At 38.7% G+C, this 253,167-nt stretch overlaps 14 protein-coding genes across 20 annotated transcripts; 7 read left to right on the top strand and 7 right to left on the bottom strand.

Moving 5' to 3' along the window:
* The first annotated feature begins 5,108 nt into the window (after nt 1–5,108).
* Nucleotides 5,109–19,459, top strand: TOPP7 (Calcineurin-like metallo-phosphoesterase superfamily protein). 3 transcript variants are annotated; one of them, XR_016171202.1, is made up of 6 exons: nt 5,109–5,801; nt 11,495–12,054; nt 15,946–16,155; nt 19,095–19,181; nt 19,278–19,308; nt 19,389–19,459. XR_016171202.1 is itself a non-coding variant. In XM_089142188.1 (5 exons), the coding sequence occupies exons 1-4, from the start codon at nt 5,618–5,620 to the stop codon at nt 19,290–19,292; spliced, it is 969 nt and encodes a 322-aa protein (XP_088998314.1). In that variant the 5' UTR covers nt 5,110–5,617; the 3' UTR covers nt 19,293–19,308; nt 19,389–19,459. The 3 variants fall into 3 exon arrangements, 2 of the variants coding, with proteins under 2 accessions (XP_088998315.1, XP_088998314.1); XM_089142188.1 differs by lacking the exon at nt 19,095–19,181 and having other exon boundaries at nt 5,110–5,801; XM_089142189.1 differs by lacking the exons at nt 19,095–19,181; nt 19,278–19,308; nt 19,389–19,459 and having other exon boundaries at nt 15,946–16,018; nt 16,081–16,159.
* Nucleotides 19,460–21,765: 2,306 nt separating this feature from the next.
* Nucleotides 21,766–22,456, bottom strand: LOC149029849 (desiccation protectant protein Lea14 homolog). The gene is made up of 2 exons (XM_089142190.1): nt 22,182–22,456; nt 21,766–22,080 (listed from the first exon to the last, which is right to left on the bottom strand). The coding sequence occupies exons 1-2, from the start codon at nt 22,385–22,387 to the stop codon at nt 21,831–21,833; spliced, it is 456 nt and encodes a 151-aa protein (XP_088998316.1). The 5' UTR covers nt 22,388–22,456; the 3' UTR covers nt 21,766–21,830.
* Nucleotides 22,457–23,808: 1,352 nt separating this feature from the next.
* Nucleotides 23,809–34,370, bottom strand: LOC149029850 (4-hydroxy-tetrahydrodipicolinate synthase, chloroplastic-like). Of its 2 annotated transcripts, XM_089142191.1 has the most exons (4): nt 34,095–34,370; nt 32,618–32,751; nt 32,328–32,411; nt 23,810–25,270 (listed from the first exon to the last, which is right to left on the bottom strand). In XM_089142191.1, exons 2-4 carry the CDS (start codon nt 32,701–32,703, stop codon nt 24,343–24,345), a joined length of 1,098 nt encoding a protein of 365 aa, XP_088998317.1. In that variant the 5' UTR covers nt 32,704–32,751; nt 34,095–34,370; the 3' UTR covers nt 23,810–24,342. The 2 variants fall into 2 exon arrangements, with proteins under 2 accessions (XP_088998318.1, XP_088998317.1); XM_089142192.1 differs by lacking the exon at nt 34,095–34,370 and having other exon boundaries at nt 23,809–25,270; nt 32,618–32,747.
* Nucleotides 34,371–41,073: 6,703 nt separating this feature from the next.
* Nucleotides 41,074–117,824, top strand: LOC149029851 (uncharacterized). Its single transcript, XM_089142193.1, has 16 exons — nt 41,074–41,392; nt 48,011–48,083; nt 62,901–62,966; nt 90,095–90,160; nt 90,264–90,352; nt 100,200–100,251; nt 100,353–100,430; nt 103,440–103,507; nt 103,589–103,637; nt 107,701–107,785; nt 107,878–107,976; nt 113,826–113,877; nt 114,857–114,908; nt 115,408–115,524; nt 115,600–116,511; nt 116,918–117,824. Exons 1-16 carry the CDS (start codon nt 41,190–41,192, stop codon nt 117,599–117,601), a joined length of 2,745 nt encoding a protein of 914 aa, XP_088998319.1. The 5' UTR covers nt 41,074–41,189; the 3' UTR covers nt 117,602–117,824.
* A 4,984-nt stretch (nt 117,825–122,808) lies between these two features.
* Nucleotides 122,809–125,486, top strand: LOC149029852 (heat shock protein 83-like). Its single transcript, XM_089142194.1, has 4 exons — nt 122,809–123,026; nt 123,147–123,288; nt 123,389–123,666; nt 123,761–125,486. Exons 1-4 carry the CDS (start codon nt 122,904–122,906, stop codon nt 125,306–125,308), a joined length of 2,091 nt encoding a protein of 696 aa, XP_088998320.1. The 5' UTR covers nt 122,809–122,903; the 3' UTR covers nt 125,309–125,486.
* A 4,437-nt stretch (nt 125,487–129,923) lies between these two features.
* Nucleotides 129,924–139,482, bottom strand: LOC149029853 (protein SGT1 homolog B-like). Its single transcript, XM_089142195.1, has 10 exons — nt 139,105–139,482; nt 138,169–138,238; nt 135,269–135,393; nt 132,482–132,566; nt 131,966–132,062; nt 131,774–131,839; nt 131,381–131,519; nt 130,974–131,065; nt 130,730–130,834; nt 129,924–130,444 (listed from the first exon to the last, which is right to left on the bottom strand). The coding sequence occupies exons 1-10, from the start codon at nt 139,262–139,264 to the stop codon at nt 130,337–130,339; spliced, it is 1,047 nt and encodes a 348-aa protein (XP_088998321.1). The 5' UTR covers nt 139,265–139,482; the 3' UTR covers nt 129,924–130,336.
* Nucleotides 139,483–142,335: 2,853 nt separating this feature from the next.
* Nucleotides 142,336–144,656, bottom strand: LOC149029854 (Pentatricopeptide repeat (PPR) superfamily protein). Its single transcript, XM_089151678.1, has one exon. The coding sequence runs from the start codon at nt 144,450–144,452 to the stop codon at nt 142,899–142,901; it is 1,554 nt and encodes a 517-aa protein (XP_089007804.1). The 5' UTR covers nt 144,453–144,656; the 3' UTR covers nt 142,336–142,898.
* Nucleotides 144,657–146,747: 2,091 nt separating this feature from the next.
* Nucleotides 146,748–150,088, top strand: LOC149029855 (cation/H(+) antiporter 15-like). The gene is made up of 3 exons (XM_089151689.1): nt 146,748–147,118; nt 147,664–148,629; nt 148,749–150,088. The coding sequence occupies exons 1-3, from the start codon at nt 146,873–146,875 to the stop codon at nt 149,901–149,903; spliced, it is 2,367 nt and encodes a 788-aa protein (XP_089007815.1). The 5' UTR covers nt 146,748–146,872; the 3' UTR covers nt 149,904–150,088.
* A 3,139-nt stretch (nt 150,089–153,227) lies between these two features.
* Nucleotides 153,228–190,622, top strand: LOC149029856 (Transducin/WD40 repeat-like superfamily protein). 3 transcript variants are annotated; one of them, XM_089142197.1, is made up of 9 exons: nt 153,228–153,550; nt 153,742–156,489; nt 156,573–156,676; nt 176,515–176,584; nt 177,154–177,963; nt 185,047–185,249; nt 187,684–187,807; nt 188,049–188,255; nt 189,786–190,622. In XM_089142197.1, exons 1-9 carry the CDS (start codon nt 153,395–153,397, stop codon nt 189,927–189,929), a joined length of 4,566 nt encoding a protein of 1,521 aa, XP_088998323.1. In that variant the 5' UTR covers nt 153,228–153,394; the 3' UTR covers nt 189,930–190,622. The 3 variants fall into 3 exon arrangements, with proteins under 3 accessions (XP_088998323.1, XP_088998325.1, XP_088998324.1); XM_089142198.1 differs by lacking the exon at nt 153,228–153,550 and having other exon boundaries at nt 153,752–153,840; nt 153,939–156,489; XM_089142199.1 differs by lacking the exons at nt 187,684–187,807; nt 188,049–188,255; nt 189,786–190,622 and having other exon boundaries at nt 185,039–185,120.
* Nucleotides 190,623–193,921: 3,299 nt separating this feature from the next.
* LOC149029857 (putative WRKY transcription factor 43) lies at nt 193,922–197,353 on the bottom strand. Its single transcript, XM_089151702.1, has 2 exons — nt 196,819–197,353; nt 193,922–194,283 (listed from the first exon to the last, which is right to left on the bottom strand). Exons 1-2 carry the CDS (start codon nt 197,217–197,219, stop codon nt 194,106–194,108), a joined length of 579 nt encoding a protein of 192 aa, XP_089007828.1. The 5' UTR covers nt 197,220–197,353; the 3' UTR covers nt 193,922–194,105.
* A 1,062-nt stretch (nt 197,354–198,415) lies between these two features.
* Nucleotides 198,416–201,782, bottom strand: LOC149029858 (pentatricopeptide repeat-containing protein At2g27610-like). Its single transcript, XM_089151713.1, has 2 exons — nt 201,638–201,782; nt 198,416–201,418 (listed from the first exon to the last, which is right to left on the bottom strand). The coding sequence occupies exons 1-2, from the start codon at nt 201,719–201,721 to the stop codon at nt 199,190–199,192; spliced, it is 2,313 nt and encodes a 770-aa protein (XP_089007839.1). The 5' UTR covers nt 201,722–201,782; the 3' UTR covers nt 198,416–199,189.
* A 1,144-nt stretch (nt 201,783–202,926) lies between these two features.
* On the bottom strand, nt 202,927–210,665 carry LOC149029859 (alpha/beta-Hydrolases superfamily protein). Of its 2 annotated transcripts, none has more exons than XM_089142200.1 (10): nt 210,161–210,665; nt 208,769–208,905; nt 208,496–208,669; nt 208,087–208,323; nt 207,304–207,404; nt 207,150–207,222; nt 204,755–204,823; nt 204,507–204,614; nt 203,495–203,620; nt 202,927–203,352 (listed from the first exon to the last, which is right to left on the bottom strand). In XM_089142200.1, the coding sequence occupies exons 1-10, from the start codon at nt 210,603–210,605 to the stop codon at nt 203,158–203,160; spliced, it is 1,665 nt and encodes a 554-aa protein (XP_088998326.1). In that variant the 5' UTR covers nt 210,606–210,665; the 3' UTR covers nt 202,927–203,157. The 2 variants fall into 2 exon arrangements, with proteins under 2 accessions (XP_088998326.1, XP_088998327.1); XM_089142201.1 differs by having other exon boundaries at nt 208,186–208,323; nt 210,161–210,664.
* A 2,619-nt stretch (nt 210,666–213,284) lies between these two features.
* On the top strand, nt 213,285–218,101 carry LOC149029860 (Pentatricopeptide repeat (PPR) superfamily protein). Its single transcript, XM_089142202.1, has one exon. It carries the CDS (start codon nt 213,739–213,741, stop codon nt 216,085–216,087), a length of 2,349 nt encoding a protein of 782 aa, XP_088998328.1. The 5' UTR covers nt 213,285–213,738; the 3' UTR covers nt 216,088–218,101.
* Nucleotides 218,102–221,761: 3,660 nt separating this feature from the next.
* On the top strand, nt 221,762–225,929 carry LOC149029861 (flowering locus K homology domain-like). The gene is made up of 2 exons (XM_089151725.1): nt 221,762–222,039; nt 225,310–225,929. Exons 1-2 carry the CDS (start codon nt 221,797–221,799, stop codon nt 225,607–225,609), a joined length of 543 nt encoding a protein of 180 aa, XP_089007851.1. The 5' UTR covers nt 221,762–221,796; the 3' UTR covers nt 225,610–225,929.
* Nucleotides 225,930–253,167: the final 27,238 nt, after the last annotated feature.

The raw sequence follows: 253,167 nt of genomic DNA on the forward strand, positions 1-253,167 counted from the left end.
TCACTACTTTGGGTCCATTATGAGCAGAATTACCCACCAAATTAAAAACAAAAATAATAATAACAAATAAATAAAAAGAGACCAATGGAAAAAGTTTAACCGATGACCACATGACACATTATCCTTTATCTGTCAAAGTGAATTGTTCGAGGGCTTTTCACCGGTTGCTTGCTGAGTAGATGCTTCAAAAGAGTGGAAAACAATGAATCTTGATCACCTATCCATTAACAAGAACACATGCTCTCATAATGCTTTTTCACTATAAATGGAAGAGTCCGAATCTGCACCCCGTCAGGAGAGCGCACAAGTTTTTTCACCACAAAAACATGTGGGGCCCACATGGTAAAAATCATAAGACATAAAAATAAAAATAAAAAACATCACCAATCCTTATGGGTCCCACATGTTTTTGTAGTGGAAAATCCGTCGGGGAGCATAGAGTGCTTCCCTCACAAGGTGCAAATATATGGAATTCTAGTGATAAGGATAAAATAATAGCAAATTGAGTTCAACCACGGTCCAATTAAGGATCCCAGTAAGGATTGATCCAGTGGTTGAATTATTAAGCAGCATAAGTATGAAGGGACCCGACAGTTATGGAAAAGACGTGCTTCTGTGAAATATTTGGAATACACAATCGTGTCATATATGAAAACAACAATTGTCTCCAAAAGAAGGGGGAAAACCCTACGATCGGACAACTACTAAAGAATATATCATGAATGAATATGACAATCAAGAATATAAGGTGAATCATATATATACTAAAGTATTACATGAATCCAATGTATCTGAATCATTTTCCTCGATTATCGTTATTCAATTGAGCTCTACATCTAACTAGGAGCTCTACGGTAATCCATTATTAACTTAACCTTCAAAGGTGGCTTCCCGACCGGGGAGTTAGCCCACTCCTAATCTTGTTTTGCAGGCACGCGTTAAGGACTGATCAATTTTTGGATACATCACCTAATGAGTCTTATATGAATCTCATTACTATTATGCAATAAAAAAAATGTCAGAAAAGCATATTATTATCTCCTGAAGATGATTTGGACTCGAAAAATAATAGAATTTTTATGTCAAATTACATATATACCCCTTGAGTTTTCGAAATAAAAAAAAAAAAAAAAAAAAAAAAAAGAAAAGACGTATTCACCCTTATCAAACCTTCTTATTATAAGTTGAAGGACAAAATGGTTTTGAAAGTAAAAGAGGATAGTATGAGAATTTTGAAATAAAGTAAATCTTGAGTCATCACTTAATTTTATTATTATAGTAATATGTGTGTAATTAATATATAATTTAAAACATAGAGAATTTAAAATTAATAATTCACAAATGTAGGGAGTGTGTATGTAATTTGCTCGTGCAAGTTTGATATCATGACTTCCTCAAAATAGAATTGCAACATTTTGGGCTTGAAATTCTTATCCAAACAACTCAACAAGGTATTTAGATCCACACTATGCGATTTCAAGTTGTTTTATCTTTTTGTTGTTAGAGTTAATAATAAAACCAAGGTTGAATGTTTAATTCGTCCCATCACCCAAACCCTATCTTGTTCAAAGTTCAGGTACAGTATTTAAGATCAGAGTTAAGTTAATAAAAGAATGACCTAACCCTATCTTGTTGTAGCTATAAAGGGAATAACAAACGCTAATCTCCCCTCTCATTCTTTCTCCTCTTCATCTACGGCCCAAAAAAGATTTGAGACTGGATTCTCTATTCACATAATGACTAATTTTTCAACCCACAAAGTTGGATTAATGACATGCCTTCAATCTATAAATAAAATTTTGCTTTGAGTGAGGGAGAGAGAATATTTGCATTATTACATTTTTCAAAATTTTCATAGAAACTATGATTTTGTTTTTAAATTTTATAGGTGTCGTGAATCTAACTATATGGATGAAAAATTTCCTCTCCAGATGAATAAAAAATCCAAACTCCAAAAATTAAAGATTTTCAAATGTTTGGCGACGAAAATGAATTTACCCCATACTATGACCCATTTTCAGATCAATATTTGAAATCCCTTTTTTATTGATTTCAAAGAGCCTTGCATAGATTGGTTTTTATAAATCTCCGTTTTTTTGTTTTTCGATATACTAGACGGGTTAGACTTACTAAGTTTAGAATCAAATTGACTAAGACTAGTTTATAATGTATTTAATTTGTTGACATAAGGAAACAGGGGGTTAGGTGTGGATCAATCATTGTGGATCGGAAAACCGCCTCCAACACCCAAATCAATAGTAGACAATGAAAATATTCAGTTGTAGGGTTTAAGCTTAAAACGATGATGGAAAATAGCTAGAGCTTGAAGAAAATGACACCCGAGTCACACATAAGTTGTTTAATTATATATCCATATGGCTTTTTGAGAAACAGTTACTGGCGGTTTTTTGCATCTGTCATAGTTAGCATCGGATGTTTCTAGAAGTCAAGTTATCGTTGGCTGGGATCTGATGATGGGTAAATGCACGATGTAATGGTTACTCTTGGGTGTGACTGGCAAATGTTCTTGTTTCTTTTGACATAAACGGCTAGGCACTTTTACACGTGTTCGTCCAGGATTAAGACATGTGAATCCATTTGATGCTGCATAGGTGAATGACTAGGAAATGTTGGGGCTGATCCATGGATTGGCCAGGGAAGGTGCCCCATTGATTAAGCCAGTCGACCTAGTTTGGGGTCTCCAGCTTGGACCAGACCAGAGATGGACCAAGTCGAACACATGTTGATTTTTGTTTTTGGTAACCCACACTTTATTCAACTGAAGAGTAGGTACACAAGCCCAGCTCCTGGGACAACAAATCGAGAAGCTAGGGAGAGCTCACAGGCCAGACACACCTAGAACCAGATGACAGACCACCATGGACCAACACAGGTTGACTTAACAATACTCTTTATCCCAGTCCTACCCGATATATCATTTTCTTTCTTTTTTTTAATAGGCCCGAATGTATCATTTTCAGTTCTTTCTGTGTGTGGTTTGGTTATGGGTCATGTTTAGGGTATCATCATTTTATGAGAATGTATTAAGGTCGTCCACTTTTTATCACTTTTTAATTATTGATTGATTGATTGATAATCTGTTTTGATATTGTCTAAGATTGATTCCATGTTTTAAATATGCAAAATAATCTTCAAAATAATGGTTGAGTGAAGATCTTAAAATAATCATTAACATCATTCTCTATATCATCTTCTTTATTTATGAATAAGTCAAGACATCTAAAATAGTCGTTTTGTGAAATATCATTCTTATCAAATCGTTATCTCATTATCCATTCAATCACAGCCAAAGGTATTCTATTTTTGTTTTACTTGGTTTAAAACATTTATAGATATGCTTTCGATGTAACTTCAACAAAAAAAAAAATCTATAGTGATACAGTGAAGATTAGTTGTTAGAGTAGCAACGAGGGGTGCATATAAAAAAAAGTGAGGAATAAATGCCAACAAAAAAGGAATACAACGAGGGGTGCATATAAAAATCTAGGAATTAATGCCAAGACAGAAGAGTGAGTTTGTTTGAATAACTTATGAAGTTATCTTGGAATACCCTCAATGACCTCATTATACTCTTCTTCACCACACAATTAGGAGAAGGCCCACTTTTAAAAATTGGCAGGGTAGAGTTCCCATGAATGTATATTAGTTAGGAGGATTGTGCTTCCTTACACTTTTCCACCACATATTTAGAAGGAAAGCTTACATCTAATTTATCTTGTTAATGTTCATAAGTAAAACTCCCTCGAAAATGTATGGTGAAGGAATACGTGGAGAATTGAATCATCTATCCTTAGAAGATTCAAACTCAATTAAAGTACAATTATAGGGTAGAGAAACCGAAATCATTTTTACGTTGATCATTTTCAACAATGAGTCTAGATCTTCAACTTGTAAGGATAGAGGTCCGTGCTCCCTTCACATCTCTTCACTACACAAAAAAGGTAGGCTTATGTGGGATCCACTAGGGTTTATCATTTTGTTAACACTAAGAGATAGAACTCTACTCATAGAACTTAATTTCGCCGAAATTCGGTGATCTCGCCCCCTGGCAAACCGAAACAGGGGCGAAACAAGATGTTTAAAATGTCACCAGAAAATCGAAAATGTCGCCGGAAAATCGTGAAAATTGTCGGAAAATCATCGGTTTTTGGCAAATCAAACGAAATTTGCCGCTGCTATTCCGTTTGTTGAAGGAGAAGAAGAAGAAAGAGAGAAAGAGAGAAAGAGAAAGAAACAGAAGTAGCAGAGGCGGTGCTACCCTGACGATCTTGGCATGGTTGGTGAAAGAAGCCTCATGATCACGAGTCCTCTCATTCGGCTTTAAAGTATGATTTGTGTATATCTTCGTCTTCGCCACCCCTTCAACGCATTGAAATGCGAGCTCCACTCCCCAGAAGCACCCGGCGCCGAACTGCGAGAACTCGAGACCTGGCGGCTCCGGTTGATCTGTATCGAGATCAAGCTGAAGTTGAAGGAGAAGAAGAAGAAGAAAGAAAGAGAGAAAGAGAAAGAAATTGAGGACAAGTATTACCTCTTACCTACAAGGCTGCAATTGGCTTGCTGCTATGGCGTCGGCGAAATCTCGCCGACATTTCGCTGGTTCGCCTGGCTTTCTCTTACGGCGTCGGCGAGATCTCGCCGAGATTTTACCGGATGGCGAACCAGGCGAACCCAGTGAGATTTGGTTCATTGACTATACTCTTATTGTACATTAGAGAAATGTAATAAAAGCACGTGCGTTTGCCCTGACTGATAGAGGATCTAGACTTCTCGACAAAAGCCGTTCATTTTGTCAAAGGAATCAAAGATTCCACTTGTCACCGAAGTAGATAACCCATAGATAAGCCCAGCTGGATTGAGGCCCAGGAGTCCTGTTGGGTCCATTTAAAACTGCTTTGGAGATCTGAGTGGACTCAGCAAGCCATGAATGCGACCCAAAAAAAAAAAAAAAAAAAAAAAACGCAGCAAGCCATAGCCCATATTTCGGTCTGTGATTTGGCCGGTTTGATATTTGGAGTACACGTCAGCCACGCTTGTGAACTCAAGTTGACTTCAAACAAGACACGTGTGGCGAGAAGACTTTCGAAAGATAGGGTTCACAAAAACTCCCGAATGCGCTTTCACCCTCGTTATCAAATTCGATTCATATCTTTTCTTTTCGGTTCAGAACAAGAGACAGCGAGGGCGGGAAGGCACTGTTCTTGATTTTTTTCATCATTATTATCGACAACGAAGAGTTACAGAGAGCCATTACCGAAACTCATTGCCGGAATCTCGTGAACAACACACGTATCCAGTCGTTAAATTCGACAAGATCCGTTACTTTTGGCCGGAGGAATAGGTGGAGATGAGAGAAACTTTTCATCAATCTACTTTAATGCCGTTGTTAATAGTCTCTCTGGATTTTCTCGCTTTTGTAAAACCTGTCTTCTTAGCATCGATTCCTGAGATATTGTAAACGTATTTTCCCCTTCTGGGAAACTTGTTTGATTTGAGATAAAGGAAGAGTAGAAGAGAAAGAAGCAGCAGAAGCTGCGGCTAGGGTTTTATCATCACTCACTTCTTGGATTATTTTTTGTCCGATATATTTATAAAGATGCCTATGGATGAGAGCTTGTTGGACGATATCATACGGAGGCTCCTTGATGCTAAGAACGGTCGGACGCCAAAGCAGGCTCAACTCACGGAGGCCGAAATCCGTCAGCTCTGCGTCACTTCGAAGGAAATCTTCATCAGTCAGCCTAATCTCCTTGAGCTTGAGGCTCCAATTAAGATATGCGGTAAAAACAAACGAAACTGAAACCATCGTTTTTGTCTAGTTGCTTAAGCTTTACCCTACGTTCCTCCAATTCATTTCATATTTCAAATGTCCAAGCATTCTCTCGAGCTTCGTTGTTCTTGTTGTCAGTATTTTTTTATTGTTATTGGTTATGATCTTGTGTTCTGAATTCTACCAGTCTTTCCTGCTTATGAGGCTGCATGTAGTACAGAATTTTAGTTTGTGAACTTTGGTCAAGTTAGAGGTGTTGGTTGTATAAAAGAGCACAACCTTGCGCACACTGCGTTACTTTGTGTTAATTTAAGTATTTAGTGCGATTGTCTCAGGGCTTTGCATCACTTACTCATAATTTGATGGTTTCCAAGCTCAAGTCATCTGAATCAGTGAATGGAAGTGGAAAGGAAATAAGGTTAAAACAAGTAATTGAGAGGGAGGGGGGGGGGTTGGGAAAGGAACTCAGTCTCATCTAAGAACGATCTTTTAGCAATATTTTTGGGTTCTTAAGCAGTATGACGTTCTATGGACTGCATTGTTTGTAGCTACAAAAGAAATTGGTGTATATGAATGTAAACTAGTTATCTTTGCTACCTCACAAGAATTAATGTCAAAAGGACAAATTTCTCTCTATGTGAAAGAAAAAGGACAAAACAAAATGGTGAAAGGCAGAAACGTTTTTGGATCCTATGCTGTGTCAGGATATAGTATGCACACAAATGCAAATCCAGTTAATTAGTCCATGCAACAATAATGAGCAACTGTCATTATATGTGGTCATGGGTGTGCCTAAATGCAATCCGGTCTCTGGATTCTTAGAACTTGGAAGTGGAACTATTTGAATTCATCATTGGTGGAGGATATGGATTTTTTAATGTGGAATATCTACTAACAGGTATGCTTTGGTCAGGAGGCAGTTTCTATTGTCAAACATTTATCGAACAGTATGCTTTCTGTCAGTCATTAAGGTGTAGTGTGTCAGCTAAATTGAATGCATAAAGATTGCCATTTTGGTTAGATCTCTAAACCTCTCCCTGTGCGTTTATTTTCCCTCTTGCATTGATGCTGATGTTTTCGTCCCGTCACTTAGTTTGTCGACTGTTTGTCCTCTTACCGATCCTTGGCTTTTGCCTTATCTATAAACTAGATGTCATTGTTTGTACCAGCTCTTCCTATTGATGAATTTGGCTTTCCCCAAAGAAATAAATAAATTAAAAGATGCAGATGTTTTGTTGGTTGAACTTTCAAATGAGTATTTGGAAATTTGTAAATACTAGATAACAATTGATGAAGAACATGACATGCATCAACATGATTTCTATCACACCAACTGGACCAAGCCAAACAGGTGTACCAAGTATTTGAGAAGGGCTAAAAAGAGGCCAAAACACTGTTCACATGAACAATATCATAGTCATTTCTTTGGATCTTATTAAGAATATCATTAGGAGATTTGATGAGTCTCACTTGCATCTGCCGCTTTGGAAGACTGAAGACCTTAGTGCATTTTATTTAGATTCTATTTTAGTTGTTTCCTAAATTTCTATTTTTGGTAAAGCTTAGATTCTAAACTTTTGGTATTCTATGTAACTTGAAGAGCAAGTATTAGCACTCTATAAATATGAATTAGGCTGTTCTCAGTCCATAATTTATGAAATTGAATAATGAAGCTTTGCTTTGCATTATTTTTTTGTCTCTTCCTTGAGTGATAAGAAGGGCAAGGACTTTGCTGTTGAGAGCTAAATACCTAGGGTTGAGGAACCTAGCTGAGAGAGCTGAACTACCTTTATTCTTTACTTTTCTATTTTCCTTTTTCTTCTATTCTTTTGTGTGAACTCTACCTGTTCTCAAGACCAGCATCTGCTGCTGTGAAGAAACTTGGAAGGCTGTTGTGAATCTTCCACCACTCAACTGCTGAGTGTATGCTGTTGGTGACCCAATTGATCAGATCTTGCTGCTAATTTGAGAGTTGATTGAATCCTACAATTTGAACCATTCCACTTTCGTAATTGTGAAAGGTCTTGAGTTAATAATTTTTGTCCTTAATTCTATTTTTCTCTTTGTGGGTTATTTGTTCCTAAGTCATCCTTGTCTTGGTTTTGTGTTAACAAAAATCCATGTTGTGCTTCCAGTATGGGAAAATGGTAGTCTATCTGATGTAGCGTCGGCCAGATCGAAGGTCAAGTCAGGATCTTTGTTAATACACCTGCACAAGAAAAGGGGTTTGGCAATAGGGGGTGGGGGGTGGGGGTGGGGAACTGGTTTATTTTTTTATTTTATTTTTTTTGGTTGTTGTTGTGGGGGTGGGGTGGGGTGGAAGATGTTCAATCCCTTTGGTACATGTTCTGATGTTTAGTTAGGAATCCCTAGATTTTAGGATTATTGAGAAAATTTAGAGATTAAAGTCGAAATGGCTTGGAGGGGGTTGGTTTTGGATTGGAAAGGAGGGCTGTTGCAGAAATGATTTCCTTATAGTTTGATTAAATCCTGGACTGAATGGTAGGAGTTTTTGTTGCAGGTTTTGGGTAGGTAGGGTGGTTGATGGGAAAACTGGGCTGTGATGGTGAAGAGTTCCTTCTTGTTGGGCTGTGGGATGGTTTTAATAATTAATTAAATGGTAGATGGATGGACATTAGACAAGGGTTCCAATCATGTGTAGGTAGCAGCCAACCTGAAAAGAAACAAAAAGATGGATACGAAGAAAATAAAAGAATGAATGCTGGCATCAAATCCAGCAGCAATGAGGCCTTTTTTTGTTAGGAAACAATCAGGGTTGATATGTGTATAGGTTGAGCCTTCATCGTATGGGCAACCTAATGTAACCTAAGGTGCCATTGCATATATGGAGTATGGGCATAAATTTATTTCAGCCATTTTCTGTATTTAACTGAACCATGATTCAATTGTTTTAATATATGGTCCAATTTGAGGTTTGATAGGTCTTTTTCATATTTTTAATTAACTATTAGGAATTATTTCCTATTTAAGTTTGGGTGTTTAACTTCTATTTCAGTTAGAATTCCTACTTCTGTCCCAAAATTTTGGTCGTAGTTGTAGTCAGTTTTCTAGTCCTAATTCTAGTAGGGCTTCATATGTAAAGCTATATATAAACAGAGTCATCAACTAGGAAGAATACAGGTTGAATATTGAGATTTGCTTCAGCTATGCTTTGTTTTCTCTTCAACAGTTGTCTGATCTGAATAGGTTGGACTGATTCTTTGGTGACTAGCATCTAAGGGGCTAGGGTTCTTGGTGGGTGACATCCAAGGTGGTTCCTGTTAGGGTTTTTGGTGAGTAATACTCAAGTTCCTGCTGTGTCTGAGGATTTAGCCTTCAAATCTCCCCTCCAGCTACTCCACAATCAACTAAAAGTCCCTCTGTCAAGGTAAGCTTGAGGCCTACATGCCATCACCGTTCTTCTCACCTTTTTCCCCCCTTGGATTGTTGCCATAGTTGTCAAGGTGACAAGGTGAGGCTAGGTGATAGAGCGCAATGAAAACCTAAGTGACCAAGCAAGGTCACAAGGCGATACCAGGACACCTTAACTCAAAGAAGGGTCAGGACACCTAGACAACGCCTTGAAAACTTGGATTTTCGCTCTCTCTAAATTCTAAAAACCTCCCCAAAACAGGACACTCCATATCTTCCAATTAACCATCCAAGTCCAATCAAACTTGGAGGATCATACCTCTATATCGTTACTTACATACCTTCTAATTTTCATGCCATTGGGCAACCCTAACCTTCCTAATTCTTGATTTGAAAATTAGGAATTCTCATAAGTTCATAAACAACCGTCCAAAAACTTTATTTTGGCAAACCTAGCTTCTTGTATAAACCATATAGACATCAGTGTTTTTCAGAACCCTGCTCTACAATTATGGTTCACTTCCTTAGCATATAGATCCTTAATAGCTCTTAAGAATGCTTGGAATATAGTAGACCTAACTAAACTATATAATTGTCCTTCCCAATAATATAGTTTTTATTCTCTCAAAAAAAAAAAACGTCCAAAAACTCTCAAACTGAAATAGCATCTTCTCCACCATGCAACCTTATTTAATTCAATTTCCACCCTGTTCTGAGTCTTCTGACCCTCTATATCAACCAAGACATCACTTAAAGTTATTCCTATTTCTCTTGATTCACTTAAACTTGGGGTCTGTCGATGCACACTTTCTTTCATTTGCCAGTGTGAGAGCTGATAAATGCACTTCAAAAGAGAGAAGTGGGTGGGGGGGGGGGAAGCAATCTCATACTAAACTTTGAGTGGGATGAAGTGGGCCCTGGAACAGCCTAATTGACATCCCCAAATGGTATGATGGGTATTGTCTTTCCTCTTTTGATCGAGGTATTTATAGGATATAGAGGTCTAGGTAGAAATCTCTTACCCTGAAGCCTAATAATTGATAATACTAGTGAAATATATATTATAGTGTATTAGTATTTTAGTATTAATACACTAGTAATCTGTTAACAATATATTGGTATCCTCTCTCTCTTTGTTTCTCTGTCTCTCTCTTTCTTTTTCTTTTTCTTTTTGTTTTTAAGTTTTGCTCATTTGTCAGTTGCCCTTGGCGTTGATTTAAATCATTTCCCCTAACACTATCAATTGTTCAAATTGTCTTGGGTTTCTGTGCAAAGAAGGGGAGGTCACGCCGGTGCTTGCGTTGTGCAATGTTAGGAGAGGTAGTGCCAATGCTTTCATCGTGCAAATGGCTGGGAGAGTGTCATGCCTAGGAATGTCATCACTATTTTTCTTCGAGAGATAGAGCATCCATCAAACTGATGCTTCCTTATTCTTTTGGTCTTATAAGAGCTCTTGCATCAAAATTCCATGTGTGCTGCTGTCTTGGTGATGGATAAATGGATAGAATAGGAACATTATTAAATAGAAATTAATGGATGGGAAATAGGGAAAGCAGATCTGGATTACAGACTGGGATCGGTTTCAGTCAAATTGGCTGTCATTGTTGGTGCTTCCCTAAAATTTTGGAAGGTACAATAATGGCAACAGAGTCCATTTTTCTTAATTTCTTCTTCCCCTTCACCCTTCTCCTTTTGCCGCCTTCTAATGATTAGTAATCTTTTTACATCTGCTCCTTCCCTTAGTCTTTTGCAACAAGTAATGGTTGTTGTCGTGTTGTTAGTTTTTAGAAACCATCAAGGGCATGTTTGGATCCAGCGTTAGGTATAATCCACTTTGATATCAACTGCTCTGATTGGTTTTCTGTGATTCAAAGGCTATTCTTCTTGTTTTTGTGCAGAGTTGAAAATTGTCGAGTCTTTTGTGTTGTGGTAGTGTCAAATACTTACTAGACTGGGGTGACTTCCACTTGACTCAGTAAAGCACCAAGTTGGTCACAACTTGGATATTACCCAGACTCAGGCTGGTGTTTTTTATACCTGGCGAGTCTACGAGACTTGACCAGGTGTTGCCCTTTTTTGGCTCAACTCGGATGACTTGCCTAAGTCAACACCTGGTTTTCCAATCTATGACATACACCCCTAAAAAAATTCTGTCAATAAATATAAAGAATTAGAAAATATACTGTCGTTGTGACTTGTGAATCATGTGGAACTGCTCTTCTTTTTACTGTAAAAGAATTCAATTGGGAAATCAAATTTCTTACAGGTGTACGGTTTCTTTCATTTTGGCCATTCCATCTAAACCTTTATTGCTTATGTCTATCGTCTTAGGAGATATTCATGGACAATATTCTGATCTCCTACGGCTTTTTGAGTATGGTGGGTTCCCACCTGAGGCAAACTATTTGTTCTTGGGTGACTATGTTGACCGTGGTAGGCAGAGCATTGAGACCATTTGTCTCCTCCTTGCTTTCAAGATCAAATACCCAGAGAACTTTTTTCTTCTTAGAGGCAACCATGAATGTGCTTCCATCAACCGTATATATGGCTTCTATGATGAGTGCAAAAGGAGGTTTAATGTCCGTCTCTGGAAAACATTTACAGACTGCTTTAATTGCTTGCCAGTGGCTGCTCTTATTGATGAGAAGATCCTATGCATGCATGGTGGTTTGTCTCCTGACTTGAAAAATTTAGATCAAATTCGTAATATTGCTCGACCAGTTGATGTTCCAGATCAGGGCCTTCTCTGTGATCTCCTCTGGGCTGATCCAGATAAAGATCTTCAAGGCTGGGGTGAGAATGACAGAGGTGTTTCTTATACATTTGGGCCTGACAAGGTTGCTGAGTTCCTTGATAAGCATGACCTTGATCTGATCTGCCGAGCTCACCAGGCAAGTTATTTGGAATCAGTCTCTAATACTGTAGAGCATTTTGGAGCTCCAATTCAACTATGTTTAGCTGCTTTGAAAAATTGGATTCACTTGTTTGATAAATGCAAGCTGACGTGCATTTCCTTATTTTAAAGCACATTATAGTTAGTTATTGAATTTTGAATTAATTCATCCTTCCAAGTGATCTTTTAGTATTTTTTTTTTTATCTTGTGAGTCGCTGCACATGAGGATCATTTTATCTTATGCTTTTATTGACTTCAGATATGTTTGATTACTTCGTAGAATCGTATCACTCAGTGTTTTGTAGTTCTTTTAACTTAGTAGACATTGCATCATTGTAGATAAATTTCCGGATTTATGCTATGCATCTCAGGTAATAAATTTACTAGAAACAAGGTTGTGCATGTTATGTCTCTATTCTGGTTTTGGTGGCCTTTGAGTCTGCATATTAAGGTCGTGCAAGTTCCAGCATTTTGAACCCCAAAATATGCCTAGATCTCCAATGGCTTGGATCACCTAGTTATCTTTACAAGTAAGGCGTCCTCCCACATTTTTATCATTGTTCTGTGCAGCATATGAGGCTTATATGGCTAATATGCTCACCTAAGGCCACACTTAAAGGGGACACTCATGGTTTGAGATCCAGTCCCTCAAAAAACTAAAATCTCATGAGATCTTGGCGGAGGTTTGGTTAAAATCCCTGGTCAGTTTGACCCAACTCTAATACCCATCTTGGTGGCTATTAGGGTTCAATTTGGTATTTAGCGTATTGTAGGCCTTCTAAACACAGTGGTGGTCTTAGATTTGTGAGAAAACTAATTTGTATGAGTTCCAACTCAACCCTAACTTTGAAACCAATAAGCTGAAGTAGTGAACATGCAAACTATAGAACGTAAAATGCACAACCGTTAAATGATATAAATGAAAAATAAAGGTTTAAAGTCAAATAATATATTAAATGTGTTCAAATGTTTACAAAATTTCACATTATAACATTGGTGTATTTATAAATTACTCCATGAGAGTATATGAGTAAAATCAATGGGAGGGCCATGGCGGATTAGAGTGTTCTTTCTTCAAAGTTCAGCCATTCTTGTTCAATTTAAGCAATCAATCTTTAAAATTCCAGCAGCCTTCAAGTGTTCTTCGTCTTTGTCAAGTAAGTACAACCCCAGCCCCTTCCCTACCCTTAGCAACCCTCCCAAACGCTAAACCATAACCCTCATGCCTTCATCACCCCTTTCCTATTTTTCGTGAATGTTTCTGCAATATTTTGAGTTTTTTCCTAGACCTTAAAATTCAGTTCTACAAAAATCTAACTGTTAGATCTGTTCCAAACTTTAAAAACATCATCCCCATAACCCCAGTGAGCTTCCGTCCCAGTTTCAGCCCTATTAGGCTGACCCAAACCCTAGTCTAACCCTAACCCTAGATCCACGGAAACTCTCATAACTCCAAAACCTCTCAACCAAACCCTAAACCGTCTCAGGATTAGTAGCCTTCCCATCCTTTACTAACACTTGATCCAAACCCTAGCCCTGTCCAAGAATCCCAAACCCATTAGGACTCTTCAAACCAATCCTAAATCAACTAGAACTAACCTGAATTTATAAGTCTGCATCAACAGCTCTCTCCCAACCCCATTCGAACCCTAGAACTTTAGTTTTGAACCCAAAACTTCACTTCCCATTCTGGAATTCCAATATAACCCCTGCTGAGCCTTAGTTACTTTCATCCCAAGCCCTGAAGCCCTTGAATCTTAAACCTAAGCTTACTGCCAGACCTGAAACCCAAGTTACAGCAAGGTTACTAGCCTCAAAAAGCCAATTTCCTTTGGTTCTAAGCCTAGTCAAACCCTTCTAGGGTACTGTTAGTTAATTTCTCGAAGAAATCTCCTATAAGACTGCTGGTTCATAGAGATTCTGGACTGAACCCAATTCGAGGGCAATAATCCTATTACTCAAACCCGAGAATTTGGTTTACATCACTTCGTCCCCCATTTTCTGTTTAGACTGCTGGTTTTCCTTCCTTGTTTTGTTTGGAATCATGTAGCCGACCCCATGAAGTTGGTATGAGGTTGACTTTTGCTGTTGTAGTGACTAGTGAGCATGGAAGAAAATTTGGTCAAAACTGAGCGGAATTCTGCCAACATCTCAGCCTGTGTGAAAAATGAGATGAAACATGCCGGCCAAAAAATTAATACCATGTCTTGATCCATATCGGTCAAAATTTTGACTAAGATGCACCATATCGATCTGAGTTCGTTGAAACAGCATCCTTTTTAAATGTTTATTCCATTATTTTGACAATATTTGCCGAAGTCTCAATGGTTTCGACAATGGTTCTTGGACATGGCTTGAGCATAGAGCTGTCGGCATGGATATCTACCGAAGGATCTTTCCCTACTTCAACCCCAAGGTTCGATGGCTTCGATGCTGGTTGTCAAGTCTTACTTATTCTCGACCTACTTCAGCCATCAACCTCCATCTGCCACCCTGAAAATTCGGTGGTTCTTATATTCTTGAATGACAGAGATTGTCATGGGGGACTCGAAAGGGGAGTGAGAGAGTGTGTGTTCTTTACACGGTGATGGGAGGCCTGTAGTCTTTTACAAGGAAGTATCACTCTCGAAAAGCAGAAGCAATCCAAAACAGGTTTAAGTAGATTGACCAGACCACTCAGATTTTAGGCTAATGATGTCAAAAGCTGTCAAAATTTACTGCAGAAAATACTTTGTTTCCGCCAGATGGCTGAAGTTTTGCCATCATCTCGGTTTCGAGGCCAGCCTAAACCGGCCTTGAATCCAATACTTCAAATCTTGCTAGTGAGTCACATGGCTGAGCTTGGCATCAAAATTTACACCAACCTTGTATGTATCCAGATCACTGGAATAGTCACTATCACTTCATTGGTTCCAAAGAAATTCATCAGATGGTTACAGTGAAGATGAACTACGAACTGTGATGCCAAAGCAACGCATGAGGTTTATCTGTTACCGTCATGTCTGCCAAAAATACGCTCTGCAATGGTGAAGATTATTTTCCATAGGCTTCCAACCTAGAGGTTCTCTCAGGGCGAGTTTTAAGTATCGGGATCAAGTAATGTATCAAAGTGGTGGTTTAGAGACATCATTATAACATGGTGATATGAGATGCAATTGGAAATGGTTGAGAAATGTACAGAAATGCTTAAGATACATATAATATTCAGTTCGAAGCATAAAGCTCTTTATTTATGATATATAAAAAAGGAACGGTTGGTGGACCACAGTTGTAGCCCCGAGGTAAGGCATCGAAACAGCCTTCGAACAAAAATTGTTGGGGCAAGACTGCGTAGGAAAATTGTAACAACCCCCAGCCTGCCAGGGGCCGTGGGGCTCTGCTTGTGCAGAACCCTTTAGCACTAGGTTTGCCCTTTTTCAAAAGGAACAGTTTCTTTTTGGAAGACAGATGGAATCATTCAGGTTGTTTTTTCACTAACCGGGTAGTTCATTACAAAAAGGGAACACTTTCAATATTTGAGATGAATTCAAACTTTTGATAAATAGTTATTCTTGAGAAAGTTTGATATCCTTAACTGTAGGCCACCTGATCCTTAAATGATAATGAAATTAACACTATCAGAGTCATGTTTGCCAGTGGAAGCAAGTTAATCAAGTTGATTTTGCCCTTTATTATTATTATTTGTAGTAGTAGTAGAATGCCTTATAGGTGTTTTCAGCAAGTATTTATAGTCATGGATTGTGTTGTATGGTTAATAAAAGACGTGTCAACTATATCAGTATGAATGAAGTACATTGGTCATATATTGCACACCGCTGTTTATTCTTGTGCTTATATTTTCAGTGTGAGAGAGATTATTTTCATCTGAGCAGCATTATTTTCCCTCAGGTTGTGGAAGATGGTTACGAGTTCTTTGCAAAACGACAACTGGTGACCATTTTCTCAGCTCCAAACTATTGTGGTGAGTTTGACAATGCTGGTGCAATGATGAGTGTGGATGATTCACTAACATGCTCCTTTCAGATCCTTAAGCCTTCTGATAAGAAAGGGAAAGGAGGATTTGGCAACATGTTGAGGCCTGGAACACCACCACATAAGGTACAGAAGCATTATTTCCACCTCGGTGTCTGTCTTCTTATATAGGCTTTAGTTGTAATGCCCCGCATCTTTTTCTATTATTATTTTATTATTGTGGTGAATGTGCCATTGTGGTCGAGGTCAAACATCGCTTGTGGGTCCCACAACAGTGGGATTAGACTGAACTGAAAATGAGGAAATGATCAGCATAAATTTTTGAACTCGGAGGTATGAATATTCACACCCCAAAGTGGGCCCTATGTAATTAGTAGAGCGGGCCCACAAGCCCATAAAGAAGCCCATTAGGTAAGTAGATATAGATAGATCATATATGTAATATATTATTAGATATATTATATATATATATATATATATAGATATATATTATTTTGTAAAATGTGAGAAATGAGTGGTGAGGTGTACCCGTATGAAAAAGGCAATGGAGGTGAGTGGAGGAGGGAAAGAGGGAGGAGGTGACACCTCCCACTTTCCCACCGACCTTGTGATTTTAATAAGGGAGTTAAGAGAGAAAGTGACAGGGAAGGAGTAAAGGAGAAGAGGAAAGTGGAGTGAAGAAAATGTTGCAGAAGAGTTAAGAGGTGAGGAGAGAGACAGAGAAGGTGGATGGATGCAGGAGTAAGTGGAGAAAGACAAGAGATAGAGAGGGAGTGGAAGCCATTAGAGGAGCAGAGGAGAAGTGGAAAGGGAGAAGTGAGAAAAAAAAATAATAATACAGAGAGAGAGAAGAAAGGAGAGGAGAAGAGAACAGTGTAGAGGAAAGAGAAGAGAGAGAAGAAGTAAGGAGGAGAAAGAGGAAAGAGGAGGACGAAGAGTAAAAGGAGTAGAAAGGAGAGGTGAGAGACGAAATAGAGGTGAAATACAGAAGTTGCAAAGGAATTAAGGAGGAGAGAGAAGAGGAATAGAAGAGAGGAGAAGAGAGAGAAGGGGAAGAACGTAGAAAAGAAAGAGAAAGAGGAGTTGTAGAATATGAAAGAAAGAGATAGAAGAAGAATAGGAGAAAAGAGAGAGGAGTGGAGAGGAGAGGAGAGAGGAGTGGAGAAAAAGTAGAAAGAGAGAAGAAAAGACAAGAGAGGAGAGAAAGGAATACCGTGGGGAGGAGAGAGGAAAGAAAGAGGAGAGAGAAATGTGAGGAAAAAGACAAGAGCGGAGAGAGAAAAGAAAGACAAAGAAAGGAGGAGAGAGAAAATAATATAAAAAGGGAAATTTTTCTGTTGGCTCCTGCGTATTTGAAATAGCCGTTAATTGTTCGGGATGCAGGGAGAGCTGATTTTAACGGAACTTGGGCCAAGACCCACACGCATGGAACATAATCAAGTAAGTGATATTGACCACCCATGTATGTTATAACTTATAAGTAGGTGATTCCATTTAAGAGGCAGGTAGCGTTCACATGCTAATAAAGAATTGATGTTATTGATTCACTTGTGCAATTTATGAAAATGCATGATGTATTGTTTTGTAAACGGAATGGAATGCATGGGATTGGATGACAGCTTAATGATTTGACTGAACTGCTTGACTTGGAATGCTAATAGTATTCTTGAACTGTTAATTATGAATTCGAAACGATGAATATGCTTATCAGATATGGAATTGTCATGCTCTCATATTTAAATGATTAAATTGCATGAATTGTGTTCAGATGAGACTGAATGATGATTGAAATGAAAAATGTATATTGAAATGGGCAAAGCATGGTAATGCAATACTGGAATTGAATATAAGAAAGAGTAAAAGAATAAAATGTTAAAGGCTTCTGTAAGTCGTGGTACTTATGTACCCAAATGGAAGGGCATGAAGCAAGACTGAAAAGTGAAAAGAAAAGAAAGGAAATAAAAGAAATAAAGAAAGGAATAAAATGTAATGGCTTCTGTAAGTCCTGGTACTTATGTACCCGAATGGGAGGGCATGAAGCGAGACTAAAAAGTGGAAAGATATACTAGACCGATGATGGCCTCCTGTAGAGAACACTTGGCCTTGAGCCAAGAGACTGATGCCACTTGTGTGGTTGAGACTGATGCCACTTGTGTGGTTTAGACTGATGCCACTTTTGTGGTTGAGATTGATGCCACTTGTGTGGTTTAGACTGATGGTGCTCTCTCTACAGGTAGCGCTTAGGTCTAGTTTAATGAAAAAGGAAAAAAGAACAGGAAAATGATAAAGAAAGGAAAGTTTGGAATGTATGATGTTATATGATTTTGATGTGAAAATTGATGCATAATGAACTGCCTGACTTATTTACATGGTTGTCCTTTATTGCTTACTGGGCCGCAAAGCTCATTATTGTAAGTGTTAATAGGTACTCAAATTCATGATAAAGGCAAGGTGTTGCCACCTGTCAATGCCTTTAAAGTTGAAGATGTAATCTCATATTCCTTTCGTTACGTTTGATGTTTGTATAACTGGACTGTGCAGATATATATTCTTTTGCCGGGAAAAATATGTTTTTTCTAGCATTTTTTTTTTATTGATTATAAAGAGGTGTTAATGAAGAGGAGCTGTCACGTGCCCTAGTGGAATGTACATGATGTGGGCCCCACTAAGCCTGTGAAAACTGGGGTCGTGACATTAGTAGGGATAAACAACCAACTAAATGGGATCGGCTACATGGGCTTTTGTAGGGATGCAGGCAATAATTTTGGTGGTCAATTTGGATGGTTGCACTATACTCAGCTTTTTGTGGTTCTGATGATGTTTTTCTCCTAGGCAGTATTTCATATACTATGGGGTAGGGCATATTTCTCAGTAGGCCTTGGTGTTCAAAATCAGTGGGCATGTAACCTATAAAGTAGAGGCTCTTGACCAACTTATGTTTTAACTGCCCGGTCAAAATTATTTTGGTCGCTTATTGTTGACTAGAAACAGTCATAATGCTTATTTTCTTGGCCATGGCTAACAAAGAGATCAACCTGGATACTTAGTAATCTCCAATTTTGCAGCGCAAGAAAGGGGATTGTGAGGAAGCATGATTGCTTGAATGACTTGAAATTGTGCTTTATTATTCTATATGTCTGCATTCGAGAGAGGTGGGGTTTTGAGGGAACAAGTTGACAGCAAAAAAGTTGCTTTTGATTGAGGCCCTTTTTTTGAAGCTTATGCGTTTTTGTTCTATTTCTTTTCAGGGTGGCAAGATTTAACCAGGATAACCCACAGGTACCAATCAGAAGATCACAAAACGTCTGTAGCCTTTTCTTTTATGCCACTTACCCTTCAAGGCTTCTGTTGTTTTGCAGGGCCTATGGTGTTGGTGACGAAGTGTCAGATGGGCCCGTTAAGGCCCTTCAATGCTAAAGGCCAATCAAAATATGCAAACCTAAAGTCACAGTGATGTGCGAGGAGAAAGAAACAGAATGACCGTTGCTCTTTCAGTTCATTTTTGTTCCTGAACATGTAAATTAGATCTAGAAATCATATTCAGTAACTTCTTATTGTTATCGTTAAAGTGCAGCAACCTTTCCTTGCAGCAGTGACTTCTGTAGCTATGGATGGTTCTGGATGGCCGTTCGCGTCAGGTCATGGGAGAATGCTGCTGGCTTACGGTAAAACTTTTTATGCATTTTGATGATAATGTCTTTGATTTTGGTAAAACGTACACAATTAAAAAATTGCCCTTGTCATCTAGCCAACGAACCCCCCACCTTGGCTACCCGGATCTCTGTAGTAGAGCGTCTAATTTGTAGTGCTCCTTGTATTCATCGATTACCTCATGTCCATATCATCCTATGGAACCGTGGCCCAGATTTACTTGAACGAAGGTGTATTGAAAGCAATGGTGTGGATGAATTCTGGTTGTCGAGCCAAAAAAAATAAAAAATGGAATGGGTGATTCTCGACCACCAATTTAGATCTGGACCATTCACAGCACATTGGTCCACAGCACATTAATTGTGCAGCACTAAAAACAGCCTGCTTGGACACAAGAGAAAGCGATTCTGCCAAACGATGGTAAATGCTCTAATAATCTGTGGGGGGTTAGAGCTGTTGATTGGTATAAAAAATCGATCCAGAAAATGGTAGTTGACCATTGAAAATTCCCCCACCTGTGGCCCTATATCTTCCCCGGTTCTATCCGACTCCAGGTCAAGCACGCTGCTGGATGCTTGACAAGTATTTCATTTTAATCCAAAGCTCAGTATCTTTTTTATTCTTTAACCTATTCTCTCTCCTGACTTGTTCACCTCTCCTTCACCTTCTCTATCTTCGGTTCTGGCAGTGCTGGCCTCACCCCAGCTCTTTCTCTCTCTCTCTCTCCTCATTCCCTTTCGAAAATCAAATTTTGTTCGAGGCTTCCATGGTTATCGGATTTTGTTTGAGGCTGGCATGGTAATTGGAGTTTAGGGATTAGGGTTTGAGAGTTCATGGAGAAATGGAACATTATGGAAGTAGGCAGGCGGAAAAAATAAGGAAATTAAATGAGAGAAGAATTTCGATCTGTCTGAATGGTGTAATCGGGGTTTAAAGATTGATTAATGCAGAATTTCGCCATTTCCTCTTTCAATGGTACACCGATCCATGGGAATCTGAAAGGTTGCTCATAAAATTTCCAAGAGAAGCAAAGAGATTTAGAGGAAAGGATAGATTCGTAGAGATGGCGGTGCTTGATGGCCTGATGGGTGCTTCATCATTGAACTTCTCTGACGATAACTGTTAATAACGTTGCAACGCGGGAAAGCTGCCATCGACTGATTCAAGTGTTCTACCATAAAAAAAAGACTGATTCAAGTGTGTTAAAATGATTTTTATTTGCGGCACAGCTGCCTGCTGCTACCAATGATTCCGATAATGCCACTTCATCAATATTGGATTGAACGGTCAAGATTCAAGTAATGAAAGTTTTAAGTGTAAAATTTGATTTTTGTTTTTTTATTTTAAAGGTTTAAATTTTGTTAATTTACAAAGAAACCCCTCATTTATCGGCAGCCACGGAGAGTTGTCAAGAGGAGACGCCGGCATCGGCAGTGTTCTCGTCGTCGTCGACGGAGTGATTTGGTCTAAATTTTATCAATCCACCACCATGGCGGCGATTTGAGTACTCCAAATTTGTTATCGTAGTTTTTCCAACCAAATCGATTTTAAGTTTCTCCAATTTGGAGTTTATTGGGCACAAAAAACTTGTGGCAAACACTTAGGTTTAGTACACTTTTGTTGATCTAATACACATTTTTTAGACTTATCTATCAAATAAGATTTCGACCACTTCTGTGTCGAAATTGTGTCAAAATGGGCAAATGGCACAAAATAAGTATGTCAAACTCATTACCATACAACCCATAAGTCACCAACTCCCTGGAAAGTCTATCATATACTCAATGACATTAACCGGCTGACCGCATATGCTATTTCGGTTCATTTCGAACCTGTACTTAGGGCCTGTATGTTTACATGCATCCAGAAATATAATTTTCGATTTCAAATCTACGAATTTATGGTTTAAAAAATTAACTGTTTGGTTAACCTCATGTCTATCGAAGTTGCGTATTCTATCTAAATCCGCAAATTTCAGATTTCACCCAATACTCCAAATGACTCGATTCACGACACAAAAAAAAAAAAATGTGATTCATGAATCAGAGGATTTGAAATATCTAAATTGAGATAACGAAACAGAACTTTAGGGAATTAAACTTTGTAGAGAATACCATTATCAGACAGAAAGAGAAGAGAAACAAGACAAGTTAGAAGAGGTCAGAGAAGGTAGGCAGCTTGACCTCTCCCTTGCTGGTAAGAGGAATGGTAAAATTACCAAAGACCGGCAAATCGATGGTGAGACCCAACACCAATTCGTAATCAATGTCCCAATCTCTTCCCAAATCTTTCGCCAAGCTAAACAGAATCGAGTAGGGCACCTTCACCGGCACCTCCAGAACCGTCGTATCGTCCCCCTTCAGCGATCCCGGATCTGGCATAGTTCCCGATGCGATCTCTCTATTCTTGCAAGAAAAACAGAAAATTAGAGTCGAAGTTATTAACGCAAAAAAAAAAAAAAAAGAACAAAGGAATCATCTGAAGCAGTAGATCGAACTAACTTGTTAGCACTCTTGAGAGAGTAAGAAATCTCGCAAATAGGTATGGAAGTGCTGTAGGGATTGGTTACAGAGACTTTCGAATTGAAAGTAGCGGAATCACGTGTAACGCCCGTGAAACCAACGTCGTCCACTTTTGCTTCTGGTTTCTCTACATGAGCGATCTTCTCTGCTACGAAATTCTTCGCCTTGTCCAAGAACTGAGCCATTTTTCGCAAGATTTTCGTCTTCGATTAGAGATTAACTTCCAACTTCTGAGATTTGAAACACTACAAAAATTCCATATATAGAGAAGTGGAAAGCTGGAAAGTAAAGATGCGATGAGGTGCTCTCGTAATTCCAACGCGGTGAACGACGCGTGGCATTGGTATCTTACGTGATAACTTTCTATGGTGACACGTGTCATAGAAGGTCGAATCTTGTTGCCGACCTCCCCTCTCTCAGGGTCTGTTTGGTTCTTCAAATACAACAAGTGGATCGTTTCTCAGTAGACCGTCAAAAATATTTTGAACTGTCGATTAGTCCAGCTAGGATTTACGTTATGTCGGTGTGCCGTTGTGCCCTCAACTCCTCACACCTTTGGACCACTACAACTCTCACTGGCCTGAATGGATAAGTAAACCTCACTCGTTTAGATTTTAGACTGCTGGTCGGCAATTGGGACTTGATCTATTACATTTTCCCTTACTATTGTTATCTGTTTCATCAGACGTTTGATTAGCATCTTTTCTTTTTCGGTTCAGACGTCCGATTAGCATCAATCTTTGACAACTAAAATACGTCCACCTTTGGAGATCTTTTCCGCCCTCGGCCCAACCTGCCCTTCCACCCATCCATTCACTTGTAGAATCTGTTCATGTCAGGTAAGCCAGTGTAAGTCTCACACTCTTGTGTATGCAAATGAGTGGAGAAGTAGGCTGATTGGTGAGGATCTAGACTCCATTTTCTGGGAGGAAGACGAAGCAAATTCCCCAAACTATAGAAGAAAATTTTCTACCTTGAACAAGTTTTTTTTCTCTAATCAGTAGATCCATCATTTTTTATGAGAGGATGATGAAGCATATTTGCAGAACTATCTATTTCATATCGGAAGAAAATTTTCTGCCTCTCACAGGTTTTCTTTCTCTAATTGGTAGATCCATAACTTTTATGGGAAAAAGATGAAGCAGAGTCAAAACATTATATATATCACATGAGAAGAAAATTTCTTATCAGTGCAGAGTTGCTGTAAGTAGCAAGACCAACACCTTTTAGGGAAGAAATTATGGCTAATATTATGTAATACATCATCCCCAATATATATAAAATCACCTGTTTAAAAAAAAAATTCTCTCCTTTTTTTCTAATGTGTAAAGAAATGTCTCACGTAGAATAACACACAGACAGGGCAATAGGGCAATTTCAGTTCAAATTTCAACAATGATTTCACTAGTTTCCATTTCCATTTACCAGCATGTATATGTATATATACTTCTTTTCTTTATTAGAAAGAAGAAACACAAATCAGCTGCAGGCATGTAGATGAATTGGACATTACAGTTAATTTGGTGAATTGGAATTTCTTTAAAAGCACTCTAGAGATCAGACCGGCATTTCCACCCAAAAAACCAAAAAACCAAAAAAAAAAGATCAAACCGGCAGTTAATCATTTAACTACCACACAAAAAATTAGTTGGCTGGCAGTATAAGCAACCAAGATAAGAACAATGACAACCATAGAAGTCCTAAATCTAATATGTAATGTGATATGCCCGGTATAATACACAACTCACACAAGACTTTGGAGTCAAATTGAAAATCGGTGATAGGATCCAGCACCATTGGTTGAATCCACAACATAATCTAATAAAACAAGCAACATAAATTGAAATAACCAAAACCAAACAGTATGAGCATAACTCTAATTTGAAATCCCCATAGTTCTAAGAGTGACCAATGTACAAGAACATCATGAGGCAAGAGTAGCAGAAATAGTCTAATGAACCAGCACAAGTTCCTTCCAAAACTGAAATCTACATTTCTGATCACAAAATTAGTTCCCATGCTACAAAAGGAGAACGATAGTGCAATATGTCGCTGTTGGAACTCACAAAAGGACATTCCAGGATTTAACATAGCCATGTAAACACCGGAAAGGTTATCTGACCAAGATTAACAGGACTACCTAATACCGATGGACCAGGACAAAATCATCATCTTCGAGAACTTGTACGTCTCTGTCTCCAACAAAATTTTCACGACCAAGCTCCTTCACTATATTCACAAATTCTACCCTCTTTACTCTAGGAAGAGGTAAATAAGGCAGACGAAACACAGGCCTGGCCACACCAAGCTGGGCTAGAGCTGTGTTCAGGCCAATGGGGTTAGGCTCACAAAACAACCACTCAATCAAAGGCATCAGCTTTGAATTAAGCAAAGCGTTATTGCCCTCAAACATTAGCTCCCACATCAATTTTGGAACCAAGTTGCTGACAACAGATATCACTCCAGTGGCCCCATTACCCCACCTTGCATCATGACACTCATCGTCATTGCCACTCCATGCCACAATTCCCTCATCAGTGTAATCTTTGATTCTACCATTTCCCATACACTCCTTGACACCAGCCATGTTAGCATTCTGTGCAATGGCACGGATAACAGGAGGAGGAATATCTTGGCCAGTCCTAGATGGAACATTATAGATGATGGTAGGTCCCATGGGAAGAACCGACTCAAAATGAGCAACCATACCTTCCATAGATGTCTTGCCATAATAAGGATTGATGTGAAGAGCAGCATGCATCCCAACTGCAAAACCTTGTTCAGTGGCATGGATTGCTTCTCTTGTTGAGTTGCTTCCGGTGTTTCCAATCACCTTGATCAATCCACCAAAACAATTAACAGTGTGACCAATGAGCATGATGTGTTCATCCCAGCTCATGAGTTGCCCTTCACCTGTTGTGCCCCCCACTATCACACCATCAGCACCACCTAAAATCTGCATATGCATCAAGGTATCATAAGCTTCAAGATCAAATCTGCCATCAGGAAGATATGGAGTCTTAATGGCAGTGATTAATCTAAGTGACTTTGTCTCCTCTGCTGAGGTCCTGCAATTAAAATAAACAATATAAGCACGAGTTAAGCAGGCATTAATAACTCATGCAAGAATATAAAAAGTAGTGGGTTGCAGGACTCATAAGAGCTCCAATTTTTAATGAATTTTTACCCCGTTCAATTATTTATACTTTTCTCCATTATAAATTCATCATACCTCACACATTCATTTTGTTGTTCATTTTAAATGGATTTGGTTCTTTTATTTGTAATCATCTCGTACGCAAAAGTCAAAACTAATAATATTTCTCATCTTCTTTTATATAGAATATTCATGTACAATATGCTTTTGAGACGCCAACAAACTGGACAACCAACTACTCTACCCTTCACATTGTTGAGCACACTAGGATCGTTATTCTACTTTCAGGAGGAAATTCAAATCTGTGTATGTACCATCTAAATAAATACATCAGACCAATTATTTCAAATAAATTGAACCAGCATCAAGCAATATGACTTGGCAGACTCAACAAGAGCAGAACAAATTGATGGCATTAACATCAAGAAACTTTAATACATTTAAAAATGTGTATATATATATACACACACGAAGAATAAGGTGCAAACATCAGAACATGTTATGGTCCAGCTGTTATAGGGCTTAGAAAATATAGGCAAGTCTCTTCAGTATGCAACTCCTGCTTCATTTTACAATGTATATCCAGCTGAAGCGACTTTTGGAATCACAGGCTGAAGTTAAAGGAAGACATGATGTTAATTGAGGGAGTTTCGAGCACACCAGATCAGGCCCAAATCATAGTCTAACGGGTTAATAAGGAGCGGAAGGACGTGTGTTCATAACATTTGTATGTTTTCTATTGAAAGGGGCATATTTGAAAACCCATGTATGAGGGATAAATGACCAGTTAATTGTGTGCTGTCTGTCCTCTGAGAAGACAGGGATGCCAGTAGGTTGTTTTCATTGTTTGCCATGCAAGACCTTGAAAATGTAACGTTTCTTGAAGTCAGACCCTGGAAATGTACATGCCATTAATTATAGGAGGAAATTGCAAATCCTCACCTAGAACCCTTCAACCCTCCCTATAAAAGGAGCAACCTGTAAGCACTACCATTCTTCTGTGGGAGAAGTAATTGTAGTGAGATATGTTCTTGGCGAGATGCCAAGGTGATTCGTGAGATACTCCTAGGCTTGCAGTAAGATTCTTCAAGTAATATTCTTTTCTTCTATCATATTTCCTCTACTTTTCATATGTGGGTTTGAGTGTATTCAATTTGTTTCAATTTAATTACTGATGTTCCTATGGATTCTCTGGGGAAACCAATTGCTAATAATCTTACCATAACAGAGCCTGAATACTGATCCACTGCAGTCAAAGCAGACCTGCGATACCCCTACCATAACCATAACTTCATCCCAACTCAAGAGGGTTGACTACATGGATCCTCAAGAGTTAAGCAGAAGAGACAAGAGAAGCAACAACAATAAATTTATGCATGTATGAATGTACTTAGGAGACCCAGTCATGGTAGCATTCCAGGAACATCTCTTTATATGGGATCATCTGCACAGGTCCTACCCTTCCAGACAGCTCTATCAGCACAAATATTGGTGTGTAGCAAGGTTTAAAGTATCGTGTATCGGTAGTGTATCGGTCGAGTGATTTTAAGAGATGTTTCGGTTTGTATCGTATCGTATCGTAGATACGTATCGATGGATGTGGAATTAAATAGAAATGATCAAAGTGCATATATATAAAAATAGTCTAATATATATATACATATATAGACATAGCTAGTAAATAATTATTTTATCATGCATCTACTTAATCATGTGTACTTCATAACCACTAAGCATGACATCTCTTAAGATCAGACTTTATTCATGATGAAAATTTCTTATTGTGAATTAACTCTGTAATTGTTAAAATATACTTATACATACAAGGTGGGAATGTGGGAAGTGGGATGGAGGCCAATGAACTTTTGGTTTTGGGCATCAGGGAAATTGATTCAGACTTCAGAGGTTATCTTTTACATTTGTTTAAAAATTTACCGGTACTAACATCAATGAAACCACTCCATCATAATGGAAAATAAATAAATAAAAAATCAAACGAACATCAATGAAACCCTGTCTTCTTTTGTTTTAGGTTTAAAAAGCGCTTTGGCAAAACTAATTTAGTTTAGTCTTTAGACAACTGAAGTGGAGATCGGTCGAAGTGGTGGATAGAGCTGTCAAGGCTAGTAGTGAATTCCTGGAGGCAAGGCCAAAGGTGTTAGTTACTTCAACTCTGGTACGTCCTCCGGAGGGTAACAGTACAGGAAGGCGGCTATGGAAACCACCGGCAGCAGGCCACACCCAAGTCTGTACTCTGTAGGTGACGCTGCCTACCTGAGTGAAAAGAAGAGAAGTTGAATTGGCTTGTGTTCGACGCCCAAACCCCATCTGGGCCGCTGGAGTTATGACGCTGATCAGAACCTGTACTATGTAGCAACGATTCTAAGTTGGTACTGAAAATCTGAAATCATTCACATCCAAAACAAAGCGATATCCCCCAAGTTTGAAGCAACTTCTGGAATCAATCACCGATAAAAGTTGATGTCAACACCCACCAGGTTTAGCCGGAGTTTTCCACTCATGGCCTTCAATCTCATGGTCTCAAATTCTTCCCTTCCATCAACTCCTCCCTCTCTTTCTGAAATTCACTTGCTCTGTGAAGAAAAGGCCAATGGATCAAGACTGAACCCATCTCCCCCGCAACTGTACCAGACATCAAAAGGCAACCGAGTAGTTTGATCGACTGATCGGTTAGTATGAGCATTTGATCGCACGACGCATACATAACGATACATGGGAACAACAAGGAAAATAACTTTTAGAGACGACGGCATGATCGACGAGGATCGGCGATACAAACGATACGGACCGATACTTTAAACCTTGGTGTGTAGTCCTAGCACATGCATATCCTTTCTTACCACTTCTTCCACAGTCAATTAGGTCTACAACTACCTCTTTTAGCTCCATCTAATTGGATCTGATCACTCTTCCTTACAGGTGCCTCTAACGGCCTCCTTTCAACATGCCCAGACCTGCTATACCCTTATCTAAAATAAATTTATTTGTTTTCGACTTCTTTAATCAGCAGAATCTAGCCTCTTTTGAGTTCTGAATTTACTTTTAGGTGTGATCCTGCTGTCTTGGACTGTATATGAACTTATTAGAAGCTTAAACCACACTCCCTCAGATGATCAACTAGGAAATGCAAAAGAGCGATCTGTCCTTTCAAATTACCCCACATCCAATACAATGTTTCATTCAAGTGTGAAAACACTCAAAACATATGCCAATGTTATTGCACAAGGGTAATCCATCCTTTCAAACTTGGCCACATTCAAGACCATGTCTCATTCTAGTGTAAAACACTCAAACATATGCAGATGTTATCATGTCTAACAATTAGAACAAGTAAATAGTTCAAAGACGTCTCAGTAATCGAAGTTTGTTCAGTTTAATGTCCAATAACCACTACCAATGTATAATATGAATATATGATGGCCCTGTCCATATATGTGCAGTGAGTACAATAGAGAGACAAATATGAAGAGAGAGACATTGATTGGTTTCTTTTTAGCCATGGCTAGCAGGAAGACCTACCTGAGAGCAATTTCCTTCTTCAAAGCTTTAAACTTAGATGGGACATGAAATCTCCATATAGATTTACAAGGGTACAGTCCAAAGCATGATAGGAATCCTTAAGATTAAAAAGGTTTGATGTTCTACACGGCTTTCGAGAAAGAGAAAAATCATCTAAATTGATGTGAAGCAACCCCCAAAAGAAAGAATCCAAATCCTCAAAACCCTGCTCCTTCTCAATACTGGAAACATCTTCAAGGCACTCAACAAGGGACTGAACAGTGTCAACTCACTATCCCTAAAGCAATCTCTCCAAGTTCAAGCTTATTTGAGTATCTGATAAATAATAACACACCTCAATAAGCTTGTTATTGGAGAATAAAATTTAAGAAACCTATCATAAGGGTGGTCTCACAACCCTCACCCATCAAATCTCCTCCCAAAACCAGGTCCTATAACGCTTTCCTAAATCATACCCGGTACAATGAAGAAGGGAAGAACGAAGCAACTAAAAAATATTCTTTGAAGGAGCCTTAGAGGTCATCCTAGAGGGGGGGGCTCGAATCCACCAGCCAAAGTCATGCCAATTTTATCAGAATAAACCAAAGGTCCTGTTTCTCCCAAAGAAATCAACAAAAAGCCACTCCCAAACAATGAGAAATTTATTAATCTTTTGAAAGCAAATATGATATTTTAGTTTCTTAGACTACATGCCCTGCATAGCAATCAGAATGAAATGATCTCTAACTTATCACTTTAACTGTTCCCACTTTGCCAAACTGTAATAACATGCAATATCCATGGTTTCAAGGATCTCGAATAATTGGCCAGATCGAAAGGAGTTCGGTGGTCACCAATTGATGCAGGTGAGTAGGAGATGAAGACTTATTCCCGCCAAAAGAAAAGAAGCATTAGTTCCCCATTGAAGGCCTAGCTCTTGGCTAGGAGTCTAGCCCAATCCGTAGGCTTATTAGTTTAATTACTTGAGTTTTTAAATTGACTTTCTAAAGTTCCCTAGTTGAACTATTAGAAAAATAATTAGAGGTTTGTCTATACAGAATAGGAGTAGATTATCTTCTTTTCTATGTCGACCTTGTAAGAGCCAAGATGCTAGCGAGTTATTGCATTGAAAACTGAAGTTTTGCTCGGGAACTCTTGAGAGAATCAGCAAGGCATGAAGCTACTCAGACAAAAGCAAATCTCATCTGGTTCAGGGAGAGACCAGAGACCTCTATATTTTTTCTCATACTCTGTTTTCTTTACTCCAGGTACTGATTTCTTCTTCCTATCAATTAGCACATCTGATCTTGGTTATAATACCTGGGTTGTATATCAGTTTATATTGTAAGATGTGTAATTAAATTGGTTTTGACATGTATAAAACCAACCCACCATCAGATGACCACTAAATGACATCAGCAAATGACCAACCCATCGCAGGGGACTAAACCAAAACAAGATTCAATCATAACTGCCACATGTTCACGAAAGTAATCTTTTGATGAGGGCAGGGATGGTCTTCATGAAAGTACTCTTCTGATGAGGGAAAAGATGGTCTTAATGAAAGTACTCTTCCAATGAAGGCAGATATGGTCTTTCATCGCAACTGGGGTTACATAAATCATTCCTCACCCTATAAATAGGAAAGATGTGGCATAAAGTACAAAAATTTAATTCCATGAGACTTTCTCCAGCTTATTACTCCTATGTTCCCGACATAAATCACTGTTGTGGCAAGAAATCTTGAGTTAAGCATCAGAGAGTCCCCACTGGAGTCGATTCTGATTTTCTCTTTTGTCCTATCAGCATCCTCTTGCTTTTAGTTGAACCCTCTCTCATGGCATGACAACTGGTTTTCCTCTGAATGGCAATCTTATCCTGTTATTTTAAAGCCCCTTAACCTCTCCCTTGTTAACTGGTGGGACCACTGTTTTTGGTTGATATTTCAGTCTAAACTCTTTGCAACTGCAGGCTGTCCTGGAAATCAAAATAAGACCAACTTTCGGGGTTTTCAAGGGCTTCCTAGGATTTGAACTCAATCCAAGTTTTGACTTAATTCTTAGGCATTCTTCTGCTAGATTAAAATCATATATTTCTGCAACTTCTTAATCTCAGATTGGAAAATTTTTAATTATTCTGTATCCAGACATTTGATTGAATCCAGCCATTTGATTGGTCTCCATATTTTGGGGGGAACAATTTAAGCTGCTGAACTGAGATTCAATCCAAATTTCAATTTGTTCTATTGGTTTTATCAGCTTTATTCGAGGTCCATTGAGTTCTGTTTTCTACAATCTTCTAATTATGTTAGATATACAATCCCAGCTTTTGACAGACCCCTGTAAACTATATCTATGATTGACTCACAGAATTTGAGCCTCATATAACAGGGTTGAATTTCTGTTGACTATTGGGTGGATTTAGTTGAGTTAGCTTGGGTGCTAGCTGATTGGTTATCTCATCACCAGTCTAGCAGAAAGTAGCCAATACTAATTGACATCAGTAAGATATCAGGATGATTGTCCAAATGATATCAGGATTTGCAGTCATAAACCCACCCTTCAATAGAAAAGGATGTACCTAATGCACAAGGCTCCTGCCATTGCAGGTCTTAGGACAAGTCATTACGCATTACACAAGCAGCCTTACCCTTGCTTTCACAAGGAGGCCCTGATCACTGTCACAATGGAGCAACCTTTACAATTGCAACAAGACCCAGCCTCCAATACCGGCTGTTAAATAGTCGGATACTCCTCAAGACCTCAAACAGTCCACTAGACCAAATGTTGTTTAATGAATTAAAGTCCAAGAGAAGAAAAAAAATAACAGCAAAATAATGAAGTAGATTAAAAAAGGCGGCATATCTCGGTAAGCACCATGCAAAAGTTATTATCAACTCATATATATACAATTGTCCTGCTCACGAATATACCATACTCCCAACTACAAAACCAAAGATTGGATGCGTAAGCTGATTTAATTCACGCAATCAAATCAAAGAAGAAGCCATCAACAAGAACTTGTTGAGAACATGATAATTAGCTTTTATCCAATTAATTGATATGAATAATGGGCAAGCCTTTGTGATTAATGGTTAAGTTGTGCCATTGCAATGTTGGTTGCGCTTTCAAAATCTGGGAACAGCCTCCCATACGAAGAATGGAGTAGAGCAAACCCCACAGTAGCAGGAGTCTCATGCACCAGAACGTTCCTGTAATGAACTGAGATATAAAACGTACTGTATAATATTGGTTAACTGAAGGCTCAAAGCAGCCCAATTTATAGGAGCAGATATGGGCTGAGAAGAGTTAAACAGTAGAAAAAGGAAATAAACTCAAGAAACATAAAAATTAATGAGATAAAAGCCCGATAAAAAGTGAGTGGTGAGACTCGGTGACCAAGCATAAGACAAGCTAGGAGATGTTTCTGCTAAATTCAAAATAAATTACCTGTTTTTGACCTCAAGACTGCGCATTGGGAGGTGGAAATCTTGGAGCATGGCTGCTTCTGGAGAACGCCATCTTACATTCCTCCTGTTTGTTGAATACATCAAGAAATTAGCACAGTAAATGCCCCCCCCCCCCCCAAAAAAAAAATATTTGAAACACCTTTGTATCTTTTTCATTGGACTAACCCGACTATAATCTTAAAACTGCCAAGAGAGAAATTAGTAACTACATTCTTTAAGTTCTAAACATAAATAAAAGAAATAGATCTTCAAGAAATGAGAGAGAAAGACCTCATACGGTTATTGGTGCCCGGAAAATGTGGAAGCTGTAAGGTTGCATCCCTTAAGCAAGCACTATAGCTCTTCAAAGAACACATCTCTGAGACTGATTGGAGCAGTGTTAGATGAGATCCAACCACAATATTCTGCGAAAACCAAACATAACTATAAGATAGTATTATAATAGGTATTGCAATACATTCTAGATATGTAGAAAGAATAATAATAAGGCACTCAGTTGCTATAAATCCAAAGGCTTTAAGGATCTACATGTGCTTCCCAAAATTGAATTTTCTGACAAAATTCTCCTGTTAAGTGAGTTGCAAGAACTGAGAACCAAAAGAACCATGACTGATCAAATAGATAATGGAATCTCCATTAAAGTGAGAAAAATGAAACAGGTGGTGGTTCTAGAGTTCTAACAAGTGCATGCATCATTGAGGTGGTGTGCCGTAAAACATAGAAGGCAGCCATGTCGGTGCCAAAGAGCATTACAGTTTCCATGAGGACATCCGATTTGAGAAGGTTAAACCACGGAAGGACAACTAAACTACAGAGCTATCATTTTACGAAAATACAACACAGAAGATGAAGCCAGAGCATTTTCAGGATATTCATTTTATAGGTACAACATATATAAGCAGAGAAACTACACCGCATAATGAATTGGAAAGAGCCTCAGTACCTCCAAAAACAACAAAAGAGAAGCATTTGTAAAGCCATTTTCCTTAACGAAAGGTGCCACCTTCACATACTCAATAGCAGGGTGAGAAAATCTTATCATAAAACTTTAAATTCTTGCAGCATTGCAAGAGCAAGTAACAGGTATGGAAAGACATTTCTGAATGCCTTGCCGCTAGAGGCAAGAGAAAAGTTCTCTGCAATCTGTTCCATTTTGAGATCTCATTTACCATCTCATCGCATTTGAATGGTTCCATCTAACTTCCTCAGATAAAACGAACGAGAAAATGACAGATTGTAACTAATATCCTTATATAAACTTGAGAAGTAGAAGAAATTCCAGGTGGACATCAGAAGCAGAATGATTTAATGGAAACCGCCAAAAAACAATCAGACTGATTTCTTTCTAGCTGCTCAAAATTAAAACGAATGACAATGTTGTTGCAGAATCCCATTCAACCTGATCGAACGTACGAACCTGCAAAAAACGCACTCTTGGGTTACTCTCTCTGAGAGCTCTACAAGTCGAGCACGTTTTTTGCAGGTTCGTACGTTCGATCAGATTGAACGGGGATTCTGCAACAACTAACAACAACATTATCCAACGTCAATATGTACTAAGATATTGGAATTTCCGGTAAAAACTGAATTCAAACTCAAACCGATTACGGTAAGAAGAGGATCAGAGATATTATATAAATTTAAGATTGATTCAAGTGATTTTTTTTACGAGATACGATCTGAGAAATGTGAATAACAACCACCCGCCTTTAAGGTTTCGATAGAAGAGTTGGAAGTTGGAACTTACCTTCAGGACTTCAACACTCAAGCCTCCTCGGCATCAAAAACCCTAAAATATTTGTGCTGTATTCGATTCTTTGACTGTTGAGTGTCACACTCAAAAGACTTACAATGACGAAAGTGTTTCCATTGGACAACTAAACAACACTCTTCTTACCAAAAATAAAAATAAACACTCTTACCAAAAAAAAACTAAACAACACATCATCCTTGTGAATTTGGGTTTGTTAAGAAGGTCACACAGTTTCCATGTGGCGGATTTGGATTATCCACTGCAAATTTTTAACTTGATTCAAATGTCCGATTGTGTCCAAGTTGTCGGTGTAAGGTATGCTTGCAACAAATAATTTAAACCAAAATTTAGGGGAAAAAATTGTCAATTCTGCACATCTCTCTATTTTGCACAGTAGCGTAGCACCACATAATGACGCATGTGGAAAATACCAAACCAGTGGCTAAGATTAAAATAATAAATTTTAAAGGGATAAAAAAAAAATTAAAAAAAAAAAAACTTTTAAGTGAAACCTGTTTAATTTGTTCTGATCCATTTCATCAAACCCGATTTGAAAAACTCTAAAGTTTTTAATGTTTCAGCATGAGTGTCCCTGAGTTTCTACCCTGACACTCCCGAGTGTTCCTCTTCTTATCAGACACCCTCCCCTAGACTCTCCCTCCGGATTTTCTACCTGTCACTAATTTTCGCTTAGTCATTTTAGTTCTGGTCCTTGCCTTAAAACTTTTCTAATGGACTCATATGAGGATTTTAATTAAACATCTAGTGTTTCGTCAATCTTCCTGAAACGACGGCTCACAACCAACATCGGCCTTACAACTTTATCAACAACTATGTCAACAAAACCAATGTGTTCTCCTAGAATCCAATCATAGCCAAGTTTGCCCGGATAAGGATTCCAACGAAGCTCTTCAAGCCTTCTCATCCATGCAAAAGTTCTACCTAAAGCCAGACCGTTCGACTTTTCGTTGGACCATTAAAACTTGATACGTCATTGTCCATCTAACTTAAAGTAAGCAGACCCATCAACAAGAATGCCCACAAAGCACTTTGTCGTTAATTAAGTTCTAAAATGGAAAGAGTGATGGTGGGAGAGAAAGTGCAGTTTTTATAAGATCCAATTGACATGGTTTTGGTTTTGTCAGCTTGTTCTCATATTTCAGAGAATATAACCACCAAAGCATTTATTGGATTCTTTGGATTCTTGTGAAGAATCGTTCCTAAAAATCAACTCACAAATGCAAAAATGGTGGAAGATGAACCTAGCTCGCCTTAATACATGGAAAAACCTCTTATTTCCTACCGAGAATAAGAATCCTATCTGGATAGTTGCACTTAAACTTTTTGAGCTTTCTATCAAAAAAAATTTATGGTCAAATGTATTTTTTATTAACCGGCTTTTGATAAATGGGTGGGCATGAGATGAACGGGTTTCACTTAAAGATATTTATACTTCAAATTTATTATTCCAATCACAACCATTGATTTGGCATTTTTAGGTGTCATTATGTGGTGCTGCAGTGCGGTGCCCAACACAGAGATGCGCACAACAAATGATTTTTTTCCGAAAATTTCTTTCACTGCCCGTCCTCCCCAATATTCACTCGAGTATCCCTATTCAAATTTTGATATTTAGTTCCCAAGGTGAAATATTCTCTCTTTCTCCCACTATACTTTTAAATACCTAAATTACCCTTTATCATATTTATTTAATGTTTTAATTATTGTCCATCATTTGTTACATTATATTAATAGAAGTCAGAGTATCACCTATTCTTCCTTTATTTTTTCGCCGCTCTTCTCTAACTTGCAGTCATAGCTAGACCTGTAAATGGATTACCAAAATCCGCCTCCAAATTCGCATTCATATTAGTAATAAGAGCGTCCGAACTCAATTTTTTCTTACCATCAAATATCTGAATCCATCCGATAACCAAACGGATTCAGATTTGGATCTTTACTATATGGATCGGATAATATCCGAATAATTTTTATTCGATTATAATTAAATATAATTTCTAAAAACTAAAAAGTTAAACTCGTTTTAATTTTAAATTTATATTTTTTTTTTATTTTTTGTTTGTAATTGATCCTCAACGGATTGTTTACAAAAAACAACACTCAAACACTCCATCAATATTTCCTCTCAACCTGAATGAAGAAAAAAAAAAACAAAAAGTATTTCCTCTCAACCTGCATCTTCTTCAAGCTTGGAAAAGAAAAAAAAAAAAAAAAAAAAAAAAACCTAAGGTCCCTAACTATTATAATATTTCCTCTCGATAAACGGCAAAAAGGCAAGTAACGATGATTCTTTTATTTTCTATTCGCCTATCTATTGGTTTATGGATGCAACAGTTATAGTCACGGCCAAAGCTCTTGAGTATTTTTTTTCTAGGTTATTATTGCAAAATATTATTATTGAAGAACTTTAAATCAAATATTCAAAAGGTTCGTGTGGTACTATGGTGTGCTTGAATCTTCAACTCCATTTCAAAAGATGCGGTACATTTGTCTTTTGTTTAAAAGTTAAAAACTCATTTCTACACTTCAAGATTTTCTTTGAGTTCCCACCAAATAGGGGTGGATTTCCTAAAAACCTATTTGTTTAAGACTGATATGGAGAGTTTATGATCAGACCGGGTTCATACCTGGTCCGACAGTAGAAATAGAAGAAGGTGGGCCCCCTTCTTCATCGAAAGCAATGAGATTGTCGCGGATACAGCACATTAAAAAAAATGAATTAACTAAATTTGCCTGCTGAAAAATGCTATAAGAAATGAAATGTCACATCAATAGAAAAAGAAAGAATCGGAATTGATCGATATCTTTCTCGAAACAAACGAAAAGGATAAATTTGACCCCTTCCCCTATTTCCACCTACGTATATGGGATATTTTAAGAAGATTTTGCTCAGCATGTTCTATTCGATACGGATAGGAGCTATGGGTCCTCAACATCCATCAATGCATGGTGTTCTTTGCCCCCCCGACCCCCCCGATGCGAACCGCTCCCACGGTCCTGCTGAAGAATAAATGTTTTGCTTTGGAGTAACCAAATCATCATCAAAGGGATAACCATCGCATAACCTAACGGTCGAGTCCTCTACCGCCCAAACTAGTAGAAGTCTATCGCTCAACGGGTCTTATTGATAAGATCCAACGACTACCCGAAGAAGGCTCGAGTGCACCACGAAGGAGATTGAATGTCACTCTATATAAACCTCACTACTATACAAGGTGAGGGACGGATCAATTGATCAAAGAGAATCCATCTCGAGACCAGGTTTCACATACTATAGACCTCACGACGACGTCCCCATCTAGTCACCTTTCCCTCTTCATTCATTGCCTCGCAGGCCGTTTGTGATTAAGTTCTCAACCGACTTAGCCTTCGGAGGTGGACTCCCCCCAGCGGTCGGCCCATTATTTCTGGGTCCAATATTTTTTCCCCCTTATAGAGAGCATCATTTGTTTTTTTTATTTGTTTTTTGGCCTTCAAAGCATACTTTTTTAATGTTTTTTTTTTCTTCTTGTTTTCTAAGGCAATGCTTTTGAACATAATAGTAAAATATGTTTCACTTTAGGAGAAAATTACCATAACAATAAATGGGGTTAGGTGTGAATGCTTCTCTATTTTTTATTTATTAATATGTGCCCAATTCTCTTATGATTCAACAATGAATAAAGTTTATAGGGGAAAAATTAAGTATATATAAGAGAAATAACACATACATGGGTCCAACCAATGTGGAAGAGGGAGTGCTCATTTTTTGCTACATAAATGTCATCATTTAGTGCCTCATATTGGTTGATTAGCATAAACCATGATAGCTTTAGAATGAATAATCAAATAATATTTTTCCCTTAGGAATATGTTATGATCAAATAATTGAAAACAACAAATATGAGATATATTAACAGTGTAATCCTACTAATTAAACAATAGGGAATATGGTGCATCGTCTACTCAATAATTGGCAGCTCCATCAAAAGAATAAAAAAGCAAAATGGACGTTGCACTATTAACTTTAACTGCATTTTTTTGGCAAAACTTAATTGGGTAATTTACCACAAAAAATCACTAGACAACCATGGTTTGGCTCTGACAATAACATTATTCATCCATACAACCCTCATTGGTTCCATTCAATTGTATAGATGAAATTAAATTGTTGCAAAACTAGATTGTGCACCATTTTGTTTAGTTAATCAACATTAAAAGTAATTCAAATGGGTTTTAGGAAAACATATTTTTATATCTTTTGATATGTTTTCATTCTCATCTCAAAACATAATTTCAAAAGTTTACCAATTAAGGAAGATTGAGATAAATGTTAAAGAATTGAGGCATGCCTAAAAGTCTTTTGTGATGCAACTATGCATATGTCAGAGTGCAAATATTCAACCACAAATTTTTATTTTAAAGATGTATGTAATGTTCTTTCAACAATATTTGCATGCGAACAAAATGAAAATGGTTGTATCAGGTTGATGGCAATTGCTATGAAAATCAAGTTTAGAAAATAATTAAAAAAATATTACATTATTTATGGTACTTGGGGGGCTATTCTTTTTTTTGGGGGGCTATTATTGATCCTTGTTACAAGATAAAATTAATTAGGTTTTGTATCCATAAAGTTTTTTGAAATGTTGATGTTAAAAATTATGTCTCACAGCTTAGATTTGATGTGGGTGATCTTTATGCTGAGTATGTAAGCAATTATGACAGTTCAGATGAACATAATATTTAAGATGTCTCTAAAATAATTTATTATAAAATAATCTAATGGAAGTTATAGGATTAAAAATAAGAATTACAATGATGATTTCAATTATTTTATAGTACAAGAGGAAGATGATTTCATGTAGCCCCTGAAGTCTGATTTAAAGTAATATTTCAATGATGGCTTATTATCTATTGTAGAAGATGATTATCGTTTTGACACTTTGCATTGGTGAAAAGTCAATGGCCCCAATTTTCAATTTTTTATAGAATGACTCAGTGATATCTTAACAGTTATAGCTTCAACAATTGCTTTTGTATTGAAGGTAGATACATCACTGAATCTCGTTTATCCATACTCCCTAATGTTTGTTAAAGCTTTGATATGCTTGAGAGATTGGTTGCATGAAGTTAACTTTAATAAGTAATTACAAATATGTAATTTTACATAATATCTTTTTTATTATGTACATGGTGTAACTTGTAGATATTATTATTTATTACTAATTTGGGTATTTCTATTATGTTGTATATATTATATTCAATTGTGGATGAATGAATATAATTATCAAATGCTAATGACATAGGTAACTGAATATTTATCAGGTAGACATTTTCTATGCTGATTTTATTGATTGCAATTCCATTATATTGTTGCTATGGTTTATTATTAATTTTCATTATAGTTATTATAATTATGATTAAAAATAAAATAAAATTCCTTACATGATTTTCTCAATCTTCAAATGGTTATGGATAGTTGTGATATATTATGGTTTGCGGGACTAGAGTATGTGTACCAAATTATTGGTATAGAATCGTCGGATCTTACTCGTGGGGTTTTCCCTCTTATTATTGACTTCCATTCATTTTCCCTTATTTTCCCCCTTCTTTGTAGGATCTTATTCTTATATATTCTACCCTGTAATGCTTTTCCTTTTTTTTTCTTTCTTCCTACTTAACAATGAACATTGATGAAAATTCTTAAGCATTTTGCATTCTTCAAAATCGGGTTGATGTTTACTTATTCCTATGTTTATCATTTAGTTTTCCTTTCACCTATTGTTTGTTGTAGCTTTTTTAGTTGGATGTGACTGATCAACATGAATATTAGCTACTTATATTACTGTTGCTTAATTTTTTGCAATCTAAGGTTCTTGATACTTTTTACACGACATTTTCAAAAGTGTCTCATTCAGATTTTTACAATACTTAATTGGTTATATATAAAGATGTGTAACATGAATCTATGCTATTCGTTGTCTTTAGAAGACTTGTTTTATCATGTATTTTTGTTATAGATTTGTGGATTTGATTATACCATTGACAACAATGCTTAAAATTGCTAGTTGTGTTAAGCTAATCCAACAATATAATTTTGGTAATTATAGTCAAAATTCTTATTTGTATAACTAAGGAACCTAGACATACTAAGATTAAATGGACTTTTATTTGCAGCAGCAGGCAACAACTATTGCCAATGATTAGGATTGGGTCACGTAGTAAAAAATAAATCAGACAATTGTAAAAGAAAGTTTAGGGGTATACATGTAAATACAAAAAATTATTTTTACATATAAAAGTTAAAAGTTTTAGAATTTACAAAACAAGTCCTTGACTTTAACCCGACCCAATCCTCAAATTTCCAAACCCTTGGTGCTCCTCCACCTTCTCGTCGTTGTCGCTAACCAATCAAAAACAAAATCATATATTAATATAGGAAACAGAAAGTACGGGGTCGAATGATGAGAAACTAAAATGCTAAGTCACTAAGATTGAATTCAACAAAACTAAATTTATTAATTAATGCAAAAACGTTAACTATAAATATGTGAAGATCTTTGGGATTTCGAATCCCCAATGCTTTTTCCTAACCGATATAACTCTACATTTCAAAGCAAATTAGGGATGGTCTTCTTAGATATGCTCTATATTCTTCCTTCGCGAAAGCTTGGCACGTTTAGTTTGCTGAGCTATAGAACATATTTGGTTAAACTCAAACACAATCAACTAAATAAGCATGGTTCATTCACATCCCAAAGAGAATGAACTAGCTATTCATTATCACAACATTCTAATTAAAGATCTTTACCAAAAAAGTTTAATATTTGCGTTTAATCCCAAGAGAGAGAGAGAGAAAAAAAAAGAAAAAAAAAAGAAAGAAATTACCCACGAAGGCGGTACAGTTAAATTGCCAGATTTGACGTTACTCGTTCCTATTGAATGATTTATTTACTTATTTTTACAGCGTTCATTTCGAGGGATCACCTGCAAAACCTGCAAATTTCGAGGAATCGAAGAAGAGCGCGAAGGCGAAGGCTACTAGGCACTGGTCACTCATCTCGAGTGAGGCAGAGAGGTTCGTGAATGGCCGGAGCTATTACTCAGCGGCAGCCGGAGTCAGTCCCCGGCGGAGGTGTTGCTGGTGCAGGTCAAGTTCAACAAACATCGCAAATGTCTATGGCGAACTCGTTTCGCGTCGCGGCCGTAGCTACGCGGTTAACCTCGCACATGGCTGGGCATCGGACAGATCCCAAAGAGTTCGTCAATCTTTGCCTCGCATTAGCCAGGTTTTCTATCATCATAAACCCTCTCCGTGCTGCAAATTTCATTTATTCTTCCAATTCTGTTACTTAAACGGAGGTTGGGATCTGGGACTGCGGCTATTTCAATAAACTATAAAACCTTAGGACATCGATTACTTGCATTTTGAATTTGTATTGGACTTGAGTTTTTTTCCTTCTTTTTTTCCCGTTAATTCTGCGCGTGTGAAGGATTTTTGTATAAGAAGTTCTATCTTAGCTTTGTCGCTTGATGGAAGGTTGGTAGCTTGCAGAGATTGATTTTCATTTTGTTGGTTTCTAACAAGAGCAGAAATGGCAGCAAAAGATAGAATAGAAGAGATGTAGAACATCAAGAACTTGATCACAGACCAACGTCTCCGAAGCTCGGTAATCTTTACACCAAAACGTTCAAAAACCTATGAATATCATAGAACTCATACAAGAGAACTCAAGACCCTAACCACATAATCAAGATTACAGCCATTAACCCCTGTAATACATCACAGAGAAGAAGAGAGGAGAAAAACCTTAAAACCAGCGAAGGAGGAACCAAAATTCATTGCGTTTCATCGGCTCTAAAATGAGTATTCATACTCAGGTTCAGCATAAATTAAGTAGTGCTGGTTCAATATGATGCACAAACCAGAGACACCAAATAAACCAATCCGGCCAATTAAACAAACCAAATGAAAAGGGAAATTACAGATCAACCCTTTAACAAATCTACCCTTAAATATGTAATGTCAAAAACCTGCTCCGGTAGTGCATCATTGCTCAAATTACCTGCAAAACAAAAGCAAAACAAAGACAGCAACAACAAGAACAAGGAACAAACAAATATTTACTAGAAAATATATACCAAACAAAAATACACCTGAACACGAAGAATTAAATGAACCATTCATTCAAGTCTGAAATGATTCAAATAGTGTTCAGATTTAGCAAATGGCAACACTTTAGCACCACAATTAGCAGGGTAATGTTTAGTAGGAACTTTCTCAATCAACAAAAACACCTTCAACCACTTTGACCCTTATAAAGAAATATTTAACATCAACATGCTTAAACCTATCATGGCATACAGAATTTTTACACAAGAAGATTGCACTTTGATTATCAATGTAAACAACAGGTTTGTTTTTAAGAATATGCAACTCACTAAGTAAACCCTTCAACCAAATAGCTTCGTTAACATACTCAGTGGCAGCAATGTATTAAGCCTCTGTAGTTGAGAAAGCAACAACAGATTGTTGTTGGACTTTCCAACTAATACAATTACCAAACAACAGGAAATAACAAGCAGAGAATGATTTCCATTGTACTTATTATTAGTAAAATGTGAAACAGAATGTCCCTCTAAACACAAACTCCCTTGTTTTTTGAATATCACGTTTATTAACAATTACTTTTGAATATCTTAACATTCATTTCAAGCCCAACGAATGTTCTTTACCAGGATTAGCCGTGAACCTACCATGTATACTCACAACATGTGCAATATTAGGCCTAATACATATCATCAAATACATAATAGAGCCAATCATATTAGAGTAAGGAACCTTAGACATTTTAGCCATTTCAATGTCATTCTTTGGACTTATGGTCTCTTGAAAAGTTAAATGCGCAGCTAATGGGACTTTAACTGACTTATAATCAAGCATCTTAAAGTTTATGAATGGTTCCCTCTCCCTTATTTTCTATGGATATCAATATGCAAAATCTTCTTAGCAGGTCCTACATATTTCATTTCAAGTTCAATTATGAGCTTATCCTGAATTTTAGCAATTACACAAGAATTAGAAGATGCAATCAATATATCATCTACATATAGCAGCAAATACAAATGAGCAGAACTGGTATTAAGAAAATACAAGCAGCTATCATAATCACTTCTTTGAAATCCTATACTATTTATAATAGAATTAGACTTCTTGTTCCACTACCTAGGGGCCTGTTTTAGTCCATATAAAGATTTCTTTAACAAACAAACTTTATTCTCGTCACCAGTAGCTATGAAACCAACAGGTTTTTGTTTATAAATTTTTTTCTTCCAAGTCACCATGAAGAAATGGAGTTTTAATATCATTGTTCCAAAAACATATCAAACTGAACAACTAAGGACAACAACAATCTTATTGTCTCATACTTAATTACGGGTGAAAAAATTTCATTAAGATCCACTCCTTCTCTTTGTACAACCCCTTTAGCTGCTAACCTAGCCGTATACCTCTTGCTAGATCCATCATCTTTAATTTTATAAATCCACTTACAAGGTAACAATTTCTGATTTTTAGGTTTATCTACAATTACCCAAGTCTTTATTTATTGACTACATTTCCTCATTTGTTGCTTTCAACCATGGTTTTTTATCTTTAGAATTCATGGCCTCGTCATAGGTTCTTTGTTCAAAAAACCCAAATTCCAAGCTGTTTCTTCTCCTGCAGCAGCAAGGTTAGCCATATAGCTTCTAGGTGGCTCAATCTTTCTTGTAACGCTATCCGTAGCTAATTGATAATTTTGCAAGGTCTGAATTTTAGTTTCAGCACCTATGGACTCACTGCCACTCCTTTGACCTACCAAATCATTACTAACATAATTTACTAGAGTATGAACAGGGGGTGTAGATGTAATTTTAGGTTCTAAAACATCCTCATTTTGAACAATGACATCCCAGTAGGCGCAGCTTCTTGACCTAATTCAAACTGAGGAAAATAAGTCATCCGTTGTTCTGCTAATGGCAAATTGGTATTATTAGTGCTTAAACAAGCAAAGGCATTCTCTCTTAATACCACATCACTGCTCACTAAGGTCTTAGCACCTGGAATAGACCTGTCCCATAATTTATAACCTTTTACTCCATCAGGATAGACTATAAAAATACATTTTCTGCTTCTAGGGTCTAATTTGCCTATGTTTTGATGTATGTAGGCCTCACACTCAGATATCCTAAGATTCATAAGATTAGGGGTCTCCCTTACCAAACTTCTTCAAGTAATTTGAGGTTAAGTGTGATTGCAGGGTATCTATTAATTAGATAAATGGCAATAGTGACTGCATCACTTCAAAAATGTTTTGGAACCCTTGAACTTATAAGCATACACCTAGTCTTGTTTAGATTGGTCCTATTCATTTTCTCAGCTATCCCATTTTGTTGTATGTGGCCTTTATAGTCCCATGTCTCTCTATTCCCTTGAGCTTACAATAATTAGTAAAGAGTTCATTAACAAACTCCAACCCATTATCAGTCCTAAAACCTTAACAGATTGTTCACTCTTATTTTCGACCAAAGTAATCTACTCAAATGTCTCATCTTTTTTTTTGGATGAATAAAAAATGATATTAAAGAACAGAAACCAAAGTGAAATACAAAGAGGGAATAAAAAAGGGGGGGGGGGCTAGCAAGCAGTCAAGAGGGCAACTAGAGAGAGGATCTAAGACTCTAGGAACTAACAATTCCTTGGAGAGTCAGAAGTAGGGGGTGGGGGATAGTAGAGAGGCTAGAAAAAACATTAAAATAGATGGCATTTCAAATCAAGTTCAGGATTGAGATTTGGAAGTCCATCTTCTCATGTTGCGCTCCCACCACAAGTGATGAACAATAGTAGCAAAGATGAGCTTACCCACTTGGTCGCAAATCGAGGAGCCAAAGAAAGTTCTTAGGATCCAGTTCCAATTTTAAGCAAAACCATAAGAATGTCTCAATCTAGGCCAAATAGAAACAAGGGCTAAACTCCATATATCTGGAGAAGGGGTAGGAGAAGAAGAGGTGGTCAAGGTCCTCAACACTGTTCCAACAGAGGATATGACTTGGATTGGCAAGGATGTGGTGATTGATGTGGAAAGATTGTGTAGGGAGGGCTAGGTTGAGGGATCTTCAAAGGGTGAGGGAGTGTCGGGGGATGTGGCTTTTGAACCAAACTAGAGGTGCCCAAGGGACAGGGGGGAGGTGGATCTAAGGAGGTTCCAAGCAGAGGTGGTGGTGAAGGTATTAGTTGGGGATGGGGACCATATAGTGGTGTCTGAAGTAGCGAATGAAAGGGGGGGAAGGGAGTTCCAAACTTGTGTGAGACTAGGATGGGAGGAGGGGACCAAGAACCATTAGAGATGAAAGAGGAGAGAGGGATAGCTTTTGGAATGCGGGAGTCATAAACAGCTCGGGGACCAACAAAAGAGAACAAAATACCCATCGGATGCCAGGGATCAAGCCAGAAGGAAGTTGAGGATCCAAAGGAGATTTGGAGAGAGATTGTAGAAAGGGCGTGAGGCTACAGAGTTAAGAGCTTTTTCTAGATCCAGGATGAGGTGGGAAGGACTGGGACAATCAAGATGGAGTCTTCTTTGAGGAGATATGAGTAGACCTGGGAGATCTGAATGGAGTCATGCTTAGAGGCAATTTTCCTGATGAGTTTGAGGAGACATGCCAAATTCACATCATAAATCCTACGGATACTAAGACCTCCTTCAGTTTTACGCCGACAGGTGGCAGCCCAACTGATAGGGGTGGAGAAAACGAGAGGTTTCTTGGCCCTTCCAGAGAAAAGCAGAGAAGAGGGATTCAATGGTATGGTTGGTAGATTTAGGGAGAGGGAAGATACCACACCAATAGAGATAGGAAGATTGGAGGATGGAGCGAATGAGAACCACATGACCAACAAAGGAGAGGAGCTTACCTTTCCAAAGTTGGAGTTTTTTCCGAATGTGGTCAAGCATAGAGGAGCAATGGTGATGAGTGAGCCTACCAGGGATAAGGGGGAGTCCAAGGTAGGTCATGGGGAAGGAGCCAAGATTGAAACCAGAAAGCTGTAAAAGGGAGGAACGGGTAGAGTCGGAGATGCCCGAGAGAAAGATAGTGGATTTCTCAAGGTTGACTTTCAGGTCAGATAGGAATTCAAAGAAGGAGAGGGTGGAGAGAATAGTGGAGATAGAGGTGTGGTCAACTTTAGAGAAGATCATGAGATCATTAGCGAAAGCAAGGTGGGTGAGCTTGAGGGCTTTACACTTGGGGATGGGAGAAATGAAAAGTTGATCAGTTTTGGTTTGGAGGAGACGAGATAGGACTTCTAGAGCCAGGGTGAAGAGATAGGGAGAGAGTGAGCATCCTTGACGGATTCTTACTCGGGAAGGGAAATAGCTAGTAGGGTAGCCATTCGTGATAATGGAATAATGGGGAGAAGAGATGCAAATTTCAATCCAGTAGACAAAAGACGGCGGGAATCCCATGGTGGAGAGAACCTCGTTGATAAAATCCCAGTGGATGGAGTCGAAAGCTTTATAAAGGTCAACCTTTAGGAGGGCGGCCGGGGAATGGGAAGAACCATCGAAATCTCTTACAATTTCTGCACAGAGGAGAATATTGTCAAAGATACTACGGCCGGAAATAAAGGTTGAGTGATTGGGGCTCACAAGGGAAGGCAAGACAAGCTTGATTTGATTGCAAGGATTTTGGAGATGAATTTATTGAGAAGATTATAGAGGGAGATGGGGCGAAAATTTGAGAGAGAGGAGGGCTCCAGGCTTTTTGGGGATGAGGCAAATGAAAGTTTGGTTAATGGAGACAAGTTGGGACGGATTAAGAAAGAAGCTTCGAATAGCATGAACAAGGTCATTCTCAATGAAATCCCAATCAGCAAGGAAGAAACCCATACTAAATCCATCACGGTCAGGGGCTCACATAGATTTATGGGAGCGGATGACAAAGATGATTTCCTCCGAGGAAGGAATGGAGTGAAGAGAATCGAGGAAGGAGGGATCAACGAATAAATAGATCCTTGTTTTCCTAGAAATATCATCTACTAAAGAAAAGAAATAAGAATTTTCCGCCACCTAACTTCTGCAGGTCCTGATGAATCAGCATGGACGTAATCAAGTGGTGCAAGTGAGGTGTTAACACCTTGCCAACACTACGCCTATGTTGTTTTCCCATAGCACATCACTCACAAAACCCTAGGTTACCTACTTTACCATTACCAAAGTGACCTTGTTTTCTCAAAGCTTGCAGGCCCTGGTTTGTAATTTGCCTAACCTAGCATGCCACACAGTTGTACATCACAATTATTGGGAGCATAAGAAACATAAAAAGTATTTGGCACACATATTCTACCATCTAATACATACAAACCAGATTTATTATTGCCCTTAAGATGAGCATGAGAACCCTTACAAACGGTAAGTATAACCCTAGCAACCCTAACATTAACATTCACCCAAACAACTAATAGATATCAAATTCCTCTTCAAACTAGGACCTATATAACATTATGCAAATTAAAAAACAGAATTATTATGAGTAAATAATTTAATAATGTCCATACCAATGACATCACAAGTGTTATTGTTAATTAAACTAAGCTAATAGACATAATCCTGTGACACACTGCTCCATGGAGGACTATGGAGCTTCACCGCCCAACACACACTCTAACAAGTAAATTGACTTTGCTCCTGGTTTATTATCAGGCATAATTTTTTAGGTAATCATGAATCCATTTGAGTTGTTATGTAGCCACTAATTATATATACCACTGCTCAAAGTAGTCTTGTCTAAACTGATCTTGATGTGTTAGTGAGTTTTAGATGTTGCTTTGTTTTCTTTGCTGTTAACAGAATCTCTTTTGATGAATACAGAGGTATTGATTATGCAGTTGCAAACAATGAGGTCCCAGCTAGAGCTCAAGAATTACCTACTGTGGTAAAACAGGTAACTTTGGTTGCACAATAGGAGGCTTTCTGGGTTTTCCGCCTGTTTCTGATTTTGAACTGCTGGTGTACTACTATGAGTTAGAATCAGTCTAGGTAAGGGGTTACTGAGGCTCATGGTCTTTTCGCTAATATTTTCCACATTGGTTGAAGTCCTCACTATAAACTGCTAGTATGTTGTGTAAAAAGGTGAGTTTGATGAGCTTCTAGTGCTATGAGTCTATGCTTGTGGGAGGCCTGCTGGGTGGTTAAGCCAGCAACTGAATAAGTGCAATAACACAGCAGAATAATGGAAATAAAAAACAGGCGGAGGGCTACTGCAGGGGCAGTTATGCAATTCGGTTTTGGTAGATTGGGGACGCTGATTTGGGGTTGGGGCTGAGGGGGTACCAGGATCAAGGAAGAACATTGAGGTTTAGGTATGATACTGCTGGGTGTCCCTGGACTCTAGGTAATACAGACTTTTCTTTTGCTGCATTTATTTTAATTTCAATTCTCTACTGCCGAGTGTGAAAGGGAGTTTATCAAATTGGTGTTAGAGCATGTTTGATCCTAGGGGTATGATGAGTACGAGGATGGATGAGAGAATGGAAGAATTAGAGGAGGGTGGCTAATACTGTTATCAGTGAATCGAAAGGGAAACACCAATCCTATAGAGACATTTACTGGTGGATGGTGAAGTTGAAGCAGCCATTAAGAATAATAAAATTAGTTTTAAGACATGGCAAAGGACTAAGAATGTAGAGGAGCTAAAGAATTATAGGTTGGCTAGAAATGAAGCAAGAGAGTTGTGAGAAAAGCAAGGGAGAAGAAATATGAAAATCTATATAATAAGCTAGGTATAGAGGAAGGGAATAAAACTATTTTTAAGATTGCTAAAGTAAGGGAGAGAAAGGGTAGGGATCTCGACCATGTAAGATGTAATAAAAGTGAAGATGATAAAGTACTAGTATGTGATGAGGACGTCAAGAAGAGATGGGAAGTTTATTTCTCTAGCCTACTAGATGAAAATGCTTCAGGTATCTGTGACTTGGAAGATTACACTATTTACCATGGCACCAATTTCAGAATATATATACGAAGAATTATGATGTCCAAAGTAAAAGAAGCTCCTCAGAGGATGAAAGTAGGCTAGACACAAGGTCCTAATGAAATCCCTAAAGTCACACCTCAAATAGATCCTCCCTAACCTTCCCCGAACCTTCCCACATAAGCTTTACGCCTTGGCTGTAAATAACCATCATTGGTTTTTTTTAGAGGATCCTGGTGTATTGCTGCCTTGCTTGGACTGCCAATATGAAAGCTGCAGTATTGTGTTGATAAGAAAAATTGGGTTTGTGTAAGGGTGAGGGTTTTTGATCCAATGAAGCTGAAATGATCAACCCTAGAATCCTCAATCTGGGTCAATGTTGTGACTGCAACATGATTTATGTCTCATTCAGATCTAGGTTGGGCAATAGTCTTATCCAATGAAGCTGAAATGATCAAGCCTAGAATCCTCAATCTGGGTCAATGTTGTGACTGCAAAATGATTTATGTCTCATTCAGATCTAGGTTGGTAAAGAGTCTTGGATAATATTACTGCAATTGCACTTATATTGTCGACTTCCTTTCTTCACCCATAAATTAGGAAGCATCTTCCTATGGTACTAATTTGAAATTTGGAAAATTCGTTGCATTTTGGAGATAATACCATCCTGTTATGCATGTAGCAAATATGGTTAATTGGTAATTTTCATTTGCTAGATGAAAGTTAACCATGGGAACTAATATTGTAAAATATTTCCTTTTATTCATTGGTTCCATATGCTATGATATACAAATTTGGAATGGAGTATCTTCTGTAAGATAAATAAGTTAGTTGGTATGCAGTATAGCATGTTCATATGCTGAAAATTAACTTACTACTAGTTGTTGTCTCATGATTTTTATTTTCCTCATTTCTGTTGCACATTGCCTTACCTTTCAATTGTTTAGTGTTGCACTTTTTTTTTTTTGGGGGAAGCAAATTTAAAATTTTGTGAAATAGTGAATTGCCTAGTGTGGCATTCAAATGGGCATTCAAATGGTACTATCTTGAATGAATCGATTAGTAAAATAACTCGAAAGGCACATCAAATATATTGTTGTATCCCCCCCTTCTTTTGGAAAAGGGAAAAAAAAATAAAAATTCAACTCAATGGGTCAGCCTCATGGATCCATTCAAAACCTAAGAAAATAACAATATAGGTACAACAGAAGGAGCACAGAAAAAATTTCAACTCAATAAGTCAGCCTCGTGCCCCTACCTCTTTTAGTCCTTTCAATCTGAATTATCTCATTCTTCCATACTGAGGCATTCCAAGGCCTCTTTTGAACATGACAATTCTTTCTCAAACAACTTTTCTTAAGCTTATCATTGACTTTAATGAAATTCTGTACTCATCTCTGATATGGTCATTTTTTACTTTATATTTCGTAGGTTTACCTGCACATCCATCTTTATGTCCTCATCTCCACTGCAATTAGTTTCTCTATACCGCATTTTCTAAGTGCCCAACATTCTGTCCTGTACATCATAGCAGGTTGCACAATTGTCTGATATAATTTTCCTTTTAAGTTCTTAAGAGATCTGACGATCATGAAGCACTCAGGATGCACCTGTCTATTTCATCCCCTAGTTTAATTCTTGTGAAACATCATACTCTGTACCACCTTCTCTACCTGTGGTTGACCCTAAATATCTAACACTTTGCAGTGTCTCTCTCTTGTCTTCTTTTCCCTCATTTTAGCTATATTACAGGTAATATTTTCACCTTCCTTTGTATTTAGGTGGCAATAGAAATTTATACTTCTTTGCCTTTGGTTTTCCACAATCTTCTTAGCTTCATTTCTTTATGCCTCATTAAATCCTCTACATCCTTGAACCTTTTCCAAGTCTTGAGCTATCTATTTGAGTCTTTGTGGCTGCTTGAACCATTGTTACCTTTTCTCCCTAGTGGGATGGTGTCTTCCCTTTGTTTCTTTTAGGACACCTTTGGCAACCTTCTTAATAGATGCTGATGTCTTGTTCCTAATTCTGTTAGTGTGTATCCCCTTCATTGTGCCATTTTCACTGTAGATGAATTTCAGGCAACCCTATTTAAGCTCCACTGTCTCATCCTGGGGAAAATAGGGTTTGCTCCCCTTCCTTGTGGTCCTCTAGAGAGAAGCCTTTATCATTGATCACTAATCTATGTTGGATGGATAGATAGATTTCCCTGGGTATTGCGCCTTACAGTCCTCGCTTAATTGATGCCGTATCACTTGACTGATTGACCGCATGATAGACTTTGCAGATCCATATTCAGAAGGAACTTGTCTATCCTGGGGTTCTGTCCAACAAGGGTTGGAAGTATCTTAATTATATATTTGTGTCTTTCATTTGTTTTAGGTTGAATATGTGGGAGTTAGATAGAGATTGAGTTGCAAGTTGCTATTTCAGTTTTATAGTTGGAATAGAAGTGCTTGTTATTTTTCCATAAAAGACTTGCATTGCAACTGTAATTGAGAGCACTATTGTGAAACCAGAACCAGAGAAGAGAGGAGATGAAGAAGAAGAAGAGAAGAGGAGGGAGAGTTGTGCAAGATGCAGCAACTCTCTCCCATGCACTTTATAAATAGAGTGGGTTAGAATCATAGAATATTACAAAATATGGAAAGCTATCAACTGAGATTATTGAACCTAGCCTGCAAAGGTTAAAGTAAGAAAAGGGACACTTAGAGAAAGCATACATGACCCAGTTTACCCCCATGGTACACAGGGCCATGTACCTTGATGCAACAATAACCACCATTATAACATAGACTGAACATGTTGAGAAAGTCGATTGTGGTAGAATGACTTGAATAAATGAGTGTGATCCCGTTGAGAAAGTCGATTGTGGTAGAATGACTTAAATAAATGAGTGTGATCCCAAACCCTTTATTTATGATGAAGTGAAAAGAACACTATTACATAAAATATTCTTCCTTGGGCAACAAGAAATAACAAACTAGTAAATAAATAAACCAAACTCCTAATAGCATTGAACCAACCAGCACTCCCCCTCAAGTTGAGGCATAGATGTTAGTCATGCCCAACTTGCCTATAATAGGAATGAAATCTCCTTCCTTCAAACCCTTAGTTAAAATATCAGCCACTTAGTCTCCAGACCTCACAAAAAACATACAAATCAACCCTTGTTCGAGCTTTCCTTGGCAAAAAAATCTATCAATTTCAATGTGCTTAGTTCTATCATATTGCATAGGATTATTGGCAATACTAATGGTAGCCTTGTTGTCACAATACATCATCATAGGGCTTGGAACTTGAACTCCAATATCTTCTAGTATACCTTTCAGCCACATTAGCTCACAGACTAGATAAGCCATAGCTTTATATTTAGCTTATGTATTGGATAAAGCTACTACATTCTGTTTCTTACTCCTCCAAGTATCTAGATTGCCTCCAACAAAGGTACAATAACCTGAAATTGACTTTTGATCAGAAGACCCAGCCCAATTTGCATCAATATATGCTTCTACCTTGAGATTTTTAGTAGTTGACAAATATATTTGTTTTTCAGGAGTTCCCTTCAAAAATCGCAATATTCTGGTAATAGCTTTCATATGAGCTGAATATTGATCATGCATGAATTGGCTCACCAGCCCCACAACATAAGCAATGTTAGGCCTGGTGTAAGGCAACTAGATAAGCTTCCCTACCAGCCTTTAATATCTTCTTTTGTCCATTGGTTCTCTTGCTTTCTCTTTGAATTTAGCTCCAGCCTCAGTAGGGTTATCAACTGCTTTACACCCCAACATTCCCATTTCAGATAATAAATCTAGAACATAATTCCTCTGGCATAGGTATATACCCTTCTTTGATCTAGCCACCTCAATTCCTAGGAAGTGCTGTAGCTTCCATAGATCTTTAATCTAAAACTCTTTGCCAAAAAGTCCTTCAGCCTTTGTATTCCTCACCGTCATTCATTGTCCACGTAAACAATGAAAAGAGTAATCTTGGTACTTGACTTCTTGATAAACAGTGTATGAGCAACATTGCTTTGCTTGTACCCAATAGAGGTCCCTGCCTTCTGGAGCCATCCATACCAACATCTAGGAGACTATTTCAACCCATAAATTGACCTTTTTATAGACAAACTTTTCCTGCAGTATTGTTATCAGAGAAACTATGTGTGATCTCCATGTAGACTTCTTCCTCTAGCTCCCCATGTAAGAAGTCATTTTTTACATCTAGTTGGTGCAAGTTCCAGTCCTTGTTCACAACGATAGACAACAGAACTTTGATAGTGTTCAATTTTGCAACAAAGACAAAAGTTTCTTGATAATCAATCCCATTGGTCTTGGTAAACCCTTTTGCAATAAGTCTAGCCTTCAACCTATTGCCCGATTTATATAGCCCGATTTATCCATATTCTGTTTAACCACAAATACTCACTGCCCACGGTTTTTTCCCTGGAGGAAGTGCAACCAGCTCCCAAATGTCATTTTTCTTTATTGCTGCATTTCCTCTGCCATAGCTACCTTCCATCTTTTATTAGCATAGGCTTTTTGCAAACTCTTAGGAATAGAAACAGATGATAAATAAGATATAAAAGCACGGTAGGAGTTAAACAAAGGGTCATAAGAAACATAATTAGCCATGAGATGCTAAGTACAAGATCTAACTCCTTTTCTAATAGCAATAGGAAGATCGGAAGAAGATACTTTAGGGGGAACCAAGGTAAAAAATTCGATCGAAATGAACATTTCGACCTTGGAAAAGGTCGAAATTTCGAAATTTCGAGGTTTCGGTTGAAATTTCGACCGAACTAGATACTTTTTTCCTGATTTTTGAAAACTCAATTTCGAGCCTCAAATGCACTCAAATTGATTTGGATTTTTGCATACTAGCTATTTCAAGCATAATAAACACTATAATAACTACTAGTTTACTAAAAAACTACTGAAAATGTAACATCCATTCATCCAACATTCCTAGTATATAGTACATGAATCAGAGAAGAAGCTGTATTGTTATTACTTACAAGTTACAAGTTACAACTTACAAGCCTATTCTATTCAAGCCTCAAGGTCTCCCTCTTCCGTCTGCACCCCATACAAATGACAATATAACTCCCATGATGTTTGCCCCCGCCCCATATAGTTTTGGACATAGTCAAAAACTGCACCTCTGTATGTGGCCTCATCCACATGCATAAGATTCCCTAACGGTGGGAAGTTGTGAATCTCCAAAGGAACTGGTGGTGGTGGGCCTTGTGGCTGTGGAATAGTGTGGAAGATCTGCTCAACAAATGAAAGACCACCCTGCCCCTGGCTCTCAGGACTAGGAGAAGGATAAGGATACTGATAAGGTCGCAGTGGCTGACTCCGATAATCGACAGTGGGAGGGACACCATAAGCTCCATAGGCCGCTCCATAACCATAAGGCTCCAGTCGTGGCTGACTGGCCTGACCCTGAATCGGATAGCCAGGAGGGACACCATATGGTCCATAACCATAAGGACCATAACCATAAGTCGACTTGGTAGAACCAATACTCTCCACAACAGTATCATATGAGGACTCTGCAGGCCTATGCCATCCGGATCCTCTGGAGGTGGAGGAGTCTCTACCATCATCAATGCTCATCGATCTCATAGATCCCACATTCCCACCAAGCTCTCGGCATCGGATGGACGGTAGGACCCATATGATGGCGTGTCCTCTGTGCTCCAGCCATGCTGTCTCCCCTTCCCCTTCCTCGAATATGTAGAGGAAACATTTTTGCCTCGAGATGCAGCTCCAGTATGGTCTGAATCCTGTGTCGCGTGGGTGAACTGACTCTCTCCTGTGAATCTCGGTGGTTGTCCTCCCCCCCTTGACTCTCAGGTCCAGCAGGTGGTGGTGGTGGTGGTCTCTCCCTAGGATCAACTGAATCCTGATCACGAGGTCCCACACCCTCCTCATCCCCTCCATCATCATCATCACCACCATCGTCGTCATCGCCGGAGGCCTGAGTCACCTCATCCTCAGTGTCGGACCAGAAAATCAAATCCTCACTCTGGGTGGATGCACTAGGGTGTGGCACGAAGGGACGGGCGGGCTCTGCATGTGGCCTTCCCTCCTGGGTCATGAAGTCCCCCACATCAGCCCCCATCTCCTCTGCAATCTGACTATTGGGAAGACCTCCATCCTCATCCAGCAATCCGTCTCCACTATCCCTGATCCAGTCAACTACTGGGTTATCATCATCATCCATCTCAAATATGTCGGCCAACTCGATATTGGTGCTCTCTCTGTCCATCCCCTGTCTAATATGATCCTCTCTCAGTCTCATATTATAGTGTAGGTAGACAAGGTCCTCTAGACGCTTCACACCCAATCGGTTGCGCCTCTTCGAGTGAATGAGGCTGAAGGTGCTCCAATTTCGCTCACAACCAGTGGCAGAACATGTTTGGGAGAGTACTTTGCTTGCAATCCTACTCAAGTTGTGTGAATCACGTCCAAATTGCAACCACCACTCAGCTGCAACAAACATAGACTCCAAGTCATTTTAATACTTAAATAACTAAATTAAAGATAGAATATAATAATTAAATGTATAATAAAATAAATGAATGAACTTACTCGCAGGGGCGGTTTCCCGTCCCGATACGGCCACAACACGACCGAAGCTCCCAGTGGCATCCCTAAAAGCCTTTATCTAATATATAAAGAGAAAAAACAATAACTAGTTAGTAGTTACTAGGTTAATGACTTAGTATAAAACTACGAATGTTGAATATCAAATGATTTTAATCACTATCTCACCTCCATAAGGATGACTGCTTGTTTAGCTGTATCCGGTTCGAACTTCTCCACTACAGTTTGGACAGCATCCATCAAATCTTGCCTCATCCCAAGATTGTCCTTGTAATGGTACTTGGGATTTAAATAGTATGCTGTGTAAGAAAAAGTATGTCATAACTCATAAAAGGGAATAATTAATGCTTAAGCCTTAATAGTGTGATAACATAATGAAAATTAAATTAAATTCTTAAGTCACTTAAGTACTTAACAACTTAACAACTCACCAGCCTTATGCAGTGGATGCTGCAACATAGACTCCCATTTACTGTTGATGATTTGAAGGACTTTCTTGTTGCCGCGTGGGTGGACCTGAGCAACTTGCTGCTTCATCCTATCTACTGCAGCAAATATGTGTGCTAGAGTATGTTTTCTTTGCTGATCTACCATCCTCAACACATTCACCACAGGCTCAAGCATCTTCACTATTATCCTCACATTGTGCCAGAAACTCTCATCAAGGATAGTCAACTGAGCTCTCCTTCCTCCCACCGATGAAGAACCCTCCCGGTTAAACCACTCCTCCGATGCAAACATACTCCTAAGGCCGGTCTTCCTACTCTCAAAGCTCTGCAGTGCTATCCAATTAGTAGCAAATCTGGTTATGCTTGGCCTCACTAACTCACCTTGACACTTGTCCCTCATCATCCTTAATGCATAGGTGTGGTTATATATGAAGGTGCTAACATGTCGAGCTTGGTCCACCGTATTCTTCACAAGCTTGACCTTTCCAATCTCCTTCAACATTAAGTCAATGCAGTGAGCAGCACAAGGAGTCCAAAAGAGCCTATATCTGTCCATCCATCAAGGCATCAAGCCATCAATACAAAGTTATAAAGTGTACATGTATATGTGTAATGTAAATATATGTATTTACAAATGAAAATTAATACTATATGTTTAGACTTTAGATACCTGGAGTTCTCTTGCATCTTCAACCCATCTTTCTTGTAGTTGGAGCCATTATCAGTCACAATTTGAACTACATTTTCCACTCCAACCTCCTTCACCACTTGCTTCAGTAATTTGTAAATGTATTTTGCATCCTTCTTCTCACCGGATGCTTCTACTGACTTGAGGAACACTGTCCTCCCATCACAATTCAACATGAAATTGATGATGGACTGTCTAGTGGGACCAGTCCAACCATCAGCCATCAGAGTCACTCCATAATGATTCTACATGGGCTTTAATCCCTTATTGTATTCATTTATGTCCTCTTTATGCTTAGGCAAATACACATTATATATCTCATATGGAGTGGGGCCCGTACACCACTCCCAGTACCGCCTATCTGCTCAATCATATCTCTGTAGTAGGGCCCCTGAGCTGTATGTGCTGGAACACTATGGTAATGCGCCCATTTGGAGAAAGCCATCCCCACTTTCTCCTTCACACTCCCCCATAAGTGCTTCAACTTTCTCTATTTATGCTCAGGCCTCGCAAATAGGGCCGGATCATTGCGAAGAATCTCAAGATCCGGATCTGTAGGATGTGCTGAGGAAGCTCGACCCCTTGTAGGGGCCCGTGGGATAGGAGCCTCCTGCTTGACACTCTGAGACCTCCTCATAGGGACTTGGGAGCCACCTATGCCTCCCATACCTACTGGCTCTCTAGAGGACCCACAACCCAGACCCCTCTGTTGCCTCCTGATGTCATCAATCCTCTGTTGCTCCCTACTCATCATCATCGCCCTCCTTAGCTGATCGGCCTCTGGATCAGGGTCACTGTCTCCTGGCTCATCCCTACCATAACCCTCAGGATCTGGAAGGTCATCTAAGCAGGCATCCTCGAACTCATCCCTCTGTGTTCTCTTCTCTTTCCTCTTTTGCTTTCCACCACTAATATATGAGGCCATTGCCTTCTTGACCTCTACAGGCACCTTTGGGCACCCTGTTACATCCCTGTTGCCACCAGCTAGATGCACCTTCAATCTAGTGGCCCCACCTCCTCCTATTTGTTTATTGCAGTAATTACACTCACTTTTCCTCTTATCAGCTGTCAGTGGCCTCCTATGATCCCAAGCTATGTCTGACATCTTTAAAATAGAGTGCCTGATACAAGAAACACACACTAAGTATCTTGAAAAGCTCCACAATATGCTCCAAAAATGACATACATGCTTCTAATAATAACCTCCTATTTTTAAATAAAAAAAAATGTATAACTATATAAGTATTTTTTAATATATAAATAATTTTAAAATATAGAACTAACTATCTTAAAAATATCCACAACATGCTCAAAAAAATTGCATACATGCTTCCACTAATACTCTCGTATTTTTAAATTTAAAACAGAAATTAATTATTTTTTTAATATTTAAATATTTTTTAATTATTTAAATATATATTAAATACAGTAAAATTACATAATTAACAGAAAAAAAATTAATTCAACACCATCACAGCAATATGGTGTCTCAACTCTCACAAAAATCCATTTGAAGCTTATACATGTACTATACATAAACATTTTTAACAATATACATAATTTAGTAAATAATTTTTAATAACAGAAAAATAAAAAAATAGTAGGAAGAATCAAAAAATAATTTTGACACTACAAATTCATAGATCATCACTCTAAAGTAAACATATATAAATTTGGAAGCAATTTAACATGATTTAAGGCACAAATGAAACAAAAATCAAAAAATGAGGAAGTTGGTTACTCACCTTGCAAGATTTGAGAAAATGCACAAATGGAGGAGCAAATCAAGTGTTTGAAGGAAATGGAATACTAGAAATTAGGTGTAGAATGGGATGAAAGCAAGAGAAATGAGCAAAAAATGCAAAATCAGGTCGAAATCTCCTGGGCGATATCGCTCGAAACAGTCGAAACTGACGGTAGGTCGAAAATGAGCTCGATTTTGGGTATTTTATAGCCTACGCAAGTGTCGTTTTGGCTTGATATGGTATCGGGCCGAAATTTCGACTCGTATCGACCGAAATTTCGGTCGATACGAAATGAAATGGAGGTCGATACGAAACGAAATGGATACTTTTCGTGCCTACTACTGAATTTCGTTTCGAGTTGGATTTTTGCAAGCATTTCGATCGAAATTTCGACCATTTTGGTCGAATTTTCTTCCATGGGGGGAACCGTAGAATCTGATTCTGAAGCAAGAGATTGAAGTGATAACATGTCAACTTTCTCCACCTACTTTGGTCGATTGTAATTCTTCCCCTAATAAGTCTGCACCTCCTAATTCAGGTCAATCTTGTTTTGAAAGACCTCAATAATGTACCGCTTGTTGTCTCCCCCTGACCAGGTTCCTCACAAGGTTAAGAAATAGAAGGGGAGAATTAGAGTCCTCAGGTACTGGCCGAAGTCTCCCCCTGGTTAGGAATATCTTCTTTAACTCTTAAGTTGTGGTGTGGTGGTGTGTGGGAGTCTATGTGTGTGGTAGGAAAGTCTAAAGTTGAAAAGAATACCTTTGCTTTAGGATTGTCCCCTTGGAGAGGTGTATAGTAGGGGGCAAAACGTATTAAAAATTACATCCATGGACACTATGGCTTTTGTGGAAGGAGGATTATGACATTTGTACCCCTTCTGAGTAGTAGAATACCCTATAAATATGCAGTTAGGCTGCAGGGAGCCAACTTACTCTGGTGGGTTGTGATTCTGGCATAACACACACATACAAAAACCTTTGGGAGAATAACAAATGAAGAGTCTCCCTGAAGAATCTCATTAGGCACTTAAAACTAAGTATCCTACTGGACATCCTATTCATGACATAAGAGGCAATGAGTATAGCATCACTCTAGTATTGGTTAGGAACATTCATAGCAATCATAATAGAACAAGCTATCTCTAATAGATGTTGGTTCTTCCTTTCGGCAACCCTCTTTGGGCAGCCGTATCACACAACTGGTTTGGTGTATTATACTAAAGTTAGAGAGATATCTTTAAAATTCACCATCAATATACTCTGTGCCATTATCATTGTGAAGAATCTACACAATTGTATTGAACTGAGTTTTAATCATATCATGAAAGTCGCAAAAACATCAAAAAATAAAAGATAAATCCAAGTAAAACGAGAGTGACAAAATATCTATAGTTAGTAATCGACATACGTCAGCAAGGACCCCATATTAGTATGAATCAACACAAAAAGAATATATTTTCTATTATTAAGAGAAGGTAAGTAAGTAAAACGAGTATGTTCCACAAGAATGCAAGCTTTACAAAAAAAAATCTTCTTTGTTACAAGAGGAAACTAAACTAGGAAATACTTCATTCGGAGTTTCTAGAGGGGGGATGATCTAGCCTACGATGGCATGGATAAAGGTTTGAAAAATTGAATGGACCTGATGAAGAGATGTAGTCATAGCTGAAGGAGATCCTCCAATCAGTTCCAGTAGGTATAGTCCATTATCTAGCTTATCACGTCCAATCTCCATCCCCGTGACCAGATCCTAAAAGACACTGTAGGAAGGAAAAAAATCATTTTAAAATTCATGTCATGTGTACTGATATTGTTAGGGAAGGAAGGAACATGCAATACTTTAGACAAAGAAAGTTAGGGAGAATGCTGAATGGTTCCTTTTCCACCAAGAACCATCAGCAATGCGAACTTTGTCTTTCCTTGAGGTAGGAGAATAATATAAGAAAGAGGATGCATAACTTGTAATAAAATTTGTAGCTCCTGTGTGAATAATTCAAGGAGTAGAAATAGAAGAAACATGGAAGCCTGTAAAAGTGTTACCAGGTGTAGCAAGATAAGAATTGATTTGGGAAGTGGAAGGAGCACTAGTAGAGGCAGCACCAATAGTAGAAGATTGCAAAATAGCTAACTTGTCCTCGAAAAAACCAATATCTCTAGTAGATGCTGTGAGAACAGTGTCAAAAAGATTGGCCTTCTGTTTGCCCCTCGTTTGTGCCCTCTTTTGCTCAAAATCAACATGCTTTCTATGCAGATTCAATAGTTGGCCTTGGTGATATGATTTGTGACAATGCTTACACTTGACAATCTCCTTGATTAAATAGATTTGGTGCTGATAGAGTGTAGGGCTGATTTCTCCACAATGGGAGCATGAAACATGACTAATCGACGGCTTTCCTCACACTGAACAAGGGCATAGGACTGTTCTAGCGTAGGAAAGGGAGAACGACTCAATACTTGAACCTTCATCTGACCATACTCCACATTCAAACCAGCCAAGAAGTCATATACCTGAATCTTATCAACATGCTTTGTATAAGTAGCCACATCATCTGGATTAGTGGGGGTGATAATCCCCATAATGATTGAATTGTTGGCAAAGAGATTGTAACTCAGCATAATACTGGGCCACAGTTAGTTCCTTTTGGGTATTCTCATGAAGCTTCTTCTGCGGCTTATGAACTTGTGCATCATTCCCCAACTAGCCATATGTCTCAGTTGTTGCCTTCCAGATTTCGGCTGCTATATCAAGCAAAAAAATACATTGGCAATATTTGGATTCATGGAATTTAGAAGAAACTACATGATGAGAAAGTCATTCGAAATCCACTTATCCTGAGAAGTGCCGGCAGCTGTAGGCTTGACTGTAATGCCTATAAGGCCAATAAGTCCTCTTCTAACAATAGTCAAGTATGAAGATCGAGGCCAAATCAAATAATTTGTCCCATCAAATCTTACCAAAAGAGTATGAAGAGTGGGACAATGTTTGGAGCCAATGGGAGGAGTAGTACCATCATTGGTTGCCATGTTTTCAAAAAACTTTCTGTTGTTCTTCAATCTTCACCCTTTCGAAACAATTGAAACGTCGTAAAATTCAATAACTTGACCACCCTAATAAATCTGGGATTCATAGGATAAGGAACATCATCATTATTTTTATTTGGGTGGTCGCTGATTCAAAAGGACATCAGTATCTCTGAGTCAAAGGAAAAACTAGAGATCAATTGGGTTAATGGGTTCATTGGTCTTTTTTTTTTTTTTGGGGGGGGGGGGTTTGGTTCGGGTTCAATGGGTCGATGGCCTTCCGAAAAGAACTAGAAGAAGGTGGATGACAGGGAAAGCGATGGTTTCTGTTCCTTCTTTTCCTCTTTTTTTCTTCTTCCAGTTCTTTTCCTTCTTTTTTTTTTATTTTTTTTTATTTTTTATTTTTATTTTTAAATTTTTTTCTTTTCTTGTGATGGGTTCTGGTTGAGGCGAAAGAAGAGAGGGGTGCGATCACAGTTACAGATGGGTGATGGGTTTCGAAGAAGTTGCAGGTCAGTGTTGCCGAAGTCAGCAATGGTTCTGGTTGAGGTTTGAGGTTTGGGTTGATGGACGATGGGTTCTGTGGTTGCAGAAGTCAGCGATGGTGATGGGATGGTGATGGGATGGTGCAGAACTAAGTCGATTGTGGTAGAATGACTTCAATAGATCAATGTGATTGCAAGCCCTTTATTTATAATGAAGTGAAAAGAACACTATTACATAAATACCTTTCCTTCGGCAACAATAAATAACAAACTAAGCAAATAAATAAACCAAACTCCTAATAGAACTGATCCAACCAACAGAACAGTGAACATTGTAGTTGTTGGCGTTCAGTTATGTGCAAGCTTAAAGAAGAATTTACAATGGCTTTGTGGTCTACCGCAAAATACAAAACTGAGATCCCCTGTTTATTTTCTCTTCAAAGCCATAACATTAGTGACCTCTTGATAGCCTCTCTGGTCTCTCCTTGCCCAGTACCTTGCACAAAATTTCCATGATTTCCCATTAATATGACTTCTTCACATGGGGGTGCATAAGTTCTGATTATATTAGAACCTCTTCATGTGTTATAAGTTGATCTGCATATGCTGTTTCTATAGAAGGATGTATTCGTAATTAGCCAGTATTTCAAATGTTTAAAATAGCCAAAAAGAATTGTTTCGTTGAAAGAACTGACTCCAGAATTGCATTATATGCTCGTTATCTGGCTTTATATATTTTTACACTGGTATCAAGCTTATTTTCACCTTAACACATGCTATGTAGGTATGTCATCGTAAAGGCAACATCATCTTCCAAGCTGTTATCATGGTGCTAATGGTTTCTGTGAAGGTACTGCTTCTAAGCATTCTTAGGCCATTGAAGTATTAGCAAGTGGCTGATTTTTCACTCAATATGAATACTAATACTTTTTTGAATTGGTATATTATATTATTATGTATTTTGATATTGATTTACGTGATTAGGGAGCATACCACTGGGAATGTAAAATAGAATACATTTTCTCTCCTGCTTATTTGTGTGTGTAATTTATTGTAGAAAGTCGTCCCACAGTTTCTCTCTTTAAAGTCATATTGTCATTAATTGTCTGGTATTGTTTTGATTCCTAACCTGAACATCTTGGTAAAAACTTTGAACTTTTATCTTTTTTGGTTATCTCAAATTTATATATCACACCAATTGATGCTCTTCTTTAAATTTAAACATTAATTCTCCAATCATGAATTATGACTTAAGGTTTATTAGATGGGACCAGGTTTAGAATGAACTACTATGGAACCATGGATGTTCAGATAGGTTTCAGATCCAAGCCTGACAACTCAGGATAGTAGCTACAAAGCTTACTAACATAGAAACTGGATCTGAAATTCCCGATATCAGAATATTGGTGCTGATCTGTGACAAGAGTGGAGAAGTTTGTGTGATCCTTGATTCCTTGCTGCTAATACCTATAACAATAGCAAAGTAGGGTGTTGGTTAGGAGGAGTTTGTGGTAATGATAGTATGTAATAAAAAGAGAAGTAGAGATATGGGAGTTGGAGGAGCGGAAGAGATATCACGAACTTACTTTTCAAACAACAGCTCTCTCCCTTCAATTTGTAACGCAACCAGTTGTGGACTGCCTATAAGACTAAAAGACTCAAGATTGTTAAAGCGACTCCAGGCGTGGGAGAGGTGCACTGGCAACAAAGTAATGTAAGACATGCAGTTGAAAGATCAATACAAGTTGCACGAAATCAGATAGATGGATTGAACTAAAGCCTATTGAGATCGGTTTTTAGGAGAGAATTCCATTCAAGAAATATGCATACATTAAGGATTCTACATGTCTCCAGATCCGCAGGTCAGATCTGATAGAGATTCTGATACAGGTCTGAAGACCCACTTCTACAGTAGGAAGCCCAAAAAGAGTCCATGAAGCTGCACCCCAGCAGCTTGAACCTAGTAATCATAGTTCAAAAAACTCAATCATGGCCCGCGGTAATGCCCTCTTGCCCGACCTTCCTTCACTCCCCAGGTGAGATAGCTAAGGAAAGCAAACAGCCGGGGTCCAGGAGGATCACAGGCACTCAAATAGCAACCAAACAAGATGGTTGGCTTCCCAAGACGTTATTGCTTCGGATAGAGAAGGAAATCAAGTGACAATTTTTTAATATTTCAAGTATCTTGGTGTAGTCGAAACTAAATGCCACTTTGAAAGGGAAAATGAAAATACCATATTTTGGTATTCTGTTTTGAAATCTCAGTAATTTCAAAAATGTTGGTTAAAGTCTTGGAAAATTTGGTAATTCAGTGACTCCCGCTCAAAGGGATGTATTGAATCATCTCCTATAGACGAGTTCTTCTCTTACCCAGCCCACCAGCCGCACATGCTACTAGCAGAATCATGGTGTTTCTTCATTGTTTGACGGTCCATACCCTTGGATAGGTACCCAGAGAACGTTGTATTTAGGTTTATTGGACTTCGAGTGGGATTGATCCGAGATGGCATTGTAACTATTATTGTTAGAGTTATTTACATTTGAGTCACTTATTATGGGTGGAAACTTGTGTTGCATCACTTAAGTTTTGAATTCAACAGGACAAAATTACCCTTGAACCATGTGATGACCAAAATAACCCCTAGGACTTTTGTACCCCCAAAGTACTTAGTAAATGCAATTTGCCTAAAATACTCTTAACTTATCCCAACCCTTCATGTAAGTGGCTGAAGGGATTCTTTCTTCCTCCTTCCGGAAATCACCCATGACTGCCCCATTGCCAGAAATCACCCACCACCCTCAGTGGGGGGGGAGGAAAAAAAAACCCACTGCCCCCACCTTCCCCCCTATAAACCCTGAGAAGGGAATAATATAACCAGAAAACTGAACTTCACTGGGTAGACAACCTGTTTTAGATATGTTTGTTTGTTTCAAGCTTTTGTAGATCTGTTCTGGGTACTGAAAACGAACATTAGAGGTTAGAATCTTCACAATCCTCTTGAATATTTAGAAATAAAATTACAGCAATTACTTTAAAGCTTACTGGCAATAACCAACACCCCACTGCCGGAGGCTCCAAAATCTCCTTGACTGGAATTCTGCAAATTCCGTTTCATTCTTCTTCACCTGATTGGAATTTGCAGAATTTGGTCCCCAGCTCCTGTCGTTTTAACTTGTGCCTATCCCTTTATGCATGTGAACTCAGAAGTCATAAGTTCCTTCTTTCCATCTTTTATTTTTTTTCACATCAAACAAAATGAAGCGATTGTTGAGCCAAGTTTTCAAACCTTTAAAATTGATCATCATTCTCTTCGAAGGGGAGAGATTGACCTTTTGTGTAGCATACTTAGAGTCCCCCTAGACAAACCTAGAGAAAACTCAATTTCTGGTTGACATTGTCTTGAGAGCCCAAACATAAACCATTGGACAGCACAACTTTCTCCTTACCAGTTTTATTTGGAGAGAATTAAGTTAAAACATACTACACAAACTCTATCATAACATGATGATGCTACACCCTTGAAATCCCCCAACATGAAGTGACTGTTGGAAATCCAGAAACGGAATCACCGTCGAGAAACTTCCAACTGGTAACAACCGTCTTTGATCAAACCCAGAATTGCTTCAGTAGAAGGGATATCTTGAAACTGAGGTTTCTGGACTGTGATTGCACTCCGTGGAAGATTACGATTCGAATCGCCTTTTTGGAGTTGATAGCTGCACTATCCTTAGCCATTGCTGCTTAATTTTCAATTTTGAATGTGCTCAGCCAGGTCCTTTGGTGATTGGCATTTTGGTGATTGGCATAACCTTGCGCGATGACCATTCTGCGCTTCACTACTCCTTTGAATCTTGGGTATGTCGACGGATTTTCAGTTCTTTGATCCTTTGTTCTTGTTGGCTGGTGTTAATTCGTTTTACGATTTAGGGTTTAAAGGGGGAAGGTGCACTGGTGGGTGGTTTGCAGCTGTCTCTTGGGGTTTATGATGATTCAGGATTCTCTGGTGGTGGGTGTTTCCAGCATTAGTGGATGCCGGTGATAGATGTGGAAGGGGTTTGCTGAAAAATTTGGGGGGGGGGGGGGGTTATTGTGTGTTTTCTTTAATTGGTGTTTGGTGGTTTCCGCCGGGGGCCAGAGGGGTGGTGGGTGATTTGCGGCATCCCCCTTCACCCACCTAAGGGTTGGTTATGGTATGAGAAATGTTATTAAATAAATATAAATATAGCAAGCAGATGGATCATGCAACAAACAGGTCGATCACAGGGAGGAAGTTTACAATCTTATTCCTTCATTTGATGCAAGATGTGATATGCTCTTGGAGTAACTTGAAGACCATTTGCTATGCTTAGTCTGACCTAACTACTCCAACCTTTTTCATTAGGATTGGAATATTTAGAGAGGGAAATTTCTTAAGAGAGAGGAGGGAATGGCAATAATTAAAAAAAAAAAAAAAATAACAAATTTATTTTATTCAGCAGTTAGAAAAATTATAATGCATAAAAGAAGATTTCTATCTACTTGAAAAGAAAGAAAGAAAAAAAGAAGAAGAAAGAAAGACTGAACTAAAGCATTAAATTGAAAGGAAAAGAAAGAGTCTTACTTGAATAAAACTATGTTAAAAGTAGTAGGCTCCCTTAAAGAGCCAATTGAGCAGATTCTACTACAGAAGAGAGCTTGAGTAATTTTCAGTGTGTCTAGAGAGGGAGTGGGGCTAGGCTTTTTATAGGGTGAAGATCGATGGAAATGCTTCACATTTTCAATGTGGGACTAAACAATAAAGGAGAATAATACTAAGCAAAAATGGGATATACATGAGGAAGGGGGAAAAATTGCAATAAACTAAAAACAAAAACCCCATTTTGTCCTTTTGAAAATAGCTTCACATCTTCTAGTCCAGGCTCCCGCATGGTTTGACCCACAAGAAGAGATTGATCTTGGTGTTTAGATATCCTCCAACATGTTCCTTCTCGTGCCTTTTAGCTCCACATTCACCCTTTTGTTAGATTTTCCTTGCAGATACAAAAACAAGAAATACTTCAGGGTAGTTTGTCTACCATGTGTAAAAATGTATGCTTTATGCGCAAGATTTCGCACATAAATGCTCTCATCAAGAAACAAGGGTATCTTAGTACATTTGTCTCCTTTAATTTCATAGGAGTGTATTTTGGTCATTTAACAATGGAAGTTAACTAGGCTTAATGGTTTTTGTTGCACTTGTGATCCAAATGTAATTTTGGGCACTTAAGTGACGCAACATGAGTTTCAACCCATAATAAGTGACTCAAAAGTAAATAACTATTATTTTATTGGTTATTATTATTTTTGGTGAAAATTGTTAGTATTGACCAAGTACTGAACAATTGTATTAGGACTTTAGGAGTGTATTGATGTGATGATGTCCTTGAAAATTATGTACTTAATTATTATGAACCTTTGATATGTTTGAATGATTTTCTTGGTTACTTCAAACTTTAAATTGTTTTTTTTTGGGGTGTGTGTGTGTGTCCTATATACTTAAACATGTTTAGATGTGTAACTATACATGAGTATTTGAACATGTACTTCCAATCTAGGTAATATTTTTTGCTATATAATCATTTGAATGTGTTAATATTAGTGTAAATTAGGGTTTCCATGATGATTGTGGCCTAAATCCACTGAACTGTCACACTGTAATTTGGCAGAAAGATACCACATCTCTTGCAAAATCCCAATGTACTTCGGATACTTCAGTTTGACTTAGGCACTGAAAGGAAATGAGATTTTAAACCTTGCTGGCAGTAGTAGTATAAGTGCGCTATACCTAGTTCAGTTATTATATGTTATTTTGATTGGGGAAGACTGACCAAAAAAAGTTCAACTGCATTTTAATTTTGGTCCAATTTAAGTTAAGGTCTGAAGAGTCTTTTGACTCTTTTGAGTTAGCTTGTAAGTCCGGAATTTAACAAGTTAGTCGTAGAGTTGGTGCGAGTAGTTAACTGAGTTTTAGGTTCTGTTTTAGAGCATTATTCTGTCTTCATTTCCCATGCATGGAGTTGTTCCCTATTTTGATTTCTCAAGACCTCATCCTTACAGGACTTTGTTTTGTAAGGCTAATACAGCCCGTACTTAAGTACCTGTTGTAGATGAATAAAGGATGTCCAGCTTGGTGAATCTGGATTTGTTTCTATGAGCAGTGGAAGCTGTTTATTTATTTCCTCTATTGGAGATATCAATTACCTACTTTACCTTGGAGTTGGATTCCATTATCACTAGGTCTGGGACCTTCTCCATCAACGGAGACTGCTGGGCAGTGTTCTTGAAGCTTACTAAGCAGTTGGACCCTGGAGATTCAGCCTTGGCAGGAAGTTTTCTCAAGGTCAGGGACCTTTCTTCTTCCATGATCTCTATTAATTTCCAGTTTCAGTTTTAAGGCAAGCCTTCATTAAAGGATTGCACTTCATCTTCTCCAAGTTGCTGTACAGTAGAATCCCAAACCTGAATACATCCTTGTTAAAGTTACCTATGGCCCACCATTGTTAGCATCCTAACCCTAGCCTTTGATCCAAGTGACATCTCCCAATGTCCCCTAGCAGAAATACATTGCAAAACATGCTTAAGAATTAAGGCAGCAAATAGAAGACATCCCATACGGAGAGAAGACTAAAATAGTGCTACTTAACAACTCATTATAAACCAGATAGATTCAAGTTTCGATTCAATACAGCCCTTGATCAAATGCCCTTTGGATTTGTAGTCCTAGATTGTCTCAACTGACCCTAAAATTTAGAGACCTCAGAATTGGCTGAACTTCACATCAGTACTTCGAATTGGACTAGACATAATTACCATATTACCCCATCCTCATTTGAGCATTGAAATCCTATAACAGAAGCTTTTACCTAACAGCCAAATCCTCCATTTGTGGTTCTGGTTTTACTAATTTCCTGGCAGCATTGGCCCGTGGTTGAACCCTCAATCCTAGGCTAACATCAGATCCTAATTGAATCTCTCTGAAACGATGTAGAACATATGCCCATCTTCTAATTTTTTTTCTGACTGGCTTAGTTCTCCTGGAACAACTTCATGCAAAAAGACTAGCACAGTAGGAAGCGCAGTGCAATTCAGAAACAATAATTGTTAACAATTCAAAAACACCGATCGATCAACCTTGCTCAAACACAAGGCAGTTTAGGCATCTGCTGGATTAAGGACTACAAAACTGTGGGTTCCTCAAACTCATTTGGAAGATCTCTTCCTAGCAGAAGTCCATTTGGGTTGATTGGGTTTATTCTTACCTCCTTAAATTGGATTAATTCTGAACCACTTCTCTCCAGTCCAACCCCTCCTAGTTTTGGCGAAAGCTCATCAAGCTCCGCCTCTAGCCCTTGGACCGTCTCCACTAGCATCTGGCCGGTCTCTGCTATCTCCTTTTGGTTGGATCCCTGGCATCTCATGGCATCGTCTACTGCTTCGTTGGTGTGAGAGCTGTCTATTCTTTGGGTATCGCCGAGAACAACAGTGTCCAATTTATTGAGGCAGTTAGCCAGTACCTGTTCTTCTCCTGCCCCTCCCCAAACCTATCTGGTCCCTGGCCCTTGCCTCCATTTGGCTCCCTCTTCGAGCCCCCTCTCTCTGTTGATGGCTTCTGAATATCTTTGGGAGCTCCACCATCTTTGACACTATTGCTCCCTTGGTATTTGCTGCTGCCTTTTCCCGTATCTGGTTTGACCGCAACTTCTGCGGATGGTCATCCAAATTCTGTCACTAATCAGATGGTTGTCCAAATTCTGCAAAGCTTTCCCCCAATACAGTAGATTTTTATTGGAATTTCTTGAAAAGCTCATCACGGAAGATGTGTTCAATTTGAGACATTTTCGTCTTTCACTTCCTTACCGTACTGAAAACGTAAAGGTACATGCAATTTTCTTTATTAGCAATGCATGATGAGGAGATATCTGGAAGTACCTATCCATCTGCAATTGCAGAAACAAAAATCTAGTATTACCCAAACTATACATCATCCTCAGATTCACAACATACAATTATCACAGCCATCCTCTTAATTAATTAGATATCTGTCTACTTTTTGTAGTTATTGAAGGTATGTTAAACTGTTTTCAAATGTAATAACCTTGCTTATTGTTAGATAAACCTGTCGGGTGCCCAAGCTGGAGTCCAACACATTGCAGTCAGTCATACAATGCACCAAATCATGTTGTTTCTGTTTGTTACACATTTCAAGAAGTGATTGGACAAACAACCATGCGACCCTAACCAGGACTGATATCTCAAGTAAAGGAAATGCCAACTGATGTTTATGCATTATAGATGTATGAATAAATTCCTTGTTAGAATTGCAGTAAGTGTAATCAACCTAGGGATTGTAAGGGAATTTAGAGAGAAGAAGAAGAATAGAAGAAGACTGAAGAAGAAGAAGAGAAGAAGGGAGAGAGCTTGCATGTGTATTTTGGCTCTCCCCTGGTACTTTATTTATGATGTAAAATCAGGTCTTAGTTTAGAAAAACTTTCCTAAATTAAGTTACAATAGAAAAGGAAAAAAATTACATATTGTATAGGATCTCCCAAATCTACTAAAAAGGAAACTACCCTAGGGAGATTACTTGTCAGCCAAGTGGCAGGAAAATTAGAAGTAACTAAATAGGAAGTACCAAAAATAGAAAGCAACTAAAATAGAAACCTAAGCTAAAATAGAAAATGATGTTCTAACACTCCCTCACAAGCTGGAGTATCTACAAAGAAAGCTCCAGCTTGGACAAATAAGAATAAACTTGAAGGTTAGCACCAACTTTAAACTGTATGGCAATAGCAGACGCTGATAAACACTAAGAGAACTTCACCCAAAGGCAATCAACATCAACTTAACCCCTCAAAAAAAAAAAAAAAACTTCAATTCTTCATGTTGAATAAACCATCTAATAATGAAAGCCATCGTCAATATTAAAGACGAACAAAATCCATTAGTAACATCAAAGGTACTATCCGAATAATGCCAGTAGTATGGAGGAATCTCCACACTAACAGATACAAAATTGTAGTTGCAATGTCCACACATGACCTCTTGCAAGAAGCAAAGTAGTAGGCAAAGGTATGGGTAAGTAAAAGACAATATTGGTCAATGCGGTTCAATAGGTAGGTAAAAGGCAATATAGGTTACTGCGGACCAAGTAGGTAAAGTTGTAGTAGTTACTACGGACCAAATAGGTAAATGTTGGGAGACTACAATCTTAGGAGGATAAGAATCTTCACAAAATAATATTCTTCAACAAATCTTGAGTAGATATAAAATAATTTTCCAATCTCCCCCTCACATGTAGCATTACACATGGATGAATAATGACAACCAATATCTAGTATGGGGCGATCCAAGTGAAACAAACCTGAATCTCCTTCTGAGGTGTAGTTGTAGGTGAGAAAGTGATACCAGAAAATTACAGAAGAAGAAAAGAGGAGATAATGAGGAGAAAAGAAGAGAAGACGCAAGGGGTAGAGAGTCTAAAGACAGCTTCAATAGTCTGCGTCTCTACCCCAAGAGCTTTATTTATAAATGAGAATTATATCTCTAATCAGTTACTAATTTGAGTGCATTCCAAAAATAAAACACTGCCTCGCTAAGTTTCTAGAAACAACTCTCAAAAAGGAAAGAAAATATAAACTAAAGCTAGTAAAGAATTAATAACTTTCTAATCCAATAAAGTACACAATACTTTCTAAATTTGTGACTACTTTTCTTCCAAAACAGAACTTTCTATTTCTGAGATAACTTGTGCACCGAGAAACCACAACTTGCTCTCTAAGTCACCAACAAACCACCGTAACACCCCCCTCAAGCTGGAGAGTTTTGATCACCAACTCCTAGCTTGCATCATCCTTCTACAAAGGCTGACCAGATAAAGACTTAGTGAAGATGTCTCCAACTTGTTCAGCTGAAGCAACATGTGGTGTAGCTATAACTCCTCTCATCACTCCTGCACAAAATGCAAATATGCTTCCACGTGTTTGGTCCTCTCATGAAACACTGAATTACTAGCAATATGGATGGTTGCTTGATTTTCACAAAACATCTCAACTGGTTTCTTCGACTTCAATCCCTATTTCTTTCATGAAAGACCTGACCCAAAAAATTTCAGATACCATGTGACCCATAGCACAATACTCAGCCTCAACACTATAGCAATCCACTGTAATTTGCTTCTTACTCTTCCAAGTAATCAAATTCCCTTCAAGGAAGTACAATAACCAGAAGTTGACCTCCGATCATCTTGCGATCCTACCCAATTAGCATTTGAATAGGCACACAACTTTAAATGAACATTTTTTTTTTGGGGTACACAAGCCCTTTTTTTGAGCCTTTTTCAAATACAATAAGATTTGCATTACAACATCCTAGTGAGGCTTCTTAGGTGAATGCATGAATTGGCTACAACATATGACAAATCTGGACGAGTCATAGTAAGATATATAAGTTTCCCTACCAATCGTCTTATACGTCTGAGGATTCGTCTATCCTCTTGTCCATCCTTAGTGAGCTTGAGATGAGGGTCCATGGGGGTATCAACAAGTTTACACCCAAGCATACCAATTTCAATCAGCAAGTCTAGCACATACTTCTGCTGGGAAAGACTGATCCCATTATTGCTTCGAAGATTTTCAACTCCAAGAAAATATTACAAATGCCCCAAATCCTTTATCTGGAACTGTGCACTAAAAAGCTTCTCTTCTTAACCTCATCAATGCCTGCACTATCACTTCCAGAAAAAAATTATGTTATCCACATAAACAATTAGTACCACAATTCTTGACTTTGTCTATCTTACAATGATAGAATGATTTGAATAACATTGGGAAAATCCTACTTCAAATAGTAAGGAACTAAGTTTTTCAAACCATGCGCTTGGCCACTGTTTCAACCCATAGATGGACTAATGACGTCGACACACTTTGGTAGAATTCCCCTTGAGCAACAAACCCAAGAGGTTGCTCCATACACACTTCTTCAGCCATATCTCAAGTTAAAAATAATTTTTTAAATCTAACTGATAAAGAGGCCATTCTAAATTAGCTGCCAAAGACAACAAAATACGCATAGAATTTAAATGATCTACAGGAGAGAGTCTCAAAGAAATCCACACTATAAGTTTGCGTATACCCCTTTGCAACCAGCTGCGCTTGAGGGCGCTTTATAGAACCATCAGACTTATACTTAACCACAAATACCTAATGACATTTCACAAGATCCTTACCTAGAGGCAAATCCACAAGAGTTCAAGTATCCCTAAATTGTAGGGCCTCAATTTTAGATTCCAAGCAGCTTTCTAACTTGGATCAGAGAGAGCCTTGAAGTATGTAGATGGAATAAGAATAAAAAACAGAGATGTGGTAAGGGTACGATATTGATCCGACAATTGAAGAGTATTAAGATGATGAGAAATAGGATATGCCACATTAGAACATTGGGAACAAGAATATGTAAGTTTCCTCAAAGTAATAGGAAGATCTTGAGGATTTTCAAACAGTGAAGGAGGATCTATAGAAGTGATATTGACGACTGTACCATCTAACTGTTTTTGTTTCTTCTGCCGATGATAGACTTGCACTGGTGGAAATTGAACCAATACTTCATCTTGGCCACGAAGTTCAATGGGTTCTTCAGGGGTTTCATAGTTTGTTCTTCCTCAAGCATCTCAAAAGGAAACGATACTACCATAGGTAGGGGGGGGTCAAACCTATCATCTTCAGACAATTGATTAGGGTCATAATACGATGTATCTTCAAAAAAGGTAACATCTGCTGTGATGAATTAACATTTGGTGGAGGGATAAAAAACTTTATTCCTTTTTGGTACCAAGAACAACCTAAAAAATGCACTTATGAGCTTTGGTTGAAAACTTATCCTTTGGTTGGGGTAGAACATGAGCATAACATACATAGTCAAAAACTTTAGGTGAGACAAAGTAGAGGTAAACCGAGATACACAATTTGAAACAATATTTGATCTTGCAACATTGAAGATGACATTCTATTTATTAAAGTACAAGATGTAGGGATAAAATCACACAAATATTGCGCTTAGGTATACTCATATGGAACATAAGGGACCTTGCTACTTCTAACATGTGCTTATGTTTCTGGTCGGCTACACCATTTTGTTGGGCTGTGTATGAACAACTAGATTGATGAAGAATACCTTTAGAAGAACATAGATTAGGAATCACATTTAGCACATACTCCAAAGCATTATCAGTACAAAAAATCATGACAGATGTATTAAATTGAGTAGAAACTAAAGCAAAAAAAAATCTGTTATAATTTTTAGAGCTTCACTTCAATCCTTCATTAAAAATAACCAGATAAATCTGGAGAAGTCGTCTACAAAAATGATAAAATACTGCGAACCAAAACGATTAGGGATACAACAGGGTACCCAAACTTCTGAATGTATTAAAGAAAATAAACTTGTACTCCTAGGTTCAGTTCTAGTGGTAAACTTGTCCTATGATGGTTACCTAACTCACTTGCCTCACACTTTATTGACATGATATCCTTACAATTAGGAACAACCAACCTAAGCCTACTAGGAGAAAGATGTCCTAAACGATAGTGCCAGTCCAACGAGGACACAATGTATGTTTTCGCAGCAGAGGTGTCAAAATCAGTGAGATAGTACAATCCATTTGTCTCAATTCCTCCACCAATCCTCCTTTTGGTCCGAAGATCCTTAAATTAAAAAAAAGACGAGAAAAACAACCCAAGACAATGTATGGCTCTAGCAATATGATTGATAGAAATAAGATTTTACTAGAAAGTGTGGAACATACAAAACAGATAAAAGGTTCAAATTTAGTAAGGGGGATACACTCCCATTGCTGAAAGCGGAAGACTTTTCACCAATAGCCATAACATTAGGAGTAGGTTTAAAAAACTTAAAAAAATTGAAAACATGGATGAAATACCTGTCATATGTTTTGATGCCCTAGAGTCCAATCCAGGAATCCAAAGCATAAGACTTGGTAGATATACTTGTTTATGCGAGATTGGTGGTGAATGTGTTTTGACTCTGCTCTGACTGTTGTAGGCACTTTAGGATTTAAGACGAGGAGCTTGTAGACGCCAATAGAGAGGATATAGATGAGTTGTTTTTAGTATTCTCTTCAGTAGATGTTGTCATATTAACATAGGTTTTTACCCACTCTGGCTGGCCATGTTTGTCCTAACAATTTTCTTCTGTATGATGCTTGCCACAGTAAGAGCACACTCGATTTCCCTTGGATAAATTTGGGGGGGGGGGGCGTTCAACCTCCTCCCCTTACTTTACCTCGACCAATGCTTCTTCCCCATGAGGGAATAGAGCCACAGCTATGGCTTGCAACCATTGCTGAATTATCCTTGCTTCCTTGTGTACTCTTTTGTCTACTAATACGTAACAACTTGTAGAAAGCATCACTTAAGGTAGGTACAATTTCAAATGTTAAAATTTGACTTTTTCCTGCAAAAATTCTGGATCCAAACCTGCCAAGAATTTTTGCACATTAGTAGTAAGAGGCTGACGTTGTTGCAGTTCTTTAACTAATTCTTTAAATCCACTATAATATTCCATCATGAACAACCATTTTGAGAGTAATTGAACATCCAATCATCAAGATTGACAAAGCGACCAAGGCGGTGGAGAGCTTCTAAGGTGGCAAGGCAACAAAGCGTCAACGCGATGACTAAGTGATCAAAGCGTTCTACTGTTATTTTTTAGGCAGTCAAGCCATTCTAGTGTTAATTTTTTGATATTTGATCCAAATATCAATAGTTACATAAAATTCCTAGCGTTTTAAGCAGTGTTGTCAAAGCATCCAACTAGGTGCGCCTAGGCATCAAAGAGGTTTTTCAGCCGCTTTTTCGCCTAAACACTACCACTTTGTCGCTTTGTGCGCTTTATTGCCGGTTAGACACTGAAGCAGCCACTTTTTTGACATTTTGTACATAAATTTTTTTTTTAAAATCAAAATTTATTCTACAAAACCATATAAAGAAACTTCGAGGCCCAAAGTGACTTAGGACCTCTACAAGCTCTGAGGGTGTTGCACCCAGACCCCTACCGGGGCAGCTTGCCCGGACCCCATGCCCGTCGGCAACAGATTGTGTAGCATGAGCTATACTCAACATCGGGAATCATGAATCATTTGATGGACAATGACTAGAAAATGGGAAAAATAAATTTTTTAAATTTTTTTTCCCTTTTTTTTTTTTTTTTTTTTTTAAAAAGTAAAAAATTCGATCGAAATGAACATTTCGACCTTGGAAAAGGTCGAAATTTCGACCGAAACTGGATACTTTTTTCCTGATTCTTGAAAACTCAATTTCGAGCCTCAAATGCACTCAAATTGATTTGGATTTTTGCATACTAGCTATTTCAAACATAATAAACACTATAATAACTACTAGTTTACTAAAAAACTACTGAAAATGTAACATCCAACATTCCAAGTATATAGTACATGAATCAGAGAAGAAGTTGTATTGTTATTACTTACAAGTTACAACTTACAACTTACAACTTGCTTACAAGTCTATTCTATTCAAGCCTCAAGGTCTCCCTCTTCCGTCTGCACCCCATACAAATGACAATATAACTCCCATGATGTTTGCCCCCGCCCCATATAGTTTTGGACATAGTCAAAAACTGCACCTCTGTATGTGGCCTCATCCACATGCATAAGATTCCCTAACGGTGGGAAGTTGTGAATCTCCAAAGGAACTGGTGGTGGTGGGCCTTGTGGCTGTGGAATAGTGTGGAAGATCTGCTCAACAAATGAAAGACCACCCTGCCCCTGGCTCTCAGGACTAGGAGAAGGATAAGGATACTGATAAGGTCGCAGTGGCTGACTCCGATAATCGATAGTGGGAGGGACACCATAAGCTCCATAGGCCGCTCCATAACCATAAGGCTCCAGTCGTGGGGCCGGCGGCCCGACCACCTGAATCGGATAGCCAGGAGGGACACCATATGGTCCATAACCATAAGGACCATAACCATAAGTCGACTCGGTAGAACCAATACTCTCCCACGACGGTATCATATGAGGACTCTGCAGGCCTATGCCATCCGGATCCTCTAGAGGTGGAGGAGTCTCTAGTATCATCAATGCTCATCGATCTCATAGATCCCACCAAGCTCTCGGCATCGGATGGACGGTAGGACCCATATGATGGCGTGTCCTCTGTGCTCCAGCCATGCTGTTTCCCCTTCCCCTTCCTCGAATATGTAGAGGAAACATTTTTGCCTCGAGATGCAGCTCCAGTATGGTCTGAATCCTGTGTCGTGTGGGTGAACTGACTCTCTCCTGTGAATCTCGGTGGTCGTCCCTCCCCCCCTTGACTCTCACGTCCAGCAGGTGGTGGTGGTGGTGGTCTCTCCCTAGGATCAGCTGAATCCTGATCACGAGGTCCCACACCCTCCTCATCCCCTCCATCATCACCATCACCGTCATCATCATCACCATCATCGTCATCGCCGGAGGCCTGAGTCACCTCATTCTCAGTGTCGGACCAGAAAATCAAATCCTCACTCTGGGTGGATGCACTAGGGTGTGGCACGAAGGGACGGGCGGGCTCTGCATGTGGCCTCCCCTCCTGGGCCATGAAGTCCCCCACATCAGCCCCCATCTCCTCTGCAATCTGACTATTGGGAAGACCTCCATCCTCATCCAGCAATCCGTCTCCACTATCCCTGATCCAGTCAACTACTGGGTTATCATCATCATCCATCTCAAATATGTCGGCCAACTCGATATTGGTGCTCTCTCTGTCCATCCTCGTCTAATATGATCCTCTCTCAGTCTCATATTATAGTGTAGGTAGACAAGGTCCTCTAGACGCTTCACACCCAATCGGTTGCGCCTCTTTGAGTGAATGAGGCTGAAAGTGCTCCAATTTCGCTCACAACCAGTGGCAGAACATGTTTGGGAGAGCACTTTGCTTGCAATCCTACTCAAGTTGTGTGAATCACGTCCAAATTGCAACCACCACTCAGCTGCAACAAACATAGACTCCAAGTCATTTTAATACTTAAATAACTAAATTAAAGATAGAATCATAGAATATAATAATTAAATGTATAATGTATAATGAAATAAATGAATGAACTTGCACTGCGAGGGCGGTTTCCCGTCCCGATACAGCCACAGCACGACCAAAGCTCCCAGTGGCATCCCTAAAAGCCTTTATCTAATATATAAAGAGAAAAAACAATAACTAGTTAGTACTTAGTAGTTACTAGTTACTACTTACTAGGTTAATGACTTAGTATAAAACTACGAATTGTGAATATCAAATGATTCTAATCACTATCTCACCTCCATAAGGATGATCGCTTGTTTAGTCGTATCCGGTTCGAACTTCTCCACTACGGTTTGGACAGCATCCATCAAATCTTGCCTCATCCCAATATTGTCCTTGTAATGGTACTTGGGATTTAAATAGTATCTTTGTGTAAGAAAAAGTATGTCATAAAAGGGAATAGTTAATGCTTAAGCCTTAATAGTGTGATAACATAATGAAAATTAAATTAAATACTAGACTTAAGTACTTAACAACTTAACAACTCACCAGCCTTATGCGGTGGATCTGCTGCAACATAGACTCCCATCTCTTGTTGATGATTTGAAGGACTTTCTTGTTGCCGCGTGGGTAGACTCGAGCAACTTGCTGCTTCATCCTATCTACTGCAGCAAATATGTGTGCTAGAGTAGGTTTTCTTTGCTGATCTACCATCCTCAACACATTCACCACAAAGCTCAAGCATCTTCACTACTATCCTCACATTGTGCCGGAAACTCTCATCAAGGATAGTCAACCGAGCTCTCCTTCCTCCCACCGATGAAGAACCCTCCCGGTTAAACCACTCCTCGATGCAAACATACTCCTAAGGCCGGTCTTCCTACTCTCAAAGCTCTGCAGGTGCTATCCAATTAGTAGCAAATCTGGTTATGCCCGGCCTCACTAACTCACCCCGACACTTGTCCCTCATCATCCTTAATGCATAGGTGTGGTTATATATGAAGGTGCTAACATGTCGAGCTTGGTCCACCGTATTCTTCACAAGCTTGACCTTTCCAATCTCCTTCAACATTAAGTCAATGCGATGAGCAGCACAAGGAGTCCAAAAGAGCCTATATCTGTCCATCCATCAAGGCATCAAGCCATCAATACAAAGTTATAAAGTGTACATGTATATGTGTAATGTAAATATATGTATTTACAAATGAAAATTAATACTATATGTTTAGACTTTAGATACGGAGTTCTCTTGCATCTTCAACCCGACTTTCTTGTAGTTGGAGCCATTATCGATCACAATTTGAACTACATTTTCCACTCCAACCTCCTTCACCACTTGCTTGAGTAATTTGTAAATGTATTTTGCATCCTTCTTCTCACCGGATGCATCTCCCGACTTGAGGAACACCTTGTCCTCCCATCACAATTCAACATGAAATTGATGATGGACTGTCTAGTGGGACCGGTCCAACCATCGACCATCGAGTCACTCCATAATGATTCCACATGGGCTTTAATCCCTTAATGTATTCATTTATGTCCTCTTTATGCTTAGGCAAATACACATTGTATATCTCATATGGAGTGGGGCCCCGTACACCACTCCCACCCTCGCCTATTTGCTCAATCATATCTCTGTAGTAGGGCCCCTGAGCTGTATGTGCTGGAACACTATGGTAATGCGCCCATTTGGAGAAAGCCATCCCCACTTTCTCCTTCACACTCCCCCATAAGTGCTTCAACTTTCTCTGTTTATGCTCAGGCCTCGCAAATAGGGCCGGATCATTGCGAAGAATCTCAAGATCCGGATCTGTAGGATGTGCTGAGGAAGCTCGACCCCTTGTAGGGGCCCGTGGGATAGGAGCCTCCTGCCTGACACTCTGAGACCTCCTCATAGGGACTTGGGAGCCACCTACACCTCCCATACCTACTGGCTCTCTAGAGGACCCACAACCCAGACCCCTCTGTTGCCTCCCCGATGTCATCAATCCTCCGTTGCTCCCTACTCATCATCATCGCCCTCCTCGACTGATCGGCCTGCGGATCGGGGTCACTGTCTCCTGGCTCATCCCTACCATAACCCTCAGGATCTGGAAGGTCATCTAAACAGGCATCCTCGAACTCATCCCTCTGTGTTCTCTTCTCTTTCCTCTTTTGCTTTCCACCACTAATATATGAGGCCATTGCATTCTTGACCTCTACAGGCACCTTTGGGCACCCTGTTACATCCCTGTTGCCACCAGCTAGATGCACCTTCAATCTAGTGGCCCCACCTCCTCCTATTTGTTTCTTGCAGTAATTACACTCACTCTTCCTCTTATCAGCTGTCAGTGGCCTTCCATGATCCCAAGCTATGTCTGACATCTTTAAAATAGAGTGCCTGATACAAGAAACACATACTAAGTATCTTGAAAAGCTCCACAATATGCTCCAAAAATGACATACATGCTTCTAATAATAACTTCCTATTTTTAAATATTAAAAAAAAATATGTATAACTATATAAGTATTTTTTTAATATATAAATAATTTTAAAATATATAAAATACACACTAACTATCTTAAAAATATCCACAACATGCTCAAAAAATTGCATACATGCTTCCACTAATACTCTCCTATTTTTAAATTTAAAACAGAAATTAATTATTTTTTTAATATTTAAATATATTTTTTTAATTATTTAAATATATATTAAATACAGTAAAATTACATAATTAACAGAAAAAAAAATTAATTCAACACCATCACAGCAATATGGTGTCTCAACTCTCACATACATCCATTTGAAGCTTATACATGTACTATACATAAACATTTTTAACAATATACATAATTTAGTAAATAATTTTTAATAACAGAAAAATAAAAAAATAGTAGGAAGAATCAAAAAATAATTTTGACACTAGAAATTCATAGATTATCACTCTAAAGTAAACATATATAAATTTGGAAGCAATCTAACATGATTTAAGGCACAAATGAAACAAAAATCAAAAAATGAGGAAGTTGGTTACTCACCTTGCAAGATTTGAGAAAATGCACAAATGGAGGAGCAAATCAAGTGTTTGAAGGAAATGGAATACTAGAAATTAGGTGTAGAATGGGATGAAAGCAAGTGAAATGAGCAAAAAATGCAAAATCAGGTCGAAATCACCCTGGCGATATCGCTCGAAACTGTCGAAACTCACGGTAGGTCGAAAATGAGCTCGATATTGGGTATTTTATAGCCTACGCATGTGTCGTTTCGGCCCGATATGGTATCGGGCCGAAATTTCGACTCGTATCGACCGAAATTTCGGTCGATACGAAACGAAATGGATACTTTTTGTGCCTACTACTCAATTTCGTTTCGAGTTGGATTTTTGCAGGCATTTCGATCGAAATTTCGACCATTTCGATCGAATTTTCTTCCATGGGTCATTGTTATGATGCTTGATGAGATGAACTTTTGTTTGTGTTATTTCTTTTTGGATAATTTTTCGTAATTATGATTTTTGAATGCTTTCTTTTTTGATGAATGTGACTATTGAATGTTTTTTTTTTACACTTATTATAAAAAGTAGTTGTATTGAAAATTTTTGACCCCAACCGCTTTGGTCGCCTTATTGCCCCCTAGGTGCTGCTTTGTGGCCTAATCGCCTAGGCGGAGCCCCAATCGCTTTGGTCACCTTGCTACCTTGACAACCTTGGTTTTTAGTATGAAACATCAACGAACTTAATGAAAATTTTATTCATATAATCAGTGTATAACATTAAAAAATGAACGTAGTCATTAACTTCAAACATAACATCAAAGTCAGAAATCAAACTTCAAAGTTTAACAACCAAAGGAGTTCTGTGAGGAAGAAGACTTTTGCAAGAGAGCGATAGTGATTTAGGTTAGGGTTCAGTTTTGTGAATTCATAAGGAAGAGTATAAGTTTCTTTGTCTTCTTTCTTCTTTCTTCTTCTTCTTCTTTTTTTTTCTTTCTTTCTTCTTCTTCTCTTCTCTTCTCTTCTCTCTCTCTCTCTCTCTCTCTCTCTCTCTCTCTCTCTCTCTCTCTCTTTCTCTTCTCCTTTTTCCCCACCCTATTTTACTTTGATTTGATTTATGTGTCATAGTCCTATAATAAATGGGTAAAACTAACAAATAAAAATCTTTAGAAGGTCCCACCATAGTTATAAATGAGGGCATGCCCACATGTGGAAAGTAAATGCTTGAGCTTGAGAAGCTTCTGGCCCGGTGGGCCCGTAAAACTCACTAGGATAAGCGGTATTATTAAACCAGACAAAGCAACAAGCAATGAAACCAAAGATTATATTCAAATGCAATTATATTCCATACCATTGACTTGGTATTTTTTTTTTACAAAATTAGTTTAAAAAATAGAAACCAATAAAATAGTCGCCTTGACGGCCAAGGTGCCTGCGGCTTGGACACATTGGACGACAAAGCGATTGCTTTATTGGTTTCATAAAAAGTGACGGTCGCTTTGCGATGGCTGAGACCGTTTGGACGCTTAGCTTAAGCGATGCCTTGACAACTATGCCAATCATATAGATCATAAACTCAAAATATTTTTTTCTTCACCAAAGGTTTTGTGCAAGTCCTCTCGTATTTGCTTAGATGTGTCATAAAACATAATGTTATTTGCAATAGGAGAATCAATGCTAATCCAAATCCATTCCTTGACTATAGTATCTTCACGAGCCCGCATTTCATGTGCAGAAACAATGGTTGTATCCTTTGAATCAACTTCGCAACAATCTTCTTTTAAGTACATTGATTTTCTTTGGGCATGAATAAATGCATATGTCATCTTCGTCCAAAGAAAATGATTTTCGGTTGTCATCTTAGTCCAAAGAAAATAATTTTCGGCTCCTTTCAACTTGATACTTGCAATTTGGAAAGGCATGCCTTCCTTGGTCAAAATCTTTTAAGGATCAGCCATAAAGAAAGTTTATATTTTAACTATTGACACTATGACAACTACAAGCATAGAAGATGTAATTATCTTCTTAGATTTTCATTCTTGTAACATCACAACTACAGTTGCAGTGTAAGGCTGCTGCTGCCACACACGAACCACAAAAGCAACACCAAGAGATGGAATGTGAATTAACCACGACCTCACTAGGAAGGCTTTAATGCCATGAAACAAACCAGAAATCTTCTACTGAGGTGTAGTTGTAGGCATAGAAAAAAATTCGAGGGAAACTCAAGTTTCGACTAGGTGAAAATGGGAAACTTAGGTGGGAAGGTAAGAAATTTCGAGGAAACTTAGGACTTTTTTTGTGCGAGTTTCGACAGGTTTTAGGGAGTATTTTAGGGTGAGACTCTGCATTTAAGCTAATTAGAGTATAAAAAACACATTGGCTATATTTTGCTAAAAAAGTCAATGTAGATATGTCATTTAATGTACATACAATCAATGTAGAATTGTTCGAGAAGTACACTATAAACTTAACTACTTAAGTACATAACATTCAATACATAATTTCTAACTTTAAAACATCAAATACAAAGTAACTGACAATATAAGGAAAGTACGACTCAGTGTCAAGAGGAGTGCCTCGGTGGATCATCCTATAAGTCGAGTAGTACTATGCCTATAACATCCCCTCTAAGCAACAAACATAGACATCCCATGACATATTATGCCTATGATTGTCAAGGTAATCGGCAACTGTAACTTTATACGTCTAGTCATCAACATGCCTAAGATAACCAGTCTGAGGGAATACACAATTTGGATAGGGAAATCCTGATGGAAGGGGTATTTGGGGAAACATGAAAGAAACAGAAAAATTGAAAATATGGAAAAGCTACAAACATGCAGGAAAAGTCACAGGTTTCCACGAAAGTTCCCATGTTTCCACGAAATTTTCCAAGTTTTCACGAAAATTTTCAAGTTTCCATGAAATTTCCCATGTTTCCCATGAAATTTGGGAATATTTTTTTCTCATGAACTAGCTGGTCTAGCAGGGTTGAATCAAGTTTCGACAGATTTCGAGGTTTCGATAAGTTTCGACAAAATTTCAATAGTTTCGATCGAAGCTTGGGATTTTTTTCGGTCCCCTAGTTTTTCGTTTCGAGGTTCCTAAAATGGGAAATTTCGGTGGAAATTTCGCAAGTTTCGATGGAATTTTTTTCTATGGTTGTAGGTGAGAAAGTGAAACTAGAAAATTAGAGAAGAAGAAAAGAAGAGAGAATAAGGAGAAAAGAAGAGAAGACGCAAGGGGTGGAGACTGCTTCAATAGTTTGTGTCTTTAGCCCAAGCGCTTTATTTATAGATGATAATTACATCTCTAATCAGTTACTAATTTGAGTACATTTCACAAATAAAACACTTCCTCTCTAAGTTTCTAGAAACAAGTCTCAAAAAGGAAAGAAAATATATACTAAAGCTAGTAGAGAATTAGTAACTTTCTAATCTTATAAAGTACACAGTACTTTCTAAATCTGTGACTACTTTTCTTCCAAAACAGAACTTTCTATTTCAAAGATAACTTGTGCACCGAGAAACCATGGCTTGCTCTCCAAGTAACAAGCAAGCCGTCGTAACACCAGGCAAGAATCTCCAATTTACCCTTTTATGACAGATACAATCTTCATTCTTCTAGCAATTCTAAGATCAAGAAATAATTCCCGAACTCTCCTCATGGTAGATTATAAGATGCATGCACTGATTCACAAGCTGATGTAATAGGAGTGCATCTAATAAAATGGTTAACATATATGTCCAATGGCAATTCGGTAAATTCTTTTTATTTGGCCAAATAAAGAATAGCATAAAAAAGAAGCTAAATAAAGAGAGGCAAGTAGCATGACCTAAGCAATGACCAAGTCATGAGAAATATACTAAATAAGGAAAGAACTTATGCTTTAAACAAAAGTAATAGGTGGAGCACTAATAATGGAAAGAGGGGCTGTATGGAGGAGTAATAATGGGAAAACAAATTTGGAAGTAATTATGAATAAGGAAACCCAAAAAGATGAAAGAATATCATGGGATAAGAAGGATATGGAATAAAGGAAGAGAATTTATGGTATTTATTGACCTAGAAAAAGCTTATGATAGAGTTCTTAGAGAGTTAATTTGGGAAGTACTAGAGAAAAAAAGTGTTGCAAGTAAGTTTGTGGATATAGTTAAGGATGTGTATGATGGTTTAGTGACAAGTGTAAGAACAATGGGGGACAAAGTAATGAATTCCCAATCATGGTGGGAGATCTCGCGAGATCTCGCGAGATATCTCGGTTTTTTCATAAACCGAGACGAGATCAAGGGCGAGATCTGCGAGATGGGATATCTCGCTCGAGATCTCGCCATATCTCGCTATATCTCGCCATATCTCGCCCCAAATCTCGCCATATCTCGCTGGAACTCTCAATTTTTACCAAATTTTTTGTAGATTTCAGCCAAAGTTTCACTTGCAACTACTCTTAGCACATCTACAACATCAAAGAAAGCTCAATCATCCTCTACTTGTCTTATGAACTTATGCGTTAATGACTTATATAAAACTTCTAACGGTTGTATACTTTTATCATTCTATTCTCGAAAGTTAAGATTGTAATACTCATATGAATGTTATCTTGATGACATCTAAGTTATTTGATGTATTTGATACACATGATTTTCATTTATATGCCTTAAGGTTTTATATTACATGTTATATAACCTTGCATTCTCTAATCCTACAGTATTAATGGTTTTGTATTATATGTTGTATAACCTTGCATTCTCTAATCCTACAGCATTTCGGTTTCACAATATGGGTAGACTTAGAAATCATACTTAGGGCTGTTTTCTCACAAATCCAAGGCCACTAGTGTGTTCAAAAGGCATCAAATAGGCTAAATACCAAGTTTTAGCCTAACTGGGACCCTAAAACCCACCGATATGGGCGACCGAGTTGACGCCCAAAAAATGGCATATCTCGACCGAGATCTCGCCGAGATGGTCGAGATCTCGGTTTTTCATGGTAGCGAGATCTCGCTCGAGAGCGAGATCTCCCACCATGTTCCCAATTACAGTTGGGCTACATCAAGGATCATCTTTAAGCTCATATTTATTTGCACTTGTAATGGATGAATTAACCAAAGACATTCAAGACGAGGGCCCCTAGTGTATGCTTATTGCTGATGATATTTGTGTTGATAGATGAGACTCAAGTGGGGATTAATACCAAGTTAGAATTATGGAGAGCATTTTTGGAATCAAGAGGTTTTAAACTAAGCAGAACGAAGACAAAATATAGTTTCTAACTTTAGTCATGATTGGGCAGACGATGCGGTGGTGAAACTTGATGATAAGGAGATTCCTCAGAGTGATTGTTTTAGGTACCTAGGCTTAATCATAAATATACGAGGTGATATAGAGGATGATGTTTCCCAAAGAATTAAAATAGGGTGGATGAAGTGGAGAGGTGCTTCTGGGGTTTTGTGTGATTGACGTATTCCATTAAATCTTAAAGGAAAATTCTATAGGACTGTTGTTCAACCAGCTATGATGTATGGTGCATAGTGTTGGGTTGTTAAAAATAATCATATGAATAAACTCAGGGTAGTAGAGATGAGGATGCTAAGATGGATGAGTGGCAAAACTAGGAAGGATTAGATAAAGAATAATCATATTAGAGTTGGTTTGGGAGTTGCTCCCATAAGTGATGAGCTTCAAGAAAGTTGTTTAAGGTGGCACAACAATGTTCAACGGAGACCTATAAATGCCCCTGTACGGAGAAGTGATATAATCCAGATTGAAGGAACTATAAGAGCTAGGGGCAGACCTGAGATAACCTTAAGAGAAGTGGTGATAAATGATATGCATAGCTTAGGCCTTGTATCTAACATGGCCCCAAACATAACTGATTGGAAGGCAAGAATCCATGTAGTCAACCCCATTTAGTTGAGATAAGGCTTATAGTTATTGTTGTTGTTGAAGAGAATTTATGCTAATTGAGTAAAGAAAAGTTGAAATCAGATAAAGCTGGTTAGTAGTGTGATAATTTTCGAGGAAAGCAAACAAACTGTCGAAGGGAGGGGGGAAAAAAAGAAGAAAAAAAATAGAGAAAAAGGAAGAAGAAGGAAAAACAAAGTAGAGGGTTTTGAAGGAAAACAGAAAAATAGATGGTGACATTCAACCTTAGTTACCAAAAACCAGGGAAGGAGGCAACTATACTTTGGTCTTGCAATAACCAACAATGTGTTCTCAATAGAAAACAAAGTAGAGGGTTTTGAAGGAAAACAGAAAAATAGATGGTGACATTCAACCTTAGTTACCAAAAACCAGGGAAGGAGGCAACAATACTTTGGTCTTGCAATAACCAACAATGTGTTCTCAATATTTTGAGAAACAAGAAAATAATTTGATTCAACAAGTCATGAACCAAAAGTTGAACTAGAAAATCCTAGCAAAACAGTCTCCACAAGAAAAAAAAAGAGGGAATAGGATGTGGTAACCAAACCACCAGAAACTTCCCAGATTGTGATTGAGTTTCCTTCAAGGCAGATACGATAATCCCTTAAAGTTTCAGCAGCAAAAGCATCGATTGCAAAATGAGGAGGCAATATATTCTTCATAACCTAGATTGGGAATAAAAGGGCAGATTGATCCAAAATATCAGAGGCTATTTCATGTGTCGTTGGAGAAGTTACTACCACATGATTATAGCAGCTATAAGTGGCTATGCGCTAGGTAGGTAAAAAATAAAACTCAGAAATTGATCAATGGCGAGAGAGGAGGCAATCCTTAGGCTGATTAAACCTACTCTGATACCATGTTAGAATTTCGGTACCTGTAATCAACTTAGGGACTGAAAGGAAATTTAGAGGGAAGAAGAGTAGAAGAAGACTGAAGAAGAAGAGAAGAGGAAGGGAGAGAGCTTGCATTTGTATTTTGGCTCTCCCCTTATTTTTTATTTATAATGTAAAATCAAGTCTTAGTATAGAAAAACTTTTCTAAACTGAGTTACAGCAAAAAAAAAAAAAAAATAGATATTGCATAGGATCTCCCAAATCTACTAAAAGGGAAACTAACTTACGGAATAGGAATTTTAGAAGTAACCAAAATAAAAAGTACCTAAAATAGAAAGCAACTAAGATAGAAAGTGAAATTCTAACATTTCTCAATGAGCACTTGATTTTAGTCAAAAAGATACAATTGGACACAGAAATGACGGGTCCTAGTTCTCTTAGTATCCTGAAATCAATTCAAATGTTTAAATTACCATCACATTATGACATTGATACGACCCTACTATCCTAGGAGGTGTACACTCCAGCATATAGGAGGCACACAGGTGATCATTTCCATCTAACCATGCGAAGGACAAAATTGAAGAACAAGGGCACATGGAAGGGACTCACTGGGGAGCTGCTACTTGTTGGGAATATTCAGAGGGTATGCTGAGGTGGAAAGGGGTTGGTTACGATTTGTTTGGGGTTGTGGTTTTTGGGTATATAAGGGTATACTAGCATATAAAGGGGGGAATGAACATTGTTTTAGGGTAAGTTTAGTTGCGGGTGAGAGGAAGACTCAGGTTAGGGGTAATTGGAGTGGTATTCAGGTGAGGGGAGGTCTTGTATTGCAATCAGTGTTTCCTAATCTTGTATTGCAGTCTTTGATATTGGATTAATTGAGGGAACCCATTTGCAGCTCTCTTCTAGCTCTGTTTGCCTTCAGTTGCAGCGTGTGTTTGTGGTGTGTGAGACCTTGTGCTGCATGTTGATTAGGCTTTGGGGGTTCTTTTTAGACACTCTCACCTGAAAACCTTTACATTGCAACCTTAGGGAGGCAAAGGATGAATCACACGAAGAAGATTAATTTAGATCTCGGCAGCCAAAGGCAAAATGCCATGAACCCAAAAAAGAAAAATAATTTTAGAACCCAGAGGAACTAAGTATTGGTGTAAATGAAGATGAGATGTGATAAATTTTGTATGGGAAATAAGTTCTGAATGATCAAATTTACCTAAGAAGAAGAGATGCTCAACCGGTGCAATCTTCTGCTCCTTTCCTCTCTAGGAGCCTGTTTGAGATGCTACGCTGATCTCATACAGAATGTATGGATGAGTTAAGGTATGCAAACAAAGTCAATATCTTCATATTTTAAACCAGCGGAATTGACAATAGAGTCTCGTCCTTAGGGATGGATAAACAAAGAAGAGAAATGGAATCAAGTCTGTCCTGTCCATATGCCTGAAATGGAGATCCCCTGTGAACTAGTTTGCGGACGACAGGGAAGAGAGGAGCAAGATAGGAGGATCAGGAAGAATGCAAACCCTCTCAAAGGGTTTTGTGGAAAATAAATAATGAAGATAATGAGCGTTTAAAGAGAAAATTGTAGAAGATTGCGCATTTACCATTTTAACCTGACTTACACATGTTTGAAGCACATGGGTTTTAAAACCATCGCAAATACGGCTGAAATTGATTTTCATAGAAAAATTTAAAACAGGTTTTGACCTGTTTTTGGTTTTTGTATTTTTTCAACCTTTTGTAGAGGCTGTACAAATTGTACCCTAAACTACCAAAAATATCTATATCGGTAAACATAAAAATGAAAACTATACAAACGGCTGCCTAAATAAAAATGGAAACTATACAACTGACTGCCTAAGTAACTGAGTTTTTGTTTCGCCTTGGATGGTAAGTTACGATTGGGTATTTAGCTTTGCTGCCTGGTCAGAACCAGAGAATCCTCTCTGTCTTTGCTTTGGGGTGTTCAATTGTCAATTAAAAAGAAAAATTAACACAAGTCAGAAACTTTCTTTTGAATATTATTTTCCTTTAGCTATCAGATCTTTTTGTTGAGATCTTTAGTGTTATTTGCAAATTTGTTAGTCCACTGCTTTTATTTGTTAAAGTATCTTCAAAATTGCTCAGTTCATGACTTTTTTTGGATAGTATTCTTGAGCTGATAGCCTTATATATTATTTGCTTGGTAGAATGCTTGTAGGAATGGATGGTTTCAGGGTAATGATGATGAGGAGCTTCTTACTCTGGCAAATGAGGTTTCAAGCATTTCTTAACTTTGGGCTCTTTTTGTATTTGATTAATTGTTCTGCATCTTTTAACGTGCATATGTGCCTAAATCTAGTATCTTTATGTGTTTAGATAGTGAGAGACTTCTGTAGTGCAGGAGAGATAAACATTGATCCAAGCCCTGGCACTGCCTTGTACGTTATTCCAGAAATTATGTCCAGGTATGAATTTTCTCTTCCTTTTCCCCCTTTTCAGTAAAAAAAAGAAGGATTTATCAAGTGTAAAGCTAGAGAAGTAGCAAAAGAAACCCTAGCAGTCAGTAAACCATATACAGCAATGCAATGGGGGTATTGGTTCTGATTTGAGAACCGATCTAATTTATGACTAATGGATGCCCAAAAATGATAAATTATCTTGCTTTCACTGCTATGCTGCTTTGTGAAAGGTTATTGTTCTGGAAAGCTCACCCATTCAGGCTCAAAGGAACAGCGGCCAGAATAATAAACTGTATCTTCTTCCTTGTCTTAGTGATGCGTCTAAATGCCAGCCTTTAAGAATTCCTGCAGCCTAGAAGGAGCCCACCACTTCAATGGTTCCTAGATATATCCACAGGCTCCCATTGCAGAGGGATAATGCAGCATTAACTGGTAATATGCATGCGACAAGACATTGAGATTTATATCTAAACCCTAGATGATTTTTCATCGTACTGTTGTGTTGAGATATGAGGAAGTCGTTTGAGGTGGGACGGCCATGTTCAGTGGAGGCCTTTAAATGAAATTGTATGGAGGAGTGATTAATCTTTATTAAAGTAACTAAAAGAGCCAAGGGCAGGCCTAAGATAATCTTTGGAGAAGTGAGAAAACATTTGCATGGCTTAGGCCTTGTGTCCAGTATGGCCTCAAATTGTTCTGATTGGAAGGCAATGATCCATGTAGCCGACTCCATTAAGTTGGAATGAGGCTTGTGTTGCCATCGTTGTTGTATTATCGCATTGAGCTACTTGAACTGAATAGTTTGACCTTAGAAGGGTCTACTGCGAGTCTACGACTGAGATAGCATAGACTAGGGCCAAGAAGTAGGGATTGTTTCTGAATCAGGGTTCGAGTCAGGCATGATTGAGCCAGTCCACAAACATTCTTATCAATACTTTTTTTTTTTTAATCTTTTAATCTTGTAGCCAGAGATTATATTCAGAATATGATCCAGCAGTCTGGTTACAGTTATTGAGTAGGACTGAAGCCTGGATGATGCTCCCATTTTGCTTCTTTGCATGAAATGAACTTCGGCTGCACTCTTGTCTGCTGGTGTTTTACACAAATCGGGGAGTATAGAGGCTGAGATGCAGTCAAGATTCCAGCTTCTGAACCCTTGCAAAGGAAACTTAGGTTTTGTTTTCCATGAAATGGCTTTTTACACAAATGGTTTTCCTCATTATTATATTTGATGAATTAGTTATAGAAAAAAACAGAACCACTGTATAGTCGACTTGGGTTTGAACCAAGTTTGGTAATGTACGCTGAATGCTACTGTCCAAACTTTATTATAAACATTAACTACATTTTTTTAAGCTACTAAAAAAATGTAAATGTGATTCTAAAACAATCGAAAATACCTTAGGTTAGTGAAATAAAAGGATACATTACTCACTACTCAATGTATAGAGTTTCTTGGTGGTCTGTGCACACCACAAGGATGTCAATGCACCTCCAAATGCAGCACATGTCCCAAGACATTTTCTTATGCCAAATTGTCCTGGTCATCCATGATAACCTCTTACAGTACACATTAAGGTATTGGTCCATTGAGACAGGAAGGGGTAGGATTGGTGATATTGATCCTAGGATCTGCGAGACACTTGGCCCTCCATAGGGCTCAAGATTAAAGTTCACTCTTTATTTTGTTATTTCAGTCTCTGATATGTAGGGGACAGTAGGGCCATTTATTAATAGTAATTTCATGTAACTAAGCTGGCCCACGATTTAAAGGTCCTGTTTTGGTAGGACATCGTTTAGTTTTGTTATTCGAGAGATTCCTCTATGGAGACTCTATTTCATATTTGTTTGGAAGGTTGTTGGAGAAGTCTTTTCACAAATAGGAACTCTATTTAGTTTCCTAATCTGAATTGAGTGCTACTGCCTTGGAGTTCTCTCTTGTTTCAAGCCTTCCAAACCCCTTCCCCTAGCTGATCCTTATGTACACCACTAATCCTGCAACTCCATTATCTTTAACCTTCATTGGACCTCCATTAGATCTCCCTTAAATCTGGAACTTGTATCTATTCTTAACTTCATATGTAACCATAAAATCAGATCCCCATCCATCAAACACAGCCCAATGTCATCCTTTCCGTTCCTTTCAAGTTTCAGCTCCCAACTCTACTCCTAACCCCATTGACCTCCTCCCCCTAGACATCCTCAACCACACCTATTTTGTAGGACTGCTTTGTTTCAACTTTCAACCCGAAGTTGCTGCAGATCTAGTATTCTCTTATCTCAGCCTTAAAGTCCTGCGTTTATTGAACTACCACAGCCTCCAGAAAGTCCATAAGCCCACCTTTGCTGATTATGTTTTAGTTCAAATATTGGTCATTTTTGGATTCCTAATTTCAAGGCTACATTAAGAAGTAGCTGGATGAACTGGATACGAGGAGATGCTGTTGATGAAGGAAGATCAGTACATGACACACCCCTCTCATTGTTGGGGAATAAAGTAGAAGAATGCAACAAGATGGGTGGAAATCAAGTGATTTGGCAAAAACAAGTTTTTGGCTGAATCACCCTTTGCTGTGTCCAGACTTGCAAAATAGAAATTCTTGATTTAAACTTGTCAAAATATGGCAGGTTTTGACTGGAACATGTGATTTGTATTGAATGGTTCAACCAGTTGCACTCAAAACCTGTTGAAACAGGGTCTTGACAGCAAATTTTAACTGAAACTTAATCTAATCAGCTCCATCAGACACCTGTCTCCATGGTGAAGCTTTTGGCCACAGTTTCTACAGCAAGACAAGACTAAAAGCAAGGTGCGAAATTTTGCCGAAACTAGGGGTTTCGCTACCCAGCGAAACTACCACAACCTTGAAATTTCACCAAAGGTTCGAAATTTTTATTCAGATTTTGACCTTTTTTGTAGCAAGGGTAAATATTGCCGTGAAATTACGCTGAGACTTCGGAAGATTTGCTGAAATTTCTGAAAACTTGTGATTTTTTGATTTCGCCATATGACGAAACACTGAAATTTTGGCAAGTTTTCTGCGAAATTTCTTACCATGACTGAAAGTAGGTACTTAAGGTGAGCTGCTGCAACATTCTCAACCTTTGTTTGGATTACCTGACTATGGCCCATTGTATCTTTCTGCGTTTTATTCTCCCTTCTTTCATCAGGTGTGGTTCTGTCCACTTCTTCTTGGAGAGAAATATGGGTACCTTGGCATGGCATGGTTTTACACACAAGACAGCCCCCAAGCTTGACCCAGTCTTCTATTTCTTCTTTCACTAATTATTTACAAGATCAGGCATGATGTGGTACTACAAGCAAATCAACCTTCTAGGTTAAGCTTTTATTCCTTTGCTTACTAACTACTAACAGTATGGGCACAATATGGTTTTACAAGCAAGTAAGCCCCCTAGCATGGCCCATCCTTCTATTGATGCAGATCCAGAAACCAAGTGCCCATCTGTTGTTAAAAAACATTCTTGGGTTTACCCAACTTAATATATATAGGTTGGACGAGTTTCTATTGTAATCAACCAACTTAATGGACCTAAAATATGGGTATGGAAGTAACTTACTTATTTACTTATATTATTTTAATGTGTTTTGGTTTAGATAAGTCGAACTGGTTCTATGCAGTTCAGTTTAAGATTGCATGTGATTATGACTTTATTTTGAATCTATTTTTGGTTTTCCAGTTAGTTTGAGTTACCTAATTGTTTTAGGATTGATTTGTGCCTTTCATTTTAGGTTAGAACCCTACTTTTGAATCTTTCAGCTGACGATGTAATAGGGCCTATTGTTGAACACGACTTTGATTCTTGAAATTGCTAACTGCAAGCTTAACTTCTGCCTTTCATCTCTGTGAGAGTTATCTAGTGTTTAAAGTCCAGACAACTGAGCTGCTGGTTTTCAAAGTCCATATTGCTGATTGTGGTGGTGCTTATGTCCAAGTACTGGTCTCCCAACATCTCCTGCTTACTTTGAAAACAGTCTTCGCAGATCTGCCATTACAAGCTGCTGCCTTGGTAAGGAGTTTGAACACCCCCATCCCTTCCTTTTCAACTTTAATTTTATTTTCGTTTTCGGAGACCCCATTCAAAGGTCCCAACTACAGTTTATATGCACCATTGGGGTTCTCCCAAATTGCCGATAGCATCCCTACATTGTAACTACCTTCAATCCGCATTGCTGCCCCATATTACCACCTTAAACCCTTAGTTTCAGGTTTGAACAGGTTGAAAAGCTGCAAATACCTTTCTAAAAGAGCATACACTAGGTGTTTTTTTGCAGAAAACCTGCCCAGCTGAATCCAGCCATCAGACTTCATCCCCTTTGGACCATATCATCCCCATACACAACTAACAAAACCATCTGAATCTGGTTGCAATCTGACCAGCTGATTTTTTGAAATCACCGTTCCACCCTTCAGTCCTATTCTACTAGATCTTCTGATTCCAAATTGGTTCTGATTGAGTTCGTGGAATAACTGGCCCCTAGTTGATCCTGTTCAATCAAATCAGTTTAGGGGTACCTTGATGTTGCCTCTTCACCACGTCATCACCTGGGCGCTGCTCGCCCTCGTTTGAATTGAATTCTTTCTGGTTAAATGATCTCTTTCTACTTGCTCTGGAACAATTAGGAGATTATCTGGGAGAAAAATGGAGTTCTGGCAACCACATGCTATTGGGTGGTGGCAATGAACAAATGCTGCAACTGTAGCAGTGTTTAATGTACAACAGGGTCTCATTTCCGGACCTGGTTAGTTTAGACTTGCACTTGCTCCTGATGTGGTGTTTCTCTTCATTTGAGCGAATGATTCTATTTGTGAACCATTTAAATTAAGCTGGTAACATTTGACTTCCTCTAGCTAGGATAGGATAGATCAATGCATAATGATGCAGGTCCAGCACTAAGTTACCAAATTAGGGCTCTCAGGCTTGCCACCGAGTGCCTAGAGGCTTCTGCCCAGCAGCTAGGTTCTAATCAGGGTTGGCCCCCCTATATTTAGGCCCAAAAACCTGACCCAAAAGGACCCATTCAAAGCTGGCTGAATACCTAAGGGTATTTTAGTAATTTTCCCAGTTCTGTTTAGGGCTCAAGAGGGGTCTAGTTGGAATCTGCGTGATCCAAGGATCATGAATCTATCTTTATTTTTCTGTTTGGGTTTGCTTTCTTCAAGTTTTTGAAGAGTCTTATGTTTGAGTAGGAATCCTAGTTAGAGTTCAATTTTCAAGTAGGACTCGTACTGGTAATTCAGTATCATATTTCTGAATTTTTTTTTTTTTTTGGGGGGGGGGGGGGGGGGGGGCTCTTATTTAAGGAGTTCTTTTCTAGTTTTTGTTTAGAGATTGAGTTCTAAAGGGTTTCCTGAAATAGGATCCCCTAGTTGAGTCTTCTTAGGAACTAGTGCGTCCAAATAGGTTTTATTTCAAGTTGTAAGGCTACTAGTAGTCCCTCTTATTGTGAATGAAATCAGTTCAGAGTTAGAAAATCAGAGGCTTGGGTCGTGTGGAAGAAACCCTGTGGCCTGGGCTGAAGAGTGTTTAAGTTCTGGAATTTTAGCTCCATCATCATCTTCTTCATCTTCATCCCTGTGGAAGCCATAGTTCCTCCACAAGTGCAGCTCCAACTTCAGCCACATTTTCAACCGACCTTCTTCATTGAATAAGTACCATCCCCAACCCTAACTCTTACACAAGCCCTTCTTGCCCTCTGTAGCCCTAATACTGAAATTACAGCACCCTACCGCTCCTCTATCCCTGCGACAGCAAGCCCACTACACCACCCCTCTCTTTTCCCCTTGCGGCAGCAGCAAGCCCCCCTTTCTTTTCCTTTCTTGGCCTGCGACAGCATAGGAGCTCAAGAAACCCATCACAGCCCCTTTTCTTGGATTGTATAATTTTTTTCAATTCAATTTCTTTTGAATCTGCGCAGAATTCCAAGAAAGAAAGAAAAGAAACGAAAGGAAAGAAAGAAAGAGAGAAGAAAGATCAAGGAGCATCCCCAACCCCTTCCCATCCCAAGCATAAGACTCAACCTGTCCCTCCCTTTACCGTAGACTCCTTATCCCTCCCTCCCTTACCTAAGATACTACCCATTCACTACTCTTGCTAGTTGCTACTACCAAAGATCCTATTCATTCCCATCCCATCCCATCCTAGGGTACTTGCAAAATAAAAGTATCCGCAAGCGCATTGTATTGTGTAGCTAATGGGTTGATCTCAAGGAAATATACCACTTAAACTTAACCCTTTTCATGGTAATGCGAGAGTGAGAAGATTCAAACTTTTAATTAATTACTTAAACTAAATTGACGGTCCTTACACATGCATCTAAAATGATCGAATTGGAAGTAAAAATAAAAATAGACATAACCTAACCTAACCACTCATCATGTAATAAAAGAAAAGGCATAAATAAACAAAGACGAGAATAAAAATTGATCACAATAGAAAAATAAATAAAGAAAGGGAAGGTGATCCGAATGTCAACTCTGGATCGAGAGAAGGGGAGTGCAACTAAGATGACTTTGATTGTGGACCCTTTGCCTTAGCTTACAGTCCACTGATCGGGGGAAGTAGAAAGTAAATAACAAAACAAATAAAATAGCAATAAATAAAAAGAGAGCCCTAACCAAAAAGAGGCATGACTGTAGGCATCTTTGATCAAGGCCCCAAGAGGAAAAGGAAATAGTAAATAAGTGCTGAAAATAAATTCCCAGTTGAGAATAGAGGGGGGTAGACGAAAAGGGGAACGGAGGGGGGGCAAGAAGATTATTGACTAAAGCTAGGTACTTACATCTCTTGAATCTTGAATAACAAAAGAAAACCTTGAACGATTCGAAATCTAACTGACCCTAACAACCAAATCTGGAATGATCCAAATCTACAGTTGCTAGACCCAGGGAAAAACGAATCCTCTTAAAGCTTGAAACTTGAACTTGAACTTGAAATCATAATCGAAATTACATTGATTGAAATAAAGAAAATACACTTGCATAAAGGAAACTAAACAACTTGAATAACTATTGCATTATATAAAAAAAATATTTATATATATATATATATATATATATATATATATATATATATATATATATATATATATATATATATATATTGAACCTAAACATTGAATGCTACAACCCACCAAGCAATCAAAGAACTAGAGAAGGCCTAAAAAGCTAAAGAAAAAAAAAAATGAAAGTGTGACCTAAGTCTAAGAGGAGAGGGGTATTTATAGAGAATAGTGAAAGGGGTTACAAATAAAGAAAGAGAAAATAGTAATAATTATAAAGAAAAATAAAGAAATGATAAAATTCGTTTGACAATGGGATATATATAGAGAGAGAATGAGTGAAAAAAAAATAAAAATGGTATTGTAGAAATGTGGAGAAGAAAGAGGGAGGAAAGAGTGGGAAACAAATATTGTTAAGAAAAGAAATGGGGTCAATTAAAGAAAAAAATAAAATAGTGAAGTAAAAGAAATGGAAAGTGGGGGGGGGGGAGAAAAATAATTAAGAAAATAAATAAAATCTCATAAAATAAAATATTCTAGTCCATGGAAGAATTTGAAGATCCTAATCTTTGGCTACTTGTTGGGTCCATACATACACCAGTATTTTTCTTTTTCAACAAAAATAAAATAAAAATAAAATTCTAACTAATCTCAACCATCGATCAAAATTGACTTCTTTTATTTCTAAGATATTCTTGGAGTTGACCGGGACTTGACCGATAGTTGCATCTCCATCTACTCGCGGTCCATCATGCTCCAAATTGGGCGCTTTTCGCACTTGAGAAATTGAATTGGACCTCTTTATGTGTAAAATTGCATGTTTCATACCCCAAAACTCCAAATATTTGCTTAGCTCCTAAAACATCCTAAGATCTGAAAAAACAACAAAAAACCAAAGTAGCTTTGTTCTAAGTGTGTAAAGTGCATGCTTTATGCCCTAAGATTTCACCCATAAATGTGCTCATCAGGTACCTTTGGGTGTCCCAAAACCCTTCCTGGTTCAAAACCCATTCCCAACTATATTTGTTAAAATCTGAACCTTCCCCTAGCCCTTATGGAGCCCCAAATCTTTAATCCCACTCCACCTTGGGTATCTTTCGTGTAGTGAAATCCTTAATTTTTAAATCCTATTTGTTTTGTTCAGATCCTGAACTTCTCCATCCCTCACATAACCTATTTTTCTCAGTTTGATTTTCCCCATGGGATACAAGAATTGAGATAAAGGATCCCAAGGACTCTTTCTTTGTTAACTGGTTCACTTTGAGAGAGTTCTGGAGGTTGACCCAGACCCTGGTTTCATCATCCGTAGTATTAGTAACAGTAACTTTTTTCACTAAGTTTATTAAGTCTTAAAATTTTCAGTTAGGCTGGTATTTTTGTAAGTTCTACCAAATCGAAAGGCCAAATAGTCATTAGCTTATTTTTTTAAGCAGTTTATTTAGATTGTAAGGCCTCCACGATTAATGTCCTATGTTTTAATTGTTGAGGTTGAATGCCAAGGAGTCCCTAGTCCTGCATGTATTCAACTCCAATTCTAAGGAGGAATCACATTGTAAGTCTGAGTAGTCATCTAGAAATTACCCACCCACCTCCCTCCCTCCCCTCGCCTCCCCCACATCCCAGAAGTTGATGGCATGATTACATGGACCACTGTGCCAAGGCCAGCCCCTGAAGAGGCAAATCCAGTGTGAAGGCTTCCACACAAGCATAGTCTTTTTTTGAGAGGGGGGGGTGCAATTTTACTACGCAGCAGTACCGCCAAGAATTTTGCTGAGAGGCTGTTCCGATGATGGGATGAATGCACACTGATTAATTGATAATGGCGTTTCAGCTTTGGTGCTTCTTTATGTTAGATTGGTTCCTAAATAACATCCAAGAGGCCTGGGATATTTGGTGAGCTGTATTTAAGGTGGTTTTACTGGGTTTTTGGGGAGTAAAATCCAAGATCTGGCTGTGGATTCAGCCTGCATTGATCTTCTCATCCACATCCATACTTGATGACAAGGCTCCCCAGCAAGGTAAGCTTGAAGTGAGCATCCCATCTGCGTCTTCTCTCCCCCCCCGCCCCCACCCCCACCCTGTCTGTTTTTTCTATACCTAAAACCCCCTTGCTGAACCCCTGTCTTCTCCTCCCCCATAAGGAAAAGAATAAAAACCCAAAATTGATCTTAATAGGAAACCCTACATCTATGATCTTAATAGTTTCATACACATATCCCTGTATCTCCCATATCCAGGGAAACTTGCTTCAAATCCTATCCCAATTTGACTTTGCTAACCCTAAAAACCTGCCACTTCTTGAAAACATTAGTTCTTGAAACCCTAACACCAATAAAGCCTGTGACTTCTAGACCAGCCATCCTAGCCTAAACTGAGTTGGAGGACATCACCTGTGCGATAAACCACAGGTTCAATCAGTTTCAGACCCTTGTGATATCTATAAACCTCAATTCTCGATATCTAGAAAATCACTCTGTATAAAGAATTCCCCCTCTAAACTTAAACTCTAAACCCAATCCATAACGTTTGGATCACTTCTTTGATCACTGCAGTGCCCCATACCATCATTGTAATTGCTGCTGTTTCTGCCATAAGTAGTACCTTTATGGGAGATTAGTTTTCTTTCTAAGCTTACACAATTATGTACTGCATCTATTTTAAGTGCTACATGTTTATGCCTCTATTAAGATGCCATACATCTCTCTCTTCTTCTTTGTTTGACAATTATGGATAATTTGGGTTTATTAATTTTTTTCTTGCTGGAAGTCTACACGTTGATGTACTATTCATTTGTTGGGTGGTATTTGGTTGACCCTTTCCTTGTCTCTTCAGATTCTATCCACGAATGAAGATGGGGCATATATTTGCTTCTCTTGAAGCTAAGGTTTGCCCCCCTCCTTTTTTTATTTTTTGTGCTCCCCTTTAAACCTTACCTTTGCCTTTTAAATTTTGGTTTACTGTTTCAACAACTTTCTTGTTTTATAGCCAGGGTATGGGGCTTATGTGATTGACTTCAATATTCCGAAGAATGCAATTTCTACTGCTACTGCACAGGAGAAAATTGTAAGTTCCTAATTACTGTTTCGTTTGTGGGATGTATTAGTGTATCCCAAGGATATAATTGTAATGCACAATTAGGTGGAAATCTTTGGGAAGAGTAGCTAGATACAAGATTTGATTATAAGATTGAGTTGGTGCTATTTATTTATTTTCGCATCTTTTATGTGATAAATTGATATATCAAGGTTTCTTATCACCACTGTGTTAGCTGTAATAAGCATGTTGGGTTATTTGATTGCTTTGTTTACACTTTTGGCATTGCTTCTTGTTGAGTATCTGTATCACAGCACCTGTTCTATATCATTTCCAGATAAAAACAAGAAAACCAAGAAAATGGAAACCAACGGTGCAGATTTTACATGGTTTGTCTATGTATCCTGATGTCTGGGGTTTGGTCCTACTTCATTTTTCATGGTGAGGAAGTAGAAAAACAGTAAAAGCTAGTTCAAATTAGATCCCAAACTAGCTGTACACCCCTTTTATGCCCTTTTTCATTCACTACCATGAATGCATAGGACCAAAGAAAGTCATATTGTCCCTCATAACTGTTATTTATATCTGTGGATTTGGGAATAGGAGAATGGCATATCAAAATTGACAGAGGTTCTTACTTTTATTTATAACAAAAGCTTGCTCAGAATTACAAGTATGCGATTAAGGGCCTCTTTGGATATTACTACCAGAATATAAAACAGCAGTATGTTAAATATGAAATAGAATCTATTTCCTGCAATATCCTTCATTCAAAACTGACTTTAGTAACTTGAACCCTTCAAATTGTCAGATTTGAATGCCATCCTTACTAGGATAGAAGACACTGTGCACCACTTGCCTTCATGTTTTTTCTCACTCCCATGTAGTTTTTGCACACTGTTTTTTTGGTGGACTTTCAAATGAAATTGCATTGCCTAATTGATTTTACCTTATCTATTTACCTACTGAAATTTCACATACATGTGCAGCTTATATACCATATCTTGTTTGGTTGGATCAACATGTATTTGATCTTCTTTTTCTCTGTTCAATGATTATAGGTTTTTCTGCTTGACTGCTTGCATCTGTAAAAGCAGTCTTGGTGCACAAGTTTTGAAAATCAGGATTTCTATTTTGGTTACTTTCTATTTTTCTTCTTGCTTGGTTGACTAGTAATCTCCTTAGATTTGGGAGATTCTATGCAATATATATATATATATATATATATATATATATATATATATATATATATATATATATATATATATATTTTTTTTTTTTGTTGTGACTCATTTTAGGAAACGTTTCTGAACTAAGACTTGATTTTGCATTATAAATAAAGTACCAAGGGAGAATATACATGCAAGCTCTCTCCCTTTTTCTCTTCACCTTCAGTCTTTTTCTTTCTGAATTTCCTTTCAATACTGAGGCTGATTACATGTGTTGAAATTCTAACATGGTATTGGAGTGGGTTTAATTGGTCTATGAACTACTACTTCTCTCTCAATATTCTCTGTTTTTTTCTTTCTCCTTGGTGCACAGGAACCCCTTGTTGCATTAATGATAAATTAAATCCTTCTTCACAATTCACGAAGTGATTTATGTACCTACTACTACCACTACTGCACAATCCAGAAATTAGTGAAGTTTTATTGGACACAGGAGGACCTGTTAAGCTGCTATAGCTCTTCACTAGCTTGGACATTTATTTTACTTCTGGTTGACTTTTTTTTGGCTTCTCTGGACTGCCTCTATGGCCTTGACAAAATTTCTTGCATGTGATTTCTTCAATTATTACAGCTTTTCAATTGGTTTTATGTTCTGAAAAATGCTGCCAATGCCGTATTTGATTCTGCTGCAAGATATACTCTGAAAAAAAATGTAATTATTGAATGAAATTGAGTTACATTTGGTTGATGAGACCCTCTTAGGCTTACCCTGAATCCCACCAAAACCTTAATGACAGTAATGGCTCTTATCATTCATCACAACAGATTCGTTAATGACAATAACCAAATGTAACTCAATTTCATTCAATAACTCTGATAAACTTCATCAACAGATATCTACAGATGAAATTCGTTTCTTGGAATTAGAAGAACAATAACTAATCTATAGAACAGCACATATTACATTTCCCCAACCTCAAAACATAATCAGTCCCATGCCTGAGAGGTTGCCCTCTCCTAGCAAGCAGCTCTGTTCTTCCTTTCTCCCCCCTTCACATCTCCTTGCGTGTATTCCTCACCCTCCTAACAAACTTCCACTGCCCACCAATCTATTGCTGCCACGTGGGAGCTCCTCTGCATGCTTTCGGTTATGGGTGCTGCCCAATAGTACCTGGCCACTTGTCCCCTGCTGAGTGGTCTGTCTCCCTGCCCTCTGCTGCTGCTGATCCCCTGCTTCTCTTTTTAATCTTCTTTTGGAGATCTCGTCGAGATCCAGTCAACTTACTGAATTATTTTGGGGACCATATTCCGTCTCATCAAGGTTGAGGGCCGAGATTTCGCAAGATTCCAGTGAAATCTTGCAAGATTTTGAACCATGCTATCCAGTGTGTCTACATATGGTAGTTTAGTGGTATTTAAGCTAATTTTTTAGAAATAAGACGAGGTGTAGTGGTACCACTTTGGTGACATATTCCCTCTACATACGTCTGTGTTGCTTTTATTTCCAAATTGGTTATCTGCATTAAAGATTCTTGTTTTTTATTTTTTATTTTTTTATACAGCTTAAGTTTAATCATTGGAGCAGTATCTGTACATACTTCTATGTTTTATGGTTGGTATTGTTGTTGATATGGGTGTAGACCTGTTCTCTGTGGTTTTATGTATTCTATATTGCAGAGTTTTAAAATATGTAGGCATCTCTTTTGATGATAATTAAGGATGTTGACTTTGTTAGACTAATGTTGTTGAATTTCATGTACTTACTGTGTTTAAGGGTGTTGACTTTGTTAGACTTATGTTGTTGAAGTTCATGTACTTACTGTTTTCTTGTCGTTTAACCCTCCGCTGAATAAAATATATTGCATCACAGAGACTATTTGTAGCTCAAACAGATAGTATAGAGACATCCTCCTGTATCACAAGTCCTCCACAAGTGAGGTATTTGTTCCTTTTACTTTTTAACATTATTGAATAAATTCATTCTAGTAATCTGACAAGTTTTGTTCCTCGTCTCTGCAGCTTCTTGTTAAATGGGAAGGGAGTGGACAGACGAATTAATGTTTCAATGGTTAGTGTAGATTGTCTAGCAATTCCCCTGTTTTTTTTTTTTTTGGTTGGGGGGGGGGGTAGTAGTGGAGTGGGTGGTGGTTTTGTACTTGTATGTGGATGAACTTAATTACATTTATTATGGAAAAAATGGAAGAGGAAGAAGAAGAGAGAAGGGTAGTGGCAAAGACAATCAATCTTGAATAGAAGCAGCAGTAGCAGATGCCATCAATCATCAACAAATAAATTAGAGCAAATTGCACCCCAAAATGGAGGCCTTAAAGCACTGACACCCCACTTTATGTTTAAAAAGCACAAATACCCCAAAATTGGATTTTCGTTGGATATATTTGTCAAATTTATCACTGGAAACAGTTAAGTCACTATTTATTTTCAAAAATATCCCTATAATAAACAGTGTCTGAAAGGTTTTCAGTGATAAATTTGACAAATATATCCAACGAAAATCCAAAATTTGGGGTCTCTACATAAAGTGGGGTGTCAGTACTTTAAGGCTTCCATTTTGGGGTGCCAATGCAATTTGCTCAATAAATTAAATAACTTCATCTAGAATAAACCATCCAACAATGAGAAAAAGAGGTTAGTGAACAAGAACCAGAATCCATAAGCATACCGACAACAACAATATCAAAGCACTTCCCAAACAATGCTTTTAGTAAGTAGTCTTGTTCTCAAAGGTATAGGATCTCCAATGACTAAATCATAAGACACAATAGTAGCTAGTAATCTCCAATATGAAAGATCAAAATGTAGCTTCAGTATCCACATATAAGCCCTTTGCGAGGAAGACAAATAGTATTATTCTGTTTAACTAAAGGCAGAAATACATCCTCAAACAGAGGTCTGAAATAAATACTTCAATTATAGATGGGCAATGTAGGTTACTATGGACCAAATTGGTAAATATTCTAGACCAAATAGATATGGATTGTTGTTGAATCCTGGTAATAAATAGTTTTGAGATGATATAATAAATCTTCAATCATGTAGAAGGACGTCTGGACAAATAATGACCACCGTTAATCAATTACATAGAGGATGAGCGTCATTCAAAACAAAATCCAATAATAAAGGGCCATGTTACAAAGAAATCTCAATAAACTCCTATCACCCATGGTAGAAATAATCTCCCAATAATTTGGCGTGGATCCAACATAGGACACACTGGGCAATGGCAAGGATTAATTTCATAGATGCTATTTAATGGAACAAGGTTTTGGCATAGGGCCAGAGAATGCAAAATATGGACAAGGGAGAATTATTAGTGACCAAGGAAAGGATTAAATTGGAAATAAAAATAGAAATCGGTCACACTAGCAAACATCCATTAGGGTAAAGATGATAAGAGTAACATAGGACCCCACAACACCCCCCCCCCCAAAGGAAGTACCCCACCCCAGGAAGGCCCATAAGGACCGAAAAAAGGCCTAGGGTTGTGGCACTGCCCAGCATGCCCAGCAACACAAGAAGTTCAGTCCATAGTAGGGGCAATTTTGTAATTTTGGACTGTCCTAATCAAGTTCAAGCCCAGTTATGTCTAGCTAAATTCAATGTTGGGAGTAGTTATGTTGAAGTCCTATTTTATTTAGGGGTTCTATTTAAAATAGACGTCATTTCTAATTTATGTTTCAAAGTTGACTTCTCTTAGGAGTTGTCTATTACAGGCTATGACACAACCTAATGCTCTTAAGGTATCAGTTTTGATGGTCATAATTTTGCAGAGAGAGAGAGAGAGAGGTCATGCGGCAGCTTGATTTGGTGTTCTTTCAGTAATTCTTCATCTCCATCCCCCTAATATCAGTAACTACTCATCCTTACCTACTTTTCCCATCTTTTTTCCCATTGCACCCTGCTATTTCTCCTCTCTTTCCTGCGGCACTTAGTTATTTGGCATTTTTCGTTCCTTCTTCATCTACATCCTCTTAAACTGGTAAGCAACAACCCTAGCCTCCTTTATTCTTCCCCCTTTCATCGCATGTCTCTAATTCCCTTCCCAACCCATTCGGCCCCACCCTTCTTCCCCAAAACCCTAGAATCCATGTCTCCTAATTCCCTCCTCCAAACCTCTTACCCTTGTAGAATCACAACCCCTCCTCTCCATGTAGCACTCGGCCACAACCCCACCCTAGTTACCCTCTAGAAGCCCTAGAAATTGAAACCCTAATTCCCAAAACCTTAGACTTCTGGAACTCAAATGTAAAACCAAAACAGCCAGGTTCAGCTTTAAGTTTTCAACAACCCTAAGCCTATAAGCTGTAACCAAATCCTGTAAACCCCTCCTACAATTTCCAAAAACCTTAGCCGCAGGGTTTAGAGACCCTAATTTGGCTGCTGTTTCCCTAATTGATCTGGGATTTTGGCCCTCATCCTATTGAGGCTACATCAAACAGGGAAAGCTAGAATATTGGTTTGAACTGTGTTAGTTAAGTACTTAGGCTCATCGATAGATAATTACTTAGGGAAAGCTAGAATTTTGGCCCTCATCCTATTGAGGCTACATCCAGTGCCGAAGGCTTCCACACAAGCAGTTTCCCAGAGGGTGGGGGCAATTTTCCTACATAGCCTTCTTCCAGCAGTTTTTGCTGGAGAGTCTGTTTCAATGCCTTGACCGTAGGCTACAACTATGGTCCACCAACCATTGAGCCAAGACCCGCCTCTATAAAGGGCAAACCCAGTGCTGGCGGCTCCCATACAAGAATAGTCCTGAGGCCCAATTTTCCTACTTAACCGTACCCCCAGAAAATTTTTCAGAGAGACTTAGAGGCTGTTTTGCTATCTTGACCTCAGGCTACAACTGTGCCCGCCAACCGTTGTGCCAGATTTTGAGTACTAATAGGCAGCAAAAATAGGAGCAAAGAATTGCCGTGGGCCAGAAGGACCTGAACCAATAATTGGAGAACTCTGAGATGGAACAGGGAACAGATGCATCATAGGATGCCAGCAAAGAGGCTGCAGCTATATAATAAACCACTTAGACGAAAGCACAGTGTGCAGCTGGCAGCAATGGACTCCAGTATCAAAGCATAACCTAGATTTCGGGTGATATCAAGCTTACCGAAATCCGCATGTCACCGGACCTTGAAATTGTAGTCGAAGATGCCCTGGATGGGTGGATAAAATAGCCCAAAGTTGGTGTGGATCAGATGGAGATACCAAACTTTGTACTCAAATCTCAGAACTGAGAAACATAACAGCCCCAAGTTCAAATGAAGAGAATCTGTATTATTATTATTTTTTTTTTGGGGGGGGGGATCAATCCATCAACAGGAATCAATAAGTCCTCTGGAAAAAGGTATGGTATCCTCAGATAAGCAGCAACACCAGCAGGCAGTGTACATAGTAATGGAAGTCATCAATCCTCTAGAAAACAACTTCAATACAAAGGCTAGAAGTGTAGGATGCATAATCTTCAATTATTCAAAAGCTGTTGATCTTTGTAAGAATAGCATGTAGACAAAAGGTCCTAGTTCAACTGCATAGTTGTTGGAATTAGGACTGTAGAAGTAGCATTATGCACCCTAATAAACCACTGCAATTAGAATTGACTGGAGGCCTAAGGAGACTTTGAAGGTAGGTTCACTGGTGATCAAATTTATCACTGCTTTGATACCATGTTATTGGTGAAGCAATTGACACACCAGAAACAATGGAAGTGGAAAAAGAGGAGAGGATAGAGCGATAGACAATTTAGAGGAGAATAAGCCTCATTAGATAGTCTTATCTAAGCAAAATGTAATTGAAGAGTCTCAGAGTTCCAATTTAGTGGATGAAACCTTCCTAAAAGCTAGGAACACAAAAATAAAGCTACTAAGAAAGAGGGGAAAAAAAATAGCACGGCTGACTTCCCTAATACTAAAGCACTGATGATGATAGCTTGGAATTAATGTGTACATGACCCATGTGTACCATACTGCATAGCAATATATGGTAGCCTCTTCAAAACATTCATATAAAGTACAAAAAAAATCCTCTTCTGGTCTATTATGGTGGATAAAATTCGACAAACCAGTAGCTCTGCAGTCTTCCCTATTGATTCCTTCTTATTTTTTATTTTTTGGGTTCAGGACAACGGTCCACAGTTTCCAACCATTGTGAATTCCCTGCTTAAATTTGGAACAAATCTTCTACAGGTTGTTGGCCAATTTAATGGTATGCATAAATATAAGCTTAGTGTCTGCATTAGTTTTATTTCTTTCTTGAAATATATCTGCTTATGCTTCTAGGATGTACTCATTTTACAGGTAAGTATGTTATTGCTATAGTCTTCATGAGTGTGATATCATCCCCTGGTTCACCCATGCTACAAGATTATGCTCAACCTGTTGCTGCGGTTGATTCAGGTAATTCTAAATATAGAATATGAAGTTCTGACTCTTAGTGCTTTAACTGCAGGCAGTAAGGCTGATTCTTAAAAGTATAACATGGAAGACACTAATGCTACATTCTAAATTTCAAGTTTTGCAAGAATGGGATATCAACAGCATGAATCGGAAGGAAATTTTCCTTTCCATAACTGTTTGGAATAATCAAAAGGATGTCTTTCCTGAAGCTTTCATCATTATTGACAATGAAAGATTGTGATCAAAGGCTATCTCACTACAAGTTAGCTGAGTAAGATTTTATCTGAGGAAAAACCAAGGAAAATCAAATATAGAAAAGTAGAACTGTTCACTCCAAAGTTAAATGATGTTCTATTCTTTGTTAATAATCGTGTAGAGAGCATGGTTACGCAAGATAAAGCAAAGATTCCCTAAGCTCTTCCACGCTTCTGTTGGGATTCATATGGTTCTTGTTCGTTGCCTACTATTATCGTCCAGAAAGCTTCTTGTACTTCATTCATCATGTATATCCACAACATGTGGTGTCTTGATGGATAGTGCAGCCTTTTGGAAGAATATTACTCAAACTGTGTTTATTAAATTAGGCTGCAGAAAGATGCTTTCTATCTTTTCTTGATATTCTCATTCCTTATTAGTGCTTTTTCATTTTCTTTTAGTATATCTAACATGGTTGAGATCTGTGCTCTTCCTTTTCTTCACTTCAGCTGTCTTACAAACAATTTGCCCTATGGGTCATCTACAAACTAGTACTTGCTGGCTAGCTTTTGTGATAGTTTATATCATTTTGTGTAAGACATTGGTGCTCCAATGTTTTCTTTGGAAGGAATTTTTGGATTATGTGTAGAACATGACAAAGTTGCACCAATTATCTCATTGCCTCTAGCTCAATGGTGACCTGCATATTGTAAACAATTTTTTGTAAGATTTGAAAAAATCCTGACTTATGGCTGAGTGACATAGTAGTACCTTTACTTATATTAGAAACTTACCAAAATAGATACAGATCTTCCCAATGTGGGGTTATTACAATGAGAATAATAAAAACCTAACAAGACAATCTACCCTTAGTAATAAAATAACTACTATTACTACCTTACAACACTCTCCCTCAAGTTGGAGAGTAGATATTTATCATGCCCAACTTGCCAGTGGGATTACTGAATGCCTGGGTACTCAAGCTCTTTGTAAGAATATCACCCTTATGATTGTTGGAGGTAACAGAAGTAATACGGATCAGTCCAGCCTTAGTCTTTTCTTTGATAAAGCGTCTATCAATCTCCACATGTTTTGTTCTGTCATGCTGTATTGGATTGTGAGCTATGTTGATTTCTGATTTGCTATTTGAGAACAGCTATATAGGTATCTCTGAAACAAAGCTTTGAAATTTAAGGGATAGGGATGATATGAAATAAATTTTGAAATAGGATGTTTGGTGCATGTGTGTGGCTGCTTTCTTAATACAATTAATAAGTCCAAGGTGGGATCAAGAGATGGTTCTAAAATAGACCCACCAGGTCCTATTACCTCAGGACTATGAGCAGAAGCTTCCAGCTGGCTCAGCGCAGAAGGGGGATCTTCTTTTACGGATCGCTTGGTTAGTCTTCAAAGGTCATTGCTTCCCCTGCACATTAGTATTTTGATCCACCAGCTATTCTAGTCTATTCCGTCTTCTAAGGGAGGATCATTAGCCAGAATCTCAAGAAAAAATCTAAAGGAAGAATAAGGACCAAAACCTCTTCACAGATACTCTCTCCCTACATAGTTGTCAGTGCAAAGAAATGAACTTGCTCCTGGAACACAACGTCCATAGAGCAAAAGAAATGATGAGAAGTAGGGTGATAACACTTATTGCCTTTTTGGGTAGCAGGACAATCAAGGAAAATACATCGTAAGCCATGTGGATCCAACTTACCATGAAGATGGTGGTTTCAGGCAAAAGCAACACAACCAAAAACCTAGGTGGTACAATAAAGGTTGTTGCCCCTAAAAGAACCTCTAGGGGACAATGCTGTTGTAAAACTTGAGATGGCATTGGGTTGATCGGATAGGGTGCAGTAAAGATCTCATCCCCCAAAAACCAAGGAAGCACATTCATGGTAAACATCAGTGAACATGCTACCTCAAGAAGGTGTCTATTCTTGTGTTTGACAACCCCATTTTGAGGAGGGGTGTTGACACAACTAGTCTAGTGTATGATGACATGGTCAACTAGGTAATAGGGAAAGGCCTCACCCAAATACTTAAGATCCACTATCTTTCCGTAGGATTTTTACTGTGGCCCCAAACTGTGTACTAACCAACTTATGAAACAATTGGAAACAAGGAAAAAAAAAACATCACTTTTATGGTGAAGTACTCCGCATGGTCTTTGTGCAACAATCAACCAAGGTAACAACCCACCAATAGCCAAAAATAGAAACAGTCCAAGATGGACCCCACACATTAAAATGAATAATAGTTGAAGGAACATTGTTACAATTATCTGAAACTGGGTAAACGTGTTTAGTTGGTTTGGTTAAAATGCAAGCATCACAATGAAAATCATTCAAATTGCAATGCTTAACAAACTAAGGAAGAAACTTCGACAAAATAGGTTGGGGTATTTAGGCTAAATGACGATGCCACATTGCCACTGTAACATTAAAAAGTGTAGGAGAAGCGGAGTTTAAGGCCGTAGAAAAAGCTGATGGAGACCCGTCTAGCAGATAGAGCCCCCGTTGCTCTTTACCACTGACAATTTTATGCCTCATTTCTTGGTCCTAAGACACACAATGAGAAGGAAAACAAGTTGTTTTGTAGTTCATATCACAATTAAGGCTACTAATGGACAAAAGATTTATCAGAAAATTTAGAAACATGCAAAACAAAAAATAATGTAAGGGAAGGTGAACAATAACAGATCCCTTTCCAGAGATAGGAGAAAGAGACCCATTAGCAATTCAAAGTTTCGAACAACTTGAGTCAATGGAACCAAAGAATAACAATGAAACAAACATGAAAAGCCAGTCATATGGTCAGTTGCCCCAAAGTCAATTATCCAGGAGGGATAAGTTGAATTGACACTATTACAATTGAAGATACCTGTGGTAGACTGTGTATCTAAAAGCAGAACTATGACAAAAGCTACACTCACACTAAGAGTTGGCGCAGAAGTGGTCACATCAAGCTTAGTCATTAACTAGCAAAGGTGTTGGAGTTTGTCAGAGGAGAGACTACAGAGGTGCTAGAGTACTCAGGGGTGTCAGAATTTGCTTGATGGGTAGATGCTTGGTTTCCTTCCTGGTTGGCATTCATGCCTCCTCCACAAGAATTTGCTCACGACCATGTAACTTCCAACACTTGTCCTTAGTATGACGCTCTCAACCATAATACTCTTATCTAACTTGTGTGCAAGAAGACTCACTTTTATGATTCTGATTATTACCTGTACCAACCATCAACGCAGATTTGTTAGATGTCAGAGTATGCACCATAGTTGTCCTGCGACTATCCTCAGTGTTAACCATAGCATAAGCTTGCTTCAAGAATGGAAAAGGTTCCCGTGAAAGGATCTAAGGACGGATTTGCTCATACTCAATATTGACACCTACCAAAAAATCACACACTTAAAAGCTTGTCTTCCTATTACTGATAAGTAGCAACCTTAGCAGCATAGGTTGGAGTAAAACGCCTATAAAAGTCAAGGGTTGGATAGTAGCCTCGAAGGCTGAGACAAGGTGAGCTCCTTCTGTTGCAACTAATGGTTTTTTTCTTCAAATCTCAAAACATTTTACACCATTACCAACCTTTGAATAAGTCTCCTTGGCAACTTTCCTGATTATAGCAACATCAGGAAGAAGAAGATAGCTCTCTGCAATACTTGGTTCAATGGAATTAAGAAGGGATCCAACCACGCACTCATCAGTCTCCCATGAGTCTTATGTTGTACTAAGAGAAGATGGCTCGACAGAAGTCCTGTGGAGATGGCCCGTAAGGCAATAAGACCATGAGCACCAACCGTAAGAGAAACAGGTAGAGACCAACGAAGACAATTGGCCCCATTAAGTTTAATAGTGGTCATCTAAAACGGGGAGAAATCACGATCCTGAGAAACAGAGTGAACGGGAGTCTCCTCCATGCCAGCACTAGACGAGGTAGAGGTAATTGAATCGGCCATCACATGGAATCAAATAAGCCAGAAATTTATCCAAAAAAAATCAGACCACAACATCAATAGAAACAAGGATGCGTTGGTAGGAAAAAATGCTCACCACCAAGGGAGAAGAGCTATAAAGGAAGAAAAAAGTTTTCAAAAGAGGAAAAAAGGCAAAGAAGGGTAGGCAATGGTGTCAAAGGGATCAAATCAAGGTAGCGGCATCTCTAGTGGCGCTCACAAGGAGCAGCGATGGCCCTAGAGGCTATTGCAGGTGCTTAGGGTGACTAGTGGTAAGGGGCGATAGCCCTAAAAGGATCTTAAAGGTGTGGCAATACCTCTAGGGGCTATTGCAAAGGCTGGTGGTGTTAGAAACATGTATCTCGCTTTTTTCAAATGGCGAGACGATATGATGGGTGAAATTCCCACAACTCGCTCAAGATCTCGCTTATCTCACCATATCTCGCCGGAACTCTTAATTTTCGCCCATTTTTGCAGATTTCAATTGGATTTTCAATTGCAACTACTCTTAGCACATCTACAACACCAAAGGAAAATCAATCATTCTATGCTTGTCTTATGAATTGATGAGTTATGACTTACATAGAACTTTTAATCATTGTATAATTTTATTATTTTATTCTCAAGAGTTGAGATTGTGATACTCATATGGATGTAATTCTAATGACATTTAAGTTATTTGATGTATTTGATACATTTGCTTTTCATTTATATGTCTTAAAGATTTTGTATTACATGTTGTATAACCTTTCATTCTCGAATCCTACAACCTTTCGGTTTCGAACTTTGGGTTGATTTAGAACTCATACTCAGGGTTTTTTTTTTTCCCCTCAGAAATTTAAGGCCACTAGTTTGTTAGAAGGCCTAAATTAGGCTAACTACCAAGTTTGAAGCCAACTTGGACCCTAAAACCCATTGAGATGGGCATCGAGTTGGCCCAAAAAAAGACCATATCTTGACTGAGATCTTGGTGTTTTTGAAGGGGCGAGATCCCTAGCGAAAGCAAGTTCTTGAACCATGGTTAGAAAGGGCTAGCGACAGCCCTAGCGTAATCGCAAGAGCCAGGTGATACCTCTAGGGGCTATCACAGCCTCAGAGGTCTTAAGAGGGTTGGCGGTAGAGGGCAATAGGGCTAGAGAGATCACAGAAGAGCTGCAAAACCTCTAAGACCGACCGCTGGGGAAAGAGGGCCTTCGCAGTGGTTGTGGAGGTGGTGCTGGGCTTTGATGGTGCTTGTGGTGGCCTGTGATGGGTAGAAGAAAGAGGAAGGAGGAGGCAGAAGGTGTCATGTTGCTAGGATTCAATGGTGGTGGTTTGTGATGGAAGAAAGAAGAGAGAGAGAGAGAGAGGCAGCGGAAGGTGGTGGTTGTCTGCAATGGGGGTGCTGCAGTTCATCATCTGAGATGGCTCTGATTCCATGTCGTAAGATTTGAGAAAATTCTGATTTATGTCTGAGTGACATTGCTGGGCCTTTATTCATATAAAAAACTTACCAAAATAGGAGCAGATCTTCACAATGTGAGATGATTACAATGAAAATAATAAAATAACCTATAGTAATAAATAACTACTACTGCCATACAACACAATTCTTGAGTATATAATGTTTCCATATTAGACTGCATTATTTGTTTTGGTCTTTTAGGAGCCTGAATATGCAACTAACACATCTCATTGCTTTTACATTAAATATCAGACGCTGACATAATTGAGGGGCCATCTCGGATATCACTCAATTGTCCTATAAGGTATTGCTTCCTACTCATTATAAAGAACTTTTCAGTTCCCTTGTACTTATATTTTTCCATTCTTTGCATTTCTGGATCTGCCATCATATCTGGATATCCCCTTTTTTTTTTGTTGGATTGGATTTGCAGAATTTATGGTAGTGCAATCTCTGATCATTTTGATGAATTATGCCCTCTTTCTTCTTTTCTTTTTTTAAATTAATATTGTAAAATTTTGTCTGAAATAACATTTGCTTAACTGTTTGTTGTTTGGTTTGCTCATCTGATAAATGAACCTTGAAATTTCACAGGAATCACAATGTTGAGCCATGTTCAAATCCTTCACTATTCCTCTATTTTTATTTTTTGAATAAAAGTCGAGTTATTTTTGTTGTTAAGTGCCCTACCATGTTGTTGTTGCCTACTGATTTTATAAGTGTGTGGGTTCTGCAAAGCCATGTCAAAGGGAGCAGAGGAGGAGATTTATATTTTGAAGCCTTTTCTCTCTGAAAAACAGTAAGAGAAACAAAAATGAGAAAATTAAAATTGAGAATACAGATATCCTGTTATCTACTGAATATAACATGTTGGAGATAAGCTTGTCCAATAGTTCTGATATGGATGAGGGTGTACAATCTTTTTTTCTTTCTTTTCTTGTTCTGGGATTGTGTACATTGCTTTATATTTTTTGTAAAATAGAAAGGGAAGGAAATTCCATGATGCACTGCACGATCCACATTTGAGGTCAACTCAATATTATTAAGGCCCTCTACAATTTAATATGCAATTTGACATCCACAACACTGGTAACATACACAATAATGGTCATTTTAGGTTCTGGCATGAAAAGGCTTTAATGATTGATTACCGGATGATACTTCCTTTGTTCTTTTGGGTGGGGATAAGGGGCTCAAGATCAATGGTGTTTGCACTGCTGATGACTTCTGGATTTTGTTGTTCTCTTACTAATGGATCTGTGTTGTGTGTCCACTTATTACAGTCACACACGTATTAGAACTCCTGTCAAAGGACATCTTTGCAAACATCATCAGGTGCGTTTCATAACATATCAAGAAAATTGCTTTTTTAGGGAGTAATTCATAGTCTGTTGGACTAAGATGGTCAATCACGGCAGTAATGGTCCATACACCTTACTTGCAGAGAGGAGTGGAACCACTGTGCCCAACCTCTTGCAGAGCACAATGGGGAAGTAATACCCTAGTTCTTTCTGGTTTTCTATTTTAGATTGTCCAAATTTTAAATTTATATTTCTTTTAAATGTAGTCTACTTCAATTTAGTGCCCCATGCTTTTTTGCATCAAGAAAGTTTTCATTATAACAGCTTTAGTCAATGTACCTTGGAATATGAGTATAGCACTTACTGCTAGGATCTTCCATGTGGTTTATCTTGAGCATTTGAGATCTCTAATGTTCATGTAGTGACTACCCCTGATGGTGTGACTGCTCTCGTTATATGCTGTATAGTAGACGGTCGTAGTAGGCTGCATTTTGAACCATGTGTCTTTTTGACTTATGTTTTACATTTCACAGTGTTTCGATTATGACAACTTTCTGGAAATAAACTCTAGAAGACCGTCCTGGCGCTGCCCTCATTGCAACCATTCCGTCTGCTACACTGACTTACGTATTGACCAGAATATGGTTAAGGTAAGTGTTATTGGTTATTGCTCTCACATGTTGGTCATTAGTCTTATTTGAATAACCCTGGAATTTCTTGTTCAGGTCTTGAAAGAGGTAGCAGAGGGCATCTCTGATGTTATCATCTTAGTGGATGGGTCCTGGAAGTCAGCCTTTGATGGTATTGACCAAGCACATCAATTAGATGGTGGTGCCCAAAGTACCGACAATAATGGGCCTGAGCAGCATGACTTCACACAGGACCCAGCTAATGTAGTGGATCTCACTGGGGAAGATGATGAAAGATACACGGCTAATTTGTTTGAGACTGAGGACAGGAAACCCTTCCAGGATAACTTCCAAGGGTATCCTGTGGCTACCAGTCTGGGCATTCCGCTGGCAGTCAACGCCACAGCTGAGGGGGTTCTTAGTGCTGGACCTCAAATAGAAGATGAATTTTGGGAGGGTATTTTCTTGTCCACCTCTAGTGACACTTTTGGACCATCAGGCTCCAACAGTATGCTGAATGTTCATGCACCAGGTGCCATTTCTGAGTCCACGCTGACCGGTTTGGTGCCATCTCCTGTGTTAACTGATGCTCTCTCTCCTGCTCTTAATCGAGAAGTTGCTGATATCCTGGGGGGCACTCATCCCACAAACTTTGTACATTCAGCTCGATTTTCTGCTCCCTTTAACTTGCAGATACAAACACAACAATTTGGTAACTCAATTGTTAGTGCTGAGAACGGAAGGCCAGCCTTATCCCGAAATATTAGCAGAACTCCGATAGCAGTCCAGGCTCTTCCTGCTCAAGCTCAAGTGACGAATTCAAATCAACGGCTGCGAAATTTTCTACCTAGGGTTGCACCTCTTGTTTCTCAGAGTGAAATGAACACGAATGGTTCCAATGCAGTTGGTGGTGAGACAGAAAGGCAGCAACAGCTTTCCAGACTGTTAATGAATGCAACTTCAGACACTGCATTGTCGTCTTCAATGCAGCATCCTTCAGTGACACAGGTTTTGTTTCCTTTTGAATTTTCTTTGTTGAAATCCATTATCTTATGTAGTTTGATTAAAAACATATACTGAACAAGGTTATTATCCAGTAAAAAAGGGGGGGGGGGGGGGGTTCTGCAACCCCACCTAACAATATTCTGTTGAAAAAGTTGGATAGACTACATTGATCTCTAATTCAACAAAGTTAAAGTTCTCTCAATGCACATGTTTCCCACTACTACTGCAGCATCTGGGAGGGGCAAATGTATGGAGCTTCTCTCTGCTTCCGTTTGCAAGTTTTGAATCCGCAACTAACTGGTTTCAGTAGCATAATTTACCTGTTGTGCAAAGGCTCACTTATGAAATTAATTTAAACTTCTGTACCCTCTTAAGGTTTCTCATTTGATGTCGGTGTTTTCTTCGACAGACCCGGGATCATCCACGACTGTACAGTCCAACTCCACTCCCGCAGGTGGTTGGCCTTCCAGCAACCAGCCAAGTAACAGGTGCTTCAAGAAGTTCTTCCCAGCTTACCCATCAGCAACCTCCAAGCTTGAGGTTGACCCAGAATATGAACCGGTCATCAACTCTGTTGCAGCCTGCTCATTTTCCACGAGGACAGGTTCATCAAGGAGGGGTGCATGGAGTTGGGCTCGCAACAGGAAGCACAACCAATCAACATCAGCCTATATCTTCTGGTTTGCGAGCTGGGCAGATGGCAAGACCACCAACAGTGCCAGTTCAAATCCAATCTCCCCGAACAGGATCTCTAGCAATGCCAATAGATGAGGGAGGAGGAAATGTGCTACAACCTATCTCCATGGCAGATGGATTAGGTGAATTATCCTCAGAGCATAATTGGCGTCCCTCGGGGAGGATGAGGGGAAGCCTCACAGGGCCAGCTTATTCGGCTGCTCTTAGCCAGTATATGGGGCAATCAACTCCAGCACAAGTTTCTGGACCGCCACCCAATCAGAGTCTTTCATCGTCTGGTCCTTCCCAGATGCATGTGCTAGTCACAAACAGTATCAATGCCCATGGACTGCCTCAGCAAGGTTACTCAAGGACAGGAGAAGCCACCAGGCCTGGATCTATGGGCCACTTAAGGTAATCTATTGATTTATAGTACATTTTGTGAATTTAGATGGTACAGCCAATTTTGCACCCCCCCCCCTGCCGCCACGCCCAAACTTTCCCTGGGTCAGTGTCTTGTAAAGTTGTTTTTTTAGTTTCTTCAGCATGAGGATGTGATTTTATGTATAGATCCCATACTCCCAACATGTATAGTTTTTGGAAAACCAGGTTATTACTCTTCAACCCACACCACCACCCGAACCCCCCCCCCCACACCAAAAAAGAAAGAAAGAAAAAGGTTGCTTCTCCCTTTATTCTTATTCTCTTTTACGATCTCAATATTATAGTAATTACTGCTCTTGTGCAATCTGAAACTACTGTTACTGAGTTTAATTCTGCAGGGTTTCCTTAAATCAATAATGTTAGTTTGGCCTTCAATCTCTACAGGCTGAACACCTTTATCTCGCTCCTCTAGCCTTTTCCTCTTGATTCTCTGTTCTCTGTATAATTTTAGCCGTGGGCCATTAAAATTATGACCTGTTGGTTATCAGAGCTATAAACTCCAGAAAAGTAAAGAAAGGTTAAGAAGTCAGTGTTTGCTGTGGTAATTTTCATCCGAATTGACCAATTTTTTTCTGTGGTTCTATGATTCTACCCCAGTCGATCTACCAATCACAGATTTATAGGCTGCCGAGGCCATTTTCAAGTGTACTATACAGGAAAGGTACCAGTACCTGTTACCTGAATTTTCAGATTTCATGAATCCATGGATTTTCACAATCAAACAAGTATAAATCTCGCATTCATGTAACGAAAGAAGGCCTTATTTTTTTTTAGATCTTTTGAAATATTCTAAGAGAGTAAACAACGGTAAATACTTAAGGGCTTTTTTCGTATTCATTTATAGTTCCATCTATTTCTTTATCGATTGACAAATTTTAAAGGCAAAATCCAAGGCTAAAATTAAAACTATATGAAAACAATATCGAGAGGTCTTTTATCTCTGTTTTTTCTCCTCTCTTTCTCTGCAAGTCAGACGAATCCTGTCTAAGAGGTCAACAACATTCAAACCTCACTTGATTTCTCTACAACAAGAAGACTGACTTTTCTTGCTTCTTCACTTCTCTCTTTATTTGCAAACAGAGGAATCTCGTCGGAAATCCTCTAAGATCAAGGTCAAAAGGTTCCTCATGTAAAAATCCTCATCACAAATAATTAATCCAAATCCTATCAGACCAATTGTGATATGTAATGGGGAATGTTAGGCAATTGAAAGGAGCTATATAAACAAAATTAGTGTTGCAGAGATGAAGGTATTGAGGAGGATATGTGTAAAAACTAGGTGAGACAGTAAAAACTGGTTATATTAGATCCAATGTAGGTAGTGCACCAACTCAAGACAAGTTACAAGAATGTAGCTTGAGATGGCATGGGCATGTCCAAAGGAGGCTATTTGAGGCACTTATAAGGAAGAGTGATTGAATCCAATTGGATGCCGTTAAAAGATAAGGAAGAGTGATTGAAGGACTAGACATCCATATGTGTGCTAGGACTAGACATTCATATGTATCCCTAAAAAATTCTATAAGATGGTGGATGAGGGGGAAGGGGGAAAAAAATAAAAACACATCTAATTACCTATAATGAATTGTTATAAATAAAATAAAATAAAATAAAATAAAATAAAATGAGAGAGAGAGAGAGAGAGAAATGATTAAGGGCTTGTTTGGTTACATGAATTCAGAGATTTCAAATCTCTGGATTCACAAATGGGAGATTTATACCCGTTTGGTTGTGTGAATCTCTGGAGTTATAAAATCTAGAGATTCATTTTTGTAAACTAAAAACGTGAATCTGTAGATTTATGGGTATGAAGTGAAATCCAGAGATTTCAACTCTACTATAAAAGCGTTAAACATTTGAACAATGACTCCATAAATGTTTTTTAAAGATGAATCTACAAATTTCATTCCAAAGATTCAATCTAACAAAACAGTTAATTTTATGAACCATGACTCTATAGGTTTGAAATCTCTAGATTTTTGAAATATTCAGAGTCCAGTAACCAAACAGGCCCTAAAAAAAGGAGAAGGAAATTGCTTGAATCAACTTACCAACTTAACGGACAAAAGTAGAGAGAGAGAAAATTTCCCCTATAATTTTTATTAGGGGTGTCAATTTTCAACCCAAACCGTTAAAACCGGACCGAACCGGCCTGTTATAGCCCTAACCGATCCTTAATGGGCCGTAATTGGGCTGAGGGTCTTCAGCCCGAACGGTTTCGGGCTGGCCCGGCCCAGCCCGTGTGCGGCCCCGTCAGCCCGTTAGTCTTTTACATAAATAAAATTAAAATATTAAATGTAATTAAATTTTTTTTGGTATTGTTTAAATGTATTTAATGATTCATGAATTTCGGTGTTTGAGATGTTGAGACTCGAGTTTGAGTAGTTGAGAGTTAAGTATTAACACGTTTAACGGTTTAAATTTTAAGTTTTAACTTTTTAATTTTCAAATTTCATTTAGTTTTATTATTTTAAAATTTAAATGTCTTAATTGATAACTCTTAAGTCTTAATCTTAATCGTTAACTTTCTAATTTTCAAATTTCATTTAGTTTTATTATTTTAAAATTTAAAAGTCTTAATTGATAACTCTTAACTCATAAGTCTTAATTGATATCTCTTAACTCATAAGTCTTAATCTTAATGGATAACTTTTTAATTTTCAAATTTCATTTAGTTTTATTATTTTAAAATTTAAAAGTTTTAATTGATAACTCTTAACTCTTAACTCTTAATCTTAATCTTAATCGTTGTTTCACCGCCTACACATGATAGAAAAATTTTAATTCTTTATTTTTTTAGGGTGGAGGGTGGTTTGGATCAAGTAATGCCATCACTTATCGTTGGATCAACTTGGAGTCTTCATCCTCTATCTTTTGTAGTTTTGTGTGTGAGAAACTAAGATTTGGAGTTGAGGAAAAAATAAAAATAAATTTTCAATATTGATTTTTAATTTAGTCCAAACCGTTAGCCAAACCAAATCCAAACCATTAGTCAACCCGAACCCAAACCACACCAAACCGAAACCGCACCGAAACCGTTATCTTTTAAATGGGCTGGTTTGGGCTGGGAGTTTTTCAGCCCGAAACCGCTCCAAACCGCACCGTTGACACCCCTAATTTTTATGGACATTCTAAGCTATTTAAAATTCTATTAGAAGAATCTTTTTTTTTTTTTTTTGGTAATCAAACTTTCATTAAGAGACAAGGGCAAGAAGGGAAACTGAACATAATCTTAGTATCCAATCAGAGGCACATGGCCAATAACTCGGGCCCTAAACTAAGTAGGCCTTCCATGCTAGATTATTTACAACACAATTGGATCTTTTAGAAACATAAATGGACTTAAAGCCCAAAATCCTACTATCTATAAATTTGATATCTTCAATTATAGGTAGTATAAAAGTAAGGGGTAAGACTAACTCAGATAAATAACGCACTAAAAGTTGGAAGTTAGTTTCTACCTCCACGTACTCAAAGCCATTTGCTATAGTTTCTAAAATCCCTGTTCACATGGCCGCGGCTTCCCCTTCAATCACTAATGATTTGGGAATAGATGTTGCCACTAATGGGTTTCCTTCCCAATCTCTAATGATGATCCCCATGCCACCCTTCCTTGTTTTCTGTTGCTAAGTTGCATCGGTATTCACCTTAACAAAAGGGTGGTTTGGTTGCTTCCATTCCATTATTTCCTCCACATCATTGCAATTTTCGGGCAGGACACTTTGATTCACCTTATTAACTGATGACCAAAAGTCAGAATGAGCTTGGATCGCCAATTACCTTGAATTTCGAGTTTTCCACAAGGACCATAAGATGAAGTTTTCTCCTTCATTCTTCTCTAGTATCTATTAAGTCTGCCCAAGTTTTCATCTAATCGGCCATTGTAGTGAGTTCTCTTTGAGAATTTCTCCATGTTAATGGGCTACCAAACCACATTGCTTTAAGCAAATTCACAATGAAGAAGAGTATGAGTAATGGTTTCTTCTTCCATTTCACAGGCCCCACAAAGTTGGTCCACTCTCATGTCCCTGTTGCTTAGCTCTTTTGAAATGGCTAAACTGTAATTACATGCTTTCCACAAAAAAAAATCTTCACTTTGGAAAGATTTTTGCACTCCCAAATATCCATCCATTTTGTTGAGTTCATCTCATTCCAGTTATGCACTTTTGATGATAGTGGATTCTATCTTCCTCTTTTTATTAGATTTTTTAAAGCAACATGTAGGCTAATTAACCAGAGAATCTACCATCGGTGCTGGCACCCTATACTTGAGTGTCTTGGGGTGGAAATAGAATTAATGGTATACTAAGTATTGCTTTGGCCTCATGTGGTAAGAAATACTTTTTTATCGTCTCTTCTAACCATGTTCGGCTTTAGGCATGAATGATATCAGTTACCACTTCAATATCACACTTCTCAGGTTTAGAAGATGTGACTCTAAAGTTGTCCAAACCCGGCACCCATCTTGCATTCTATATGCTCACTTGTGCTCTTGTATCCACTTTTCATATAAAGCCTTGTTTTAGAACCTCCCTTTTTTCAAATATACTTCTTCATACCTATGAAGGGTTGTTTGTTGAGTTTGCTTCAAGAAAGGAATAATGAGAAAAATAGATGGTTTTGAGAAAATCTTAGCCATCTATTTAATCGATAATTTAATCAGACGAATAATAATCTATAAGAAAGATGTATACCATATCGCATCCTACTACCAATCGGACGGATTTGGATACTACTAAATTGATGCAAATGCGCATGCGAATTCGAAAGTAGATTTCGATTATCTATTTACACTCCTAAACTCAATTGTTCCCCCAACTAATTTTCTAAAAGTAATATGAGGGTAAAACTGAAAAAGGGAAAAACGAACGGTAGGGTATATTTATAATTTATTTTTGAACGAAGGGTAATAATTTCAGTAATTGCTGGGGATTTATTCATAATATGAAATAATTGTGACTTGTCAGGTTAAATAAAGAAAATTGTTATTTCATCTCATCTGGGTGTCTTCTTTATTGATTGGGACGTTTAGTGGGGTTTTTCAGATTTAAGTAGGATCTGACATTTAAACGATCCAGATTCGTTTGATCTCAAACGGAAAGAACATTCCAGAACTCCGACTTATGCGAGAACTTAGGAATCTGAAACCCTAACCCGACTTCTATAAATAAGATCTTCTTCTTTCTCAATTGCATCTTTCATATTTTCGTGCAAGCCCTAGCCGCTCTCACTTTTCAGATCTCGTTTTCGCATCGTTCAAGTTTGCGGAAGTTGAGATGGGTGATTGTGAAACCTTTGCTTTCCAGGCTGAGATCAACCAGCTTCTCAGCCTGATCATCAACACTTTCTACAGCAACAAGGAGATCTTTCTTCGTGAACTCATCAGTAACGCTTCCGATGTAAGTAAAAATCGCTTTGAGTACTTTTTCTAGTTTTCTTGTGATTTAGGGTTTTTAGGGTTTGGCTTTGTTTAATTTTTATCCGTTTTTGATAATGTATTTGGGATCTGGAATGAACAGGCGTTGGACAAGATCAGATTTGAGAGTCTGACCGACAAGAGTAAGCTTGATGGACAGCCGGAGCTTTTCATCAGGCTTATTCCTGATAAAGATAACAAAACCCTTACTATCATTGATAGTGGTATTGGGATGACCAAAGCTGGTATGTGTTGTCGTTTTTTCATTCTAATGGCGCAACCTAGACTATTAGCGTTTCGTTTTAGGGTTTTAGGGTTAATGTTGTGATATTTTTTTATCTGTAGATTTGGTGAACAATTTGGGAACCATCGCTAGGTCTGGCACCAAAGAGTTCATGGAGGCCCTTCAGGCTGGCGCTGATGTGAGCATGATCGGTCAATTTGGTGTCGGTTTTTACTCGGCTTACCTAGTTGCGGAGAAAGTCATTGTCACCACCAAGCACAATGACGACGAGCAGTACATATGGGAGTCTCAGGCAGGTGGTTCGTTCACCGTTACCAGGGATTCTGGAGAACCTCTTGGTCGTGGAACCAAAATTACTCTCCACCTGAAGGAAGATCAGGTTTGTAGGCCTCTTTTTTGTGAATTCCCTTTATGGATTTGCGTTGCGTTGCATCTGTTTGTAGTGTTGTAATAACTTTTGACTGATTTGGCAGATGGAATACTTGGAAGAAAGAAGGATTAAGGATCTTGTGAAGAAGCATTCTGAATTCATCAGCTATCCTATCTATCTCTGGACCGAGAAGACCACCGAGAAGGAGGTCAGTGATGACGAGGAGGAGGAAACAAAGAAAGAAGAGGGTGACGTTGAGGAAGTAGATGAGGAGAAGGAGACGAAATCCAAGAAGAAGAAGGTCAAGGAGGTTTCTCATGACTGGGAGCTCATCAACAAGCAAAAGCCCATCTGGTTGAGGAAGCCAGAGGAGATCACCAAGGAGGAGTATGCTTCCTTCTACAAGTCCCTGACCAACGACTGGGAGGACCATCTCTCTGTGAAGCACTTCTCTATTGAAGGGCAACTTGAGTTTAAGGCCATTCTCTTTGTCCCGAAGAGAGCTCCATTCGACCTTTTTGATACAAGAAAGAAGATGAACAACATCAAGCTCTATGTCCGAAGGGTCTTTATAATGGACAACTGCGAGGAGTTGATGCCTGAGTACCTTGGGTTTGTGAAAGGTGTTGTGGACTCTGATGATCTTCCACTTAACATCTCTCGTGAAATGCTTCAGCAGAACAAGATCCTCAAGGTTATCAGGAAGAACTTGGTGAAGAAATGCATGGAGATGTTTGCTGAGATCGCAGAAAACAAGGAAGATTACGGAAAGTTCTACGAGGCGTTTTCTAAGAATCTGAAGTTGGGTATCCACGAGGATAGCCAGAACAGGACAAAGCTCGCTGATTTGCTTCGTTACCATTCAACTAAGAGTGGTGATGAAACCACTAGCTTGAAGGACTATGTCACCAGGATGAAGGAAGGTCAGAAAGACATCTTCTACATTACTGGTGAGAGCAAGAAGGCCGTGGAGAACTCTCCATTCCTAGAAAGGCTCAAGAAGAAGGGCTATGAAGTCCTGTTCATGATTGATGCCATTGATGAGTATGCAGTCGGGCAATTGAAGGAGTACGATAGTAAGAAGCTCGTCTCTGCAACCAAGGAAGGTTTGAAGCTTGAGGACGAGACCGAGGATGAAAAGAAGCAGAAGGAAGAGAAGAACAAGTCTTTTGAGAATCTATGCAAGACCGTCAAGGACATTTTGGGTGACAAAGTTGAGAAGGTGGTTGTGTCAGACAGAATTGTTGATTCTCCTTGCTGCTTGGTGACTGGAGAGTACGGTTGGACTGCTAACATGGAGAGGATCATGAAGGCTCAGGCTCTAAGGGACAACAGCATGGGTTCTTACATGTCTAGTAAGAAGACCATGGAGATCAATCCTGACAATGGCATTATGGAAGAACTGAGGAAGAGAGCTGAGGTTGACAAGAATGACAAGGCCATCAAGGACTTGGTCATGCTGCTGTTTGAGACTGCTCTCCTGAATTCTGGGTTCAGCCTTGATGATCCCAACACCTTCGCCACTAGGATCCACAGGATGTTGAAGTTGGGTCTGAGCATTGATGAGGACGAAACTGCTGCTGATGATGCAGATATGCCCGCGTTGGAGGAAGATGCCAACGAGGAGAGCAAGATGGAGGAAGTTGATTAGAGAAAGCCGACTGGTGGTTTTTTTTTGTTTTTTTTTTTTTGCCGCGACTTGGTTTCCTTCATAATTCCTACTTTTTAATTTTTTTAGGGTTTTATCTGGTAGCTTCATTTTCTGTTACTGCTAAGTGATATAATTCCTTTTTTGTTGTCAAATTTTTAACTCTTTTGATTTCTTAGTATCTCTTTACTCTCTCCTTGGCATTAGCATATGTTGAGAATTGTTATTTTAGGGATCATAAGTCTATTATTTTAAAAGTTCTTTGTTGCCAACCATATTTATGCATGTCTGTCTTACATTTGGTATCTGAAAATAATATTGTCCGATGGATGATTGCGTTCCGCCCCTGCTTGCTATAGTTCACCTTGTTCCTCAATTTTTTTAGGAAAACAGGTTCTGGATCTTGTATTTAGGGAATCATATGTTCACAGAGAAATATGTTGTGGAGTGTGGATCCTATGAGTAAATAAGATAATTATTTGTTTGCCTGATTCTCTAAGAATTGAAAATGGCGAGAAAGCTTGGTTGGTTATATCCTGTGAATGGTTTCATCTTAAAACATGGAAATTTAGAGACTCCCAGAAAAAAATAGGGGATTCCAATTTCCAGATATTCATGTGTAAAGCCGTTTCCAAGCAGGATGTGAACAACGCAGTAAACACTTGAAAACTTGTTCCTAGGGTTGGGCTTTTCCTCGTTCATGTTCCTTCCTGTTCTCCAATTCATGCTTTCTCTGATGCTATCGTATTATGGATTTGAAATGCGGATCGGTTCTGAACTACTTATCAAGTTGGCCTGTAGGTTGTGTTCGGTATGGTTTCTCTTTTTTTTTTTTAATTATTTTTTAAATTCAATAGTGAAAATCAGTTTTGCCTAAAACAAAAAAACGTCTGGAAACCCTTGTTAAGAATCACCTCCTAACTACAAACAATTTTTATAGTATTTAAAAAAAATGGTGAACATATTCTTTCTTTGCCCATCTTTCTTTCTGTGAAAATAATCCTGGTTTCAGTCATCAATTATATTGGAAACCGCCTTACTGGTACTCGAACAAACCATCAATCGAAGAATATAAAGCTTCTTCGATTGCAAAATTACGATTTACTCTCCCCCAAAGTGCAACAGCTAGCACCAACAGATCAATGCTTATCACCACCGCCACCAAGTTTGGGGCTATTGGGTTAAGGGTGTGAATTGCGTACAAAAACTTTTTAACTGTACAGAACTGCGCCGTTTAAAACCGCACCATAGCGTGCAGTTCAAAATTCGGTATGGTACGTATTGAAACTGAATTTCTTCGGTATGATTCCCCTCGGTATGTACATAAATTGTACCATACCGAATTAAGGAATATAAATGTTATTTTATAATGAAAACACTTCACATTTACCTTATCTATAATTTCCTAATTCAGTTTTTCGTTTCGTCCTTCACTCCTCTTCTTAGATTTACTTGCTAATATCAAATTCTATCAATTGTTTGGTTGCAATTTCATTATGATCTTAATAAACTAATAACAAAAGTGGCATGGGTTTGTAGTTAGAAGAAAAGATAAAGAGGCATTTCTTACCATATGAGTATGATTTAATACTCAGCACCATTGGCTCTATTTTCGTCTCAAGACATTGAAGTATGGGGTGCTAGCACCGATGGTACATTTTCTATCAAATCAGCTTATAGGTTTGAAAAAAATCCAAGAAAGAGAAGAAGACAAAACTCCATCCTCCTCAAAGGTGCATAACTGGGAAGAGATGAACCCAACAAATTGGATGGATGCATGTGGGATGGAGGAAGAAACTATTGCTCATACTCTTCTCCATTGTAAATTTGTCAAAGCAGTGTGGTTTGGTAGTCCATTATTATAGAGAAGTTCTAAAAAAGAATTCATCACATTGGGCGATTGGATGAAAACTTGGATGCACCTACAAATACTTGAAAAGAATGAAGGAGAAAAAGTGAAAAGTCTGATATCTTTTATCTTATGGTCATTGTGGAAAGCACAAAATTCAAGGGTAATTGGCAAATCATTGAATTCATCAACTTAAATAATGCAAATGGCAAGCTCACTCAGAATATTGGTTATCGGTCAAGAAGGTAAATCAAAATGCCACGACTGAAAATAGAAACATTGTGGAAGAAAGAATGGAATGGAAACATCCAAATCACCCCTTTGTTAAAGTGAATACCAATGCAATTTGGCAAAAGAAAACAAAGAAGGGAGGCATGGGGATTACCATTAGAGATTGGGAAGGAAAGCCTCTAGTGGCAGCATCCATACCCCAACATTTTCACCTATGATCGAAGGGGAGGCCGAGGCCATGCGAGCAGGGATGTTAGAAGCTATAGCTAATGGCTTCGAATTTGTGGAGATAGAAACCGATTCTTAACTTCTAGTGAGTTACTTATCTGAAACAGCCTTACCCCCTACTTTTATACTACCTGTAATTGAAGACATCAAATTTACAGGTAGTAGACTCTTGGGCTTTAAGCCCACTTATGTTTGTAGAAGATCCAACTGTGTTGTGGATCATCTAGCATAGAAGGCCCACTCGGTTCTGGGCCTAAGTTATTGGCCATGTTCCTCTGATTGGTTACTGAATTTATGTTCAGTTTCTTAGTCTGCCGCTTCCTATTATGAAATCTTGGTTACCAAAAAAAAAAAATGAAGCTATCAATTTCCAAGAAAAGAAAATTTGATTCCATGTATTCCACCTTAAAAAGTAAAGGGTTTATATGCTTAATGATGAACTAATACCATTAATGTGAGACAACAATCGTTTGAGAGTAATATTACTAAGTGCGTTTTTCTCTTAAATGAACACAAATGGCATGCAAGTTAGTCATCTTTGGTCTTTTTCAGATTTAGATTATTTAAAATTTTTATTGGTTTTGTAAAGCTAATTTGATATCTCTATGTTTTCTTGTTCTTCTTCTTTTTTCTTTTTCTTTTTTGGTTCAAAGGATACTTATGTTAAGACTCTCCACACTAGCTGATTTGGAGTTAAAAATAGGAGATCTATAATAAAAATGGGTGAGATGTACCACAAAACCTATATTAAGACTAAAGATCCTAACTCCACGAGCTATATAATCTACAAAAGAGTTAGAGCAACAAAAAGAGAACATTTGAATTGGACCTCAAATATCTAATCTTAAATAAGACAAAAGATTAGAAGATATCAAGAGTCTCAGTAACTAAAGCAAAAAAGCTAACAAAAGAGGATTTTGCTGGAGTGCAGCTTAATTAATGTGCAACACCTGTAGCGAATGGTCGAGATTTCAATATTGACCGTTCGCTGCACAGTGCTTCGTAATTATGTGCAGCACTGAAGTTGAGCCTAACAAAAGACCATTCCAAATCACCACTAACTCAAGAATGGATGCAAACCAAGCTAAGAAGCTTTGGATTCTGCAACAAGATAAGAACCATCTAGATACCAAATAAGAACTCCCGACCTCCTCTCCTGCAATGCCCATCCCATTAGCCATCCGTGAAGATCTGGTACAATCCTTCATCCGCCTTAGCCACAAGGGTAGTGGGGTGCTGAATTTTAGGGTTCTACTCTGAAAAAGAATGCAAAGTAGATGGACATGTGGATAACATCCATGAAAGATAAGCATAAAGGTGAGACAATACTATTTTTCTCCTAACAAAGTCTGACTAAAAGGCAATGCCTGACATGAGACCCACCAAAGAATGTTTGATTTTTGGGAGGGTAGGGATGTTCTAGATTGTTTTTTGTTGAGTATGGCTCTTGATTGTGTTGCCGACGGAGGTTGGGGGCTGCCGCCCCATAGCCTATAAAGAGTCCATGTTTATGTGGGATTCGGAATTTTTTTACAATTTGAGCTTTGGCCCATGAATTGAATCATTGTGGTTTAGGGTTTCTAAGCGCTTATATATATTCTTTTGTAATTGAACATTGAATATAGTGAAAAACCTAATGCTGGAGGTATCCTCACATTGAGGTGAACCAGGGTAAAATCCGTGTCTTTTTTTTTATTGTTTCTATTCGATTGTGTGTGATTCATCGCTTTAATCTCAATATTTTCGAACAATGAAACCCACTAAAGGATGTTGTCATATTTCCTTGCAAGGTTGTCATAGAAAGACAGATAATACACAGACCTGACTGTAAAATTCCCCTACCTTGGCCTCTCCCAAACCCACCTATCTCTAGCTTCTTGGAAGAGAAATGAGAAGAGGAATGGTGAGGATTGCATCTATCTCCTGGGGAAGAAAAAAAACGTGTAGAAGAGGTTCATGTTCTAATAATCTTATCGTAAGAAGTTCAAATCACCACACTAGAGAGAGAGAGAGGAGAACGTGTATGTACACTTTGTTTGGTTAAGAATTAACTCACACATCAGAAAGAGGAGAAACAGTAGACTTTTTTTTTCTTCTTTCTCATATAAGAATTAACCAACGGAGAAGGGAGAAAGAAAGTAGAGATTTTTTTATTTATTTAATTTTTATTTTCTGGAAAGGATGACAGAATTTTATGATTAATTTATTTTTCATAGGAATGAAATTTTACATCTTTTAACGGCAATTTAATACCTTCAAGTAAGTAGTCAGAGTTTAAATTCCCTCGGAACTAGAGAGGTAACCCCACCTTATACCATGTAATTCCCCCATTCTCAATATATAAAATCACCTATTGTCGGTGGATCTCCTATGAGACATTGTCTTTCTTTGTAACTCCTGCGCTTCAGTCGAGGAGATTCTCTTCAATGGGTTTTTTGAATAATTAAATATAAATAGCATTTTCCTTTGGACCCAAAAATAACTAAAAACTAAGCCTCCATAAATTAAATCTAGAGCTTCCCACAACTAAAAATAAAACAGACATCTAAAGATTACATTTGAAAAAATTAGACTCCAAGATATGATGAGTTGACACAGAGACATTGACACATTATCTCCAGTTCTTCAAGGGACAGCATCTCACACCCTCTGACAACTAAAAAATAGAAAGAAACAAGCAAAAACCACACTCAAATCTGATTAGAATCAAAGCCAATGGGCACCTAATACTCAAATTTCTTAAGCTCCATGCCGTCTGGAGGAGTGCTTTCCACCTTCTTTGAACCCACTTCTTTCCAGTTTGTGGACAAAACTGTCCCGTTCGACTCCACCTGAAGTTGAGCACCAAGAAGGAAACAAGAAGGTTAGGTCAAATGAAATGGTGCAAGATCATCCAGCATGTTGTTGCTACAATTAAGAAGAGTTGCTAGAACAGCAAGCCTGAAGATAGTTTCCAAAAGCTGGCAATAAATGGAATAAACAATTGCCAAAATGTAATCTAAGGAGCCTGACTTTAATTTAATCATTAAATCCAATGTTGGAGAAGAAAGATGTAACTTTGCATTTCAGCCAGGATGAAAAAGAGCAGAGGGGCAGAAAGTGAAGGCAAATCTTACAAAAGATTTACTCATGGCTCGCCGGGTGTCCTCATCAGCATCTTGATATATGTCTCGGAACAGTTTATTCAAAGCAGCATCTCCATCTAGCTTTTCATCCTTTTCCTGAAAGCCCAAGCAAAAGCAGTTTCAGAATCCAATTAACAAAATATCTTAGTTTAAGAGATTAAGCAGTCCACATGAAAGTAATCGACGAGTGAACATGAAAATGCTTCCACTTCAAAGCTACAAGGTTACTACACACCTCCTTCTTGACTTCGGCTTCGAGCTTATCCCAATCAACTGTGCTCGGCCTTGAGGATGGATACGTAGGTCGTGCAGTTCCAGTACCACCAACTTAAAAATAAATAAAAAAGTATAGACATCAAATAATGGTAAGTCTCTAGAAATAGTGTGGAAATTTTCATAGAATCAACTGAAGCAAGCATATTCGTTTGAGATTCCACTGAGGAATGAAACCAGAATTCCAACACAATCTAAGGACAGACCAAGAGAACCACAAATCCATAATACTTGCAGAAGAAGAGTAGGCAGCAAAAATGCAATCACTTTCAGTTTCAATGAAGTGGAAGTACTAACAAGTTCATATAAACCTTGGAGGTACAAGAGCACTGATACAAAAGATATGTACTTAAAAGTTCAGCCACTCACCTGATGGTGCATTAATCTTCTGTACAATAGTATTTTCTCGACGGAATTCCAAAGACGTCCAATTGATAGCTTCAGTTTTTGCTAGTCGAATCTCAACTTTGGTTGAGAGAACATCATATCTGCATTTCTCTGGTATTATCTGTTCATTTTCCACAGCCAAACACAATGGATTTGAAAATCAAAACAACTATTAAGTGGTGCAAAGGGAAATCAGTACTCCACTAGAAATGTAACATTACATGTCCCCGAGATGTCCTTCAAAACTGAAGATGGGAAACGTTTACAATCACAGTTTCCCAAAAATAATGAAATGTCATGCGCTCTCATGGTTTACTGGTAACACTAGAGCAGTGAAATAGGATATAAAAAATTTAAGTACAAGATGAGGAGTACCTTCCCAAACAAGCGAGGCTGAAAAATATATGGATCTTCTCCAGGAACGTCAATGGTAACACTTAGCTGAAAATGAAGAATCCACACGTTTTTCTTAGCCCATCATCATTTTTAGTGATATGAGGATCCAACTGTAAACCGATGAAAATCAATTACACAAAAATGAAGTATAAGATTCAAGAAGAAACTCACAATCTGTTCGCCAAATTCAACAGCTACATTTTTCGATGGTATTCCCTTAGCAAATATGGTCACAACTACTACTTCTGGCTTCTGGTAGTATTCATGCCTGCATTTTCAACATAAGTGAAGGTGAAACAGCAGAATAAAAGGTCTTATTTTATTGAAAAGGTATGCCTGATGTATGCTAGCTACAAATGGAAGACAGCATTTTGAGTGTATGACACAAGGCTCTGAGAAGCCTTCGTAATTGCATATTCTAAATGCCTTCATTCTGGGGATGGTATAACACTAGACCAAATTAATAAGGTCTGGGAATATCATTTCTCGTGGAGGTACCAATGGTTCCACTTTCACAAAAAGGTAGAAACTTTACAGTGTGGTCATCAGGAATCAAAGCCTTTATTTATTCAAACCGTAAATTTCTTTTCAACCTCTTTGCATGTATAGGAATAATAGGAATAAATGATTAGGAGAAGCTAGAATGTTTTCTACAAAACTAGCATGTATAACATGAAACAGAAGTACCTGTATTTTGGTTTGGCTGAAGTCACCAACGTTTGCTGGTTTGGTGCAGCACTTTGTGCTGAATGCTTAGTGATATCACTTTCCTCTGATGAACATAAAAACAATAAATCATAACTAATTAATACATAAATTTCAAAGAATGAGAGTATGAAGACCCTAAGTTTTAATTTTCCTTATTACTATTTCACTTCCCAATTCTCTTCGTAGACGTTAAAAAACTAACCTCTAATAAAAAAATTAATTAATTAAAAAAAGAAAAAAAGAAGCTGCAATTCCTATTGATAATCATGGAGAAAATCCAAGCCGACAATGAAGTTAAAACATTTTCCCTTGGGCATAAAAAATGAATGCAAAATTTGCTACAGAGGCTCTCAGAAAATGCTTTATTTTAGTGATACAGTGATTCTGACTGCTGGATTCTGGGGAATGGTGTGGACTTTCATGCAAACTTTGAAGCCTAATTTAAGCAAATACCCTTGTTCCATGTATTGACATGCCTCATGCCTGTGCATGTCTTCTGTTACCTTCCACCATCCCACAGTACTGGATTTCGAATTTGTATTTTGCCATTTGGCATTTTCCAACTATGGCTGAAATTTCACAGATAGAACATAGGACACCATGGGTCTACAGTATTACATGTCAATAAAACTGGACCCTGACTAGATGCAGGATGAGGGCTGTTCCTACTAGCCTTAGTTCACGCCTAGTAACACACTACAAAAGCCACTATCACAACCCAAGTCCAAGCATTTCCAGCCCTGGTTTATGTTCTATTTCAGTTATTTCAGTAAAATTAGTTTTATTTTAGTTTATTTATAGGAACAGTTTATTTCAATTTTCATTTCCACAAGTGGTGCAGTACACAGTTATAAGCACTGACAGTATGTAGGCATTTGTTTTCTTTAAAAGGGCTACTGCAGGCTCTTTGAGGGAGATGAATGACAGACTCGGAAAACATGAATTAAAGGTTGAGCTTTGTTGTGCATGTGCATTCTTTTCATCAACCTCCCACCCTTCTTTCTTTCTTTTTTCTTCTAATGTGATTTCTTTTCTCCCTTCCCTGATTCTTCTCAGGCTTCCACTCTTCACAAACACAAACTCAGTTCATATTTTCAGTATATCCCTAACATTGCACTATTACATCATGTGTAAACAAAGTTAAAATAAGATTAACTCTCCAACTAAGACAATGACACTAATTCAAATAACAAAACTAGAAGGAATTAGGAACCAAATATCCTAAGTAAACAACAACATTATTCCCCCCCCCCCCCCAAAAAAAAAAAAAAATAAAAAAACAACAACAAGAAGCCTTGTCCCAACTAAATGGGGCCGGCTACATGGATTCTTGCCTTCCAATCAGCTCAATAAACATAAATCCCAAAATTCTACAGAACACATGACTCAAAGTCTGAAACTAAACCCAGTTAATCTTGGTTCAGAAACCCAGTTAGATTTGGGTTGGCCCAAGCCATCAGAGGGTATTATTTAAATCAGTTTATATCATTGAAGAGCCTACAATTTGGTTCAAGCCCATGACAGGTCTACTCATTAAAATTCTACAGGACACGTTTATGTTTTCCATGTTTTTAGTAATCTCTGCCCGCAGAGGGTATTTTGGTTATTATTTAAATCAGTTTGTATCATTGAAGAGCCCACAATTTGTTTGAAGCCCATGTACAGGTCTACTCATTAATACCTGCAATTCAGTTTCTATTTTCCTACTTTAAGCCAGATAAGTTTTATTTTCAATTAGAGTTTAGTTAGGAGTTCTATTCACATTAAAACTCCAGTTTATCATTAAAACCTGCCACAGGAAAGCACCAGTTCAGATTATTAACAATATTTCAGAGTTTTGTGGTCCCCCTTTGTGAGTGTTTGCTGCTGCATAATGTTGTTCAATTTGTTATGTCCAACATAGAAAATATGTAAGGTCCAAGGTGAAATCAAGGCCGGTTTCTTGCTGAAGCCAAAAAGACAGCCTTCAATAACTCTCATCTCCACTCAATCCAAGCATATACAAGGCCTACCATCCAAGCATCTAGCAGCCTACACTCCATTCCCTTCTCGTATCACTTTTTTTTTCCCCTTGAATTTTCAAACTTCTAAATACACCCAACTATGTAACCATTAGATTTGTCTCAAACTTGGAGGATCATGTCCCTTTGTTATTACTCATCCCATTCTGACAGCTTCAGACCTAGTTCCCCATCTCTAAACTATTCACCCATGTCTCTAAGATCCACCATTGGCAACTCTTCTCTATCAGCTGACCCCACGTTATTTACAAATTACTAAAACCTCAAAATAGCCATACCTTTGGAGTCTCTTTATTTTCAAAGGGTGCACAACCAAAACTCCTAGAAGTCCTTTCTTAGATTGTCAAAGGTTGGTTTCAATAAGAACTTGGAAGAACTGGCCCTCAATTGCTTGAGACTACATGATTTGCTTAGTCAAATTACAGCCTTACATCACTATGTGCTTGAACACCATATGGGTGACGAAGCCTAAAGTTATAACTGCAACCAATGTACAATTCCATACTGCACAGGAGAAGAAAAAGGCAGTACAAAGAACTGAAGATCATAACTGTGGAGAAGTTTAAAATCAAAATCCTGATCAACTGGATCACAATCCATACCACATTGACGAAGATTAAAAAATATATTAAAAAAATACAAAAAAGTAAGGCACTAAAAAAGATCTGAAGATGCTCTAATCTGAACTATAGAAAATGGCTACCAACCAAATGATTCTGACCTTACAATACAAGCAAATACGCACCTGCGATGCAATCATTGCAGTCCTTAATCAAGCTACTAAATCTTGGATCATCTGGATCTAAAGAAGCACCTGCCTCAAGGGCTGCTTTGGCAGTCTGATATTCTTCGAGCTTCATGCATGCAGTTCTGTAGACAGAAGCCTATATAAGTTCAATATTTTGATATGTAAAACACACATACTGAGGGCCATCCGCTATCAGAATCATATTTAGCATCTCCGCATAACAAGATTATGTAAATACAACATTTTTTTTGTGTCTGTAGAAATGACAGATACATAATTAGCATTAGAGGATCACATGTTGAAAAAGGTGTTTAAATAAACCTATGGGAAGGGATACTTGAACTCAATTTTCAGGCTAACAAAGACTCACTTATATTCTCATGAAAACTCATAATGATTTTGTGACCCACTAAATTTTGAAAAGCATGGTACAAGATCTCAGTGAGACCTGGTTTTTGTCTTGGTTTCAACAGGTCCTGAGACAAGACTAAAGGAAAAACCACACACAAAGTCTTGGTCAAGATCTCATGAATTATCTCAATTGAAGAAAACGAACTTATATATACATGCTTTCCTAAGATTTCAACCCAATCTCACTCTCTCGCTCTGCTCTCAGATTACCATGAAGAAAAAAAACCATAAAGAGAGGGAGTTGCATTGCATCTTAATGACACCTTTTAGGTAAAAATTATTTCTTAAAACAATTATTCGGTAGAAACATAACCTTGTTAATTGAGTATGTAATTCTATTGGATGCTGAGTTATTTTTCTGCTTTTAAAAAAAAATCACATAGATCTCGGCAGAAAACACTTCTGATGAATGGCAAAAGTAGGGCCAAAACCAAGTTCTAAATCCTTTCTGAAAAGTAAACAGCATCAATTCAGGTACCAATGCTAGAGGGAAAGAAATACTAGATTGGTATGGAATTTTTATCTACTCATGCATTGACAGGCTCAAGTTAGCTAAGTCTCCTCCTTAAATAATGAACATGTCTCTTATTATAATCCCAGCATCAAAATTTAAGACCTAATTCCCAACCTTAAACATGGTTTACTCTCTCCTCCCTCTGACCAGCTTCTCTGTCCTCTCTCACCCTTCTCTCTCCAGGTGCAAGAGCCACTCCTTTCCTTTCCACTCCTCTACCTGTGCGGCTCTGCCTTCTCCTTCTCCAGTGCCTGCAGTAGCACCACACCCCTTTCTTCTATTTTCTTTTCCCAGGTTCCTTTGGAGAAAATTAAATAGAAGCTTAGAGGAGAGAAACTATTTCTTGCTGATCTAGATACATGGGGGTTGAAACAGCAGATGGTCTTGATGACTTCTCAAGAAAAGTAATGAATTGAAAAAGAAGCCAGTCTGAGAAGTGAAATAGACAAAAATATTTGAAACTTAAAACCCGAAAAAGGACAGAGATCAGTAAGTAGTTCTGCGAAATGGTTGCCCATGCTTCCATTATAAGAATTAAATGATGCAGGAGTGGGAAATGAATCAAGAGCATTTAGGTTCAGAAATACCTAGTGATTCATGCCTTGAAAGTGCTTGTATGCTACAGAGAGGTGGGAGGAAGGGAGGAAAGCATTTTTTAGATTTTACTACAAGAATTGAATACTTAAACCTTGCATAATTTCTTTAGCACTCATGGATTCATTCATCAATTACAAACATTTATGGTTACAGCGGTAAAGGAAAGGAATAAAGGACGCCAAAACTTGATCGTGTTGCTAACCAATCAAAAATAAAATCCTACACTAATCTAGCAAGCAGAAAGTACGGGGTCGAACTATGGGGAACTAAAAGGCTAAGTTACTAAGATTGAATTCAACAAAACTAAATTTAAACTAAATCTCCTAATTAATGCAAAAACGTTAACTATGAATATGTGAAGATCTTTGGGATTTCGAATCCCCAATGCTTTTCCCTAACCGATATAACTCTACACTTCAAAGTAACTTAGGGATGGTCTTCCTAGATATGCCCTATCTTCGCAAGACTATCGTCCTTCGCGGAAGCTTGGCACGCTTAGTTCGCTGAGCTATAAAACATCTTTGGCCAGACTCAAACACAATCAACTAGAAGAGATAGAACAATCAAATTAATGAAATAAGCATGGTTCATCTACATCCCAAAGAAAAGGACTAGCTACTCATTATCACAAAGTTCACAAGAAAAATAAATATGAAACATAGGGAGAGAGAGAGAGAGAGAGAGAGATGTGGTCTTCTTCTTCAGCAATGAGAGACATGCACTCAACATTGTTTGATGGTTGACTCCCACCCAGCTCCAGCCTATTTTCTTCTTGCTCTGCTATGAATATGACTGCAAATGATGATGCTGCTGAGGATTGGATCCATCATGAAAGGGGCAGAAGTGCCAGTGCTCGATCCGGAGAGGGATAAGGGATAGGAAAGGAGGCTGCTGGAGAAAGAACATCTAACAGGGAATCTTACGCAACTTGATATGGGCTAGGAAGTGTGAACAAAGTGAATCATAATGCAGTATATGGTTCTTTTCATATTGCTTTGGCAGGGAAAGAAGAGTTCAAGTTCCAAACATCACAAGAAGCAAATCAAGTTGGAAAGACGATATAGTTGAACCAGAATTCCCTTCAGTTAGTTGAGTTACTCAGGCTAAAAAGAGAATGAATACCTCTTGGTTCCCATACAAAAATAAACCACTTTAAACCACAACATAACAAATACTCATAAATATCTTCCAAGTGGGTAGAAACAGGTTATCCATAAATTATGAAGAATAGGCATCTATAAAGTTGTGCTTGTAAAAATAGAACTTGTACAAATAGGACAAGACATTTACAACATTAATTAACGAATATACTTAGAATACAGAACAAAATGCAAATCAAGTTGGAAATGCCTATTATAAATCACAAGGGACTCACGCTTTGCGTAGGTATGCCTTGACCATTGAAGGGTCCAATTCGATTGCTCTGTTTGCATCAGCAACGGCCTCTGCTCAGGAAATGCATATAAATTTAGAATTTTCCAAAACCCAAAATTTAAAATTAGAACACTTAAATACAGCACATGTTAACCACCAAGATGTACTCTACTAGATATTAGATAATACGCATGGATTGCCGATGTGCTATGTATATGCCCTCTGATTAAAACCACCAACACAGAGAGAATCGAAACCACTTTGTAGTGAAAGCTTCCTACCTTTCTCCTAGCAAATTCTTAAGATTCAACTTGCTTCCTTAGTCTATAAACTTTGTGACTCTAAGAAGAAAAAAAATTGTGGTAATCATCAAACAGTCATAACGACTGAGGGCCCAGACCCATTGGGTGGGGTAGGGCGGGGGGAAGGTGTCGGAGGAGGGTCCAACCCATGACCTCCTTGGACTTACTGCCTCTACATTGGAAGCTGCACCACTGTGCTAGAAGCACATCCACACACTCATAACGTTTCATTAGAAGGAATACAAATCACTTCAAACTGCCAAGCATATAAATTACAACCCAGCTTGAAGTATGGTTGCTAGGCTCACCAGCACAAAACCTTGAACAATGCATTTTAAAAGATCTCGCCAGTCACCATCTAGGCAGCTGGACTAAAGTCAACAATAATAAAGATGAGTAAACATAAATACTCGTCTGGATCTTAACGAACAATAAATAACTTCACTCAATTCTCACCGAATTGCTTCCCCTTTTTTTCCAAGATCACAACTTTCTGATACATCTACATCAGAAAAGTACACTACTAAAAATATTCACCAAACAGCGCAACTAACGCAACCCAATCTTTACTAAATTCAACACACGAGGCAGTAAATAGAGGAAGAAGCAAAAGGGAGAAGGAAAAAGTGAAATACCGGTAAAATTCTTAAGCTTAATATTAGTCTGCGCACGGTCTACATAAAGATCTGCATTCTTGGGGTCGGCTTCAATTGCCTGTGTATAAAGATCAACAGCAAGCTCGAAACTATCATCCATGAATGCCTCCTTAGCTCTCTTCTCAAGATCGGAAGCCATTGATGAAGAACTAACAAACAAAAAACCCAGAACAGAGAAAGAAAGATTTTTCTACGCCTCTCTGCAATTTGCCGAAAGAACGACCAAGGGTTGATTAATAGAAGGAATCAAAGAAACACTGTATAGGGGTAGACGAAGAAAAGGCGAAGACTTGGATTTCTAGAGAGTTCTTTGAAGTCAACACGATACAGCCCGAGTCCTGACGAAGTCCACTTAAACTAGAAGTCTAGAATCGTTAGGAGATAGAGAGGAGGGAACGATTAAACTGGAAATAAATTATTTATTTATTAAAACAATAAAATAAGCATGAAAAGCCAAGAAGATTCAGGAGATATTAATTCTGAATTAATTTATATATTCATAAAGCCAGCTCTCGTTTCACATGGAATTTATATTTTTGGAACAAAATTCAGATACAACAGCCGTCCATTTCTTGTTAAAAACATTAATTAGTTAGAAAAACTGTCGAATATCACCTAGCCCATGGTTTTTATCTTGAAGGATTATATGCCATTTAGTTGAATAACACATCTCAAAGAACTTTTATTCCAATTGGTAATATGCAAAGGTTGGACAATGTATAACCTAACTAAGGTGGTTTGCATATGTCTATGTTGATGCAATTCGAGTGAATATACTGTGTGTTTCCCATTAATTATCTACTTCTCTCTCCTTCTCAGTGCAAATCAATGCAAAAAAGATGCCAAGCATCTCTTTTTGTTCTATGTTGCCAATTCTCATCCTTTAAAGTAGGAGACATAATCAATGCAGCATTTTAGGAAACTTATGGTCTGAGACTCTTATTCGAACCCTTCACTGTTTAGTCTGGATTGACTTGATCATCAGAGGTAGTTTCCTGATCTACCCCTGGTCTGCCTGCATTGACTCTTTTGTGAGTAAAAATCATCCTACTGATTGGTGACGGAGGCAAATTTTGGACAAAATCTATGTGTCCACTATATGTGAGCTTTTCAAATGCAAGTTTAAAATATTGCATTGGATTATTCTGCATATATATGTATGTCTACTCAATCCTCATGTTATTCCAACTTATTATTTCCATTGTCTTATGTAGATTGGAGAGATATTCCCATTATCTAATTCATAGGTTTTGGTTAATGCCCTGTTAAGTGAAGAAGCCCACATTTCCTTTGAGGAACAACACCATTGTCGAGGATATTAAATTCTTGCCTACAAAGCTGTTGGGCTTTAGGCCTAGTTATATTTCTAGAAAATCAAATCATGTAGCAGATTTTCTAGCTCGAAAGGTGCTCAGGGTGTCATGCCCAACAAAGTGGCCACATTACTTTGAGTGGTTATTAGAGAGCTATGCTTGGTCACGTCTGAAGTATGTCATCAATAAAACTCTTTATTACTCAAAAAAAAAAATGTAGATTGTACAGATTTCCCTAACACAACTTATGCATTGCAAGAAACTAAGAATCAAACCCGAAATTTAGTGGTCAAATGCTTTTTGTTCATCAAGGAAGTATACCCTCTTGTCAGTATGTAGAGATTATGGTCTAGGTATTGTATCACGGTGTTCAAATGGTCACCTCATCTCCACATCTAGTGACCACACCGATCTAAGATCAAAAAAAAAAAAAACAGAAGTAAGCAGAGAGAAAGGAAAAGGAAAAGGAAAAGGAAAAAAGAAAAAAAAAATTGCTAGAAAGAGTTTGGAGACTTGTCCATAGTGATCAAATGTTTTAGAGTTCAGAATGAGGTTAAGTACACCCACTGTCACTAATGTATAATTAAAGTGCTGGGTATGCAGCTCACGGTAGGTTGTAATGGTTGACATCTACTTCAGTTAGCTATCACACATAGGAGTCAAGAAGCTTCTAATTATAGTGGAGTAGCGGATCTAGCCCTTTAGGGAAAGTCCAATTCGTTAGATGCTTCTACTGCAGCATCTCTCATAGTATTATATCTATGACCTTTCAGTTTGATGTTATTGAGATTCTTATGTTTGTAGGTCTGAAAACTTCTTTGGCATATTTCCGTGCCAAAGGTTCTAGGTCTTTGGGGTTGCCAAAGGGTTTGATGGTTGAATGCTGTTCAACCTTTTATTGTAAACTCCAATATGCTGAAGAATGCTATTGAATTTATTTTAGGGTTTTTTTTTTTTTTTGGGGGGCAGGGGGGGGGCGGGGGGTGTTTCAAGTTTCGCCTTAATGGCTCAAAACTGTCTTGAGTTTGAATTCGATTTGAGCTTAAAATTATAATCCTGAGGGGTAGGCTATGGTTGGGCTAAGTTGGCTCTGATTAGGGTTGGGGCTAAGTAAGAGTTGAGTCATTGATTAGGGCTAGCCTTCTTAGCCCGACTTGACCCTATCACCTTGTAGGTTATATTTGGTAAAAGTGGGGGGCAATGATGCATTGTTTTATTGTTGTGCCATTTGGACTAGCCTCAGGGTGAGGTTCCAATAATCCAACATGGTTAAGCCCTGCCCTACCCAGACTTGTAGTGTTATAAGTGTCAGGGAGGTTTTTTAGAGGTTGTATGACAATGATTATATGCATAGCTTAGGCCTTGTATTTAGCATGGCCTCAAACAAAATTAATTGGAAGGCAATAATCCATGTAGCAACCCCATTTAGTTGGAACAAGACTTTCTTCTTCTTAATGTTGTATGAACAACAATGATTCTATGCCCATTTTAATCGCCTTTTCTTCTTATAACCCTAATTGACTTTGGCTTCGACAATTCTCCTTCTACCCAAGTTAACTTTGACTTCGACCATTCCTTTTCATTCAAGGAATGGGTTCTTTCCTATGCTTGAACTAACATGGCATGCCTTATTGATTTACATTGGATAAGTTTAAACATTAACGTGGGTTAATATGCTGAACTGGACTCAAATCCCACCATCATTAGTGACCCACCAATACTCATAGATCACCATGGGAGGAGGAACACATAAGGCATAGGCGTATATGCTTGCAGTCTTTCCATTTAGTCTTCCAAGCTTGGATCCTCCTCAATGGCCTTCAGTCACCAAAAGTCAACCTCCTACAATTCACATAATTAAATCACAATTCAAAGGAGCTTTACCAATGTGGTTCCAATGAAGAAGTAATTCATAGGCTTTCAATTGATACACCAATAAACATTCTGGGGCGTGAACCCACATCTTATACATATGGTAACTTGGTAAGAATTGAAGAAAATGAGATTTAGCTAAAACAAACTTAATTAGAAGGTCACAGTAGAGATTTACATCTATTTTTATTTGTATTCTTCAATTCATTTTTCACTAAGTTTCCCTGCTTCCCTTCATGGCTTATCTGTTGGAGGTAGCAAGTCTTCTACCCATTTATCTATTCAGTTCCTTAAATAGCAGCTCTCTAGATACGGATTGGCCAGTGAACTCTTTCTGGTGCTCATTCAAATAAACAACTTGGAAGGTGGTTGCAGTGTTAGCCATTGTCATTGGTTTCCAACTTCACTCCAGTAGGATGGGGATAAAGCTTCTAATGACATTAAATCAACCATCAGAAATGCTCCCAGTATTTGTATTCAAATCTGATTATGCTTAAGATCCAATGTACATATAAGGAGATACCTAAGCTCCCCAGCTGGTCCATTGAGCAGTCCCATATATGCTCCTAATCTTGCTCCATGGTTGGGTCAAATGTATTCTGTCATGCTCCCAACTGCAGTTGGTTGCATTTCATCCACCTGAGAATGAAACCTTTCCCCAGCAACAAATTCATGAGTCATCCCACCCACTTGAATCAAGCTACAGCCAACACTTTTCTTGGCCCTCTTACCATGCATCAACCTTCTCATCCTTGAAACATCTTCCCACCTCTTTGCATTGGCATAGATATCTGCCATGATTGAATACACACCACTGTCTTCTGGGTCTAACTCCATTATCCGCTCTGCTGCAATCTCTGCAATCTCAACATTCCCCTGGATTCTACAACCACCAAGTAGACCACCCCACACAAACAAATCACCTTTCATTGGCATCGCCTCTATCATCTGCAAAGCTTCCTCAATCAAACCAGCTCGACCTAACAGGTCACTCATGCAACCATAATGCTTGAGTTCACGCGGAACCTTATAGATGCTTTCCATCTCATTGAAGAGCCTCCGAGCTTCATTCACCAGACCTGCATGGGTACAAGCCACTAAGGCCCCCAAGTAACTGACCCCATCAGGCCTAATGCCAGAATCCTTCATCCTGGAGAAATACTCCAAAGCTAGTTCACCTCCCCCATGCATTGCAAGCCCAATTATCATGGCATTCCATGTAAACAAGTTCTTATCTGAGCTTGACTCAAAGATTTCTCGAGCAATCCCAACACAACCACATTTGGCATACATGTCCACCAGAGCAGTTGCCAAGAAACTATCAAGTCGAGACCTGTTTCTGTTTATGAAGTTATGGATTGCTTTACCTTGTTCCAGGGCCCCAATTTGTGCACAAGCAGAGAGAGCTGAAACCAGCGCAATGTTGTCAGGATTCACCCCCAAATAAAGCATCTGATCAAAGAGATCAATCGCTTCCTTGCATTGGTTCATTTGGGCATATCCTGCAAGGAGGGTACCCCAGGAAACAGCATCTCTCGTTGGCATAGAATCAAAAGTTTCTCGTGCTCGGCTTATCTGGCCAGCCTTAACAAACCCATGAATCAATGCATTATAAGAAACAACGTCCCGGTGGGAACTTCCATCGAACAGTTGGTAAGCATCAATCATGGAACCAGAACAAGAGTACAAATGAATCAGGGTGTTCTGGACAAAGAGATCTGAACAAACTCCGAACTTCATGGCCTGCGAATGGAGGGTCCGGCCGAGGGAAACCTCATTGATGCGTGCACATGCCTTCAGTGCAAAGGGGAATGTGTGAGTATCAGGGGGTACACATTGGCGTCGCATTTTGACGAACAAGTAGAGGGCAGAGAGAGGGGAAGCGAGGAGAGTGTAGAGGCGGATCATGGTGTTGTAACAGAAAGTTGAAGGACTGGGAATTTGGTTGAAGATGCATAATGGGTAGTGGAGAGAAGGCAAAGGAGTCAACAGGGTTGAAGTATAGAGGATTTTGGTGAGTGGCAGCGAGGGTAACAAAGAAACGAGGCCGGTTGTGATTGTTTGGGCGTGAACTTGTTTGAGTTGCTGGAGTGTCTTGCAATGACGAATTTGGATTAATGCTGGATGTGATGAAACTACCATTTCAGCTTGTCATCTTCCTCAATCAAAAGGAATTCTGCAAATTGAGTTGCTGTGAAAGCAAAGAAGTAAATTCAGCTCCTGCATGATATTTCTTTTCTCCATAACTAGTGTTGAATCTACTGGCTCAAATTCTGGAATTTCTTTTTTCTAAAGTTGAGAAGCCCAGTTCTTCCTTTGCTGTAATCTTTGTTTTTTTTGTTAATTACTAATCTGTCTAAATGAAAATGTTCAGTGAAACATTGGGTTTTTTTTTTAAAAAAAAAAAGTACCCTCAATGTTAAAATTAACAAAAATAACAAAAATAAATTTAATTTTACAAAATTAAATAATTTTTTTTTTTTTTTTTTTTTTTGTTGCCCACCCCGGCCAAGGCGCCCACTAATCCGGTGTCGACCGGCCACACTGGAGTCCCCAGGTTTTTGCATCCATAAAGTTTCGATATTGGCAAGCAAAGCCACCCTGGTTATCATTTGATTTTTTTTTTTTGATAACAAAAGGGTTTAAAAACCCCAAACAAAAAGAAAGCAGCCAAAGGGGCTAAAAGAAATGAGAAAAGGGCACCAATGGCAAATATTTGCCTCATTAGCATGAGTAATGATGATATTTCCATTCAAACACCAACTCTTGAATCGCCACAATAATCCGCATCCTTCCGATTGAGCACTCGTCAAACAACGAGCTGTGAAGAGTCACCACAAAAAAGAGCAACACGAAAAGCCACACAAAAGCAAGAGCAAGAAACGCTATCACAAAAAGACACCGGAAAAACCCCAAGATTAAACAACAAACGCAGATTTACATAAGACCCGGGTCCACGCCTCCAACACCGGATAATGATGATTATTTTCGCCTCACAGTGAGTAGTATAACACCCCCCCCCGGGAGTGAATAGAGTATCAGACCCAACCCCACAAATATAGTGGATGGCAAATTGGGACATCCTCCGTTGTTGTGATAGATCACAAATGTTAGGTAAAGCCAATCACGACGATCACAATGAAGAACGCCTTGTTGATTCATTGGGATAATCGTTTCCATACCCACGGAATGCAACTAAATACAAGACAGACCGCCACCACTCCTATCAAGTAGAGACGCTCGGACAGAACCCACATGAAACAAGAGATTATGCACCTTTAACAAATGGCCTCCCAAACGATCAAAAGAAATGTCTACACCAAGACGATTGGAATACAACACTTCAAAGATAGAAAACACCACGGAGGAAAAAAACCTCCCGACGGCGGAGAATAATGCAACATGGTAATATATTAACCAACCCCACACCACATATGATGATATTTTCCTTACCATCCACTGGTATATAATATAGCTTTTGACTTAAGGGCCACCCCACCAATTATTTCCGAAAAAATGAAGTTTCATTGCCAACATTAACTTTGTCAGACTAGGAAAAAATTTCCAGATGGGAGAGTCACTCGACTAGCTTTGAATTTTCACGTTCCATATTTTGCCTGCAAAACTAATTTCATTTGGATGTTTTTACTCCTGAAATGAACCACACCAAAATGTGAAAAGATCACTATTTTGTCGAACTTTTTCCTAGATGGTCAGATTAAAAAAAAAAAAAAAACTCAATAAAATATTTTTGAAAAAAAATTACTGGATCTTATTTTTGAAAATAATTACAAAATATCAAATTTTATGATATTTTTTTCGACCAATCAATATTCTATATGACTTATCCAAATTACCTTCAAGTTTTTTATATAAAAACTTGTGATAAAGGCTTATCAATTCTTTCAATCTCTTGGCAATTCTAGAACCAATAACACCTTGTGTTTTGTAGCTCTTAGCCTTCCTATCATTCGTAAATTTCATCATTTACAATAAAACACTTGAGGATAATATGGGTAGTTCATGATAGAATATTAATTGAATAAAAAAAGTTATCAAAAAATTTGGAATTTGACAAATATTTTTAAAAATAATATCCATTTGAGTAAAAAATAATTAAAATATTTTGTTGAGTAAATTGATTTAAAAATCTAACCATCTTGAAAATTTTCTATTTATTGAGAGGGGAAAATCAGTTACTTTTTTCATAAACTCATATTCAATTTTATTAAACTTTTTGTTGATTTTTTTTTTTTTGGGTAATAATTAACTTTTTGTTGATTGAAACAAAAAAAAAAAACACTTCATGAGTAAAAGTGTAAAACCATCTACATTTTACAGAGTGGATCCGTTTGCTTCCGACAAATAGGGAAGCTGAAAACAAAACTGAATCGTACCAACTGCCAACTTCCTCTTTTCTCGGTTGTCCATCCAGTGCTCTGTGAAGTCCAAACTGGCTTACGTTGTACTTGTCTCCTTCTGGGTTTGTTTCTCTTTGGGTTCTTCTTAGCTGGGTGTCTCCTCCTTGTCTCCTATCTTTCTTCTTCTCTGTGCAGATCATCATGGAATGGGGGATGCTGGAACCAGAGGAGTTCTGGGTTTATTCAGACTTCCTGGGGAACATAACTGGGATGCATGCTTGCCTCTCCAACAGGACTAGTTCAAGCGGCATCATACAAGGCGATTTCCCTCTGGGTTACTTTGCCCCTCTCCTCATATTGCAGATAGCTCTTGCTTCCGCAGCAACTCAGTTCACCTATATTCTTCTCATGCCTTTAGGCCAACCACTTATGGTTGCTCAAATTTTGGTATCCTCTGCTTCTTTCTCTGGTTTTCTAATTTCTACTTTCTATCAAAATCAAAGAATCAAATTGAAGGGTGGTTACTATTTTGATGGGAGAACTAACATGAGGATAAGAAGCAAAATCAGAAGAAAAAAAAAACCCTAGAAAAGCAATTTTTTTATTTTAAATACCGTGATTACCTTTAGGTCAACAACTAATGATTGCTCAAATTTTGGTATCCTCTGCGTCTTTCTCTGGTTTTCTGATTTATGTTCTCTATCAAAATCAGAGAGTCTAATTTATGGTCTTTGCCATTCTGATGGGAGTGGTAGCATTATGGACAAGAAATAAAATCAGAAGAAACCCTAGAAAAAAACAATGCTTGATCCTCTCTCTCTCTCCTTTTTTTTTTTTTTTTTTTTTTTTTTTTAAACCATGATTATAAGATACTGTTTCATTGTTCCTGATACGTCTTCTTTCACTGGGGGAATTATGACCCTTTACCATTATCAAAGTAACAGTGTACACAACATATAGTTGATATTGATCTTTGAGAATTGATTGATCAGGGTGGTTTCCTCCTAGGTCCTTCTGCTTTGGCACATAGCAAGACGATTGCAAGAGTATTGTTTCCACTACAAAGCTTCATAATGCTGGATGTAGTTGCAGTACTAGGAGCCATGTTCTATTTCTTCCTGATTGGAGTTTACATGGACCCATGGATAGTAACCAGGATTCGAAAGAAAGCTTATGCAATAGGAATTTCAGCTGGCATCGTCTCCATTGTTTCACCTTTCTTCGGATTTTATTATGTGTATGATTCCGTTGATGAATCAGTGAGATCTTCACTACCCTTTGTGATGAGGTCACAGACAGTCTTCACATTTCCTATGATTGCTCGCTATCTCTTCGAGCTCAATATCTTAAATTCAGAGTTTGGTAGTGTGGCATTGTCTTCATCAATGGTAGGTGGTATTTTTACTGTTACATTTCAACTGTGGTTCAACAATTCCACTATCGCTTTGTTTCGACTAATTTTCCTTGCTATTGGTTTGAGTTTGGGAATTATCTATATCATCCGGCCAGTGGCATTGTTTATGGTAAACAGGAAAAAAGAGGAGCCCTCAACTTCCATCTATTCCATTTTTGTTGCTGTCTTAGTTTCTGGGTTCATATGTCATTGGATTCGCTTACCTATCATATTGGGGCCTTTTATTCTTGGCATAGCTATTCCTCCTGGGCCACCTTTAGGAGCAACCATAGTAAAGAGGCTTGAATTCATTGTTTCATGGATTCTTATGCCAATCTATTTCCTCAAAGTTGGTTTAGCAATAAATATTTTTGCAATACAAGTTTCAAATCTTCAGAAGGTTGGGATGATAATCATCATTGCTTGCTTTGGAAAATTTCTGGGAGCATTTGTTGCTGCTATCAAATGCAAGTTACCCTGGTCTGATGCTTTCGCAATTGGCCTTATCTTCAACGTTAGAGGTGCCCTTGAACTAGCCTTTGTCAAAGCAAATAAAAGACATCAGGTTCGATAGACTACATTGTTTTCATCTACCTTTCTCTGTATGCTTTTGCTTACTGTTAAATTTTATAAGAACTTTTCTAATTCAGAAGTGTTACCATAAAATAACTTTTCTGTGGGCAGCAAGTAAACAATGAATGCTTTATAATGGTGTGTACTTCTGTGATGATCATAACAATGGTGATCACATTCCTGCTAAAAGCTTCTTACAATCCTTCAAAGAGATATCTGGTTTACAGTGAAAGGACCATTATGAACTCCAGATCCAAGGTGGAACTTAGACTGTTGGTATGCATCCACAAAGAAGAAAGTGTTGCCTCCCTCATTAATGTTCTTGAAGCCTCCCATCACACCCAACATGATCCCATTGCACTCAGCATTCTCCATTTGGTAGAGCTTGTTGGTCGTGCGACACCACTATTCATATCTCACGATTCATCTGTGAACGCTTCTCCAGAGGGCGAGATCTCTCGACACATTGTCAATTTTTTTAGGCATTATGAGAATAAGAATGGAGCAAGTATCATAGTGAATACCTTCACAGCTGTCACTCCAGTTGCTGCCATGTATACTGATATCTGCAACTTTGCCCTTGAAAAGAGGACTTCCCTTATAATTATTCCCTTCCATAATCAGATAGCTACTAGAGGAATCATATCAGGAAAGTCTTGTTTGGGTTCTAGCTCTATGAACCTAAAAGTTCTTGAAAATGCTCCTTGCTCTGTTGCAATCCTTGTTGAACGAGGGGATTGGAGGACTTCAGTTGTTGCATTACCAAGTTGGTCTTCATTTCATGTTGCAGTATTGTTTTTTGGTGGCCCTGATGATAGAGAAGCATTAGCATTTGGGGCTCGAATGTGTGGACATCCGAAGGTTAACCTCTTGGTAATTCGAATTATTGGAGACCTTGATGAATTCGATGAAACAATTGAAAGTAGGAAGCTTGATGATGACATGATTGATGAGTTTAGGCAGGACACGGCAGATAATGATCGAGTCAGATACTTTGAGGAAAGAGTCATGGATGGGATTGGATCTCTTCGTGTAATTCAGTCACTCGCAAGGGATGATTACCAACTTGTTATGGTAGGAAGACAACATGATAATCACTCCCCAGTTATGTCCGGACTTGTAGAATGGAATGTGCCTACAAATTTAGGGACAATTGGGGATTTGTTAAGCTCATCTGATTTTAGGAGTGATGCCATGATCTTGGTGATACAACAACATGCTAAAACAAATGAGTCTCAAAGAAAGAAAGGAAGTATAAATTGTTGATGTTATACACTTATACTTCATCGTACCTGTCTTCTTCTAATTGAATATAGTGAGCTTTGAGGGCACCTTTGACACTGAGAACAGAGCTAACTGAGAGGGCATATAACAAGGGTAAGCTGCAACTGGAAGAAGCTATCGAGGCTTCAAGAAATCTCCCATACCAGCCAACAAGGTTTACCAACCCTACTTACTGAATATTTCAAGACACAGATATTTTACTGTTTAACCAAATCTGTGGGATTTTATCAGCATTAAAATCCATGAAACAATGAATTCAAGCCTCTCTACTAAGTGCTGCTCTTAAAGGAGGCCAAGGAGGTATGACTATGCAACAAATAGAAGGCCAAAATCAGCGTTATGGCAAAGGCAGAGCCAGGATTCAACATTGGGGGCCCAAATAATGAGAGTCCAAATCACTTCGCTAGTAGAGCACAGCATTGACGCTTTTTCACCACACATTGTGTGGGGGCTCATATGGGATCCACTATGGATTTCATATTTAAATTATTTATATCATTTCCAGACGTGGGCCGTACATTGTAAAGTATAAGTAAACTATTGAGAATGATATTTTTACCCTTACAAAATACAGGTAAATTAAAATATGAGGATCGGTAACAAAAAAAATTATTTCAAAATCAGCATTACACAAAAAAGAAAAAGAAAAATTATTTCAGAAGTAGAAGACTAGATAGGTGCAAACCATAGTTAGTTACCTTAGAAATAGAAAATATTATATTTATAATATTAAATCAAATAAAAGGAATAAAAAAATATTGAGAAAGAGAAACAATATAAAATCAAATAAAAATTAGACGAAATAAAATCTAGAAAGAGAACGAATACCTAATTGTGGGGAAAATTTAGGAAAAAACTCCATAATTTAGCTTTTTCAAGTTTTCCTTAGCCGTGTGTTAGGTGTGAGGAAAGAGAAGAGAAGACATAAGGAAGGAAAGATAAGAGACTAAATAGAAATTGAAGAGGAGAGAATAAATAGGAAGAAATTTAAGGGTTATGAATTAGTTTCTAATTGAGATTTAATTGTTTCTTCCGTAAAAATAAGATTTTAATTGTAATCGTTAGATAATTATTAACTATGATATTTATACTCATTATCTTTACCAATAAAAGTTATTTTCAATATGGGGATGCAAATAATGATATTTCACATGTGGGAAAAGAAAATGAAACTAAGCAAAAATTTGAAGAAAATTGGGGGGAGGGAGGGCATGGCCCTCTTAGCCCATATGTAGCTCCGCCCCTATGTGATGGGTTACCGGACCATTTTTATTAAAAAGGCTCTTTCTTTATGACAACGTTTGCTGGAGTTCCAAGAGCAATTAACGAGCTACAAAAAACCAGCTTTCCAAGAGAAATTAACCCCCGCCCTAAAATGGGTACAACAATGCAAAGTTTTATTTGCAGCAATTGCTACAAGTAGCCAATGGCCTAGATTAGGCCATGTATGCAAAATAAAATCCAACGGTGCATAATTAAGGAGCAGGGGTTTAGATGTAAATATAAAAATTTATTTTTACATTATAAAGGTTTAATACTTTATTAATTTACAAAATCAAATCCCTCCATTAACCCAACTCTTTAATCTTTCTATTTTTGTTTCAGCCTTAACTTGAAGATAAGTATTTCTAGAGTTCCATTCTTTATAATCAACCATTCTCCCATACCCTAATCTAATGTTAGAGATTCGCAGAGCATTTGTTTCAACCTTTGTGAATTTAGGGCTCTGATTTGGTTGTTGGGAGGGTTTGTGGTTCAATTTCAAATTTAAGGGTGTCGTTTGTAATGATTCTCCATCCCTGTGAATGGCTAGTGCGTCTTTCTAGCTTCTTCATCTATTCATCGTCAATGGATTCATCTTCTTCATCAGCACTTGTTTTTTCTTCCAATTTCATTTGATTTCGGATTTGAATAATGGAACTCTAGAAATGCTAAACTTTTATGGCAAAAACCAAAATGAGAGATTTGAGATGAAGGAATTTGATTTGTAAATTAGTAAAGTACTAAACCCTCATAATGTAAAAATAAAAATTATATTTATAACTAAGCCCCCGCTCCTTGATTCTGCATCATTGGATTTTATTTTGCATATGTGACCTCAATCTAGGCCAAACCCTCCATTCCTTTTTAAGAATGAAACTCTATAAATGCTAAACTTTGCAGGGCATCTCCAAAACCTCTTATTCATGAAAGGTAAACAGATTCTTAATTGAAGGGTTTTGTTTTCAATAAAATAGTAAAGTATTTAACCCTTATATTGTACAAGTGAGGATCTTTTATGTGGGCCTATAACTAATGCTTGAGTCCGTTGCATTCTGCACCGTGTGGATCCCAAGCAATTTATTTTGCATTGTTAAGTAGATTTATATTTCAAATGTGAAAGAACTAAAGTGCATCTTAGGTTATTTAAGATATTGTGTTAATATATGGTTTTAAAAATAGATAATTGGTCATTAAACGTTATTTGTATGGTTAAAAAGATATATATATCCAAAAAAAAAAGAAGGAAAAAAAATATAATAACAAAATGAATTAAATAATTTGAGGGGCACATTGGTCATTCCATGTTTGAAATTTAAAATATATTTAACGGCGATTAACAGTAGTCTATTGACCCACATGTAATATATTATAGTATGAGGACCCAACATTAGTTTGTAATCCATTAAAGGGACCCACATGTGAAAAACTCTTCTTTTTATATTTGAGGTGGGTGGTTTCTGGTAAGGGTGGCTTATGTATAGTTAGAGGGGGTGTGGATGATGGGGTATTTTAGTTATTTCACCAACAAACTCGACACCTCTTAAACTCGGTTAGTTGCATTGCGGTCAAAACACAATTTATTGAAATGAGAGGACTAACAACAGTTTATGTCACATTTGACGCCTAAAAAACTATTAGATGGAAAGCATCTATAGGGTAATTTTCATCTGGACCCCCTGAGGTTGGTCCATGTCATTTTTAGTCCAAATAAATGGACACTTTGCATCTGTCTCTCATGATATTAAGGAACGCATCGAGGTTTTGTGATCGCAAATGTTTTTATCCAATTGTTGCCGAATTGAAAAAAAAAAAAACTGTATGAGTTGCTTTGGAGGCGGGATGAAGCAAATCTTACAATGCACAATTTGGTCTAAAATTACAAATTGTCCTTAATTGATCTTATTGAGGACTAGACAGATGCAGGCCTTTATTGGGACTATTTGACATGGACCAACAAACTCCAGGATGAAAATTATCCTTATTATTAATTTATTATTAATATTATTATTTACGTTTAACAAAAAACATATAGAAGGTGGGCCGTTGAGAAAATGAGAAGAAATGTAACTAGGCGAAACCTCTTCTGAACTCCTGAACGTTTACTGGCTTCTCAGTTTCTTTGGATTGCATATGTTGATGAGTGATGGTGTTGTGCATCTTAATCGACCAGTCTGAAATTACATGCCGGCGTGTCTGAATTCGTTCCGGCAATGAAGTGCCAATCGGTTGCTTGTATCTGGGCAGGCGCTCCACCTCTTCACAGAATTACTGCCGCGACGGTGTTGAATCAACCTCCAACGCTTTATACTGGTGGATACGATGGTTCAATCATTTGGTGGAACCTCTCCGGTGACCAATCTAACCAGGTATATATTTATTTTTTCCTTCCATTTTTGATTGGTCATCTTGGGTTTTGCTTCAATAATTCTCTCCTTCCAACTTTTTGTTGATTTTCCTACACATTTAGAAGTTGTAGCAGCTTGGAGGTAGGAATTACTTATCAGCTTTTGCAGATTATAGTTTCAATTTTTCCCTTTTGGGTTTTCAATTTTGACAGGAAATTTGGCCAGTGGCAATGTTGTGTGGTCACACTTCACCTATATCAGATCTTGCCATTTGCTCGCCTGTAGGAGCTGGTGGTGGCGGGAGTATAGAGGTAGAGAATTCAAGTAACGTAATAACAAACTCTGCCTCAGCTGGTTATGGTGCACTAATAAGTGCTTGTACTGATGGTGTTTTGTGCATCTGGAGCAGAAGCAGTGGACACTGCAGACGCAGAAGGAAAATGCCCCCATGGGTGGGGAGTCCCTCCACTGTGCGGACATTGCCTTCATCCCCAAGATACGTTTGTATTGCGTGCTGCGTTGTTGATTCCGTCCATACACTGCATCATCACTCAGAGGATCGCATTGAAGAGGGTGAACCTTCGTTTGATAGAGAATCCCACCAAAGAAAGTCCTCCTCCAAGTGTGTTGTTGTCATTGTCGATTCATATTCCCTTAATATTATCCAGACTGTCTTCCATGGACATTTATCTATTGGGCCATTGAAGTTCGTAGCCATTGTGCCAGCACTCGAGGATATTGAGAAAGAATCTGTGATTATGGTTGATACAATGGGGAAAGTGCAGTCAGTTGTGATATTGCCGGAGTCTAATCCTGATGGGGAGAGTGGAACTGGCTTACACAAAAGCTCATCTGCTCATTCTGGGGTATCTGATTGGGTGCATGAGTCCGTTGAGAGGAGCCAGGTAATATCAGTTGCTGCCCATGGAAAGCTGCTAGTGCTCATATATAAGACCAAATGCATATTCAGGCTACTGGACAATGGGCATACCCTCGGTGAGATTTCTTTACTAGATACTCTCCTTTGTGACAATGAACCTTCCACTCAGTCATATCTCACAGGGGGCATGTTCCTCTTTGGTGATCATAATAAAGAGTTAGATGCTGCTTGGGATCAATCTGAACCATTTGTAGAAAAATTTGCTGTCTGGAGTAGTAGAGGTGCTGCAATAGTGTATGCATTATCTGTTTCAAGTGAAATATTTGAGTTTGATCATCTATGTGAGATCCCGGCTGTTTCTTGTCCACTTGATGCAAGAATATCAGTGAGGTTTTGTCTGTTAAAGAATTATCTTCTCCGCATTGAGTCAATCTGCTACAATGAAGAGGATTCATTTTTATGGAAACCCCATGTTACAATCTGGAAATTCTCTGAGAGATCGGATGCCAATGGCAACTTTGAGGAGAAATGCAAAATGGTAGGGATGGGTGGTTTCCTGGGTGACTGGGGTGAACATTCAAGTTGTCTTTCTAAACCAAAGGGTTTTCTTCATGATGCACTAGTGGCTTCCAATGAGGCTGAAGATGAGGTAACCTCATGGCAAGATGGTGTTCCGAGTTCCACCAATTTAAATGGTTCCCTTGACGAGGATGGTAAACGTGCCTTTGGGAGAAAGAGGCAGATTGTGTCATCTTCAATGGTACTTTTTGGAAAATCTGATGATCCTTATGGCATTGTATATGGCTTTTACAGTGGTGAAATTGAAGTTGTGCGATTTGCAATATCTTTTAGAGAACAAGATTCTGTTGTGGGAAGTTCCCATAAGGAGGTGGCACCAAATCTATCTGAACAGTATTTTTTAGGGCATACCGGTGCAATACTATGCTTGGCTGCACAACATCTGGTCAGAGCACCAGATGATGGGACCTTGACTTGGATTTTGGTGTCAGGGAGCATGGACTGCACAATTCGTATATGGGATCTTGATGCAGGTAGTCTTGTTACTGTGATGCACCATCACGTGGCTCCTGTTCGACAAATAATTCTGCCCCAGCCCTGGACAGATTGTCCTTGGAAAAACTGTTTTCTTTCTGTTGGAGAGGATTCTTGTGTTGCTTTAGCTTCACTTGAGACTTCACGGGTAGAAAGAATGTTTCCTGGCCACCCAAGCTATCCTTCAATGGTAGTATGGGATGGTACAAGAGGTTACATAGCATGCCTTTGCAGGAATTACTCTGGCGTGTCTGATACACTTGATGTATTGTACCTTTGGGATGTAAAGACAGGTGCTCGAGAGCGAGTGATTCGTGGCAACGCTTCTCATGCAATGTTTGATCATTTTTGTAGAAGTGCCAATGTAAATTCTAATGATTACAGTATGTTGGTTGGAACAACTTCAGCATCCTCCTTGCTTTTTCCAACAATGGAAGATGGGAGCTTGTCATGGTCTAATTTGAAGAATCTTGAGAAGGGGACAACTTCATTTAATACTGTTCAAAGGAGGGTAACGGAGATACATGAGTCAAATTCTTCTGTGGATCTTGCTCTTAAGGGGAAGTCTACAAAACAAATGGCACTCTCACTTCTTGTTCAAAGAAATAAGCATCCCATCAAATGCTCATCCTTGTTCCCTGGAATTGTCTGTATGAGATTTGATCTTGCATCTTTGATGTCTTCTTATGAGAGAGATTTCAAATCTGAACAGAGTAGTGATAATAAGGAGAGTATCAGACCTGGCACACCGACTTATCACCATGAAATATCAAGTGATGATTCTGATGTACTGAAGACTACAAGGGATCATAGAGACGAGTATGAGTGGGTTAAATCACTTGAAGGACGTTTAATCTGCTTTAGCATATCTTTTTTGCACCTGTGGGGTGTAGATCAGGATCTGGATAGATTGTTGATTGCTGAGATGAATGTCAGCAGACCAGAGAAATTTTTTGTGGCTTCTGGGTTGCAAGGGGATAGAGGGTCTGTAACATTAACATTCCCTGGTTTGCCTGCTGCTTTAGAGGTACTTTTTATTGAATTTTGTTTATTTCTAGGATTTCACTGTCTCCTACCAAAAAAGTCGTGTGACTTTATATGAACTGCCAGCTTTGGAGAACATCCTCAGAGTTCTGTGCGATGCGGTCACTGACAATGGTATCTCTTGCACAGCGGATAATTAGCTTTTCTAGCTCCAGTTCAGCTGTCAGCAGGTAAATGTATCATTTCTGCTTTTAGAAAACCTTCTTGCTTGTCTATCGGTTTCTTGAATCATACTTGCTTCTGCTGTGGTTTTGTAATTGGTTAAGTAGAGTTAGGTTCCTATCTCTGAGTGCTCTTATGGCCTGTTTTGGTATTTATACTTGTCAATGCTAAATAATCCATTTTTTCTGTTTTCTTTCGTAGATGATTGAATGATTAGAAGAGATTTTGACCATGTTAGATATACTAATGGTTCAAAAACCAGTCTTGACCCTCAAAATGACTAAGGTCAAGTAAATTATGTAATAATGTGTGAAGACAGATAATATTGAATAAGTACTTAAGAAATAGGTAAAGACCTAAAGTTTCCACAACAAACTATGACGTACATTGAACTATTGAAGTGTGAACAATCCATACTATGTTAACTCCCAACCGAGTACAGTCAACAATACATAACCCACCCTATACCGTAGTCTTCCATGTCCCATCCCAGCAATATTATGAGTATATGATATCTTCTGATATGAATTATGATGTGCTGAAGTGACCCCACTGAAACCACCTCTTCATAGTGATGTGGCAAGCTCCAAATAGTGGATCTTAGTCCTATGAGTAATGATGTGGCAAAAATCAAGAACCAAATTTTCCCCTTGATGTAGCCCTAGGTTGAACGGATCAACTATGGGCTAATTTGCCAGGATCCTGTATGAACCAGCCAGTTTGAGTGCGGGAAAGTTGAGGTTTGGGCTAGGTCACAATTATGATTTGAAGGTGCTGTTAGAAGGCCAATGAATGATGGGTAAACTAACAGGGAAGTAGGAATTTCGTGGAAGAAGATTGAATGCTGAATTTGAAATTTCAGCAAATTTTTGGGAGGGCCTTGGATTGAGATTTTAACTATGTGAGAGGCTTATTCGATCCAAACATTGAATTGAATTGATGGTTGTATTGTGAGATCTAAAAGTTGGGTCATCTTGTGGAAAATTGGTTCTACTCTAGGGTTTCAGATGGTCAGATCTGGGCTGTGGGTGGTTATTGTGAGTTAGGGTTTTCATAAACAAAAGTTGGAAGGCAGAGTTTTTTGGGGCTTGGAAAGTTTAAAATTGGAATCTTGGGGATGGGGATCAGTGCTTACTTGATTAAGGCTGTTCCAAGGGGCGGCCCTTGGCTCAATGGTTGGTGGATCACAGTTGTAGCCTGAGGTCAAGGTATCTAAACAGCCTCTCAGCAAAAACTGTTGGGTTATATATATATATGATGTAAACCCAGGTTTAGGGTTTGTTAACCAGGACATAAGAACCAGCACTGATTAGGGTTTATGGAGGCTTTGGCTAAAGGTTTTAGGGTTTATAAGGCTGCTGGATTTGTTATTTCAGATCCGAAATTGTATAAGATTTCGAATTTCAGATTTGAAACTCAAATCCTAGATTAACTAGAATTTGGCTGGGGTTAGGGTTTGGAGTAGGGAAGGTATCCTGCAGTTCAGAATTGGTTATATCTCTGTTCTGTAGTTTAGGGACTGTTTAGAGGACAGAGGGACTGAGGTTTGAAGGTTTTAGAATTTTCTGGAGTTTAAAAAATCTGCAACTTCTCAAGGAAGAAGATGAAGTGCAGAAAATTTCAAAACTCAAGAAAGAAGACTGGTTTGGGCAAACTAGGATTAGGACTGTGTTCTAGGCTTAAGGGCGACCAAAGGGAAGAAAAAAGGGTTCAATTGGGGCTGGGAATATGAGTTTCCTATTAGGGCTAGGACTGTAAACGTGGGGTAAGAAGAAGGGGATGGTAGATGGCTTCTAGGGCTTAGGGAAGGGCTGGAATTTTCAGAAAACTGAAGGGGAAGGGTGAGAGGGTATTTGCGATGGGTTTAGGGCTGTTCCTAAGGTCTGAAACTAAAGGGGAGGGGTTGGGATGGATACAGGCAGCAAGGGAAGAAGGCTGGGGTTACATATACTTGTGAATTGAAAGAATTGCAGAATGCTCTCGGTAGAATGCTTGAATCACAGTATTGCTGAAGCTTGAATGAGAAGGAGAAGAATTAAAGTTGCATAAACAAAGGCAATTTCCAACCGCAGGTTACCCTCCTAGGGATCCCATGACTATACCAATCTATTCTTCAAAACTCAATTCATTCAATTAATCCAATTTGAAAATAGCTTACACTAGAAAGGCTATTTATAGCCTGAAACAAAGGACTTGGACTTAAGTGAGGAAACTTGGTTGCTAAGCAACCCAAACTTCCTAGACTAGCACCTAAAAATTAGGACTCCTTACTAGGAAAGAACTCTTTCCTAATTTACAACTCAAAAACTGTTAATAAAAGGAAATAACACTTAATCACTAAGTCTTCAATGTAGAAAATAAAGCCAAAATAAAAAATCGGAATTAATTTTGAACTAACCCTACTAAATAGACTCGATTCTAGGGGAGAAAATGACCATTTTGCCTCTTGGTCAGATTTGGCCCCTCTTTGTTTGGGCCCTATTTCAGATGGGCTTGGGTTCCTTCTAGGCTCTTTTAGGGCTGCCTGGGGGCTAGATACATCATATATATGGGGAAATTGCCCCATGATTCTGCTTGTGCGGAAGCCTTTGGCACTGGGTTTGCCCTTTGATTAAGGCTGTTTCAATTGTTGGGCAGTAACTAGTAAGTATCCTCACGTTGAAATGCTTGGAATTTGAGTTGATCTTAAATGAAAACTATAAAAGGGAAAGATGAACTCGATGCCGAAGTTTTCCCCTCGGGGCATTTTCCTACGCAGCGTTACCCCAATAATTTTGCTGAGAAGCTGTTTTGATATCTGTCCTTCAAATTAATAAAGAAGAATGTTTTAAAATACCTCCACGGCTTCACAGCATCAAGGATTTGATTGGATACTACCCACCGATCCCACATTTTATATATTACTGAATATACTAAAGACATTCCCACGCTGGAGAAGAAGGCAGCAGCACTATGCAACTTGCAAAAGCAATAAGTTTCATTAGTAATTGTTTATCGTCCTACTAACCATGATAGAGCCTATATATAGGCTGGCTTGAGGTCTAGGCCTATTCCTAGTTGCAAAAGGAACCAGAATCTGAAAGGAAACGAAACAATACCCTCTTGTGCTAATTGTGGAAGGTCTGTGGCTCCTTATTACATGATTTTCTAACTGAAATTGAACCATTGGATCATGTTCAGTCTTAGACATGAAAGTTAAACTAAGTGATAAAGCTAATTCATACTTAACCTAGAACCATGGGATAAAGGCTCCTTATTACATGATTTTCTAACTGAAATTGAACCATTGGATCATGTTCAGTCTTAGACATAAAAGTTAAACTAAGTGATAAAGCTAATTCATACTTAACCTAGAACCCATGGGATAAAGGCCCAACACCTATATGCCTAACACTAGGCTTATTTCTAGGAAACTAAGCTTGTGTTGCTGATGGATCTGCATCATCCTCCCTCGTCCTATGAGCTTAGGGTGCATATACCTCAATTTTCAAACTTCAGTCGAGAACCAAGGTTTTCCCCTTGTTGTCAAGTTGCTCAAGAGTGATATAAAGTGCAAACCCGGTTCTGAGGCCTCTGTATCAGACAGCTAAATGAATATTTGCTGCATTTTTAACAATTACTCCTGCATTCCCTGATTATGACGATGTTATAAAAAAACTTGCTGACCAAAATGCCCTCACTTTTAAAGGGCCTCAACACAACTTTTACTTTTCTTCTTCATCTTCCTCCTCCTGCTGTCCTGCAAGCCCACTTGCTACCACCATTCTGCAAGGTTGAGCATTTTCTTGGGGATAAAGATGCATGATCAGATAAATATGCTTCCTTAACACCCAAAAGCGAGTCAAATTTGTTTCCTGCTCTATTCTATTGCCTGCATGCTCACCGACCCTCTCCTTCTGGATTGTCTGGTCTTGCACAATCAGATTTCTTCCCTGCTCTGGATATGCTGTGGGACCATACCAATTTATCTATAGGATTATTACAGGTTAAACCCTCAGAAGTTGCTTCTGTATTCATAGGAGGTACCCCCCCTTCTTGTGTAATGATGGATTTCTCTATCAAGTCAATATTTTCAATATTTTCATGCTTGAGGCTTAGCATTCATCAGTACCAGTGTCTGCGTTTAGTGAAGGCTTTTATTGTTGTTTACTACTCACTTAAACTATGTTGGGGTATTCATTCATGCATTAACCTATTTTGCTTGAAGGCAAAACCAGTTCAATTCAAATCGAGATAAATTATTTATTAAGCCATTGCACAAGGTTAACAAAATTGCTAATGCTGCCAGGTAATAATTGGATGAATGTGAAGTCCACATATTGTATATATTGTTTAGATTTGAATGCTATCACATGGTACAGTATTGAGGTGGAAGCTTTTGTTCATGACTTATATAGGTTGGAAGAATGGTAGGTTTTAATTGATGCTCTTAGGATTTTAAATCTTGATCTTGAATTCAGAGGAGATTGAATTTGCTATTTTAGACTCTGGTGCACTGCCAATGTTTGCATTAGCAGAGGCCATTTAAGAAGGAATCGTGATTGCAGCAAACGTAACCTCAGAGGTGGCAAGTGCTTTGAACCACTCAATGTTGCTACAACCCTTTTAGCTCCTTTACATCTGGGTTATGTGGCTCCAATTTAATAAGGTTCACTCCTTCCAAGATCTTTTGAAGAGAACCAGCTCATCATATGGAACATAGAAAGGGTTTCTTGAAATTTCAGTATGGGATATGGATGGATTATGGGGTATGACCTTGACTGTGTTTGAACTAGTGGCCTTTGAAGTTCCCTAGTTGGATTGATTGGAATGGAGTAGTATCAAGGATTATAAGGTGTTGGTTTTGGAGAATTTAAAATGGTGGAATATAACCCTTGAAAACGGATGAAAAGTTATGGGAGTAGCTTGAAACTTGAGGATGATGTAGATAATGATGTGCAGACATAATCCCCCAAGTTTGGTTGGGTTGCGATGGGTAAATTAGAAGATAAAAAGGTTCTTATGTTAGGGTCTTGAGGGATTATTAATGTTCAAGAAAAAAATATTTATATCTTGAAATTGGATGGTAGAATGAGGTCAAACTGGGATCTGAGGTCAAGGGTTAGGAGATGATGTAATTAAAGTGTGGGACAGATCTAATGACTAGGTTGACATAGATCTGACCTTGATTTTTGGGTGTCTTAGGAACTCCAAAGATTTTTTTTTTTGAGAAAAAAGGGGAAACTTGGGGATATGAGAAGGGGAATAAAGTGTAGGCTGCTAGATGCCTGGATGGAGCCTTGAGGATGGAATACTTGGATGGAGAATGAAGGTTGAACTCTGATCTTCAACTAGTTGCAAGTGTCTAGGCTTGATTTCACTATTTGAACCCCATGAGGAAATACTCGAAGACAAGCTTTTTGTATTCAATATTCAGTCTGTTTCTCTCCCCATCAATTGGAGGGGTCTATTTGCTACACAATAGGTTAGAGTCCCAAATCAATCTGATTTGGACTCTTAAGCTGGTCTCTAACTTGATATTAGAAACTTACTCAAAAGAGGAACTAATTATAACTTAGACTAGGATACTTCAAACTAAATAAAAACATAGAAAAAGACTATCCTAGCCTTGTAAATTAAATTAGGCAGAATTTACATTAAGTAAAGCAATTAATTGAACTTTTTTCATATTTAGTCTAGGCACTAAATCTTTGGGGCCATAGAATAGGCCAATGGCCACATTAATAAAGGCCCAACACCTATATCTATCGACCCTATGTTGATTTCAAAGGAAAATAGGGCAACTCAGGGCTGGATTTGCATCACCAGGTACCTTAGACAAGCCAGCATTTGATTTCATCTTAAACAAATTCTGCTCTAAAACGAAGTTTTCTGGTTTGCAAATTGGGAAGTTGATGGGAATAGTTCCTACTGCACAAGTACTCATGTCTTGCACTATTCAACCTATTACATAGGTTGTGTCTTATGAAGGAAGGAGTCACAGTGTAAGGCAACTACAGTGGAGGCAAGGTTCGACATGTTGGCCCGTGTCGCCGTGTCGGACCCTGGCGACACGGTGACTCGGGTGACATGTCGCCAAAAGTCGGGCGACTTTTGGTTGGGGTTCGATTTTTTTCGAAGAGTATTTTAGGTCATTTTGACCTGAAATTTGACGTGTAGCCTAATTTGAGGCCAATAAACACATTGGGAGTGTTATTTTGACCTAAAACATCACCTAAACTAATGTTCTTAATCGACCCATGTCCTATTGTATGCGGACGAAAGCCTCGAAACTAAAAATCTAAAAACTCATAAAAACCAAATCATATAAAGTCTACAATTCATTGTACAAAATACATAAAGTCATCCAACCATATAAAATCTGGAACTCTCAGTACCAAGTACTGTGCCTAGGTGGATCGAACTCCTGTGATTCAGATTGTCTCCAGTGATGCCCCCCCCACAAATTCACATACTCATCCCATCTCATACGATATTGAAAGTTGTCTAGATAATCATTAACTGCAGTTCTACAGCGGTCATCTTCCGCCGCCATGAGAACTCCAATTTGAGGGAAGTGAGAATAGGGCTAAGGAACGTTCCGCATGCCATCAGATGCTCTTGTTGGTATGAATGACTCTGAATGTGAAGGAGGGAGAGGGACACCATAATTCCCATGATATGAAGAACTAGAGGGGATACTAATTCCCATATCATACTGTCCATGTGAAGGAGGGAGAGGGACACCATAATTACCCATAGGCCAATAACCTGCTGTGGAGCCTACGGACTCATCCAAGCTCATGAACCCCATTGACTCAATTGCCGCATCCCAAGGATTAACATAATCAAACCACCTTTGTGTTGTTGCTGGCCGTTATGGCCAGCACCCCTCTGATGGTGGCTCGGCCTCGTATCAGGATATTGATGACCACGCTGATAATCACCACCATGATCATAATCCTGGGTGGCATGATCGAAATGACTTTCCCCAATGTATTTGAGTTGGGGCTGCTGTGTCTCTGGTAGTGGAACATGTAGACGCTCTCCAATGCCTCCACCACCACCATCATCATCATCTCGACCAGCCTGACTAGGCGGGAGTGTGTCATCTGGATCGTCATCCTGACGCTCCTCCGTGCCTGGTGCCATGATCCAATCCTCATCAGCAGTGGCAACTGCCTCTGCATGTGCGTGACCCTCTTGAGTGGCCATAAACTCATCCACATTAACCCTTGTAGCTCGAGCTAGGTCTAGGTCAGGCCTCCCTCCAGGTTGGTCCAATATCGGCTCACCCCTGTCCAACATCCACTGAGTGGGGATCTTGCTCATCTTCGCCCACATCAAATATATCATCGAGATTGATGTATTGCCTATCATTCTGAGCCTACTCCCTGACATATTGCAGCTTCAACCTCATATTATAGTGAATAAATACAAGATCATTTAGACACTGGCTTGCCAACCGGTTCCTCCTCTTGGAGTGGATCATGCTGAATGTACTCCAATTCCTCTCACATCCAGAAGCAGAGCAAGTCTGAGACAAGATCCTGATCGCCAATCTCCGAAGGTTTGATGCACTGTTGCCATAGAGATACCACCATTCAGCTGCATTATCACAAAAACATTAAGTTAGATTCTCATAACTTATAACTTATTTATAAATTATAATAATAATAATAATGCATTTATGCATCTAAGGATCTAACTATATAAGTATCTAACCTGGATCATTGGTTTCTCTGCCCCGTACAACAAAATCTCCACTAAAAGACCCAAATGCATCCCTAAACAACTTGATCTGCAATAATACAATCATTAGTATTGATTGGTTAGCTAAATTATTTAAACATAAATACAACCCACTAATCGTTTGAAATTCCCAATGTCTCACCTCATTGTGGCAAAATGATTGGAGCATCACATTTGGCTCCAACTTTGTTATCACCTGTAACAGGGCATCCAACAGGTTTGTGTCCAACCCTAAATGTTGACTATATTGATATTTAGGGTTTAGAAAATAGACTGCATAATTAAAAAAGCTTAAAATTAGTACCAACTACCAATACCTACAATGCTACAAGCCCACAAGTCTACAACTACGAGTCAACAACCCAGAATATTTACTTACCGGCCCTGTACAAAGGATGCATCAGATGAGCTGTCCATCGTGCATCGACAATATCTAAGAAAGCCCGATGTCCTCTAGGGTTTGCTGCCTTTATAGCATCCTTCATACGCTCAAGGGATGCATACAAGTGGGGCATAGTGGGTCCCCTCAAGGAAGAGTCCACCATACGCAAGACCTTTACAATAGGATCTATGGTCTGCAACACCATAGTAACACATCTCCAGAAATCATCAGATGATATTGTGTACTATGCCTTGCGCCCGTTGGCCGTGCTGAATTATCACAAACTGATTAAGTCAATAGAAAGTAGATATCATACAAGATAATCATAAACTCATAATATAAATATAATAATTTATAAGATGAAATAGTAGATAGTTATCTTACTTGGATCCAGCCCGATCAAACCACTCTTGCGATGCAAACATGGATCTGAGGCCCGACTTCTTATCTTGCATGCTGCTCAAGGCGACGAAATTCGTCGCAAATCGTGTCGGACCATGTCACACCAACTCACCTCCACATGATCTCCTCATCATTGCCAAAGCAGCGTTATGATTGTAGATGAAGTTGGTTACCTGTCTTGCCCTCTCAACGGTGTTGTGGACAATGCTGATTTTTCCAATGTCCTTCAGCATTAGGTCAATTGAATGTGCTGCACAAGGCGTCCACCAAAGATGATAATTAGGTGAAGCCATCAACACTTCACCGGCCTTCTTAAAGTTGGAGCCATTGTCAGTGACAATTTGCACCACATTTTTCCTACCAACCTCCTCGATCACATCCTGCAAGAGATCCATGATTAGGGGTGTCAATTTGCAGCCCGGAACCGTTAAAACCGAACCGAACCGGCCCATTATAGCCCAAACCAATCCTTAATGGGCCGTAATTGGGCTGAGGGTAGCAGAGCTCGCACCAACCCGAACCCAAACTGCCACCCGTTATAACCCGTTTTACATCCCGTTATATAGTTTAATATTAAATTGTTTGAATAATGATATTACCATTAGGTAATTGATATAGACTATCTAAAAAATTGAGCATAAATTCAAAGATCACATAGTCATTCTACTACTTATAAGAGACAATTAGAAGGATTAAGTATGAATGTCCAATTGAATGTACAAAATTTGTTTAAATTAAATAAATATTTTTCTTACATACCATAAATTATTAGCCCAAACCATTAGTCAACCCGAGTATAGACCATTAGCCCAAACCGTTAGTTAGCCCGAACCCAAACTGCATGGCCCGAAACCAGCCCGAAACCATTATTTTGCTAACGAGGCCGTGTTTGGGCTGAGTGTTTTTTAGCTTGAAACCGTTAGGCCCAGCCAGAAACTGCCCCAACCCGCACCGTTGACATCCCTACCCATGATATATCTGTGGTATTTCATATGACTAGTAGCATCCACTGATTTCAAGAAGACAATTCTCCAATCACAGTATACTATGAAGTTGATGATGGACTTTCTCGTCGGGCCGGTCCATTCATCAGACATGATGGTGCATCCATAAGTATCCCAAAAGGGTTTCATACTACCAATATACTCATGCAGCTCTTGCTTCTCCTCTTGAAGGAGGGTGGTCATCAACTCTGTAGGGTTGGGACCATCATATCTAGGGCCTGCCGCTGCAATAGTATCAATCATATTCCTATAGTATGGACCCTATGCTGTGTTTGCTGGGATGTGATTGTAATAAAGCCACTTTGACATTGCTTTTTTTACCTTCTTTGCCATACCTTTCCATGCACCAGATATCTTGGGCTGCTTGGCCCCTTTTCTCCTGAATGTATCAGGATCCTGCTCCATGATCGAGTCTTGACGGCGTGGATAATCAGATGGTTGCCATAGCACTAAACGGTCTGAACCTAATGTAAGAGGGGCCCGCTAACTCTGTGATCTGCCAAACATGCCAAATACACCACCCCTCCCCCCATAATCAGAAGGTCTAGCCCCTGCAGCCTTAGAGGGACCAGCTCCTGTAGCTCTAGCTCTGGCCATATCCTGCTCTTGATGGTGCAATCGTCTGCTCTTTGCCATGGCCCGCCGCATATCCCTCTCCTCCTGATCTCTGTCCACATCAACAGGATCAACATCCCTATCATCATCTGAATCATCCAAGTATGATGACCGTCCCCGCACTGCATCATTTAGTGCTCTGTTGACTTTCCTCCGATCATCTTTCTTCTTCCCCTTCTGTTTTTGTAAATCCCTGAGTGCCTTGATTACATCTGGATGGGCCTTTGTGCATGTAATCACATCCTTTGAACTCCTAGTGATGTGACCCTTGAACCTACTGATGCCACTTGAGTATATTCTTTTGTGACAAAAATTACACTCTGTTTTATTTTTGTCTCCATCAATAGCCACACAGTATTGCCATGCTGGGTCAGTCCTCCCTCCTACTGCTGGTCTCTCGAGCTGTCCTTGTGGCTGTGTCTGTCCCCGTCCACCCTGGGAAGACCCAGTTCCCCTCTGACTCCCACTAGCAGACATGATGACTGTTGCATTCAAATAACATTAACAACATCATTATAATTTTTTATACACAAATAAACAATCATATGTGAAATTATGAATATTGCATGTATGATATAAATATGTAATCCTGTACTGATATACCTAAGCATAACTGCATAAGTGCATACTGTATAAGTATCTATTAAGTATTAATTGGCAATTCTTCATCTTATTTTTAAATACAAAATGAATTTTTACAATTTTCTCGGCAAAAAAAATAGGCTGCCCATATCAAAACCGGCGATGAAGCCACATGGGCAACACAACCAACAGTTGAAAAATACTTACATAATTATTCCATAATTTTCAAAACAATTTCCCCCATTTTCCCCTATTTTTTCCATTTTTCATAATTATTGATATTTTTATTAATATTTTAATATTTTTTGAAAAATAAAATAATTATTTATTGGGTCAAAAAATATTTCGACTCCGTGAGTTTGTAGATCGGCTCACGGAGTTCCACATATGTTTTTTCTATCATCATACAACCACTGTATCACTTAAAAAGTAATCATACAAGATAATCAAAATATAATTTTTTACTCACAAAAATAAAAAAATAAAATACTTTGTGAAAAAAAATTCCGACTCTGTGAAATCGTAGATCGGCTCATGGTATTAATTTCAAAATCATCCAACATCATTATAGCATGCATTTTGTCAAAAATTACTTGGAGGAGAATGGTTACCTGTTTGACGAAAAAACTCCCAGATCTGTGCGAAACGACTCCTGATCGACAGAAACAACGTGATATCTGGCAATAAGGAAGCAAGATGTACTCGTAAATGTCAAAGATCGGACCAAAATATGGTGAAAAGTGCGAAAAATGAGAGAGAGAAGCTCTGGAGAAGTGAGAGAAGAGAGAGAAATTCAACAAAAATCGAGTGGGAAATTCGGGCGAAATTCGCCCGACTTTCCCTATTTATCTCCAGAAGTCGGCGATATATTGCTAACGGTCAAAATATCGACCGTTGGCGATATATCGCCGAGAAAAGGTATATATCGCCGACAAAAGGTAAATTCGGTGTCGCTGGGGGGTGTCGTGTTGCCCCCCAGCGACACGTCAATTTTTTGCCCCATGTCAGCGATATATCGCCGACACGAGGAACCATGAGTGGAGGAGATGCAGGCCTTGCAGAAAATGATATATGGGATCTTGTGAGTCATCCTCCTCACAAGAAGACTGCTAATTGCAAAACATAGTTCAAGAACTTGATGAAATTTGGTTTATTGAAATTTCGTATATTTCAAGTAGTTTGGTATGGCAGAAATAATTAGCCATTCAAATTGAAAAAGATATTGTATTTAGGTTCAAAATCTAGAAAATTCTGGTGTTTTCAACTCGAAATCCCAGAAAATTCGGAAATCTCAATAATTGAGTATGACTTTACTTAATGTGATGTGTTAGTAGTCAGGGGCAGCAAAAATGTTTAATGGAAGGAAGGGAAAGATGGATTCTTGAGTTAACACTAGGCGCTAACTCGAGAGTCTTGATTTCCTAGTTAGGGTCAGTCTTTTATTTTGTTTTTTAGTATTTCCTTGTTAGGACTTTAGGGCTGTAGCCATATGTCTCTCTATAAATAAAAGTGATGTTTATTGGAGCCTTACAATTCATGAAAGGCCTCTAGAGGTTCCAATTCTTCTTTTTCTTCATCTCTTGACTATCGCTCTTCTCTTCTCTACCTGTTCTCTTATAGGATCTTGACTTTTTTAGCTACTATGTTCCATTGGCCCTTATATCAATGGTGATCTCTATGAGGAAGTTATATAAAAGTATAAAACAACCTCCTCGATTTGTTATTTTAGGGGAGAGTGGTATGGTGTGTCATTTGAAGAAGTTTCTGTATGGCAAGAAACAATTTAGTATTTTTCTTTGGCATGGTTTGGCTAGTTTACTTCTGTTGTACTTGATTTTGGGCTTACTCGTTGTGACAGTGACTATCTAGTATTTTTCTGCTGCTCTAGTATTGAAAGTTTGTCCCTTTGTTTTTTTATGTTCATACCATTATTATTACTGGAGATAATTATTTAGGGATTGATAAATTGAAGATATATTTGCAATAATAATTCTAAACTAAAGACTGGGAAGACTTAAGTACTTTTTGGGTATAGAAGTTGCTCAGTGTAGGAAAGGGATCTTTTGTCATAATGAAAGTATGTGATTGACCTAGTGATAGAAACAATGATGCTTGGGTCTAAACCTTTAGACACTGTATTGATCCAAACGTAATCTTATGCTGGAAGATGGAGATGTTCTTGATGATCCAGAGAGAGATCAATGGCGTTTCTTGAAATTGAATTCTTACTATGACTCGACCTGGGATTTTCTTTTTAGTTAGTGTGGTGACTCTTTTTTTTTTTGCTTCTTGAACTTCTCATTGGGATGTAGTTTTACGGATATTGACGTTTATAAAGAAGGCTCTTGGCCATGTTTTGTCTTACAAAGATACTGGTCATAGAAGTATAAGGGTTTTTCTGAGCAGATTGGGTTAAACATGGGCTACTACGCTCTGATTGGTGGCAACCTTGTATCATGAAAGAGTAAGAAATAGACTGTGGTGGCTAGGTCAAGCACAGAGTCTTGAGTATAGGGTTATGGAAGGGGTCACTTGTTAGTTGATATGGATTAGACAAGTGTTAAGAGAGCTTAGCTTCAATGATGATTCATCTATGACGATATGGTGTGATAATCAGGCGGCTATCCACATAGCTATGAATCCTATGTTTCATTAACGGACAAAACATAGTGACGTTGATTGCCACTTTGTGCGTGAGAAGCTACATCAACTGTTAATTTCTCTGTAACATGTTCGTACAGGAGAGCAATTTGCAGATTTGTTCACAAAATCTTTAGGGGCTGCTAGGGTTGATTATATTTGTATCAAACTGGGAATGTTTAATATATATGCTCTAGCTTAAGGGGGAATGTTAGTAGTTAGGGGCAAAAATGGAATGAAAGGGAAAGATGGAAATCTTGAGTTAGAGCCAGGTGCTAACTCAAGAGTCCTAGTTTCCTCATCTGAGTCAATCTTTTGTTCTATCTTTTATTATTTCCTTATTAGGACGATAACTGATGGCTCCTATAAATAAAAGTGATGTTTATTGGAGCCTTACAATTCATGTAAGGGCTCCAATCTTTCGTCTTCTTCTTCTCTTGCTTATTGCTTGTTCTCTTCTCTGCCTATTGCCTATTCTTTGACACAGGATGTATTGGATTGTCTTTTGTGGATGACATCTTATGCTACTCAACCCTCAGCCATATATGCTACCACTGGCATTGTGTGACTTGTATAACAATGGATTTGTGGGTTTCTTCATAGTTTGGTAAAGCATATCCCAGGATAGGTTACCTTCAGTATGTCGACTTTTTTTTTTGTGGGACGAATAAGTTAATATCATTAAAGCCTCAAGAAGGGGAAAGAAGAGATTAGAGAATGTACACGGGGGGAAAAGGCGTGTGGGTTTTCTTCATGGTTTAGTAAACCATATCCCAAGATAGGTTACCTTCAGTATGTTGACGATGCAAACTACATGTTGATTGTGGAATGTGGATGACAATTGTTAGAAAACAAGCATTAAATAATCAAAACAGCAGCTGAACTTGAACAAAGAAAAGAGAGAAAAAGAAGAAGAGAAGAGAGATGAAGAACCCGTAGAAGAGGCCTGTGATTCTTGCTTAAGAGTCTAGAATCACAGAGCCCTTTTATTTATAGCTTCTAATGAATCTAATACAACTTGAGAGACAAGTAATTGTCCTCTAGAAAAAGGAAACAAAAAATTACAACTTTAGTAACTTCCTAGCTCCTAAAATAGAAAGTTCTGAAAATAGAAACTACCACCAAAATAGAAACTATACTTTCTAAAAACTCCCAAAACTTATGTAGCAAGACTCCCACATTAAAAATAGAAAATATAATAAAAACAATAGCATAATACTGTTCACGTGAACAGTAAAAGCTGTTTTTACTGTTCACGTGAATAGTAAAAACACTGTTCACATGAAAGAACGGAACGTCAAACTACCAAATTTACATATACTCAACACTCCCCTCAGCTGGAGTGTACACAAAGAAAACTTCAGCTTGCACTATAAGAATAAACTTGAAAAGTAACACCAATCTTGAATCGTGTAACAATTGCAGATGTTGATAAACACTGAGAAAACTTCACCCAGGAGATAATAAAAAAAACTTTAATTCTTCATGTCAATAGAATCATCCAATATTGAGAACAATCGACGATGTTGAAGACGAACAAAGTCCATAAGTATAGCAGGATCAAAGACACTATCCATATAATGCCGGTAGTAGGGAAAATATCCACACTAGATCTTCAAAATTGTAACTCCAAAGTCCATATAAATGCTTCACAAGAACGCAAGTAGTAGGTAGGCAAAAAACATTATCCACGTAATGCCGGTAGTAGGGAGAAATATCCACGCTAAATCTTCAAAATTGCAACTCCAATGTCCATATAAATGCTTCACAAGAAGGCAAGTAACCGGTAAAGTATGGGTAGGTAAGAGACAATATTGATTATTGTGGACCAAGTTGGTAACGTAGTATGGGATACTACAGACCAAGTAGGTAGGTAAAGGACAGTATGGGTTACTGTGACCAAGTAGGTAAGGTAAAGGATAGTATGGGTTACTATGAATCAAGTAGGTAAGGTAAAAAACAGTATGGGTTACTTCGGACCAAGTAGGTAAGGTAAAAAACAGTATGGGTTACCGCGGACCAAGTAGGTAAGGTAAAAAACAATATGGGTTACTGCGGACCAAGTAGGTAAGGTAAAAGACAGTATGGGTTACTGCAGACCAAGTAGGTAAGGTAAAAGACAGTATGGGTTATTGCAGACCAAGTAGGTAAGGTAGTATGGGTAACTACAAATCAAGTAGGTAGGTAAAAGGGCAATATAGATAAAGATAGGTAATGATATTGTTGTAGAATACCATAAGTTGAGGGCAAAGATCTTCACAAATAATATCCATTAGCACATCTTGAGTGGATATAGAATAAGGTACCATTCTCCCCCTCACGTGTAGCATTACACGTGGACAATTAATGATGACCAGTGACAAGCATCTTAAAGTATGAGCACAAAAGAAACCCAAGAAGGAAAAGTAGCAGCCACAGAGCAGTGCATTATTCACCAGTAAAGCTGATCAATCAGCCGAAAATCGTCTCAAAGGACAAAGTCTTGGGGCACCAAGGGGAAAAAAAATTATGGACCACCGCTAACCCTTGGGCAGGAGCAAATTAGATCAGGAAAAAAATATATTGAACCAGCTTGGAATCTCAAAAAGAGTCGGCAGCAATCCACCGGAAGAAGTGTAATAACAATGCAAAGAGAGATAAGATCAAATCTCGGACCATAGCAGCAAACCGCAGATTTGAAACTCTAACAGATCTCGATATGAAGGAAAAATAGTCCTCTAGGTCTTTGTAGAAGTATTAGATAAAAAGAAGGCTAAACTTGATTTTGAAATAAACAAAGGAAGAAGTAGTAAAGCAAAAAGGTAGCAGCATAATTTTTCCGAAGAGAGAAATTCAATGAAACAGGGGTACTAGTATACGACTTGCAACTAAACTTATAGCACAAACAATGGAAGACAATACTTAGGTCTTGCAATACGAATTATGGGCATATCTTTGTAAGAATCAAGAGGAACCCAAGACATCAAGATAGAGATTGAACCAGATTTGCACACAAAAAAAAGGTAGTAGCAGCCTCAGTTGAATCAAATAGGTAGACATATCCCCAAAAAGCTTAGTGCCTTTTTGTAGTATTAATACATAGATACTTGGTGCTTCAAAAGTTAAAGAAGAAGGACAGCCATGCACAATTACTGCAGCGAAGGTTGGGGCTGCCCTAGATAAGAAAAAGGAAAAGAAAAGAAGAAGAAAAAAAACTGGGCCGCCAAGAGAGAGAAAACAGTCCCTGAGTTGATTAAACTTGCTCTGATGCCATGTTAGAAAACAAGCATTAAATAATCAAAACAGCAGCTGAACTTGAACAAAGAAAAGAGAGAAAAAGAAGAAGAGAAGAGAGATGAAGAACCCGTAGAAGAGGCCTGTGATTCTTGCTTAAGAGTCTAGAATCACAGAGCCCTTTTATTTATAGCTTCTAATGAATCTAATACAACTTGAGAGACAAGTAATTGTCCTCTAGAAAAAGGAAACAAAAAATTACAACTTTAGTAACTTCCTAGCTCCTAAAATAGAAAGTTCTGAAAATAGAAACTACCACCAAAATAGAAACTATACTTTCTAAAAACTCCCAAAACTTATGTAGCAAGACTCCCACATTAAAAATAGAAAATATAATAAAAACAATAGCATAATACTGTTCACGTGAACAGTAAAAGCTGTTTTTACTGTTCACGTGAATAGTAAAAACACTGTTCACATGAACAGTAACGTGAACAGTCAAACTACCAAATTTACATATACTTCAACAACAATATTTGTTTCTTTTTGTCATAAACTATGATATGGCATTCATATGTTCTACACCTAGAGAACAATGCAGATCGGCTCCATTGGACTTGGACTTTTAGTGAGATCGGTCCTTGATGAAATAATAGCTATTATTAGTATTTACTAATTACTGAAGTCTTGTATCTGGACTGTAGGAGAGTATAAATTATGATCTCCCCAAAAATTATGTACCTCATTATTATGAGAGTTTGACAATATTTTGAATGAGTTACGTCTTCTTCTTTTTTTTTTTTTTTTTTTTTCTCTTCTTTTTGTTGGGGGTGGGGGTGGGGGGGGAATGAATAAATAAATATCATTAAAGCCCCAAGAGGGGAAAGAAGAGAATGTACACAGGGGCGAAAGGGGGGAGGACTGAGGAGCAACAACCAGCCAGTAAGTGTGGGGCTGGAGGGGAGAACGTAGACAGCTAGACCTATCTGAAACAGGGGTGGGTGGGAAATAAGCTAGAGCCTGGAGGAGACGTCAAAATAGATGGCTTTCCAAATCATGTCTAGTGGCCTAGATTCGGAAGTCCATCTCCTAAGGTTACACTCCCACCATAGGTGGTTGATGTAGCATTGAAGACCAACTTAACAACCCGATCATAAATAGAGGAGCCTAAAAATGCTTTCAGGATCCAAGACCACTCTCAAGAAAAACCATTGGGGCATCTAGAGCGGGGCCAAATTTACGTCTTTACTTTTTTAAGATGCTTATTTTTGTTCTTTCGTATTTAAATCATGTGTGAATGTGCAATTAGACATTAGGGTCAACCATATGTTATAAATCCAAGGTGTGAATCCAAATTACCAATTTAGGCAACTATTTTTGTAGTGTGGTCATTTAAATGTGTGTATATACCCTAAAATAGTGTTTCCATGAATTTTTAGCCTTAGTTTAGCCTATGTTAGAGGTATGAGATATGAATATGAAATAGATGATAGTAGTCCCCCTATCATGGTTTTCTTGTTGCTTTAGGTTTTTTAAATTTGTGTCCTAGTCTAAGTGAGTTTCTTGTTTAGCTTTAGGCTTTATTAGATAAGAGTTGGGAGTTATATTCCTTGTGTAATTCTATTTTGGTATATTATAAATGTGTTGGCTTGTATGATGATGATAGATTCTATTGAGCAGCCCTATTCTCCAATTGTTCTCTCTTTCTTCTTCTTTCTACCTGGGACTGTAACAGCTTCTGGAATTGTTTACAGCCTAAAACCTGCGGCAATGAGTAATGACCCATCGAAACTTGATGAATTATACAGCATTTCTGCTAAGTTTCGTTGAAACTTAAGTATTTTGGTCTGTTGAGACACCAAAATGAAATGAAAATTTTAACCCTTGCTTTTAAGCAGGTCTTCACAATGAACCAGAAGCTTGATGGCATTGATTGACTGATTCAAGGCTAGACTTGTTCCAGAGGTTGAGTGCTTGCTGCATCTCCAGTAAGTTACCCATAAAATCCATAGAAGATATTAGAAATACAGAACAAATGTGACCATTTACATAGAAGAGATTTCAAATTTCCTTGTCATAATAGAGTGCGTTGCTTTTTACTCGCAAAAGTTTGTAGATGTCTCCAGAAATCAGTTGAGCAGGGATTGGCATTGAACATATTTTGGGTGAGTGTATGAATTCATAAATAATGGGGAAAGAGCCATAAGGCCCCAGGAGAGAAAAAAGGAAAAGCAGAAAAGAAAAGAAAGAACCAGGCTGCAGACGGGCAAAGCAATGGCTTGAAGGGAGACAGAAGTAAGGCCCTAGGCTCTGAAATTTGATAAAGCTTCTGTGAAGAAATGCAGGCATTGGTCCCGAGAGTCACCAACATACAAATAGGTTTGTTCCTGGGAAACCTGCACAAGGGAATACAAAATCAATGTACAAACCAATCCCATGAAGAAGAATATGAAGAAAAAATGCACCAGGTCTTTTTATCCATAATGATGCAGCTGTTCTAGTCAAAGGAGGGGAAAAAGATCCCTTGGTGGATTAAAAAGAAGCTATTATGGGTAGTGATGATAGATGCCTCCTCTTTCTGCCCTGTAGTAACTCTAGAAGAGGAGAGGGAGCCACCGTGTGGGAAGTGATGATGGATGCCTCCTCTTTCTGCTCTGTAGTAACTCTAGAAGAGGAGAGGGAGCCACTGAGAGGATTGTAGAGGAAGGGGGGGGGGGTTGTAGGTGGCAGAACGGCTAGATGTAGTGGTGTGTGGTGGTAGTAGGGAAGAACAAAGAGAGAAGCACAATTACCTTTTTGTTTATAGTATGATGGTGAACATTCTAGAATGAAAACAAAAATAAGGTACTCTTACAACACAATATTACAAATCTACATTTGCACCCATATACAACACTTTCCAATGATATGTAGTGGCTATATGCAAAGTCCTACTAGTTCTTTATTTTTTGAGACTTTTCTCTGGATTCAAAACCTGGTGAAGGTACCCAGGATTGTCTCACTCGACTGACTTTTTGTTATCTAAGCTCACCTGGTTTTTGAATGCTTTTCTTGCCAAACCCTGTATCTGTGGCCTTGTGTGGCAGAATAGGGAAGTTACTGTCCTTTTGTCCATGGCATATATTCCTTTAGTATAAATTCTCTGCTTTTCCAGCAACTGAAACTACCAGTCTTAGGTTGTAGACTTGTTGCCTGTGTTAATTTGTGCATGATTCTCCAGCCATTTTGGGCTTCCGTCTTTCTGTTTGTCTGATTTTTTCTCCCATCTGTTTTGCAGTGCTTTGGCTGCATTCTATACTCGCAATTTTGCTGAGAAAGTACCAGATATAAATCCGCCTCTACTCCAGGTTTTAACTTGTGCATTAAAGAAATATGATGCATTGGATAATTTCACTTTTTTTCCCCTGGTAAAGGGATAATTTCACTTGATGGTAGGATTATTGACTAAAATTTTGCTATTATCTTTGAAACCCATCCAATGACCATCAATTGGCCTCACTTGGCCTACACATTTGAGCTTATCACTCCATTCTTTAGCAGGTTGACCTGTGAAGTGACACAGTTCTTGTACAAAAATTGTAAAACTATGAACGTATTTTTTTGTTAATTTCGATACTCCATGTTTAGAAATGTATTCAGTCTGTGGTATCTCTCTCTTTTTATCCCTGTGGTTCTTACATTCTGTTGAGTTTCCATAATGAATCACCTAGAAGGTATTTCCCCTTTAATTCAGTTGCACGTCCTGTTGAGTACTGTATCCATTGGTTACTATTTCTTGACAAACACAAGTTGGTTTTTCATGGTTGCAGACTTGCAGTTAGATATCAGGATATAGTTTGCATTTTTGGGCAAGATCTTTCCATCAATAACTTTTGTTGGATTTACTTCTGAATGTGATATACAATCTGTTTTACAGCTCTTGGTGAGTTTCTGGCAAGATGAAAGTGAGCATGTGCGCATGGCTGCACGCTCCTTGTTCCACTGTGCTGCTGCAAGGGCTGTTCCACTTCCATTAAGTTGTCCAAAAACAACTAAGCATGAAATAATTCCGAGTTCTACAAATGGTGAAGAAGAGCATGGAAATTTAGTTAGAGATGTGACAACTACAAGCAGCGTGTCGGATTCAGAATGGGTTAAAGAAACAGAGGGCTGTTCACAACTTGAGGAGTCTAGCATACTTGCATGGCTGGAATCATTTGAACTGCAAGACTGGGTTTCTTGTGTTGGGGGGGCTAGCCAAGATGCAATGGCATCTCACATTATTGTTGCTGCAGCATTGGCCATGTGGTATCCAAGCCTTGTGAAGCCGACCCTTGCCAATTTGGTTATTCAGTCTTTAATGAAGTTGGCTATGGCCGTAAATGAGAAATACAGTTCAACTGCAGCAGAGCTCCTTGCAGAAGGAATGGAGGGCACGTGGAAGGCTTGCATTGGCCATGAAATATCCCATTTAATTGGGGACATAGTTTTCCAAATAGAGTTTTTAAGTGGTGGATCTGGTGACTCACCAATGCATGATCCAGCGGTACCTGTTACTATTCGAGAGACTTTAGTTGATGTTCTTCTTCCAAGCTTAGCAATGGCTGACTTGCCAGGGTTTTTAAATGCAATAGAAAGCCAAATTTGGGCTACTGCGTCTGATTCACCTGTTCATCTGGTATCTCTTATGACTCTTATCAGGGTTGTGCGTGGTTCTCCAAAACCCTTGGCTCAGTACCTTGACAAGGTTTGTAACCTTTCTTAGGGAACTCTACTCCTATTGCCTCTTTGTTTAGAGCTTTCGATGCATTCATACACATGAAACTCTCATGTTGGACGCTAGACATTGTTTATAAGAAAAGGCTCTCATTATCCATCAATCAGTATTTTTGCTTACGGTGATATTTCGGGCTAGGTGCTATCCCATCTGCAGCTTCAACAACTGATTTATTACATATCTCTGTGTTCTCTTTAGTGGTTGGATTTTATAGATGTGTTTTGCAATTATAACTTTCTGCACAATGTGACTTGAGATGGTTATATTATCTATGGAATCCTCCTTCCAGCATAAGCATCAATGGTGTTAGACAAGAGGTAATATGTAATTCCATTTTCACCCATCAAATTTCACTACTTAAGTGTACATCCGCTGTTTTCAAAGCTGATTGATTACTAAACCCAGTTGTAAGTGATTCTGTTAGTTGCAGATGGTAAGAGCAGATTTACATTCTTATGAAAAATTGTTATAACAAACACCATGAAATAAAGAATCAAAAAAGAAACAAAAACTAAAATACAGAGATTTGACGTGATTCACATTGATATAGTATGCTACATCCATGGGCAAAGAACAAGAGTTTTCTACTATGTAGAAGAAGAACAGAAGGAGATCTCACAACCAATCGCCAAGAATGGCGTTACGAGAACTCTCACCCAAAAACCTAATTGAAAATCCCAAATCTCTCAATTATAAGTGGTAGGCAAACATAAGATACATATATATATATATAGACTCTAATCGGGTAAATGGGTCCACCCATCGAGTCGGTTCATATCATACCGTGGGGGCGGCCCCCTCCACAGACCAAGATCAATGGTGGGCCATGGCCTTCCACTTCCACCTTAGATCTCCGCAAAACGGGTGATTCAGGTTGCCCACCAAATATGTCGGTGCGGGTCCATCTTCCAATTCAGGTACAAGAATTCAGGTCAAAATATAATAAGAATATACCCTTCATGTGACCAATACACTCTTCTTTTTCCTTTTTCTTTCTTGCTTTTTCTTCCCAAGAACTCCCACCATACTTGTGTTGTTCCACCCAACAAAACCATTTAAGTTCTATTATGACTCTTTTCTGCTATTTTTGGTTTTAACAAGTAAAGTTGTTGTGTTCCTCTGGAGAGTGAGTGGGTGTTGTGAAGACAAATGTTGGAGTTTAAGGGCAGAAGAGGAGGGGTATTGGTTTTGTATTTGAGCTTCTTATTTGTCATTCTTGTCTCCCAAGAAGAATCTGAAGGCATAAAGTATAGGCTGCGAATGATATCACTGGAGGGTTTTTATGGGCTATTGGGTAATCAATCTTTTGGGTGTTGGTTTTATCTGGCAAAGAGATAGTGAGGTCTTTGGCCTGTGGATTCAGGTGTGTTACTTCTGAGGAATGAGAAGTACTGCTACTGTGGTATTCAGTAGCTATGGATTCAGTAGGTAAATCAGGTGGAATTTATGATTGCATCTCCTTTGAGTACTTTCATCTTTCCTGTACATCAAGTTGAGGACTGTTTAGTATTATGCCTACTATATTTAATTTTCTCTGGTTAGTGCTTTGGTCCCTTATTACATGTGATTCTGGATTTCATCAAGGTTTCTTGACAGTTTGCTCAGCTAAACCTAGAAATGAAGGGAAAAACTAGCAGCTTTGGAAAAGCAAATCTGAAAATGTAGGAAATCTCACATCACTGAGAAGGAAACTGAAAATTTTCACAAGCTTTTTACTGATTCACTTGAAAAAAAAAGGGGTGAACCCAGTGCCAACTGCTTCTGCACAAGCAGAGTTCGGAGGTGGCAATTTTCCTACACAGCCTTACACCCAGCAATTTTTGCTGAGAGGCTGCTTCAAAGCCTTGACCTCAGGCTACAACTGTGGTCCACCAACCATTGCGCCAAGACCTGCCCCTTACTGATTCACCAGTAAAACCAATAAAAAGGCACCCTGAAGAAACTAAGAAAGAAAGCTACTGAGACACAGGTGAGAATTGACAACAAAGGCAGCAAATGTGCCCCTTTTTTTTTGGACGTGTTGGTATTCCATAAAAGAGCTGTTGACAATGGTGCGCTTTTTTTAACTTTTTTATTTTCAGGTGGACTTGCAGGCTAACCACACTGTCGATAAGATCTTCAATTCAGCAGCCTGTAGGATGAGATAGAAGACTGAGTTGGACTCTTAAACACCAAGAAACATGCAAACTGAATTTTAAACACCAAGCTTCAGCCTAGATTTTTCACACTAGACAAAGCACCTTGCACACAGGAGAAGGCAGCATTCTGCTTTGCAACAGCAAATATTATCCAACTCTAGTCTAATGGACAATGATGAGGTATTAAGTAGGGGAGCCTTAGGCCAATTACAGGTCCTGATGGGACTAGAAATATAAATTTCAAAATAAACATAACATTACCCTTTCAGTTCTTGCATAAAGTGAATGAATCCTACTTAACTAGTGCCAGGAAAAGTCTTAAATGTCCTGACCTAAATTAACCCAGGAGCTGGACTATTTTAATCTCTGGAACATCGAAAAAAACTAATAAATTAGCCCATTTTCGTCCTCAGATTTGGTACCCCTATTCTAGGCCCACAGAGTAGGCCCATTACCAAATAAATCTTTGGAACATAGGTTCAAAACTTATGTCTATCAATCCTAGGTTAGTTCTAGAGGAAAGGTGTTGGATCAGATCTATATGAATTTGATCAATGAACTTTGGCTTTTGTTGTTGGTTTGTTGTGATTCAGAATGTTTCTTCCTATTGGAATGGAGTGATTGGTGTGAATCCAATCATCAACTTGTAGTGGGAACCTCAGGTGCCATTGTTCTTACTGTTATTTCATTTGGTTATTGTTCTGTTACTTATTTCACTGCAATTTTGTCCGTTGTTGCTTCCTGCTATAGCCAGTACTACCTCACTAAGACTGCTGGTTTTTAAGGTGTTACAGCTCTGATTTAGGTTCTGATTTCAGTATACTTCACTCTATACTGTCTGTCTTTCATAATCTGTTTTCAGTTCCTGATTCTGCTGGCTACATTACAATCCAACTTCAGGTAGGTTTGGTTTCTACGGATTTGAATGCTGAAACTGTTACCTTTACACACTGCTCTATTTCATTTGATTTCAGTATCATGCATCAAGTTTTAGTTGGGTTTCATAATTTTCTATTCTGGATAGTTAGGCCAAGTTCTAATTTGGCTTAATTGCCCTCTTCTTTGTGTCACTTGAAATGCTCATATTATATGATCTATACGTTGACTCTCGTTAAAATTTCAGCAAGGTTTTGCGCCTTTAAAGGAGAAATCAATCTGACTTGTAGCTTGATCTTATCCTTCCATTTCATTTTTCACTTAAACCTGGAACTTTACGTTTCTGTTTCCAATTCTGTGTTAGTACTGGTTTAGCCGTTAATTCGGAACTATATTACTAGGCAATGGTGGACATACTAATGGCCCTCTAGGCGAGTGAGCCTGATTCCCAGTTGTGTGCTTATGTTCTCATTTTGGCGAGTTTTGTGGGTTGGGTAATCAATAGTGACCTAGTTGGTGCCCCAATGCCCCCACTTCCCTTTTATGTTTCACAGTGCCCTTTTCAAACGAATTGCAAGTTGCAACTCATTTTGCATACCTGCAAAAGAAAGGGAGTTAAGTTTATCCTCATTTATTTTCTCAGCAAGCAAATACACTGAAGATGATGTGATTGTTAAGCACCTAAATGATGCCTAGGCTTCACCTTGGCAACTGCTAAGCTACAGATCCCTTATTGACTAGATGTTTTGAGTCTTGACAACTCTGGCCCTCACCTTTTTTATTTTTAATTTATGAACAACATAGAGCTGTCACTTCATTCATTAGACTTTTCCATTTTCTCTGTGGTGATGAGGATTTTCAATGCTACTTGACATTCCATTCCCGGTTTAATGGTTGGAATTGTTTTAATTGCAATATGTTAATGATCCAGGGTTTATTTCATAGCATCTGAAATACATCTGGAAAAGACAGGTCTTGGGTTGAGTGGAATGACTTCTAGGTACAATTCAGAATTGATCCATTTCCTAGATCAACAGTCATCATTTTCTGTTCAGATTTTCTTTTGCTGTCCTAGATGCAAGTGTTTTTTTTTTCTACCATGCTCTGCTTTCAAAATGAAAATTTGTAAACTCAATTCCTACAGCTGACCGTCCTAATACTTGTACGTAGTCGATGAAGACAAACTCATTCACTACAGGTGACCGTGCTGTAATTGTAAATTGTCAATAAAAAAGATTTTCTGTTTCTAGGTGAATAAAAATATATTATAAATAACCCAAAAAGTATAGAAGGGGGAGGGGGACCACAAGGCTATGTGTGCCTCGGGGATAACAAAAGAGTGTAGGCCCCAAGTAACAGCAATATGCCTGTTCCTTGGGGATTCTAACAATGCTTGGGAGCGAGGAGAGAGAGTCTAGAGCTGACATCCTTAAAGATGGCCTTCCAAATCTGCTCAGTAGATCTGGATTTGGAAGTCCATTTGCAAAGGTTTATCTTAGTCAAATATGATTAATTCACATGCCAAATACAAGCTTTCCCACCCTATTTGCAATAGAGGGACCATAGAAGGAAGAGTTGAGCCAATGGCTCTCAGTCTAGAAGGACTGAGCACGTCTACACCAGGGCTAGCAAAGAAGAGGTGGCTAGTCTTCTGTGTCAGGTCAGAAGATGCAAGTGGTGGGCGGGGAGCTTGGATGGATTGGCTAATGAGAAGAGATTGGGTGGAAGGTAGTGGGAGAGGGCTCTGCAGCAGTGAAAGCTTGGTGGTGGATATGACCTTTGAACCAGATTAGATTGCCCCAGAAAACCTTAGGGCAAGAGCACGGGCGTGGTTCCAAGTAGAAGCCAAGGAGAAGGAGCCTTTCTTGAATGGAAGCCAAAAGAGGGTGTCCAGATGAGGGGGAGGGGTTTGAGAAGGGAAGAGAAGGGGCAAAATCTGAGCTCTAAGGCAAGATGGAAGGGGATATTCCATACTCCATTAGAGATGGAGGAGAGAAGGAAGTCTTTGTGGATCTCAAAAGAGTAGATTGTTCTAGCTCCTACAAGGTTGAATAGGATATCAGGAGGATGCCAAGGTCGAGCTAGAAAGAGATCTTAGATCCATCTACAATACTAGGAGATGGCAGAGAGGGCAAGTGGGCAGAAGGCTAGGACAGATCTCCAAGTCCCAGAGGAGTTTCTAGGGTGGGACAATCTAGGTAGAGTCTTTCTTGAGGAGGTGAGAGTATACCCAATTGCCTAAATGGAGTTCCTTTAGAGGAGACTTTCTAGATGAGTTTGAGGAGACAGGCAATGTTGTAAGACCTAATCCTCCAGATGGCCAAGGCTTCCTTTAGATTTGGGTCTACAGATAGAAGCCCAGTTGGTGGGGTGGAGAGACTTAGGGGATTCTTGAGCTTTTTGAAGGAAGCTGCAAAAGAGAGATTCTATGGCATGGATAGTGGATATTGGGAGAGCAAAGATTCCACACCAATAGATATAGGAGGCCTGGAGAATAGATTTAATGTGCATGACTCTACTTGCATAAGATAAGAGTTTGCTCCTCTAAAGTTATAGCTTTTCACATAATTGGTTAGCTTTGTTGAAGATCAAGAGGTCGTCTACAAAGGCACGATGAATGAGGTTGGGGGATTTGCACTTGGGGAGAGGAGAGGCGAGGTGGAGATCCGTTTTGCATTGAATACTCTGAGAGAGGATTTCAAGATTAAGGGAGAAGAGGTAGGGGAAAAGGGGGCAGCCATGGCAAATGCCAACATGGGAAGTGAAAATAAAAAGTTTTGGTTGTTTTCCATGTGTGGTTGTGAGCATGGTGGGAGATCTCGCAAGATATCTCATTTTTTGAGATAGGCGAGATGAGTTGGAGGTCGAGAGCAGAGAGTTGGGATATCTCGCTCGAGATCTCGCCATATCTTGCCATATCTCGCCCTGGATCTCGCCGGAACTCTCAATTTTTGCCTTTTGTTGTGGATTTCTGCTGAATTTTCACTTGCAACTACTCTTAGCACATCTACAACATCGAAGGAAGATCAATCATTCTCAACTTGTCTTATAAACTTATGATTTAATGACTTATATAGAACTTCTAATGGTTGTATAATTTTATTATTCTATTCTTGAAAATTGAGATTGTGATACTCGTATGGATGGAATTTTGATAATTAAGGTTGCTTGATGCATTTGATACACTTGCTTTTCATTTATATGCCTTAAAGGTTTTATATTACATGTTGCATAACCTTGCATTCCCTAATCCTACAACATTTCAATTTCACACTATGGGTAGACTTAGAAATCATGTATAGGGCTTTTTTCGACAAATCCAAGGCCACCAATGTGTTCACAATGCCTTAAATAGTCTAAATACCAAGTTTCAACCCAACTGGGACCCTAAAATCCACCGAGTTGATGCCAAAAAATTGTATATCTCGACTGAGATCTCGCTGAGATGGTTGAGATCTCAGTTTTTTTAGGAGGCGAGATCTCGCTCGAGAGCGAGATCTTCTACCATGGTTGTGAGTTACTAGCTTTGCCTATTCTTCCAAATGATTCTTCTACTTACTAATCATTTCCTCACTATTTTCATGGAAGTACCATTATCATAAACTTGATTTATTTTGACCATTGGACATTGGTTTTTGAGCCTTTTGGATGTAAACATCACCAACTTATAGTTGATGAAAAACAAACTCATCCACTAAAGGTGACAGTGCTATAGTTCTAAATAGTCCATGAAAATGTTTTGGTTGTTTTCCTTGTGTGGGTGTGAATTACTAGCTTCGCCTATTCTTCCAAATGATTCTTCTGCTTTTCACTTTATTTTCATGGGGATGCCATTATTCATAAACTTGATTTATTTTGATTACTTCAAATTTTTTGAGCTCTTGGATATACATGTCACCAAAGTAAAACTATTTTAATCTGTAGGTCTCACAAGTTTTGGTCTTGATCTGATTTGGTACATAGTTGTAATTTAAATTTTACTGACTGGGCTCTTTTTAGCGCTTCTGTTAAGGGATCTAACATTTGGACAGATTTGCAGGTGGTAAATTTTATTTTACAAACTATGGACCCTGGGAACTCAGTAATGCGCAAAACTTGTTTCCCAAGCTCAATGGCAACATTGAAGGAAGTAGTACGGGTTTTCCCAATGATAGCTTTGAATGAGGCATTATCACGACTGGCTGTTGGGGATGCATTTGGAGATATTAACTGTGTCACTATTCGGGTATATGACATGCAAAGGTATTGAAAGAGGATTTATAAAAAGAATAAATAGAACTTTAGGGAGAGGTGAGGCTTCCTATTGTGGCAGTATGCCATTCATGGAAAATCATCTTGGAAGATTCTGAACTCCTGCATAATTAAGTGCATCTGGTTGTTTATGGTTGTCAAATTAATGGAGCACCTGTGGCATTGTTGTCAGAGTACTAGGTGATACAACACATTTGAATGGGGTTTATAATTAAAGCAAGACCAACAAGGCATCCATCAAAAAAAAGGCACCTGGATGCCTAGGTGCTGCCTTGACAACTATGACCTGTTGAATTGAATCCAACTGCAAAATTGTTGCAAAATTGCATCAACAATTTTGCCGTTGGAGGGGAAAGAGAAATCCAATAGGGCAGTTAGGCTGTTGGTCATTCCAAATTTTGAGAAATCAGAGGGGTTTTGTTAATTGGATGATTTAATATGATGAATTATGAAAACTTTTCTTTGGTGGAGAGATGAGAAACAGTTATTTAGGCATTAATCCGTACCTGTTTTTTGTCCAATCTTTTTGTACTTTTGTTCACACTAATTATAAAAGAATTGCTTTAGTGGTAACCAAGGTGGTAAATTGAGAAGTTATAACCTTCCTTTTTTGCCGCTTGTCCTCGAAAAGGAAATTCTATAGCTAAATGGGTAAAAAGGATTTTCATAATAATTTGATAGTGTAGTGTAATAGTGAGTTGAAGTGAGACCCACCAACAGTAGGGCCCATAATAGGTTGCATCAGAACAGCGAAGACCAAAGTGATTGGAAAATAAAGACTAAAGGTAGAATAGGGGATAGGGAAAGGGATTGGAAGGTTACCATCTGAGCCTTGGGTGTCTAATCCTCAGCTATCTCAGCTATTGAATGGAAGTGTTTATCCGACCGGAAACCTGCAAGAGATTTAGTAGTTAAATCTGAATTCAAGTACAACTGAGGGAGCTTATTTATAGCTTGGACTAAATTTCATTACATAGAAAGTCCCAAAAATAGAAACTGGTGAAACTTAAAGGAAACAAGTGACTAAAATAGAAACTTAAGAAAATGGAGATGTCTAATCAAAAGCTGAACCTGCTTTCTGGATCTGAAATTAGAAACCAATAGAGACTTCATAAATTAGCTTTTCAGACATGCAAAGACAGCCAAATTAGAAACTACTAGGCAGAAACTAGTGGAAATAGAAGCTTAATAGGTAGAAGTTGAGCTGACTGGTCAGTGACCATTATTGCCAAAATCGTGGGGGATCATCTTGGTCCTTCTAGAAGGCCTGCTGGACTGGTTTGATCTGGTCTGGTCCTGGTTCGAGCCTGGTTCGAGGGGCCTTGGTTCTTTTTCTTCTTCTGGCCAATATTGCTATTTACATCAGCTCTCCCCCTCTAAGAAATACTTAAACCTTGAACTTTGAGAAGGGTAGTTCTCATCCTTGTGTTGTGCACTTCTTTCTTCAGTTCATAGCAGAATCCAAGTAGTTCCTTGAAGATATGAATGTAATCCAGAAGATGTGGCATTTGTTTTACAGTGCACTTTAGTGGGATGATAAATTCCACATGGTCAACTTCAACACCCTCAGACTTATCCGTGGTATCATCCACATATGTTGCAGCAACCATTTCTGACTCTGACTTGAACTCACTACTACTTTATTTGGTGTTCTTAATCTTCTGATTCTGGCTTGCCATTATGTGATAATGAGTTGTCATTGCCTAGCATTTTGAGTTCGTATGTAAAATGACAGAATTTTTGCCATAATGGAAATAACTATCTAATACCGAAAGGATAAAAAGATAAGGTCCCAACTCCTCCCCCCGCCTCAAAAAGAAATGATTACGATAATATTTTCCCATTGTAAAACAGTTGATGTCTTTTCTAACCTAAGTAATGTATAATGTTATTCCCATCTGAAAAACATAGAGCATAGATGAGCATGTTAAACTTCCATAGACTAAAGGCTCAACTATTTATGATAAACTGATAAAAGTGCATTTTTCAAAACCAATACAAAAAAGAATTGTAAAGAGAAATGGCCAAAAGTTTCCCCCAGAAGTTGTGAAGTTTGAGACGCCTCCAAGACTAATCTCCCCATCCCCAAACCTAAACACCCCCCCCCCCCCCCCCCCCCCATAGAACTAATGGGTATGTCTTATTCTTATTTTTGGAATTGGAATAATTGTTATTATTATTGTTGTTGATACTTTTACTGGGGGGTTTAAAGGTGTAGAGTCTGTTCACATTTAGGCAGTTCTTAGTAAGGATGGTTGCTCATTGGTTCAATTGTGTTTGGAATATGTTTAGATGTCTCTTTAAGTTTTAAAATCATCCATAGAAGCCTATTTCAGTTCTGCATGTTCATGTCATTCTGTTAGTTATGGGAGTTTCCAATGAAAAACTTGTTAACACTATGATATACACTTGTCTTTCAATGCAGTGTTTCAAAAACAAAGGTTTTGGATGCAAGCGGCCCTCCTGGGCTCCCAAGTTTACTTCGAGGAGCTTCAGACTCTACATCAACCACAGCGATTTCAGCTTTAAGTTTCTCACCTGATGGAGAGGTATGCAGTATGATTAAACTACTTGTCCTTAAATATTGACTTCTTTCACTTTTATTAAAATGTTTTCTTATCTTACTCCAGAAAAGGGGATCTCTTATTTTTATCCATGTTGATATTCCACAGGAAGTGAGAGTGCCTTATCTATCTTGAATTTATCAACTTATTTAATGATTTGTAATCAATTACAATTAGCTTCCTGTTATATTTCTCATTTGTTCTGACAGATCACTTGTAACTACAGGGTCTAGTTGCGTTTTCTGAACATGGTTTGCTGATCAGGTGGTGGTCACTGGGATCTGGATGGTGGGAGAAGCTTAGTCGTAACGTAGCTCCTGTCCAGTGTACCAAGCTGATTTTCGTACCCCCATGGGAAGGGTTCTCACCCAACTCTTCTAGGTCAAGCGTAATGGCAAGCATAATGGGGCATGACAGACAAGTCAATTCACCGGTTGGTTTTTTCCCCTCTCAATTGCTACTTCCTGCATGGATCTGCTAGACAAGATATGTGAGCTTTTTATTGTTAACTTGATGCTCTGAAATCTTGCTTTTGTCCTGCAAATAAATAAAATTAATCTGCTCGCTGTTCTAAGCATTTCTCAGTTTTCTAATTTTATTAACCAAAATTTTCGCCATAAAAAACGCCCATGGCAGAAGAGTGTTTGAACCATGTGTATTCCTTTTGGCCCCCCAGCATCTAGAATGGGTGAGGTGCACACATTACCTAACATTTACAGAGAATGAACCCCCAATTTTGAACCAAGAGGGTCATCTGGTTAACATTTTTTTTCTCTTCAAATATTTATTCATGATGCATCTGCTATTTCATTTGACCCAACTGTCAAACCTTCAACTTGAACCTAGTTCTAAACTGGTCTAAGTGACCTGATTTATTTCTTACGTGACCATCTTAAAAACACCATCCTCATTGGGTTGTTCTCATATGTATGATCCCTTGCTCCCATAGTGCCATCTCCACATTTTATTTATTTTCCTGGAAACAAGTATTAATATATATTTTCAAAATGTAAGCGAAGTAGTATAAGTTTATGATCAGTCAAGGGAGCATGTCACTGGAGATGAGCAAATGAACCCCTCCACTCCAGCTCCCCTTCTGCCTCCAGCAGATCCCACCCGATGGACCACCTCTGTTGCGCTGTCCTCCCCTCAACTCCTTTCTTGGACATCTCTCCACCCCACCTCCCCTTCTCCACTGGGTATTTCCACCCCCACCCCCCCCCAAAAAAAAAAAAAGAAAAAAGAAAAAATTATGACTTGCTCTAATGTGCCCCCCCCCCTTGCCGCGTGTCCCTCGTCTCCTCCAATGAGCCCATCTCTCCTCTCCCCCTTAACCCCCCCCCCTCCCAAACAGTCCCTTCCGGCCCACCTATTTGCCAACTAACCCTCCTAAGCCCACCTAGCCCGTCAAACCCTTTAAACAACTCAAAACCACCAGCACAACAACTCAGAACCACCAGCACATCCCTCAACTTAATTCCCCGAGCCCACCCCTCTTGGTTTCCCCTCCCTCTCTCCCTTCTTGTGGGCCTGGACCTGGCTGAAACCAAATTCTCCCCCCCCCTCTTTGTTTGAGGTTTCGACACCTATTCTTCTGTGTTTGTGGTTGACATTGACTGTGGCCAAGCTAGGGGATCTTCCGATTATGAAACCCCTTCTCCTTCGCTTTGGTGTAGCAGGAGAAGCACCCACTCTAGTAAAGGGTGCCACCACCTAAGCTTCGCTGAAGAAGAAGAAAAATAGGAGAAATTAGTTTTGTTACTTGAGTTTGAGTTCGTCTTGGGTCTTTGTTCTTGGCCTTAGTGTCTAGTTCTTTTCTTTGCTTTTGCTTTGAGTCTTATTGGCTTCGGTAAGGCACTGCCCTTTGCTTTCTTCTTGTTTCAAACCCCCCCCTGCTTTTTTCTCTCCTTTTGGTTAATGAATAAAAAAAAATTTAGTTTCATTGTAACCCTGTTTATTTCAGGATAAAGCAAGAGGCTCTGATGATGTGGACAGTCTGAAGCTCTTGATCCATAACCTTGATCTCTCTTACCGGCTAGAGTGGGTTGGTGAAAGGAAAGTTAAGCTCATGCGACATGGGCAGGAGTTGGGTTGTTTCCAACTTTAAGCATGCGATAGTGAGAGTCGATTTGGCCAAATTGTTGGCAACTTCGGTAGAATGTGCAGATTGTAAGCTTGAGTCGCAGTCCTTTTCAAAGTGGTGTTAAAGCTGAGATCAGTGTCAGCAGCAATGTGTCAGGGTTTTGAAAGGATTAGGACTGTCCAACTGAAATGCCACATTGATGTATAGCCACAATCGTATTCCTCTATCCGATGAGAGGTACCTGAAATCTGTTCCTAGCCTATACTGCAACAGTCTTTCCCAGGTGTGATTCTTCCACTCTAAAAGAAAGGGAAAAGGAGGAAAATGAAGAAAGTGAAGGCCCAGGCAACTGAACAAATCTGGGTTCATGTTATCATGGAGAAAGTTTCGGTCAAAACCTAAGTTTCAGCCCAGCAAAAAACCAAAATTTTGGTGAAAATTTAATTTTTTTTTATATTTTAATTTCAACCCTAGGTTTTGGATTTTATATGACTTTCATTTCATTTGATTTTTTGCCTTCTAGCTATTTGAAGCATAATAAACATGATGGAATTAGTATTTTGTTCTAAAAGACCAGTCAAAAATTATTGTTCTAGTATAATGATTGGTTTTGAAAAATACAAACTATAATACATACATGCATAGAATTATTAGCATACATGACCGTTTGATGGAAGGGTTATAAATACAACAAGTCAATAAAATACAATGATCAATTAGATCAAGTGATGGTGTTTCATATGTATTAAGTTTAAGTTCATATATCATGTATACATATGTATTTTAAAATTTAGAAAATAATTTTTAAGATAAAAAAATTTTAAAAATAATAATAATAATAATTGTAATAATCTAAACATGAATTTGACAAGACACAATCATAGACCAGTAGTCTTAGACTAAGCTTAAATTAATTTTAAAGCAATACAAGATCATTTAAGGTTTGAAAAAAAACAAAAATAGATAAATAGAAGTTTGGAAATGTTGGGTATGACTCATGCTTCACATTTTGATGGTGAGGAGTTTTTTTTCTTGTATTTTAGGCTTAGACTCATGAATAGTTGTTATGGCTTAAAAGTGTTTGAAGGTAAAAAGAAAAAAAATGAAGGCAAAATAGTTGTGGAAATTGGATGAAATCGGATAGAAATTAACAAAAACCAAGGAAAAATAAGTTTTGGTGTTGAAACCTGCGAAATTTCGGTCGAAACTTGTGAAATGGTCGAAATTTCTGAAAAATAAGTTATGGCTTAAAAGTGTTTGAACTTTAGGGAAATTCTTAGAGTTTTGTTTAATTTTAAAATTTTGTGGATATTTCGGATGAAATTTGAAATTTTTTCCAAGCGTGTTACCGTCTCTCATTTAGCACCCGCTATTGAGTGTTCATGCTACTATTTTTAATTGTTTTTACTCCTTTCCGAGAATTAAATCCTTGTGGATTCTTTGAGGAAACAATAATCATTTTGGAAAATGAAATTTTGTTATTTTAAACATTTCATAGCTTTTTACCCTGCAAAAGGTTCGACTTCTTTCTTCGTGTTGGACATCATTGCTTGATGGAGGAGGTTTCTCCCTAACCAAACAAGAGAACATTTCCCACGATGCTTTAATACACTCTCCCTCTAGCATTAGCTTTTTAGTTTTGTCTAACGGAGTTTATGATGGAAGATGACAGCTGCAGTGTGAGGCTCAACAAGAATAACCATGAAATGTACGAGAGAGTTTCATGTTAGCTGTGTTTGTTTGCTGGAATAAAGGTTGGGTGGAAAAATTATTGAAAAAAATCAAACTTTTCTTACTTTTCCTTTAAATCCTAAAAATGTAAATTGTTTGGTTGCTTGGGGTGGGAAAGTGAGAGATAAACTTGTCCGGTGATGTGGGTGGCAACCCAACTTTCTCACCCCAAGCCTTTTCAAAATCTCACAAAAAAGTGTGGAATTTTGTGGAAAAATATAGAAAAAAAATAAAATGTGAAACTCACAATTAATACTTTTCCACATTTTCCTTTCTTTCTCTTCTCCTTCAAATCACTACACATGAGGTTCACATATATTTTTTTTTTTTCCCATCTCACATTTGCAAACAAGCGCAGTTTTTAAGGAGTAAGGTGAGGGTCAATAAACTTACCTGTGGAAGCATCATGATTCTTGTTTCCATTTTTTTTTCGTGTAATTTTCTCAACTAAAATATCTGAATTCAAATCACTTCTCCATCAAAGAGAGGCATTTCATGCTTCTTTATCATATAATAGGGGTGAGCTCTATGTGGGATTCACCTTTAATTCATTTCTATTTATATTTAAAGATAGATTCTACCCCTATTGTGTGGTGGAGAAATTTGAGAAAAACACATACGTTTACAGTTTTATCCTGACCACTAGAGAATCCAAATTCAAGATATCCAATCTGTGTATAGGAGAAGAATATGATTCAATTTTTTAGTTCAAAGTTATGGTGAATAAGATCCTATAGGAACATATTAAACCTTGTAAGGGTTTGTAGATCTAAAGATAGTGTGGTGAAAATGAATGAAACTCTTTGCCATTTTATTTCAAATGTATGCACCAGCAATGTTATTTGACATAACTTATATTGAAAAACAAATCAATTTCTCAAAACCAAATACAATTCGGCCTCAATTAGGATCTCTTGAAAAAAGAAAACTTTAAACTATAAATTTAGATGTGAGTGCAAACTCCCAAAAGCTCATGGATTTCGACTCTCTTAGCTTCACTTACATGGGCCAATCATTTCATGGGCTGGACTTTGATGTGGGCCTCATCCTTGGGATCATTTAAACAGTGAATTAGTTAATTAATATTTTTGATAATTGAGAGTGCCTTGATACACTGTTTTAGAATCTTCATTAGGCTATGCAAATAAATCAATCCTATTTGTTCAATATGGCTCATGCTTCACATTGTGTTACCGATAGACACTGGGTCTGATGAGGCCGCACCAACGGGTGCCCCCACAGCCTGTAGATGGTCTAGGTTTCATTGGGCCTCGGAGTTTCTTTACAGTTTGGGTTTGGGCCCATGAATAGCTGTGGCTTAGGGTTTCTAAACGCATATATATATTCTCTAACAGAACATCTGATGTGATTGTTTTCAAGAAGAACATAGTGAAAAATCTAATGTTGGACGTAGCCTCACATTGAGATGAACCAAGGTAAAATATCTCTCCGTCTTCCTTTTTTCTATTCGATTGTGTGTGATTCATTACTCTAATTCTAACACTATTGAAGTCCATGCCTTGTAATTTTTATTTTTATTTTTGGTTCAAAGTCCATGCCTTACACAACCCTGCCCTTTCACAGGGTACTTATAATGATTTCATTCCCTTTATAAATAAGAGACTCAAGACCCATAACACTCTTATACCTAATTTTTGTACTCTTTTTGCTCTTCTCAATCTCCTATTACACCAAGCTGAAATTTATTAATTTTTTCTTTTATCTGTATGATATCGATACAATGTGGTTCATTTGCATCATTTTGTCTATATCACTATCACACCACATACCAAATGATACACGTATATATGTCATATCATTATTGTATTATATTTATTCTGTATGGCCCTGGCATAGTATAAGGGGTATGATTTCGATTCTTAATAAACTGGTACATGGTATGATTTAACACCCTTAACTGATATCTCCTAACTTCATTTGGGCTTATGTGAATACAATAACAATGACAAACACACATCAAACAAACAAGTATATGAGAAAGTACTTCATCAGCATTGAATTTAATGGCATTAGTAAGCATAAGAAAATTCAGTTAAATTTGTACTCTTCTGAATCCATTACAAACAGTAATTAATTATCCTACCAAAAAAAGAAAACAACAGTTACAATTTATTAATTTGTAATTTATAATAAATTGTAACTGTTGTTTTATTTTTTTCCTTTTTTTTTCCAAAGAGCTGGAAGGAGCTAACACTCACTACATCATCATCATCAGCTACTACTCACACAATATAAGATAATATTAAATAAATAAAACAGTAACGACAGTAGTAGTATCACATTTAGAACAAATGGATAATAAGATAGTTTGTCCACAGGTTTATGTGAATTAACATAAACTTTTGTTTGATTTTTATACAAGTTCACACTGAGTAATTCTTTTACATCCATCAACAGCATGGCATCAATGATACAAGAACGTCTTTTTTTTTTTTTCCAGTTTTGACTTCAGAATCTTGTAAGGAATTGCATCTGCCTGAGAAGGGGAGTCAAGGTCTCCATTAGTTTCTCACATGGATGATTGTGAATGCCTTCATATGTTGTCACAACAATGCTTGTGTCCTTCGATAGCCTCTGAACCTGCTTCTTCACGTTGCATGTATGGTGAGTGCACCGGTAGTAGCTTCTTCAAAAGAGTTTTAGTTGATTAGTAAAAGAAAAGATCAATAAGTTAACTAAGTACGAAGCAATGGTGATCATAATTAAGCATGGAAACTAAATGCAAAACAAGAATTATATAAGCACTTCTAATAGATGTGAATGACAAAACATAATGCATAGCCAACTTATTCCAAACCCATTCGATCAATGGAGATCTCCTTGTCTAGTAATAGAGGTTGTGGGATGGAATGACACACTAACAATGTATACTTTTTCTGATAAGAAAAAACAATATATACTTTATTTTCTCATTCATTTATATATCTTCACTTGTGGTTTACTGCAAGATAAGGAAGAACAAGACACACAGAACAAGGGAAATTTTTGAAAGTTTGGCCAGAAACTTAATTAAAATATAGCAAGTATTTCAGACTTCCAACTAGTAGAAGGAATGATGAACTTGAAAGTCTAAGGGGAAACTTCTCATGGAAGAAGGAATAATTTTCTCTTAATAAATGTATAGAACAAATGAAAACAAATGTGAGAGAGAAAGCAAATGAGGAATGGAATACAACCAGAAGGAAGAAGAAAAAAAAATCTAAATTGAGCATCAAATGGTTGCTTACCATGTAAAAATAAACTATCTTAAGTAAAAATAAATAAACAAATGTAAGAAAAGGAGAAGGTTGAACCAACATTCTGGAAAGGTATTCTCAAACTTCAGCAAGCCCTTACTTGTATCTTTAATTTTATTTTGTTTAATTATTCTGATCATCAAATATATATTGATTCACCCTTCTGGTCTATCATATATTTGATTTGATGTTTCTTTTGTTTTCTTCAAAAAGACTCTATTTTTCAAAATGATTTTTTTCACTGATTTTTAATGTAGTATTATTCAGCCACAAGATTGCCATAACCAAACTGAGAAATCACTCCATAATTAAATTTTAAAATTCTAAAAAGATGTCCACAAAGTTGATTCTTTAGATGAATCCTTTTAAAGTGGTCCATGTATTTAGCTGAGTAAATACTTAATGCATGCAAGTATGGAAGGTGATCTGAGCATTGTAGAATCTTTCTTTGTGGTCCATCTTTGATCATTATATTGTGGTGTATTACATAGCATTAATTTACAAATTTATTTATATTAATTCACTAAAATAGAAGGTGTTGGATTATGGGTAACTTAAAACCTAACTATGAAATATAATTGAAAGAAAAAAAGAACATAAAAAAAAGGACATATTACATATAGAACTCCTAAATCTACAACCAATTATATCTACTACCTTTAAAAAAAATCAATGACAAATACCCCTTATGTAATTGATTTACTTTTAAGGATAGTAAATGTAATTGATTGCAAATCAGAAGGTTTATATGTAATTTGCTCCAAAAAAATAAGCTACAAACTACCACAATGCAAAGATATACATAATCAAACAAGATACTTATGTCCAAAGTCGGATAAAAAGAGCAATGGTAGAAGAATTAGGGTTACCAATTAAGTCATGTCATTTATTCCACATTGGTCTTTTAATGACCATTTACAACCACAAGTTGACAGCGATATCCACATAGTTCTGTTGATCCTTTTTTTTTTTTTTTTTGGTTTGCCAATCCCGGTTTTCAAGGCCTTTGCCCTGACTAATTCGGTGTTTGACCCGGGTCGCACACTTGGCTATAGTGGGCGAGTATCCCAGTGGGGATTCTTTGCATCCACAAGGTTTCGATACCGGAACTTTACTTAAGCGGACTAAGCTGCTTACTACTTGGACCAACCCCGTTGGTACTATTGATCCATTTTAGATGATGAGTTTCAATGTATTTGATTTACTATAGTTAATTAACTAACAAAATTTGTGTTTATCCAGATTGTAGGTTCATTTAATACAAGGCAAAAGGAGCAGTTGAAATGGTCATAGCTTAGAATGTTCTCTTAGTTAATTGTAAAATTAATAAGAGTTCCTACGGATCTTTATAACACCACTTAACCAAATTAAAATCGCTTGGAGATGGGAAATCTCCATTCCTTCACCTCCTAGGGGCTAGAGTTTCAAAATATTATTTAACAGACAGTCAATATTTCAGATGGTTTTCAGTTCATGGCATGGAAAGACTCTCTCTCTCCTCTCTCACAAAAACTAGGGTTTGGGGGCAGGAAATCTCCATTCTGTCATCTCCTAGGGGAGGAAGAGTTTCAAAATATATTTAATATCCAAGTCAATATTTCAGATGGTTTTTAGTTCATGACATGAAAAGACTCTCTGTCTCTCTAAAACTAGGGTTTGGGGACAGGAAACCTCCATTCGTTCATCAACTAGGGGCTGAAGAGTTTCAAAATATACTTAATATAGTATATCTAGTTGATATTTCAGATAGTTTTCAGGTCATGACATTAAAAGAAGAAAATATATCAAAAACATCAAAGAAGTAGAAGGATAAGAAAGGCATACATGAACATTAGCTTATGCATGATTAAATCTTCAAAAAATATTTCAGACATGCAACATCTACTAATGAGAGCTAGCTAGCTATGGCACACTAATAAGATCACCTCGGATAGATGCTGTTCTTCACAGCTTTCTGCCCATATTTTCTCCATCGATAACCATCATCAAGAATGTCATCAACACTCCTTGTCTGGAAGGCAAACCTTCGGGGAGTCACCTTCTTAGTCCTGCTCATCTTACCTTTATCCTTACTTCCTTTCTCTTCTTCAACATGACCGCCAACTGATGCAGAGGCAGAACTCACAGGGAGCATCAATGGCGTTTGATGTTGATTTTCAAATCCAATTGGGTTGGAGAGGAAGTTAATCCAGTCCATCTCTGGAATTATTTGTTGGGGAAGTTGATGGGGTTGGTGCAGTTGGGAAGGAGCTTGCATTGAGGTGGTGAAGAGGTATGGTGTGTTATGGTTTGACAACAATTCTGGGTTTTCTCTTCCTTCATCCATGAAGGGTAGGGTAGGCTCTCTACTGTGAAAATATGGACGAGAAGCTTAGAGTTTGATGGTGAAGGAGAGAATTTATCCTTCAGCTTAAAGGTGGTGGAAGGTGAAAAGAGGTTGGGCAGAACCTCTAAGTCAGTTTTCCCAGAAAGAGAAAGACCCAGAGAGAGAAATCGATTCATACATTTATAGTTTGGAATGGAAGTAGCAAGTTTTAACTTTGGTCCTTGCATCCAAGCCAAAGCCAACTACATTTCACCTACTTCTGTTGAACTGCCCTATTTGAAAGGAAACGTGCACTACATCAGATATCGTTATCACCGAAGCATGCAGGAGGGTTACGTACGCTCCTGTCTCCATCCATTAGATCAGAACAAACACATCTCATTGGTTGGCTTCGGATGGTCTCCCCGTTAGGGTTAAGGTCCCTGCTCTCTTTACGTCTTTTGATCGCATATTACGAGAAGTCAACATCGGTTCCATCTCTAATTCATTTTGACGGAACTCAAATGTTGGCCACTCTTATTGTGTGATGAAGAAATGCAAGATAATCTAATTCATTTTGACAGAACTTCGATGTGGACCCACTCCTATTGTATGATGAAGAAACATAAGAAGAGCACAAACCTTCACCTGACTGGTAGAAAATCCCAACTCTGATGGTGAGCACCTGCGAAGGGGGGGGGAGGGGAAACAAAAGGAACTCCACCAAAGGAGAGGGGGGGGGGGGGGGGAGCGGCGCGGACGCGGGGGACCCCAGATTTAACCCCACATTTTGAGGGTTTTGTGGGAAAGTTGGGAAAGTAGTGGGCCCCCATCACTCCACAACCCTTCCTTTCCCTCCCACCCCACCGTGGGACCCATATGTTTTTTTTTCCCACCCCACCTTTGCAAACAAACGCAGCCTAAGGGAGAGGTTTCTACACCTACATGAAGTGTAAAAGGTAGATATGTGGTCCTTCTCTTCTTGGTCATTACTATTAATTTGATAATCTTCTATTCATCCCTTTGACGTATGTTGGGTGAGCAATTTTATCTGTGCTGTAATTCCCACCTCAGATACAATGGAAAACTCTTACCAAAAAAAAGCCAGAACCCTAAGCATTCATATAATTATTTTTTACCCAAAAATATATAAATATATATATAATTACTTAATTACATCTTTTTCTTACCCAAAAAACTTTATTTATACCTTTAAAAAAAATGTATTACATCTCCATGTAATTATATAGTTGAAAATTCATGTCTGATTTGCGTCCTTATCCATTTGCACTCCAAGAATAACAAATAACAAAGTTTATAGCAAGAGATTTTCGAGAAAACCCTAGCTTTTGGAAATTTTCAAGTTTCACTTGTTTTAGTTTTGTACATAATAAGAATATAACACATAGATACTCCAGCATGACTGAGGACCATGGCTATAATTTTTCCAACCCCTGTTTGCTACTGCACCAGCTTCACCTGCATGTCTGGGATGTTCACGTAGAGTCAAAAACAAGGAGAAGCTTTAATAGCTGTGATATCTTCAATGTTTGAGCTTAAACTACAGTGGTGTATAGCAGTACTTCTAGCTGCAGACTCTGTCCTTTATGAAATCAAGAGGCAGGATTCAAATCTGACCCAGCCTGGTTGTTTGTCACCTAAACTGTAATCGAATTACTTGCAGAAACACATGGTGCAGCCATTCTTGAATTCCGGCAAAGGGGAGCTTCTAAATAGTAGTTGCACCATGACTTACAAGGTGTTGAGTTTCCTGCACAGCCTTCCTACATGGCCCCAGGTGCTTCCATGGGCAGCTTACCCTGGAGCCCAATTTTGTCCATCCCTGTCATCTGCATGGAAAGTTTCAACCAAACAGCATTACCAGGTCTCTGTGGTGCAAGATTTTCTACAGTCCCATGAAAGGTTGAGTAATAACATGCAACCTAACAAGGTCTGCCAAATCATATCTGTTGTATGTATGACAATCATTTTCATTCCCCTGCATCTTGTAATGAGTATCTTAAGTCTGGTACATAGCCCATGGCCTTCATCTTGTCCCATAGTTCATCTAACTTGGAGTATATGTCTTCCTTCTGTGGATGATGTTGATCTCCAGCAAAAAATTTATGCACTCTACCTTTCACGGATATCCAACTAAATCCTGGTTCTTTTCGCACACTCCTGTCTTTCATCATATTTCTTAAAATAAGCCCGTTTTTCACGCTACCCATTTCGATATATGTGTTCGCTAGAAGTACATAAGTTGCTGAGTGCTCAGGCCTCACTGAAATGATTTTCTTGGCTGCAGCCTCTCCCAATTCAATATTTCTATGAACCCTACATGCACCTAACAAGGTCTGCCAAATCATATCTGTTGGCTCAATTGGCATGTTGTTGATAAAAGCCATTGCATCATCCAGACGGCCTACACGACCCAAGAGATCAACGACACATGCGTAATGCTCCATTTCAGGAACCAAGCCATACCTTTCCTCCATTGATTGGAAATAATGGATGCCTTCATCTACCATCCCTCCATGACTACAAGCAAACAGCACACACAGAAGGGTAACAGCATTTGCCTTGATACCTGATGCTTCCATCATCTGAAAGTGTTCAAGTGCGCTCCTTGTTAAACCATGGTGAGCATAGGCTGAAATTATAGCAGTCCACGAAACAACATCAGGACTATCAATTCCCCTGAAAACTTTCTCTGATTCTATTATGTTGCCACATTTTGCATACATGTCAATCAGAGCACTCTCAATGCACTCATGATCTTCCAGTCCTGACTTAAACAGGAGTCCATGAACTTGTTGACCATAATCAAGCAAACAAAGACTAGCAGAGCCTACAAGAATGCTGGCAAATGAGAACTCATTAGGTGAAAACCCTTCATTCCTAATCTGTGAGAAGATGTTCAGTGCCTTTTCCCCTTCTGAGCACTGGACATAAGCAGTCAACATAGTAGTCCAGGAGATCAAATCTTTTGTTTCCATGCCTTCAAAAACCTTTTCAGCATCCTCAAGGGAACCACATTTGGAATATGCATCTGCAATCGCATTATTCACATTCAAAGCTTTTGAATCATGTTCGGACTTTAGAACCTTCCCATGAACTTGCCTTCCAAACTGCAAATACTTCATAGCTGCAATTGCTTTGAATACGCTACCATATGTGAAAAGGTCTGACTCCACATCATTGAGACACATTCTGATGAAAAGTTCCAGGGCTTCTTGGCTATAACCACATTGAGAATACCCAGAAACCATAGCATTCCATGGCATATTTACTTGACAATCTATGAAAGTCTTATCAAACAAATGTCTTGCATCAGCCAAGCAACCACAATTTGAGTACATGTCGATGAGTGCAGTCCCCACAAGAATATTAGACTCCATGCCCAATTCATTTATATGGTCGTGTAGTTCTCTCCCTTTGCTGACATCACCCAACTTGGCGACAGCTTTCAGGACACTACCAAACGTAGTTACATTTGGTTCTACACCTTCGCTTTTCATTTCCAAGAACTGGTTGAACGCTTCTGCATGAAGGCCATTCGACATAAAGCCTGATATAATCGCATTCCATGTGACTTGGTTGTGCTCGCCCATGGTGTTAAAAATCAGAACTGAATCTTCAATCTTCCCCAACTTCAGGTACATGTTGAGTAGAGAGGTAGTAACATAAATGTGAGCCGAAAAGTCTTTCTTGATAATTTGAGCATGCACCATTTGACCCAATTCAATGCAATCCAGTCCAATACATGACTTAATGATGGCAGAATAAGCAAATTTGTCTGGCAAAATTCCAGAATTCTGCATTTCTCGGAAGAATTTAAGACCCTCATCGAACTGCCTGTTCTCCGTCGAACCAACAATCATGACCGTCCAAGAGAATACGTTTTTGTGAGGCATTTTATCAAATATCAACCGCGCGGCAGCAAAATCTGAGCATTTTGAGTACATATCAGCTACATGATTGAGAACCACTATAACCTTCTCTTCGCTAAAACTGGATTTCAAAGCCAAAGCATGAAGTGTTTTTCCTTCCCTTATTGATCCTTCTCTTGCACAATCACGTAGATTATCCACAAAAAACTGAACTTGAGATTGTTGGTCGGTTACAGGAACAGCAGGTTGCACTGAAATTTTGCTTCCAAGAGCAACAGGAGAGCTTTGGGTAACTGTATATGGTATACTCACATTTGAATTTCCAATCTGCAAAAAAGAAGGAAAAACCTCTGTTTTTATCATAAAACATGCACCAAAAACAAGACAATAACAAAAAGAAAAAGGAAATCCTATCATGCCCAGATGGACCGGAGTTGTCTGAATTGGAATAAAGCAGGCAAGAACGGAGACAACAAAAAATGGAAATTAATGGAGACCAGAATAATCAATTTATTCAAAAATAAATACAAGCAGAGAGAGCTTTACTTTATCATTTGCAAACGGTTCTGGAGAATGGCGTTGAGGATGAGAAAGGAAAACACTCGGTGTGAGAGAGAGATTTAGAATCATGTTCGAACGCTGAGGATTCAATAGAAAACGATCACTTCCTCCTCCTTGAGTTCTGCAGCTTCTGCTGTGGAGCAAGGATCACCAGTAATCCAGCGCGGACCAATATTTACTGAGTTCATGGGACATAACCCGTATCGGTCTTGGTTTGAAAACGGTTCGTTATTTTGTTCTTGAAGAACGAACTGTTGAAAAAGACGGTCTGAAAGAATGATTTTTACGTGGTCTAGCCAACAGAAATTATAAAATGATCCCAACTATGAAAGCCTCCACCACCCTGCTCACAAACCTCTAGGTTTCTCTCCTAACCCGTCTCTTTACTCAAAAACTAATTTTTCATATCATGGGTCCCAACAAAAATATTTGTGCTCATTTTCAAACTAGAATGAACTCTTAGCACAAAAACATATAAAAGCCCTGGTGTCAAATCTTCCGAGTTAGCAAATCATATCAAACTGGATTGTTCTAATTCAAACTAGTTAGATCTTTACTTGCTTGCAAATAACCTGAAAAAGAATGTTAGAAATGAAGCCGATCAGTTTGATTGACAATCCGCCTCCAACGATCAAGTCAATTAAGTGTTGAATGAGAGTAAGAGCCATAGTTCCTAGAATCCCTAGGTTTAAAAGACTAGAAAGCAAGAAAGTGGCAGATCGAATTGTATAAAATGAAGTGTCTTACCTCTTGCCCTCATCCTTTTGTATTTATAGGCTTTCTTACTATTCAGATCTCGTTTTGACTGTCAGATGCTTATCTCAGATCAACAATCACAATTAATTTTTCACATGACTCATATCACACTTTGACCACCAATTGACGTGGCGTTAACTGGTAATTATTCGTTTACCCATAACATATACAAAAAGTAATCTCCATAATGAAAACATTATCAAAAGCATACTAAATCAAATCATCAAACTTTTACAATTTTAACTTGCTTACATCAGCACAAACTTTGATTTCTTAATTGTACAAGGTGTTACTAATATATTTTTTCCCTACAAGGTGGGTTTGATTACTAAATTAGATAACTTAGGAAACATTATTAATAATAGGGAATAACTTAAGGGGTGCTGCTGAAAATTTCAATCCTCTTTTAATACCTTTTTTTGCGTGGCGAAATGTTCATACCAAAATTGATTTCCGACTCCGGAAAACTTTGACCACAATTTTTTGAACTGATCAACACAATCATGATTGCCCTAAAATCAACACAAGGATATCCTTGAAGAATTAATTTTAGTAACGAAAGGAATTTGATAGTTATAATCCACCCAAGAATGTTGATAGAACATTACTTGGTGATCGCCACATCCTGGCCTTTACAAAACTTGCTCATGTAGTCGAGGAATTCCACTGTATCTTAATGTATTTTCATCACCTTAACTGCAATATAATCAGAGAATGTCTCTTTCGACATGGAAACTGCAACTGCCCAATCAGAACACAGGCTTCTTCCCGTTTAACAACTCCATCAGATGACCTAAAACTTGGCTTCCAGCATCACGCAGACCAGAATGCATGAATTCATTATTTATCCACAATCTAATTCCTGCGATCTGTGCAGCAGTCTCCATAACCAGCTTGAAGTTAACATATGCATCTTCATAATAAACAGCAGCTGCAACTGGCACCTGCAATCATTTGCAAGAGGTTATGAATCACCAAAACTCATTATGTGCCATGATTTGATAACATTAGCCTAATAAATTAGTGTTCTATCAAAGCTTCAACTTTCAAGGTCGGAGGCCACAAAGCACCAGAAATGGGGCAAACCTTGTTATTATTCAAGGAACCAATGTCATATAGTGCAGGCCAATCATGCTTTTCAGCCAACAAATGAGCAGCTTCTTTCAGAGGTTTTAAGGCATGGATCTCATCAAACATCCAAGGAAATATCATCTGCAGTAGCAACAACCAATAAAAAATGCATTAGCTTAATAAACCCAAGGAAGATTAAACAACAACTGGAAACACAAAAAGCTGCAGTCAATCTGAAATTCATCAAGTAATAGAAGACTACCAGTCAGAGAAGCACTGACAATATCTGTAAAATGTACCAACATTTATGTATATTATGTGAAAGAATAACACTTTACAATATGTATGTTCAAGAACTCAAACTACTTGACAATTCAACCTCCAACCATAAAAGTAGGAATGGGACTAGAGAAGAATCATAACAAACTCACTCCAGTCACAAAAGATAGATATCCATTGTGATGAAGTGTCCCATCCAATCATTGCACAATAGTCTCATATAGAATACACATTAAGATATACACCCTCTGAGAAACCAATAGCAGCAATCTGTTGCCAGAGATGCATCTGCATCACTACTAGTATGTACTATACAGAGGTTAGACTAGTATTGGAGGCTGTAGCACCATTCCTGCTACTAAACTGAGAAATAAAAAGTATGCATTTTAACTATAGCCCACTCGATGGGTCATTCTTCCTCTCAAATATTAACATTTTCCCAATGTCTTTAGTTTTCTATGGACCTCAAACAAACAAATTGGTTTAACTTAAAATATGAGAGGTTAGACTACTACCATGTACTATACAGAGAATAGAATAGTACTGTAGCACCATTCCCATTACTAAACAGAGAGGTAAAAGGTACAAATTGAACTATAGTTTACTCAATGGGCTATTCCTTCTCTCCAATATTAATCATTTTCCATTGTCTACAGTCTTTATGTTTCCCAAACAGTACTTGTAAACTGAAGATAAGAAATGTATGTCATTTATTAGTTTTGTACATGATAATTCCACTGGTGCTTACCTCTCCAGTGAACAGGACGCAATCACCTTCTTTTGCTGCCTTGATTGCATTAAATCTGCTCTCATATTCAACCCTTATCCTGTGAGCAGACCACTGAGATGAAGCTCCCTACATATTGGAGACAGATCTAATTAGAGACTTTAAACATCATTGAACAACTTGAAAAGAAAAACTCTCATACTGGACTAAGACTTTGGTGAACATAGTTAAGGTAATGCCAAAAAAGGATCAAGATCAAAGAAGGCTACTTGGCAGTATATAGATTCATGCAGCACAGCATAGAGGGGATTTGTATCGAATGCAAACCAACCATCAACCTGTAAATAAAAAAGTAAATGAATTAAGTTCATATGATGTCAGAGCTGCCAAAGCCACAAACAAAAATATAATAAATAATCAAAGATTAAATGACAAATAATCAAATATTGGGAAGTACAAACACAAGGACATGCAAGCAACCAGGTCTTCTTTTGGTTTCTAAATGCTTTAGTTGCAGGATCCCTTGGAGGGAATCTACCAGCCATGTGTTGATTAATGGAGGTCCAGCCAGTAGAGTTTGGGATTACTTTTTGTAGAATCTTGGATGTTGAGCATATCCTCATTCAGGACGTGGGAGGGTGGATGCTTTTCTGGGACAATCTTACCGCGATTTAATGTTTGGGAACTATGCATAGAAGAGTACAGATTTCAACCACGTTAGGTGTATTAGAAATGAAGATGATAAAATGTACTAACAAGGAATGAGGATATTAAGGAAAGATGGAAAGATTATTTCCACAACCTATTAAAAGAAGAAACTAAGAGTAATAGAGTCCCGTAAGACTGCATTACCCATCAAATGCCATATGTCATTAATATATACAAAAAATTAGCATCTGAAGTAAAAGAAGTGAACAAAAGTAGGCAAGGCACGAGGGCTGTAAGGAGTTATAATATTAGCATGGAAGAGCTTAGTAATTTGCCATTTATCTAGCTAACCAAGCTATGTAATAAGATTATGAGCACAAGTAAAAGCTAGATGAATTGAGAAGAAAAATTGTGGTTCTGATTTATTTTAAAAAAATGGATTTAGAGCTGCCATAACAATAGATGCATAAATTAATAAGGCATACCATGAAACTATTTTTGGTGTGTGTTGGGGGGGGGGGGGGGTTACACAATTTGGATATTTATATAAGGGGAAAAAACCGAAAAAAAAAAAAAACTGGTGGAGTTCGTTGCAAGAAGGATATTTATATCTGGTGTGGTGACTAGTGCAAGAACTGCAGGAGATCAAGTTAGTGAATTCCAAATTCCAATTGGGTTACATCAAAGATCAGCTTTAAGCCCTTCTTTTTGCTTGCGCTTGCCTGGATGATTAAACTGGAGACATTCAAGAAGAGGTTCTTTGGTGTATGATTTCCACTAGTGATATTGCTTTGGTGGATGAGGCAAAATAGGAATCAACACCAAAAGATTTTAAGATAAGCAGAAAATAACTAGAGTACCTGGTCTGCAACTTTTGATACCTTAGGACAGATGATGAGGTGGAGAAAATTGATGAGAGAAAGATCCGCAAAGTATTGTGTGATCAACATATACTCTTCTAAAACTTAAAGGGAAAATTTTATAAAGCAATCATATGACTGCTAAGATATATGGTTCAAAATGTTGGGCTGCTAAGAAGCATCATGTCTTTTACCCACAAAAAAAAGAAAATTAAAAGAAGCATCATTTAGATAAATTCAATGTAGTGAGATGAGAACACTAAGATGGACGTGTGGCAAACAAACCTAGGAAGGATAAAATAAGGAATAATCATAATATAGCTAATCTTGAAGTAGCTTTGATACAGGACGAGCTATGAGAAAGTCATCTAAGGTGGCATGGCCATGTTAATGAAGCCTTCTGGTGTACCAATACATATAATTGATGTGATTCACGTTGAAGGAACCAAAAGAAACACAGGAAGATATAAAATGACCCTAGGAGAAGCGGTGAAGAAAGTCAAGCATAATTTAGGCCTTTTATCAAGTATGACCTCAAGGGGCAGGCTTGGCAGTTGGTGGACCACTAGTTGTAGCCTGAGGTCAATGCATTGACACAGCCTCTCAGAAAAAAAAATTGCTGGGGTAAGGCTGCAGGGGAAAACTGCACCCCCCCCCCTGCGGGACTTGGCTTGTGTGGAAGCCTTCAGCGCTGGGTTCACCCTTTTGTCAAGTATGACCTCAAATGGAATTTGATTAATGGGCAAGGAACCATGTAAACAACCCCACTTAGTTGGTATATGGCTGAGTTGTTATTCGTACATACACATATATGTGTGTGTAATGATGTTTTCCCTTTGATTGTGAACAAGGTATACTATGGTACTCAAATTTCCATCTACGAATTATACAATGGGATTTTAAAGTTCACATACAACTATGCATTTTTCTAATTCTCATATAGATTCTAATAATCACCATATTTACACTTCCAAGGAAATCAAAAGGAGAACTAATTTATATTTCTGAGAATTTCTACTCAGTATTCTCAAGAGCAAAGCTTGAGAGAAATGAAGATTAAATAATTACTAACAAGTTACACATATAACATGAGATCTCAACACCAATTTTTAACTTTGCATCATCAATGAAAAACAGAAGGCAATAGTTTCCTCACAGCTTTCAAGAAGAAGTAACTGATACGTTTTTGTGCTCCTGGAACTAGTATAGGATCCCAGACCCTCTCTAATCTACACTAAGCAGAAGAAAATGGTCAATTCAATGTCAATATGCAAATTACTCAAGAAATAAATGGATAGACCATGCCTTACAAATAGTGTAGGCGCTCAAAACCGCTGCTAGATCCCAAACCCGAAAGACCAAGGGCTTGCAATCCTTGTGGTGTAAGTATGCCTCCAGAAGGAAGAGGAACCTGTACAATGTAAGAGAATTGCTAATTGAAGCAAAGATAAATAGTATTGTATATTAGTAATAGGAAATAACAACCTATATAATAAGAGTTAGGAAGTTGAAGCACAGAGTTGTTTATGAAATGTAACAAAATTGGTGTATCCCACTAAAACTCAATATGCCATAAAACCAGAAGTGTCACATGGAGCCAAATGTTGGGTGGGAGAAGAGACAACACATACACACAAGAAATGCAGTAGAGATAAGAATGTTGAGATGGATGATTGGAAAAGGTAGAAAAGACACACTGGGAAAAAAATAATAAAAAGATCGAGGAGTGGCTTTGGTAGAGATATACTTGGTTCTGGCGGGGGAGGGGGAAAGGTTCTCTCGTCTCTCTATTTTTGTATTTTGGGTTGGATAAAGAAATTCATAACCAAAGGAAAACAAAATTTTTTTTTTTTTTCATACAAAGGAAAAAAAATCATAACCAAAGGAAAAAAAAAATTTTTTTTTTTCTTTTTTTTTTTTTGGGTAGGGGGAGGGGGTGTTGAACAAACCAACGCAAAACCTTGCATGAGAAGGCAAGGGCCTCAAAGAAAGTGGAGGACATGAATATCGTCAGGTTGAACAATACATAGCTATAGACAAGGCAGGCTGGTTAAATAGAATATTTTAATACTGCCATCAAAACTATTACACACCCCGCCTCCTTCAGATTCTGCCAAGTGCTTCACAAGATCACAAACAATTTCAATGTCATGAGGGAAGCGCTTGTAGTACTTCTCATTCTGACAAATAACCTGCTCAAAGCATGCTCTATAAACAGCGTCTGCTGTACATCCTTTGCCAATTGGAGGGATTCCACCAGTAAGGAGAACTTGTTTCAGTCCTTGTGGAGCAAAGCTTAAATATGTAACTGCACAGAACCCCCCATAGCTCTGCACAAAAAATAAGTTGCTTCAAATCAAACAAACTGCCTGAGTGTAGATGAGATATTGAAGAGAGAAGTTTTTCAAGCAATGCAGATCACAGAATTGCAGGAAAAATAGGGAGACCTATAATCTCTTAAATTGCATACAGTCAAATCTTATGTATCCGGATGGGAGTTACCTGCCCTAAAATGGTCCATGGTCCAGCATCGGGTACAAGACGTACCCGAATAAATTCAGCATCATTCACTATATTGTCCGCCCGAAAATTTTTCAAGTAGTCAACCTGCTTCTCTGCAGACGTAATTTGCAAGAGAGATGAGGCAGTCAAAGGAGTTGACAAGCCTGTCCCTCGCTGCACAGTACAGACCACATAAGAGGGTGCAAAGTGAAAAAATATCACCTTTTAGCATAGGAAGGTGGAAAGCAAAGTAATTGTTCAGCGAAAACATACCTGATCTAAAAGAATAACACGGTACTCCTCACATGCTCTCTTTATCCATCCACTGGCTTCAGTTGGGCGTGGACCCTCAAAACCAGGTCCACCTTGTAGGAATAATAAATATGGTAGAGCAACATCTTCCTTCCCAGCTGTATGGTTATTCATTAGTAAAGAAAATATCATATATAGCCAACATGATTATTTGCACATTTCATGGTCTGTTCAAAAATGCATCACAATCCAGGCCTAACTTAAAGCAGGAGATGATTGGCTTGTTAAATGCACATTTTAGAATGACATGAGGAAGTCTCTAGAGGCTTTCATACTTAATTCCATTTTTCTCCATTCTTTTGGGTGGCAAAGTCTTGTTTCACAAAAAAAACAGAATTATTTGGAAATGACATGTAGAAACTTTTAAGCCAAGGAGGGGATGAGGAGAGACTCTTCATACAGTGAAGTTTAAACAATACATTGACATGAGGACAGTCAATGATTTAAGTGTTGCATTGTTATTATACTCAGTGGCTGGCTTTCATACCATGTAAAATTTTATCATTACCCCTTTTTTTTTCTTTTTTTCTTTTTTTTCTTTTTTTTGGGGGGGGGGGGGGGGGGAAGATAGTCTACTTTCATTAAGTGATTTATTAGATAATCGAAACAAGATATGTACCATTTTAAAATTTGGAGGCAAACTACACAAATTTCAGGGTGGTTATGAGAAGAAAAGGGTTTACTAATTTCATTCATGGATCAAAAGGGAATGGAGGTTTTAGAGGTATAATGGAACGATAATGGGAAGATAATCTACTTTCATTAAGTGATTTATTAGATAATCGAAACCAGATATGTACCATTTTAAAATTTGGAGGCAAACTACACAAATTTCAGGGTGGTTTTGAGAAGAAAAAGGTTTACTAATTTCATTCATGGATCAAAGGGAATGGAGGTTTTAGAGGTATAATGAAAATATATGACAAAAGAGAATCAGTGTTAATCTTCAGAGAGAACTAAACTGATATGGTGACACCCAGAAGGAGATCATTTGATTCAAAGACAAAAAGAAGAAAATGCTTCACTATAGGCCTACAAGTTAATGCCAAGCCATACTTCTTTATCCATACAAAAATCTGATAAAGTTCATTGTAGCTTTTTTACAAAAGAGATTTCAATCACTTATTCTTCCTTGGTGATAGACGTAAATGAGTGAGTTCATTTTCAGATGCATTCACACATATGGCAACCAAAATGAGATAGTCAAATTGCAGGTCTGAAGACTCGAAAATGAAGACAGCTAAATACAAAATTTTGAAATATCCATCCTTTTTCTTCCGAGCAAAACGATTACGACTGCAAGAAATAAACCGAATTTTGCAATCAAAATTAATCGGATCAATAGAATAGTACCAGCCACGACCTCACGAGCGAAAATGGTGATCTTGGGAGAGTTGTGGTGATCGACAGAGTAATCGAGAGGGACGGTGAAACGATGATCTCTCAGACGGAGCCCCGGTACGGAAAACCAGTCGCCGGCTGTGTGCTCCGGCATCTCTTCATCTGCTCTGTTTTTGCCTACAATCATGGAGTGACCTGTTGCAGTTGATCTCACTTTCCTAACCCTAGTAAGAAGAGAAGTGGAACTAGTGGTGGGCCGTGCTAACAACCACAAGGTGCGTCTATAACCGTAACCGCAATCTTTGGAAAGATCAATCTCAGAGAGAAAGTTTGATGACGAAGAAGACAAAAAGCTACACCAGCGTAGGTGTATGTGTAGGAGCGAACTTCTCGCTGGTGAAACTAGCCGGCCGTGACAAACGATAATGGGAGTAGAAATTGAATTAGCTGCTCCCATTTCATTCTGTAGAATGGTCCATGGATTACTTTTTAATGCTTTAGAATGGAATCTCCAAAGCAAGAAGTGTCTAGTCTGGATCTCCCCTCAGGTGAGACTTGAGAGGCCTGTGGTGGCATCTTGTCAGCATTGTCCCCACATTATTTATAATTCTTTGATGTAATTTAAATGGACTTTAATTATTTAATATGATGCTCGGAACACATATAACACACAGGCCAAGGGGCGCCGAACCCCCCCCCAAACCCAAACCACCAAACCCACCCCCGAATCCGAATCTCGGCAAAATTAGAGAAGGCATCCGGATCCGAAACTATCGGATACCGATAATAATCCGATCCGATAAAATATCCGAATATGGATTGATAATGTCACTTTTTACATTTTTGTTATATTCTATTTCTTATCACCGAAACGATCGTCCAATTATCATATATTTTTAAAGAAAAATGTTAATACTTTACTCTATCGGATATTATCCTAAAAGATCGACCGATCCGCTAGCGCGGATACGGATTTTTCGTAAGACCGGAACCCTTAAACCAATACGATCAAGGGAATCGAATGAAATGTCTATCTATCTTAACAGATAAAAGATCGAGATTCAAGGTCGGCCAACTTACCAATCGTCAAGGGAATGAATGTGTTTCTAACACGGTAGTAGCAACCTTCTATGTAGAGACTTAGGTCTAAAGAGGTTTTGGATTCAAACTTCTGTCTCTTCACACCTTCTACTCCCCATTTTTCCATCTCCTAGGGGTTAGAGCTGTGACTCCAGTCCTTAAGACTGATGTGATGATGACTAAAATAAGAAATCCTTGAAATACATGGAATAAACTTATTATTAGATGACTAAGGTTAGAAACTTATCTTTACCAATAAAAATATTGATGACCATGATTAGAAACTTTTTTTTTTTTTTTTGGGGGGGGGGGAGGGGGGAATTGAGAATTGTCTAGGCCAACTTACGTGCGCGCCTTGACTACTTCTTAGGGCGTAGCTATTACATAAATTTTACATATAAGGGAAGGCTTCACCCTTAATTTTCAGGGTTTCGATTTCTGACTTCCTATGTAAAGGCATTTGTCTTTTGCCAACTGAGTAACCTCTCATGGTTCAATTGAGATAATAACCATTGTTGGACTTGAACTATTGCAAGCAAAAGATATCCTATAGGGAAATTTCAACGTCACCCCTTGAGTTATCCCCTAATATCAATGTCACCCCTATGTTATCCAATTTATCAATCATACACCCTATTACCAGTACTATTAGCCTAAATTAGTTTTTTAAATAGTACCTAAATTAGTTTTTTATTGATTCAATTCCAATATTACCCTCACAGGAAGAAGATAGCAAAGAAAAAGAAAAAAAATTGTGCAAAAATAGAAATCATGGATATGCAAGAATGGAAGAAGATGAGTGGTTTTAGACAGTAGAGAATGACAAAGACAAGTCTGAGCATTAGGTTTTTCATTCAAGGGTATTCTCGACTTTTGAAAAGCTTAACTTATTAATATTAGCACTTAACTTTGATTGTATCACTAACATATTTTTGCCTTAAAAGGTTCTAACTGATCAACTAAATAATTCAAGGGTGACATTTGTTTTAGGTACAACGGGGGAAAACGTATTTCAGAAGTTTTCACCCTCAGTACAGTGGATAATCTCATAATCTTGCTGGTGTATGTTTTGATTTTATTACTAATAAAACTCTATTATTTACGAAATTATTATTGCCCTCTTCCCTTATAATGGTGTTAAGTAGCCGCTAAGTTTGAATATGTAATGTCTAATTTGTCTTTCATTAAAATTAAGAAATCATAAGACAATGCTATCATATTTATAAAAACCAGATTAAATATCAATTTTACTCTAAACTTCATTTATTTTGAATTAATGAAATAGACAAATCCAAATCCGATTTGGTTTCCCACCTTCACTAAACTTCATTTGTTTTGAATTCATTTATTTTGAATTAAAGAAATGGGTAAAATCCAAATCCGATTTGGTTTCCCACCTTCACTATGCTTCATTTATTTTGAATTAAAGAAATGGGCAAAATCCAAATCCAATTTGGTTTCCCATCTTTACTAAACTTCATTTATTTTGAATTAAAAAGCGAGCAAAATCCAAATCCGATTTGGTTTCCCACCTTCACTAAACTTCATTTATTTTGAAAATATTTTAGGTGATTTTCAGTTTCCAATTTGAGTTGAATTCGATTTTCTTCCTATTTGGTTTCTATTTGAGTTTTATTCAATAATTTTTTCTTTATTTGATTTTTTTTTTAGAACAAAACAAATTATATTTATTTTTTTCTCCACAGTTAATTAAGAGCACTACTGTAAGTTGACAAAAGGGTAAATAAGTAACAGAAATAAGTATAAGGGTATTTTAGGGTTTTTGAGAAAATATAAAGATGACACATTATCAGTAAATTAACTGAACTTAACGGTAGGGGGCAATAGTAATTGTAGATAAAGTTAAAGGTTGGATTAATAATTTTGAAAAAATATAAGAGATACAGTAGTAATAAAATCGAAGTAAATGGGGCAATAGTAATTATCCCTAGAATATCTATTCCCTCCTAAATTTGTCTCCGGATTTTAAACTCTAAACCCAGGATCGAATCAGTTGATCCAATCCATAGCAGAATCGGTTGGTATCGTTCCCAAAAACCCTAAAATCAACTCTTTCGAAAACATCTGTTACAACTTACAAATAACAATTACCGTGTGGCTATTAGGCTTTGGCTTAAACCCATCAGGGTTTAGCTGGTTCGTTTACTTTTTTCGATTCTTTTTCCTTTATCCCACCAAAGAATTTTTTTTTTTAATCTTCGGCAAACATCACCAACCTAACTGGGAGGGGAGGGGAAATTTTGTTTGAATCACGGCAGAGGTTTTGCGAGTCTGAAACAATTCGTGAGTTTGATCAGTTAGCAGAGCGAACAGGAATGGCTGAGTTGAGATAGCGGAACGAAAGGGAACAACCGAAGCTTCAGCTCAGTTTCTGTATCTGCTTCAGTGTCTTGTATCGATTGAAGTGGCGAGTGCAGTTAATGGCAGCAAGCACGCATAAGCGTTCCTTCCCAACGTTCGCCTAAGAAGCCGAATCCTACCCAACCAGAATGAGAGCTAGGAGAGTATCGCCTGCAAAATTGACAAAGATGATTGGGCTAGTCAAATACCCAACAAGAAAGGAGCTTTCTTTATCTGTATTTCTTCGCTATTTCTCATTGGATGTCAGCAGCTCTGCATCTACAACAACGACGACGACGAAGAGAGTAGCGTCAGCAGATGATGATGCAGAGGCCGTGACCAGGATTGTAGAGCTACTCCGAAGACAAGATGCTTACTCGGATGATGAAAAACTCCGGCAGCTTCTGTCGTCCTCTACTTCACCATTCACCCATCCTCGTCTCCTCCAAGTAATCCGGCGATTGGGTGATAGCTCCAAAGCTCTGAAATTTCTTGAATGGATCGAACAATATTCATCGTCACCTTCATCGCCGATCTCGTCGTCTTTCCAACAGGGGTACTCTGCCTCCGCCTATCAGGCCGTGTTCGAGCTCGCTAGCAGAGAACCCGTCTATCACCAAAAGCTATCTCAGGTCCTTCAGATAACCAAAGCTCGTGGCGTCTCCCTTAATCGCGACTCTGCATCACTTCTTATACGTTGTTTCGGCAGAGCCCAGATGGCCATGGAGTCTATACGAGTCTTCAATGACGTCGATCCATCGCTTCGGAACGCATACCTTTGCAATACCATCATCGACGTTCTATTCAAATCAGACCGTACAGACGATGCTCTGCGTATCCTCAAAGATATGCTTGCGCCCGATTCATCGTCTCCTCCCAATGAAGTCACTGGTTCTATTGTCTTCTCGGCATTATTGAAAAGGAATCAACCTAGAATGGTGGTCAGTGGGGAAGAATTAATTGACCTGGTGTCCAAAATGGGCGACCACGGGGTTTTCCCTGATACAGTGCGGCTAACTCAATTGGTTACCAAGCTTTGCAGAACCGGTAATACCGGCCAGGCTTGGGATGTTCTTCACCTCGTGATGAAGATGGGCGGAACAGTGGAGGTTCCATCTTGCAATTCCCTCTTGACAGGATTGGGTCGGGAGGGGGATTTTAAGAGGATGAACTTGCTTATGTCTGAGATGAAGGACATGGGCATTCGGCCTAGTGTTGTAACTTTTGGAATTCTAGTGAATAATCTATGCAAATCGCGCAGGGTTGATGAGGCACTGCAGGTGTTTGAGAAAATGTCTATGGAAGGAGAAAAGGATGGATTTGCTGTTCAACCGGATGTGATCGCTGTTAATACTCTAATTGATGGGCTCTGCAAGGTAGGAAGACATGAAGAAGGTTTGAATTTGATTGACCGGATGAAGTCACAGCTTTCTTGCTCTCCTAATACGGTTACCTACAACTGCTTGATTGACGGATTCTGCAAGGCAGGAGAGATTGATAGGTCGTTTGAGCTCCTTGAACGAATGAAGTATGAGGGTGTTTCTCCAAATGTGATCACACTAAACAGCCTGGTCAATGGGTTGTGCTCTCATGGCAGGATTGGTCGTGCTGTTGACTTCTTTCGTGATATGCAGAGAAATGCCCTGAAAGGAAACGTAGCTACCTACACGACCTTGATCAATGCTTTCTGCCATGTGAACAATATTGATAAAGCAATGGAATTATTTGAGGAGATGGTTGCTGCTGGTCATCGTCCTGATGCCATAGTTTATTACACATTGATTTCTGGCTTGGCCCGTGCGGGTAAGTTGGATAATGCTTGGTCCTTCGCATTGAATATGCGGGAAGCTGGGTTCCACCTTGACACTATGAGCTACAACATTCTTATCAGTGGATTCTGTAAGCAGAAGAAACTAGACAAAGCATATGAAATGCTTAAACAAATGGAACAGGAAGGCATTCGACCTGATGAAGTCACCTATAACACACTGATTGGGACTCTCAGCAAAGAAGGGGACTTGTCCACCGCACACCAAGTAACGAGACAGATGATTGATGAGGGTCTTGCGCCTACAGTCGTAACCTATGGTGCACTGATTCATGGCTACTGCAAAGCAGGTCACCTTGATGAAGCCATGAAGATATACAGAGAAATGGGTTCCACTTCAAAGATCCCACCAAATACTGCTATTTATAATATTCTGATTGACTCTCTCTGCAAATCTAAGGAGATTGAAGCAGCCCTCTCTCTAATGGATGAGATGCACGATAAAGGCGTACCCCCAAGCACTGTTACTTACAATGCCTTGTTCAAGGGTCTTCAGGAGAAGAAGTGGTTGGATAAAGCATTTGAGCTGATGGATCAGATGCATACACATGCCTGCAATCCTGATTATGTTACCATGGATATCCTTACTGGGTGGCTTTCAGCTGTAGGTGAGATGGCCAAATTGAAAAGGTTTTTAAAGGGTGACGAGGCTTCTGTTTCGAACATTTAAAGGAAGTTCTGGGATGAATAATTCTCGGTGATCTGCACATTGTACACAATTTTGAGTATACTGTTTTTTGTATTAGATTGCATAATTTATTGTGGTGTTTTGAGGACCTCAATGCACAACTAATGCATCTTGTTGCTTTTTACATTAAATGTTAGACTCTGACATTATTGAGGGGTCATCTCAAATATCACTCAATTGTCCTATAAGGTATTGCTTCCTATTCATTGCAAAGAACTATTCTGTGCCCTTTTACAGTTTTACTTATATTTTCCATTCTTTGCATTTGTGGATCTGCCGCATTACTAGGATATCATATGTTTTTTGTTGGATTGAATTTCAAGGATTTTATGGTCGTGCAATCACTGATCATTTCGATGAATTCCCAGATTTTCATCTGCACAATCTTCAGCCTTCTAAGAATTTGTCTCATCAATTGGCTGAGCATGTTGCTCAGTGTAGGCAACAAGTACTGAATCTAGCCAGAAGCACCTAGGCATATGTTATATGACTACATATAACCTAGCAATGATAATTACAGCAATGATAATTTTATGTAATTATGCTTATATACAATATGGAATCCATGCATAATTAAGCTAGTAATGATCTAATGTCAGAAAGTCAAGATATAATAAACAAAGTATAGGTTATAATATAAGCATATTAATAAAAAATAAAAAAAATAAAAAAATAAAAAAGAAACAAAGCCATAAACATAAATCAATGTAAATTTATGAAGTATCAACAAGGCATGCTGTTGCCATGGACCTGAGAAAGTGTTTAGACGCTGGACACCAACGCACTACTTGGGTAACACGTTCAACTCCACTAGAACCCAGAGTCAAGGTGAAAATAAAGTTATAAGGTAAGTAAATTAAGTAGAAATTTATATCCCAATGAATCACACGTAGAGATATTGACAACACATCTAGATTCAATGGTATTTCATAACTAACTCAGTGTGGACCTTGATGCCATTTTATGATCTGATATGAAAAGGATTTAATGATTTATTATTGGATACTTTTCCCTCTTTTCCCCCCCTCCCCATCCCGGTGGTGGTAAGGGGCTCAAGATAGATGGTGTTTGCACTGCTTATGACATCTGGATTCTTTTGTTTAATTACTAATTGATCTGTGTTGTATGTCCAATTATTACAGTCACACATAGTAGAACTCCTCTCGAAGGACATCTTTGCAAACATCTTCAGGTGAGTTTCATCAAGAAAATTGCATTTATGGAGTAATTCGTAGCCTTTTGGACTGGGGTGGTCAATCACAGCAGTAATGGTCAATACACTGTACTTGCAGAGTGGAGTGGAACCATTGTGCCCAGCTTCTTGCAGAGCACAGTGGAGAAGTAACACTCTACTTCTCTCTTGTTTTCATTATAACAGCTTTAGTCATATAAGATTTTGTCATAGTTTGTCTTGGAATATGGATATAATAATTACTGTAATATCCCCCATCTCTGCCAACTTGAAGAGTATGGACTAACTAGGGGACTGATAGAAATCTGTGACACTAAGGGAGGATCTTACTGTGAAGACTCATACTAGGATTAGCCTGACGTTCAAAGACACAGTATACAGGAGGAAAAAACATAGAGGAATGGGTAGAAAATGGTAAGGATTTTCAAAGGAAAGGATGGGGACCCACAAGAGACCTAGTGGAACCCATTTGCTAACAATTGGGCTAGCCAGTCAATGTAGGGGTTGACACCCCATTGACTGCCAGACCACCTGGTCAATGGTAAAATGGTAAGGTGAAAATGATAGATGAGGTTCTAAAACCCTAACAGTAATCCCAATACGAAGTAGAGGCTATTCAGTTCGTCAGGATTAGAGTAGAGCCTTAGAAGAGGTAAAGAGAGGAGGAAACTAACGCCAAGGTGTTGGCTGGTCGGATTGAGGATTGAAGACTGTTTCTGCCAAGGAAAACACTAGGGAAAGGTAGAACTCTCTGCACTCTGTCTTCCCATGTAACCTTTATTGCATTTGGCAATAGATGGACCATTAATAGGACCATCAATGCAAGGAAGTGGGGGAAACCAAAGGGGTTTTCCCTATTAACAGTTCCTGCACATTTCTAAAGCCCAAAGTGAATTACTGAAGTAGATTTTCTTTTTGGTTGGAAGAGGGGGGGGGGGGCATTTCAGTAGGAGTAGGGCAAGGTTTCTGTTTCCACCGAAGAATTAGGTGGAATGAAACCCAAGAATAAGGGTTAGATTTGGGGGAAGGCTTTAGGTGGGAAGCTACCTGATGTAACCCAGGGTCTGGGTTAGATTTTCAGGATATTCTTAGATAGGATCATAGGAACCAGCACTAATTAGGGCCTGAATGGTAGGAGAATTTTAAGGTTTCAGAATCTGGGGCCTTTCAACTAAGTGCAAAAACTTCTGAGTTCTGTTCTGGTTCCTTATTTACTGGCAAAACTGAGAGCTGAATGGGGTGGAAGGGGTTCCTACAGGTCTGAAACAGCAAGGGGAAGGGCTTGCGGGCGGTGGGGTTGCTGCTGGAGTGTTATGTCAGCAGGGACAGAGGTCTAGGGGAGGTTGCACAGGCGAGTGAAGGGGCGGGGGTATGGTGCGATGGCTTAGGGAGGTAGGGAAAGAGTTGGAAACACTTATGTACTTGTAAACTGTAACAGCTTGCTGGACTGTGCTTGAATGCTTGAAGGAGCAGAATAAGAAAGCGAAAGTTGCAGAAATTATCGCAAATCCAGCTGCAGGTCACCCATCTCGACATCCAACGACTTCACTCAAGTCCATTCTTCAAATCATAACTCTATTCATCAAATCAATCTTTTTTCATTAATCAACAGTGTCCATTACACCTAGTGACTAGGCTATTTATAGCCTCAAATCCCAAATTAACGTCACTAAGGAATTAACTTCACTAAGAACTCGCTAACTAATAGGGATCCAACTAAAACAATTACTTTCTAAATAAGGATTCAACTACTAATTTCAAAAAACCACTTTAAGATAAGGAACCCTATCCTAACCAACTAACAACTTTATCATACTGACAACTAACAAACAAACAACCAACCAACTTGCCAAACTAGGACTCCAAGTAAAATTAAAAAAAAGACAAGAAAAAAGAAAAGAATAAGAAAAGAAAAGAAAAAGAATTGAACTCCAAAATTTTAGCTGGATCCAACTAAGTAAGACTCGAACTAGGGGTGGAAGATGACCAATTTGCCCGTGCACTGGTTTGGGCCCCCTGGTTTGGCTCCTACTTTTGAATTGGCTTGGGCCCCCTGGTTTGGCTCCTACTTTTGAATTGGCTTGGGCCCTCTTTTGGCTCTTCTTGGGCTGTGTGGGGCCAGGTTACATCAGTTCTCCCCTTCTTGAAGTCATTTATCTCCTGATGAATATGCTTGTCATGTGCTTCAGGGTCAACCCTCTGGAGGGCTTGTATGTGGACTCATCCTCTCATCTTGCAGTGGGGAGGAAGTTGTAGGTTTATTGCTGCTTACACCTTTCCTTGACAGAACCTTGGTGAAATTGACTGGTGCAATATAATCTTCAATCCTAAGTGCCATGAGTGTTAGGAGCCTTAGGAGGAAGGATGGAGTGAACAGCCATGCCTTTGGAGCCTTTCTCTGTTGACTCCTTTATCATTACTGTAGTTATAGCCGTGAGAATGGGTGTAGTATCTTCACCAAGAAATTGGAGACTCAAAGGAGGTCCAGTTCTGCTTGGGAGTGGTGCTGGTATGGTCCTGATGTCTGTCACCTCTGATGGAGTGGGGGCCTTGACTACTTCTTTGGTTTCTAGGACCTTGGCATCATAGGCTAGGTACTCCTTTTCAAGAATTGGTGGTTTGTTCTAGGCTTCATCTTCATCATTGAGGGCCGCTTCTAGAGGTGGGCAAGGGATAACTTCTTCAAGAGCTGGTTCATGGGATTGGGAGACTGTATCTCCCCTACTTTGGGGACACTCACTGGCTAAGTAATCCTTATTGCTGTAGGATCCCCTGTTGTACTCTGTCCTAGGAGGTGGAGAGAATTTTGAAGGAGAATTGGTGGGTGGTGGATACCTCTCATGGACAGTCTTTTGTTGGATGTATACCTCTTGATCAAAATTGTGAGTGCAATAGGACCTGATGTGGCTGATATGGTTATCCTTGTCACGTACTCTTCTTTACTAGACCTTATGATCTCTTCTATCAAGTTTAGTGAACTTTGGGAATATCGTTGTTGGTGTTGCTTGACTGGGTGTTCTTGTGGGAAGAATAATTGGCTCAACACCTCTAACATCTCTTCCGAGGTGTCTGGTTCAGCGTCTGAATACCACATTTGCCCCTTTTTGTAGCTCCACCATTCACAAGCGTATCTCCTCAAGTATCTCTATGCAAACCTCATCTTATCATTCACTGAATAATGATGTCTCTCAAAATACTTGTTTAGATCCTACAACCATTCGTAGAACACTTAGAGGTCTTAGATGCCATCATATGTTTCTAATTCATACATCTCTAGAGGTCTTTGTGGTTGCCATATCCCCTTGTAGATATGATGGTGTAGACTATTATCACTACAAAGAAACACATTTTTGGCGACGCTTCTTTTTTCAAGCGTCGCCATATGAAAATTTTTGCCAATGGTTTTTTCATAATCGTTGCCGAATATAATTTTATATTCACCGACGATTGTAATTAGATCGGAAAATATGTATTTTCAGCGACAATTCACAAAAAACTGTCACCAAATATACTATTATTAAAAAAAATCTATTTTTCGCAACGCCCAAGTTTATAACCGTCATCATATAGCATTTTCCCCAACGGTTTAGAAAACACTGTCTCCAAATAATGTGTAAACCGTCGCCGAATGTAAAGTGTTATTATATAACAATTCGTAAATAGGATATTATAATATTTTCGGCGATGGTTTGTTGGCAACTGTCGCCATATATAATATTTTCGGCGACGTTTGTTGTTAATTGTTGCCAAATAGTATATTTTCGGCCACTCTTTATTGAACCGTCAACTGTCGTCGAATAACATTTTCGGCGACGGTTCTCTGGGAAGCGTCGCCAAATACAATATTTTCGGCGACGCTTTATTGTGGACCATCGCCAAATACTCTATTTTCGGCCACTCTTTATAGGAAATTGTCGTCGAATAACATTTTCGGCGACGGTTCTTTGGGAAGCGTCGCCAAATACAATATTTTCGGCGACGATTAGTTTAGAAGCGTCGCCGAATATCCAATAGAATACCTCGCCCAATCTTTTCATTCTCCCGCTTACATTTTCCGATCGCTCTCTCTCTCTCTCTCTCTTTGTGTCTCTCACTCACGCTCCTTTGCCTTCAGCTCTCTCGCTCTGGTTCGCTGCCTCCAGCTCTCTCCCTCTGGTTTGCTGCCTCCAGCTCTCTCGCTTTCTCCCTCAAGTTCATGCTATCGCCAGCTCTCTCTGTCTCTCGCTCACGTTGTCTCTTGCTGCCTTTGGTCGCTCACGCTCGCAGGTCTCTCTCGCTCGTGCTATCTCTCCAGCCCTCTTAGCTTGCAGGTCTCTCAAAGGTTTGTTTCATTAATTTTAATCTTGATTTTGCCTTCGATTGGTGAGATTTGGGGTTCATCTGTGTATCTTTCTCAAGTTTTATCTTTGTTGTTGAATTAGTTTATTTACTGGTCTCCAACTTTGGATGGTCCAGTGCAACACATAGCTGCAACAGGGGAGAGTTTTGATGAACCTGAGATGACTGTGCCTCCTGGGAATTCACTCCCTCAACCAAAACGAGGGCATGATGATTTGGGAGTTTCTGGTGGCGAAAAGAGGTGGCCCGGATGGCCAGGGGAGAGTGTATTCCATTTATTGGTTCCTTCACCAAAAGTTGGTGGCATCATTGGCCGTAAAGGGGAGTTTATCAAAAGAATGTGTGAGAAGACGAGAGCTCGTATAAAAATTCTTGATGGTCCTCCAGGCACTTCAGAAAGGGCTGTAAGTTCTTCTTAGAAGACAATCTAATATTACTGAAATTTTAACATGAAGATCCAATCGATGCATTTCAGATTCTCGTGCGGTAGCCCAGTTATATTTTGTGGTGAAGTCATACATTATTTATCTGGTGTTAGTCATTAGCTTCCAAGCTAACTGAAAATTTTATATGAGATTCTTGCATGTGTAGGACTGCATTATGAAGGTGTTTTTATTTTCAGGTTGCATGTTTTACTAATTAACCAGTAAATCTAGTTTGGTGCTCTTTTGGTTGAACATGCTTTTAGTTGCATGCAGATGTTTTGTTAATTGATATAATAGACACTTGGTCACATGATGGATACCTATTTAACTCCCCTGCTTGGGACATGACAAATCCATTCCTGTAAAGTCCTTACCTTCCACCCGCTAACGGCAGACATCTTAGAATGCCTCTGAAACAATTTCTGTATACTGAGGAAACCTAACTAGCAATCTGATAGTGATAAAAGATTGAAAGATCTCCTACTTCTAATCTAAAAATGTATATTAGTTTTCAGAGAGGATGGAATATCATCAATGGTAAATCCCATGATAAAATTCTAAATGCATGTCTTACTATAAAATGCTAAGAAAATAAAAAAGAAGTATCACATTAAACAGGGCATTAATCCGAATATGGTGCCTTTCATCACAATAACTGAGATGAATCTGTGCAGGTTCTGCCCGCCAACCTAAGGCAACAAATCAGTCACCAAAGTGACTCCATATTAGAAGAACCACTGGTCCAGATTGCAGGGATCAGCATTGAGCATTACAAGTGCTGAAAAGTAGATCTGATAAGCATTCAGAGATACCTTGTAAGAACATCTGAACCAAGAGCTCTGCATTTTAGTCTTTTAATTGTTTCAGCTTTCCTACATCGGAGTGACATTTTGGTTTGAACTTTGCTTTTAGTTTCATATTTCAACTAGAATTTGTGTTTTGTTTTAAGTACATGCTTGTAACACCCAGTTAAGATTAGAATGAACTGAGGAAAATTTAGTGTAATCGAACAAGATTATGAATTCTTCCCCCTTTTCCTTGTGGAGTTCTGTTCTTCCTATTTGTCAAGTTTTCCTTCTGTCCAAGCCACCATAGCAGCAGCATATTCCTGAGGTCTGCACCAACAATATGCATCCACCAAATAAAAAAAACATTAACAATGTGTATTCACTAAATAAATAAAAAAGCATTAACAATATGCTGGAATACTACACACAGCATAAGATACATCCAAGGAAACAATCTAGATACAGAACAGCTTCACTTAACTCCCAAGGATTCTCACATTGGAAAGAACTTCGCATGCTCAATAAAACTGGGGCTATAGGAAAGGGTAAATAAGGTGCACTTGATGCCTTGTTGGGCCAATATCTTAGTACTTCCCCTCAAGTTGGAGCATATAAATCCCCCAGGTCCAGAAAGGGAGAGAGGAAGAGTTGCTGGGGCTATAGGAAAGGCTTCAGTTGCGGTACACACATGATAACCTATGATGAATGACCAATATCTTAACAGAAACATTCTGATGATTTTCTTTTCTAAGCATCCTCTTTAATTGGAAGGCAAGCTAGGGGTTTGGGTTTGTCATTCCAACCGAAACTAGGTATTATATCTAGTTTATATGTGAGGTGATAAGCTGATAATGCTTTCCAGGGCTTTTTATCTATTTCATTTGCATTTTACCTGGACTATCAACATGGTTTAACTCATTAAGCATTGGATTTGGATCAGAGGAGCATGAAAAGTACTGAAGGAATTTAAATTGTCATATTATTCATTCTTTCCAGAAAGTAGGCTTGGTTTGTTTTACCCCTTCTTTTTTTGGCCCAAAATTTCATTAAGGCGTGGTTTCATTATAAATCAATGAATTTTCACATAATAACAAATCATCATAAGAAGGTTATACATTATTGTTAGCTAATGTAGTCACCCATTTGCATGGTTAAAGAATTAGAGATGTGATGAGGCCATGAGGGTACAGTTACATTAGCAAAACCAAAAAAAATTAAAGATAGAAGATGCCACCACTGTTATGGAAGCAGCTTTTCATCTATGTTGATAGTAATTGTTGTCTAGACTGTCAAGGCTCCCAGTCCCTATTTTGCTGGGCAGCCAAGGTTCTGAAACCCGGTGACTTCAGGAAAATTTGAACAGTTATGTCTTGATTCTAGTTGAATTGGTGGAGGACTCAAGTATTTTTCTTCTTCTTCTCTTTTTTTCTTTTGTGGGGAAGGGGGGGGGGGATTTGCTTATTAAGACGTATTATAAAGCAGATTGGTGGGTATGGATATTGGTCGGATGTGCCAAAAGCTTGGATTCCTGTTGTTACCAAAATATGGTGGGCATGATAACAAAGTGATTTTGGTGAGCAAGAACTAGGTAAAGGTGTCAATCATAGTGTGCAAAAAAACCAATTATATGTATGAGCTTCTTTATTACTCTCTAAAGGTATCAATCATAGTGTGCAAAATAACCAATTATTTGTATGAGCTTTATTACTCTTTCTCTCTCTCTCTCTCTCTCTCTCTCTCTCGTCCTTATAATATGCGTTCCCATGTGGATGTGCAAAATTTGTGGAGAAATAAAAGCTACCTGTTGTTTCCTTGGTGTGGTGATCACACCTAGATGCAAAACCGCCTCAAAATGTTTGGTTGCCATGTTGACACAATATACATGCCGAGTTCAGATTTTTTTTTTTTTTTGGGGGTGGGGGGGGGGATTAACCTCCTACATCTTAACCCATTAATAATATCAGAGTGTGTGGTCTGGTTAGTAGATGCCAATTTCAGCTGGTCATGATCTTGATTCTTGAGGCAGTCAAACTATTCGTCAACCCAAAGAGTTCATTATTCACTAACAACATGATTTTGATAACAAAATGTGTAGTATATTATACTGAAAAAATGATTTATTTATAAAGAATTTCAGATGCTTAGTTTTAAAATAATGTTAAGAACATTATACATAAAAAGCACCTGGAAATTGAACTGGTTTAGATCTACAATTATGTATAATACCAGTCAGGATCATGAATACCTAACTACTTAGGTTTAGGTTGATCAGTCAATCTGGAATGCATCTGACAAGGTTTTTGCACTTACTTGTGGTACTACAAAGTGAAATACATAGAGGAAAATTTTGCACTGATGTGTTGTATTACAATCCTCCGAAGAAATTAGATTTTAGATAATGTCGTTACATAATCCTTAAAATTGGGTATTGATTGTTCACAACTTGTTGCTATTTCAAAAGGTGTTGATTTCAGCAAAAGAAGAGCCTGATGCTTCTATTCCTCCTGCAATGGATGGCCTACTGAGGGTTCATAGATGCACCATTGATGGTTTGGATGGTGATGTTGCTCATGCTCCGCCAGGTGCTGGTGCTACCGCATCAACAAGGCTGCTAGTGGCTGCTACGCAAGCTGGTAGTCTAATTGGGAGGCAGGGTGCTACCATAAAATCTATTCAAGAAGCATCTAATTGTATTGTTCGAGTTCTCGGGCAAGGTACTGTGTGGTTCTGCTTAGGGCAATCATTGATGCTTGCTTTGTGAAAAGTATCATTTCTGTTCATAATCATTTATTTCCTCTCTGGATTTCTTTTCCTTGATTCTCTTATGTTTATTGTTTCTGTCATCCTGTATTGTGCTTTTAGAATAATGATCTGGATTTGCTCTTATGCTACATCCCTTTCTTTTATGTTTATGTATCAAGTAGGTTAGTGCTCTATTTTAGTCATGTTTTGTCGTGGCAGCAGCTGGGTATATTTGATGCTGCATGAAGAATATGTACAATTGACGCTTTTCGTTTTTTAGGAGACTTAATGCTGTTTTTGGCTTGGGAGGTGTGGGGAAGGTAGGATAGTGATGCAATTAGAGTGTATAAGCAGGACAATCAGGTCTGGGAGGATTTTCTTTTGGCCCAATTACTCTCACAAGCCCAACAAAATTTTCTTAAAATTTTTGTAGTTTTATTTTCTTCTTCCTTCCTTCGATATATGGACTGGTATTTCGGACTTGATTTTTCTCTTATTTTTCGATTGATCTCAAAGTCATTTTCTGCAATTCTCTTGTCTTTTCTTATCATTGTTTAGCAGTGACTATTCGTGGCATAAAAATTACATCCTTCTGAATTTACTTTAATTCGTACCCCAACTTAAATCTTATGGATTTCAGTTCTGCTTGCATACTTGCCAATTTCTTTTTGTTCTGAACCTTCTTACAGCTTCAAAATTAAACATCAAATTGATTTCCTGTTTCTCTACTGCTTGTCTGGTTTCAGTTTCATCAATGTCCAAAAATCTGTTTTACTTCCAATAGTCTTGATATTTGGTACTTAATTGACCCCCAATTGGGTTTTTTGTAAACCTTTCATCTATTCTAGATTTTAGAATTCCTTCAAGTAGGAATCTTCAAATCCTATTAGTCTTTACTATTTGATGTAGCCAGATTTCTGGTTATCATGTTCTCCCATTCAATCAGAGCCCTTAACCAGCATTTCGCTTGAGTCCAATCCCTGATTCTCTGCTTATAAAATTCTTTGTAGATATTGTTTTATTCCATAGCGCAACTGTGCAATCCTGCTGCAAACTTATCTCCTGCTGGATCTCACTGGTTGGAGAGAAGCACTGTATTAGGCAGGAGTCAATTTATATTGTTAAGTTCTGCCTTGCATTTTTTTTGGCTGAGTGGAAAACATGGGAAAACATAATTGGAAAGCCTTTATGTTTACATTTTATTTGATGGACTGGTTTTGGTTAACAAACAATGGTAGCTCTTCTCCGACGACCTCTGCTCCTTCTCCAGTAACCTTGTCTCTTCTCCGACGACCATTCTCCCCTCCTCTCTTTGCTGTCCCTTGATGGATCCCTCTCCTCCATCCCCCGCCCCCGATCCTCCATTGCCGCCCCCCTCCACCACCCTGAACTAGAACCCCCTCACCTCTGCTAACCATCTTTCGCCATCTCCAACTCCCCAAGCTCCTTCCCAATCCTTGCCGTCTGCCTGGAACACCCTCTTCCAACCCTCCACCCCTGACCGCATTCTCTCCTTCATTCCTTCTTCTGCTTCTCCTTCTGGCTCCCTTGTCCCTCTGGTTCGTTGCCCATCCTCTGCTACTTCTCCTGAGATTCTCCGCTGGAAACTTGCTGTTCTGGGTCAGTTTCTGGGTTCTTGCCCCTCCTTTGGGCCTTACCAAAGCCTCCCTTGCCAAACAATGGAACGTGCTTGGCTCCCTGGAATCTTTTGTTATTGATAAAGGATTTTGCTCTTCAAATTCTCTTCTGTTGCTTGTCACTCCAAAGCCAATTGAGGGTTCCCCATGGTATGTTGGGAAATCACCAATTTTCATCAAGCCTTGGGAACCCTCTATGCCTCTCCGCGGGGATGATTTCAACTCTCTCCCCTTGTGGCTCAATCTCCCTGGACTTCCCCTGGAGTTCTGGAGTCGCGATTGCCTTAGCCGTATCGGATCTGCGTTGGGTCGCCCTCTACGCTCGGACCTGAAAACTTCCAGGATGGAGTGTCTCTCTTATGCTCGTATCTGTGTTGACGTTCCTACCTCGAAGCCCCTGCCGCCTTGTATCTCTATTGTTGATGACTCTGGCAAGCACCTCAATCAAATTATCGTGTACGACTGGGTTCCTTCGCGATGCCACCTTTGTCAAACTTTTGGCCATGAAACCCATTTGTGCTCGGCTGCTCTTGCCCTTGTCGCCATTGCCCCTGCCAAGTCTTCTGCTGCCCCTCTACCTGATGTTTCGACGAACACCGCTGCTACTAATCTATCTTCTCGGAAGATTCTGCTGTCCACCACTGCTGATGATGGCCGTCCGACTTGTGCTATCTTGCAGACACCTCCGTTAGTTGAACTGATGTCTCCCTTGGAATCAGTTGTTCCTCACAAATTGATTGACCGTTTGGAACTTATCACTGTTGATGCTACCACTGCTACTTTGCTGCCGGCAACTTCTCTCGCCGGAAATGTTTATCAAAGGAAAAAGAATAAAAAGAAGATCCACCGTACGACTGCCTTGCTGCTGAAGATTGTTCCTTCTGAGCCTCCTGTGCCTGTATCTGCCTCTGCCATGTCGGATCACCCCCTGATCGACGATTCGCCAACGCCTGCTCCCCTAAAGCTTGCTAACCCTGGGTCTCCGATTGTACTGGCGCCTGCGACTATTTCCCAGGTATGTTTTCCTTCTCATGATAGCCTTGAATCTGTCGCGAACCCTGTCCCTCTGCATCCTACCCCTTTGAGAAGTTCTTCCTCTTTTTTGACCCGCGCCTCTCTGCAACCTATCGCCAGACCTTCACCTTCTCTCAGCCCCTCTCTCCTTCCACTGCCTCACCTTTAATCTGGAATTACGATACCTACCTCGACTGGGCCCTCTCTGTTTGGCCCAAAGCCCATCTCACCTCCCTCTCTTGGTCCTCTGAACTATTCATGCTCTGGCCCGCTTATTAAGCCCAACCCCTTTAAACCCATTACCCGAAGATACCCTGGCCCAAAACCAACAAGCTCACCTAGCCCATTCCCTCTAACTAAACCTTCTAAACAAAACCCTCCAACTAAACCTACAAACCCTGGCCCATTATCCCCCCCTTTAGCCGGCCCATCTCACCCCTCTAGTTCTAACCATTGCCCAACTGATGCTGAAGCTTCGGCTGCTACTTCCCCTCTCTCTACCGAACCCTTCTCCACCCCCAAACTATCATCCCCTGGCTCCGTTTCAACCATTGATCCTGATATATTTGAATCTCCCTCCCCCCTTAGTTCTTCCCTGTGTGAGACGTCCCCTTTTCTTTCAGTGGATATTCAATCATGCATATCTAGTAGGCAAGATGACTCCCCACCCCCATGCAACATTAACACTGCCAATCCCCATGTGTATTTAAATGACTGACATCATTATATGGAATGTAAGGGGTCTTAATTCCCTTGACAAGCAAGCTGAATTAAAACAATCAATCCATTCGTCTAAGGCTACTTTTTTTGCATTACTTGAAACCCATGTTTATAGTGACAATGCCCGTCGAATTGCCAACTCCATTGCCCCCTCTTGGTCTTTCCTCTCCAACTCCTCCCACTCTTCTAATGGTTGTATTTGGGTCCTATGGGACTCTTCAAAATTCCAACCCACTCTCCTCTTCTCTTCCTCTCAAATCTTACATTTCCACATTTCCTCTACCTCATCCCCCTCTTTCTATCTGTCCATTGTCTATGGCTTCAACCATCCTTCTGATAGAGTCTCCCTTTGGTCTGATCTCCATTCTATCTCTTCTTCCTTGGTGGATAAACCTTGGGGTATTGGGGGTGACTTCAACATTGTTCGCTTCTCGAACGGACGAATTGGAGGTAACCCCCTGACCCCTTAGCTGTTGATGCTTTCAATTCTTGGATTGATGATGCGGGTGTTTTCGATCTCCGTTGGAGTGGCCACCATCTCACTTGGCAAAATTGAAGATCTGGTAATGCCCATGTTGCTTCCAAGCGTGACAGGTTCCTCGTCAATGACCCTTGGCTTTCCCATTTCCCCTCTTCTCATGCCCATTTCTCCCCTCCCTTCCTCTCGGATCATTCTCCTTGCCATCTTAATCTCCTTGATCATCCGTCTTTTGGCCCCAAACCCTTCAAATTCTTTGATATGTGGACCTTCAACCCATCATTTCTTCCCACTGTCTCCAATGCTTGGTTCTAGCCCACCCACTGCTACTCTCTCCCTCTTGTAGCTTTTGCTTGTAAGCTTCGTAATACCAAAGAGGCTCTTCGTTCCTGGAATTTGTCTTCTTTTGGTAACATCTCTTCTAGAGTCTCCTCTTGTCGTGCTGATCTCTCCAGAGTTCAATCTCTCCTCCAGGCTAATCCCTTTAGCCTTTCTTTGGCTGAAAAAGAGAAATCTCTTTCCTTGCTCCTCTCTTCGCTTTCTTCTCATGAGGAAAGCTTTCTCCGCCAAAAATCTCGAATCAAGTGGCTTGAGTTGGGAGATGCTAATACAGCTTACTTTCACCGCTCTCTCAAAGCTCGCCACAATTTCAATAACCTTCCTTGCCTTCTCTCTCGTGGGGGTGTCTAGATTTATGACCCTCCTAGTATCAAAGAGGAAGTTCTCTCTTTCTTTTCGAATCTCCTTTCCCCCTCCTCTATCCCTCATCGCCCACCCTTAACCCCTCCATCCTTAACAAATTCATTGACCCATCCCTTTTGTCTTCCCTTTGCTCTATCCCCTCCCCCGAGGAAATCTGTGCTGCCATCCATTCCCATAAAACTAATAGAGCCCCTGGCTCGGATGGCTTTAGTATGGGATTTTTTCTAGCCATCTGGGACTTCATTGAAGCTGATCTCATTCATGCTATCCGTAGCTTTTTCTTTAATCCTTCCCAGCTCTCATCCATTAACAATACGTTTCTCTGTCTCATCCCCAAAAAGCCGGGTGCCTCCTCCCTTTCGGACTTCCGTCCAATTTCTCTCTGTAACCTCCTCTATAAATTCATTGCCAAGGTCTTGGCCAATCGATTAAAGTCTGTCATTCCCTCTCTTGTGAGTCCTAACCAATCCGCTTTCATTGCTGGCCGCAGCATTTCTGACAATATCCTCCTCTGTGCTGAGATTATTCGAGGTTTTGACAGATCTGGCCATTCTCCTGCTACCCTCATGAAAGTTGATCTCCACAAAGCTTTTGACTCTATCCGTTGGGACTTTATTAGTGAAGTTCTATTGGCTATGGGTTTCCCCCCACCCTTCATCCATTGGATTGAGACCTGCATCTCCACCCCCCATTTCTCTGTAATCACTAATGGCTCCCTTACGGGTTTCTTTGCTTCTCGATTCGGGATCCGTCAAGGATGTCCCCTCTCTCCTTATCTTTTCACCTTAGGCCTTGAGGTTCTTTCCCGCCTCCTTCAATCCAAAACTGATCAAATGCTCATCTCTCCGATTCCTAAGTGTCGATCCTTGAAACTCACCCACTTGGCCTTCGTGGATGATCTCATGATTTTCTCTAAGGCTGACCATTCCTTTATCTCATCTATCTTGTCCACTCTCTCTCTCTCTCTCTTTGAATCTCTCTCCGGTCTCAGAGTCAATTTTGAGAAGTCTACTATCTTTCTCTCTGGTATCTCGGACTCTACCTGTGCCTCTCTCCTACTTACGGGGTTTTCCCTTGGCTCCTTCCCTGTCACCTATCTTGGCCTCCCCCTCATCCCTAGTAGGCTAACTCGCCATCACTGCTCCCCCATGCTTGACCATATTCGGAAAAAGCTCCAACTCTGGAAGAGTAAGCTTCTTTCTTTTGCTAGGAGAGTGGTGCTCATCCGCTCTGTCCTTCAGTCCTCCTATCTTTATTGGTGTGGTATCTTTTCCTTTCCCAAATCCACTATCCGCTCTCTGGAATCTATCTTCTGCGCTTTCCTCTGGAAAGGCCAAGAGATCTCCTGCTTCCTCCATCCCATACCTTGGAAAGCTATTTGCCTGCCCTATTCTGAAGGAGGTCTGGGTATTCGTCGTATTTCTGACATGAATATGGCGTGCCTTATGAAACTCATCTGGAAAATTGCCTCTAAACATGATTCCATTTGGGTCTCTTGGGTCTATTCATACCTCCTTAAGAATGACTCCCTTTGGACTGTCTCCCTCCCTGCTAACCCCTCCTGGATCTGGAGGAAGCTCCTGCTTCTCCGGGACCGCGCTATCTCTGCAATTTCTATCCAGATTTCTACTGGTCTCTCAACCTCTTTCTGGCTTTATCCTTGGCATCCGATGGGTATCTTGTTCACTCTTCTTGGTCCCAGAATTGTGTATGACTCTCGTATCCCTAAATCCACCCCCCTCTCCACTTTCATTTCCTCTGGGTCTTGGACTACCATCCCTCACCCCTGTCTCACACAGGTTTGGACCTCCCTCCCCCCCTCCTTTCCCTCTCTGAGGACCGTATCACTTGGCTTCAATCCCCCTCTAACCCATTCACCATTGCCTCAGCCTGGAACCTTCTCAGAACCCCCTCACCCCCGGTCCCATGGTGTAAACTTGTTTGGTTTAAAGGCCACATCCCTCGCCACTCCCTCACCCTTTGGAGAGCCCTTAACCTTGCTCTTCCTACCCAAACTTTTCTCATTAGCCGCCACATTCCTATTACCCCAACTGTGCCACTTGCTGGAACTGTTCAGAGGACCTGGACCATCTCTTCTTTGGTTGCCTGCTTTCCTACTCTGTTTGGATCCTAGCCCTTGCCACTATTTGGCCTAGATCGCGACACCCTTTTGGCTTTGATCGAGAATGGAAATGGATCTTGAGAAACTTTGCAGGTGCCACTATCTGTGACCATGTGGGTAAGCTTGTTTTTGCAGCCACTATCCACCATCTTTGGTGGGAACGTAATCTGAGAAGATGGACTTCCAAATCCCGATCCCGTGATTTGATTTGGAATGCCATCTATTTTGATGTTTCGACGAGACTTCGCTCTCTTCCCCACCCCCTATTGCTGATTCTCCAAGAAATAGGCTGATTGTTAGTTCTTGGAGCCTCTCTCTCCCTCTTCAGTCTTCCAATTGACTGTTCTCTCCCCCCCCCCTCTTTTCCCCACTTGTATATGTTCTCATGTTCTCTTTCAGTTATTTAATATATTATTCACCCAAAAAACAACAATGGTGTGGATGCCAAGCTGTTTGGCAAGAAATATATGAGAAGACGAAGAATTAAAAAGAACAGGGCTGGTTCACTTTTAAACCAACACCTTGGGCCATAGGGCCAAGTAGTTGCACGCATGGGATTCTAGAAGAGCCAAAACGCTGTTCACTGTTTTGGCTCTTCTAGAATCCGTGTGTGCAACTAGTTGGCCCTATGACCCAAGGGGTTGGTTCAGAAGTGAACCAGCCCTGTTTTCTTTATTCTTTTCTAATATTTCTTGCCAAACAACTTGGTTCTGCATTAACAGCCCTCCCCTTTGGAATCATTCATCTCCAAGGAATGGATAAAAGACATGGAAAGGTCATAAAGTCATAAAGCTCTAGGTCAAGGTGCTTAAAATCATCTGCATGTATCCAAATGATGTACTTGACGGGCTTGCCTTTCCACTTGACAAGGAAAGAATAATAATCCTTGCCACCTCTCATCATGGTATACTTGTCATCAAGTACCTCAATAGCGTCTTCATTTGGAGTGGCAAATTGGGATAGGTGCAATGTATGTTCTGAATCTCCTTCAGAAATTCTGGTTATGGACGCTAAAAGTCATATTTACTTGATCTTCAAAGGTTCAGTCTTTGTTGGGTCAGGTAAGATCTCCTTCAACTTATGTCTTTGTCTAGGCACCCACCTTTTTATATGTTCATATTTTGTTGTGACTATAGAGTTAAGGTGAATTTCTCAGTTGTCTCCCTCTACCCCCTGTCATCTCTTGGCTATTCATTTTCTTGTGCAAATGTTTGGTTATTTTTAAATAAAATGCAAATTCTTGTTGAACTACATTTAGCTGGGACTGGGGTCTGTTAAAGTGTTATTTTTATAGGGAAATATTTATTAGGTTGGACCTCAATTTTAATTGTTATGTTTGATCAACAAGAGTTCCCTTGACTTCAATTGTTCCATTTGTAGCATATTCTTTGACAGACCAACTATAGCTCCTTATGGTTGTAAATATTGTTTTCTCTTCTCGCAGGAATCCGATAGCTGCCCACTCTCTGGGGCAGTCTCCTTATGTAATCCATTCAATTTGGTCATTGCTGATGAGGATTTCTGCAAAGGCTTCAATATTATTTATGATAAAGCTCTTTCTAGAGCTCTTCGCAAAATTTTCAAGAAGTAATACTTGATGATATAATTCATTAATTCCTCATAGCTTCATTATCTCCTATCATCTACCCCAAACATTTGTAAATTTAATATGTGGATCAATCTTTGTGCAGACATGCTCTCCTTTTTGAAGATATTGGAGGTGACTATAACATTCCATTAGCTGTTGGTGCTAAATCTATTAGGGAGTTTGATGAAGGATTAACACGAAGTACGTATGCATGACATGGAGAAGTAAATATGTGTCTAATGGGATGCCTATAGTTAATGTTACCTTTTTAGCTTTTTGCAGTCTCATTTGGTTTCAAGTCAGTGGATGACTACTATTCCAATTCCAGCAGTTCAGACACCATAAAAAATGTGCAGAAGCCTCTGTTATGCATTCAGGTAACGATCAATCATTGCGAATCACTTATGTCTAACTCTAAGCCTGGTAATTCCTGAATCTGTAAATAGATTTGAAATCTTAGATGTGCCAACATTTATTTGGAGGTGAAATCTTTCATGAATGTTCTTGCTGCATATGGATCCTATTATTAATGTTATCGGATTACAGTCTAATGTTTTGTCTTGTGTGATAAGCAACATGGTGCTTCTTAGCCTAAGTACCTTGGTTTAGCTATAGAGGGCCTTATGCAATTCCACCATCTAAGGTTTATTCATACTTAAGTTGGTTACCCAAAGGTTTTGTGCAAGCTGGCCAAGATCCATTCTAACTTACATTATAATCTTATTCTCTGGGTCCTTTAAAACAGGATTAGGTTTTCATCATTGTCCTGTATCCCTGCTCTGATCTTTTTCTCTATCTTCACCACAAAGTTCTCACTTTGCTTTCTCGTTTTCATTACCAAGTTAGTATTTGGCAGTGATGGGGTTTTATGTATTTCTTGATTTATTTATCTAATGTTTACATGGTTCTGATCTTGGTTGCTGAGTTATTTATTTGGTTTCATCAATTAGTTAGGAGACACAACGGAGGCAACTAATTAGGAGACATGGAAAGGAAGAGAAGTAGGAAAGATCTCATATGGTAATGACCTAGAAAAAGCTAGAAGAGCCCTAGAGCGAAGGCAAGACAGAGAAAAGAAGGGCAAGTAAAATATAGAATAGTGAAGGAAGATGATGGCGGGACAGTGAGAACAGGGGGGGACAAAGTAAGAACCGAAACAGGGGCACACAAGGGCAACAAGCCCATACATTGCCGGTAATGGATGAATTAACCAAAGACACAAGAGAGGCCCGGTGTAGCGGATGATATGTGTGATTGATGAGACCCAGTGGGGATAAACCAAATAGAACATGGAGATAGCTTGGAACAAAAGGCAAACAGTAGATCAAGACAGAAATTTAGGAACAGCAGACGGCCGATGAGAGGGGGAACGACGAAAAAGACCGAGTGAGAGGACCAGGCAACAAAGTAAAAGAGGGATTTGGAAGAGAGGCCCAAAGAAAAAAAGGGTGGAGAAGGGAGAGGGCGCCGGGCATGGACGGCGACCAAAAGCAAAGGAAAAATAGGACCGGCGACCAGCAGAGCGGGCGAGGTGGGCGAAAAGAACAAAGAAAACCGGGGCGAAAGAGGAGCAAGATGGATGAGGGCAAACAAGATGGATAAGATAAGAAACGACAAAGAGGGGCGGGAGGCCCCAAAGGAAAGCGAGAAAGCGGAGGGGCACGGCCACGCAACGGAGACCATAAATGCCCACGGAGAAGTGAATAACCATAGAAGGAACGAAGAGCAGGGGAGACCAAGAAACCTAGGAGAAGTGGTGGAAAGGATAGTAAGCTGGCCTGATCGCAGGCCTCGAATGAACGATTGGAGGGCAGAACCAGGCCGACCCCATTTAGTTGGGACAAGGCTTATTGTTGTTGTTGTTGTTGTTGTATCAATTAGTTTTTAGTGACTATATTCTAAGCTGGATCATTACTAGCAGAGACAATACTTTTCTTCCAAGAAGGAGGCTAGACATTATTAGCAGTGATCTTGAAAGTAATTGACCCTTAAAAGAAGGCTTTGGTGGTGGGTCTACTTAGTTTGTTTTCCGTCATGTACTCCCATTCTATGTTTCAGTTTGTGCATGTTATAAAGTGCTATCATTGCCCTATGTCTTTGGCATCCCTGAGAGGACAGCAGCCAAGTGCTAGTTGTCACATGATTAGGCCTTGTCTACGAATATGAGTGCTAACTCAAAGCATGTTTTATCTCTAAAAGAAAAGGGACTAACATTCTTTGACATTTTGGCAATTTGTTGTGCCCAGTATTGGGTTTGAGAGAAACTCAAACCATTTCTCAATTGTATCATGGCAGCACAGCCTGCAAAGGTAATATACGACAAACGATTGGGATGCATCCCCTATCTGTAGGGTTTCAGATAAGATAATCATTCAGCTGATAACTGGTTCCCCAAGCATGGTTATTGTAGTTGGAACAGTATTACTGTCATCCCCAATTTGAAGAAATTTATGTCTTTAGTACCATTGGTAGAGACCAATATTGAACTAGCTCTTCAGTGGATTCACCCCTATGTCATGCGATAGGAAGAATGTGCATAGTTTTGTATTTTTATTTCAATCGATTGTTATTCTTATTTTTCTTCTAGAGGACAATTACTTGTCTCTCAAGTTGTATTAGATTCATTAGAAGCTATAAATAAAAGTGCTCTATGATTCTAGACTATTTAGCTAAGAATCACAGGGTCTTTTTACTGGTTCTTCATCTCTCTTCTCTTCTTCTTCTCTCTTTTCTCTGTTCAAGTTCAACTGCTATTCTGATTGTTTAAAGTTAGCAGTTGAACTTGAACAGAGAAAAGAGAGAAGAAGAAGAGAAGAGAGATGAAGAATCCAGTAAAAAAGACCTGTGATTCTTAGCTAAAGAGTCTAGAATCACAGAACACTTTTATTTATAGCTTATAATGAATCTAATACAACTTGAGAGACAAGTAATTGTCCTCTAGAAGAAGGAAACAAAATATTACAACTTTAGTAACTTCCTGACTCCTAAAATAGAAAGTTCTGAAAATATAAACTACCACCAAAATAGAAACTATGCTTTCTAAAAACTCCCAAAACTTATGTAGCAAGATTCCCACATTAGAAATAGAAAATATAATTAAAACAATAGCATAATACTGTTCACGTGAACAGTAACGTGAACAGTAAAATCACAAATTTATGTATACTTCAACACTCTCCCTTAAGCTGGAGCATACAAATCTCCCATGCCCAGCTTGCAACAGATGGACTGAAAACTTGGTCTGAACAAAGCTTTGGTGAACAAATCAGCTAGTTGGTCAGTAGAGCTCACAAAAGGAGTTGCTATAAGCTTCTTCTTCACTACATCACGCACAAAGTGACAATCTACCTCTATATGCTTCGTTCTCTCATGGAACACTGGATTACTAGCAATGTAAGTGGCTGCCTGATTATCACAAAATATTTTCATAGGGTTAGAAACTGGAAATCCTATTTCCTCTAACAATGAACGAAGCCACATCAATTTAGCAGCGGTGTGGGCCATAGCCCTATACTCAGCTTCAGCACTAGATCGAGCAATGGTGGACTGTTTCTTACTCTTCCAAGTCACAAGATTTCCACCAAGAAAAGTACAATAACCTGTGGTTGACCGGCGATCAATGACGGATCCAGCCCAATCTGCATTAGAAAAGGCAACCAAGTCCATACTCCGATTTGATCGATAGATGAGCCCTTTTCCGGGCGCATTCTTAAGGTACCGAAGCACTCTCATCGCTGCATCCCAATGAGCCTTCCTAGGAGACTACATAAACTAACTCAACACACCAACAGAATAAGAAATATCAGGACGAGTAACAGTAAGATAAATAAGTTTCCCAATAAGACTCCTGTAACGATGGACATCATCTAACAAGTCACCATCATCACGTCCTAACTTCAACTAAGGATCCATGAGAATGTCGCTAGGTTTAGAAGCAAGCATGCCAGTCTCAATCAAAAGATCTAACACATACTTTCTTTGTGACAAACTTACTCCTTTTTTATTGCGAATCACTTCAATCCCCAAGAAATATTGTAGATCACCTAAATCTTTGGTTTGGAAAGATTTTTGTAAGTGTGCCTTAACTGTATGGATTGCATCAACATCATTGCCTGAAAGGAAAATATCATCAACATAAACTGCCATAATGACAACACAATCACCTTGCCGTCTAACAAACATAGAGTAATCGGAATAACACTGTACAAAACCAAAAGACTCCACAGTCTTGCTAAATTTCTCAAACCAAGCCCGTGGAGACTGTTTGAATCCATAAATCGCTTTATGAAGCTTGCAAACACGAAATCTGTCCTCCCCATGAGCAACATACCCTGGAGGTTGCTCCATGTAAACTTCTTCATGAAGATCACCATATAAGAATGCATTTTTTATGTCAAGCTGAAAAAGAGTCCAATCATAATTCACAACCAAAGATATCAAGACACGGACATAATTAAGTCTTGCCACAGGAGAAAAAGTCTCAAAATAATCTACACCATATGTTTGTGTATAGCCCTTAGCCACCAAGCGGGCCTTAAGCCTTTCAACCGTACCATAAGAATGGTACTTAATAGTATACACCCACCAACAGCGGACCACATCTTTCCCAGGAGGTAAGTTGACTAAAGACCATGTATGACTAAAATGTAAAGCATCCATTTCCACATCCATAACGGCTTTCCAGCCAGGAATTTTAAGAGCTTCGGTATGATGGGTTGGAATATGAACGGCAGACATATACAAAGCAAGGCAACGAAAGTGAGGAGGGAGATGAGAGGTAGAAACAAAATTGGAAACAGGATAAACAATGTTAGAGTGTAAAGTGCAAGTACGAGTACCTTTCCTTAAAGCAATTGGTAAGTCATTTGAAGGCAGAGTGGGATCTCCACTAGAGAATCCGCCGGTGGAGAGGATGAAGAAGGAACATCCGTAGGGCCAGCTTCATGCTCCACTAAAGGAGAGCCGCTAATATTTGTAGGAGGAACTCTACTATCCACAATATGTTCTGGCAACTTATGTCTTCACTGATAAACCTGTAGAGGAACATTGCTAGTGGAAGGAACTAAAGAGGGAATAGGAGTATCATCCAAAACACAGTTTTCAACAGACACAGATTGACTTAGATAATAAGGAGTGTCTTCAAAAAAGGTCACATCCGCACTTGTAAATTGTTTGCGAAGAACCGGATCATAACAGCGAAAACCTTTTTGAGTGCGTGAGTACCCAAGAAAAATACACTTAATAGAACGGGGGAAAGTTTATCCAAAGGATGTGGTATGTGAACAAAACACACACAACCAAAAATTTTGGGTGGAACTGAAAACGGTTCTCTATTGGGAAAAACAATTGAAAAAGGAGATTTTTCAAAAAGCAAAGGCATAGGCATGGCGGTTAATTAAATGACCAGCAGTCAAAATTGCATCACACCAGTAAATCTTTGGAACATTCATCTGAATCAAAATAGCACGTGCAACCTCCAAGAGGTGATGATTTTTGCGTTCAGCCACTCCATTTTGTTGGGGAGTGAATGAACAACTGGTTTGATGAATCATTCCAAGAGAATCACACAAGTTAGATATATCATGTTGCACATATTCTAAAGCATTATTAGACCGAAAAATTTTTATAGGAAGAGAAAATTGAGTCCGAATTTCATGAATAAAACTTTAAATGTAGTTAAGAACTTTGTCCGATCCTTTAAAAGATACAACCATGTAAGACGGGAGAAATCGTCCACAAAAGTAACAAAATATCGAAAACCATGCCTATTACTAATTCTACAAGGGCCCCAAATATCGGAATGAACAAGAGAAAATAAGGACTCACTACGAGAGATAAAGCGTGGAGGATAGGTGGCACGATGATGCTTCCCTAACTCACACACTTCACAATTTAATCTAGACACTGATTTAAAAGAAGGAAATAAAAATTTTTAATCTAGGTAAAGACAAATGGCCTAAACGACAGTGCCACTGGAGAGCATCTACACAATCATTAGAAAGAGCCGCAATAGGGTAGCATAGTCCAGATAGTAGAGTCCGTTCCTTTCACACCCTCCACCATTCGTCTTCCTCGTGTGAAGGTCCTAGAAAACACAATAAGTGGGAGTAAAAGTCACAGAGCAGTTTAGTGCTTTAGTTAAGTGACTAATAAATAATAAGTTAAAAGGAAAGTTAGCAACATGAAGTACGGATGATAAAGTAAGAGAAGGTGTAGTAGAAACACTTCCAAAGCCTAGAATAGGTGTGGAAGTCCCATTAGCTATGACAACAGAATTTTTAGTGGTAGATTTAGAAAAAGAGCTAAAAAGTGATGACTTACCAGTCATATGGGAAGAAGGCCCTTGAATCGATGATCCAAGGGGTGAGAGTAGAAGTGAGAAGTGCTGTGTTACCTGCATGAGAAAGTGTGGCAGCAGAAGTACTAGTGGATGTGGAAGCGCCAGTTTCAATATTTTGCAATCGGCGAATGATTTGGCTTACATCATCTCTTAGAGTCTTAGACAAGTCCCCTGAAGAAGATCCAGAACCACTATCGTTGTTTGCTACAGTATCAGTACCACCATCAGAAACGGCATGATTGGCAAGGTGCTTGGCCCACTCTGGTTTTCCATGCTTGGCCCAACAAGCTTCCACTAAGTGCCCTGTTTTACCGCAATGAGTACAAAGTCGAGATGTCTTATCAGACAGTTGAACACCATGACCTCCAGAAGACCTACTAACTCCCCCTGAACCACGACCACATCCCCTTCCATAAGAGGTAGTGAAGGCTGAATTTTTTCCTTTAGAACTGTTTTTTGGAGAACTCCCTTCAGGCAAGGCAATACGTTGAAGTCTAGAATATGCTTCACTAAGATTAGGGACATGCTCACCAGCAAGAAGATGTCCTTTGACAGATTTCAATTCAGGGTTCAATCCTGCAAGAAACTTAGACACAAAAAATTCATTCCGTTGGGCCTTAAGCTTCTCTATATCAGTGGTGAGAGGTTGAAAGACATTCAACTCCTCTATCATGCCTTTAAAGGAGTTGTAATTATCCTGCAGAGACTTGTCAGCTTGCTGAAATTGAAATAGCTTTTCATAAATACTAAAAATCCGAGTCATATTTTTTAGCTTGGGAATAAGTCTCTTGCAAATCATCCCATATTCCCTTTGCAGTCTTATGGAACATAACATTCGCTGCAATATTAGGTTCCATACTATTCCACATCCAAATTTTGATGATTGCATCATCTTGGATCCAACTAAAATAAGATTTGTTAGTCTCAGCAGGAGGTTCATCCTCAATGAACTTAAGCTTACCTTTTGCAAGTATGTACACCCGAACCGCTTGTGACCACAACAAGTAATTAGAACTACCTTTGAGCTTGATAGATGTAATTTGAACATTTACATGATCTCCCTAAGATCCTTTTGATTCAGCCGTACTCATGATTGAGTCACGTGTAAGTAAAGACATTAAACTGAGGTAGATATCACTCAAATCCGTTTTCCAAAACTTGAAGTAGAAAGAACACAAAAAAAATTCTGCAACCTTAGGACAGAATAGGAGAAAAAAAAGAGGTAACTAAGGTATTCAAGTTTTGGAACGTGTAAGAGTAAGGTAATAGGTAGAGAAGATCAGTTCACATGAATATCTGATCTAATAGTCCATAATATACAGCATTAGGTGGCTGCACACCAAGGAAACAGAAGAAAGAAAAAAAAATTCAGAAGAGAATATTGAGAACAACACTATTTTGATTCAAAAAAAGCTCGATGCCATGTTAGAAAACAAGCTTTAAACAATCAAAATAGTAGTTGAACTTGAACAAAGAAAAGAGAGAAGAAGAAGAAGAGAATAGAGATGAAGAACCAGTAAAAAAGACTTGTGATTCTTAGCTAAAGAGTCTAGAATCACAGAGCACTTTTATTTATAGCTTCTAATGAATCTAATACAACTTGAGAGACAAGTAATTGTCCTCTAGAAGAAGGAAACAAAATATTACAGCTTTAGTAACTTCCTGACTCCTAAAATAGAAAGTTCTGAAAATATAAACTACCACCAAAATAGAAACTATGCTTTCTAAAAACTCCCAAAACTTATGTAGCAAGATTCCCAATTAGAAATAGAAAATATAATCAAAACAATAGCATAATACTGTTCACGTGAACAGTAAAAACACGTGAACAGTAAAATCATTGTTCACGTGAACAGTAAGGTGAACAGTAAAATCACAAATTTACGTATACTTCAACACAAATTGTTTCTTAGTTCTATTGCTTTGGCTATTACTAGAATGACTCTGGTAAGTATGCATGACATTGATTCACTTCAACATATGGATATGGATATGGATTTGCCTTGATGCATATTAACACATGTAGTGGTCATGATTCTATATGAAATCATCTGATTTTTCCTTGTGTGTTTCAGGTATGGAAAATGAATCCAATTTGCTTCTCTAGAAAACCTGAGTTGATTCGAAGTGAATGAGAAAGCTGATTTGTCAAGCCAAAGGGTATGAACTTGATGCAACTGATATCCAAGTTCATGGAGGCACTTAGTACTATCAGGAATATGTTGATATAACAAGAAACATCAGTCATTTTCAAAGCAAGTTTTGTAAAAATGCTAATATTTTTCTTTCCTTTTGTTGTAGTAACATGTTATATATGTTTGTTCATTTGGAATTTCTGGTGGTTCATGTACTTCATAGGTCAATTGTAACAACTTTTCATTGTACTATATAATGATTGATTGTTATACAATATTTTTCTTTATTTTTATTTAGGTACATGAAAAATAGTGCATACATATTAGGATTTTGATAATTTTAAATGTTATTTGTCATTTTAGGTGTATGTCTTTTTATGAGATTAGGATGATGATTTTCATTAATTTAATAAAAAAATGTTTTTTTTTAAAATGAATTTTTGCAACGGTTATATTTTATACCGTCGCTAAAAATGCGATAAATAGCTAATAAGAAAGTCATTTTCGGTGACGGTTTAGGAGCAACCGTCGTAAAAAATGTAATTTTGGGCAAAAGATTTGTGGGAAACCGTCGCCCAATACTGTGTTTTTTTGGCGACGGTTTATGAGAAAATTGTCGCCCAATAATATGATTTCCGGCAGAGTTTATTTTTGGTGACGGTTTATGGGGAAACCGTCGCCAAAAATGTTTTCCTAGTCGAACCCAAAAAACCGTCGCGGAAAAATCCGCGACGGTCATAAATTGTAGCCATTTATTTTTGGTGACGGTTTTAGGGGTTTTTGCCAAAAATAGGTTTTTTTTTTGTAGTGTATGGTCTCTAGTTGGTTCCTCCATGCTTACTGCTTCAGCTATAATGATTATGGACTGCTAGAAGGTGCTGGAACCAGCAGCGCTGTTACCATTGATGTAACCCCAGGGTCTGGGTTAGATTTCCAGGATCTTCTTAGATAGGAAGCAGCACTAATTAGGGCCTGAATGGTAGCAGAATTTTGGGGTTTCAGTAGCCGGGGGCTTTTCAACTAAGTGCATGAACTTCTGATTTCTGTTGTGGTTCCCTAGTTACTGCCAAAACTGAGAGCTGAATGGGGTGGGAGGGGTCCTACAGGTCTGAAACAACAAGGGGAAGGGTCTCTAGGGCTTACAGAGTGTGGAGTTGCTGTTGGAGTGTGGCGGCAGCAGGGACAGAGGTCTGGGGGGGGGTTGCGCAGGGAGGAAAGGGGTGTGGGTATGGTCCGATGGCTTAGGGAGGTACAGAAAGGGGTGGAAACACTTCTGTACTTGTACACTGCAACAGCTTGTTGTACTGTGCTTGAATGCTTGAAGGAGAAGAAGAAGAAAGCTAAAATTGCAGAAAATTATTTCCAACCTAGCCACAGGGCACCCATCTTGAGATCCCACGACTTCACTCAAGTCCATTCTTCAAATCATAACTTTATTCATCAAATCAATATTTTTTCATTAATCAACAGTGTTTGATACACCCAATGACTAGGCTATTTATAGCCTTCAAATCCCAATTAACTTCACTGAGGATTCCCTAACTAATAGGGATCCAACTAAACAAATACTTTCTAAATAAGGACTCATTTACTAATTTCAGAATAAAACCAACTGTAAGATAAGTCCTTTTAGTTAAGGAACCGTATCCTAACCAACTAACAACTTTATCATAACCAACAACTGATTTACTTGCCAAACTAGGACTCCAAATAAAAATTAAAAAAAGCAGAATTAAACTCTAATATTTTAGCTGGACTCGATCCAAGTAAGACAGATTTGAACTAGGGGTGGAAAATGACCAATTTGCCCCTGGACCAGTTTGGCCCCTTGGTTTGCCTACTACTTCCGAATGGGCTTGGGCCCTCTTTTGGCTGCTCTTGGACTGTCTGGGGCTAGGTTACATCACTACCTCAGAAACAAACGAGGAAAGTGAAGAATACTTGTTGAGAAGCCCACTGGAAATGGGGAGGAAAACCCCAAATTCCGGAATGAAATTCTGTCAGCAAACTTGCTGTTCGATACAGCCGGTTGATGTTGTAACGACGGGCTGGTATTGCTGTATCGACCATGTACCCTATAGGAGGCTAATTAAGGCTAGTATGGGGGAAAACAACCAACCCACACGACCGCTAACACGTATACACTGTGAATAGGGAACTTGACCGGAGATAGGGTTTGCTACTCCACTTTTGGAATGTCAATGGGATTGAACCGAAACCATGAACAAGGTAATGGGAATTGTATGCTAGTTTTAGGATTAATTACACACTCATCTTATTAATATTTTCTGTGCTATAACATGAATGTTGGATGTAAATACCGTGGTGCATGCATCCATGGGGGGCATCTATGTGAGTATCACACTTGACACACACTACACCCTAGACATCTTATATGCTTATCTATTGAAAATCGATGTATGAATATGAACGTGACTGTGGGGTTGGGGAATGCATTCTTGTAATATGCTGGGGTGGTGGCTGTGGTCATTGCCTCTAATTACTCATGCTCTTCACATGATCATGCATACCTGCACATGTGCCTAATCATATAGTTGCTTTGGGCTATTATTAAACCTCGAAGTGCAGCCACCCCCTACCAACAAGGTTATTGAAGTTTGCAAGTTGAGGTGTAGAGTAGTGGTTCCAGTGGGGCGCCCAACAAGTGGTAAATGGACTGTGAGGAGACATTGAGTACCCTAGTGTACCTTTTTGTCAAACCAAGCTAGTGGGGGCTTGAGGTCTGCCACTGGATTGTTGGAGTGTAGATCCAAGATTGTTGGTGCTTGAGGATTTACATTCTAGAGTGGTGAGAGATACCAAGCCAAGATGGCGGGTGCCTGAGGATGGTATTGCCTGACAATGGGATGCACAAAGAGTAAAGACCTTGCATTGGGCTTTGCATATCCCAACACATGCTAATCCTGAACCAACAATTGTGTTATTCACTTTCATGAGAACTGATGAGTGGATGGTGAGGATGATGAGCATGGTGAGGAGATGAAGAAAATGGTGATATGATATAAGTTGATCGAGATTCCCTAAACCTTGGTCGAGGTGCGAATTGTGGCCCTTACCCTAGACCCTCGGTCGTGCACTTCTTTTTATGGACTGAGAGGCCATCCTAGAGGGACTAGTAATTATTTAAGCGTGTTACTGTAGTTTGAGACCTGCATGATAATATCTAATGGATGGGCATATAGGATTGCATGGCATGCATTATGAGTGTGATTGTGTTCCCCTCATGAGTTCAGTGGAACACATCTCTCGGGAACTCTTCCTTTTAGATATCATTACAGGTCTTCAGATTGTGCTGGTGGTGGAGATAGTGCCGCCAGAGGAGTCCTGAATGGCAGAGGTGGAGGAGCCATTCGTGCCACTTCAAGATGCAATCTGTTGCTGCTACAAGTGTTCGTAACGCTCACCTTTCTCATACGACTGGGTCTTCACTCATGGTTCAATTTGCATTGATGAAACTAGTTTAAACTTAGGCATGACTTCAAACTAAGGATGACTGTAACTGCTTAAACTTTTGTAGCGAAGTAGCAAGTTACTCTCTTTGAATTAATGTAACCTCATATGCTATCTCTGCTACAATTTTTATGAATGAGTATTGATTATGATACTATATCGGGCTGGCCTCATGGGGGCTTGTGAGGGAACTCCGACCCCCGGGTCAGGATGTGACAATGATTGCTAGGATCTTCTATTTGGTTTACCTTGAGCATTTGAGATCTTTAAAGTTCATATAATGACTACCTGATGATGTGATGCTGTCATTATATGCTGTTTGGTAGACAAGTGGTCATAGTAGGCTGACATTTTGAACCATTAGTCTTTTTGGCTTATATTTACATTTCACAATGTTTTGATTATGACAACTTCCTGGAAATAAACTCTAGAAGTCAATCCTGTCACCGCCTGCATTGCAGCCTGTTAAGCCCCTAGTATCTCAAGTGTACACTCTCAGAAATAGGAGTTGCAGGGGATCATCTACACCTGTGCATGTAGCTTAACTAACAGCAAAGGGGACCAGTGGCAAATGATGATTGGGAGGCAGCCACATCCATGCACAGGAGCAGGCCTGATTTGGAACAGGGAATGTTGGGGATGTGGAGGACAGGGATTGGGGAAAAGAAGGAATTTGCTAGGGGAGGCACTGTTTTATTGAGAGGGGAGGGATGATTGAGTAGGGATTGGTCTTACTGGGGAGAGCTGGAGTCTCTCGGGTTGGATTGTTGGATGTTGTTGCTGTATTCCATATTGTGATGCCTGTGTCATAATTCATAGTGATATGAATAATATTCAAGCATCCGTGCTCTTGAATTAAGCTGTTCTGGGTGTGTGCTTGCTGTGTGGTTCTGTGACTGCTTCGTGTGAGTGCATGGAATTAAGCAGGGTGTTGCTAAGTCAAATTGGTGCTTAACACAGCCATTCAGTCTGCTACGCTGACTTACATATTGACCATAGTATGGTTATGGTAAGTGTTATTGATCTTATATGTGGCTCATTAGTCTTATTTGAATAGCCCAGGAACTTGTTCAGGTCTTGAAAGAGGTAGCAGAGGGCATTTCTGATTATCTTAGTGGATAGGTCCTGGATGTCAGCCTTTGATTGTATTGACCAAGCACATCAATTACATGGCGGTACCCAAAGTAGCAAGAATAAGCAGCATGACTTCTCACAGTACCCAGCTAATGTTGTGGATCTCACTGAGGAAGATGATGAAAGATAAACCACTAATTTGTTAAGAGTAATCGACTTTGGTTGTTCGTTGTTCAAGAATTCTTGTTTAGACAGTTCATACCATACATAGTGTTTGATCTAAGATTTCAATTCTTCCATGTTTCAACATGAATGAAAGGAATTTCTTATTCACTTCAGTGACGCATTTGCTTTTTTGAAGTGAGGTCAAATTATCACCCCCCCCCACCTTTCTCAATATCTATATCTCATTGTTGATTTTATTGATTGAATGCTTTGTTTTTATTATCATTGAAATTGAAGACAGGAAACCCTTCCTGGATAACTTCAAGGGTATTCTGTGTTACCAGTCTGGGCATCCCATTGGCAGTCAACACTACAGCTGAGGGTGTTCTAAGTTCTGGTCCTCAAACAGAAGAATATTTTTGGGAGGGTCTTTTCTTGTCCAGTTCGCGTGACACTTTTGGAACATCAGGCTCCAGCAGTATGCTGAATGCTCATGCACCAGGTGCCATTTTTGAGTCCATACCAACCAATTTGGTGTCATCTCCTGGGTTAACTGATCCTACCTCTCCTTCTGATTGAGAAGTTGCTGATGTGCCAGGGGGGGGGGGGCACTCAACCCACAAACTTAGTACATCCAGCTCAATTTTCCGCTCCCTTTAATTTGCAGATACAACCAGAACGATTTGGTAACTCAATTGTCAATGCTGGAAACAGAAGGCTTGCCTTGTCCAGAAATATTAGCAGAACTCATTAGCCGTCCGGGCTCTTCCTGCTCCATCTCAAGTGACAAATTCAAATCAACAGCTGTGAAATTTTCTACCTAGGGTTGCACCTCCTGTTTCTCAGTGTGTAATGGTACAAATGGTTCCATTGAAGTTGCTGGTGAGGCAGAAGGTAGCAACAGTCTCCAGGTTATTAATGAATCTGACTTTATACACTGCATTGTCATCTTCAATGCTGTAGCCTTCAATGATACAGGTTTGGCTTCTCTTTCTTAATTGAAATCCATTGTCTAATGTAGTTTGATTGTAAGTACTATGCTGGACAATGCTATTATTCAACCAGTAAAAAGGGGTATCATGCGATCCCACTAGCAATATCGTGTTGAATAGTTGGAACTATTATATTGATTATCCAGTAAGGTTTATTTTTTTTATTCCAAAATCTGCTAAGGGTTCTATTAAAATGGTGGGTTCCAAGTCATTTAGTCATGTCATATGCTTGTGGTTGATTGTTTGGTACATTATTTTTCCTGTCTGTGGAATCAAACTATAGGCTTCTCTCTTTTATCATGTCGTCATTTATGGTCCATATTTGATTTATTTTCAGCTTTTTATGTTCTATATTGGTTCATTTTTAAGCTGGATATATCTCACTTGGATGGAATTCCGGGATTGAACTTCTATGGGAAATTTCTCTCACTCTCCAGTACTTAATGTTGTATTACTCATACTATCCTGTCAAATCTGTAACCGTCTGATTGTCCCAACAAATCGAACTCTTACATTTTCTCCCCTGCTTTTCTAAAATGGCCAGATTAACCCTCTTGCTTACTGGTTCTATCAAAACAGCCTCTCAGCAAAAATTACTGGGGTAAAACTGCATAGGAAAATTGCCCCCTCGACTCTACTTGTGCAGAAGCCTTTGGCACCAGGTTCACTTTTTTTTTTTGTTTTTGTTTCAGTTATTCTAGCCTTGTCTCTTCTTCTCTGTGGAATGCAACGCCCACCCCCTGCCACAATTCTGTGATTGCTTCGCTGCACCCAAGAATCTCATCCCCATCCTTACCATATGCTTAATGTCCTCTACAGTGTCTGCAACCGCTCCCTCCCTCACTATGACACTAAAAGCCTTGTCCTGCCCCTTTCTTGTGAGATGCCTTTGTTGGAACTACTTCAAGAATCAGAGGTTATTCTTATCTGCTTAGTAGATGGGTTTGGTCTTAAGTCTCAACACCAAAGTCTTTTCCGCAAGAAGAAGACAGCAATGTGGAAACCCCATTGACAACCATGACAAGGAGTGGTCCTGCCAAAAGGATGCTTCTAATTTTTCTTTTTTTATATTGAATCTAAATTTTCTCACCTAAATACAGCAAAATCAAAATTTCCTCTCCTCTCCTCTCCTTTTTCTTCATTGTTGTAGGAGCTGCCGGCGATTATTGAGTTCAGTATATGGGGAATCCCACCTATTGATCCTCCATTATAATTCAATTGTCACATAACCCTCTTGTGTCATGAACAGAAACAAAGTTCTCAACCTCACTGTCGCTAATGCTTTTGAAGTTGAAGAAGTAGCAGATACAGAGATCCAGCAGTTCTGTTTCCTTTATACCTTGTGGCTCAATCAGTTAACTGCTCCCTCATTTGGTGGTGGGCAATCACAGAGTTCAGGTCTAACTTTTTCAATCTTAATTCATCTGAGATTTTTGGGTCCTTTTTTTAATTTTTTTCCTTCTTCCATGTAAAAGATTCTTTGAAAAAAAAATGCTTAAAGAAGATGACGATCAGAGAAAATGCAGAGCAGTTTTTATGTTGTTGTACATCCAAAAAAGAAAGAACCTGTTGATGAAAGCTGTTAGTTTGTACACGGGTATGAATTGAAGAGGTACGCGATGAGCTAGCCGCTTGTGCAAAAGAAATTCAGGAGATGATCCATGCAATGATAATAGTACGATGGACTGTTCGTTTGTGTATTGAGTTTTGAATAGATCATTCAGTGATGTGTGCAGGAGATATGAAGGTAGATTGGTGTTGACACTTTATCCCTTCTGAATCCTGATCACGACGGCATCTGATTTGATACATGCTTATGGCCTGTGGGATCACAGCAGCTACATATGCCTCCTTCCTCCACAAAAATCTGTTCATGAATGCGGTAAATTCTTACACCCTCCTCTTATATACTGAAATTATAGAGATCTTCAGCAATGTGTTCATGGCCGTCTTCCTTGGGATTTCATCTGTATTTCCTTGAAACCTGAAAATGCCTAGAATCAAAGAGCTCATATTATAGTGTCATTTTCTTCCCTGGAGGATGAAACAAAAAAGCATTAGTTAACCTGAGATTCTCCCATGTTTTGGAGAAACCAATTGAAAGGGTGGAAACTAGATCTTCATAATAGGTAGACAGCAATGCAAAGGATGATGGAAACTAAATACAACAATTTCATGGCTGTTCAAAGCATCTAGTAATATTCGTGTGTTATTTCTTATTTGATAATCCCTTCTCCATCGAGATTTCTTTTAGAATTCAGATCCTCTAGTAAATGTTCGAAAGCAATGGAACAAAAGAACAAGAAAATTGCACAGCTTTATATTTGCAAGCGTATATTTCATGCAAGGGTTTAAAAAAAAATGAACCCAAGGAAGAACTTGATGTGTGTCACTACTCGTTTGGGTTTGACTCAGTGATGGTTGCCTGTTCATCTTTATTTGGCAGAAAACTTAATGCCTCCAACGTCTTGTAGAACTCCTCTGGAAGAAGACATGGATGATGCAGTGTGATATATGAACCTTCATGCCCAACTCAAACTTTCGGTCTGCAACAAGTAAATTTACATGCACACAATCAGGAACAAGTCATCTACCAAAAGAGGAAAAAAAAAAAAAGAAAAAAAGGAACAAGTCACTTTTTCATTTAAATATGAAATAACAAAATTTTCTCTTAATGTATGGTGAAAAATTGTGAGGAGCGACAAATCTCTACTTTGACGGATAGAAAATAAATTTGGACTCTACAAAATATGGGTATTTTATGCTGTTAATGTTGTTGCTTTTTTGTGAGGTCTTATTGACGCGTTTGGCTTCAGTGTTGCGTAATTATTATGCAGCACTGAGCTGCCTATGGCTGCGATCGATTCTGGTGGTCTAGACCACCCATTTTGTTTTGTTTTTTTTGTTTTTGGGTTGAACTACACCACTGAAACCAAAAAAAAAAAAAAAAAGAAACCAAAATGGGTGGTCAAGATTCGACCACCAGAATCGATCGTAGCCGCAAGCAGCTCAATGATGTGCATTAATTGCGCAGCACTGAAGCACGACTCTATATTGACACCCACACCAATTTTTTGTGGACAATTTTCGACTAATCTCGACCACCAGAATTGATCACAGGCGCAAGCAGCTTAATTATTGGACAACACTGAAGCACGACTCTATATTGACCTACCCAATTTTTTGCGGACACTTTCCCATTAATCAACTAATCTTACACTTCCCTTTGAGTACAAGGAGATAAAAAATAAAAAAAATGGAAATACGGAAGTTAAAATTTTAAACCTAAAAAGAATCTATTGCCTTTCCCCCCTTCTTTATACTGTATCCACCATTTTTCAGTTTTTTTTTTGTAAGAAACAGAACTTTATTTATTCAATTGAAAACATCTAGTAACTTACACATAAGAGAATCAAAGAATAGGACCCAAGATAAAAAGGCGGGTGGGGAATGTTGATACATAAACCGATCCTAGGATAGTGCTGCAGACTTGGCAAAAGTTCGTCCGCCACAAAATTAGCCTTTTTGGAAATATGTGAGAAAATACATTCGATGAAAGATGCAGCTAACGTGAGTATGTCATTGATTAGGTGGTTGGTTTTCCAGTTGGGGTGGGACAATGGATTGATGATGGATAGCACCAACGCTTGGTTATCACTTTCCACACAGACGTGAGACAAGTGAAAATCAAGTGTAAGAGCAATGCCTCTTCTAATGGCAAGTGCTTCTGCAATAAGAAAGTCTTGACATCCTGTTCCTTGTCCGAAAGAAAAGCTATTTGATGATTATAATCGCGAGCCACTCCACCAATACTTCTAGTGCCTTTCCAAGAATATATATATATATATATATATATCAATTTCTCAAATTAGGCTAAAAATTGTCCAGAAGTCTCGATTTGTTTCAAAAATGGGAAAAAAAGGATACATGCACGCACAAGAAACTGACGGGCTTACACATACATGTTTGGGTTGTTGCTATTCAAAAAAGTGTAAAAAAATAACACCATAAACATGAATGTTGCCATACAACCCCTAAGCTGCCAGTCATATCATGATCAAAAATACTAAGTCATCAACATAGTTGAAAGCCTACACAAAGAAATATTACTTTATTGTGTATCATAAATCTCAACACTAGGAGAAGGGGGAGATATTGAGCTTCTAGAGCCAAAACTAAAGAGTGCAGAAAATCTTATGGCAAAGGTCATACTCTTTTATGAATATAAATAAAAAAAATGCCACCTTTCGCGATATGATAACCATACTATAGTTATTCATTTAATAACAAACAAAGAAGAGCATCATCAAAGGGTTGCTTAGTGCGTAATGATTCGTATCTCTTAGTGAAGAAGTCACAGGTTCAAATGTTTGTCCAAATCATCTCCTTGTCGAGAGTGCTCCCCGACGGTTTTCCAATCACAAAAACAGTGGGTCCCATAGGTGAAAAATGCATTTAAAAAAAAAACTCATAATTTCACATGTGGGCCCCACTATGTTTTTGTAGTTGGGAAGCTGTCCAAAGTATAGAACCTTGGTTTTTTTTTTTAAATTTTTTTAAATGGGGTCAAAGACCCAAACAAAAAACAAAACAAATCAAACTAGAGCACAACTTTTGAGACAATTCTTAGATATCCTCTCTAAGAATGTCTTTCATTTATCTTGCGGGGGATCATTGAAAAAGACTAGATCATCTCTTCCAATTAGCCGCCTCTTAGACAACCAATCAGCAGCCTTATTATTTTGACGCCTCACATGACTAAATCTAACATGGCCTCGAGAAGCATATAGGCTTTGAATTTCAGCAACTAATCTTCCCATCGATTCTTGCTCATTAACTTCTGGGTCCAGTAACCTTATGGCCTTCAGCAAGTCTGATTCTATTTGGAGTGGCCATGCTCCCATATCCAACGCGACCTTTACCCCTTCTTTGATTGCGTGCATTTCCGCCTCTACTACATGGCATAGAGGAATCTTGATAGTAAATCCTCCTCTGAACAAACCTTCTTGATCTCGGATCACCCCAGCTAATTGAGTGTAGCATTCCTTCACTTTCACAGCAGCATCCATGTTGCACTTCAACCATCCTCTTCTAGGGCATGTCCACCCTAAAACTTCAAACTCTTTACTTGGATCAAGA

This window comes from Hakea prostrata, chromosome 1 (assembly GCF_041222555.1).
Source record: "Hakea prostrata isolate BN-2017 chromosome 1, UWA_Hpros_2, whole genome shotgun sequence".
Classification (NCBI taxonomy): Eukaryota; Viridiplantae; Streptophyta; class Magnoliopsida; order Proteales; family Proteaceae; genus Hakea; species Hakea prostrata.

Excerpts from the sequence above, each read along its gene's own strand:
- LOC149029857 (XM_089151702.1), bottom strand. The coding sequence starts at position 197,219 with ATGGATGAAGGAAGAGAAAACCCAGAATTGTTGTCAAACCATAACACA. Across the intron at positions 194,284-196,818 it reads AAGAACAGCATCTATCCGAG|AAGCTACTACCGGTGCACTC; the intron begins GTGATCTTATTA and ends ACTCTTTTGAAG.
- LOC149029854 (XM_089151678.1), bottom strand. The coding sequence starts at position 144,452 with ATGGTAGTTTCATCACATCCAGCATTAATCCAAATTCGTCATTGCAAG.
- TOPP7 (XM_089142188.1), top strand. The coding sequence starts at position 5,618 with ATGCCTATGGATGAGAGCTTGTTGGACGATATCATACGGAGGCTCCTT. Across the intron at positions 5,802-11,494 it reads GGCTCCAATTAAGATATGCG|GAGATATTCATGGACAATAT; the intron begins GTAAAAACAAAC and ends CTATCGTCTTAG. Across the intron at positions 12,055-15,945 it reads TGATCTGCCGAGCTCACCAG|GTTGTGGAAGATGGTTACGA; the intron begins GCAAGTTATTTG and ends ATTTTCCCTCAG.
- LOC149029851 (XM_089142193.1), top strand. The coding sequence starts at position 41,190 with ATGGCCGGAGCTATTACTCAGCGGCAGCCGGAGTCAGTCCCCGGCGGA. Across the intron at positions 107,786-107,877 it reads GGTTGTTGGCCAATTTAATG|GTAAGTATGTTATTGCTATA; the intron begins GTATGCATAAAT and ends CTCATTTTACAG. Across the intron at positions 113,878-114,856 it reads TCACTCAATTGTCCTATAAG|TCACACACGTATTAGAACTC; the intron begins GTATTGCTTCCT and ends CACTTATTACAG.
- LOC149029849 (XM_089142190.1), bottom strand. The coding sequence starts at position 22,387 with ATGGCTCAGTTCTTGGACAAGGCGAAGAATTTCGTAGCAGAGAAGATC. Across the intron at positions 22,081-22,181 it reads TCTCTCAAGAGTGCTAACAA|AGAGATCGCATCGGGAACTA; the intron begins GTTAGTTCGATC and ends TTGCAAGAATAG.
- LOC149029858 (XM_089151713.1), bottom strand. The coding sequence starts at position 201,721 with ATGATTCTAAATCTCTCTCTCACACCGAGTGTTTTCCTTTCTCATCCT. Across the intron at positions 201,419-201,637 it reads AACCGTTTGCAAATGATAAA|ATTGGAAATTCAAATGTGAG; the intron begins GTAAAGCTCTCT and ends TCTTTTTTGCAG.
- LOC149029860 (XM_089142202.1), top strand. The coding sequence starts at position 213,739 with ATGAGAGCTAGGAGAGTATCGCCTGCAAAATTGACAAAGATGATTGGG.
- LOC149029852 (XM_089142194.1), top strand. The coding sequence starts at position 122,904 with ATGGGTGATTGTGAAACCTTTGCTTTCCAGGCTGAGATCAACCAGCTT. Across the intron at positions 123,027-123,146 it reads TCATCAGTAACGCTTCCGAT|GCGTTGGACAAGATCAGATT; the intron begins GTAAGTAAAAAT and ends TGGAATGAACAG. Across the intron at positions 123,667-123,760 it reads TCCACCTGAAGGAAGATCAG|ATGGAATACTTGGAAGAAAG; the intron begins GTTTGTAGGCCT and ends CTGATTTGGCAG.
- LOC149029850 (XM_089142192.1), bottom strand. The coding sequence starts at position 32,703 with ATGTGTTCTTTGAAGAGCTATAGTGCTTGCTTAAGGGATGCAACCTTA. Across the intron at positions 32,412-32,617 it reads GGCACCAATAACCGTATGAG|GAGGAATGTAAGATGGCGTT; the intron begins GTCTTTCTCTCT and ends TTCAACAAACAG. Across the intron at positions 25,271-32,327 it reads AGTCTTGAGGTCAAAAACAG|GACCTCAGCAGAGGAGACAA; the intron begins GTAATTTATTTT and ends TTTTAATTGCAG.
- LOC149029856 (XM_089142197.1), top strand. The coding sequence starts at position 153,395 with ATGAAGTGCCAATCGGTTGCTTGTATCTGGGCAGGCGCTCCACCTCTT. Across the intron at positions 156,677-176,514 it reads TCCAGTTCAGCTGTCAGCAG|TGCTTTGGCTGCATTCTATA; the intron begins GTAAATGTATCA and ends TCTGTTTTGCAG. Across the intron at positions 176,585-177,153 it reads TAAATCCGCCTCTACTCCAG|CTCTTGGTGAGTTTCTGGCA; the intron begins GTTTTAACTTGT and ends TCTGTTTTACAG.
- LOC149029859 (XM_089142200.1), bottom strand. The coding sequence starts at position 210,605 with ATGGGAGCAGCTAATTCAATTTCTACTCCCATTATCGTTTGTCACGGC. Across the intron at positions 208,670-208,768 it reads GTGTTATTCTTTTAGATCAG|CGAGGGACAGGCTTGTCAAC; the intron begins GTATGTTTTCGC and ends TGTACTGTGCAG. Across the intron at positions 207,223-207,303 it reads TTTGAGCGCCTACACTATTT|ATTAGAGAGGGTCTGGGATC; the intron begins GTAAGGCATGGT and ends TGCTTAGTGTAG.
- LOC149029861 (XM_089151725.1), top strand. The coding sequence starts at position 221,797 with ATGACTGTGCCTCCTGGGAATTCACTCCCTCAACCAAAACGAGGGCAT. Across the intron at positions 222,040-225,309 it reads CAGGCACTTCAGAAAGGGCT|GTGTTGATTTCAGCAAAAGA; the intron begins GTAAGTTCTTCT and ends CTATTTCAAAAG.
- LOC149029853 (XM_089142195.1), bottom strand. The coding sequence starts at position 139,264 with ATGGCTTCCGATCTTGAGAAGAGAGCTAAGGAGGCATTCATGGATGAT. Across the intron at positions 132,567-135,268 it reads CTGCAATGATTGCATCGCAG|AGGAAAGTGATATCACTAAG; the intron begins GTGCGTATTTGC and ends TATGTTCATCAG. Across the intron at positions 131,520-131,773 it reads AGCCTCGCTTGTTTGGGAAG|ATAATACCAGAGAAATGCAG; the intron begins GTACTCCTCATC and ends GAAAATGAACAG.
- LOC149029855 (XM_089151689.1), top strand. The coding sequence starts at position 146,873 with ATGGAATGGGGGATGCTGGAACCAGAGGAGTTCTGGGTTTATTCAGAC. Across the intron at positions 147,119-147,663 it reads TTATGGTTGCTCAAATTTTG|GGTGGTTTCCTCCTAGGTCC; the intron begins GTATCCTCTGCT and ends TTGATTGATCAG. Across the intron at positions 148,630-148,748 it reads AAGCAAATAAAAGACATCAG|CAAGTAAACAATGAATGCTT; the intron begins GTTCGATAGACT and ends TTCTGTGGGCAG.